General features: G+C 43.6%; 2 protein-coding genes and 1 long non-coding RNA gene across 6 annotated transcripts; 1 reads left to right on the top strand and 2 right to left on the bottom strand.

Moving 5' to 3' along the window:
• Positions 1–20,466: 20,466 nt before the first annotated feature.
• On the bottom strand, positions 20,467–60,495 carry LOC114707353. 2 transcript variants are annotated; one of them, XR_003736643.1, is made up of 3 exons: positions 60,412–60,495; positions 52,718–52,842; positions 20,467–20,591 (listed from the first exon to the last, which is right to left on the bottom strand). It is a non-coding gene; the product is annotated as an uncharacterized LOC114707353 (long non-coding RNA). The 2 variants fall into 2 exon arrangements; XR_003736644.2 differs by lacking the exon at positions 20,467–20,591 and adding an exon at positions 46,438–46,619.
• Positions 60,496–121,905: 61,410 nt separating this feature from the next.
• On the top strand, positions 121,906–142,253 carry Plaat1 (phospholipase A and acyltransferase 1). 3 transcript variants are annotated; one of them, XM_028890061.2, is made up of 4 exons: positions 121,906–122,371; positions 131,832–131,973; positions 134,479–134,744; positions 142,007–142,253. In XM_028890061.2, exons 2-4 carry the CDS (start codon positions 131,832–131,834, stop codon positions 142,103–142,105), a joined length of 507 nt encoding a protein of 168 aa, XP_028745894.1. In that variant the 5' UTR covers positions 121,906–122,371; the 3' UTR covers positions 142,106–142,253. The 3 variants fall into 3 exon arrangements, with proteins under 3 accessions (XP_028745894.1, XP_028745893.1, XP_028745892.1); XM_028890060.1 differs by lacking the exon at positions 121,906–122,371 and adding an exon at positions 122,841–122,948; XM_028890059.2 differs by lacking the exon at positions 121,906–122,371 and adding an exon at positions 123,284–123,482.
• Positions 142,254–146,233: 3,980 nt separating this feature from the next.
• Positions 146,234–270,716, bottom strand: Atp13a5 (ATPase 13A5). The gene is given in 31 exon segments (XM_028890075.2): positions 146,234–147,190; positions 148,876–148,956; positions 151,613–151,701; positions 159,709–159,762; positions 159,765–159,910; positions 162,568–162,742; positions 172,224–172,296; positions 174,844–174,940; positions 178,499–178,608; positions 181,453–181,495; positions 183,829–183,908; positions 184,992–185,108; positions 186,842–187,002; positions 188,067–188,191; positions 193,780–193,897; positions 198,054–198,210; positions 198,836–198,922; positions 210,491–210,641; positions 214,633–214,694; positions 218,267–218,455; positions 220,990–221,147; positions 223,647–223,817; positions 229,401–229,529; positions 230,427–230,499; positions 235,943–236,077; positions 240,871–240,940; positions 249,296–249,376; positions 249,481–249,551; positions 249,760–249,906; positions 251,710–251,883; positions 270,434–270,716. Coding segments are annotated over 31 exon segments (3,645 nt in total). The 5' UTR covers positions 270,494–270,716; the 3' UTR covers positions 146,234–146,929.
• Between the last annotated feature and the right edge of the window lie 17,642 nt (positions 270,717–288,358).

The following is a 288,358-nucleotide window of genomic DNA, read 5'->3' as shown; positions in this document are numbered from 1 at the left end:
ATTTAGTCATTAGCCCATTTATTGATTGGATGATTTGTTCTTTTGGTGTTTAATTTTTGCTGTTCTTTATATATTGTAGTTATTAATTCCCTATCTGATATCAAGTGGGCTAAGATTTTTTTTCCCATTTTATAGGTTTTCTGTTCACTCTGCTTCTTGTTTTGTGACACAGAAGCCTTTTAATTTCATTGTATCAAATTGTAGTTCATTTATCCACATACAATACAATATAATGTAATATAATATAATATAATATAATAATATAAACAATATAATATAACATAAGTGAAATTCACACAATTATCTTATTCATATTGTAAATGGACTTTGAAGTATTTCCAGTTTTGCTTCCAGCCATTAGAATTAAGTGCCAATATATGATGTTACACAATTTTAGAAATACTAGATATGCATCTACTAAAATTTCTGGGACAAACATCATGTGAGTTTTCAACTCTAGTCAATCATTGCCTATGTTTTTCTATGATACTCGTATAACTTTACTTTTAATTTATAGTTTGACAAACAGTATTTGATGACTTCTATCTTACTATATCATCTTCAAACCTTGGAATAAATTTCATCATTTTCACTTTTAGACATTCATGTTAATGTATAGTGACATCTCAGTGTATATTTCTTCATACTTAAACATACTTCCAGGTGCACAGAGAAGTGTGGAAGCTAGTCATGACAGGTCCTATTCATTCTTCATTTTATTTTTCTCTTGATACATAATCATGACATGTTTTCAGAGCTAAGAAATTAACATTGGTACATTGGACTTCCTTTCTCAACCTAGGTAATGTTTCTCTTCTAAGGTCAGTCTAGCAGAGCATGTTTCATCATGTGTTTACTTAGTCTTATTTGTTTTTTTGTTTTGTTTGTTTTGTTGTTTTTTTTTTTTTTTTTTTGTTTTTTCTGGATCTCGCTCTGTAGACCAGGCTGGCCTCGAACTCACAGAGATCCGCCTGGCTCTGCCTCCTGAGTGCTGGGATTAAAGGTATGCACCACCATACTGGGCTACTTAGTCTTATTTCTTAGTAACCATTTCTTAGTCTTTCCCTGGTTTCAAGCATACTGGCAGCTTTGATGAATATTGGTTAGATATTTTATAAAATCTCCTTTAATCTGGGTTTGATTGTTGTTTCAGTCATGATACCTGGAGACAAGGGTTTGGAGGAATAATATCACAGAAATGAAACATTTCCTTATGTCATAATCATCCAGGACAAGTCGTCCACAGCCCCCTTACTGGGGACACTAGTCTTGGTCACTCTCTGTGATGGTTGTTTTTCTGTTAACACCAACTAAAATCATCTGGAAAGATGGAATCAAAATTGAGAAAAGGCCATCACTATAATAGCTAGCGCATGACTGCAGGACATTTTCTGGATTAATGATTGATGTGGGAGGGCCTAATCCACTTTGGTTGGTGCTACCCCTGGGCAGGTGGCACTGGGTTATTTACGAAGGGGAGCTGATCAAGCACTGGGAAGGAAGTCCTGAAGCAATGTTCCTCCTTGGTCTTTGTTTCGGTTCCTGTTGCCAGGTTCCTGCCTTGGCTTCCTTGTTAATGGACTAAAACCTGGAAGACAATAAACTGTTTCTTTTCCAAGTTGCTTGTGGTCAGTGTGTTGTTACAGCAGCAGAAACGACAGCAGGGCCCTTGGTCAAACCACTGTTGGACAGGTCTATCCACTCTCAATATCTGTGGTTTTCTGGGGTCCACAATTACTGTTGAAAACATCACACTGGTTTTATTGCCGTGTGACCTCACCACACCGATGCCTATTTTGTACCTTTAACTTGCGTGTATTTATTTGTATTTTTAAATCTGTTACCCAATGTTACAAAAATTTTCAAAAATTCTCGTTCACCATCTCTTCAATTCATCTGCTTCACTCTTGCTCCCTTCCTTCCATAATTTCAATAACGTGTAAATTAGACACACCAAATCTCCCGTACATTGCTTACTCCCTTTGTGTGGTTTTCTGTTTTGACTCTGCACTTTGATGTTGATATTTCATTTCAATTTATTTCTAACCAAGTGAACCTTTAATGGTTTTTAATCTACTAGGTTCATTCTTAGAATATTGTGGTAGTTTGAATGTAATTGGCTCCCATAATCTCACAGGGATTGGCACTATTAAGAGGTGTGGCTTTGTTGGATTGGGTTTGGCCTTGTTGGAGGAAGTGTGTCACTGTGGGGGTGGGCTTTGAGGTTTCCTATGCTCAGGATACTGCCCAGTATCTCAGTTGACTTCCTGTTGCCTGCAAGATGTAGAACTCTTAGCTACTTCACCAGTGCCACATCTGCCTGCATGCCACCATGCCTGTGCCCCCCCACATGATGATAATGGACTGAACCTCTGAAACCGTAAGTGAGCCACCCTAATTAAATATTTCCTTTATAAGAGTTGACGTGGTCATGGTGTTTCTTCACGGCAATAAAAACCCTAAGACAAATATTAATGTTAATTACTATATATTTCAATTCTAAGATGTTCCGTTTTTAAACGTTTGCAATTCCAACTGAGTATTCTTTTTGTGTGCTGGAGCAATTTATTCAAGTAAGTCCATGATATCTGACAAATCCAGTTTCTAATTTCTCCTACTCTGTTGCTACTGACTCTTGAATCTTTCAAGTTATTTGTGGAGGATTTGTCAAAGATTTATTTTTTTTTCCTGTTCTTAGTCTTTTAAGACAGACACAGATTTAGGGCAAATAAAGTGGATTCTTAAAGGCAAACAAAAGTGTGAAGATTTAAGTTCAGCAATACAAAGTGATGAAAATACATTGAATAGGTGCTTTACATGAAAAATTGACAGTCCAAGGTGCTTACTTACCAGCCAGAGGCTGAATTATCTCCATTATAAGAACACAGATGCTTCAGTGTATGAATTATACCATGTAGCTGCCATGAGAGGAGAGTAGAGAGGGCATGGCAGCCAAGCCCTGGAAAGATGCCTCCTTCTTCCATGCTTCTGGGAACACCTGTGCTTCAGGTACTCATGAAGAAACTCCTTGAGTAGCACATTTTCTGGCCAATGTGCGCAGTCCTATATTCAACCAGAATCTTCTCAAAGTGCTTTGGACTCCTTTCCTTTCCTTGACGTACGTTACTTCAGACTGAGGCTGTTCCCCATCTGCTGATGAGGGTATCTGATGTCTGTTCAGAACCTCTGTTCTTACGTTGTGCTGTCTGAGAGCTAGCTGGACCATCACCATGCAGCCTCTTGGGGATGCTCCATTCAGTTTCATGCTGGGTACCCATCAGCATTATTTTCCTCATGTCAGCATCCTAGAGTAGAAACCGAGGCTGGATAGTGCTTCTGTTCCCACAGTTGTTAGGATGCAGCCTCTATTCAAGAACCTAGAGGTTCTTCTACAGCCTTGTGACATGGTGCCGAAGATTATCGTGCTCACCAGAATCAGGGTGTAGAGGGATGTGTAGGATGTGTACAACACAGGACGTGTAAGATGTGTCCAACCCAGGATGGTCCTCAGAGGCCCAGGGCTTTCCACATCACCAGTGAGTCAAGACTGAGCCTTGTGACATTTGTATGATCCCCTTCATGCTTGTATGTCTTTGACTAAGGGCCAAGAGTTGCAGTCCTGCACTAGGAGAGATAAGTGAAAGCTTTAGCATATGTCCTCCTCCTCTAGAGCAGTGGTCCTCAACCTTCCTAATGCTGAGACCTTTTAATACAGCTCCTTATATTGTGGTGACCCCCAACCATGAAAGGAGTTTTGTTACTACTTCACAACTGTACTTTTTCTACTGTTAGAAATCACAATGTAATTATGCAGGCTATCTGATATACAACCTCTGTGAAAGGGTCATTCGACCCCCAAAGGGGTCGCAACCCACAGGTTGAGAACCACTGTTCTAGAGCCTCTTAAGGTCGCTTGTGGTATGTGTCTGAGGATATACTAGCTACCCTAGGTCACCTTAATTGAATAACAGATCCAACTATTTTATAATTGGATTTCAATCCCCAGGAAGTCTGGTCTATTTCAGTTTCCCTTGAATGCGGTCCATGAGACATCCAACATGAATTCCAGGAGGCAGAAATTTTAAAGCTCTGCATGGTGCCCATAGCTCTAGTCTTTTGCAACCTCTGCCCCACTTCCCAAGTGACTCTCTGGGTCAGTGATGCCCTTTGTAAAAACATCAGCGATAAGGTTCACGATTCAGTCATTCTATACATACATGTCCATCACAAACTGGTATGATGGCCTTGCTTATTATAGTCACTCAACATCCAGGGCTAATCGAGCTTTCATTTCAGGCCATGAAAATATGGCCTAAAAGTCAGAATGCAAATTCTGTATTCACCTCAAGGCTTCTACCTAGAAATGACCATCTTTGCCTCTGTTCTTATTTCTTTGGGAAAAAGCAATTCCCACGGTCAGTCTTGAAGCTGATGAGGAATTATAGTTTCTCTAGAGGTCTAGAAGTGGAGATCTGGAAATTATTGATGAGTGAGCGCTAAATGTAAGATGAATATTGAAATAAAATATGCCGTGATTGATTTATCGTATTCACACAGATTTAAAAAGAGCTACTGGGGGCTGGAGAGATAGGCTCTGCTGTTAAGAGCACTGGTTGCTCTTCCAGAGGTCCTGAATCAATTCCCAGCAACCACATGGTGGCTGCCAACCATCTGTAGTGGCATCTGATGCTCTAATCAGGCATGAAGTTGATAGAGCACTCACATACATAAAATAAATAAATAAATCTTTCAAAAGCTACTGATCTTTTTACTATTTCAAAAATATTGCAACAAGTATCTGTACATATGTGCAATATATCTTTCAACTACCTGTTGAGTGCCAGATTGCAAAATGACAATCTCTAACTATGCTTAAATTTTACCAAATTGTTGTATTGCTGTACATGTCAGTAAGTTTAGTGTAGATTCTATGGTTCTTCTACAATCTCATTAAAATTTTATGTTCTAAGATATTCTAATTTTCCAGCTATATAGCTGCCATGTGCTACATTACTTAATTATAATTTGTATTTTCCTTATTAATAACAACTCACATACCTATTCTTATGTTTGTTAGTCACTCAAGGGTCCTCTTTCATAAATTCCATTTTCTATGTACAACAGCCGTCTATCAAGGTTTTGCTTTTAATTTGTGTTGCCCTTGCGTTTTTAATTGCAGGACTAGGGAGATGGCTCAGAAGCCAAAATATTTGCCAGGCTGTGGGTAGCAGAGGAAGCTCCCTGTGAATGTGGAGTATTGACATGAGCACAGCCATGTCAAAGACTCCAGTGCCTCAGACCTGTGAGAATTGTCGTAGCCTTCTTCTGAGTGAGGCTCAGAGGGCATGGCTGAGTTTCATCTGGTCCAAGTATGAGTGTTTACAAGTTTACAAATGATTGAGCAGTGTGGGAAACACTAGCCACTGCAGCTTCCTCCTCCCACGTGGGTAGGCTTATTGACTGCTTTTCTCTCTTGGAGCTTACATAGGACCTTCGGGTACCGTGAGAGCTAGTCCCCAGGGAGGAGGGAAACCACATCAAACACTCCTCCAGGGGAGTTCAGTTCTAGCTTCAAGTCTTTTTTCAATCTCTATGATACATAAACAACCTAATGCCGAATAACCACAGTTGAGTTCAAGAACCAACCTCCATTGTAGCTTAACAAGCTGCTCAGGGAAGTAGCAATGGCTAAGTGATCTGAATGCTTTTACTTTCTGAAGAAAAGTGTCCTTCATACAGGAAATACCACATCCATAGTTCTCCAGATGCTGACATAGGTCTTATCACCATCATTCCCCTGAGACTAGAGAATCATCTTCACATCATCCTTCATTAGCTTTATAAACCTCATAGGTGACCCGCTTGTAAAATCTACCTCCTCCTTGGTCTTCTTTTCTATTTCTTATATGGATCCTCTTAATTAGCATTTTTCTAGTCACAACAGCCTCCAGAAGCCATCTTCCTAACTGCAGATTGCGTTTTCTCTTTGCGACTCGGGTTCTATGGCAGAAATGAGACGGACTTAACTTGCAGATCCCTGTGAACTCCTTCCCCGTATGGGGACAGATAGGTCTGAATCATCCTATCAATAGCATGAGAAGGATTTGGTTCAGATTTTTTTTTGATACACTTGATTTCAAATGCTTCTCCTCTTGAGTTCATGGTCTGCCTTTCTGGTGATTTCTGAAAATGGACTCTTCACGGTGAAAGACAGTGGAAATCTGATGTGTTACTCTGTCTGAGGTATCTGTCCACTTGTCTGTTTTGAACTGAAATCAATTAATTTATACTTGGAAAAGAACAGCTTTTTGACATGGAACAGTAATTTTTGTCAGCATCCTTTCTTGATCCATGACTAAAAATTTAAACTTGAAGCTGTAGTCAGTCTATGTGTCTTGTCTGGATGCTCACATACTCACTTACCTGTAATTCTGAAATGCCTTTGCTTCTGTGTGGTTGCATAAGAGTTTTATTTCTGCATGGCATTTGTGATAGATTATGAAATCTCTTAAAAAGAGATCTATTTTAGTTGAATTAAATAAAAACAAATCCTTATATAAATTGCATTTACCTAAGTGTCCCAGAAATTAAGGAAGGCAAACTTTCAATGTGTTAAAAACAAACACACACACACACACACACACACACACACACACACACACACACACACACACTATGTAATTTTAGGTAAATATAAAATATTTCCCTATGGCTTTAAGAATATCCCTAGTGCTGTTTATCTCCCCCACTTTCCTCCTGTAGTGACCCACTGTCTCCCCTGTTTTTCCTATTTCCCTGTTCATATCACATGATCCTCTTATTCCTCCCTCTAGAGCTCCTTCTCCACCCCTATGGCCCTTTTTACTTCCCTGGTTTCTGTGGTTCCTCCATGCTGTATACTCACATCTGAAGATTTGCAGTTAGGAACCACAGATGAGCAAGAACAGGCAGAGTTTGTCTTTCTGAGTCTGGATTACCTCGTCCAGTATACTATTTTCTAGTCCTATCTATTTCCCTGCAAATTTCATGATTTCATTTTTCTTTACAGCTGGCTTATAGGTTAAATAAACTCCCATCACGTCTGTTTTATGCAAAATGTTATGCAAAATGTGAGCTGCATTTAACCTGATTGAATAATTATTCTAACAAAATTCATTTAACAATGATTATATTTTATAGTATATACCTTGAAGATAATTTCTAAGATCCTTAGGTAATTTAAAAATGTTTGATACTAAATTGAGTTAATTGATGAGTATTCATTAGCAGCTTGGAATATATAAGACACAGGACTGAACATTAATTCCTGATTTTATTTTAAACATACTTTCTGCCTCTAATTTTTACATAATACAGAGGGGCTACATGTGTTCGTGTCTGTTAATAGAATTGTGCATTTGACACTCCTAGCTGTTCTAAGAAATGTGTCTGCCACCCAGGGCCATGGTGTTGTCTGGGCCTGAGCTGCCAAGAGCCATGTCTGGGTCCATGGTCCTAGAGCAGCTTGGGTCTGTGTTGGTGTCCATGGCTCCTATTAAAACCGAAGGCCTGCAGATACCCAGAGAATGGGCCACCACCTGAAGCCTTGTTAGTGACCGAGGACCATGCTGTTGCCAGAGCCATACTGATCTGAGTGGCTTTCTCTGCCACCCAGGACCATGGTGACATCCAGGCCTGACCTGCTGCCGAGGGCCTTGTCTGGGTCTGTGGTCCTGCTCCAGCTGGAGTCTGTGTTGATAACTGTGGCCTGTGTTACTACCAAGGGTTATGTAAACCATAGGTGGGAAAATCCAAGCCGGCCCACCGTTGGCTGGCCCTGGGAGATCTGGCCTTGCTGGCTGCTGCAGCTGGAGAGCAGCTCCCGCCCCTCACTAGTCCTGAGAGAACTGGCCCCACTCTTCATGGGAGAGCTAGCCTCTCTCCTCACCACAGGTATGGGAGAGCTGATCCCAATGGGGGCAGTGTAGGAAAGCTGACTCTGCCCCTCGCTAGAGAGGACCGATCCCAGGGGAAGCCTGAACTGACTAACTGAGCTACCACCCAGGCCCACATCCAAGTGCTTTGAGTTGGCGCGCCCCAACATCTAATGACCTGCTGGAGCACATGAAGGGACTGGTCCTGTGGAACTATGGCCGCAGACTCTTCATGACTCAGGGCAAGAGCAGGATATCTGAGAGGAGTTTCCGTGAGGGTCCATATCGATGGTGTTCCAGGAGCCAGAAGCCTTGAAGCAGAACAACAACTCATTACAATGAGCGTTTGCAAGTAAAGGTGTTTGGACCAAAGGGCCCACTGCATGACACACCGCAGCTCCCAGTGCCACAAAGATGCATGAAGAGGTGATGGAGAGGAGGGAAAGATGGAGGAGTGGAGTGGGTTTTTTAAAATCAATATTTTAACTTTTAAATTCTTTTGGGGGAATGCTGTAAGGGTGAAGGGTGGATATGGAGGGACTGAAAAAATGAATGGGATTGGGGTGCATGATGTGAAATTCCCAAAGAATCAATAAAAAATTATGTTTTTATGAAAAAAATATATATTTACCTTAAAACTGTAAATAGAACTTGGCTGTGGTCATAACTAAGGGTTGACGGGCTTCTTCATAAGCTCTTCAAGATCAGCTACAGCATCAGATGTTATATAACGCAGTACTAGTCTTTGGTAATCTCACTTTTGCAGCCTTCTGTTCTCTAGAGGATTTTACTAAAAGCTAAGTGGTTGTCTTTGACCACTTGCATAATCTAACTGTGTACCTACCATGCCCCAGGAACCATGATGCCATCTTAGCCAAGTTGAAGTCTCCTGATATTTTGCACTGTATAGGAAAATGTTATTAAATCCAGTATGTCAGAAATTTCATGCAGTGTGTGAAGTTCCTAAAGAGGCAACAGTGTCCTCAAAGTCCATGGCATAGCTCTTTCCATGACATCACACAAGAATATAGTATTATTATTCATAACTTCCATTGTTTTCCAAAAAGTGTTAACTTTTACTACTCTTTAATTTGGTTCTAACATCTAGATTTTCTTCTTTATTTTCTCTACTGAGGATTGAGCCAAGAACCCCACGCATGCTAAGACAACAGTCTACCAATAAGCCACACCCCAAGCAAAGCCTGTATTTTTTCAGTCCAGACTCACATACTGACCTTCAGGGTTTTGTTAATGGCCATTGATGGCATATGATGTCCCAGAACTATTATATCTTACATCTGAAGATGAATTCCCAGTAAAGATTATTTTCATCAGTTATCATAAATTAGGCAGAATGATCTACTTTTCTTTGAAAATATTCATTGTGTTGTATTTAAATTTTGGATTGATTTTACGTTGTTGCTTTGCATGCTTGTAATAAACATTATTCAGACCTTTCACTCATGGAAATGATCAGCAGTTGGCTTCCCACAGTCGCCTCAAGTTGCCTCTTCTTTGAAGGGGTTTCTGCTTTACTCTGATGCTTCTCTGGAAGTTCTGTGAATCAGCTCAGATGTGAGTACTTGGTCTTCAATGAAGAAAGACTGTCTCTGAGCTTTCTACAGAGAGATGACACAAACACTGTGGTACCACACTCTGAAAACACCAGTGGATGAGTCAGAGAATGTACAACACTTAATGGGAACAAGAGCCAAGATCAAGCAGGGGTTAGCTGCATTGTCGGTCAGGGGGAGACGGTCCTGGGTTTCATTTGGGAAGTTGTTCATGATTTAATATTCTGTCTTCTCGATACACAAGGGAGCCTTTGGGGTTTCTTTTAAGCTATCCACACTTCATAACAAAGTAGGTGATTATGCTTTTGTAATTGAAAAATAAACATCTGTAAATGCTACTGTTTTCTTCCTGCTTGATCCATCCAGAATCTGGAACTCTTTTTTTTTTTTTCCTTTTATTTTATTTTACAATACCATTCAGTTCTACATATCAGCCACAGATTCCCTTATTCTCCCCACTCCTGCCCCTCTCCCCTTCCCCCCAGCCCACCCCCTATTCTCACCTCCTCCAGGGCAAAGCCTCCCCTGAGGACTGAGATTGACCTAGTAGACTCAGTCCAGGCAGGTCCAGTCCCCTCCTCCCAGGCTGAGACAAGTGTCCCTGCATAAGCTCCAGGTTTCAAACAGCCAACTCATGCAATGAGCACAGGACCAGGTACCACTGCCTGGATGCCTCCCAAACAGATTAAGCCAATCAACTGTCTCACCTATTCAGAGGGCCTGATCCAGTTGGGGGCCCCTCAGCCTTTGGTTCATAGTTCATGTGTTTCCATTCGTTTGGCTATTTGTCCCTGTGCTTTATCCAACCTTGGTCTCAACAATTCTCGCTCATATAAACCCTCTTCTTTCTTGCTAATTAGACTCCCGGAGCTCCACCCAGGGCCTAGCCATGGATCTCTGCATCCAGATTCCTCAGTCCTTGGATGGGGTTTCTGGCACAACTATTAGGGTATTTGGCCATTCCATCACCAGAGTAGGTCAGTTCCGGCTGTCTCTCGACCACTGCCAGCAGTCTATTGTGGGGGTATCTTTGTGGATTTCTGTGGGTCTCTCTAGCACTTTGTTTCTTCCTTTTCTCATGTGGTCTTTATTTACCATGGTCTCCTATTCCTTGTTCTCCCTCTCTGTTCTTGATCCAGTTGGGATCTCCCACTCCCACAGGCTCTCTTTCCCTCGACCCTCGCCCTTCATTACTCCCACCAGAATCTGGAAACTCTTATACAGTTTTCCCCTTCTTATGCAGTACAGATCCATAGGATTCTTCCCTCACTGTTAACAGCTATACTAGAAGACATTAATGTATAACCTGGGTCCTGTTTAGACTCTCATGCTTAAGAATAATGTTCACTAGAACTAGATACTTTTAAAATGTTTTATTTTGTTTTGCTTATTATTAGCATGTGTATGTGTGTGTGTGTGATGTATGCAGGGGGAGCTACATATGTCATGACACGCATGTGGAAGTCTGAGGACAACTCGATAGTCAGTTCTCTCTTTCCACCTTTACATGGCATGGTGTTCTGAGCGAGAATGGCTGCTATAGGCTTACATGTTTGAATACCCGATTCCCAGTTAGTGGATATGTTTGTAAAGAATTAGGAGATGTGGCCTTATTGGTGTGGTTGTGGCCTTGTTGGAGGAGGCGTCATTTGGGGGTGGGCTTTAAGATTTCAAAAGCCCATGCCAGGTTAAGTCTTAATCCCTCCCTCCGTCCCTCCATCTTTTGGATCAGATGTGAACTCTCAGCTACTGCTCCAGCATCATGCCCGCTTGCCTGTTTTCCTGTTTCCATGATCTCCGCCATGATGATCATGGACTAACCCTCTGAAACTGTAAGCCAGCTCCCAGTGAAGTGCCTCCTTCTAGAACTTGCCTTAGTCATGGTGTCTCTTCACAGCAGTGACTAAGACAAATGGGTTCTGCAGATTGAATTTAGGTTGCCCACCTTTTTTGGGCAAGTGCCTTTTCCCATTATGCTGTCTTGGCAGTTCCTAAACCTAATACTTTTAAGGCACTGGGGTTGACATTGTGGAGTCTGGTGACTACAAAGTGTTCTTGGGAATGCTGGCCTGGTGCTCGAAGAACATCATTTCCAGACTCAAGTCAAGTAAAGACGTTTGCTTTCTGGAAACCCGAGAGTCTTAAAGTATTTGAGGATCTTTAAGAAGAAGAGTTTCACCCAGACTTACTGCTGTTTCCTATCATGGTGTTTTAGCCTGATTCTCTAATCTTAGGGGGCTTTAAAAATCTGAATGATATTCTGCTATGAAAAAAAAAGCCAAGCATATTTACACATTCCTATGTGATGGGTTAGTGTTTGCATCTACCTGTGTGAATAATGGAGGACAATGAAATGAGACTGCCCTTTTTTGTGATCAAAAACCAACCTTTTGAACATTATATTTGATCAAAGAAAGGACGATTAGGGAGAGTAATTTTGTATATCAATGGAAGTTCTATCTGTAGCATAATTTTATGGTTTAGGCAATTAAAGTCTACCTCTAATGACATCATGCTATTTTGTACACCTTTTGAAGCTGGTAATTGGACTGTCATGGGGCAAGACTGTCATACTATCTTGTAAGGACTGTGTCCCCTTCTTCACCATAGAAAATCAGTCTGGGAACTGCACATACACTAGACACACTCAATCCCATGATCTTGCTTCAATGTGTAATCCTTACAAAAGTTTCGCTTTTCCAATTCCCTTCGACATCTGATGACAATTCTCCAAACTAATGTGTATTTACAATTGCCCCCCTTGATTCAGTGTCACTAAGGACTAAAGCCTGGCTGCCCAGATCCCTTTCAAGACTCTAAGGAAGCCTTGCAGCCAGCCCTCCTCAGGACCTAAAGAAGCCTGTGAGTTTGGCTTGGTAATTTTTAACTCATGAATGAGGCAAATCCGTGAGACACTTGAGTCATGCACGTCCTTATACGAGAGCTGACTGAGACTGTGGACACTGGCATCAGAGGCAGTGGACACTGGCATCAGAGGCAGTGGACACTGGCATCAGAGGCAGTGGACACTGGCATCAGAGGCAAGAGCATCCTGGTTTGGGTTCCTCAAGCAGCTCAGGACACGCTGTGGCAGAACCAAATGCCTTCCCACCAGCGCCATCTCGGGATCTGTTAGAATGGTTGTCTGGGATTCAACTCCTGGCCTTTCACTTGGATGGAGTCCTTGCTATTAACACCTCTATCCATGTGAGACATAAATAGATACAGTTCACACCTTGATCTTGGGTCTCTGAGGCTCAGAACCATGAGGCAATACATGTAAGTTCTTCAAAGATGGCCCAGTCCCTGGAGTTGTGATGTAGGGGGGTGAATCGGGCGGCTCAGGAATGACTATAACCTGCTCTGCAAAGGCCTGGGCCTCCTCTTCTTTCCCCTGAGGTGGTCTTCCTTAGTCAGTATGTTCCATTCAATCACCTCAGTAAAGTCCTGTGGCTTTGTCCTTAATCCCTCTGTGTTTTTAATTCTCTTCTTGTTTCTTTGTTGTTATTGTTGTTGTTTTATAAGTGATACAAATAGTTATATCACTTATATCTTTGTTCCAGTTGTCCTATATATTTTAAAACTTTGAAATTGCCTAACTTTTTAAAACCACTTTTGAGCAGGTGGACATCTTTAATAAGCTGGTTCTCCTTGTAGGAAACCTGACACCAGCTCTATTCTCTTCCCAGTCTCTTTTGTTGGTGGATGTATTTCATGCTTAGCTCCTTTAGGGCTTTGCCTTTTGATTCACGAAATCCTCTTTTTTCTCTTTAAAATAAAAACTTCAAGCTTTGGCTTTCATAATTTTGCCTCTGAAGTGAGCATCAAGAACATTCTTAGAACTCAGAATGGGAACGCTAACTCTCCTGACATTTCGATTACAATTGTACCACTCTTCCCCCAGCACTGATGCCTCTGGTTGAACAGAGGGAAGTCTTTATTGAGGCAATGCAAAAGGAAAAAAGCTCCTTGCTCAATTTTAAATGATCTCAATATGGTCTGAGCTATACCCAGCTTGTATGTCCCTTTTAGTTGCAATACTTGTCTCCTAGGTCTGCATGGGACCATGGGGAAGAGGGTTCCTGTCACTCATGCTCCATTTATATGCTACCTCCACCCCTATTTGGTCCCATTTCTGGCTGTTTCTCCTCACATGCATCTTTTGCTTTGTTCTTTGAATTAGATGCACCCTCCCATATTTATGTGTGATGCTTTTGTTTTACTTATAATGCTATCAATTTCTATAGAACTTAAAGTTCATGTGTGATGCACTACTTGAACAAAACTACTCAAGTATTCCCACCTAACTCATCTGATAGGACCGAGGAGCCTTCTCAGAAACAGATTTTGGAGGATGGAAGAGAAGTATTGCCTAAGGACATGAGAATCATATTTGGCATGGAAATGGTGGGCTCTTGTTAGGAAGGAGAGAGGATGAAGACAACAGAAAAGAAAAGGAACCTTCAATTTAGCCATTTAAAGACATTTTATTGCCCAACTAATATTACACAATCACGGTTGAAACGTTATGAAGCAGAAGAGCACAGTACTGTCAAAAGGGAACCAAACTAAGATAAAGATTCTGTCTTCATGTATACTGTTTTAGATTTTAATTGTGTGTGTGTGTGTGTGTGTGTGTGTGTGTGTGTGTGTAACCTAGTAGAAGAAACTCTAACTGTGGACATTTAAATTCTTCCTAATTACTATCATAAAAATTAATATGATCTTCCTTGTAGCCAGTTATTTGTATGGTCATTTTGATGGTTCAGTTGCATGCTTCCCTATTACTCTACATCAAGTAATTATATTCATTACTTGTGATGCAAAAGCTATTGGTGACAGTTTTTTGAGAACTTCCGAGGAGTCAGGGTCTTCCAAATGATTAGTGTAGACTGCTTTGGTTGTTGCCCACATTGATGCTGTAGCAGAGCCAGCTCTGTTTTGCAGATGGAGAAACCTTTAAAAGGTTCAGAAATTTCTTGAAGATCATACACCCAGTAAACATGAAAACTACCAGGACTGATAGTTTTCTCTGAGTCCCAGGGCTGAATTCTCATTTGTTTGTTAAGAGTTGATCTTTCCCTCAACCCTCGCCCTTCATTGCTCCCACTCATGTCCAGGTTGTTCATGTAGATCTCAGCCATTTTTCCATCATTGGGCAATCCTCATGTCTTTCTTGGGGTCCTGTTTTCCAGGTAGCCTCACTGGTGATGTGAGTAGCAGTCCAGTCATCCTTGCTCCACATCTAGTATCCTCCTATGAGTGAGTACATACCATATTTGTCTTTCTGAGTCTGGGTTACCTCACTCAGGATGATTTTTTCTAGATCCATCCATTTGCCTGCAAACCTCATGATGTCATTATTTTTCTCTGCTGAGTAGTATTCCATTGTGTATATGTGCCACAATTAATTTATCCATTCTTCAGTTGAAAGGCATCTAGGTTGTTTCCAGGTTTTGGCTATTACAAACAATGCTAATATGAAGATAGCTGAGCAAGTGCTCTTGTGGTATGATTAAGCATTTCTTGGGTATATGCCCAAGAGTGGTATAGCTGGATCTTGGGGGAGATTGATTCCCAGTTTTCTAAGAAAGCGTCATATTGATTTCCAAAGTGGTTGTACAAGCTTGCATTCCCACCAGCAGTGGAGGAGAGTTCCCCTAGTTCCACATCCTCTCCAGCATAAAGTGTCTTCAGTGTTTTTGATCTTAGCCATTCTGACAGGTGTAAGGTGGTATCTCAGAGTTGTTTTGATTTGCATTTCCCTGATGATTAGGGATGTTGAGCAATTCCTTAAATGTCTTTCAGTCATTTGAGTTTCCTCTGTTGAGAATTCTCTGTTTAGTTCTATAGCCCATTTCTTAATTGGACTGTTGGTTGTTTTGATGTCTAATTTCTTGAGTTCCTTATATATTCTGGATATCAGTCCTCTGTCAGATGTGGGGTTGGTGAAGATCTTTTCCCATTCTGTAGGCTGTCACTTTGCCTTGTTGACCGTATCCTTTGCTCTACAAAAGCTTCTCAGTTTCAAGAGGTCCCATTGATTGATTGTTTCTCTCAGTGTCTGTGCTACCGGTGTTATATTTAGGAAGTGATCTCCAGCTGGATCAAGAACAGATAGGGAGAACAAGGAATAGGAGACCATGGTAAACAAAGACCACATGAGAAAAGGAAGAAACAAAGTGCTAAAGAGGCTCACAGAAATCCACAAAGATAGCTCCACAAAAGACTGGTGGCAATGGCCGAGAGACAGCCGGGACTGACCTACTCTGGTGATGGAATGGCCAAACACCCTAATAGTTGTGCCAGAAACCCCATCCAAGGACTGAGGAATCTGGATGCAGAGATCCACGGCTAGGCCCTGGGTGGAGCTCCGGGAGTCTAATTAGCGAGAAAGAGGAGGGTTTATATGAGCGAGAATTGTTGAGACCAAGGTTGGATAAAGCACAGGGACAAATAGCCAAACGAATGGAAACACATGAACTATGAACCAAAGGCTGAGGGGCCCCCAACTGGATCAGGCCCTCTGAATAGGTGAGACAGTTGATTGGTTTGATCTGTTTTGGAGGCATCTAGGCAGTGGTACCAGGTCCTGTGCTCATTGCATGAGTTAGCTGTTTGAAACCTGGGACTTATGCAGGGACACTTGGCTCAGTCTGGGAGGAGGGGACTGGACCTGCCTGAACTGAGTCTACCAGGTCGATCTCAATCCTTGGGGGAGGCCTTGCTCTGGAGGAGATGGGAATAGGGGGTAGGCTGGGGGAAAGGGGAGGGGGCAGGAAGGGGGAGAACAAGGGAATCTGTGGCTGTTATGTAGAACTGAATAGTATTGTAAAATAAAATAAAATAAAATAATAATAATAATAATAATAATAATAATAATAATAAAGTTGATTTTGCTGTTTAGTCTGGGCTAAGCTCAGGCTCACTAAGTAGCCCAGGCTGACCATTAACTTACAGTGTTTCTCCTGACTCAGCCTCTCCAGTACTGGGATTGTAGGCATGCACCATCATGCCTACAGGTTCAGAGCCTCAGCACGTAATTAGTACTTTCTTCCACAGGTAGGGACACAGGGTATACTTGTGTCCATAATCTCACAGGATCCCCAAATTATGTGTATATGTCTATAAAGTTGAAATTTACCTTTCTCTCTAAAAGCCAAACTGTGTCGACATTTCGCCTTAAAGAAGGAACACTAATACATCATTTGATGTCACATATCAAAAGAAAAGCAGTCGTGGAAAGTCAGTAAAAACACAAATGAAGCCAATTTAAGGGCTGCAAATCCACTCCACACTCCAAAGTGGAGGCACTCACTCTTTCTCCCATTTGCATGTGCTATCTGTACATAAGTCTTCTAAGCAGTGTGGCAGGTATGTGAATGACTAGGGAGTTCTGAACCTTGCCTTGGTTACCACCCTGACATTTCTCTGTGTCTCGAAATCAAATATTTACATTTTCATTCCTCTCGAGACTTGGATGGCAATCTTGTATTGCTAATGTTTTAACTATATAAGAAACTTGAGTCAGTACATGAGATGCCCTCACACTGGGTACAACTGCTGTCACTCTTTTGAGGGCATCTTTTGAGAGATGAGATCCTTAGCCATCAAGTCATGGAGATAAAATCTGATGGGCAATCCTTCTTTCCTGCTAAGTATTGCTTGGCATGGGCTCCACCCACTGATGTTGGCTGGTCAAGTGTTTGCTTCCGACAGTCAATGTATTTAAAAGCTGAGAGTGTTTAGAAACATTTGGTGTTTCAAACTGACCTTCTATTACTCAAGCATGTGACTAGTAGAGCCAATAAAGAGGATGTAGACCAACTGTCAATTCTGCAGGAGTCATCCACAGCATAAGCGGCTTTTGGTCAGTGGCTTCATTATCTCCAGCACTATACCCTAATGGATTGGTACATGCTGTACCATAACATGTAATGTGCTGACTATAATGGTACTGCTGCCATGACCCTACTGCAGCCAGGGTCTATGCTGTTGTCCGTGGCTCCTGTTGGCACTGAGGGCCATGCTGGTTCCTGGGGTCTGGGCCACCACCTGGGGCCATGCAGCTCTGGGTGGCTTTCACCACCACCTGGGGCCATGGTGACATCCAGACCCAGGCTGCTGCGGAGGACTATGTGTGGGTCCATGGCCCTACCACAGCTGGGATCTGTGTTAACGTCCATGACCCATGTTGTCACAAGGGCCCATGTGGAGGCCTGGAATCTGGGCCACAACCTGTGGCTTCATTGGAGTCTGGGGACCATGCTGCAGTCAGGGCCATACAGATTTGGGTAGCCTGTGCTACCACCCAGGGCCATGGTGTCATCTGGGCCTGAGCTGCTGTTGTAGGGCCATGAGTATGTGGTCCTATAGCAGCCAGGGTCTAGGTTGATGTCTGTTGCTCCTGTTGTCACTGAGGGCCATGTGGATGCCCAGGGTCAGGTCAGCCACCTGAGTCCCTGTTGGTGTCCGAGGGCCATGATGCAGCTGGGGCCATACAGATCTGAGTGGCCTGCACTGCTACCCAATGCCATGGTGATGTCCAATCCAGAGCTGAAGCTGAGGGCCATGTCTGGGTCCCTGGCCCTTCAGTAATCAGGGTCTGCCTTGATGTCTGAGTCTCCTGTTACCATCAAAGGCCATGTGGTTGCTTGAGGTCTGGACCATGTTAGTATCTGAGGGCCATGATGCCACTGGGACTGTGCCTATTTGAGTGGCCTGTACTGCACCTGGGGTAATGGTGACACCCAGATCTGGCTGCTTCCGAGGATCATGTCTGGGTCCGTGGTCCTACCTCAGCTGGGTCTGTGTTGAAGTCTGAGGCCTATGTTGCCACCAAAGTTCACATAGAAGTCCGTGGTCCAGCTGCAGCTGGGGTCTGTATTGTTACCTGTGGCCTGTGTCCCTCAGAGGGCCATAGGAACCATGTGTGACAAAATCAGAGAACCATGCTGAGCCAGCCCTTTCCTTTCCTGGCTCTATGAAAGCTGACCCTGACTCTCGCTGGACACTGCAGCAAGAGAGCTGGCGTAGACCTTCATGGGAGAGCCGGCCCCTGCATTCAGGAGAGATGGCTTCACCCCTCACCACAGGTGAGGGAGAACTGACCCGGATGGCAGGGGTTAGGGGAGCTGGCTCTGCCCCTTGGCCTCAATGGCCTGGACTGATCAGCTCAGCTACCACCCAGGCCTACATCAGGGCCTTGGATACACATACACATACCCTAACATCTACCTCATCTAGGACCACCTGGAGCTCATGAAGGGACTGGTCCCGTGGAACAATACCCGCAGGATCTCCATGGGATATTCCAGAGGAGTTTCAGTGAGGGTTCAGGGATGATGGTGTAACAGAAACCAGAGGTCTTGAACCAGGCCAGTGACTCCTTGCAATGCACATTTGCTAGTGAGGCTGATTGGACAGAAGGGTGTACTATGTGACACACCGCAGCTCCCGATGCCACCAGGACGAACGAAGAAGTATTGGGGAAACGGGAAAGATGGAGGAGCACAGAGGTTTGTTTTCTGTTTGTTTGCTTGTTTTGTTTTTCTTTGGTTTGACTTTTTGACATTTTCTTTTGGGTGGTGGTGCAGGAGTAAGAGGAGGATATGAGGGGACTGGGAGGTCAGTGGAATTAGGGTACGTGATGTGAAATCCCCAAAGAATCAATAAAGAAATTACGTTAACTAAAAAGCAATAATTGAACTGTTGCTAACAATGAATAATATTTGGTCAAACTAGGGTCCAAACAATTTATCAGACATATTCTACTAAAGATTATTTGGAATGGATCTGAAATTCAAGTTTGACTAGAGTTCCTCTTTTTATTTGCAAAATCTGAAAATTAGTTGAAAAATTGACAAGTAGGTAAAACTGCTACTGGTTACCTACCAGGTGCAAGCAGAGATCAATCCTGGCTCTCTTCCCAAGGATGCTGTGGTACTGAGATCATCACTCCAAGGCAACCCTGCTCCATCTTGGTGCATGCCTGTAGTCCCAGTCAGTACTTGTCCTGCCCAGGGGTTCAGGGCATCCATGCTCTCCTTGGCTTATGTATTTTGTAATCTATTAAAACTAGACGTCCACAGTAAAACCACTTCTTCCTCTTTATTGGCTTTGGCAATGTCATCATTTCCAAATAAGTATCCTGTGCTGGTCTGAAGGGGATGAGCTAATATCTCACAGCACTTTAAAGATGCCGAAGGGCCCTTTCCACGTGTCACTAAGCACCAACATTGCTTCTAGTGACCCTTATTATAACCTAAACTATTTTGCTGTTTCTTCTACTGTAATTTACAACTGTCTAGACAGTTCTCTACTTAAAGATTTATTACAAAAATACCTTTGGTACCCTGGCCAGCAATATGTATGTTGGCAAAATAAACACGTTCTGCTTTAAAGCAGCTTGCGAGGACAAGTGACCTCAGTTTCCTCCTTTATAAGATGAAGGTGCTGGGCTAGATGATCTCCGACACTGCTTGGCAGCTAGAATGTTCTGGGCTGTAAGTCAGCCCAGAAACCACAGACTGTGTGGGAAGGAGCCGAGATTGCCCACAGCCCTGATGATGGGTAAGGATGAGCAGGCTGACAAATGATGCTCATGAGCTCCAGCTGGCAGAGATGCCTCTCCCCATTACCCTCTTCCCAGACGAAACCTCCCAGTGATGGATGGCCCTGGGTACATTTGCGGGATGGATTAGCATGTCCGGGTTGGAATCTTGGCTTTGCCCCTTACTAGCTATTGGGTTTGGGAGTAATTCTTAAGGGAAACTCTACTTCCACTCTTGTAGGAGAAGCATAAGTCTACCAACATGAATAAATGTGGTGGAAGGAAGCATTCTAAAAACTGTAGCGGACACTTTTGGTCATGAAAGAAGAGTGGCCTGTGCTGGTAGAGAGGCTATCTCAAAAATAAAAACAGATGGAGTGGGGTTGTCTCAAAGTGACTATGTTAGTACCATAAACGAGACAGCACACAAACAACAATTTTATTTTATTTTTCGCAGTTCTTAACGCTGAAAGTTCATGATGCCGTGGTCAGCTGATTCAGAATCTGGTGAGGACCTGTCTTCTGTTCACGGACCTCACCTTCTTGCTGCACCTGTACATGGTAGAAGGATCTAGGTAACTCTCCTTACTCTCTTTATCAGGGCACATCTCCTACGAAGGACTCCGCCTACAGGAACTAACTCCTTCCCAAAGTAACTGATCTCTTAGCACTATCACCAAGGGTGTGTGCGTGCACGTGCCTGTGTGTGTGCGTGCGTGCGTGCGTGCGTGCGTGCGTGTGTGTGTGTGTGTGTGTGTGTGTGTGTGTGTGTAAGGGGTTCAGAATGTGAACTGGGGGAGAACATAAGCATTCAAAACACAGCAGAGACAAATACTCTGCTAGATACAGGGCAGAAGTGCTACAAATGTTTGTTGGCACTTAGAGACAGTATTGGTCTCTGGGAGAGGGTGGTGTAGAGTTTCCAAGCCATGCAAGGCACATCCAGGTAATGCATCTAGGTGCCTACAAGGGAAGCCTGATGGTGCAGGAGAGAGCCACTCTGGGCTGCAGCTGATGGTACTGCAGAGGGCAGGTCTGAGCCAGAGTGGTGTTGGCTCTCTTCCAGCTGGTCACTGCCTTGCATGACTGGAGATCTTGCGCTGCCACATCTTCCAGGCTTTCAAGAAAAGTCAAAATCTGGGAAAAAAAAATCTCATTAAAAACTGTTGGAGCTAATTAAAATTTTATTTACTGGACTGGCCAAACAAAATATGCCCGTGGTTTATATTCAGCTCATGAGCTGTCTTTAGAATATCTTGTCTAGGAAAAGATCTGAGAGAAGGAGACAAAAAATAATTTTAGCACAGTCAAGCTTTTTCTGTGTTGACCTATTTGTGTTTGCTTTACAAATGTGAGGCTATCTCATATTTTCAGTAAAAAGGCGATAGACACAACAGCTTGAATTTTTGATGACTTCGGGGAACGAAAAGAGAAGGCTATTTATTGCTAGATGGGCTAGTGAGGTATAAAATAGATATGGTGACTTCAAGAGTGATTAAGAGGCAGATGAAGAGCCAAGAATTCTTCAGAAGCAAGAAACCACAAGTTGTTAAGAGCAAAGCACAGTTCTCCCCGCACACTCCTGTGAGTAACAGGAAGGTTGTGTGATGGCCTGAGCTATCAAAATAAAGATTGGGTTTGTGCATTTCCAGTTGAGTATAAGAGGAAAGGATGACCCTGGAGAGCTTGGAGGTAGCCCATGGAAGAGATGATATTTACAAAAGGCAAAAGGATAGATCCTACCCCAGAGTAACGGCACTCACCACCCATAGGTAATTGTTGCCATGGGAAAGTTCTGGGTGTGGACAATGAAAAACAAAAGGCTTTGCTTCTGATAGGGCCAAGGGCATGGGGGAGAAGCTCTGGGGATGCTCTGCCTTCCAGCACTCCTTCCTGAGAAGAGTGAGAGGTGAGACATAGGAAGTCAACCTTCCAGCAACTGGGAAGGCTGATCCATCATCCCGGAGTGTGCATTCACCAACACTCAAATCAAGTGCAGTGGGTCTCAGCCTTCCTAACGCTGCAACCCTTTAATACAGTTTCTCATGTGGTGGTGACCCCCAACCATAAAATTATTTTCAGTGCTATTTCATAACTGTAATTTTGCTACTGTTATGAAACGCACTGTAAATATCTGTGTTTTCCAATGGTCTTAGGAGAACCCTGAGAAAGGGGTCATGACCCAGGGGTTGAGAACCACTGAATTAGGGGAAGTGTCTATCAGTTCAGAGGGAGGATTAAAAAAGTATGCGCTGGGTAAACAGAGAGGAGATCAGACACGATGGAAACTTAGGAGCTCTGTGGTTTCAAGGCAAATCATTATCTTTTTGTTGGAATGTATGCACATAGAGTTAAAATTTGTAACTGTGATATTCTGGAAAAGTAAGGCAGGCAGCATCTGAATATAAGGAGACTGGCTTTCTTTAGGATGTGTTAGGCATTCTGCAACTCTCAAGTCCAATTGTCCTCTCTGCTCTTTCCTTTTCTGAAGCACATGGGGCATAACATTATTAACACTCCCGGGGCCAACACGGGCTTCTCTTTCTTACCAAGCAGGCATTTCAGCCTCATCAACCTGCAAAGTGTCTTCATGGCAAGCAACTTTAGGGAAATCAGCATTCTTGTTTCTCGTGGAGGAGGAGGGGGTGTGTGGCTCCAGACAATTAGGGAGTGCAGAGAGATAGAGAAATGCAATTGTGTTTTGTCCTTGAAGCAGGGTCTCACTACCAGAGCAGAGGCCATGGGCTGGCTGTACCATCGCAGCTGGCAATCATAACAGACAGCACCAGTGAGAGCATGCTGGAAGGCTGCCTTGCCTGGTGAGTGACCATCTAACCAAGTGAGGCACCAGAAGGGAGGCAGGATTGAAATCCAGGAAAGTCAGCACAGGGTGGATCATTACACGAACACTTTATAGAAGGCATCCCATTTTTTTTTTCTTCTGAGTCACAATGAGATAGATGATTGTCATCTCCCTTTGCAGTCAAGGAATCTAAGCTTAATTCAAGTAAAGTGCTGAGGCTACAGTTAGTCTGGGGAAGTGCCAGCTGGTTCCCAAACCTGGATGCTGAGGTCCATGGCACCAGCATGGTAAGACTACTGGCCTACAGTCTAGTGTTACTAGATCCAAGTCTCCGTGCAAATACAAACAGCAAACCTACACCGGCACAGGTCATAAAAGAAAGGTTTCTCAGCCATTAAATAGCCATCAGAATCAGCTTGGAAACAGATTCCAAATGACCTGGACACTGCCTCACAGCTCCTTCCAGAAACATGAAGAATTCCATTATCTGCCTCCTGTACTGCTGGAGCTCCTAGATTTGGATTTCAGGATGAGCAGCGAGGGAAACAGGAACAAGCCAATGTCTTATTGTGAACTGCAGTGCTCTCCATCAACTTACAGTCATCAGTCTTGTGCTGGACCAGGCTGAACACGGGCTCCTAGGGACACACAGCCAGCCTTGTTATATTGTGCAGGCAACTAAGGGGCTCGCCTCCTTTGTTTCTCAACCACCAACTGGTCAACCCAGCTCCCTGTTTTTGTAAGTAAGTTATTAGCTGGTACTTGAACCATGCACATTCTTCTAACTAAAATAAAATAATGCTGCCATATTTGTAATGAAAAATCATGGGCCCTGCCCCAGAGTTCCAGTATTCCCAAAGGAACCATTTCTTTTAACGCTGTTTTTGCTTGCCTGCTAGTCACCTTTATTTGTAAAAAGAAAATTTAAAAGGATCTTGCTATGTAGCCAAGGCTCACCTCAAACTTATGGTGAACCTCCTGCCTCAGCTTCTCAGTTTCTGAGATCATGTCTAACTCTGATGTTGCATGCTTCTTGATTTTTTTTTCCATTTCAGAAATTAACTCTTGAGTCTGTTATTGCAGACAGAACTTTATTGAATTTCCATATTCTCCTAGCTTCATCTTCTTTTTAATACACTATATCTTTATCAGTTCTTTGAGAAGATCATACAATGTATTGTTAACATTATTATTTTTTACTTTTAAGTCTGTATTTTGCCTACATGAATGCATGTATGTCTGTGTACTTGATTCATGCCTGGTGCCTGGGGAGACCAAAAGAGAATGTCATCTCCCTAGAACTATAATCATAGACTGCTGTGAGTTGCCATATGGATGCTGAGAATCAAACATGGGTCCTCTGGAAGAGCAAAAAAAAAAAAAAAATGCTCTTAACTGTTGAGCTATCTCTCCAGCCTCTCATATAATGCATTGTGATCACATTCAAATCCTACTCCTCTTCCTAACCCCTCCCACACCCAGTCCTACCTCCCTTCAGCTCCCAGAACATCCATCCTTTATTTTTAACCCATTGACTCCAGTGTTTGGTGCCTATTTCCTCCTGGGTGGTTACCCTAGCAGCAGCCACACCCTTAAAGAAAACTGACCCTCCCTCCCTCAGAAATCATTGTCTGCCTGTAGCTCCTCAGTTAGGGGTGGGGGCTTGTGAGCTCCTTCCACCTCCGCGCTAGCGTGTCGACTGGCTTGATCTTTGCAGGTTCCCACAACAGCTGTAAGTTCGAGTGCATCAGTGCCATCGCATGGAGAAGACGCTCTGGTTCTGGCCCTCTCCAACCTCTGGACAACACTGTCTTTCCACATCGTCTTCCCCTGTTGTCCCTGAGCCTTGGTGTCTGTGTGGTGTGGTGTGTGTGTATTCTCATGTCCCATTTGTAATAGAGCACTACACTGATACTTATTCTCTACACAGCCCCATATTCTTAATGTAAATTTATCATGAGTTACAATTTAAAAAACATTATGGCTATTTATTTAAATGTGTCTGCACACATGTTAAGAAAAAGGAACTCTGAAACAGGGTAGGAACCTGGAGGCAGGAGCTGGTGCAGAGGCCATGGAGAAGTGCTGCTTACTGGCTTGCTCATCCTGCTTTCTTTAGACCCCAGGACCACTAGCCCAGGAGTGGCACCACCCAGAATGGGTTGTGCCCTCCTCTGTCAATAGCTAATTAAGAAAATGTTTTACAGGCTTACCTACACCTGATCTTATGGAGACATTTTCTCAACTGAGGTCATCTCCTCTCAGATGACTTTAGCTTGTGTCAAGTTGAAAACTAGCCAGCACAGCTGACCCTTTGCCAGCTTGACACACACACACACACACACACACACACACACACACACACACACACATCACTGTTAAGTCACAGTCTTTCCTTTCTTGTCCATCCCCAAGATCACACATTATTAAAGACATCACAATATAAAACGTTTTACAAACTTTAGTCCCACAGCCTTACAAATTCTTCCCAGATTTCACCTTATTTCAGTGATGCTGGTCTCCTCTTCTTCTTCTTCTTCTTCTTCTTCTTCTTCTTCTTCTTCTTCTTCTTCTTCTTCTTCTTCTTCTTCTTCTTCTTCTTCTTCTCCTTCAAGACAGAGTTTCTCTGTGTAGCTTTGTGCCTTTCCTGGAACTTACTTGGTAGCCCAGGCTGGCCTCAAACTCACAGAGATCCGCCTGCCTCTGCCTCCCAAGTGCTGGGATTAAAGGCGTGCGCCACCACCGCCCGGCGCTGGTCTCTTCTTAATTACCACTAATTTCTTAGTTCCAGCTAACCAGTATCAGTTGTCCCAGTAAAGCAAAAGTTTCACTTCCATGGTGCTGAGCTCTCCCATTAATCACAACAGATGACTAAGCCTGTGTCAAGTGGACAACAATTAGCTAGCACAGTATATGATATGGATTATAAGATACTGGGAAAGAGACCAGTTCAAAGAAACGTTACCCCTTTGGTATTTGTAATGTCCCAATACTGATTATTCTCCATCTTGACCACAGTTTCGAAACTCCTATTCGAAGCAATGTCCATGCCCAGCTTGACATCCTAAGCTTTGAATTCAATGAATCATGATAGAACTTAAGCTTCAGCATTTTAAGAAAGATTGCTAGGCCATTATAATACAGTTGAGACTGTGAATCACTCCACCATAGAAGGAGAGTGAGGCATGCAGTGTAAATCTCTCTGGCAGAGAAAAACACAGTGCCAGTGATGCTCAGGTCCAGGTGACTGATGAATCTTCTGGCCAAGATGGTGATTTGGGAGAAGGAAAGGAGAGCAGAACGTATGTCCAGGAATGAGCCTGCAAGATGAATCCTAGCGTCTGTGTGGAAAGCAAACATATTTTATGAACCACTGTGACTTCTATGGCTTCTGCTCCCAGGTCATTAGCCTAGTAATGGACCAAGGGAAAAGAGAGAAAACTGGTACTATGATGGGAGTAAACATAGGCTTAGGGCTGTTAGTACCTGGACAGGAGCATGGCTTTAGTAACTAGTGTGTGACAGGAAATTGTCATATATTGGGGCTGATAATTGCCGCTCATGAAGGAGTGTGGATACTGACTTATGATTCCTGAGAATGGGACACTTTCAAAGCAGGTTCTGTACAGACAGGGAAGATTTGCCAGTATCTTTTCTCACATTGCCCTGGATCCTGTGGCTGGCAAGCTTGGAGAGGACTCTTGGGGCTCCATCTATGTGGGCTGGGGTCTACTCAAGGTCTAGCATGGAAGTAGAGTACAAATGGTCCTAAGATGACCTTTGTCAACCAACCTCAGTAAACCTAAGAAGAGGAGGTGAGAGCTGTCACTCAGGAAATAGGAGGATATAAGGAAGTGACTGATGGACTTCCGATGGCAAGACAAAGTCAGGGAACAGTCCTGAAAGTATGTCCTTATTTTATTTTTCATGTATATCAGAAGACTCTTTTTTTGTGTAATTTAAAGTTATAGTAGTTGTGGTGATTATTGATGTTCCTCTGCCTCAGTTTCCTTAGCATGAAAATATGTCATTTCCAGATCCTCTGTCGGCCATCCTCAGATGCAGCACTGTAAGTGTCTGGGTGCCACAGGGTATCAACAGTACTCAATGTGTCACAGGAAGAGTCACAGCGAGCCCCTGTCCCAACTGCTCCCCATGCAGTCACAGTTCATCACTGGCCACTTTTAGAGATCTCGGCAGTTCTTTTAAAAACCACATGGTGTTATAAAATATCTATAGTATAATTTCTTTTGGAAAAATATCAAGGGCTTTGGTTTTCTAATTCTGGAAAGAAAGCTAAGTGGTTAAAAAAAACCCAAATGCATCACAAATAAGCATAAAATAGATGAATTTGAAGTCACAAAGATGATTCTGCCCTTTTCTGAACGAAAGCTACAGGAGTGCTGGGAAGTGGGTTAGGCGAGGGAAGGGGAAGGGAGCCAATTTTAGAGGAAAGATTTTTCAAAGTGAAAGCGTAAGGGCATTAGCTGAAGATTATGGAAGATAATAAGCACATTCATCAGCATAAAATTAGGCCATGAAGGGCCCCATCTGTATTATTTCCCCCAATATTTCTAAAGATCCTAACGCCTGAGTGGCAGACAGCAGCGTTTGTAGGGAGTGAGGCAATGCACAGATCACATTTTTTCCCCCTCCAAGTGATGCTTTTGTGCAGGTGGAACAGACTGAAGGGAACAGAGAGGAGGAAGATTATTGCCAGCTGTGGTGATACTGAGAGACATGATGAGTCCCACTTGGCTAGGAGAATCTTAGGGTTCAGACTAGGTGGTGTTAATGTGTCCAGTACCACCCCCAGGAGTTAATCCCAACACCGTAGACATTCCACGAACAAATGAATGATTGCATGAATGAATGATCCCACGCAGTTTGCACTAGGGAGGGAGGAGAGGTGGCGGGGAAGGCTGGCTGCAGCGACATTCTGCATGAGATATGAATGGACGAGACTTGAGAATATGTGCTGAATTCTTAGCACATTTTCAATTTTGGCCGTCTTTGTGAATTCTCATCCCCCAATCAGCAGATGAGGAAGAAAACCAAGATGAACAAGAAGCAGTAAAAAGCTTGTGGCCTGATCATTGTGAAGGTTATTCATTTGTTAAGCAAGTTAGACTTCAGAGGAAATTCAATGATGATAAATATTCGAGAATAACCTCAATAGATTACTTCTATAGAGGACTGGAGTGACGGCCTTTGCAAACGACTTGAGTTTGGTTCCCAGAACCCATGGCTGGTGATTCACAACTACCTGTAATTCTAGCTCCGTGGGATCCAGGGCCAAATTCTAGCCTCTGCAGTCACACACACATATCATTAGAAACAATGAAAACATTAAGAAATCGATTATACTCTCGTCTATAGATCCTATAGACTACCTGTTTTGAACCTGAGCCAAAAAGTCTCCAAAGCCGTAGAATCACTTTCCAGGTAGACCCAAACAATATCATACTTCCCACAATAAGTGAATTTCTGTGTCTTGTCCAGAAAATAAACATAGTATACTCATAGGCATTCTCATGATGCTGAACTGGCTTCCTTGTTCGGTGTGTGTTTTGCCATTTCTGCCTTTGAACGTTGGGAAATAGGCCTGATCTAGGGCCTTCACATGGAGCCTTCTATTTTGTGAGTTCATCAGCAAACCTTGGACATCTCCAAAATTTCGGATACATTAGACCAAACTAGCATCCTGTGGAAATTAACATTTGAAATTTGACATTGCAAAGTGAACCTATAATACACTGAACCTACAGCACACTTCTAACTAGATGGCTTTCAGACCCCTTTTGTTATAGCTCCTGCTGACTTTTCTCTCCTATGCTCACTCAGTTGCTATGAAAGGTCTTCTTGTTATTCCTTGACTAGCTCTCTCCCACATCAGCACTGGAGTGATCCTCACCAGCATCCCCTGAGAGCTCATTCTTGGCCACTCAGGTCTCAACTCTTATGACACCTATTTTTCTTTCAAAGTAGCTTTTTGTATCTACCACACTGAATATTTCATACCTACAGACTCCAATGCCATCAAGTATCCATGACCTATCATTCATTGATTACTTCTTTCCAGCCAATCATATAAATGCTAATAGAGAAGGACCTTCTATTACTCCTCTGTGGAATAACACACGGCAGGCCCACAGCGGATAACAAATATTTGAATTAGAGTAGTGAACTCAATACATTCTTAACTGAAGCATTGGGATGAAGTGAGTTTACATATCGTGGAGCAAAATAACACCTATAGGATAGCATTTACATTGAGAGGGTCTAAAGTGGAATGGGAGATAAGATATCCAGATGGCTGGAGCCAACTTTTACCTGGGCTGTTTTTAGCTCTCTGGAGCATGACAAGTCACTCATTGCTTCTCTCCACTCATCTGAGACTGAGATTTACCAGAGGCAGAATCGCCGCTCACATTATAAATTCCTAGTACAGGTGTGGGTTATCATCCTATATATGATTCTAAACTCGGGGAAGAAAGAAATTCTCAATTATCCTCTTTGTGTTGAAACAGAAAGTTTTGGGTGGGAAACACACAAAATTGTGAGGGGAGTTTATTTTACACAAGTTCCTTCCGAAATCGTTGAAATTCTGTGCTTCATTTGCACAGGTATATATGCATGTCCTAATTAGAGCCAGTGGCAAAAATCCTTGAGTAGGAACTTAGCCTTTTGCCCTCAAGAAAGAAATCGATTCTCTGTGAAACAGCTACCCTGTTGCCTCTGCTGCAGGAGGCAAGGAGCAGAGAGGCACTCACTCCTTTTGCTTGCAGAATTAGAAGGGACAGTTGGATTAGCATCGATTTCCAAATGAAGCTAGATGAGTTGCTCTAAATAAAGTAAATTAGAATTTACTTAGCAAAAACTCTGCCTCTGTGAGTCTGTGTGATGCAATGGCCTCTCTGATGCTCAAGAAAGAGAACTGCCTGGACCGAGAGGAGGATGCTAGAACTGGATCTGAGTATCTGTGATGTGTCTTCCGGGGTCAGGACATGCTTCAGAGGCTGTACTAATCCAGTCCAGGCTTTCAGCTTCACCCCAGGCTCTCAGGGAAACACAAGGTTTGACTGACATATGACCCCACTAGCTCAGGAAAAAAAGAGAATCTGGTGTGGGTTGTAAGTCTGTCATTTGTGACCCACAAGTACCCTTGGGCTAGCATTTCATGGGCTAACCTCTAATCTCTCTGCTACAAATGGAAGTTAAAATTGACAGCTACCCCATGGGCAGAGATGGGTTGGAGTAAAAAGAATACTATGTAGAAGTAAAAGGACAAGATGTTATGTAGATGTCCCACAAGGTAAATCTTGCTCTTCATTGCTTATGAACCCCAAGCTGTGAAGAATCCTGCTGCTGCTGCTTCTCCGGGCAGTTGGCTTTGCAACACTCAATGTCAGGGCACTACAAGGGGAGCCACTGTGTGGGACAGGTACAGCTTTTCTCTGCTCACAAATGCCTCGGGACTCAGTCACAGCACTTTCACCTGCCAAGTCTGGAGCCGGTATCGTCATCCCCACTATAATTTTCAAGCAGCTCCAATTGCTGGAGTTGACATAAGAGACAGAATTGCTTGGTGGCTACTCTTTACATCTGTAAGACCTGTGAGACAGTGCCCTACGTCGTCTACTACCTAGTCCAGCCCAAGGGCATGTAGAATGGGGCACAACACATAGAGACACCATCCCACCAGAGAGCCGCTTCCAGGTCAACAAACACAGGCAAGCAGAGCTAGCTCAAGCAGGCATTTATTACGACTGAGTTAATTTCATCGTAGGAATAAGGCAAACGCTCAGGGAAATGTTGGCAATGGTACAGCCCTTATGATGAATCAAATTGCCTGAAGAGATGTGTAAAAGGGATTTGGAGTGAACCAAGGCTCTGGACCAAGCGTCAGATGACAGGTTAGCTCTGGACTGGGTGGGAGTGTGTACAACATGTACCTGATCAATCTTTTAATTGCTGTATGGCTTTCTATCAGACAGGATAATTAGACAGCATTTTGGTTCCCGGTTGAATCAATCCTTTCCCTTTGGCTTCATGTCTTACAGAGTGCTCAGATGTTAATCCTGAGGACTTTCTTGGTTTCTGAAGGGTTGCAGTTTGCTTTGTGGGAGTATGGCAGGGCCTTCCTTGGCAATCAAGCACTCAAGAGCAGCAGCTGACCACTTCAAACATCCCCATTTGTCAAGGGAAACCGATTTCTTATCTTCAGGCCTGGTGTGAGTTTGCCAGGCATGAGATGTCCCAATTAACGTACAAAGAGGAACCATTTCACGTTTGCTGGGAAAGTGCACTTACTCGGCTCTACGGAGGGACCAGCTCTTTGCTTCGTGTCCTCACAGACACAAAAGGCTTCTGTGCAAGCATGTTTCCTAAATAACAAGAAAAATGTGTTTCACATGCAAGCAATTGTCTGTACCAGCCCAATTTTCCTCCAGACAATTTATAACTTTCATATTAATATGTTTAATCCCAGATGTTAAAAATTCATGATAAATAACTATAAGAACAAAAGTGACCAAATTTTAAGTTTTCTGAATGGAGAGATTGTGATCTCTATTTAAGGGTCTCCTACTAGGGTTTGATTCAAGAAACATATATTAGGACAAATGGATTCCTATTTCAGACAAGGGAGATTACAGTCCCCCATTACCTCCTGACCCTTTTATAAGTCATCTTTTATCTCACTATGGAGTAGTTAACAACGCCCTTGTAGTTTATAAAGCACTTAAAATATTTTATGTTCTTCATTTGAGCCTCTCATGTGGTAGTTTTAGAAATAGAAACATCGTTTTCCAAATGAAATATGGCATCTAAGCTGTAAAGTGCAAAAACATTAGACTTTGAGTCCAGATGTGATTTCCAAGATCATAGCCCTATAATAACACATCTGCCTAAAGGAAAAGAAAATAATGCAAACGAGGAATTCTAAAATGCAACGACTGAAAACAGGGGCTACGCCTCCCATGAGGTGGAATCTAGGGCAGGAACTCTTATTTTCTTCTCAGTCTAAAGGGACCAAGACAGAATCGGCACAAGAAATCCAAGAAATAAATGTCAGAGAAAACAAGTTAATTGAAGCTATGGATGTCAAGGGTGGGGTTGGGTGGACATGGCTTCAAAGCAAAAGCAGCTAGGAATAAAGAAGTACTCTGAGCGATCCGTTTGTCTAGTTGCTGATATTTGCAGGGTGCCTTGGTACGTTTGTGATGACTGAGTTAATGGGTTGTTTTACCTGCCCCAAACCAAAGCAGCCACTGAATCTTCAACACAGTAAGTACCTTTGTTGGGTTATGAACTATAACCTAAACCTGAATGATCTGGATATTTTTAATTGGATACATTTTTACTATATTTTTTATTAATTTTAAAATTAATTTATATCAATTAAATGTATATTACTATATTATGAACATAATCCAAGTGTTCTTCAGAAATATGGGTCTAGTGAGATGCATCAGTTAGGATTGTCATGCAGGCATGAATCCCTGATTCTGTATCCCCAGTATCCACAAGGAAACAAAGACGTGGTGCTGTGTTGTGTGGCACTATTTCTGGGGAGTCATGAACAAACAAACATCTACTCTCTCCAAATAGAGAACCAACAACAAATCAAAGTACGGATACCACCCAAGTCCATCTTGGTGATCCAGTGAGTTTTAGTGGCATTACTTACATTTCTGTGAGAAATTCCTGGGAGGCATTCCTTACAGGAGCAGAAATGACTCAAAAACCCTGCGTCACCCAACCCCACTCCAAAATGGGTGGCAGCTCACAAAGCTGGGAACCTGGAGGAACACACTGCACAGCCTGCAGGCCACTCAACAGGCTGGAAGGTGCCCTTTCCCAGAAGCTCAGTTGGTCTGAGCCTTCCCCAGGAAACCCAGCCTGTCTGAGCCTCCTCTGCATAGCTCGGTGTTTCTCAGCAGTCCTTGCAGCTTGGGGAGGGAGGGACGTTACGTGTCTAGTCAGCTTCATGGACTTTTCTGAAGCCTTTGAGTTGTTTCCCTTTTAAATTTAAGGAGCTTCCCTGCAGGATGAGATGCTCTACCAGCCTTTAGAACATTCTAATATTCTACTTCCTTTCTAACACCCTGTGTCTTCCAGAGCTTCCCTGCCAGGTGGAGGCTTTTATCTCAGGAGAGAATGATATTCAGTCCCCCACCCCTTCCTCTGTTGTTCACATTCAGTCGACCCCTCCTTCCAAAATGGTCCCAAGTCTGGGAGGGGGTGACATAGAACGAAGTCTGACTGTGGTTCTCGGACTCTAGTGGGGTGTTGAATCTTCGTGTATTTTTTATCTGTTCTTACTTGTTTTGGCACAGGCTTTGGAGTCAGGCTCCCAGCTCAATCCTGATGTTCTCACCACTAGATGCCTGGCCTTGAATAAGTCAGGGATTCTCTCTGAGCCAGTATTTCTTCGTCCACACACTCACAAAACGTTCTTTAGTATAATCAGTGCACAGTTTTTGAGGAGTCATGGGTGGATTTGTGGATTTGTTACTGAACGTGTGTTTAACAAGTAGAAGGTTTATGCAGCATTCTACCAGTCACCATTCAGATCCACAAGCTCTTTGATCCCAGCATGCAGGGACTGTAGTGGGCTGGTCTCTGTGGGCTTTGAATCAGCTGCAGGATCTGTCTGTAACTTCCTGGGGTTTGTGTTTAGGAGGTGACTTCCCTTTACCACTGGACTGTGCCCTCCCTCACCAGTTCACATGCTCCCTGCATTCTGAAACATGTCCAGTCTTACATGAGCAGTTTTCATTGCAATGCCAAGTAGAATTAGCTACATTGTTGACATTCTGTATTATTGGAAACAATAAAATAACATGCGTCGTCCCTGTCACTCTGCCTCACTGAATGCCCAACGATCTGCCAGGCTTCTTGGAACTTCCATCCATGGTGTGGAAGCAGAGCCAGAAAGCCAGTAGAGGTCCAACCTGGAAAGGCTTCAGGGGTGTTCTCTCACCAGCCCTATTTAACTCAGAACTTGGTGTTAATTTGGCACTGTAGATGTCTTCTCTCTCCAATTACAAGTAACTTGCCTTGGAGACAGTCTCACATGTGTGCGCATACATGTGTATGCAGAGAGAGAGAGAGAGAGAGAGAGAGAGAGAGAGAGAGAGAGAGAGAGAGAGAGAGAGGGAGGAGAGAGAGAGAGAGAGACAGAGAAGAAAAAAAAAGAAAGAAGAGAGAGAGAGAGGGAGAGAGGGAGAGAGGGGGAGAGGGAGAGAGGGAGAGAGGGAGAGAGAGAGGAAGGATGATGAAGGACCATGCTGTGCACTGGTTGTTAGCATTAAGGTGAAGAATTAGCAATGAAATAACTTCTAATCATGAAATTACCATGAAGTGCTTCATATCAGTGATGGCTGATTTTTCTACGTTGACCTAATTAGACCACAGGGTGCCCAGATATTTAGTCAAACATCACTCCAGGTATGTCTGTGGAGGTATCTCTGGGTGTGATGAATAACAGAATTGGTGAATTGATTGATACAAGTCACCTTCCTTAATTTGAGCAGGCCTCTTCCAATCAGTTGCGGCCTAAACACAATCGGAATGCTGATCCTCAGCAATCTGAGAGAACTGAACTGTGGGCGTTGGACAGAAGTCGTTTTTATTGTCCTTGGTCTTGAACAGAAAGATCAGTTCTTCTGGGGTCTTACTCCTGCTGGTTTACAGACTGGGATTTACTCCATCAACTCTCTTGGCTCTCCATCTTTGCTACTACAGATCTGAGAAGCTAGCCTTCATAATACTGTGGGCCTATTACTTATATAAAAAAATCTTTCTCTATAAAAATATTTACATATATATATTTCAATTTCAATTTAATGTGTGTGTGTGTGTGTGTGTGTGTGTGTGTGTGTGTGTGCGCTGTATAGTACGTGCTCCTGTATGTGTGGGCATACATGTATATGTGTATCCATGCATGTGGAGGCCCAAGGTTGATGTTTGATGTCTTTCCTCTACCTGTCTTTTCTGAGTTAGGGTCTCTGACTGAGCTTAAGCCTCACTGATTTGGCTAGACTGACCAAAGAGCTTCAGGTATTCTGTCTCCACCCTCATCCCCAAGGCTGGAGCAGGTTGCAATCATACACCACCACACCTGGCTTTTTATGTGGATTTGGGGGATCCAAACTCAGGTCCTTGGGCTTGTGTGGCAGGACCTTAGCTGACTGAGACATCTCCCCTGCTCTACACATTTTAATGTACATGGAATCATTTGATCATAGGATAGCTAATGTTGATATAATACTATTTTTCTTGGGAACTAAATATTTGGTCCAATATATATGGGGGAAAAGGAAATTTGGCTAATTCTAATAAAAATTTAAACAGTCATGTCAATATAGGAAACATGTAAGCAAAATGAAACAAACTAATTTTTTTTCTTTCAAGTTCCTGTTCGGTTTCTAATAGTTTCCTGTTGGAGTTAAAGTGTCTTTTAACCCAGGGTCAGTGTATAACTGGTGTAGACAGAGAGCCAGCTTCCGAGTGTTAAAATACCACTCCATCTTTAGGACAGAATAAAAAGGAAAGCATGGTTTGGATTGGGGGACTTCTATTTCTGTTGCTAAAGTTATTTCTACCTCTGTCTTCCTTTTACAACCAAATTATAGACTATTGCTCCAATCCTGAAATGTGGAAATGTCAACAAATCTTTGCTTTTCAATTTTCAATTTTAATGTGCATTTTATGCACAGGAGAGTAGTCACTACAATAAGGCTCCCTGGTAATAGTTATCTAGACACACTGAAAAATGGGTAGCTTTTCTTATATATTTGTGGCAAATGGGATTTTTTTCATTAGTAAATAATAGGAGTGTATCTCTTGACAGTAAATGGCTCGGTGGATTAATCCCACCAGTATTAAGATTAGTGTAAAGCATACTCAATACACAGGGCATTTTAGTTGTTAGCAGACATTAACATGGGCATCATTCATTTACACATAATTCTGTATGCAGATGTTGTTCATATATTAAAATTAAATTAAACATTTATATATGTAGATTTTGATATTTACACATGTGTTATATATTCTTCTTATCTAAGAGAAAGTGAGAAAACATGCCCACCCTGATGTGGATTTCCAAGGGCTTAAAGCTTATTCCAAGGGCTTTTTCATGTCCTTATGTAGAATGAAGAATTGTTAGAAACAAGAATTAATTACAGGATTCTTTCCATCCCGTTTTGTCATTCTTGAGATAAGCTTCTGCCAGAGTGTTGTTCTTTCTGCTGATCCCCTCCATCAGTGACCCAGATCTGAAGTGTCTGCCTGCCTTGGTTTTTGTGTCTAATTATAGGTACTATGCACAGTGCATAATAGGCTACACTTGCATTGTAAATGCTGTGTGATAATGGGAAAGACCCTTTCCATTTCCATTTCTTCTTTTGCTTACCACCTGGAACTGCTCACACCTAAGTCCCTGGGTTGTTATGAGGCTTGAATGCTCTATGAGAGTGCTTTATGGAACTCCAGCAGGATCTAATAGAGACAGGGATGTTACAACTAGTTTTCTAAAGGGCGGAGTTTTGCCATCTCTTTGGGACCAGTTACAGCATTCTGTACATTGTTTACTCTAAAACTTGTCAGTTCCTAGTTAGCAAAAACACATTAAAAATAATTTTTTTGTCATGGGTTGGCAGAAGTTGTTCTTGTTTCCTTTTGCTTTTGCCACCCAGCTCCCAAACAAATCACCAATGGAGGCTTATTCTTAATTATAAATGCCTGGCCTTAGCTTGACTTGTTTCTTGACAGCTTTTCTTAACTTAAATTATCCCATCTACCTTTTGTCTCTGGGCTTTTTCCTTTTATTACTTCTGTGTATCTTACTTTCATTCTTACTCCATGGCTGGCTGGGTAGCAAGGTGGCTGGGTGGCTGGGTGGCTGGGTGGCTGGGCCCTGATATCCTCCTCCTAGATCCCACTAGCTTTTCTGCTTTTCCTCCCAGATTTCTCCTTCTATTTATTCTTTCTGCCTGCCAGCCCCACTTATTCTTTCTCCTGCGTTGTTATTGGTTGTTCAGCTCTTTATTAGACCACCAGGTGTTTTAGACAGGCAAAGTAACACAGCTTCATTGAGTTAAGTACATGCAACATAAAAAATGCAACACAACTTTGCATTATTAAAACAAATGTTCCACAGTATATGCAAATGTAACACATCTTAAAATAATATTCTACAGAAGTCTTGTAGAGAGGTACTTGTCTCACTCTTTGGGGCAGAACCATGTGATGGTGATCAGTGAAAGAGTATAACTTGAAAGCATTGAGTTAAAAAACAAAAGAAACCTAAGACTTGGGTAGCTTGTCCTTCAATAAGTATCTTTGGGTTTAGAGAGATTGATAGATGATTCTGAGAATATTCATTTGTGACCTGTGCCTGTTTAGGTGGTAGATTTCCAGTCATGTTGTGATGTAGATACACACTCATTTATACTATCAATGTTTGAAGTTTGATGCTTCCTTTCCTTGCATGAAATAGTATTTTCAGCAAACAGTTTCAAGACTCTCTGTAGCCCACCAGACCCCCTTTCCTACCTCACTACCTCACTTCCCCTGTTTGGGAAAGGTTAGATTTTTTTTAATCCTTGAGAGAATAATAATATTGATTCAAGCCACAAATAGTGGTGAGCTGAATCTATAAAAAATTTAAAAATATTATTCCATGAATACATGTAAAGTTTTTTTTATTTGTTTTGTTTTGAATGATCAGTACTATGACCTGGGTACATGATCCTCAAAGACCCTTATGTACAAGACTTTGTTTCCAGGCAGGGCGGCTGCACTGGGAAGTGGGATCTTCAGGAGACAAGGTCTGAAGGGGGTACTAAAGTCCTTGTGGATGCGCCCTCGTGAGGGTTGTGGGACCTAGTGCATGCCCTCACTCTCTGTTTCCTGCCCATAAGATGAGCAGTTTATTGTGCGCCTTCCTCCTCTGGTGCTTTCTAATATTCCCACCAGAGTTCTGCCTGGTTGTTAGTGAAACTTTCCATAAATCATGTTAATAACCATGTTCTCTGAAAAATGAGTTATTCCAGGTACTCATTACTGTAATATGAAGCTGACTAATATAGTGAATAGGTAAGATTAGTTCCCAGTTAGAAAAATTTTAAATAAAATTATAGGTTTTTTTTGCTTACACTTAGTGAAGCATGTGCTATCCACAAGAGAGAGAGTTGTGGATCTGTAAGCCTGGGTTCAAATCATAACTCCACCAATTCTTTGCTATATCACTGTACATGTAATATACGTACGTGTGTGTGTGTGTGTGTGTGTGTGTGTGTGTGTGTGTGTGTGTGTAATAACCAATAACAGTTCTGGCTTAGGTCTGGTAAAGCCTGGTTAACACAACTGCCATGCAGCTTCAGGACCTGAGCACTCAATAGCTCAGGTAATATTACAAAGCAGAGTGGGGAAAACTGTAAGAACCAGAATACCAGGAAGTCTGCTGTGAAGTAGTCTCTTATAGAAATAGACACATGAATATGCTGGGAGCAATGGTAACATCAATAGATATGTTAACTATGAAGGAGGTAAATTTTATGGGGCCCTTAGACAAAGAACTACAGCCAACTTATGACTTCTGAGAGAAGAATTGTCCACTCCCAGCGATGAGCCCCTAATTGGATATCCAACACAAGGTGATCAGCTCTGAAATAATATGTCCACAAACAACAAAAATGGACTCAGCAGGTTGAATTCATATATTTGTCTGTATATATACATATATACACATACATGTAGCAATAATAACATATGTAATGATAATAATTAAAGAACAGGCTATCAATTTGAGAGTGAGCTTGGGGAAGCATAGAAGGAAGGGAGTTGGAAAGGGATGAAGAGAGGAAAAGGGTAGGGGAAAGTGATGTGATTATATTTTAACTAAAATATATACAATATAAGAATAATAAAGCAATAAAACACGAAAAGCAGCATGCTAAACAAGGTATGAAGCCTTCTGTATTTTCTTGTAGAGATGATTGAGGTGAAGCCTCTTTGGAGTCCTGGGTTTTATGATTTAGTCAGTGATAATGGTGCAGTTTCATAATCCTACAAAATAAATATTTCTCTGTGTATTGTTTGAGAAGCATTAAATTATTTTATGTATGAAGTTGATGGTTCATAGTGAAATGAATGGTTATAGAATTTTACTCTAAATTCATGAATATCAATTAATATTTCAACAGACTCTGAGACGCATATGAAACTTTAATTGAACCTACACCTCCAGCTTGCCCATATTTGCAAGTGAATGTCATGACGACAGCAACGTATCCAAATGACATGACTGTATTTACAATTGATGTCAATTCATTGTCTGGACCCAAGGGTAACTTGTGTAATCGTATGGTCACTGATCACACATGGTTTGGGATATTAGAATGCATTGCTTTGGGACGTCAAGCACTTTGATCTTCTAAAGTCTACGACAGAAGCCAAAGTTGAAGAACAAGTAAGGGCTGAATTGTGACACTAGAACCATTCAGTGCATTCCCTTCTGTAGCCCACCCCACACGATTAAGACGATTGAAGTGGATTCCCAAGGCACCTCTATAAATGATGCTTCCTCTTGTCTTATTTTAGTGATGCTTTTACCATTGACTTTGGTCATTGGCAATGCCCAAGAGATAGGCTACCTGAGCTACCAGTCTGATGAATCTAACTTTCAGTGGCTGAATTGTAAGACTACACATGCAGTCTGCTGTCTTTGTGCCTCTAGTGATTTGTGTGTTGAATGCTTGGTCTGTTGTTCATCATCCAATACAGTGGCTGCACCTTAAGCAACTATGGCCCCAGCCAGAAATTGCAACTTCATAGCAACCAACAACAGTTGAGCCGCATTGGCCTTGGCCAGGTGGGAATTCTGTTCCCTCAAGCACCAGCTCTATCACCGAAGGAAACTTTATCAAAATCTCTATCCTTCCACAGAACTCAGGATTCTAAGCTCAGAGAGGCTAAATAGCAAAGAGCTAACCTTCTCTCCTTGCTTGCATCTACTGAAAAAGGGGGCATCCTTCTGCTCAGCCCCCTCTTAAGAACCCTGGCTACACTTAGCTCCTCCCTACCACTTCCTGTCAGCTAGCTGCTGACTCAGCCTCCTGACCCTGGGTTAATTTTATTTAATCAAGCAAATGTAATGTGTCTTTGCATTGTGAACAAAGGCAGCAGAAACAAATGTAACATACCTTTACACAGTTAAAATAACATTCCACAACATTGGTTCTCAGTGTGGTGAGGTGAGAGGTGGTGAGACTTTTAGGAAGTGGGGCTTCCTGGGAAGTCGTAGGATCCCTGGGAGTATTGCCTTTGAAAAGTCAGAAGGGACACTGAATTAATTCCTATAGGAGAGCTGTTCTAAATTAAGTAAGCATGACTGCTCCTCGCTCTGGCATCTGTTGTAGGATATTGTTTTAAGGTGTGTTATTTTTGCTTATGTTGCATTTGTTTAACTCTGTGAAGCTGTGTTACTGTGCCTGTCTAAAACACCTGATGATCTAATAAAGAGCTGAACAGTCAATAGCAAAGCAGGAGAAAGGATAGGTGAGGATGTCAGGCAGAGAGAATACATAGGAAAAATCTGGGAGGAGAAAAAAAGTAGCCAGAGAAAGAGGACTCCAGGGGCCAGCCACCTAACTACATAGCCAGCCATGGAGTAAGACACAAAGAAAGGTATATAGGAATAGAGAAAGATAAAAGCTCAGAGGCAAAAGATAGATGGGATAATTTAAAATTAAAGAAAGCTGGCTAGAAACAAACCAAGCTAGGGGTGGGCATTTATAAGTAAGAATAAGCTTCTGTTTGTGATTTATTTGGGGCTGGGTGGTGGGCCTCTTAAAAGACTAAAAAACCAATAACAGGCATCTTGTTTAGAGAAGGAATCTAAATCTCTTCCTCCCATGTGTGCTACTACTGCTGTTGTTACCCTTCTTCTGTGAAATCCTCATGAAAGGCCAACACTCAGGGCTCCTCTGATCTTGGATCCCAACCATTTAGAACCATAAGCTAAGCAAGCCTTTCTTCATAAAATTTGTTTATTATTATAGTAATGAAAACTGGACTGGCATGCAAGGCAGAGCACATGCAATATTTATTTATGTGTATGTGTTACGCATGTGTGATGGCCAATTCAAAGCGGCAATATAACTATAAGGAATGTTACTCAGAGAGCTTGTAAAACATTATTTCTGGGGCCCAGTGAGATGGTCCTTTCCACCAAGCCTGATGACCTGAGTTTGATTCCAAGAATTCACATAGTGGAAGGAAAGAAATAATTCCTACAAAGTGTCCTCCGACTTTCACATGTACATCATGACATCATGCACGCATGCATGATGCACAAAATAAATAAAATACAAAAACATAATTTTTGGATTTGTCTCTGAAGGCATTTTTAAGCAATATTGGGATTTGCAGCTATAGACTAAATGAAGAACTTCACCCTCACAAACAAGGACAGCTTCTATCTAGGTTGTTCACAATTCACATAAAACATAACTGTGGGAAGGGGTGAAACCCTCCTTTCAAACATGAACATTCATATTCTTCTTCCCAGAACACCAGGTTCTTAAGCCTTTGAACTCTGGGACTTTGAACACCACTTCTCATTGCAGGCTTTCCCACTTCTCTATCTTACAGGGGGTATATCACAGAACTTTTTGGCCTCCATAATCATGTCAGTCAGCCCTTTAAATATTTCTTATGCTGCTGAATCTTTATAGATTTTATTGCTTCCGTTTCTCTAGAGAATCTGGGTTAACATTGCATGCTAGCAAATATTCCAGCACATCAAACAACTTTCTTGTCAACAACCCCTTACTGAGGAATAACCTAGATCACATTGCCTGTGGACATATCTGTGGGGCATTGTTTTGATTGATAATACATGTGGGAGAGCCTAACTATTGTGGTGGCACCATCCCTAGACAGGTGGGCCTGCATAAGAAAGCTAGTACATGACAGACCTGAGAGTGTTGTAGAATATTAGTTTAAGATGTGTTACATTAATTTGTGCCATGGAATATTTTGTTTAATGATGCAAGAAGAATATGTTGCATTCTTTTATGTTACATTTGTTTAATTCTGTAAAACTGTGTTACTTTGCCTGCCTAAAACACCTGATTGGTCTATTAAAGAGCTGAATGGCCAATAGCTAGGCAAGAGAGGAATAGGCAGGGCTGCCATGCAGAGAGAATAAATAGGAGAGAAATCTAGGCTTAAGGGAAGAGCAAGAGGAGAAGTGAGAAAAGAAGAAGGAGAGGAGGACGCCAGGGGCCAGGCACCCAGCTACACAGCCAGCTATGGAGTAAGAAGGAAAGAAAGATATATAGAATAAATAAAAGGCCCAGAGGCAAATGTAATTAAAGAGAAATGGAATAATTTAATTTAAGTTAGAAAAGCTGGCTAGAAACAAGCCAAGCTAAGGCTGGGCATTCATAAGTAAGAACAAGTCTCCATGTATTTATTTGGGAGCTGTGTGGCAGGCCCCCAAAGAGGAAAAAAAAACAACTACATGAGAGCAAGTCAGAAAGTAAGTCAGCAAGCAGTTTACTCCATGGTTCTTGTCTCTAGGTTCCTGCTTGGAGTTTCTGCCCTCACTTTTCTCATTGATAGATTGATCACCTGGAAATGTAAGCCAATTAAACCCTTTCCTTTCCAAATTACTTTTGGTCAAAGTGTTTTATCACAGCATCAGAAAGAAACTGCAACACTTGTCACCTATTTTTGGCCATAGGAATCAATATTTATAAACAATACAACATGCTCACTTTCCTTTAATTCTGTCTTCTACTCTTTACAGTGAGATTTAGGAAGAACTTTCCTGTATACTCCAGAAGTTTGCTTTTCTATAGAAAATAGGACACATCTTGCTCACTCATTTCTTCCACACATCCATCCATCCATCCCAACTCACTTTTTTTCCAGATAACATAAAATCTACCACTCCCCCCATCATTCTATATAGAGTCCAGTGGTTAACACAGTTGTATTGTTCTGAAATTGTCACTATCAATCTTCTCCAGGACCTTCCCATCTTTGTCATTTGAAACTTTGCACACACACACACATACACACACACACACACACACACACACACACACACACACACACACTGCTTCTGCTTCCTGGCCCTGGCGTATGTAGTCTACTGCTGGTCTCTATGTATTTGCCTGCATAAGGTATTTCATATAAGTGGCATCATACATTTGTACCTCATGTCTGACTTCTCTTAGCCTTCAAAGGTCATCCATATTGTACCATGTGCTAAAACTGTCATTCTTTTAAAAGCTGAATATTCCATTATGTGTATATATCATACATAGTATATACATCCAACATATGGATACTTTCCATTTGCAGTCATTTGCTTTCTTTTGTTGTGATACACACCATGACTCAAAGCACCTTGGGGAGGAAAGGGTTTATTTTTTATCTAGCAGCTTATAATTTATCACTGAGGGAGGTCAGGACAGGAACTCAAGCAGAAACCTGGAGGCAGGAACTGTAGGGGAGCTCATTGAGGAATGCTGTTTACTGGCGTGCTCTCTGTGGCTTGCTCAGCCTGCTTTCTTATACGACCTAGGAGCACCTGTTCAGGAGTGACATCATGCACTGGAAACTCCCACATCAATCATTAATTAAGAAAATGCTTCACAGACGTGCCTGTAGGCCAATCTGATGGAGATTTTTTCTCAGCTGAGGTTCCCTCTTCCTAGATGACTCCAGCTGTGTCAAGTGAACAAAAGCTAACCAGGACACCATATTTTGGCTATGAAGATGTGCATAAAATTTTCCATTTGCCCTAGATTTTTCAATTATGTTAGTTGTATATTCAGAAATGGTATTGCTGACAAAAATAAAACAAACACCCCACTCAGTTGCATTTATTAGTTCCCACCAGGAAAAAGTAATACCTGCTCGCTCTTCATGTATGTGTGTATATAATCACTGAGCTTTGCATTCACTGCTATGCTGTCAAATTTGGGAGCACGAAGTGTGAGAGTCATGAAGGAAGGGGAATTAGTCTTCAGTAATTCTGTCCTATGTGGTGTTTAAGGTATTGGATATTCTTTCACTGTGATTTGCAGCTGTGGTTCTGGACTCACAGAGCCTCTGGAGACAGTCTCTACTAACTACGCAGGATTTCTCACTCTACTGTCCTATATTTCCTCTTAACTCCAGGCTTCAATTCCTCAGGTCAGTTCTGCAGTTGAACATCCTGTGTGCATGTTTGAATGCTTTTCGATGTTCTTTCAGCTAACACCCGGATCTATTATTCAGTGCTTCCTGCCTGAGTTGGAACAGGGGCTTGTAGGTTTTATAAAGAATAGTATTATAACTATGGGGTGGGGGGAGACAAAATGCAGAGACCCATCCCCACTGTACTAAGTTCTTCAAACTGGTTGATGTATTTGCAAGGTCACTGTTGCCATCATCACAGCCCACAGCTATAAGGGAAAGTGACTCACAACTGCATTGCTGTAGGTCTAGATGAGCACAATAGATCATCACTCCATTACATAAGGAACCGTACCCAATTCTGCCGTGTCCCCACTCCCTAAAGCACTCCTCAAAAAAGTGGGGTATCATTGATGCTCACTCAAGTGAGGAGTCTATGTCTTAGGGAAGGAAGCAGGGGTAATACACTCACCCAAATTCACTATTGCCTCGGTGCGAACTCAGCCCCACCTGTAGTTGACAAGCCTCAGGCTCCGCCCCCTCCTGACCATGGCAACCATGTGGAGGGTCTCTGTTGCTGGGGACCAGTCAGCTCAGTTTTCCTCTCTCCCCTTCTTCCTCCCCCTGTGCCAGGTTTCCTCATCTTATCTCAATACTGCTGGGCTACATTGGGGTGAAAGTGTTCAGTATTTTCATCGGTGGCCTACGGTTTAACTGAAAGCCCACGGAACAACAATACCTTCCAGGATCTGGTGGTGGGTTTTTTTGTTTGTTTGTTTGTTTTTGTTTTTTTTTAATCTGAAGGCTCCCTAAACAAAGGTTTGGGTAAGACCCTGCAATTTTGGAAGAATATGACTTGTATTCTTCCTGACACAGGAGTTAATTCCAGAAAAGCATATAGAGCCCTTCTTAATGTGAAAACAAGGAACTGGGAAAAATCAAAGCTGTGATTCAAAGGAGGGAAATGATGCAGCAGAGTGAGCAACACTCCACTTAAAACAGATGGACTATAAGCAACAGACACATTAAGAAATGATCTTACACACACTCTAAATAAATCTCAGAAGGGTGGTCTATTTCTCAAGCTACCAGAACATCACGTTGTTGCTTTACTTGGGGGGAAAGGCATGAGGAAATACCTACATGGATAGAGCACCAACAAGAGACCAAACTAAAGATTTCATCCATGCATTGCTTTGTGAACAAGTGAGTTAACATTGGGGTTACTTTCGGAACATTGTAGGGAGCCACCATTCTAAGATGGCGCTGGCTTCCTGGTAGCCTAGCTGTAAACACCTCCATATTTGGCTATGCTCTCGGGACTAAGTGTCCTGTGACCTGTGCATGCACGGGTATGGTAATTGGCTCTATGTCCTCAGCCTATCCTGTGGCTCCCCGTGCTTGCATTCTGGCAGGACCCAATCACAGTACGGCACGTTTGCCTGATTCCCTATATAAGCAGCTTCAGTTTAGTTCTCGGGGCCCCTCACCTCCCCCTCTCCCTTAACCAAGAGGCGCTCCAATAAAGTGTGATCTGAGAAGAATCCTCAGTGGTGGTCATTCTTCCTCGCTGGCCGAGGAGCTCGCCACAGAACATGGCTGACTCAATGCCATCATAGGTAATGACTCACAAAAACACCATGTGGAGCTCCCTGCACACCTGGGAGGCAACACCAAAGACTCTCCTCTTCCTCAGTGATTATTTAGTGCTTATTTAATGGAGTGGGGTAGGTAAGAGTTCCCTCATTTCCTTAACTTCCCAAGCCTTATAGGTTTCTAGAATCGTCTGAGCCTCCCTCAAGGAGGGAGTGTTTCAATTGTAGGAACTAGCTACACAACACCATCTAAAGAACTAAGCACCCAATACCAAACAGAACTTACAGAGGTATACATTTCATTTCTGAGTGATAGAAACAGTCGCACCATAGGAGTCTTTCTAAACATTGCAGTTCTGAAGTATTAAAGGCAAATGTGAAAATGATTTCTTTTGACCTCATTCTAGTTTGGCACATCGTGGAGTCCAGAGATATATTCCTTTCACAACTTTTTGACATTGCCCCCAAAGTTAATGTTTTTGACTTATGAAATCCTCATGGCAAATGATGAAGAGAGAGTCGTAAAGTACCAAAGCCCAAAACAGTTCGTAAACGTCTCTGAACACAGCTGCGATAGGACTTCTCTATCAGTAACGTCTGTGGGGTGGGGGTGGGAGTTAACCTAAGGGGTCAGAAGGAGACAATCCAAGCAGATGGGAACAGGGAAATCAATACAAGGATATATAATTGTGTTGGTAATCCCAGGGACAGCCATGGACAGAGGTACTCAAGATCATCCCCCCCGCAAGGATTGCTGGGGGTAAGCATTGACTCACTGTTTTCCACAGCCATGTGACAGAAGTCTTTCCAGGTCTGTCACTGTCCCAGCACTTTGATCTGTTTGTATGGTTGGAGTCCCGTCGATGGCCTGTACAGCAATGGCAAAGCCCTGGATACAGGAGCATAGGAGGTACTGAATGCTGTGTGTCTACAGTCGCCATGACAGTGGTCACCATGAGGATCAGAGAGACGTATCTGGTACAGCAAATGATGAAATTACACAAGGAAAAAAATACTCCTAGAAAATGCAAATCTAGACGGCTACAAAATGCAAATTGATGCACTGTAGCTTTTCCTCTGACACATTAAAGCATGCGTGAGACAGGCATGTTGTCACATGCCTGTAATCCCAGCCTTGGGAGGTGGGGACAAGAGGGTAAGACTCTGTTCAACAGTAACTTCAAGGCCAGCAGGAAGTAGATGAGACCTCATCTCAAATGAAACCAAACAAAAACAAAAGTGATCTTAAAAATGATAATTGTTAATATTTTAGATCTATAAGTAGGGAATGCACCCTTCTCTCACTGACAGAAAAATCTTAACTTCCTGGATTTGTGCTATGAATTGCAGCCATACTGCCTAATTTGTATGTTGAAGCCTTGATCCCCAGGACCTCAGATGTGTTTGGTGACAGGATGTTAAGGAGGTGGCAAAGTTAGACTAAGAGTTAAAGCAGGTCCTGGTCCAATAGGACCTGACACTGGTAGAAATACGCAGGGACCCCTATGCAGAGCCTCTGGCCCAGCACTGGATTCTCTGACAGTCAGGGAACTCACACCCCAAGGGCAAAGGAGCCTCAATATGTAAAAAGCAGCTGGCCACAGCTGGTAGTGCAGCAGCTGCTACCACAGAAAGCAAGAGCCTCTGACCCCAGCTGAATGAAATTGACAGCCAGCAACTGGAATAGACAAACTCTTTACAGTGCTTTCCTGATTGGTCCTGTTTCTAATCATATGTCATATAGTGGTATTTTGGCCAATCAGGGCCCAGCTGACCTTTGATAAATCCTGAGTCCTAAGGCTTCATTCAGCACACTGAAAAGTCAAAACACAACCAGGGTGGGCAGGGGTGAGGTAGGAGGAATGGAGCAGAGAAAAGGAAATTCTGGGCAGGGAATTGCTGGAACCTGTTGTGGAAGATTGGTTATAGATGTGTTACATTTGTTTATGCTGTGGAACATTTCTTCAATGATGCAAAGATGTGTTGCATTCTTTTATATTGCATTTACTTAACTCTGTGAAGCTGTGTTACTCTGCCTGTCTAAAACACCTGATTGGTCTAATAAAGAGCTGAACAGCCAATAGTGAGGCAGGAGAAAGGATAGGTGGGGCTGGCAGGCAGAGAGAATAAATAGAAGAAGCAGGATACAAAGGAGAAGAGGAGGATGCTGGGGGCTAGCCACTCAGCTACACAGCCAGTCATGGAGGAAGAAGTGAAGTAAGGCATATAGAATAGAGAAAAATAAAAGTCCAGAGAAGGCAAATTTAAGTTAAGAAAAGCTGGCTAGAAACAAGCTAAGCTAAGACTGGGCAATCATAAGTAAGAATATGTTTCCATGTGATTTATTTGGGAGCTGGGTGGTGGTCCACCAAAAGAGCAAAAATAAAAAACAGCTAACTACAGGAGCCAACCTCTGTGATGTGACATGGCCAACAGCTGAAAGTAGCAGGGTGCATTCATTCCTGCCTCAACCTCTAAGACACTATAGCTGCCGCATTCTGGCAGCTGCATCTAGCTTTGAGAGCTGCTAGAAACTGAGCCTGGAGTCACACTGCTCCTGTGGTTCCCACTGGTGACCATTTTCTGTGGGCCTGCTCTGCAAGGGACTACTACCCAGAAGCACAGAGAGCTTCCTGGGGGCTAGTAGACTGCTCAAGCTGTAAAGGCCCTTGACTAGGATCCCATTGCTTTCAAGAGCTCAAGCTTATTCTATTAAACTATCAAAATCTGTGTGGCAATTCACTTAAAGTTATCTAACCTAATTAAGGTTGTCAATCCCAGGTAACCAACAAAGCACCTCCCATTTGAACATCTTATGATGTCTACCTACTCCATTCATGGAGGGGGGCAGGAGAAGAACCCAGTGGGAAACAGGAGCATCTCCATGGACTGCTTCAATATCTCCAGAGAATAGGAGACTAATTGGAACACAGAGAGACACCACATCTACCCAGGAAGGTCAATGTAAGGATGTGGTAAGAAGGCCATGTCTGCTAGGCAAACCTGCTGGCATCTTGTTTTCAGCTTCTAGCATTTTGAAGTATGAGAAAAATGTATTTATGTCATTCAAACCACATTTGGTGGCAGGACCTGGCCGAGTACTGTCATGTCTGGCATTAAATACCTCATACACTGTAGTCACCAAAGATAACACTTCTCAACATCCACACCCCCATCCCTTGTTAGTAACAAAACCCAGGTTGTTTCATTGTTTGCCTTCATTTATTTATTTTTCTCTTGAGAAGGCATAACAAGAGCATGGCGTTAGCCATATCCCATGATTGGTTGAAGACAGCTTTGAAGATGCTATTCTTTATTGACTCAGCATCTCTTAAAAGTTGCCAGCTCAGGCTACAGATACCCAGGAAGAGGATGCAGATGTGTGGGTTAAGCTGAGAAGGTACTGCTTTCCTGGTAGAAGATGGAGAGAGATGGTACACATACATCCCTAACTCTGTCTTCTTATCTGTATTGCCTGTTTGCAAAAATCCAGCTTCATATTCTATCAGGCAAACAATCTCAGGGGACTCCAGTGGGCCTTTCTTTCCAGCAGTTTCCATGTGTACTCTTGGAGTCAGCCTCAATGGCTTAGCTATTAACATATGCCTAAGACCATGCTCCAGAAGTAGAGACCAGAGGTAGGAAACACTGACTGAGCAGATTAGAGCAATGTGCCCACCCTTATGATGTGAAGATAATGTCAGCCTTAACCCAGGGCTTCATGGACTGGAAGTGTGTTGCATGGTGGAGGTGGATTGTTGCCTAAAGGGAAAGGTATTGAAGAAGCAGAAATAACTACAACTTCCCCTACACCTGCCTGACTCACACAGCTCCTTCAGCCTAGCTGATTTCCCATGGTTCCCCTGATCATTCTACTGCCATCAATTCTAGACTAGTTGCTCCTGTTCTCTCCCTGACACCACCTGACTTTCTCTGCTACAGCACTTTTCTGTTGGGTGTCAGAGTCTCTTTGCCTCACGTTATTCCCAATTAGACTATACCAAAGCTACCAGGACAGACATCTCGATGATCTCATTCTCTGTTGCAACCCCACTCTCTAGCAGAGTGCCTGATACACAAAACACTTGACAAATGTTTGCTGAAGGACTGAAAACATGCTATAAGTATGCATCTCAGAAGAAAAAGGCAATTGAAAATGTTTTCAAGCACATAAACATGAACACTTGGGACAATGCACACACTAGTCTCTTCCCTATGCCCAAATCTTTATTAACGTCAATATCCAAGGACTGATACATTGATCAGAATATAGAACAGTCATGGGACTACATTTACTAATATATTTTCTTAAATATCAGTAATGATGACGACTGTACTTCTTCCCCCTTCTGCAGATAAGCATGGTTTTTCTCTTTGATACAGCTGTAAGCAGGTGTTTTTTCTTTCTACCTTATAAAATCTGTATCTGAATCATCAGTTACCATTACAGATATTTTGACTTGAAGATCCTTGCCCAGAAAACTGATTGGGAAGAAGGTGTGGAGCCACACACCCACTCCAGGGTCAGTCTGGATGACTCACTCTAGTACTACTGACTACTGATTGGGAAAGCATGGTTTTGAGTCCTTCCTGCTTGTCTTACCTCTCTATTTTCTCTGTAGAATGCCTATGGGTACAGGTGAAGGTAACAGAAGATTTGGGCTCTTCATTTTAGGCTATAGATGAATCATCATAAAGGTGGCCACCCCACAAACACAATCTCATCTCTCTGCTTCCCAAGTGGCACTGGCCCACAGATCATAAGGCATTTTTTTTTTATCCCTCCAAAGTCCCCAAGCCACATGAGTGAGATTCCTTTCTAAATGCAAAGCTCTACTGAAGAGGAGCTGAGTAAAGGGAGGTTATCCAACCTCTCTGGCTACTGACTTGCTTCAGTGTTGTGTAGGTAGTACCAAATGGAGTACTATGAGAACCAGATTCCTGGTACGGAGTACCGAGTATAGTACTATAATAATCAAGGTTTTTCTCACTGAACTCTAGAGAGTACCATGGGGCTCACCTAGTCTGCTCAGTGGTGACAGGAATGAATGGGACAGATGGTTTGTATTTTTAATCTTTGAATTTTTTTATTAGTATCTTAGTTAGAGTTACTATGGCTGTGATGAAACACCTTGACCAAAAAGCAAGTTGGGGAGGAAAGGGTTTATTTGGCTTACACTTCCACATTGTTGTTCATCACTGAAGGAAACTAGGACAGGAACACAAACAGGACAGGATCCTGGAGGGAGGAGCTGATGCAGAGGCCATGGAGAAGTGCTGCTTACTGGCTTGCTCAGCCTGCTTTCTTATAGACTCAGGACCACTAGTCCAGAGATGTCACCACTCACAATGGGCTCAGTTCTTCCCCTTAATCTAAGAAAATGCCTTACAGACTTGCAAAGGGATTGATCTTATGGAGGCCATTTTTCAATTGAGGTTTCCTCTTCAGATGACTTTAGTTTGTGCCAAGTTGGCATAAAACTATCCAGCACAGTAAGGTCTTAGCAAAACTCCATCCAACGACTTCTGGTCCATATTTGAGAAGCATTATGTGCTTTTAAGCATCCTAGTCTCTATGAATTAAATTAATTGAACTAACATTTACTCAGAACATCCAATGAACCAAGCCATAGAGGACTTGAGGGTGGATGCAAAGTGGTTTGTCCAAGAGCCCAATCCTGTCTCAGCTGGAGACAGACACACAATTACGACATGTGCTGCTTGGGAAAGCTGCAGCTCGCTCAGCCAGTACCGCCTTGCCTCACACAATCCTGCAAATCTTTTAAGGCCAATGCAAACCTTACCTTCTCTAGAAACCATTAAGTGCTCTGTTCAAAGCAAATCTTGTTTTATCTCTCTCACAGTCGGGGTTACATATTAACTAATATTTCCCTTCACATGCCTTTTGCCATCTTATTTCATATTCTTCTATTTATTACTGTGTGTGCATCGTGTGTGTCTGTTCACCACATGTGCATGGGCATGCACGTCAAATGTGTGGAAGGCAGAGGAGTTTGTCCTCTCCTTCCATCTTTACATAAGTTCTGGAATTAAACTCAGGACGCCAGGCTCCCGCAGCAAGGGCCTTTAGCCACTGAGCCATCTTTCTTGCCTCTGATTTTATATTCTTGAAGAGCAGAGGCTCTTCTTAGCCATCACTGAATTCTCCAGATTGGCCACCATAGTGTTTTTCATGTAGCAAACACTGAGTATTTGTTGAATTGAAATCAAACTAGTAACACTAATCAGACTAGTTCTTGAGGAGTTTTCACAGCCTCTGTGATGTCGACAGAAAACGGGATGGATGCAACCCATTTCCAGTGAACAGTCTTAATCTGGGGCAAGAAATCGCTTGTTGGGACTTGAAGCACATGAGGGTTTTAACTTAGATACCATGAGACTCAGGGCATGTTGTTTTCATAGAGCATCGGGAGACTTTTCGGCATCATTTGTTGTCACAAAGCTTGGATGGAGACAGACTCTGATTTATCCTGTGACATCAGTGAGCATGGCTTTTCTGCCAGTGCTCAGCGAGTGCCTGAGTTTAGGAAGGAAGGAGGGGTTGTGGCACATGAGAAACACATCTCAAGGTGATGGGTGATAGGCTCGCTAACAGAAGTAGGAACGGAGGTAACAAAAAGCAAAGATGGATGTAGGAGGTGGGCAAGGCCAAACTGGACTGAGACGAGGACCCCAGCACAGACAGGAAACTGCAGCAAGCCACTGCGAGTTCATGAGAGCCTGGCCTTGCTCGGAGGTGCAGCTGAGCCAACTGTGGCCCTGGAAGGTCACCTCTGGGAGCCTGAATTTACTGTGAGGCAAAGATGTTTACTATAGAGACTGAGAAAGATTCTGGAAGATCTTAAAAAAAAAAAGCCATTAATATTTTCAAGTAAAAACAATTTCTGGAAACTGATAAGGTGTCAAATGCATGAGAAGGAAGATCTTGAGCAAAGAAGTTGGTGATTTGGGGCCACTGGATTTGTCAGGGAGAGGAGATGAGGGCAAAGCGTAAGATGGAGGGAGACGGGACAGGAAGAGAGACTGCATTTGTGGAGCTGGGAGGAGGTTACCTTGGAAAGCATTTCCATTGACAGCAGCTCATTCTGTTCCGAGTTTCCTGTGGACTCTGTTTCCATCACCATTGCTGACTATAATAACGAGGCCTAATTTCACATGCTCACCCGTGCCTCAGGCCCTGCAGACAAACAGAAATGACAAAGAGGTTGCTTCTCGGAAAAACCCTTTGTGATTTTAATTTTTCACACACTCATGAAATATAACTGAAAGGGTTGGTGATGAAGATAATTTGGTATTGTTATTCACTGTGGTGCTGAGTTTGACAAGGCGTGCTTACAATTCAGAGACATCTTAGGTGTGAAGGATTTCTTCAGTACTCTGCCATAGTTTCCATTCAGTGGCTGGAGAAGAGTTCACATGGGCTTGAGCCAAAGGCTCTTGATCTTTTGTACAGAAAAATGGCTTGATGGTGTGAAATGATACCTGAGGAATTGGTACCTTCTAACCACAGACAGTAGGGACTGAGAGTTCCTCACAGTATGATGTAAATTTCACCTTTTTTTTTTTTTTTGGTGGCAGACAGAGCTAACTTGCTAAGAATACATAAAGTAGGGTTCATCTAAGGTAACACTTTTGAGTGTGTTTCATTTTAGCCTGTTTCTTAGTTTTCAGAAAGCAAAAAAGCTATCAAGATACACAAATAACGAGGTTATTTAAGTTAGCAGTAAGAAACCCCAGATGCATTTCATTTGGGAATTAGGATTTTTTTTTTAAAGCATGCAGTTAGAATCTGTGCTAGTCTATTGTGTTGGGAAACTAAGATTCTAGTTACCAAATCCAGAGCAGAAACTAACTGTAGTGGTATTTGCTCTGCCCATGACCTTGAGTATATGGCCTGAAGGAGGTGTTGCTTCTTGCCATTGTACATGACCTCTTAAAAGGAAAGAGGGAAGGGGTAGAAGGGCCCACCCCCTTCTCCCTGCTGCCTGCTTGCTGGTCTGATGGAACTGCCAGGTGGATTCGCTCCTGGTCAGGTTAGAGGACGACTTGAGCTGTCTACTCAATTTCCTCAATTTACCCTAATAAATTTCCTTAATCATCTTTAAACAGACTCCCGTGGATTTATCACATTAACTAACTTCAAAAGATTGCTGTTCCACAATTTACTACCCACCAAAACAAGGTTGGAGACAGACTCACATTACCTGGAACACAAGTTGAAAAGATAATATTCAGTCAACTATGACCCTGGGAAGTGTGAACAGATATGGATTTGCCACTGACAATTCTCTATCTAGAAACCACAAGTTTACTGCAGCAAATGACCTCTCCTTGTGCCCCTACCTTCCTCCTCCTGGGTAACCAATGGGTGATAGAACTCTGCGACTCAGACAGGAAACAAGTCAGGCACATTTGGACTTGAGCATGTTAATATTCTGGAGTTCCTTACTGCTTGCTCATCTTCATCTTTCTCTATCCCAAAGCCAGTATGCTTTCTTTTTCTCTTCCACAGAGATCCAAGCTTGATTTGGATTAAAACTGTTCTGTGAGCCATGAGAATTATTATTTCCAGAACCTGCTCCTGAAGCCTGTCCAGAATAGAACACTTTCCATTGATTCACAGTCTTAAGTCTTGTTCCTTTTAGGCCTAAGCAAAGCTATTCCTTTTATAAAAATAGCAGGTATTAGAATCTATTTTCTTATAATTCTTCTGATAGCACCCTTTTCCTCCATACTGAATATTCACAGTTTCCCTGCCAGAACCAATTATTTTATTTGATCTTATCATCTGAAATTTCAATTACTACAGCACAAAGGACTCAGGTGAGCTAACTTCTACACCTCAGTTTGTTCTCACTTCATGCAGCATAGGTCTGTCAAGAAGCACATGCTTCATTCAAGACACTCCAGTAATTTTTTTCTCATGCCAGCATAAATTAAAGACTTGTTCAGTCAAGGCTACATTCTTCCTCTATGCCTTCAGTGGCCCACAGTTGGGTCTAAAAGAGATTTGCTTCACAGGTGTGAGGGGCGGGGACTAAGTGGACTGTCATGAATGTCTGCTGCTCACATGATGTGTACTCTTACCTTCTGCCCTGGTTTCCCCAAGTGACTTGCTCTGCCACAGAAATAATGTGGACTCCTTCCTGGACCCTGCGCCGGAAGTGAGACACAGCACTTTGGGTCCACAGGTCCTGGATGGTGACTGAAGTATGGAATTGCTGTCCCCACGACTTTCATTCTTCTGAAGAACTTTCCAGCAAGGGTAAATTCAGTACATTTTTACATTCTAAAGGCACAAAATTGGGGGGTCTATTTTTTCACTCTTCATGAAGGAAAATTCAGAAGGGAGCTGCTTCCGGGCGCTTTTATCTACATGCTTCACTCTGTCGCCTATCAGCCCTCCCCAGCCAAGAATACAAACGCTATTATTAGGAAAGAAGCTGTCCTTCAAAATCCTGAACTAAACTGTCACGGTGTCAGTGCCTTCCTAAAATACCTACGTTTATACCCAAAGACAAATGCTACTCTCAGCCTTTATCAGAGGTCTTCCTTTGCAGTGAGCATCCGTGATTACAGAAGCCCATGGCTGAGTAGGAAACTCAAGGTGCTGGGAATAAGTGACCTGATAGTGAGCGCTTAGCCCTGAATAAGACACTTATACCATCTCCTTTAAAGAACATTGATGAGGAGGGCTTGGAAAGAAGGTCAGAGCCACGGGATAGGCAGAAAGGATACAACTTCTCTGCTCTGAGCACGGCACACAGTCAATGCAATCATGAACTCATAGCAGCTGAGGTTACTGGCACTGGACCCACACAAGACACTCAGTCATGATTGAGGAGCTCACTTCGATAGGCCCTCCCCTTCGCTATGAACCAGTGCCTCCTGATAGATTTTCAGAGTCAGGGAGTCATTGCCCTCCATTGCCTGGTTTCTGGTGAGCCCACCAGCTTTCTAATGGGTAGAGCATGGACACACAAACCATTCTGGTTACACTCAGCGAGTCACAAAACAAAAAGACATGAATATGGGAGAGGGATTTAGAAGGATGGGGGGCAAGGGGTTGACAGAGATGGGAAATAAGAGAGGTTGCTGTGTGTGTGATATTAAAAAAAACATACGGAGTACACAATCATCAAAGGACAAGTTAAATAAATAAACGAAACCTTCACCTGGAAGCTAGTTCAATCATCCCCCAGCTGTCACAGAGTTGGTGTAGTATGTGTGTGGAATGCCCCCCCAAAGCCCACTGCTTGGAGACTTAGCACCCAGCCCAGAGCACTATTGGAAAGTTTGGGAACTGTTGGGGCAGAGGACCCTGGAAAGGAAGGTTAAGTCACCGGAAGCGAGACCTTGCAGGAGGAGACGATGAGACCCAAGCCCTTTGTGCTCTATTTACTCCCTGGCTACCATGAAGTGAGCAGACTTTTGGTCATGTGATTCTAGCTAGTTGGGTGTACCAAGTAATTATGGACACGAAGCAATGGAGTCAGTGGCCATAGACAGAAACCCTCAAAGCCTGAGCCAGAACAAACCTTCCCCCTAGAAGTCAGTCATCACAGGTGCTTGGTCACAGTGATGGGACATTGACAGAACAGTTCTCAATTTTCTCTACAAATTTTATTTTTTAAGGTGGGAGCAAGGTTTAAAAAAAACAATTCAGTTTGACTGTAATGGTCACAATGTAACTGTTTTCAGATTCCACATATCGCACATACATCCTTGACAACTTACAAGAATCTTCTCTCCCAGAATGTTGGTGCCTTTATCCATCAATCTTGGCAAATTCTCTTCCATCCATCAAAGAGGTGGACATGCTTAGGGCCTCAAATGATGGAGGTCATAGAGGAGAAATATACCCGATTAGTAATATCAGCTGTATTATCTGACCCCAACTGAGGCTTGTGATGAAACCAGACAAGATTATCAATGAAGGCACCAAGGGTATCCAAGGGAGCCCTGGGGATCTATCTGAATGTTTAAGAAAGAAAATGCTCCTTCTGATAGGTGATAAGTTTTAGCTATACTCTGGTCTGCTTAGGCTAAAGTAAGTATTAATTTGGGGTATTTAATCATGTTACCTGCTTAGCAATGCCAATACAGAGGAAGCTGGTGATCAAGGCCGTAGGATATTATTCGCACAGAATACCAGAGCAAACTTTACCTACAGAATGGCAGAAAGGCTGTGTGCATGAGGAAACACCATAAATCCACTCAGTGCTAATAGCACGCAATGAAAACTCCTTTTCGAAGAGAGATTTTGCACACAAAGAGCCCCAAGGGAAGAGACGGCAATGGAAACATCCATCAAGTAAGGAAAGGGTGTTTAGAAAATTGCTATTCTGAGTCCATCCATCATGCTATCAGAAACTGCTGAGTTAATCCATTTACCACCACAGAGAGCAAGCCCGGAGACAAACGCAAAAGGATGCCTTGGGGAGGGTTTCCAGCCAGGCTTCTGCAGAGGCTAATGTGGACACTAGAGATATGTCCATAACACTGAGGGGTACTGAGTGCAGCTCACACACCAGCGTGCAGCTGCTGGCGGTTACTCAGATATGAGCCATCACTGGATGCTAAAAAGCATTTTCTTTCCTCGTGACATCGAGTTTTGAGCTATGAATATGTGCCACAGCTCCACCTCTTCAGTGGCTTATTAGCTTGTTATCCACCTGTGGCTAAAACAAAATGAGATCTTATGTCTCTGAATGTCACTGTAGTTTTTAAGCTCCCCATAAGAGGAAGGTGCTAATTAGAAATGCTACAAAGCTTGTAGGGGAAAAAAAAGTCACAATATTACTTTCTTAGCGTTTATAATTTCCCCAAGGAGGCAAAGCACAAGCTAAAATAAAAATAAACCCTTTATTTTTACAGCCCTTCTCTACTTTTACTGTTTTTCCCATTTCACTCGATTCACGTATGTGCATGTTCTGAAAGCGAGGCATCCCCACACCTTATTGAACGGGTCTTCTTTCACAGTGAACGGATTGAATCTTCTTTCAAGTTGAGTGGCTCTTTGTCCAGGGGTGGGGTGGGGGAGGGGGCAGAGATGTATGAAATACAAGATGGGGATGGTCTTAGGCACCATGCGCTCCAGTCCTTTCCAAGGCGTGCTAGTCATGTATGACACTGAGCGAGAGAAAGAAGCTTTGCCGTGGAAAATCGTGCCGAGCGCACAGCTGCTTCGAGAGCAAGCTGACTGGCGTGTGGCACAGCACTGAGAAGGGTCACGGGGCAGGGCTGGAGTGAAGGCTTGCGGGTGAAGAGCGTTTGCCATTTCTGCAGGGCATCCTGGTACCCACAGGGCGCCTCACAACTGCCTGCAACTCCGGGTTCAGGTGACTTCTGGCTTCCTCAGGCACTGCACGCACAGGATGTGTGTACATGCAGGCAGGCAAACATGCGTGCACATAAAATAAAAACAAATGAACCGTTTTAAAAGACCATTCTCTATCGAGGATAGATTTTGTTTCCAATCTCTTCCAGGAACCAGCAAACTCATAAAATTCCCCTGAAACAATGATCAGAACATGCGATGCTAATATTACTGTTTTCAATTTTTTTGAGTGAGAACCTCTTTTGATATTATGCAGATATGATGTTTAAATTTTATTACTTGGTAGCTGGAATTATTTTCAGGATCATATGCCTCTAGTAATAAATACATGTATAATAATGCTCCTTATTGTAGCTTGAGTTTTTCTGCCTTGCCCACAGTCAGGACAAATCTCTGTCACCCGCCAGTCCCACAGCGCTCAGACCCAACCAAGTAAACACAGAGACTTATATTGCTTACAAACTGTATGGCCGTGGCAGGCTTCTTGTTAACTATTCTTATATCTTAAAGTAACGCATTTCTACAAATCTATACCTCGTCACGTGGCTGGTGGCTTATCGGCGTCTTCACATGCTGCTGGTCATGGCAGCGGCTGCAGCTAGTCCTTCTGCCTTCCTGTCCTTTAATTTCTCCTCTCTGTTAGTCCCGCCTATCCTTCCTGCCTAGCCACAGCCAATCAGGTTTTATTTATTGACCAATCAGAACAACTTGACATACAGACCATCCCCCAGCACAGCCAAGTACAGACCATCTCAAACACCTGCACTCAGGCCCATGGTCCTAATCATCCTCTATACGGACCTGCTGGGTAACGCCACAAGGAACCCAAGAAGGGCTCCCACAGGACATACATTAACATCCCACAGCACTTATGTGATGACATTCTCATCTCCATGGGTCTGGGTTAAAACTGTCTGCGGGTGTGGTTGGTTGGCAGATTCTTATTGCACCGTTATGTGAGACTTTCCCCAAGAGATGCAACATGAGCATCTACTCAGACCAGGTAGGGAGCCAGTGGAAGACCCAGGAAACTATTCTACCAAAGCACACTGTGGTAAACTAACAACTTATTTGTATTATTCAAAGGAGTGTGGGTGAGAAGTTACTTATAAAGGCATGGGTGACTGAGAGAGGGCTACATCTCTGAAAAGCCCACCCCAACCTGGGCACACAGCTCATAAAATCTGCAACCCTAGAGCCTTCTGGTAGGCAGCTCAGCTGGTGACAAAATATTATGACATTAGATAGCGGTGACAGTTGAACAACTTTGTACATGTTCTAGAAACCACTGAATTATACACTTAGAATGTTAAAAAAAATTTAATATATGTTGTAACTGATTTAACTCAAATGGAGAAAGAAATCCGTGTTCAAGTAGAGAGGGAAACGTGCTCCAAAATGCTACTTAGAGAAAAGTGATGTGGAAATCAGCTCTGTGAATGAAATGGAGAGAAGGCTGACTGACACATGCCCAAACTGGAGTCATGAAAGAACAGGACAGATGACAGAGGAAGACCAAGATTAGAAGCCATGCCTCTCCAAAATGTCTTCAAATATGCATTTTTCCCCATTTCAGCAAACTGAACAGATCTGAATAGTCCAATCAATAAAACAGCAAACTACGAGAAAAGAAAGTATCATGGAGCACAATGATAGAAAGATGTGTCTCACCTGGAGGAAAAAAAAAGATTTTTCTAAGGATGAACATTGAAATGATGGATGGTTTCCTTAAGCCTTGTAAAATGAAAGCCAGAAAAGAAGACCTCCAGTTCATTGAGAAAACAGGTGTCAATCCAGAAATGAATGTTTGCTTAGAAGCGTCTTCTAATGTGCCAATTCTGAACACAACAGAATGAGCCAATAACCTGCCTGCACCATACACAGTTCATGCTGTAAGAGGAAATAGGGAGGAGATGATTCACTCTAAACAGAACTCCATAGTAAAAACTAATCAGGAGTGATCATGTCTAACCTGTGGCCAATTTTAAGGTACAACCAAAGTTTGGCACACCATGGAATGGCAGTTGGGAGGAGGCTGATCAGAGAAGTCCATGGAGGGCCAGAACTGGTGGTGAAAATGAGAGAGAGGATGATTAACTGTAAGCTGCACTAGAAGATCTTAGAGGGAGCACTAACAGAATAAAAATAGAAGACAATAGAGAATGTAAGTTAAAAAAAAAAAATGAAAACCCCAAAGCTCTGTATCAGTTAGTTAACCATCCTAGGAGCTAGTGCCATAAAACAGCAGCCATTTACTATTGCTCATGAGCTCATGTGTTAGCCACATAGTTCTAATCTGGCCTAGAATCAGCTGCTCTTGGATGGAAGGGCTTCTGCCAGGCCTGGTGAGTACACAATGGCCTTGTCTAGGAAGGCTGATCTCTTTGCCCCCAGGAAATCACTCACCCTCAAAGGCAGCAGCTTGTTCTGTTTTACCTGGATAGTTGAACATGTTCAAAGAGATTGAGTGCAAGGCCTCTTGAAGCCAGCCTAGAGGTCAGCTAACTTTTTCATGAAGGTCTAGATAAGTAAATATTTTTAGTTTGCAAGCTGCAGAGTTACAGCTTCTCAGCTCTGCTGTTTTGGCAGGAAAACATCTCTAATCAAAATGTAAATGAATGAGTATGGCTGTGTTCCAATAAATCTTTATTTATAAAAATAGACAGCTGTCCAGATTTGGCCTGTAGGCTGTAGTTTGTTTGCTCCTGGCCTAGACTTAGAGTTGGCATAGCTTTGCTTCCACCTCTTGCTTGTTGGAAAAGCAATCTTGTTACCAAGAAGATCTCTTCATAGGGAGAGAAAGAAATACATCTCACTTTTGACAATGTGTTATAATTTCAATAAATCAAAAGAGCTCAAGAAAAGAAGGAAAAGTCCACGGGGGGAGCAGAAATAAATGTAGAGCACTACAAATAAAGTCAAGCATGTTGTAATTCTCAAATTCACAGCAAGGTTCAAGGGAATCATCTTTCTACTCTAAAATATAAGCCAAAATCATCAGAGTGGCAAAGAGGACTTTTAAAATCCATCATCACTGTGAGCAACTTTTGCTCATTTCTCTTAGGAATTGATTAAACAGTTGGTATTGCTGAGTAGTGCTGAGGTCCTTGCTCGGCTCTGCAGTTCTGATATTGCATGCATATCCCCGAGATAACCTTCTGTGTGCTTTGAGTCACATATAAAATGACTCACGAAAGTGTTGACTATGAAGTAAGAACCTAGAAACAATCACTTTAATTGCTTCATGTGAGTCAAGAAGTGAAGTAACCAGGCAGAGGCCATTAGTAGAATCCCACAGGAAGAAAACAGGAATAAGCTCCAGGTACAGAGTGGCCCTCAGGAACAGAGGGGTGTGGACAAAGCATGCTGGGAAAGAGCAATTTTATCTACCAGATGTTTAAAACACATGCAACTAGGCAGTATGTTTTGGGGAATGGGTGCATCTGTGGTAAGCCCACACAGCTGGTACTCACTTTTCAGTGAGTTAGGGTGCTACAGAAGATGCATAAGAGACCAAAGACGTCACCTGAGAAGAGTGGCCTTCTATATCATTGCTTCCCAGCATATACCGAACCTGCCATCTCTGAGTTTCCTGGCTTCTTCTTCACTTCATTTACATATCACACACCCTGAAGAAGCTGAACTCCTCTTAACTGAGGCAGGGCACATCACACAGCCTGTGCCGGAAGAGTGTGAGTTCTCACATCTGAAAACTCCCCTGTTAGCCTGCAATTGTATTACAGAGAGTAGAAACTGCTCGTTCTCCTAAACAGAAAATCTTTAAGTGGCATTTTCGAATTCTCACTAGAGTTGATCTGTATACTCAGTAGAATATAATTAGCCCTTTATATTTTATTGATTCTGGCCTTTAGAGCAGCTTTAAATAAATTGCACTCAGTAATTTTGGCATTGAAATTTTGAATTGTTGTGAAAGCCCAAAGCCTGCAAACTATGTGTGAATATTTAAGCCACCAAATAGGATATATTATGGCAAAATAAAATTCAATATGAGTGTTCTCCCTCAGCCAACACTGTAACCAGGAAACCCGCCTGTGGTATGTCTAAATTCCTGTGAAGGATTTCACGATGACCCCATAGCATTGTGGGAACTTCATGCAAAAGGGTGCCACTGTGTTTCAACAGACACATCGTGGGCACTCTGCACCATAAGTTAACTGGTTTCCAGCTCTGTGATCTTAACTGGGACAACAGAAAAGGGAAAGGGGGACATTTTCTAATCTCAGGCAAAGCCTCCCCTGTAGATGTGACTGTCAGGACATCTAGACCGCTATGGTTTTAATAAGAAGTATCCCCCCACCCCTGCCAAAGACTCCCACATTGAAGAGGTGGTCAAGTGGTCTCCCTTCTCCTCTTCTCTCTCTCTCTCTCTCTCTCTCTCTCTCTCTCTCTCTCTCTCTCTCTCCTCTCTCTCTCTCTCTCTCTGTCTCTCTCTCTCTCTGTCTCTCTCTCTCCCTTTCTCTCTTCTTTTTCCCTCCCTTCCCCCCATCTCTCCTCTCTCTCTCTGTCTCCTTCCCTCCCTCCCTGGCTTCCCATTTCTCAGTGAGATAAACATCTTCTGCTTCCACATAACCTTATTACTACGTTACTCTTCTACCCAAACACATGGGGCCAGACTACCATGAACTGAATCAATAGTCAATATTTTCTCCTCTTAAATTGTTTGTGCTGGTTATTTTAATCACACAATATCTAGCGAACACTTGGACCCTTTGAAGATCAGAGGAGCCAGGTCATAGCTCTTAAAGACACTCATGGTTCAGATGGAAGGCGCCAGAGGATGAGCTCAGTCCTACTCCTGTTCAATCTGAAGTCTACTGGGTGCTCATGTAGGCTTGAACTTTGGACCTTTGAATCTGATCCTAACTAATGTTTGCCTGTGGGACTTGATGACAGAGCCGTTCCCAGGGCTTGAAGCACAGCACTGCCTACCCAGGCCTTTTGCTTGTCCTCGGGTCTTCTTAACACTGATAAAGGACCCCTCCAACTAGCCTGCGCCAGCAGAATCAACTAGCTAAAGGTACTGTGATCGCCTGCACAGCACTGACCCTAAACCTTCATTTATTCACTCATACATATTGAATTGCTGCTGATGGTTAAGAATAGTGAATGTGCACAGCCCGGCAGGGCCACAATCCCAGTTCTATCTCTTATTGGTTCTGTGTTCCGGGCCAGACTATAATGTCTCTCTTCCTTGGCACCCTTGTTGTGATTGCATTAGTTAAAATGTCTGCCTCCCTTTAGGTACACAGGAAATAGTTCAGGTTAGCAACTCTTTCCATTTTTTTTTTCCTAAGGGGCATTCTGAGTAGGAGAAGAGTTTTATATACGGACACTAAGTACCACTGTGGAGATCACCTTGATGCTAGCAGCAGTTCTGAAACTTGTCTCAGGAGTTTCAGATTCTAGAAAAATGATGGAGGAACCAAGGCTTCTGTGGGCTTGTGTGAGATAGCCACATTTACTTTAGGTATACCCAATTAATGGAGCAATTTACTGTGTAATTGGTTGAAAGAAACAATGATCCTTTCTCAAATATTAATTAATCTATTTAATTTATCAGGAAATGGCATAGGTCTTAGAGAGTAATCATTTCACACAATCCACACAGCCCAGTGTGAAGAGTGACATTTCTCTACATTTTCCCACACCTCTCTGATGTCTGGCTCAACAGAAGCCAGCTGGATTCGCCTACTGGCTTTGCATTCAGTCTGTTGTGAAAGCGTCTCACAGCTTTTGGGAGGCACAGTACAGTCATGAGAGACACTTCATATGAAAAGTGAAAAGAATGGCTTCGAACTGATGTGAGAAGAGTTTTGACCTTGCCCATAGCTCTAAAAGGGCCTCTGGGAACTCGGGGCTGCAGATGATACTTTGAAAACCACTGTGCTGGAGTGTTTAGGAGTCGAGCAAAGCTGGGCTGGAGAGTTGGCTCAGTGGTTTAGAGCAAAGCAGTCTGCAGGGAATTCAAGTCCAGCTCCCAGCATTCATGTCCGACAACTCACAACCTGGATTCCGATAGGCGCTTGCATTCACAGGTGTACATACCCACATACAGACACATACATGCACACAGACACATACATATACAGAGACATATACATGCACACAGACATGTACACACACACACACACACACACACACAGACACATACATGCACACAGACACATACATGCACACATTGTTTAAAATTAAGTCTACAAAATAGAAATGTTGAGCAAAGCCAGCTTGAGTTGTGCCGACTGGTTTCAGTCTAATTTCCTCCCTTTCATACTCGGGGCTGTCATGTTTAGGGGCCTTCACATGAATGCCCCCCCCCCACTCAGTCCTCAAGCATTAGCTTATATACACCTTTCTCAACAAGGTTGCCCAGGCTGTCTACTGGAGGTTGTTAGTAGTGGGCAACACTACAGCTGGCCACAAAGGACACCTTTATTTGCACCCAGCTTGCTAGATGTCCAGTCCCCCAATAGGTAAACTTCCGGAACTGGAGCCCTGCCTATTTTCTGCGCTTTTATATTTCCAATGGCCACCTTGACTTCTTTCATTCTTTCTTGTCTCATACTCAGCCATCAGCAAACCCTGTTGTCTTCACAATCAAACTGTATCCAGAATCAGATCACATTTCCCCCCTCTTCTTTCTGCCACCCTGGTCCAAACACCATAGCCTTCCAAAGACTGTATCTAGGACACAGCCTTTTGATCAGCTGCACCTCCTCATGTCCATCAGTCTGAGTCTATACTCAGGAGCACAGATAACACCAGCAAAACCAATCCACGCCTTCGCACCAGCCACCACAACTGTGTTGTGTGTTCTTCAAACACAGAGAACACATTCAGGGTCTTTGTACTCATTGTCCCCTCTAGCTGGAGAGGTGTTCCTTTAGACATTTCAGTTCTTTACTCCTCTGGGGACACACTTCAAATGCCACCTTACCGGAAAGGGTTTCCTTGATGAGTTTTTACAAAACTACAACCTGTTTTCTATCAACATTTCCCTCTATACATCCTAAATGGTTTGTTTGATTTTGAGCGATTGTCAATACCCAACACATTCTGTCTAGTTCTGTGTGCATCTTTCCTCTGTGAAACATAAAATCTCCTCTCCAGGCTACAGAGATTTCACCTTCTGCTCTGTATTGGGGTCCCCTCTGCCAAGGACTGTGCCCGGCACACTGAGCAGGCACGATGTGGCACATGACTGTGTTCTGGGTGACGGTATGGTCAAGTGGAACTCCGTGAAATGTGCCTTTTTCTTTCAGGGAGTGGAAAGGCCTGAGGGTGGGCATGTCACAGAATGGGAAAAACAGAGGTCACTTGCCTGACTTTCAGCTCCAAGTCTGAGGTCCCAGCACTCTCATTGCCTCATGGTGGCATTTGTCAGCCACAGTGGGACAAGTCTGTTTGCTGGTCTCTTGGACAGAGCTTGATGTGTGCTTGCCTTCATATCTCCAGCAACCAATCCAATGCTTTACCACGGGAGATGCTCAAAGTCTGCCAAATAAATTTGAGAATAAGCTGAAGGAGCTGCCAGGGTCAAAACTGAAGTTTTAAAAAGTAATTTACGGTTTTGTGTATCTGTAAACTGGTGTATCAAAAGGAAAGTGTTCTCTTTTCTTACTCAAACCCGAAGTCGAGGATAAATGCAAAATATAAGTGAAAATGACAGCAATATTTCAATTAAAAATGCTAGGGTAGAAAAATGCATTTCTTAATTTTAAATTATTTAGGATCCAGTTACACGAGTGACCGGAGCTAGCCTTGTTAAGCTGTGGGGAGCATGGTATAATGAACTTTCAGTTGCTACTTGTTATAAATAAACTCTTAAAACAGGAACACACAACAAAATGACTGACTCTTAGCAAAATGTATCCTGTCTTTAATCAGTTGAGAGGGTTATGGGACTTCCCATTCCTACCTGAGCTAAGTGACTCTGAGCAGACTTGGCTGAGAACAACCAAATGGATCCAAGATCATCTGTACTATTTCCCCGTGAATGATGATGAAATTTCCTTAATCAACACTCCCTGGTATATCACTATGTAAGTCCATTTCAGGAAGCTATTTATCAGACTCCTTGATTCCTATGAAAGTGACATTATTTTGCTTACAGAAAACCTACTACAGAGAGAGTGCCCATACCCTGATTGTGTCATTTACTAGACACATGGTCTGGGTCAAATTGCATATTCTCTCTGAGCTGTAATTTCTGTGTTCAAAAACTGGGCCATTAGAGATCTGCAGAGCACACACAGATGCTTTGTCTCCAGCAGTCATGGTTGATGCTGAAACGCTGTGGTGGTTTGAAAGAAAATGGCCCCCAAAGAGAGTGGCACAATTAGGAGGTGTGGCCTTGTTGGAGGAAGTGTGTCACTGTGGGGGTGGGCTTTGAGGTCTCTTTTGCTCAAGCTTCCCTCAATGTGACTGTCAGTTGACTTCCTGTTGCCTCTGAGTCAAGATGAAAGGACTTTCAGTTCCAGCACCAGGTCTGCCACACACCACCGTGCTCCCTGTCATGACGGTAATGGACTAAACCTCTGAAACTGTGAGCCACCTCAATTAAATGGTTCCTTTATAAGAGTTAGTCATGGTGTCTCTTCACAGCAATGAAAACCCTAACTAAGACAGATGGTTACAACACACCTGTGTTTTAAGTTCAAGCCAGCAGGCTGTCATGAGGAAAACTGTGTTGTGCTTGTGAGAGAGACCATAGCCTGCCTTTCTCTTTCCTCAGCACCTGGAAAATTAGTACCTGATGCACAAAGGCAATTGTTCAAAGAATTGTAACACAAGAGCTCTTCTTTACTCTTCATTTCCATAGACCTTAGCCAGATAAATAGTTATGAAAAACAAAATGATTTTAAATAGAAAAATGTTAATATTCAATTAAAAATGTTAAGCTAACACAAACCGTGGGCAGGAAAATTTTGAAGCACATAATCTATGACAAATAAATAGCTATAAAAATTAATAATCAACTTAACAGTCTCCCCCTGAAAGGGCCAACCATGTAGTCTTAATCCATTGCCTTCATAAAAGGAGGTTTTCACAGAGGACAGCATAAGACAGCTCAAATCTGAAGACTGCAGGATATGTTTTTCATCTGAGAAAGCAGTGGGGAGTGAAGCCCAGGGCCACTCATTTCAGAAGTCAATAATACAAATCAATGAGGAAATGTTCATACCAACAATGCAGGAAAAGATGACATAATGATGTATTGTTTCCTCCGGGAGATGAGACGCTCCTGTGGCATTGTAGGGCATGGGGTCCTTCACTGTTCATTCTAGCCAGATGATGTTACTGCTTTGCAGGTGAATGGGCATGGCAGGGAGCATTTTGACCAGAGTCAATAACAGATGGTGTTTCTGAGGACTTCCCTGTTGTGTGCTAGCCTCTTGATATGACATATAACAGATCTGTTATCAGTCTGTCCATGTCTGGGAAATCCAGTTTCTCTAACAATAGCACTGTCAACTTGCAGTCAAGTGATCTCTGTGAATTATAGCTAAAAACCATCAAACTTGTTGGAAAACGTCATTCTTTGTACTTGGTCTATGGGGTGGAGCATATCAGCTTCATAAAAATGGTAACACATTTGATATCTCTATGTGCTAGGTAGTCTTAGGTCAACTTGACACAAGCTATAGTCATCTGAGAGGAAGAGACCTCAATTGAAAAAAATACCTCCATAAGACAGGGCTGCAGGCAAGCCTATAGGTCATTCTTGGAATTAGTGATTGATGTGGAAGGGCCCAGCCCATTGTCAGTCCTGGGTCCTATAAGAAAGCAGGTTGAGCAAGCCATGAGGAGAAAGCTAGTTAGCAGCACTCCTCCATGGCTTCTGCATCAACTTTTGCCTCCATGATCCTGACCAATCTGAGTTCCTGTCTTGGCTTCCCTTAATGGACTGTGACTCTCAATATGTGAGCCAAATAAACCCTTCCCTTCCTGAGCTGTTTTTGGTGCTTTCATGAAATACTACAGCCAAAAGCAAAGGCACTCGATTTCTGTATAACCAGCCTCCACTTGTCATTCATGGTCATGTTCTAGGGAATCCTGTACAGACATTCTTGCTGAAAGTGAATTTTCTGCCCTCTTAGACCTGATTTTCTCTTTTGACCTTGGGAGTGTCTGCCACCACTCACTGGAGCCTGTGCTCTCAATCTCTAAGTATCATCTTCTCATTTGAATAAACTCATCTTGCCTTACCTTTAGAAACTAATCTGCACAGAGCCCCATGCCTCAGTAGACAGAGTTTGGCCTGGAAGCTGGGAGGGAATTCTTCCTGCTTGTTTACTAATGACCTTGGGGAAAACATGTCACTGTTGACTTGTATCTCTTCCCAAACAGCTAAACTGGAGGAGTTCTACCATTTACAGGTCATTTCATCTACTTCCTGAGATAAACAGATAAAATGGAATTTGTGAAGGTTGCTACTATACTTCCATGCTCACGGGAGAGCTGAAAACTGTGCCTTTCAACCTAACCTGTGCCACATGAGTCGCAGAGCATTGTGTTAGTAAGAAGGGCTAGAAAGAGGTTCAGGAACCTGTGCCATGTGATGGAAATGCCATCATCATCTAACTCCAGATGCTTAGCACATGCATTAAAAAAATCTCTGTAGTTACTCATCTAAGATTTCATATTTTACAGAAAGCAGCACTAGGCCCCAGAGGTGAGGGGGAAAACTCCACAATATCTAAATAAAATTATCTGGTTCTCTATCCACAATTATACTACTGACATTTCTTTCACATATGTAATTCTTTTATTACCACATAATACATAGCAAAAAATTCCAACAAATCAGAACTGGAAAATCTTGTCCTCAAAATGCCAACCCCCAAAGACAAAACATGGTTATACTTTTATGACATGCATAAAATCCCTATGTGGGAATAGTAGCACCTGTGAGAACATAGAATTGTGGAGTATTGCCACCCACCAGATGACCTTTTAGAAACAGCATGAACCTGTGCAGAAGGTGCCAAGGGACTGCCTCCTGCTTCTTAAGCCACCAGATCTCCTAGGTACTAGGAAAGTTCCAATTTTCTCTATCTTTTCCTTTTCTATTAGACAACAGACATTGAAGCTTGTCAACTTGTCCATAATCCTCTTCACCTGTCTACACTTCTTCTCGTACCCACTTCCAGATCCAACTATAGAAAAGTCATAAAATTTCACTACCTTTTCCATCTTCAAAGATCTTGAAACAGGTCTCCATCATTGCTCTATTTAATAGTTTGGTTGCTACGTCTGACAAAGGGGTGAATTAAAGGGGAAATATGAGTAACCATCACAGGGAACCCACAAAGTCTCAGGTTGCTGGAGACACAAAGTTCCTGGGACTTCCCCTGGACAGAAATGGAGCAGGCATTCAAGTTCCTTCTTGCTATTTTCCACATTAGCAGAGTGTCAGCATTTTATTTTGTTTCCTGTCAATGCTGATGTAGTAGTTAGGAGAATAAGAACAGAAATAAACTTGTTTGTTGAGGCTTAAAATGTTGTTAGCTATTTTTTCTTCCCTTCTTTTTCCTCCCTGAATTATTTAGTCCTGAAACTACTAGATGGGTGTGGTAGTTTGAATGTGGTTGCCTTCCATAATGTCACAGGGAGTGGCACTGTTAGGAGGCATGGCTTTGTTGGAGTAGGTATGGCCTTGTTAGAAGAAGTGTGTCACTGTGGGGGCGGGCTTTGGCATTTCCTATGCTCAGGACATTACCCAGTGTCTCAGTTGACTTCCTGTTGCCTGCAAGATGTAGGACTCTCAGTTACTCCTCCAGAACCATGTCTGCCTGCACCTTGCCATGCCTCCTGCCATGCTGATAATGGACTGAACCTCTGAAAGTGTTAGAGAGCCCTGTTATTTAAACGTTTTCCATATAAAAGTTACCATGGTCATGGTGCCTTTTCACAGCAATAAAAATCCTAAGACAATGGGACTGAGCAAGGTAGGTTAGAACCATAGCACCTAATGTTATCAGGAAGCTAAGGTAGAATTTGAAGAATGTTCTTAACCCAGCCAAAAACAAAAAACAAAAAAAGGCACAAAGACTCCAAATATATAATGAGAGAAAAGGTTTATGGGGAAAAAAAAAAGATTCAAGGAAATGGAATCAGTTGATTAGATTCAACAGAACTATATGGAAACCAACATGTATACATAGTTTCAAAGCCCCTCCCACAAATACCTGCTAATAGAAAGGGAAAGTGTAAGGGGGCAAAGAGATAGATCAGTGGTCAGGAGCACTGGCCCTTCCAAAAGCCTTGGGTTTGGGTCCTAGTACCCACATGGCAGCTCACAACCTTCTCTAACTCCAGTTCCAGAGAATCTGAAATCCTCTCCTTGCTACCAAGGACACCAGGCAGACACCTGGTGTATAGTCAAACATGCAGACAAAACACACATACACATAAAATAATAAAATGACTCTTAAAGAGAAAGTGTAACTCTACAATGGGTAAGTCCAGCAGATTTTAATCAAGCAACGAATGGAGACATTCAAAGTAATGCACCAAAACGGAAACGGTGTGGCCTTGGCTCAGATGCAGATGTAAAGCTGGTAGCAGAGATCTGCAGTATTCCTGCAAGAGATGAACAACTCGGGTCTAATTATGAAGAAACATCTGGAAATCTAAACAGAGGCATAGTCTATAAAATGACTACCCTGTAATCTCCAAAAGAATTAAGGCCATGAACGTGCTCCAAAGAGAATGATTAAAACGATATACATTGTGTGGTTCTGAGCTGTGTGCGTTTTTCTGTACAGGGCACTGTTGTGACAACTAGTGAAGTTTCAGTGGATTGCAAGAATGAAATGTTAGCAACTTGTGAATGTTAAGTCCCTCCATTTTAATAGTTATATTGTAATCATAGAGTTACAGTGTAGTCATAGAGGCAGACTTAATTTCCTTTTCCTGTTTTATTTTATTTTTTAATTTGACACATGAAATTATTTGGTGGTTAAAAAGGTACCATTTCAGCCAGAGATTCTCAATGGTCCCAAATGCACATGGGCTTTAGTCTGCACACACAGCGCTTCTGTACATTTGAGATAATTTCCAAGTTTAAAAAAACCTGTTCTGAGGCAGCGATTTAAATAGTCCTCCAGTTAATGTTCTACTTTAAGGCACAAAATGCTCTACTTGACTCTCCCTTCCTTATGCTCCTCTTCCTAAGATTGTTTGAGAGACTGAGCACTTGTGAGTGTGGAAGGAAAGCGGGTTATGTAACGCCAGGCCTCCGGAGAAGGAGGGAGTTTGCTGGATCCCTTTACCCCCAGCATTGCCTGTTGCAGTGCTGCAGAACAGAGGCTGGCTCTGTCTAGTGCACAGCCCTCCACACACAGAAACAAGGTTTGCGACAGAGAGAAAAGGCTTACTCGTCAGGCAGCCAAGAGTGGAGGTGGGAGACCCAAATCTTAAATCCACCATCCCAAGATAGAGTTTGGGGATGTTTATGGGGAGAAAAAAAGCACAGTACAAGGTGTCTAGTGGTGAAGGAATCCATGCCCTGTGATGAATTCAGAGAAATGTCAGCATTAGCAAGATCTGAGGGTTGTGGAATAATCCTTTTGTACATTGTGAAGACATGTTGCTCTCATTGTTAATGAAAGGCGTATTGGCTGATGGCTAAGCAAGATTTGGGGGGCAGAAAGAATGCTGGGGAGAAGAGGGGTAGAGTCTTGAGGTGACCCCATGAGATGCAGAGTGAGCAGGATGGGAAGTACGTACATGAGGCAAACAAGCCTCAGGGTAGCACATAGATGAATAGAAATGGGTTAATTTAAGTCGTAAGAGCTAGGTAGAAACAAGCCTAAGCTACCAGCTGAGCACTTATAATTAATATTAAGTCTCTCTGTGGTTATTTGGGGAACGGCTAGCAGGACAGCAAAGTCCACCTACAGAGGGTAGAGTTTGTAGCCTTGGATGTTAAAAAAAAATTAACCATCAAACAGTTGCACAGGCCCAGGGCAGGAGTCATAGACTGCAGCATAAAGCACCCTTCAAGGGCCCAAGAAGTAACCTAGCACTGTCAGCCCAGTCACCTGAAGTGTTACCAACTCAAAACTAATGGAAAGTTAATAAAATTCTTCTTGGCTATGTCACCCCCAGGCCGCATCCTCCACCTTCCCACAGATACAACAAGGGCTTCAAGGTTTGACTGCCAGGTCTTTGAAATGACAGGGCTCCATTTCATGTCCTGTGGCAACACATGTGTGCTGTCTCAAAGGCGGAAGACGGCAAGGACCTGAAAATTACCGTCTGTCATGGCCATTGTATGACCTTTTTTTTCTGAATATAAAGTTGTTTATCAGTCAGAACTAGAGAAATGCACCATCATCATGAAGGACAGAGCCTAGGCTGTCCAGAGGCTGGAGGAAGGACCTGCATTATGCCCTCCACAATCACTGAACCATCTCCTTCAGCAAGTAGATGAAAGCTGCCAAGGTCTGGGGATTTCTCACTGCCTTAAGATGATAAAAAGTAAAAATCTACAAAATATGATCATCTTTGATTAAAAGTATAACTCAAATAGACATAGATGCCATGGCTTAATTCAGGAAGGAGAAAAGAGAAACTGGAGAGATGGCTCCCTGGGTAAAGTGTGTGCCACACACCTGTGAAGACTGCAGTGTGACTCTCCAGAACCCATGTGAAGAACAAGTTGGATGTGTTTGCCAGCTTCTACAATCCCAGTGCTCCAATGAGAAGGTCAAAGACAGAGAAAGGAGAATCCTGGAAGCTCATATGTAGCCAGAGTTTTCCTGTGTCCCACCTGGTCTGCAGCTGCTCAGACCCAAGTAAACACACAGAGGTTTACATTAATTAAAACTGCTCGGCCATTAGCTCAGGCCTACCACTGACTAGCTCTTACACTTAAACTCAGCCCATTTCTGTTCATCTATATGTTGCCACATGTTCCATGGCTTTACCTGTGTGTCATTACATGCTGTTCCCTGGACGGTAGCCTGGCGTCTCAGCCTTCCTTTTCCCAGAATTCTCGTCTGCTTATCCCAACTATACTTCCTGTCTGGCTACTGGCCAATCAGCATTTATTTATCAACCAATCAGAGCAACACATTCACAGCATACAGAGGACCATCACCCATCACTCATAGGCCAGCAAAGCCGGTGTACACAGTAGCAAATGGCAGAGACCATGTCTCAGATGAGGTAAGTGAGGGCCCATACTTGAGGCTGTGCTCTGACCTACATGTGCACCATGACTAATGTGTACATACACTCACACATAGAAATGTGCACATACATAATCATACATCATATACACACGGAAAACAAAATTGGGCAATAAAGAGAAGAGTGTAATCTACTCATGTTCTCTGAAGAACTTTTTGACTACTGTGGTGGTATTCTAATTGTACTGAAATGTGATTTTAATTGTATGTTAATAAATAAAGTTGCCCGGGGGTCAGAGCTATTAGAGCCATAGACAGAGCATGGTGGTGGTGGTGGCGGTGGCGGCGGCGGCGGCGGCGGCGGCGGCGGCGGGGCGGCGGCGCACGCCTTTAATCCCATAGATCTCTGTGTGTTCAGGGATACAGCCAGCATTGGAGACATACGCCTTTAAGACCTAGAGGGCTGTACATACAGACAGTGACGAGACAGTCACGTGTTTGGGTTTACAACCAATGAGAAGGCAGAACAAAATACTATGAAAAGACAGACACACAGGAAATAGCTCTCTTTTGGGAAGCTAGGACCACCGCAGGAGGAAGGGTGAGATTTTAGCTCTGAGCTCTGATCTCTTGGCTTTCTCTTTTACATTGGTTCTGTGTTTCTTATTTAATAAGACGGTTGGTTACATCTACAGACTACATCAAGTCCTCTTTCTGAGCCTGAGATATATCACATGTCAAGAGTGAAGCACTACAAAGTTTAAAGAAAGCTTATGGTTTTTTTTAAAAAAAAATTTAGTAACCATATAAATTTAATTTTAATAGATTTATCAGAATTTTCTATAAAATCAGCCTTACAGTGTATGCATGGGATCATTTCGTCCATTGGTGACAATTAAAAGTAGATTCATTAGGGCTGGGGAGACAGCTCAGGGGATAAAAAATACTTTTTATGCAAACCTGGAGACCTGAGTGAAGCGGACGTCCTCTGACATCCACACCAGTGCCAGGACTGCTCACACATGCAAATAATAACAAAGTTCAAAAAGCAATTCATAGTAATGGCTAAACCGCAGGGCTAGCACAGTCCACTAGTGGAGTCTGCTGTACAGCAGAGCCTAAGAGTGTCTTTCCGACTGACTATTCACTATCTGACTAACAAAGAAAGGATGGCCTCAGAAAGTAACAAGAAGAACGTCCAGGCAGTAGCGCATGTTAAGACCGGAGGGCAATAATGTAAGACTCCTTTAAGAAAGCATTTAGTTGAGGGAGGGGGGAAGTGTGTGTGTGTGTGTGTGTGTGTGTGTGTGTGTGTGTGTGTGTCGTCTGTGTGTGCCTCCTGTGTCAGTGCCTGCAAAGGCCAGGGTTCCCTGGAGCTGGAGTTACAGGCGGTTGTGAGCCACATGGCCTAGGTGCCCGGAACTGAACTCAGGTTCCCTGGAAGAACAGCAAACTCTCTTAATTGCTGATAATCTAAGGATGGTAAAAGAACATTAAAAGTCACATTCCCAGCACAAGCCTGTGATCCCAGTACTTGGGAGGGAGAAGCAGAACCATCAAAATTCAAGGTCATCTTTAATGACCCAACAAGTTCAAGGTCAGCCTGGGACACCTGGGACCCTGTTTCAACCAGAACAAAACAAACCCCAACGAAGGAAGAAAGAAAAAGATTGAAACCAGACAGAAGCTGTCCTAATTTCGTATGTGCTAAGTGATTTTAAACTGTGTCAGTGACAAGATGCCCCACTTTAGGGGCGGCCTCAACCCTCAGCCCACTCCCACCCCTCTGCACCACCCCCTGCCACTGTATCTTAGAACAGAGACCAGACATTCCTGCAAGGCCATTCACAGGCTATGGGACCTAAATCCCCTTTACATCTTTACACACCCTCTTCAGCAACGCCCGGTCTGCCTCTCCTGACCCAGTATCCAGAGACTCCTGCAAGATTTCCTGCAGAAGACCCTGTGCAGGAGGGTGGGCTTCCCCTTTGCTGACTTACAGCGCAGGGTGGAAAGATAAAATCAAGTGACAAAATTGACTCCTGCGAATGTGAAAACCAGCTCAGAGTGAATATGACATCTTGAAGCATCTTTGTGGATTTCTGGGGACCTCTCTAGCACTCTGCTTCTTCCTTTTCCCCTAGGGTCTTCATTCATCATGGTATCTCCCTCCCCGTTCTCCCACTCTGCTCCTGATCCAGCTGGTACCTCCCTCTCCCCTAAGCTGTCTTTCCCCTGGACCCTTGGCCTCCACCCCCCCCCCCCCCCCCCGCCCAGTTTGCTCATGTAGATCTCATCCATTTCTCTGTTGCTGGGCAATCCCTGTGTCTTTCTTAGGGTCCTCTTTACTAGGTAGCCTTCCTGGAGTTGTGAGTTGCAGTCTGGTTGTCCTTTGCTTTACATCTAGTATCCACTTATGAGTAGTACATACCATGTTTGCCTTTCTGAGTCTGGGTTACCTCACTCAGGATGATTTTTTTCTAGTTCTATCCATTTGCCTGCAACCTCATGATGTCATTGTTTTTCTCTGCTGAGTAGTACTCCATTGTGTATATGTACCACATTTTCTTTATCCATTCTTCATTTAAAGGGCATCTAGGTTGTTTCCAGGTTCTGGCTATTACAAATAATGCTACTATGAACATAGTTGAGTATGTGTCCCTGTGGTATGATTGAACATTCCTTGGGTATATGCCCAAGAGTGGTATAGCTGGGTCTTGAGGGACCTCCACTATAGACTACTGGCAATGGTCGAGAGAGTGCCTGAGCTGACCTGCTCTGGTGATCAGATGGCTGAACACCCTGGCTGTTATGATAGAACTCTCATCAAGTGTCTGATGGAAGTGGATGCAGAGATCCATAGATGAGCCCCAGGTGGAGCTCCAGGAGCCCAATTGGTGAGAGAGAGAGGAGGGATTGTATGAGTGAGAGATAGTGAGACCATGATTGGAAAAAGCTCAGGGACAAATAGCCAAACTAGTGGAAATGCATGAACTGTGAACCAATGGCTGAGGAACCCCCATGGAACTGAACCAGGCCCTCTGGATAAGTGATTAGCTTGAACTGTTTGGGAGGCCCCCAGGCAGTGGATCCAGGACCTGTCCTTGGTGCATGGACTGGCTTTTTAGAACCTGGGACTTATGCTGGGACACTTTGCTCTCAGCCTTGGTGTAGAGAGGAGGGGACTGGACCTGCCTTGGCTGAGTCTACCAGGCTGGACTGACTCCCCAGGGGAGTCCTTGCTTTGGAGAAGGTGGGAATGGGGGGTGAATTGGGGGGAGAGTTGGGGGTGGGAGGAGGGAGGACGGGGAAATCCGTGGCTGATATGTGAAATTAAGTTAATTATATATTTATATATATGAAAAGAAATCTTGAAGCTCCTTGTTTGAGGGTGACCATACATATCAAGGGCTTGCCTGTGCCTCACATTTTGGTTTTGAAACATTTTCTTTTATTGCTTCCAACATCTGACTCTCTGCCTTTACACCAGCTAATGGCTCCTTTCTAACTTGCCAATAACAGCTGGATTTTAATGTTTGTGCCTACATATAGTCCATGTCTTTTCTGTCACCATGTATAAGAATCTTTGCTGTTCGAGAGTTTCATTTAAACTTTTCCTACCTGAAAAATCCAAGTTCAGAATCTAAACATGAAACTTGAAACTTTATCATGGAAAGGAATTATTTACTAGGTGTCTTGAAAGTATTTGTTGAAAGAAAAAAACAAAAACGTATATGTAAGCTTATTGGTGCTCTTGCTTCTCATCCTCCAGGAACAGTATTTTTCAGTTTGACAACTTCTCTCATTATGTCCATATTCTACCTTAAATCTAAAAGCATATAGGCAAAAGCTGTTTGAAGCTCCTGTTTGCCAATTTCTGCACCGTGGTCATCTCAGGATCTACATCTATTGACTACTGCCTTCTATTATGACACCATTTAAATATCATATAATTAAAAAACCATATTCTGGCATTCAACCATCTTCATGTTTGAGAGCCCAGTGTGCCCCTTGCCAAATGGCATGTCAAATTTGCCACAGTAAATTTCCTACTGGGTCCTCTTGGGGATTGATGTTCAGCTTTGTTAGGCAGGATCAGATAAAGTCTTTGGTCCAGCACTGGTGTCTTCCTGGGCTCTCCGAAGAAAGTCTTCCGTGTTCAGGAAGGTCTTCTCCCCATGGATGGTCAGATGTAGGTCTTTTCTACCAGCTCTCACTGAGTTCTCCCTGTGGGGAAATAACACTGGATCTGGCTGTTGCCAAGGGCTTCCAGAGTTCTTTCTCTGTGTAGTGTCACTTTATTGGGCCTCTGGCCCCCAAGTTCAGGCTGCAGGAACTCTGAAGACTTCTGCTCCTCTGTGTCATCTGTTCTCACTGAACTTTCTCAGACAGGGCCTCGTGCTAAAGGCCATTTATCCTGGACTGCACATAATGCATTTGGTTCTCTTACATTCTCAAACTTGGACAACAGTTACTTCGTATTTCATGACCATATTTCTACTTGCATGAGCTATTAGTCATATTTCTATACTAGGACCCACAGATTCATTGCTTTGTTGTTAACTATATTGTTTTCAATTTATTAATACTTGTGCGTATGGCATATATATATATATACATATATATATATATATATATATATATGCATATGCATATTCCAGTGCTTGTGCGTGTGTGTCCCCATATGTTTATGGAGGCCAGAGATTGATACTAGACATTGTTTCTCAGTCATTATTGACCTTATTTTTTGAGACGGGGGTCTCTCACTGTATCTGAGGTTATGGATTTATCTAGGTCAGCTGACCAGGGAGTTCCAGGGGTATACCTGCCACTGCTGTGCCTGGCTTTTACACGGGAACTGAGGATCCAAACTCAGGTCCTCAGGCTTATGTGGCAAGGACTTAAGGCTGAGCCATTTCCCCAGACCCCAGCTTCATAAAAATTTTAAAATACTTATTGATCTTTTAAAATGCGGTATCCACACCATTGTTTTGAGGAATGTAAAATGGTTCTGTGACAAAATAACCTGAAAATGCATTTTTATTGACAGTAAGGCACTTCGAAGGACTTGCACAAAACCTATGAAATATGGATTTCATACTTTTTAGAGACTACATTTTTATGCATTTTTCAAATTCATTTGACCACAAAATCCACTTTTAGCAGCTGGTCTTGTGGGAGGAGTGGTTGGGGACTCTGGGAAGTGGTGTTCGGTAGTTGCTGTATATTAATTGTATTAAAAATTTATGTGCCTAATTAAAAAGCAATCATGGTTACAACTATCTTTTAAATTAATTTTCAGATGGAAAGTGAGCCTAGCTTCTCCTTCATCTCTCTAATGCTCCTCTCCTCCAAGGGAGAAGTTTGCTGTTGGGCCCATTAAACATTTCATGTATTGTGGGGGAAAAAATTATTTTAAAAAGGAGAAGTGCAATTGTACATTATGAAAAACGACGATTTCCTTCGGACATTGTTTTCCAAAAGGAAGGGGCATTTTTAGACACACACACACACACACACACACACACACACACACACACACACACACGAAGTTAGCATTTTCTCTTCGGTGCAGGTATCATGGCAGCATTCCGGTTGATGAACGAGGCATCAGTAAGGATGTGAGAAGGAAGAGCCTGAAGCAGCGGCGGCGGCGGCGGCGGCGGCGGCAGCGGCAGCAGCAGCAGCAGCAGCAGGTGCATCTGTCTCTTCTTTACCATCCATCATTAAAGTGGTTCCTACAGGGCAGTGCTGCTCCTCCAAGTACAACCGACGCGGGAGCATCTCCTCCCAGTCCAATGCCTCAGAAGTCTCCAGAAAGAGCTGGCACATAACAGACAGGACGTTGGACTGAAATTCAAGGCCTAGGCAAAGTTTGACTCCTCCATTAACCTCTGCCCAGTGGCTGTGCTCTCTGGACCTGTTTCTCAGACAGAAAACTGAGTTCGTCGGTCTGGATGGTTTGAGGGTTTCCTCCCTGCCCTTGCGTTGCACACGTCTTATGGAATAACACCCTCTGACGCAGACGGGGCAGGAATGCTGTTTCTATGACGTGTTGCCTCGCTGGCTGGAAGCAGGAGACAAATGATCTACAGCTCGGGGACACACGGCTGTTAAACAATTGAGCGCTATGTTTTTAGCTTTGTGCCTGTAAACAGCAAAGCCTGGATTTGTTGAGTTGAGCCTTAAATTATTCCCCTAATCACAACCAATTTGTCCTCTGTCAAAACCCCACCACTCAGTTCTGGCCATGTGACAAAGGTGATGGCCTTTGACCCACCAACTTCATTTTGATTCAGCTTCCTAGTTATAGCAGACAGTTATAAGGCAAGGGAGAGACTTTTTCTCCCAATGTACAGTGAGTGGTTTGCTGAGAACCAGGACAAAAGGGTTTCTGAATCTCTAAATGAAACCAGGAGAAAAATAAGTCTTTCCGATTTCAGTTGCTAACAAAGGCAGAGAAAGAAAATCCAGTTGCTATGTTACTTGTCCACAAGCAAACTCAGCACAAGGTGAAAACCGATTTCCTGATACGGCTTTCCATTATCTTCACTTGCATTATTGGTTCAGATTGTGGCAGGGGGCAAGAATCCAAAATTCAAGCTGTTGTGTTCCCAAGAGTCAGAAATGCATCCATATTGGATCTATCTTATATGAACACCCCAAGGGATGCTGTGCATCCTTGCCCTGCCCCGGGGCAGGTGAGCCTGGAGCATTGGAAGGTATCTCTCTTGGGGCTGTGCAGCCTTAGAGAACACATTTGCCTTGAGCTGTGCAGAACAGTAGCAGGGAACATCCAGACCAGAGGCTTGCCTGGACAGGGATTCAGCTCTCAGGCAAAGCCTGAGGGGGAAGGTCACGTGAGGTCTAAAGCAAGAATGATGGAGAGCAGATCGGAATCTGGGCCAAGAGTAGGTCTGGGAACTGGCAAAGGAAATCATGAGGGAAAAAGATTCATTGGTGGAGCAAGGGATGCAGGGGCAGGGCTATTGCCTGGTTTAAAATTTCTTTTTTCCTTTCTTTTAATGATACCTTGGCTCACTAGTCATGGAGCTTAGGTAGGACCCATCCACTACTCATTCTGGTTCATAGCCATTTAAAGTTCAGCTTCAGAAGTAGGGATCATTGTGCTCTTCCCTCGCAGGGCAGTTGGCTTCTGCTTTCTCATCTTGGAAGTTTCAAGAGCATCATTGTTGTGGCTACTGACACTAACAAAGACTGCCATTTACACTATCTGAGGCAAGAGATAGTGTCCAAGAAGTTTATTCCTGGAAACTTCAGTTTCTTCTGTAAAATGAAGAAAATGAATTTGATTTAAAAAAAAATAAAGCAGGAAAGGCTGGGGAGATGATGAAATACTGGCCATGAGAGCATGGGGATGCATTCAGATCTTCAGCCCCATATGAAAGGCCAGGCAGTGAGATGGTCTGCCTGTAATCAGAGCTTAGGCGACTGAGATGAAATCCACAAGTAAGCAGGCTAGCTAGACTCCTCAAGTCAGCGAGCTCTGAGTCCAGTGAGAAATTCTGCCTCAGTAAAGAACCTGAAAAGTGATAGAAGACAACCAATGCCAACCTCTGGCTTACAGACAGACAGACAGACAGACACACACACACACACACACACACACACACACACACAACACACACACATCCATACATATGTGAATACATACATATGCATACACACTACACACACGTAAAAAATAAAGATAAAATAGACAATGTCCCTTTTGCCTACACGTCAGGGTTAGAAGTACCATGACCATCCAGTGACCCTCTTTGCCTACTTCCAGCACCAGTCTTGGTAGATTCTGGCCTACAAACTCCAGGGAGACAAAGATCGTGTCCTTCAGATTCAGCAGCCGTCTCTCCTCCCAGCAGAGTCTGGCATACGTAGGCACTTTGTAAATAGCTGCTCCAGAAACAAGAGGAGAAAGAGACTGACTGCCACACCAAGATGGCTGCCCTGGGTTCCTGTGTGTGTGTTTGTGTATGTGTGGGGGGGTGTTGCCCAGCACCCAAAGCAGAAAGCAGCCTAAAGAAAGGGGTTTCTGACCCTGTCTGGTTTGCCAGGGGACTCCGGCTCACGCCCCCACTTTCCATGGTTCAAGCAGAAGTGTTCGCATTTGATTGCTATTCCTGGCATTTTGGCTCACATCTCTTTTAGACGTGTGTGGGAGTGTAACATGTGTCCCTTGTTAGTATTTTCACACAAACATTTTTAAACTCATGGTGCTGGGCCAATGGTGTAGTAATATTACTTTGACCAATCTCCCATGTCAACCCAAAGAGAGCAGCGGCAGCAGGCCTTTCTCTCCTCTTCTATAATAGATTGTATATGTGCACAGATAGCTCATCCTCCCAACACAGACTTGACTTACTAAGTTCAGCTGCTCGAAATCCTGCTTAAATCTCCTTCACTGAATCCCCGACACATCTCCAGGGACTTCATTTCATAGGAAAGAAAAACACCGGGAAGCCAGGAGGAGACATTTTGTTGGTATAAGCAGTGGCCTGAGAGGCAAGGGAGACAGAGGAGGGACAGGCAAATGACGAGAGCAGTCATGGGTGAAGGAGGTGGAAAGGGTGGGAGCTAGGCACCGCCACCCTCCCACAACATGCTGTTCACTCTACTTATTATAGCCTGGACCGTTTTTTCTGTGAAATCTTAGTTTTTCAAAAATTACTTCTGTCATTGTTGTATACTCAGTGACAGTAAGGACCTGCTTTATTCCAAGAGTCTAATATAGCCTTTGACAGATAGTGAATACTCTACAGTTTTGAATGAGGAATTGGATGGATGGGTGGATGATCAGAACACAAGCCGAAATTTCCCTAGTCATAATGCAGGAGCTAGTAAAGGATCTAACTTCCAGTACCTCCCAGGGCCAAGCCCAAGTACAGCCTGCCAGGGTCCTTGTGCGGAGGAAGCCTGTCTCTGAGGAGGAAAGGCCAGAGGAGGCACAGTATTCATTCAGAAGTTTGGGTTCAGCACGTCAAATACAAAAGTCCAAGTATTTCCTCAGCAGGGGGCCGGAGATTGGAGGGAGTAGCTTAGACAACAAGAAGATTAAACTTTCTCTTTACACATACTCATCTTGTTAGTTTTGTTTCTGGAGGTCCCTGGAGTCACTGAGGCAGGTGGACAGCCAGTGACCATTCACAGAAGGGGTGTTTGGAGTGTGGGCTCTGAATTGGCTGTAAGAAACCATGCCTCTGGGTAAGATACAACCTCTAGGAATTGGCTGAGTTCCAAGAGCTATCGTTCCTCCAGTGATGTCAAAGCATCCAAATGCAGAAGTTAGAGAGGTATGGTTAATATAAGTTAGGAAGGGAGAAGCTATAGAAACCAATGGGAACCAAATTCAAGCCTCTAAACAAAAAATGCTTTAGGAGCTGTAACTGTGTCTATGATGGCCAGGACAAACACCGTTCCTGCTCCCAATACTTTTCCATTAGAATTGAATGAATGCCTAAAGATAAGCAGCAGGTATTTTTTTAAACCTCAGAAGTTTGAAAAGATAGAAAAGAACGACATGTGTGACCACGCACAGAGGCTGGTGAACAAACTAGGCAACGCCGGACAGATGGAATCTAGAAGAACAGCGAGTGGCCTCTGTCGCATCAAGTTGTGTGGCCTGAAACTGACTTCTGAACGAGCAAAGTGACGGCGCCGAAGGGACTGGAAGTGTTACCAGGTTGTCACAAGGCAAGGGGTGGTTGGAGAGGTTGGCAGGCAGCTTCAGCAACTACTCAGGCCCGGAAAGACAAACACTGCGTCTTCTCTCGTTTTGTGGATGCTAGCTCCGAAGCTGTGGATGTGAATATATGACCTGGAGTGACCACAGAGACTAGGGAAATAAAAAGGGACCATGGTGGCAGCAGGGGTGAGGAGGAGCATAGGGGAGCACAGGGGTTCTTAGAGAGAGGGACCGTGGGACACATCACTACAAGAAAAATGCAAAATGTCAGAGACTCACCTTGAAAAAAAACAGCTAAAAATAAAAGGATATAATAACATAAGATGGAAAAAGCCATAGGGAATGATATTTTATGTTTACTTAAAACTGTATGCAATATGTATACACTCATGTGTGTATATATATGTGCATATATCACTTGTATATAATACATATATGTTATATAATATATTAATTGATATTACTCCACTTGGGGTGGCAACATTCCCAGACCCCAAATTCCCAATTATCAAACAAAAAACACAATGTCAGGCATGGGAAACCTCCTTTTGAGTTGTTGGTTCAGGACTCCCTTGGAAGGAGGAAGGGTTAGGGGAGAAATGGGGAGGGATTGGACAGAGAGGGAACTAAATGGAGAAGGTTAGGGAAGAAGGACTGGAAGAAGGTTGGGGGAAGAGTGTAAGGAGAATATGATCAAAATACGTTGTGTGAAATTCTCAAAGATTAATATAAATATTATGTTTTTTTTTTTTAAAAAAGGTGATTCCTTTAAATTTACTTGTCTACAGGTCCTCAGATCTGACTTTCATATTATTTTTTTTTTCTGTTTTCTATGGTCAATATGGCCATTTACCAAATTAATTTCATCTGGCAATCGATTTCCCTTGGCGGGAAGTTTGGACGTGCCTCCAGACTCTTTTGGCAGTAAACACAGCGTATGAGTAAGTCAGTAAGACAGGGTGCTGCTGCCAGCTAAGGTTCTGGGGAAAGAGAGGCCCCTCCTCTACGCTCTCCTATGACTAAGTGTTTTGGCAACCACACTGTCTCCCCACCCCAGACCCCTCCCCCATGATCCTGTAAATCACAGTGGAGACGGCAGGTTCTAAACACGCATGCCTGGATGGCTTGGAGGAGAGTGGACTGCAGACCAGGAACACCAACTTTGGACTCTGATATGAACAAGAAACAAACTTGATGGCTGGGGAGCCATCATTTATATGTTTATTGGTTTTTTGTGATTCTAACTGAAGTAAGAGTAAACTAAATTAAGATTTTTTTTTCCCCTCAATGAATAAAGGGCAATGGAGCAATTTCCACTTTTGTTTGTTTTTAGAGTGTTTGCTTAGAGCCATGATAAATCTGAGCTTGTATGTAAGTTTTGGAATGCAGAAGAATCTCTCTGGGGCATAAGCCGAGTCACTGGCTTTTACAGTATGGAGATATTTCCAAGGTCATGAGCCAAATCACCTTTCCTATGTAAAAGTGGTATGCCTAGAATTAACTCAGAAATCTCTTACGAGAGGAGTGGAGAGGGTCCCATGCTTCAGGCCATGAGTCTGTTGAGGAGATAAGGAGTGTTTGACTTGCTCTTTGTACCATGTTTTAATATAAATTTGAGTGAGATTCTGTTCATACTACCTTGCACATATATATTTTAATGATTACTTGATATTAATTCCCTCTCTCAGATCATGTGTATGTGTGCGTGTGTGTTTATGTGTGTATTAGTAAGGAGAGTTCTCTTTGTTCGAATTAACCATTTTATAGCCCCAATTAACCAGATATTGAATGAAGCTCAGGGCTTTGCGATAACAAAAAAATTAAAAGCTGCCGATTTGGCTTAGTGGTCAAGCTGCCGGGGAAGAAACAAAGAAGCTGGAAACAAAATAGCATACATTATCCAGAGGAACAACATTTGGTAATGTCACCATCTGTAAGCTGGAAGGTAGAAAAATGTATCTTCTCATCCTTGAGTCATAGGATATTATGGTTGGTTTTAATGTCAACTTACCACAAATTAGAATCACCGGGGTAGTTAGGGCAATGGTCCTGACTGCCTTCATTGAGGCAGGAAGACCTAACCCTGTTGTGGGAGGCACCTTCTGGTAGCCATGCAGGAAAAGGGGGTGTTGCACAAGGGAGATCACTCAGCTTTTGCTTGCTTGGCCTTTCCTCTTGCCTCTGAGTTGATCGACTATTGCCAGAGACTACAGATTCCTTCACTAATATCTGAACTGGAGTTTCCAGGCTCCCGTCATTGACTCAGGACCAGCAGCTCTTCCAGGAACCTTCTTGGTTTTCAGTGCCTGGTTGGGACTACTTAGGCATCCAGCCTCATGGACAGAACCACGACTGGGTCATCGGCTTGCCCAGTAGGAGACAGCTACTCTGGGATTGTGCTCGGTGTGGAGGAATCCACACCTCAAGGACAGAACTTCAGCTTCCCAGGTTCGATTCAGCTGTTGCTATTTTAGCCCAACCTAAGCTCATTATGTAGATTCATCTAGTGGTTCTGTTCCTCTAGAGAATAAGGGACAAGCAAAGCGGGGCGAAAACAAACACTCTCTGTGTGCTCAGTGTATGCAGGTGCGCAGTATATGCAGGTGCGTTTAGCAAGGTGTTGCAATAAAGGAGCAAGCATCTGCAAGAGGCGGCTGACGTAAAAGTGGCTGTGCAAGCTGTTAGGAAGTAGAAACAGGATCTGAAAATCCAACAGCATCAGGACTCCAAAGAGCAAGAACTATGGGGGCTGTAAGAAACAAGCACAATGAAACCCCAGTCCCTACCGAAACAAAGCCAAACTCAACACAAACCAAAGAAAAACAGCACAAAACCCAAACCAAACCCAAACAAAAGGTCCCCGAAGACTGCCCTGAGTGGAGGTCCAGTCCCTCCACATGAAACAAACAAGATCTTGCCTTCCTGTCTGTGCTCCTTGTTGTAGGCAAGCTTCAGAATGCTAAGCTGGGAGACCTGAACCCTGTGCCTGGGAACAAACTAACAAACACAGGACTTGAATGGCAGCAAAGCCACCAGAAGTCCACTATCCTTAGCATGGAAATGTGTTGTTGGAGAAACTACGAGCTTGGCCCTAAAAAGTCCTGACTGTGGAAACATTTTGAGCCTCTAGCTTTCCAGAAGAAAACCCAAATCTTTACTAAGATTTCCTCCTATTTCAGAAGCATGATTCTTCAACAGATCCACCCATTGATATTCCATTCTTGTCGGAGTCCCATGATACTTGAGTTTCCCATGCTTCCTAAAGAGGACTTTTTATTGGTTTATCTGCCTGATCCATCTATGTACAGCAGGGTAGAGGCTGTGGTGGACAAACGTTGTTTCCTTTGTATGGTCAGCTTTTTATAATCATGTTGCATATGGTGGTTTGAATAGGTATGGGCCCCCTAAACTCTTGTGTTTGAATGCTTGCCTCATAGAGAGTGACACTATTAGGAGGTGTGGCCTTGTAGGTGTGGCCTTGCTGGAGGAAGTGTGTCACTGTCGGGGAAGGCTTTGAGGTCTCATATATGCTCAAGCCATGCCCAATGGGACAGTTGACTTCCTGCTGCCTGAGGATCAAGATGTAGAACTCTCAGCTCCTTTTCCAGCACCATGTCTGCCTGCATGCTGCCATGGACTAAACCACTGAACTGTAAGCCAGCTCCAATTAAATGTTTTACTATTTAAGAGTTGCTATGGTTATGGAGTCTCTTCACAGCAATAGAAACCCTGACTAAGACATTGCACATCTTCAGATTCACCCAATAGTAGATTCCTTTTTTTAAAATTTCACCTGAACTGAACATGTTCATTTATTTTTCTGCTACTTCTCCCAAAACAGCACAGCATTAGCTGCTATTTACAGATCTTTTTACTATCTCCATTAGGTCAAAAGAGGCTCTGAGATATATCAGAGGATGGACATAGGTCAGATGCAAGCACTATGCTATTTTATATATGGAGTTTGATCACGAAGGATTTCAGAATCCCTGGGCAGGAAGTGGGGTGCTCGAATCAACTCCCCCATGGGTAATTAAGGGTGAGCTCACGGCTAAAGAACAAGTTGCCATATCCAGGGTGATAGAAAGGACCAAATTGCCAGGGGATTGTGGGCTTGGGACGTTGGTACAGAAACTAAATGGGGATTTAAGTAGTCTCCTTTGGGAAGGAAGTAGGTGGAGCTTTGTGGGTAAAGTGATGTTTAGAACAATTCTATAATTTATCCCATATTATACTAAACTCTACTCAGTATTCTTTTTCTCCTCCTTTGAGTCTTCAGAAAACATTCAGGATATTTTTTTGTGTGGGGGTGAATTTCAGAAATAGACTTTTTTCCCCTTTCCCGTCGACATGGATTTCCAAAGCAGGAACAGAATACTGAGCCATAACAGGCGCGACCCACATACTGCATTTCTTTGGCTACATAAGCAGAGCCTGGGAAGGACAGAACTAATAACACAGTCTTTTAAATGCCCATTATGCTTTCAGTCCTTATAATTAAGTTTTGGGCCCTGAGTCCTGACAGTAATTTATTTTTCCTTTCTGTTTCCATGAAGGATTCTAGTCTACTCCATGCACAAATAGGTTTTGATTATTTATTTTTAACTCCGGGGTGTTTCTATCATGAGCTGTAAGGCTGAAGAAAGCCACAGTGTCCCCGCGGAGAAAGTGTGCTTTGCTTCTTACATTACGGGTCTGGGGTGGCCCTCGGTTGCACTGGCTTAATCATGCCTGCACCTGGCAATCAATCAGCCTTCTGGAGACTGTATCACATTAGGCATCAGCAGAAGAGGGACTCTTGCCAACTAGAAATAGAGGCAGAAAATGCAATTCAGTCTCTGAGAGTGACTGAATACAGATCATGCCAAATCTTTGCCTGGCATCCCCGGATAAGAAACACGCATGGAGAAGTTGCAGAGCAAGTGGCCCATGCTCCATTCAGAATAAAGCCACAATTGGGTAAGGTGCAGTGTGACTCCAGGAGTGAACCATAGAGAGCACACAGCTGAATGGAAGGGTTGATCCCTGATCGTCTTTCCTGTTCATTGAAGTTTTAGAACAGTGGAATCATTCTGCAAATTAAGCCTTTTCTGCTTCCACTTAAACCCCGACTGACACCTCACTTTTCCCCTACCCTACAGAGCACTGGAATCCTTGGTCCATTTTAACTAGCTCCGTCTTGAAACCACAGGGCCACAGGATGTTGGCATGTGAATGTTCTAAAAGCACTTCGCCTTTAGCCTTTATTTTCAAGGCTGAAAAAGAATCCTCAGAGCAATGAGTCGGTTTTGTGTGTTTGTTTGTTTGTTGTTTTTTTTTCCCCAGGTTCAGTTGAGAAGCCACAGATTCTGGATTTGAACACCAGCTCCCATTTCCTGGCCTGGGTCTTATCTACAGATCTTCTCCCATTTCCCCTGAGACTTCTGAATAGTGACAGGTAGGCTCTGAACTGAATTTTAGGTATTAAGCTAAAGGTCCATCCAAATTGCAGTCCTGATGAAGAAAGGTGGAGAGGCCACCTCATTGCTGTTTGGAGAAGTAAGCCCCCCACCCCCACCCCGCTCCCCATTATGAACTGCATCCTTCATATGCAGAGATCTTCCTCACAAAGGTTTCTTGTTTGATAATCTGTACTGAAACGTGCTGGCTTGTCAGGAGGCATGTTTTCTCACCGAGAGAAGTCAGCAGTGGCAGAGCTTCACATCGAAAACAATGTGCTGTTACAAACGGATAACTGTTCAGTTCGTTAATTTTTCAATCACTTCACATGTGCATAGGATGCCTCTGATGATTGCACACTATTGTGCTATGGTTTATGGAGGCCAGAGCTCAACAGGGCCATGTTTGCCCTCGAGGAGCTAGCTTCCACTCGCCTAAGAACTAAATCACAGACAGTGAAGAGGGCGTTTGATTCAATAGGAAGGGGACACACTCGGATGATTTTGAAGAAAAGGCTTAGATGGCATATTTCTCCCAGGGTCCATTTTACAAAGTGGTTATAGTGAGGTTTGACTGACATACAATAAACCTCAGACTTGAAAGGGACTGGTGTGATACACTTTGACATCCATAAATACCCATGAAGCCACCACTACCATCCAGATGATGAAGGTATCCACCGACTCACAAAACTGGCTCATGATCTTAAATAATCTTTCTGTGTCATCCCATTCCCCAGGCTCCAGGAACATGCTGGCCCTCATCCTGTCGTAGATTAGGTTACAATCTATACTACGTAAATGGTTTGTACTGCATATACAGTGTTAGTTGGCTTTTTTCACTTAACACAATCACTTTGAGGCCAATTAACATTGTTTTCTATATCAACAGTTCTTACCTGGCCGGGCAGTAGTGGTGCACACCTTTAATCCCAGCACTTGGGAGGCAGAGGCAGGTGGATCTTTGTGAGTTCGAAGCCAGCCTGGTCTACAGAGCAAGATCCAGGAAAGGCGCAAAGTCATACAGAGAAACCCTGTCTCAAAAAAACAAAACAAAACAAAAAACAAAAAACAAACAAACAAAAAAAACCAGTTCTTACCTTTATGTATGAATGTATGTATTTATGTTTATATAATATATACATGTGTGTATATATATATATTCATGTATTGCTTGCTAAATGACATTCCACTGAATTGGTATCTACTACAATTTACTTCTCTATTCATCTTTTCTGAGAAATAAAGTTATTTCTTGTTTTGAAATACTATAGAAAATTATGAACACTGATGTATCATTCTACCAGGGATCTACACTTTCCTCTAGCTTAGATAAATAAATATTAGGGCCTGGGATGGTTGGGCAATGTGCTGTATGTTATGGTTAAGTTTGTAAGAGTTGCCAAAGTATTTCACAAACCGTATGAGACAGTGTGCATTCTCCCCAGCAGTGTGTGAGACCATGTGCTAGTCTACAGCTTCCCCGACACTTGGTGTGGCTGGCCTTCTCAATCTGAACAATCCTGAAAGAGTCTGCACAGACCCACTTCTGCCCACTGATCTACAGAAAAGCTGGCAGCCTCTTTGGAAAAGAAAAGCAAAAACCAACCAAACAAAAAAAAAAAAAATCCTACCTTGACCTTTATCTACCATTTGTGTCCAGAGATACATGCTTGACCCTCTTTGCTGAGACACAAAACAGACCACTGGAAAATGGTTGCCATAAAGGCAAAGGATCCTGACTCCAGGGCATACTTTAGCAACAGAATCAGCAGCAAAGGGCAGGGCTGAGACAGGTAGGTGGGCAAAGGGCTTGCCATGTAAGCTCGAGGAACTATGTGCAATCATTAGCACCCCTATTAAAATCTAGGCACTGTAGTAGGCACCTACAATCCTAGCACTGAGGAGGCAGAGACAGGACAATCCTGGGGCTTGCTGGACAGCCAGCCTAGCCAAACTTGTGAGCTTCAAGTGCAGTGAGAAACCTTGTCTCAGGAAGTATGGTGGAGAGCAATAGAGGAAGACACTCAACATTGTCCTGAGCCTCCACACGTGTATGTATGTATGCTCAGGCATAAACAAACACACACACATATGTAAGCATGTACATATTCAAAAAATTCAAAAGAGAAAGAAGACAGTTGCAGTCCTGGTGGCCATGGAGTAGAGCAAACAGCTTATGTGATCCAGTTTTGTGCATAGAGGAGACTATGGTTATATCCCTGAAGCTGGATGAACTTGGGCACGCAAGAGACATCATGGAGGATCTCACACACACAAAAAAAATGTACATTGTCAGTTTGACTTCAGCAGGGATACCTGTGGCTGAGTTACTCACACTCCACGAAATTGGGTGTGGTTGTTTTCCAGTTCTGTCTGGTTCCTGGTGATGGTAGAGATGTTGATGAGGACAGCGTTCCAACACCACGCAGCACCACTGAGGAACTGGGAATCAGGTTGACTGAGGGCATGAGTTTTAATCAGGACTTTATTATGAAAACAGTCTTGTGTTTAATTGAGAAGGGACTGGGACTTCCCTTCTGTATTTCTAAAACAATCAAGAAGAGGGCCATAGTCATTGGTATTTGGCAGAATAGATGAGATTATATCCCTACTGGCAGTTGAAGGCCAAGACTTTAGCTAAGATAAATACTTCAACACACAGCCAGGTATAATTTAAAGGGACCATAGAGATGGTTAATGATAGCAGACATTTATTGAAAACTTAACGATGTGGCAGGCAGTATTCATTCAAATGGATGATTTCCTTCAGTCTGTTAACACAAGATATGTTATATTGTGAGCTAAAAAGCCATAGAAAGCTCCTGCTTCACAAAGAGTGTTTGCTTCTTCAGTTATGGTGGTCACAACAACACATAGGCACATTTGCTGTACCTGTGATCTACTGCCTAGGTGAAGATCTCCATTTCCTGAGGAGGAAACAGGTCCAGATGATCTTGAGTGAATCCCAAGGTCTTGTTAAGAAATGAAGAAACAAGATCAAAATCCAGGACCTGAGTTCTTAGTTTTTTTGTAGTGTTAACTCTAAAGATAAATATTAATACTCTAATTTGGAGATAAGTCTCACCACCACTTTTAAGGCATCAGGAAGGGCTTCATTCGAGATGTAATATTTTAAGTGGTATCTTTGCAGGATTATGAAAACAGAACGTTGCATGCCTTGCAAGGAGTATTTCTTTCTGATGCATTGCCCAGACCAATAGTTTTGGTTGTATTTTTAGTAACCTCAAATTAAACCATAATCTCAATAGACATGGCTTATATCCTATAGATGAACTGGCATTAAAGAAGACACACGTGTGTGACTTTCATATAATGCGATACTGTGTTAGTTACTTTTGCATCAACCAAGAACACAATACCTGATGAAAACCAACTTAGTGGATGAAAGATTTAGTCTCCTGGTTTCAGAGCTTTGTCCCACCACGGTGGGGAAGGCAGGGTGGAGCAGTTCAATTCCTGACAGGGGGATTGCGTGCTGGAGGCTGTGCATATCACAGTAGGCCAGGAGGCAGAGAGCAGAAGAGGAATTAATGCCAGGCCTAACCCTGAAAGGCCCGCCTATGATGAATGACTCGTGTCTCTGAGCTTGGCCCCATCTCCTAAAGGTCCTACTGTTTGCCAAAATAGAGCAAGTGTTCAAAATACGAGCTTGTGAGGGATATTCAGATTCAAACTGTCACACACATATATTTCGTTAATTTGTAATGTTTGGAAATGCCTTCAAAAACAGACAGCCTGTTGGTGAGAGCATTAGGCACTTTTCTATTGCTGTGAGAAGATGCCATGACCAAGGCAACTCATAGAAGACAGCGTTTATTTGGGGGCTTATGGCTCCGGAGGGAAAACAGTCCATTACCATCCTGGAGGGGACTGTGATAGCAGGGAGAGAGGCAGGGCACTACAGCAAGCAGGAAACCGAGGTACCATAGGCATGGCATGTGACTGTTGAAGCCTTAAAGCCAGTCCTGTGTGACACACTGTCATAGCCACTGTTCTATTGCCATGAAGAGACACCGTGACCATGGAAATTCATATAATGGCAAGCATTTAATTGGGGCTTGCTTAGTGTTTCAGGGGTTTAGCCCATTATCAGCATGGTGGGAAGCATGGCAGCATGCAGGCAGATACGGCAGCTGAGAGTTCTGCATCTGGCCCCAAAGGCAGCAGGAAGAAAAGACAAACACACTGGACCGGCTGGAGCATTTGAAACCCCAAAGCCCCACCCCCAGTGACACACTTCCTCCAACAAGGCCACACCTCCTTATCCCTGTCAAGTAGCACCGCTCCTTAAAGACCAAGCATTCAAATCTATGAGCTTGTGGAACCTATTATTACCCAAACCACCGTACTGTATTCCCTTGCACTCATAGGCTTGTAGCCATAACATAATGCTAAATGCATTTAGTCCAACTTCAAAAGCCTCCATAGTCTACCACAGTCTCAACAATGTTTAAAAGTCCAAAATCTCTTGCGGGAGTCGTAGCAATCTCCTAACTATAATCCCCTGTAAAATCAAAAAGCAGATCTTCACCATACAATGGCAATGAATATACATTACCTTTCCAAAAGGAAGGATAGTGAGGAAATACTGGACCAAAGCCAGACTGAAAACCAGCTGGGTAAACTCCAAACTCTGCATCTCTACATCTGATGTCAAAATGTTCTTCAGATCTCCAACTCCTTTCATCTTTGTTGACTGCAATACATTTATTCCTTGGGCTGGTTCCAATGCCTGTTAGCAGTTCTCCTAGGCAGGTATCCCACGACTCTGGCATCTCCAACATCTTGGAGTCTCCAAGGCAATCCAAGCTTCACTTTCACAGCTTTACACAAAGGCCTCTCTAGGCCTCCATGCAGGGACACCCCTGACACTCTCCTGGCCTCAGCGCTTTCTCTGGTAGAGGAGGGAAGAGTTCACAACTGGCCACAGTAAGATCTTTCAAGGTCATTTTGTTGCCATAGAATGAGTAAATCTGAACGAGGGGACGTTCTTGTTCAGACATCAGATAACACCTCTTTGCCCAGGAGTCTTAATTTGTTTTCCTGCCAAATAGTACAGTTTGTAAACAGCAGAAAATAAATAGATGTTGTTGTTGTTTGCACTGAGTACCATGACAGCTAGAAGAAGCCTGGAAGAACAGTCTGCATTAGTCTGACAGCTTGCATTTAGAAAGGCAAGAAAAAGGCAGAAAATACACTCATCAAATTGATGGTGAGATTAGAAAGAGGCCATTGTTCCCCAGCCTGTCCACTCTGTGGGCCCATCCCCCCCACGCCCTCCATTTTGACTCTGTTCCCCCACATGAAAGCATGCATAACCTGGACCTTCTCCTGACAAAATGCTCTGGGACACAGTGGTGGGCTACATCCTATCCCCTCCTCATGTCTTTGCAAGTCAACACAGGCAACCCCTGTCTCGTATCCTTGACTCTACAGCCAGAATCATGTGGTGGAAGCTGCCAAATTCTGCTGCTTGATTGAGCTGGAACTCGACCCTCTCTTTCAATTACATTTGCGTCAGCTTTCTAATGTGAAATATTGCGTTAACTGGGCAAAGATGTCTTACTTTTGCTTATGCTGAGGAATGTTACGTTAACTGTGTAAAGATGTGTTACATTTGTTTAACGATGTAAGGATGTGTGTTTAATGATGTAAAGATGTGTTGCATTTGATTCACCTTGCTTGCCTAAGGCACCTGACTGGTCTAATTAAAAGCTAAATGGTCAATAGCTAGGCATGACAGGGATAGGTGGGGCTGGCAGGCAGAGAGAATAAATAGCAGGAGAAATCTAGGCTCCAAAGAGGAGAAGAAAATGAGGAGAAAGAGCGGGGGAAAGAGAGGGATGGGACAGGGGCAAGAAGCCAGGCAGCCACCAGACAGACAGACAGACATGAGAAGCAGTGAAAGTGAGATGTACAGAAGGAAAGAAAAGTGAAAAGCCCCCTAGGCAAAAGGTAGATAAAGAGAAACAGGTAAATTTAAGTTAAAAAGAGCTAGTCAGAAATGAGCCTAAGCTAGGTCAAGCATTCAAAACTAATAACAAGTTCCTGTGTCATGATTTGGGAACTGACTGGTGGCCCCAAAGAAAAAGCCTAGTACAGCTTTCTGTTATTGGTGGTTTCCTTCACTGCTTAAGCTTTTCTTTAATTCCTTTCCACAAGTTGGAAGCTTACCCGGGTGGGGTCTTGTCCTGAGGTCACTACTCCCTTTATTCCATTTAGGATCAGGCTTTCTTTTCTTTCTTTCTTTTTTTTTCATTGTTCTTTATTAAGAAATTTTCTACTCACTCTATATACCACCCATAGATCCCACCTCCTCCCTCCTCCCATCCCCCAGCCCTCTCTCCCAAGCCACCCCACATCCCCACATCCCCCAAATCAAGGTCTCCCATGAGGAGTCAGCAGAGCCCGGCACACTGAGCCTAGGCAGGTCCAAGCCCCTTCCCACTGCACCAAGGCTGCGCAAGGCGTCACATCACAGGCACCGGATTCCCAAAAGGTGGATCAGGCTTTCTTTAAACTTTTTATTTCTCTGAGTACAGATCTTAGCTCCAACATTACATTTCCTGGTGCTCTTTTTCTCTTCAAACTGTACATCTTTTATTTCTTTTTGTACAGCCTGCTCCTTCTTACTATAGATCTGCATAAGGATGAAAACTAATAACCACACAACACTGTCAATACTGGGCTGTCTTGAACTCTGCCAACACCATTAATTTGAAACTAGTTTAGCCTCGGGCAGATTTTTAGGACAAGAGCAAAAAGGCAGCCATGTTCTTTGCTGAAAAGTCACAAGAATGGTCTCTGGGCTCGTTACTAATATTCTTTCCCTCCGAAACTTCTTGGGCCAGGCAGCCACAATATACACTGCTGTCAGCCCCACCAACTTCCACACTCCTACTAGCATGGCCCACTGAGCCCCACTTAGAGCAGTCAACTGCTTTCCTAATCCAAAGTCCCCAAATCAACATTCCACCACCAAGCAGCATGGGCGGGCCTGTCACAGCAAAACCCCACTCCTGGTACCAACTTCTGTCTCAGTCACTGTTCTGTTGCTGTGAAGAGACACCAAGACCAAGGCAACTCTTAGAAAGAATCTAACTGGGGGCTTGCTTTCAGCTTCAGAGGTTTAGTCCATTGTCACCATGGTGAAGAGTATGGCAACATGCAAGGGGGCACTGGAGTAGTAGCTGAGAGCTACATCCTCTTCCCCGGGCAGAAAGACTGGGCCTGGCATGAACTTTTGAGACCTCCAAGCCCACCCACAGAATCATGCTTCCTCCAACTAGGCCACACATCCTAATCCTTGTAATCTTTTCAAACATTTCCATTCCCTGGTGACCAAGCATTCAAACATAGGAGCCTAGGGGGACCATTATTGTTCAAACCACCAATTACCCCTCCTCCAGCATTGGGGTTACAGGTTTCTGTCGTTGCACCCTGCTTTTTACCTGAGTGCTGAGGATCTGAAACCTGGTCCTCATGCCTGCACAGCATGTACTTCACCAGCTGAGTTATCTCCCTCGCCCTTCAAGGAGATCATGTTTGAAAAGAACTCAGAGGAGTACCTGTCACATGTTAAGCATTCAATGAATGTTGTTTCAGTACTTTTATAAATTTTTTTTTAAAAAAAATATTCATGACAGAAATTTTACTCCGTCCATCATGCTGAATTTTCCACAGTGGGGTATTCTGTGCCCTGGCGGGGATGTATGGCTGCCACCATGGTCTTAGTCACAGAACTTGCAGAGCTGAAGTTCTGTGCCCATTAAAACAACTCCCTCTTCCTCCACCATAGCTTAATCTTCTGCCTTTGTGGATGTGACTATTCCAGAGACTTAATGTAAGAGGAATTAGGAAGCATTTTCCTCTTTTTGGCAACTAGGTCTAGTTAATACAATGTTCTCAAGATTCATGCATGTTGTAACATGTGCCAGGAGTCCCTTCTTCTGCAGGCTGAATAATATTCAGTCCTGTGTTAACTAACACCGGCTTCCAGGTGTCACCCGAAAGTTGACTTGTTTCCACCTTAATTCAGTGTCAGGAAGGACAACCTAGTGGGAAACTCTTGAGTCCCTAATTTTTATTATTATTATTAATACTGTCATTCCCCCAAGCCCTCCTATGAAGAAAGAACTCAAGCTCCTGCCCTTAAGACAATCAGCCAAGAGACAATCAGTGTCTCCTTGCAGGTTTCAGTTCTCTGGCCTCTCATGCCCTACACCAAATGTAACCACATTCCAATCCTCAATCTCCGTAGGAAAATACACAAAATATTCTCCCAGGTAACCGATTTTCTTTAAAGGTTTGGCCAAATTTTGAGGATGGGTTGTCATGCATGATTTCAACTCTGTTCTACCAGAAGGAACATTTTTCTTCCAAGACTTACCGCTATTCCCCGGAATCATGAAAGCCTTGTTATCTTCTATTTGCAGAGTAGTTTATTAATGTTGCCAATTTCCCCCCAAACTAGCCCAGTGCCCCCCTTTTTTTTTTAATAACGAAAGACCCATTAATAGAATTTCCATAAGTGAAAAAACATTTTTCCTTGAAGATAAATCCTACAATTTCCCTAGAAATTGTGGTTGAAGTCAGATTTGGGAGAGACGGGGAGGGAGAGATATTGATTGTTTTCTCCTACTTCCAAAAGAAATGACTGGAAATGCTAGTGATTTTTAAAACAACCTGGAAGATTGTTCAACAGTTTTATTTTCAGCCTGTCAGGGATAAACCAGAGTACACAGAGAACACTTAATTGATTTTTCAAGGAACAGCAACAAATCCATAGCCAGAGCATAAACGGGGTGATACCTGAATGCTCTGTAATCCATGATGTTAACAATTTAGGTTAAATAAACGCACCTGAGTTTTAGCTTGACATTTTAGTAAGAGATCTGAGCATGGTAAACAATAATGCGCTGGCATCTTCTATGCCAGCCTCTTTTCCTAGCACAATTGAAGGATCTTAAGAAGCAAACATGGCCATTTGTGAAGCATTTCTTTGCTTGTTTGCAGAATTATAAGTCTGTCATTACAGCCGAGGTACCTACAGCTGCAAGAAAGGGAGGCGGGCCTCATCCCCTTGCTCTTCTGTGAAAGAGACTGTGTGGAGAAAAAAGACAGGTATTTATGGCTGCTTGCCTTTCTTTAAAAATCTTTTCACAGTACCTTCACTTCTGAAAAGTTGGGTGAACAATTTAAAATTTCCCCATTATTCAAAAGCCATAAAATACTACATATTTTATATCGGCATTTAATGAGTTTGCTTTAAGGACTAATTTGATGTGAAATTAGCCAGAACTTAATTGAGTTACAAAAATAGAAAATGATGGATCAGATGCCTGTGTGACGGGTACATTTGAGTCAACCACATCAAAGTCACCAGGTGGGGACTGGCAAGGAAGCCGTCTGCTTTGTTTGTTTTGAACAATCAGAGGGATGAGTAGAAGGTGGGCATATTAGCAGGTGAGAAGGAATCCTTTTCCTGAGAGGATTTAGCCACCCTTAACTGGGACGATTTTTCAGTCCTTTAGTATTTATATAGACCCTCTCATTGGTACCAAATTTCAAGAGGAAGAGCCCTAGTTCATTTAAGCTACAGCTCTCACAGGAGGAAATGCAGCTTCCCAGCCTTCTCGCTTGACAGGGAGCTGCCACCGGCTGCAAGGACTGACAGAGACACCTAACTGATTATCTTGGGATAAAAGCCAAGAGCCAGACGTTCACAGTGCTGTGCTGGACAGCTGGGAGAGCACAATGGAGCTTCCTAGTGAGGCTGTTGGTCAATATACAATATGCTGTATGATTTAATTATAATTTAACCCCTACCTTAAACACTTTGGGAAGTTTTCAGTCTATATACAAACGCATAGATATAAACGCAGACATGTTATATGAATGGGCAGCACATACAGATACCATGGAACAATTAAAATCAGTTCCTATTAATGTACCAAAAAGCAAACGGAGATAAGGGAGGTAGATGAGATGCTCAGGACCTGGGTGATGTTGCAAGTGGTGACAAGTCAGCATTGATGGTGATGAGGGTATTATATATTAGGTTTATTTTATTTTCTTAAAAAATGGCTAGTCACAATGCTAGGGGTACATTGCACTTGACTATCACATTCATTTTGCTCTAAGAGTCTTACATTTGAGTTAAAGGGAAAAAATATAAGTGGTGGAAAGCTGTATATAATTTAGGGTTTAATTGCTATCTGTCTGTGGCAGGTGCTATTTGTTTCAAGTAACTATTTTTTTATGATAGATACACATGTTACACCTAGGTAAGTGATAGCTATATCATCTACCATCTATCTATCATCTGTCTGTCTGTCTGTCTAATCTGTGTTGATTTATTTTTGTTAACTTGACATAATCTAGAGTCACTTGAAAAAAGGGAACCTTAATTGAGGATTTGCTTCCATCCCATTGGCTGTGGGCAAGTCTGTGGAACATTTTCTTGATTAGCGATTGGTGTAGGAATGAGGAATGCCCAGCCCACTGTAGGCAGTCCCACCCCTGGGTAGGTGGTCATGTGTTGAGTAAAGAGCAAGCTGAGCAGAAGTAGGCACAATCAAACAAGTAAACAATCAGCATTCCTCTGTGGTTCTGCTTCAGTTCCTGCCTCCTGTTCCTGTCTTAGCTTCAGTTGATGATGGACTATAACCTGTAAGATGAAATAAACACTTGTCTCCCCAAGATGCTCATTGGTCGTAGTATTTATCTCAGCAACAGAAAGCAAACCAAGGCACTGTTATTTATTTATGTTTCTATCCTGAACGAAACCAGAAAATAAGAAAGTTAATTCAAACTGAAATTCTTTCATAGTATATATTAATTGTGCAAAGTAATAGACCTCCTTATGATACTTCACACACACACACCTATAATGTACTTTTATCATGCTCACACCTCCATTATCTCCTCTTCTCCCCACCCCACCTGCTGGTCCCCTTCCTCTTAATGCAAATAACGTTTAAAAAGCCTTATTAAAATGTAATTTTGAGTCTACAAGGCACTCATTTAAAACATATAACTCTGTGATTTGTTACCTGTATGTCATCATAGTACAATTAAAACATGCAACTGCTCAGAAACTCTATAGTCTTTATCCATCACTCCCAAATCCCCCATCTCCCTGGCCAGATGCAATAATCAATCTGCTTTCTGCCTACAATATGTTTATTCTAGGCTTTCATATGAACAGAATTTTATAATCTGTGGTATTTTGTAACCAGCTTCTTTCCGTATGCATAGCATCTCCATAGCACTGTTTTACGCAGTCAATTCCTGTTTTGGGGATGAATCATATCCCCTTCTACAGATATAACACTCTTGTTTAGTTTCTTGACTGATGAACATTTGGGTCGTTCCACCTTTGGGCTCTGATGAATAATGTATATGAATGTTACTATCCTGAACATTGACATACACATTTTTGTATGGCTGTATGGTTTTGTTTTTCTTGAGAATATACCTATGAATAGAATTGCTGGGCTATGTGGAAACTCCAGGTTTCATCATTTGAAGATCTGTCCAATTGTTCTCCAAAGTGGAAGTACCATTTACTTTCTTATAAGCAGAATGTCTGTGTTCTGGATTCTCTGCACACTTGGCCAAACTTGATTGGTAGTACACTTTCTCTTTAGACTGCCTGCCCACAAATAATGACATGGAAACTTATTATTAATTATGAAAGCTTGGCCTTTAGTTTAGGCTTGTTCCCAACTAGCTCTTATAACTCAAATTAACCTGTTTCTGTTAATCTACAGCTTGCCACATGGCTTTTACCTCTCTCCCATTCTGTACACCTGACTTGTTCTATCCATTTTGCTGGCACTTCCTGCCTCGATAGATTCATCCCAAGTTCCTCTCTCTATGCCTGAAAGTCTTGCCTAACCTCTCCTGCCTAGCTATTTATTACATTAATCAGAACGCATCTTTCCATCCAGTGTGATCAAATATCCTGCAACAGCTTGATTTTTTTTATTCTAACCATTGTAGAATGTTATGTATCATCTCGTTATGGTTTTGATTTGCATATTGATGTCATATTAATGAGATATGTCATTGATTTCTGCTCTAATCCTTCTTTCTGTTTGTTCTAAGTTTAATTTGGTCTTATTTTTTCAGTGTCTGCTGTTGGTTGCTATGCTCTTTTGGGGGGCCCAACACCCAGCTCCCAAATAAATCAAACACAGAGACTTATTCTTAACTATAAATGCCCAGCCTTAGCTTGGCTTGTTTCTTGCCAGCTTTTCTTAACTTAAATTAGCCCATCTACCTTTTTGTCTCTAGGCTTTTTCCTTTTCTTCCGTGTATCACTATTATTCTGTGGCTGGCTGGGTGGCTGGGTGGCTGGGTGGCTAGCCTCCTCCTCTCCTTGTTCTTTTGCTCCTTCTTCTGCTCCCAGATTTCTCCTCCTATTTATTCTCTCTGCCTGCCAGCCCTGCCTATCCTTTTTCCTGCCTTGCAATTGGCCATTCAGCTCTTTATTAGACCAATTAGGTGTTTTAGACAGGCACAGTAACATAGCTTCACAGAGTTAAATAAATGCAACATAAAAGAATGCAACACATCTTTGCATCATTAAGCAAATGTTCCATAACATAAACAAATTTAACATACCTTAAAATAATATTTTACAGCCATCCCACTCTTGGGCATATACCCAAGGAATGCTGATTCATACCATAAAGATACATGCTCAGCTATGTTCATAGCAGCACTATTTGTAATAGCCACATCCTGGAAACAACCTAGATGCCCATCAATGGAAGAATGGATGAAAAAAAATGTGGTACATATACACAATGGAGTACTACTCAGCAGAGAAAAACAATGAAAGCATGAAATTTGCAGGCAAATGGATGGAACTAGAAAAAATCATCCTGAGTGAGGTAACTCAAACCCAGAAAGACAGTCATGGTATGTACTCACTCATAGGTGGATTCTAGATATAAAATAAAGAACAATTAGACCACAACCCATAGAACCATAGAGGCTATATATATAGCATGGAGGTCCCTAGGACGACTGTGGCTTATAATAAATTTTGGTTTTACTCAAAATAATAATAATAATAATAATAATAATAATAATAATATTTTACAGTTCTAAGTTTAGTTTGGTCTTAGTTTTTCAGTGTCTCCAGATGAGATGTTGGGTTAATGATTTGAGAGTTTTCTTCCTCCTTAATATAGTCACTTATGTTATATTTCCCTCTAACTTTCAGCTGCATTCTTAAAGCTTTGACAGGTCTTCATTTCCATCACCTTAAAATGTTGCCTTCTTTCTCTTTCAATTTATTCAAGTCATCCTTTATTTAAGTGTGTTTTAGTTTTCATATACTTGGGATATTCCCCAAATTTTCCATGACTCAGCCTTCATGTTTCATTTCTCTATGGTGAGAGAACACACTTTCTCATTATTTAAATACCATTAAATTTACTAAGGCATTCTTTCTTGGATTTAGTATAGCATTGGTCTTGAAGAGTAGCACACACTTGTTCTTGAGGAGAATGTGTGATTTGCTGTTGGATGTCTGTTAATTTAGTTTCTTGTGTTTTTTTTTCCTGTCTAATTTTACCAATTATTCAAAGTGGGTCCTTGAAATCTCAAACTTGCTTTGTTAGATTTCCTTGTTGTCTTTGCTTTTCTTGGTGTATTTTTGTATCTGTTATCTGGTGTGCATATATTTATAGTTGCTGAATCTTTATTTGTTTTACAGTCTATGTGGTCTGGCATTGGTGTCTCTCTCTCCTCCAGTTTTCATGGACTTGCTATTTGAGTTTCTGGTCTTTTTTTTTTTTTTAAGAGTCAATCTTTTTGTGTCTTTGCATCAAAAGTACACCACCTTGTAGATGACATGCAGTTGAAATATGCTTTTGGAAATCAGGCTACCAGACCCACCTTTTGACTGGACTCTGGTCCATCCATGGTGTCAGTGGTCAAGAGCCTGTGGGACAATCCTCAAGGATTGTGCCTCCTACACAGTGGCTGCTTTGTAAGAATTAGCTGATACTATGTTTATTCTCCTATATCAGTTTTTCTGGCCGTTTATACCATAAGGCTTTTAATGCCTTTAGCCAGATAGACTCATCATCACGTGCAGACTATTGGTCCTGCTGCATGTCTAACAATGTAGAATTGCCCCAGTGCTCAGGGTTGTAATGAGGAAAGCCAATGCCAGGCAGCTGAAAGGTGCACAAGACACCTAGGAGGGAGCTTTTATTTGGCTTTTAGTCAGTGCTGGCAGGTTCCATGCGACTGAACTGAGTCCAACACGAGGGCACACATTAAGTGGTACCAATGATAACTGCTGTTCAGTGCCCTTTGAGAGTGAACTACACAGAAATGGTCCAGGTTTCTAGGGCCCAGGTTGGCCTTTCATCTAGTATCTTAGTTAGGATTTCTAGTGCTATGATGAAACATCTTAACCAAAAAGCAAGTTGGGGAGGAAAGGGTTTATTTGGCTTACACTTTCACATTGCTGTTCATCACTGAAGAAAGTCAGGACAGGAACTCAAGCAGGGCAGGATCTTGAAGGCAGGAACACATGGAGAGGCCACAGAGGGGTGCTGCTTACTGGCTTGTTTTACATGGCCTGCTCAACCTGCTTTCTTATAAAAACCCAGGACCACCAGCCCAGGGATGGCCCCACCCACCATGAGCTGGACCCTCCTCCATTGATCATTAATTCAGAAAATGCTGCACAGCTAAATCTCATAGAGGCATTTCCTCAACTAAGGCTCCTTCCTCTGATGTCTCCAGCTTGTGTCAAGTCTACCCACAAAATCGCCAGTACATCTTGGTATTGAAAGATGTCTCAGGCTGTATTCTTCACTCTCCCTCCCTGAAGAAGACACTTACAGAAAACCTCAGCCCTCCCAGGAAGGTGTGAATAAAGCTGTACCATAGCCCTCTATCTGTCCTGGTAAACTTGCTACTTTATGTAAAGTTTTTGAGTCCTTCACAGCCTCTGAATCCATAAAGGTCAGCAAAACAGGAGGGAAACACTCTTGGCTTGAGCTGCATAGATGTCCAGCTTTCCAGCCCAGCCTGGAATTCAGCCTCTGAGGACCAGCCTCTGCCTTCTCAGCTCTGCCAGAAAACCAATCCACAGGGAAGCTGCTGAGCAGCACCCCCACCCCCACCCCCCACCCCACCTCGGCATGTCACAAAACTGCATTTTCACAACGATCTGGGAGCAGGCCCGCTGACAGCAGGTGAGGCAGGGCAGCTGCTTTTTATCAGCAGTATAATTTGGAGCTCGGAGCTCCCAGAGGTCATCCTGCACGTGCCCTGGAGGACACAGTCAGTCACTTCACCTTACAGTCCATCACGTCCGAGGGCTCATGGGGACCACACATCGGACCAGGGAGAACTGGCGCCTGTGATGAGCCAAATGATTCCCCGGTGGGGACAAGAGTAAAGGAGACAGGGGAGATAAGCAAGGGCGGAGTGTTCGTTTTCTCCATTCATTCACTATGTACTGAATTGCCCTACAGCAGCAGTTCTGAGGTAAGAGTCAGGAAGAGGCTTGGCACTGAGCGTTGCCAAAGAACAGGAGAAGGAAGAGCAGAGACACACAGATGATAGGAGGTGTATTAGAAAGTTATGAACCGCGCTGGGTTCATGCTCAATGGATTAAGCAATTGCTGTGCGAGCATTCAGGCCCCCAGTTCAGAACCCACATAAAATGTGTAATCCTGGTGCCCCCTCAGCGAGAAGGGAGGAGACAGGAGAATCTAGGGATCTTGTGGAGGGGTGGAGGGCTGCTAACCTGTCTTCTGCAGTGGCGTGCAACAAAAGACCCCTGTCTCAAACCAAGTGGAAGGCAGGGTGTGACACCCGAAGATGGCATCCATCATCATAGAAATGCTGTGGCTCTTGCGCACCTAAGCTCATGTACAGACAAATCACACCCCTCCCAGTCTCTCTCTTTCTGTGACACACACACACACATACACACACACACACACACACACACACACACACACACACACGCCAATTAAAGAAAAAAGTCATGAAAAGGAAAACACCACTTGCATGTTGAAGTGGTGCAGAGCTGCCCTTGACATACAAGGAGCTCTCACTTTTGAAACAGGTGGCGGGGGGTGGGGTGGGGTGGATATGACGGACATGGAAGCGAGCTGCCGTCTGTCAGGGCCAGGGAATTGTAAGTTGCTCAGAGCAGCTGAAACATATGGCATAGAGACCTAGGGTGGCTGTGTCAGAGAGGGAGGGAGGCGTGGGGATGAGGGCTGAAAGGCGGGGCCATGTGATGCCAAGGCTCACGGACTTACACTCTGTCTGCCGGTGGTTGAAATGCTCAGTGAAGGTGGTGACATGATCAGATCCATTCTTTCCAGGATGGAGATGTTGGTACTCTTTGCCTTCAGACCCCGGGTGTATCATACGTGATGGGATGGGTTGGAATGGACAACATCCTGACAGACTTAAGCTTGAATACTTGGTTACTACTTTGGGGCACCATCTGGGAGATTGTAGAGTCTTCTCTTGGATGTGGGGCTTGGCAGGAGAATATGGGATGGCAGGGGTGTGGCTAGAAGGTTATATCTTAACCATGGTTCCAGCCCCGGTCTATGCTTCGCAAACGGCTGACGATGTAACAGGCCGGGCAACAGAGTCTCTGTAACTCTGCCTTGCCTTTGTCACCGTGGTGGACTGAACCCTCCTCCACCTGTGAGCCACCATCAACCCTTCCTTCAATGGCTTCTTGCCAAGGGTTTGGTCACAGCAATACGGAGAATAATGAATATACACGACACACGTGGTCAGCCTCATGTGCTGAGACCACCATAGTGCACTAGGAGGCCATGAACAATGAACTCAGAGTGTGGGGCTCTGACGGCGGTGTCTCATGTGCTCTCTGTGCACCTGACAGAGAAGTGACAAACTGTGTAGTAGCCTGCCAGGGAGCTGCCATGCTGTCAGCTCTAAACATGCACATGCCACACCACCCACCAGAAGCCACCTCCCTACACAGTACTTTTATGCAGCCTCAGGCTACAGCCCCTGAGCTGCCACTCCGAGCTGGCTAAAAACCCATGCCAAGACTCAGTAGCCCCAGGATCCCTGACAGTTGCTCTGACTGTCTGAAGGGAGTCGGTATTCAAGGTTTCACACTAAGAAAACAAGCACCAATCGTCCCTGGGAAGAGCAAAGACTTGCTTAAAGATGAACGAGGGGCCCTGCTCCTGGCAGCCTCGGAAAATGTCTGGTGAGCCGGCTCCGTGGTCCTAATTGGCATCCGTCAATCAGTTTGGGTAGAGAAAGAGGTCACTTGAGCAAAGCCTGTGGCTTCATTGATTCAGTTTCCTGGATGGAATGATTTGTTCCTGGCTAAGTTTTCTAGCCAGTTCAATTGAGAGAGAGAAGAGAGAGAGAGAGACAGAGAGAGAGAGAGAGAGAGAGAGAGAGAGAGAGAGACAGAGAGAGAGAGAGACAGAGAGAGAGACAGAGAGACAGAGAGACACACAGAGAGACAGAGAGACACACAGAGAGAAAGAAAAATTTTCTATCAACATTTACACAGGCCAATACCTTCAATAATTTTTGAAGCAAACATCATGCTATAATTTCTTACTAACAGGATTTAGAATTCTATTTATATGGAAATATAATATGTTTCATCTCCTTTCGTAAACTGGTTTTATCAAAGGCCCATTTCCACTTGTTCTTCCAAGTTTCTGTTTACCAGCCATGTATGCACTCCAGGGATAGCGGTGATAACCGCTCATACATACTACATCTAACTCGCCAGGCAATGTTCTAAGAATTTACTACTTGTTAAACTGTGACAGTGCCCACCTTCGCCCAAAGCAGTCCATCTTCCTCAAGATAAAAACACAAGAGATCAGGGAGCTCGAGCCCCTGCCACGGTTACCTGTCACCCACTCTGCCCAGCAGAGACAGAATGCACCTTCCCACCTCTCCTGACACAGCACGGTCAAGAGTTCATCCGTGACAAGGACAGGAATGAAGTTGAGAATCCAATTATCTCCTCAGTCAAGTGTTCACTTCTCATGGTCAATCTCTCCTTAATTTTATCTTTAATAATCAAAAGCCACTTCTAATAGATCAGCAAGTCTGCTGATCTGATATTGAGATGGACGTGTGAATCCGGCAGCAGGCCAGCATGCTCATCCCCTAGGCCACATTGACCGAAGGATTTTTACAGTCCCCGATGATTTTAATTAGCTCCAATCACCTGCTGCCCATTGTGCTATTTTATAAGAACTATTGTGCATGGACATGCAAATGTCTTTCATTTCCGTTGTTTGTCCCACATCTCCAACGTGTGAAAAGCGCCAGAAGAAAACACGAATGGTGTGTTTTACCTGGTGGCGGTATTTAGAGCTTCACACTGTCTTGCCCTCTGATTCCAGGACTCTGGCACTGTGGAACACTGTGGGACCTTCTAGCAGGTCTTTCTTTGGACTGCCAGCTCCCAAATAATGACGTTGAAAGACCCCAGCATACTTGCTTAGCCTAACGCCATTTTGAGCAAGGCCTGAAAAGTACGGGGAAAGTTCAGTTAGAGGACATGGGAACAAACAGGGTATCTGTGGTCGGCCACCTGGCCTCAGAACAGGGAACTAAAAGGTCAGAAAAACAACTTGTACCCTAGATAAGAGCCAAGTCAGCAGGCGTGTCGAGCTCGGGGAAAAACCACGAACTGTCCTGAGTTTGAACCTGGCCTCATATGAATCGTCCAATCAGAACCCTGTAAACCATGCTTCTCGCTTCTGTACCCGCCCTTCTGCTGCCCGACCCTATAAAAACCCTCCACTCCAGCCCATCGGCGCGCCAGTCTCTTGAGCCTCTTGAGTGACTGTGTCGCCCCGGGTACCCGTGTTCCTGAATAAAGCCTCTTGCTGTTTGCATCTGACTTATGGTCTCGGTGTGATCTCTGGGCGAGGGTCTCTCCAGAGGGAAGACTACCTTCGGGGGTCTTTCATTTGGGGGCTCGTCCGGGATCGGAGACCCCCGCCTCGGGACCACCGACCCACTGTCAGGAGGTAAGCCGGCCGGCCTTGGTGTATGTCATCTCTGTCCTGTTTGAGTGTTGTTGGTTTGTCTGAATGTTGAATGTTGTCTGTTTGCGGGCCTGAATCTGTCTGTGTCAGTGGAACTGAAGGAGCCGACGGGCTTGGACTTCGCCACTGCGACCCTGGAAGACGTTCCACGGGTCTCTGAAGTCCCCTCTGGGGCACGGTCTGAAGTCCCCTCTGGGGAACGGTTTTTCTGGTTTTGCTTTCGGTTTGGAACCGAAGCCGCGCAGCGCGTGTTAGTCTCATTTGTGTTTGTCTGTCGTTCTGTGTTTTCTGTTTAACCGTTCTCCTCCTAGAAACAGTCATAGGAAGCCGGATCGGCAGATCTCTCCCACTCCCTGTTCCTCCCGACCCCTCCACCAGCGTGTCGTTTCCTCTCCCCGCGTTCCGCCGCTCCCGCGGAGGCGGGCGCCGGTGCGCCCCGTGCCTCCTCCCGTCCGCGCGGCCGCGGCGCGGTCGCGGGGGTCCAGGGCGGCGCTGGGGGGGGGCCTCCCCTCCTCGCTCCCCGCTCTCCCCGGCCGTCCGCGTCTCCCGCGCGGGCAGGGGGTTGGGGCTGCGCCGGTCTTCCCCCGCTGGGTCCGCCCCCCCCCGGGCCACGGTTTTCCGCGGGGCGCCTCGCCTAGGCTGGCGCCTAGCAGCCGACTTAGAACCGGTGCGGACCAGGGGAATCCGATCGCGAAGGCCCACGGCGGCGGCGGCGGCGGGCGCAGGATGTGGCGGGGGCGCGCAGGCGGGGCCGGGGATGGGGTCGGCGGGGGACTGCCCCCCGGCCGGCGACCGGCGCCGAGCGCACTTCCACCGCGGCGGTGTGCCGCGACCGGCTCCGGGACGGCTGGGAGGGCCCGGTGTGGGGAAGGTGGCTCGGGGGCGGCGTCACCCGTGGACGCCGAGTCACCCCGCCCGGAGTGTTACAGCCCCCCCCCCCGACAGCACTGGAGGGACCGGCGGCTCCTGCAGCGGCCTCCGAACCGCTTCTACAGAGAGGCCCCGGCTCCCTCCCCAATTGCCGGTCGCCTGCGAGGGTCATTGATGCAGCCTTTCCCCTCACCCGCCCGAACTGGGACTCCGCGACCCCGAAGGTAGGGAGCACCTACGTCTCTATCGCCAGTTGCTCTTAGCGGGTCTCCGAGGGGCCAATAGACCCCCTACCAATTCGGCTCAGGTTACCAGGAAGAGACGCCGGCAGCGTTTTTGGGAAGACTTAGAGAGAAAAATGTTTAATAAGAGAGACAGAAAAAGTGAGAGAGAGAAAAGAGAGCGAGAGAACGAGAGCGGAGAGCGAGCAGGAGGAAGGGAGGGCGAGAAACAGAGACATGGAGGGAGAGGGAAAAAGAAAAAAAAAAAGTCCTGGCCACTGTAATGTCTCAGGGACAGGTCAGAGAGGGAGTTAGGACGGGAGATCAAAGAAGGACACCGCTTGACAAAGACCAGTGTGCTTACTGTAAACAGAGAGGACATTGGGCTCCTGACTGATCAAAGAAGCCTCAAGGGTCTTGGAGAACTAAGCCAAGGGCCAAGGGCCTCCTCAATCTGGAGGATTAGGGAGGTCACGGCCAGGAGCCCCCCCCAGCCTAGGATAACTCTCAAGATTGGGGGGCAGCCAGTGACCTTCCTAGTGGACATCGGGGCTCAACATTCAGTCCTGAGCCATACCGGAGGCTCTCTCAGTGACCACACAGCTTTGGTCCAGGGGGCCACAGGTAGCAGGAGGTATTGATGGACCACCAAGAAAAAGGTTCAGCTGGCATCTGGACAGGACCCAAAGGGACCCCCCCTACAAGTCCTAGCCCTTTGAACTGTTCGTGGATGAGAACTCAGGCTTTGCAAAAGGAATGCTGGTACAGAGACTGGGGCCAGGGAAGCCCGGTAGCTGCAGGATGGCCCCCCTGTCTGCGCATGGTAGCCGCCATTGCTGTTTTGCTCAAGGATGCAGGGAAACTGACTTTGGGACAGCCATAAACTGTGTTATCCTCCCATGCGGTGGAAGCTCTAGTCCGGCAGATGACCCACTACCAGGCTCTGTTGTTAGACACAGACCGAGTGGTGTTCGGACCAGTTGTCTCCCTCAACCCCGCAACCCTGCTGCCCTTGCCAGACCCATCCAAGGAGCACAATTGCCTCCAGATTCTGGCGGAGGCCCATGGCACACGCTCTGACCTAACAGATCAACCGCTGTTGAACTCAGATTTTATCTGGTTCACGGATGGGAGCAGCTTCCTCCAAGAAGGAGAACAGAGGGCCGGAGCAGCCGTCACCACCGAATCGGAGGTAGTTTGGACCTCACCACTGCCACCTGGAACATCGGCCCAAAAGGCAGAGCTGATCGCGCTAACCCAGGCCCTCCGGATGGCGAAAGCCCGGAGGACCAGGAACTAGCAAAGAAAATGGGGGCGGAATGGAACTCCGAGCGACAAGCTTACATCATGGATGGACAGAGGCCTCCCCTACCAAGAAGGAGACCGCTAACGTGGTAACCAAGAAACTCCTGGATGACATCTTTCCCAGGTATGGAATACCCCAGATATTGGGGTCAGACAATGGGCCCGCCTTTGTCTCCCAGGTAAGTCAGAAGGTGGCCAGGTTACTGGGGATCGATTGGAAACTTCATTGTGCATACCGCCCCCAGAGCTCAGGACAGGTAGAACGAGCTGATAGAACAATCAAGGAGACTTTAACCAAATTAACGCAACTGGCACTAGAGATTGGGTGCTCCTACTTCCCTTGGCTCTCTACTGAGCCCGAAATACTCCTGGCCCACACGGCCTAACCCCCTTCTGAGATCATGTATGGGGCCCCACCTCCTGTTGTAGATTTTCTTCACCCTGATATCTCATCTTTTACTACCAGCCCCACTTTGGAAGCACATCTCCAGGCCCTCCAGCTGGTGCAGAAGGAAATCTGGAAGCCACTGGCTAGAGCCTATCAGGAGCAGCTGGACAGGTCAGTGGTCCCCCACCCCTTCCAGATTAGAGATTCCGTCTGGGTCCGGCGCCACCAGACCAAGAACCTAGAGCCACGATGGAAGAAGCCCTACACTGTCTTGCTGACCACCCCCACTGCACTCAAGGTCGACGGGATTGCTGCATGGATCCACGCCTCTCATATGAAGGCTGCCAGGGAACCCGACCCAGCGGGATCCAGAAAATCAACATGGACAGTGCGCCGCTCACGAAACCCCTTAAAAATAAGGTTGGCCCGTGGCTCCTCTTCCTCCCCCTCCTCTTAATCTCTGCCTACCCCCAGGGGACTAGGGCGGCAGAGAGCCCGCACCTAGTTAAGAGGCTTACTTGGCAGATATTAAACCAGGAGGGCACCCTTGTCTGGAATATTACCCAAGACCATGTCCTATGGACCTGGTGGCCCATGCTTACGCCTGACTTTTGTCACCTGGCGCTGGGCTCGGGGGATTGGGGAATCGAGGATGTAAACCTGAGGGACCTAAACGCATCCACCCACTCCGGCACAGTCCAAACCGCGGGATGTCGCACCCCTCTGTCCAGGTGCAGGTGGGCACAACATGATTTTTATGTGTGTCCAGGGGATGGGAGAGACCGGGTCACTGCCAGGAGGTGCGGGGGAAGGGGGGACTTCTTTTGCGCAAGCTGGGGCTGTGAGACCACCGGTTCTGCATGGTGGAAACCCAGCTCCAGCTGGGACCTGATCAAACTTGAGAGGAACTTCACCAGAGCCGCAGGCGGTTGGTTCTGCGCACCCAAGTCCAGCCTCCGCCCAAACTCAGGGCAAGACACGTTTACCCCTGGACTCTCACTCCCCTTGAAGATAACCTTCACTGCCCCAGGTAAGGCCTATGTAGGCTGGCAGCAGGGTCGAACATGGGGGCTCAGGCTATATGAGGATGACTACGATCGAGGGTTACGGTTCACCATCAAACTCAAGGTAGACGCCGTCCGCTCCAACTCTGTGGGCCCAGCTCGGTCCTTGCGGATCAAAAACCTCCATCCAGATTTATACCCACTCCCCGGACGCCCACTGGGATCCTGACTGGTTCCATGGCGCCACGGCTCGGGACAGGAGACCGGCTATTGAATCTTATAGAGGGCGCTTACTCAGCCCTCAATGTTACCAACCCAAATCGGACTCAGGAGTGCTGGTTATGCCTAGTCTCCACACCTCCCTATTATGAGGGGGTGGCCGTGGTCGGAAGCTTCACCAATTCTTCTTCACCCCCGTCAGAATGTGCCTCGACACCTCAGCATAAGCTCACAATCTCTGAGGTGTCAGGACAAGGACTATGTCTGGGGACAGTACCCCACACCCACCAACACCTGTGTAATCGCACCCAGGCACTTGTTCCAGGACCCCACTATCTCGCGGCTCCCAACGGGACTTACTGGGCCTGTAGCACTGGACTTACACCATGCATCTCCCCCTCAATACTAGCCAACACGGCCGATTATTGTGTGCTCATAGAACTGTACCCCAAGATAGTCTACCATACACCTGAAGATATCTATGCCCGGTATGAAACAGGGGTCCCCCGCAGAAAAAGAGAGCCAGTCTCGCTAACCCTGGCCCTGATACTAGGTGGATTAACTATGGGAGGAGTCGCCGCCGGAATAGGCACAGGTACCACTGCCCTCATGGAAACCAACCAGTTCAGACACCTCCAGGCTGCCATGCATACCGATATCCAGGCACTGGAGGAATCCGTGAGTGCCTTGGAAAAGTCACTCTCCTCCCTGTCTGAGGTAGTTCTGCAGAACCGGAGGGGATTAGACCTCCTCTTCCTGCAGGGGGGGGGGTTATGTGCCGCCCTTAAAGAAGAATGTTGCTTCTATGCGGATCATACTGGGGTGGTAAGAGATAGCATGGCTAAATTAAGAAAGAGATTAGAACAAAGACAAAAACTCTTTGAAGAACAGCAGGGATGGTTTGAAGGATGGTTCGGAAGGTCCCCCTGGCTCACCACCCTCATCTCCACCCTTATGGGACCCCTTCTGATTTTATTGGTCCTTCTGACGCTCGGGCCCTGTATCCTAAACAGACTTGTCCAATTTATCAGGGAACGCGTTTCTATTGTTCAGACCTTGGTATTGACCCAACAATACCAACGACTCAACCAGGTGGAAATGAAGCCACATCCCTATTCTTCCCCATGAATGGAGGATTCCATTCCCTGAGATAAGAAAATGGGGGAATGAAAGACCCCAGCATACTTGCTTAGCCTAACGCCATTTTGAGCAAGGCCTGAAAAGTACGGGGAAAGTTCAGTTAGAGGACATGGGAACAAACAGGGTATCTGTGGTCGGCCACCTGGCCTCAGAACAGGGAACTAAAAGGTCAGAAAAACAACTTGTACCCTAGATAAGAGCCAAGTCAGCAGGCGTGTCGAGCTCGGGGGAAAAGCCACGAACTGTCCTGAGTTTGAACCTGGCCTCATATGAATCGTCCAATCAGAACCCTGTAAACCATGCTTCTCGCTTCTGTACCCGCCCTTCTGCTGCCCGACCCTATAAAAACCCTCCACTCCAGCCCATCGGCGCGCCAGTCTCTTGAGCCTCTTGAGTGACTGTGTCGCCCCGGGTACCCGTGTTCCTGAATAAAGCCTCTTGCTGTTTGCATCTGACTTATGGTCTCGGTGTGATCTCTGGGCGAGGGTCTCTCCAGAGGGAAGACTACCTTCGGGGGTCTTTCAACATGGAGACTTTTTATTAATTCTGAAAGCTTGGCTTTAGCTTAGGCTTATTCCCAATGAGTGTTTAGAACTTTTAGAACTTAAATTAACCTTTTATATTACTCTAAGTTCGGCCATGGCTTGTTACCTATCCTCAATACCATATGTCCAACTTCCTCCACCTCAGACTGGAGAATCTCCGTGCCTCTAATTCTTTCCCAGAATTCCTGTTTCCCCGGAAGTCCCACCTATCCTCTCCTGCCTAGCTATTGGCCACTCAGCTCTTTATTAAACCAATCAGAAGGTGCCTTAGCTAGGTGAGGTAAGACAGAGACACATCTTCACACAGTGTGCAAAAATATTATCCCAACAAGATCTGGTGGCATCTTGAGCCCGGCACTATCTCACTTACTGATTCCAAGACTCTGACCTTGTGGAACACTGTGGGACACAACCCTGAGGCGAGAAGAAAGGAAGATCTCCTGGCTTCCTCTTCCTGCTCTTTTGTCCGGGGCAGATTGCTCTCTTGCCTGTTCTCTGACTTGTCAGGCCTGCAGAATGCATCTTCATTCTTTCCAGCATGGATAGCTCATGGGAACCAAGAAGAAGAGCTTCTACTTGGGGCATGGAAATGCTAGTGTGATTTTTAGATCGCTTAAGGACTTGGAGGGCACTGCCACTGGCTACCGTGTCAACCTGCCAAGAAAAAAAGCTTTGAAGAAGCTTTTAAAATGAAAAAACAATACAAAACAGTACTATGTAGTTATCTTAGTGTTTGGTTTGAAATGTTATATAACAGCTCCATCTCCCAGGTTTGGGAGAAGGCTTAGCTAAAGTGCTTGCCTGCCTTCCAAGTGTGAGGACCTAAGTTTGAGTCCTTCAAAGCCATCTAAAAACTGAGCAGAGACAGTGGCTGCCTAAAATCTCAGCAGTCAGGAAGCAGAGACAAGGATCCCCAGAGGCAGCTGCCAGCTGGACTAGCTGAATGAACTGGTGAGCTCTGGGTTCAGTGAGAGACCCTGCCTCAGTATATAAGGTAGAGGGCAGTGGTGATTGAAAACATCAGCTTCAGGATTCCACACGCACCCACACATATCACATGTGTTCCCACACGCCTGCAAACATGCATACACAGATACACACATGCACCCCCCCACATATATACAAGCATCTCTCTCTTCTCTCTCCCCCCTTTCTCTCTCTCTCTCTCTCTCTCCCTCCCTCCTCTCTCTCTCTCTCTCTCTCTCTCTCTCTCTCTCTCTCTCTCTCTCTCACACACACACACACACACACACACACACACACACACAAATCAAAACAAAAATTGGTCTTTGTTCTCTCATAAAATGCCAGGTGGTGGTGGCACACACCTTTAATCCCAGCACTCAGGAGGCAGAGGCAGGCAGATCTCTGTTAGTTCGAGGCCAGCCTGGTCTACAGAGCGAGATCCAGGACAGGCACCAAAACTACACAGAGAAACCCTGTCTTGACAAAAGCCAAAACAAATGAAGACAAAAAACAAACAACCCCCCCCAAAAAACAAAACAACAACAAAAAAATCTGAAAAAGGATCTGAACTAAAGTAGGCAATGCCATACTCTCTCTTCCAACCCCCCAACCCCCCACCCCCTGTGCCTGCCGCCAGCATCCCAGCCTGGCTCGGCGGACCTTCTCTCTTGTCTTTTCTTCTTTTGGCTGGTCTGAGGGAAGCATGACTCTGGCTGTTTCTCTTCATCTGACCACCCTGTTCTCCTCTTGCTTTACCGTCTGTCAGCCTCCCTTAATCATGGAAATACATAAGCAATTTTCCCACACAATGACTTGAGAAGGCTTTCATTTCATAAGAGTTATTAAATTGGAAAGATAAGTTATATGAATGACCATGTTTTCAAGATGCAAAGGGCAGAAAAAGCCGGAGCACTGTCAGATGGAAATGCCTATAAGTACGGTGATCTCCCGGATTACAAACTCTCTCCTCAGCCACGGGAGAGCTGCAGAGTGCAGTACTAGTCCTGGCATTTTACTGACATTCTGATGTTATTAATCTTACTGTTCTCATCTGCATGTCTGCCTCTCCACAGACTAGGAAATCAAATACATTCCCAGCTCCCTTGTAGACAGGGACAGCCCTTGACCCAGTTCTAGTCAATACAATGTAAAGGGAAGCCAAGCCTGCAGGGGAATTAATTCTCGGAAAGTTATTTGTCTTCTATTAATAGAGAAATGCTTGTGGGGCAAGACTTGTGCCCACCGATTTCCGTTTCTGAAAGTGGCACGTGAGCATGTGATGGGGGGAGCTGCAGCAGCCTTTTTGCTTCAAGGAGGCAAAGGTGCCTGGAATTGCTGAGAAGCTGGCGGAGAAATTTGTATCGCTCACTTGCAGAAGTATTCACATAACCTATGCTCATTATGTATCAGACATGATGCTGATTCTATAAGGTAGAACCCACATCCCTGTGTGTGAGGCACTCCATTCCAATGGTGCACAGAGTGGCCACTAGTCAATATGTGTCAGGCAGGCTTTAGAGTTACAATAAAACCATTGATGTAAGTGAGTGTGTGCGATGTTTTATATACATTGATTAAAGAGTCTCACTGAGACCTGACATTTGAGAGACTTGGAACATCAGGGCGTGTAGCTCTTCAGGAGTCAGGAGACAGGAAGGAGGAAGTGCCCCCAAGAAAAGGAACAGCACACACAAGTCTGGTGGGGAAACAAACACGTAGACCCCGGAAGCAGAAGGAAGGTCAGAAGGGACAAGCTTGAGCAACTGGACAGTACAGGAGATAAGAGAGATCCTGGGGCCTGACCTTAGAGGTTTGGAAAATGAGGAAGATTGGCGTCTGGAATATAAAGTCCCTGGAAGGTTGGGGTCAGGGGAGCAAAGTGGTTTTTGAAATTCGACAGAAGCTTTTTGACTACTGGATATGACCACCTGAGAGGACAGAGGGAACAGGCAGAAACATTCGAGAAATATCGGAAGAAGTAAGAGTGCCTGGCATAAGGTAGAAGAGGTGAGAGCTGGGAGAAAGAGAACTGGATTGACTTACAGGTCAGCCCTGCAAGGCTTGGCTTGGAATTCCTTGCCTGCTGACAACGAACCATCCTCTCCCTTAATGTGCCTTCGCTTACAGCTAAAAGTGTTAATTCCGCCAGAGCCAAACTAGTGTCCATTCTCCTGTTCCCTTTCCCGAGTCTTACAATGCAAACAGAGTCATGGGAACAGCAGGTCGTACTAAAGATTTGGACAAAAGTTTCAGCTATAATGCTCACTTGATTATTAAGCTCCATTAAAATATTAATTAGAAGAAAATGAAATCTGAATCCCAAAGAGCTACAACATATTGGATAATCGTCACAAAGAGCCATCCACGGGCAACAAAATCATAACTCAGACCTTCTTCTGAGTCCGGGTTAGAATACAGAACAACCCGAGCTACTCTGCCACCGATGTCCCAAGGGAAGTGGCTGAGCCAGTGTCCACACAGGGTGGCAAGACCGTCTCAGGTGCTTGCTAAGCTTTCCTTAGTACCCACTGTGTTCCCCTGTGTGGGCAGGCCCACAAGGGACAGGGTCGGCGGGGGGTGTCCTGCCTCCCCCTCTCAGACAGCAAGCATGACAGAGGAGAGGGTCAGTTTGTTGACTGGACCTTGACATGGAAAATTGCACTGGAGCCAGGAGAAACCTGGCACATGACCAACAGGGCCATTTAATGTCATCGAGAGCAATCCGTGTGACTATCTTCGTAGTGGGGAAAAATAAAATAAGTCAACTGCAAGATTGTGTAGACTGCGAGCACTCCATATTGAAAAATAACCGCAAATAAATCTTTGAAAGCTGGGGCAGTTTCATCACAATGGAGCCGCACAGCAGCTACACAATGCCGGTTCCATAAAGACTTAAATACTTCACCAAGCTATTGAAACATTTTAAACAGGTTTGAGTACAGTGTTAGTGTCGGCGCTATGACAAATATATGCATGTCTTCATCAGAGTTTCCATTACTGTGATAAATGCCACCACAAAAAAACAGTGTGGGGAAAAAAAAAAACCTTATTTCAGCATATAGGTCCATATCACAGCCTATCGCTGCTGAAGGAAGTCAGGGCAGGAACTCCAACAGGGCAGGAGCTGATGCAGAGACCATAGAGGGCTGCTGCTTACTGGCTTGCTCCTCGTGGCTTGCTCAGCCTGCTCTCTTACAGCACCCAGGACCACCAGGCCAGAGATGGTACCATCCCCAGTGGGCTGGACCCACCCACCGCAATCATTAGTCAATAGAGTGCACTACAGACCGGCTTCCAGGCAAATCTTATGGAAGCATTTTCCCAGTTGAGAGTCCCTCTTCCCAAATGACTCTAACTTGTGCCCAGTTAACATAAAACTAACCAACACACAGAATAAGACAATTTAAAATGGGGGGTGGGGGGAGATATGTTTTGGCTTCAAGTTCAAGACAGGTTCCAGTGTACCATGATTTCCAGCTCTGTTGTCTCTGGCCCAGTGATGGAGTAGCGTACTGTGGTCATGGGGCAGGTGGAGCAACTGCTCCCTCATGGTGGTTAGAAAAGAGACAGGAAAGGGTGGAGACACAGGCCAGCCTCTAAGGATCACTTAGAAGCCCACTCCCCCCAGACAGCCCCCACCTCCCAAATTATCCATCACCTCTTAAAATAGTGTCACAGGTGGGTGGCAAGCCCTCACCACGTAAACCCATAGGGGGCACTTCCTACCCAAACCATAGCCAGTGGTACGCTCTCGTTAATCCACCACACTCAGTATTAGGCCACACATGCACCTGCCACATCTGAGGTACTGTGTGTGACCAAAGGCCACCACACTGGGTAATGCTCCATCAGAAGACTGAGTGTGAAAACACGTTCCAGAGAGGAGAACACAGTGTTTTAAAGACCCACTAACAATTTTAGCTCTGTTTCCCTGTGTCAGTCATCTCGAAGTTATTGGAAAAGAATCCAGAACTTGGCAATAGAAGAGAAAATGGGAGAAAAACATATCGCTATGTAACTAGGCTTTTGCAAGCATTTCCATTTTATTTCATTAGAAGCTTGGTCCTATTCTGTAACAACTTCTGTTTTCTGCAGGTGGTCCCTCTGACCTCCCTTCCCTCTGGTATTTCTATGCAGTTGTCTTTGAGAGTGACTTACAGGAATCACTGGCCAGGATCATATTTAAATCACCAAGAATAATCAGTGTAATAAAATTCGTGACATTTTCTTCCAACACACAAGAAATGCGCTCATCTGTTCCCATGGAAAACTTTCGAGAGGCTCTGAGGTAGCCACAGATGTGGGTGGGGGGAGGGGGTTGCTGGCTCATCAAACGTTTTCTGATTGAAACTCAGAGTCAAGTACAGTGTATTCCAGGATATAAGTTCATGTAAACAAGCGTGGATTTTTTTTTTTCCTCACTGATGTCTGCGGTCTCTGTATGTCCTTAATAATTAAATCTAGCAGAGGAAAACAAGCTGGTACAGGCCTGTGTGAGTGGCTGTCAGCAATCTCTCAGTCCTCCACAGTGCAGTAACACTCGGATCCCCCTCAGCCCAAGGATTAATACCTTAGGCTGTGAGCGCATGTGCTCGGGAGCTTCACACGTTTCCATGGATACATGAATTTTAGTGCCAATGCACATTTACTATTGCTTTTCTTGTCACCAAGAGTCCTGTAAACACTTGTGCCTTAAGATTGTGTGTAGCAATGTGGGCTTTTATGGAGGACTGGTCGGAATTACCCTTTTCCTGCTGCTTAGGAGGATTTTCCCCTAGGCTCAAGTCTACCCTACCCTCTGTGGTATTCTTTCAATGATGTGCTTTTATTTATAAGGCCAATAAAAGACAAAAAAAGGTTAGTTGCATTGTCAGTATAACTTCTAAGTGGCATATTTATAGTATATAAGTGTTAAAATTGATACGTTAGACAGCTTATTCTGTATTTTAAAATTCAAAGAGGTAGAGAGACAAACAGGAACATAATGTACATATATATTTTTTTCTTTCTATAAAGGATGAAACATAAGTGTTATTTTCAAGGATACCCTTAGGTTACTATATTGAGCAATTGTAGTTTTCTTACATATATTAAGCTTTTTATATTTTTAAAAACCATTCACAAATCTATGAAGATGGCAAGCTAGGGTATGATTCCCCCATCCCATTGTCACATAAGCTGAGAAGGTCTGAGGAATGTGCTCCTGTCCCTATAGTTAGCAAGGCATATACCTGGGGTTAGAACTCAAGCCTTCCATTTTACCATCCAGACCTTTCCCCTGGGCAGAGTGCATGCTCCTCTATAGAAGGTGCGCCCATGTCCTTCTTTGCCACGTACTGACAGGTCTCTGTACCTCTGATTTGGATTTCATGAAATCATCTTGTTTGGTAGCCAACCCGTGACTACCCCCGAACTTGGCCCAGTTGGCCAATTTGACAAGCTTAGTCATTTCCCACCTACCTAGATCTAGGCAAGAAACAATCACAAAGACATCAGAGCCTGAAAGTACTGTAGCCACTCAACGAATCAGTAAAGGCACAGATGTCTAGTTCCAGCCATCAGGACCAAGAATGTACAATGTAGAGCGAGAATGAGAGCAATTTGCACACTGAGCAGTCCTTCTCCAGACATCTGAAGTCAAGGGAAAAGCTTTTACTTTCCCAGAATCATTTGATGAGAGAGAAGCAGGGCTTGAACTATTAAATGACTGTCTCAATTCACTTGTGCTGATGTAACCCCCAGTTTCCGCATACTCCCAGTTACTGTCTTTCTAAGGCTGTGAGGTCGTCACAAAGACCAATTGTCACATTAGCTCTTATTTACCTTGTATTTGTGCAAGCCTTTTATTTTGAGAAGGTTTTTTTTCCAGTACATGCCGTGCTTATTCATTTGACCTTGATTTTTGAGATATTTAGTTCACCCAGCCTCTAGCTTTTTTGTTTTCTTGCATCAGTTTTGTTTTTTAATGGACAGATGCTTAAGCATATTTGTGGAGTACACAGTACAGTTTTAATACATTATACATCGTATAATAATCAACTGAGTGTCACCTCCTTCGTTTATTTTTTGTGGGGAAAAACATTTAAAATCTTCTCTTCTAACTATTTAAATGTATCCAAGATAACACTGTTAACCTGTTTATTGTTGTTGTTGTTATCATCATTATTTTTAATACAGAAGTAAGGCTGTAGAACTCTGCTGTAGCTCAGGGGCAGCAAGTGTACTGTGGCATAGATGAGCCTTGGATTAGGTCCAAGAACCACTAAATAAATAAGATTTTGATTTTGCTGTACAAGGGAAGAAGGACTCTGGATATAGGATGACTCTCAGCTAAGAAGGCTGGCCTCTGTTATACCCAGGAGACTCTAAGCTCAGAGATCCCTGTCTCAGGCCTCTCAGCAATAGCTGGAACCCCAGGAGCTAGCGGTGTGAATGAGAATATTTTTGTTAAGTATAAGAAGCACACACAAAAACTGTGTACGTGTATGCCTGGTCGGGGGCCTCCATCTAATGCCACACATGTCTATTGGTTTTTGTCTCCATATGGTAAAAAGACAAAGAATGGCTCTTGTTTTCTCCCAGAGCTGTTGCTTAGGCAGGAGCTTAGTATTTATTTAATAAAAGATGTGACTAAATTGTGTCCCTTATTATTTCAAGGTTTCAAACCTTACAACCCAACTAGGCTGTGACTCTAACAGCAAAACCAAAACCACACCAAACCAAAGAAAGAAAGAAAAACAACATCTGGGCCAATCTGTTCTCTGCATAGCTTTTGAGACCCCAGGGTAACTCTAGATATAGACCAACTTTGCCTTCCACTGTCTGGGACTCATCCTTTCTGAATGGAAATGGTGATTATGTGTTGTTCACCTAATGGGATTAATCCACGGAGTCTATTTAACAAGCAAAGGAATTTATTTGGGGGTTAACTCACAACCGAGGGAGATTTATCATAGGGTCCGGGAAAGCTGAGCTATGTTTCATGCTGATCTGCCTGTGGTCCAAAATCTCAGCATCCAAAAACGTGAGATAGCAAGGAGGAGTGCATATGTGCATCCCAGGTCTTAAGGGTTCCCCAGCGGCCACCTTCCAGGGGCATGTACCTCAAGGTCATAGGCAGGTGTAACAGTTACCTGCTGCCTCACTAGGGGCGGTGCTTCAGGTCATGGCTCGCACAGCCACCCACTTACATTCACCCATATAGTGCCTGGGAGTGACCAACTCTCTCCCATCTACAGAGGTGAAGGAAGAATTTTGTTTTGCACAAAAAGCTTTGTCTCTCCTGTAGATTCCGTTCGGTGGTAGAATTGCATTTGCTTTTGGCCAGATGCATTTTCTCCACACCTGGCAGGGATCTAGAACTGAAATTACAAGATTTATTTCATCTTAATTCTATTATGAGGCATTTAGTCACAAATACCCCCAAAATGAAGCGGCAATTTATCATCTTGCCCTGACTGAGCAGCTCTCCTCCGTTGACATTCATGAATCCATAATGCCGAGAGGAGGCTGGATGATTAAGTGTCCGATTAGAGAAAACAGATTAACCTGGCAAACGTCATAAATTTAGCTCATAAGCAGGATGGCTTTATAAATGCTCACGCTAACTCTCCTGTATAAAATCATACACCACCTCCTTCTGTGATGACTCAATTGGAATGGCTGAGGAAAGATCCCAAAGGGCATATCTGATGCGATTCATAACTAAATATGCATTTAAAGGGAACCTGGGGGGGTGGGAACAGTCCCACTACCCCTCAAGGGCTCACAATTCTACAGCGCCACCTGACATTTCCAAAACGTCTCTCCTGAGCTGCAGATCCAGGAAAACTGATCCACAGTCCTCATCATGGAACCTCCTCCGTTTATGAAAGCAGCTGCCTGCTTGGCATTTCTCCCAAGTGACCCCAAAACACATCAAATCCAGCCGCTAAGTTTTGCATGGGTGAGGGTGTGTTTGGGTTGAATTCCATGTATACCAGGGCACAAATCTAGAGGATGACTAGCTTCAAACAAAGTCCTGTGCAGTTCTCCGAGAAAGCTCACCGAGTCTGCCCGTCCTTCCCTGGCTGGAGTTCCTGGGCACGCTGTTAAGCCAGGAGAAAGAGGATCTTCGCCATCCACAGCTCTATTTTTAACCTCAATGGCTGTTTTTCTGAAGTCTTGGCCTGCCTGGTCTGCCTGGCCTAAAAAGGCAGGAGTCAAGCTGGGTAAGGGACCTCTTCTGTCTAGATCCAGGACATCTTCAGGGCAGAGGAAGGGAGGGGACTCTGACTCTGGTCCTTAATGAAGGCCAGCTCCATCCCGTCCCAAGCCAGGTAACTTCTCACTTGGGAAAGCAGCATCCGAGGTCTAGGGGATGGAGGATAGACCCCCTTTGCCCTTTCTCCTTGTCTCTCCCCACACTGAAGTTGATTTTGGCGTGTGGGTAGGGTCATGGCTACTCAGTGTGCCCTCGCTGGCCCTTGGCCTCTGGGTCAGTCTAAGTAGGACTGTTTTGTATGCATGCATGCAGGTGTGTGAGTTACAGGTTTTTCTACAGCGACCCATCTTCCACTGGTCGTTGAATCAAAGACCTAGCTGTTTCTTCAGGGTGCAGGCAGAGGAAACAAACCTTTGGCCCAGAAGGAATCCGTGTCCAGCTTGGACGTGGTATCCTGTGTATCCATAATGACTATACCCAAATATTTCTGCGCTGCGCACGAAGGTCATCCTTAAAACTGTTAACACCCAGCAGGGACAAAGCTTGATACCACAAAAGTTTGTCACAGGAAGGTCCTGGTTGCTGGGAGGATGAAAACAAGCAGGCACCGGGCTGGGGTTGAGCTGTGAGCAGGTTTGTGTGTCTGCTTCAGCTGGCTTGGAGGGCCCAGTGGTTGGCTGGCGGGCACCCAGGTAGGGTCCCCATGCAGGCGAAGGGTGGAGGGAGCGACTAGCGGTGGTGGTGGAGCGGGTTGGGGATGGGGGCGTCGGCAGCCCTGAGCCCCAGAGTGTGCCGACAATCTTCGGAGCCCGGGCCTACCTACAGTGGGCACAGATGATCTAGGGGGGGTCTCCAGCCAGCGGGTGTGCACGGAGAATCCGGAGATCCCAGGCTTGGGGTGTGCCCGGGGTGGCGGGACGAGCGGGACGAAGAAGACGGGGTACGGAGAGCCTGGGACCCACCGTGCAGTGCAGGAGCCACCCGGCGGGCGGGCGCGCGCCAGGAACCCGCGGAGGGAGCAGGGGTGGCGCGGCGCGCGGGCGCTGGCGTTGGCGCTTCAGAGGGCCGCTGTGGCCTGGGCGGTGGCGGTGGCCTCGGAGTGGTGCGGATGGGGTAGCCCAGGGGCTGCTGGCGGCCCTGCTGCGAGGCCGGGGAGAGCCCGGGAAGAGCCCGGGGAGCCCGCCTCTGCCTCGCGAGCGACAACACCAGCCAGATTGAGCAGGGAGGTGCGTTGGGGGAGGGGAGGGAGGCTCTCTGGGCGCTAAGCAACCTTGTTTTGATCTGTCGGAAAGATCAAAGGTGAGAGAGCACCTGACTTCATCCAGCCGCCCCTCTTGTTATAAATGGGGAGCAGGGGGATGAAAGAGACCTGCTTCCAAGACGGGAAAACTGTCGAGAGGCAGATGCTGGGCAGGGCCTACTTCTCAGCTCTGGTCACACCGAACTGACTGCGAATAGGTGACAGTATTGTCTTAGATCTCGGAACCGTGGACGGTGGTGGTATTATCTTTGACATTCGTTTAGTACTATGATTATGACTCAGATTCTGGGAAAACGTGAACAGGTCTCGAGTTCTTGGTGCCTTTGCTTGTTTAACATTTGCTGGGCAGGTATTTGTGCCACGGTCTCTTCTAGAAACTGAACCGTCTAGAGGTACACAAGACTCAGCCCTCTGCAGGGGAAAGCGGAGAAGGTCCCCAGACACCAGGTACAAAGGCAAGTTCAGGAAGGAGACAGGCGAGGAAAAATAGAGAGGGCACCAGGGAAATTTCAGGAGGTGTCACGATGGCACATTGAGGGATGATAGGGGATGGGTAGTGGGGGCGTCAGAAGATGACCTCCTGCCTGGATCTGAAATAAAGCAAAGGAGGCTGAGATTAAGATGGAGGCAGTACTAGGGAGCCGAGGAAGAGTCAAAGCCCAGTATGGCTCTGTTGTGTGTTAAAGGATGGTTTGGGATGGATTTGTCCCCAAATGAAACCTCTCGGGTGCAGGTTAAATGCTGGTTTAAGGATCCATGCTGCCCCAGGGTCTGAGTGGAAGGCAGTCTAGACACAACACTTCACAGAAACCTCTCAGTGTAGCCCTGTTGTGGATGGAAATGGGTAACTATCCAGATGGAACTGGAAAACTCCTGGAGACTGGAAAGCCTGTGTTAGGTCATGATGGCGGTTCACACTTCGGGGAACAACCTTCTTGGAGGTAGTCAGTGTGAAGTTCTCCTGGGTGTCCATCCTTCAACACAGGCGGCCTCGTAGACACCTGAACAATACTCAAGGAACGCAGAACACTTATTTCTTTTGATGTGTCCCTAGATAGATCTGACATAGGGTAATAAACAACAGAACAGCCTGTTTTCGTAATTGAAAAAGAAATCCCTCGTACATGATTGAGTGCCCACGTTCATGTCAGTCTGCATTGTATTCTCTCTGATCCTGTGCAGGTGAGCTGTTAGGTAAACCTTCACAGCCCTTTGCCCAAGGTCTGATTCTAGGAACAAATAGGTGGGTCTGGCGTCACCTGGAAAGGCCTCCAGGCAGAAGAGAAATGGAGACGCCCCAGCAAGGCTCCACTGGTTCATAGATCTTCGTGCTTTCGTATCTTCTTCCTCTAATGGACCTCTGAGAAGCAGGAAAGAGGCCGTGATATATTTTTTTTAGCAGCATTTCCTCTGATTAATTATTAATTGTATTTAATGGTGTGAAAGGGCATGAAATTGGTGTAGGAAGACAGACTTGAAATTGAATTTCAGACTTATCAACTCCCTGCCTGCGTGACTTCAGACCTGGCGTGAACTCAACCGGTCTCTCTAATCAGCTTGCAAAGTCGCCATTCCAACCCTTCACTGGCCATCATACAGCCACACCACCTTCCCCCGCATCGTTTCCTGAAACCCCAAGAACCACCATTCAGGCCCTCAGTTTCGAACTTGGTCATTTCAAGAACGTTATAGGCCGGAATTACAGAATACAACCTTCTGACGTTGTTCTTATGTTTTTATTTTTTATTTTTTCTGCTCAGCAAAATTCTCTGGAGGTTAATTCAGGTTTTGTTGACAAGTATTAGTTGTACATATTAAAAGTGTTATATTTCCATATATGTGTAAAGTGTACACCGGTAAAACTCAGCCACTCCCTCCAGGACCAGTCAATGATTTTACTTTCAAATTGACTTTCAAAGCTTCGGCATGAAAAAGAATCTGCAGAGCTTGCCTTTTTGTGTCTAGCTTATTTCACTTTATTTGTTTTATTGGACTGTGTTTTTTGAAATTCCTCATGTATCCTGGATGATAGCCCTTCCTTGCCAAATGTATAGTTTACAAATGCTTTCTCCCATCCCATAGGCTGTTTTTTTCATGCCTTTGCACATTTAATTGATGATTTGGAAGGTTTTGGTTCTATGTAATCCCATTTGGTTATTTTTGTTGTTTCCTATGCTTTGGGAAGTCCCACCCAGAAAATCATTAGCCATGGCTATGTCTTGAAATGACTCTTGGGGTTTCTTCTATGGCTTCTAGAATTTCTGGTCTGATATTCAGGTCTTTGGCCCACCTTGATTTTGTTTTTAGATAAGCTTCCTGCACATGGATGCTCATATCTTACTCAAGATTTAGGAAAAGTTCTCAGCAATTATTTTATTGGACAGATTTTCTGTGCCTTTAATTTTAATCTTTTCTGGTATACCATCTGATATATATATATATATATATATTATATATATATATATATATAGAGAGAGAGAGAGAGAGAGAGAGATGTATATACTCTTCAAATTCACATATTATTCCTTCCATAAGTTGTTGAGGCTTTCAAGAGTTATATATTTTATTTGATTCATTGACTTCCTCATTTCCAAGATTTCTGCCTGATTCTCTCTGCAGACTTTCCATTCACAGCCCATGCCGTCTGCCTAATTTCGTTTAGCTGTGAATCCGTGTTCTTGAGGACCTCACTGTGATTGCTTTACAATCATCCTTTGAGATTTCATCCACTTCCATTTCCGAGGAATCTGTTGCTTAAGAATTACCGTGTTCTTTTGGAGATAGGCTGTTGCCCCCTTTCCACACGATCTGTGCTCCTACATTGAGACTTGCACAATGCCTGGGTCCGATGTCTCTACCACTTTTGAGGGGGTAGCCTTGATAAATGGCTTTCTTCTAAAGACGTGTCTTGGAGTGTCAGCTGGTTCTGCGATGGAGACTTCGAGTCTAGCTGAGTATTGTAGTACCATTCCCCTATAACTCCCATGGCTATGGTGTACGAGTTTGGGCCTGATACACAGTGTGGCAGCATCTCAGACCCACTCTCTCCATGTGCTGTGGGAGTGGAGATGCTTCTGAAGTTCCGATGGGTGTAATGTTTACAGCAGAGGCCATGGCCTAGTCCCCCTAGATCTTCTACTTCTACTATAATCTTGGTGCCCCATCAGATGCTGGTGTTTCCATCCAGCTATTGGTATTCTGCTGCCGGTGAGGACCTTTACTTGCAGGAGCCAGGACTGTTAGAGTGGGACCCACTGCACTCCTATTGGGGTGCTCCTGCCCAGTCCTAGTAACATTAACGTCAGAATGGACCAGATGGCAGCCACAAAGAAGTGGGGTAGAAGGAAGAGCTCCAGTGTTTCTCTCTGCTGCTTCAATGACTGTCCCTGCCCGTGAGTGGGACCAGGCAGGGGCAGAGCTGAGCCACATTTCTCTCAGCAGGTTCTATTTGGCAGTGCATGCCTCAGGTAGGGCCTGGACTCATGGAGTTGTGCTGGGCCCTCCCATCAGGGCCCCGTGTGTTTGCGAATCATGGGCGTTCACGTCCCACCTTATTCATAACAGGCACATGAATACAGGTCTTGGGGGCAAGGGCCATGGGAACCACGTGATACCTCCCTTCAGTCCTGACCCTGTCCTAGTCCACACATGGCTAACTCTACCCTGGGTCTCAGGGAGCAAGTGTGCTAGTCTCCTGGTGGTCAGAGGCAGCACCTTCCAATCTCCTCTGGTCATAGCTCCCAACCCCTACAGAGCAGGGCATCCCGAAGGTTTAGCCACAGTCACCCTGCTGTGCTATGTTGGATTCAAGAGGCAGCTATCTGCCCGGCCAGTGCCAGGGAGTGGTTGTGTAATACGGGAGAAGGGAGCATGCAGAGATGCTTTGATTCTTGGAAACAGAGGCTGACTTCTCAAGATAGATACTGGCTACCATACCATGGGCCTTCCGTAGGGCCATGTGAAGACCCATTTCTAAAGCCAGGCTGCTATGCAGAGCTCAGGCTACTAATCTAAAAGGACTGCAAACTGGCTATCTGGTAACTAGGATTATCAGCACCCACATGGATGGAGCCTCCTGGAACTCTCTCTTGGACCTCACTCCTCCAAAAGGAAGAACCCCTAACTCATACTGTGGAGCTGGCGTGGCAGGTGCTGGAAGTGTTTTGCTTCTCTTACTGTGGCCCCAGGTGTCTGAATTTAACTAGATTTCAGCCTCTGTCATGAGGATTTCCAGTACTCTGTCATTACCATTGGCCTCTAAATGCAGCTCTACATGGATTGCTTGGGTTGGTCTTTGTACAGGGGGAGTAATTATTGGTCATTTCCTTTTGACTTTTTTTTTTTAAATAAGGGACTCATTTTTTTTTTAAAAAAAGTTTATTCATTTACTTTTTAAACTTAGGCCTCTGTGTATGCACCTATGTGAGTTTACAAGCCTGTGGAGACCAAAGGGCATCTGGTGCCCTGGAACCGGAGTTACAGTGAGCTGTCTGATGTATGTTCTAGGAAGGAAACCCAGGTCTTTTTCCAGAGCATTAAGTGCTCTTCACCAACTGAGCCATTTCTCCAGCCCCATGGATTAAGCGTTTCTCTTCAGCCGTCTTGAATCTTGAGAGAGAGCACAGACGTTTGTTGTCATTCCCCCATCGCAGGTCAGCAGAAATAAAGCCACTATGAACACTTGCATACCCGTTTTTTGTTGAACATAAGTCTTCTTTGACTTCATTTCTTGAAGGTCAGTGCTTAAAGATACAATTGCTGGATCCTACCTTGGTAACGAGGTAAAAACGTAAAGACATCGACAAACTGTTTCCGGAGTGATTGTATCATTTTGCACTGCCCCTAGCAGTGAACCAGTGAACCAATGGCTCCGCATCTTTGCCAGAGTCCGACATCACCCTTCTCTTCCATTTGAGCTGTGCTCAAGGGCCTGAAGTAATGTTCCACTGATTTACCTTTCCCTAATGGCTAAGGTTGAACACGGCTTGTTGGACATCTGTGTGATTTCTGAAATATGAAAGGTGTCTTCATTCCTCCTGCTTATATTCTGATTGAACTGTTTGCTTTTCTTCTGTTGAACTTTAAGACATTTACTTATTTGTTGTTCTTAATTCTGTGTGTGGAGAGGTGAGGATGGGTTTATGCCCATGAATGCACTGTCCACAGAGGCCAGAAGGGGGCATCAGATCCCCTGGAGCTGGAATTACAGGCAGTTGCAAGCCATTTGGTGAGGACACTGGAAACTGAGCTCAGGCCTCTCCAAACAGCACTTGCTCTGAAACCATTGAGCCACCTCTCCAGTCCCATCCTGAGAGTTCTACATGTGCTCTTGATTCTGTCTTCACTTTTGTGCTATGAATATTTTTTAATTTTGAGGGTGTCTAGTTTATTGAGTTTTCATTCTATGGATCATACTTTTGATAGTAAACATAAGTACTCTACCAACTTTTAACACCAAGGCTCCCACCCCCCTATTTTCCCTGAGAGAGAGAGAGAGAGAGAGAGAGAGAGAGAGAGAGAGAGAGAGAGAGAGAGAACTTAAGTTGAAGTCTATTGGAGGTGGTGGGATAGTTTCCCACTGGAAATAACTCAATTACTCTAGCACCAATTGTTGAAAATCTGTTGTGAGATAACAAAACAGGTGATTCTCATTGGTTGAAATTATTTGCCGAGTTCACTTGTTTTTTTTTTTTTTTTTTTTTTTTTAAATCTTAAGAAACAAAAGCTTTGAACTCAGACCTGATGGTTGTTATTTAAGCTACACTGCTAGGTGTTCTGTGATGCCAGAAGCCAAGTTTAGGAAAGCAGAAAGCGGTGGACTAGTATCTGAGGTTCCTTTTTGCACCAACTTGCTAGAATTTGTAAGAGTCTGTCAGGGTGGAACTCACACTTCCCTCCCATGTTGTTAGCATGGAGGTTCTTCTCTTAGCTTCTGGGGGGTTATTTACATGGCATACTTGTTGTCCTACCATCTCTTTTCAATGAATTATGACAGGCTTTGTGTAGCTAATTCACTGACACTTTATACGATGGGTTTTGGACTGTATGTCAGAGACTGAAGAGCGTTATAAAACGTTATTAAAACGTTGCTGTGAAGTCACCCATTCCATAAAGTCATATGCCATGTCTCAGAGACAGAACAGGGACCAAGTCACATACAAACTACGGTCCAGTATCAAGCAAACAGCAGCACTGTCTTATCACCCGCCTGTGTAGCTCCTGCCGGTTTCCTCAGGGTGTTCATAACATTTGTAGCCCATTCCCAAGGAATGCTTTCCAGTTTTCTAAGATAAACAAGTCATTGTACTTGTTATATCTGTCTTTGTGGTTGTTGTTTGGTTTTCAAGACAGGGTTTCTCTGTGTAGACCTGGCTGTCCTGGAACTCACTCTGTAGACCAGGCTAACTCAGAGATCCACACATCTGTCTTCTACATGAGGCAGCTGAGGCTCTGTCTGAGTGACCTGCCAAGTAGTAGTAGAACCAGCAAGTGGCAAGTAGAATCCAGGGAGTTTTATCAAAAAGTTGGAGCTGAAAAGATAGCTTTTTATCTGCAGAATGGGCTAATACACTCATAATACACTCAAATAGAAATGAAAATTTTCAGTTAAATAGGGTTAATTGAGATAATGTTTTTGAAAAACTTGTTACATTCCAAGTATTCCCTGTTCAAATGGTGGTTATTAATAAAACTTGGCTAGAACAGGCTTTGACTTCGGCGGGCTGTTGAGGGCTTGCTGATTTCTTCTCATGGAAAGTATGTTTATCTGCATCAGTAGGGACAAAATTGTGAACTTTTATATTCAGTAAGACTAAAACATGTTTGAGAGGATGGCTAGACTTAATGCTTCTATAGAATTGCATTAGTAGTTATTTTTCAACAGATGGACTATTATTACATCTGGCTGTGTTTCTGTGACAATGTGGTGAGTGAAGATATCAATCCACAGCACGAAAATATTCAGGGAAGCACCCTCCCAATATTAATCGTTGTTGGAAAAAAAAAAAACCAGACTTCTAGAGTACCAAGAAAGACAGAGACAGAAGACAGGCAGACAGGAAAAGAGGGAGGGAGGAAGGGAGGAAGGAAGGAAGGAAGGAAGGAAGGAAGGAAGGAAGGAAGGAAGGAAGGAAGGAAGGAAGGGTGTATCCCTAAGTCCTTAGCCTGTGCTATTACGATCATAATGTAGGTGAGTTTGAAGTTTCTAGCACTCATATTTCATTGGTGGGAAGCCTGCCGAGTTGCAGGAGGGTGAGATGGTGAGGAGCAGCCTTGTCAAGTAGAGACTAAGCATGCACATGGCATTTATTCTCCCTTTGATTGTGGACAGATGCACACCACTTCCTCTTGCTGACTTATTCTAGTCCTGTGACGACACAGAAAGTATAACCTCTACAAAAACCAGCTGTCAGAAACATATGCGCCTTCTAAAGGGCATTGATTTAGAAGGAGAAAATGCTGCCACCTTGGAAGTTTCAGGCCAAGGTTCATCACTGCAGTGAGCTTCCCCACCTTGCAAATTGTCTGCTTCTGAGGTAGACCACCTTGCGGTGTTTCTGGAATCACAAGTGAAGCAGTCAGGGATGGGGTGGGGCAGGTTGTCATGGTTACAGTGACAGAGGACACCTGAGACGTAGCGAGTGGGAGCCAGAGCTAAAGATGCTACAGTACAGAGCACACTCTGAACTCGGAAGGAATGTTCCAGAGCCTGCATTGCCCCTGAATGTCTGGCTTGATAGCCATCTGGCTTGTAACTTGTCCCTGCTTAAAATGAAATGGCAGAGCGAGTTTTGTGGTACAAGATATTTCTTACATGTTGTAATGTTCACCGTGTTCAGCATCCACCCACACCTTTGCTTCTTAGCTGTACCGTGCAGCACAGAGCCTGAAAGAATTCTAATCTTACACTCTTGACCCCCGACTTCTTCACACTGGATGCAAGAGCAGTAATTCTTAGCACATTTGCATAGTAAAACAAACATACCTTTGCCTTCCCTTTATGGCTCCTTCCTGTTTCAAACAAGATGTATTTTTAATACTTAATACTACCGAAATTTGAAGTAGAGGGAAGTTCTACAAACTATGGATTCTGGATTTAAAGAACGGTCCTTTAAGGAAACATTGCTGTAGAGAACTATGCAAGAGCTAGCAAGTACAGAATCATCCAAAGAAAAACACGCTGTAGGTCTGAGTCATCTTACCGGGGAAGATCATCTAAGTAATTTCTGCGCCCCTCTGCTAAAGTGAAAGCCTTCCTTGGACTCTCCTTCTGTGAATTGTACCTGCGAGACCATCTCTGTACCTGTTGTTGCAGATGGCGTTTCGGGACTGCTTCCGAAGTCTGGCGTATCCTCACAACCCTCGCCCAGCAGACTTGATTGAAGTCTTCCGTCCTGGCTACCAGCACTGGGCACTGTACTTGGGTGATGGCTATGTTATCAACATTGCCCCTGTAGGTAAGATTTGTTCCCGGGGGCTCCTGGGAGCTTTTTAGTTGCTTTTAAATTAGAGGGGATCACGGACAAAATCATAAAGCAGATAAAGTATGAAAAACAATCCCAAGTAATTTAGAAAATGGTCTTCAAAGACCAAAGCATCATTTGAAAGATTCCACAGACTAGACATTAAATTAAAAAAACAACAACTCTATATTAAAAAAAAACCCTAATTACAAACAAATGACTAGCTGAGGAAGATATTGGCCCCAAACATGACTAAGTTCTATGTTCTTACGTCTCACACGAGTGGGTGGTTTTAATTAATTCGGCAGCTATTAATAGGTTGTGCAGTATGTGCTGAATGCTAGTCCAGGCACCGGGGCTACACAGCGATCCAGACAGCTCCATGGTGGTGCTCTCATTTTCGCAGACCGAGGGAGAGAACAAGAGGAAATTATAGACCAGTTAGGAAGGATGTGGAAAAATAAGCGAAGACGGCGGTGGTTTGGGGTGTGCTGAAGATAGGCAGACAGGAGGGCGGAGGGGGTGGGGGTGGGGGTGCTGCAGTGAGGGAACTTCTGCAAGGAAGCAGCAACCAGCAGTGGAAGTGGAGCTTCAAAGACTTGAGGAAACTAGTTCCCGGGGTGGGGGGGTTGGGGGGGGTGGGGGGGGGGGTGTACCTGGGGGATGGGTGCCTCAGAGGAGAGAAAGGACCGCCAAGGTCCCAGTTGACAAAAGAAGAGAGCAGACATTTCAACTCTGTATTCACCTGCACGTTATGGGTGAAGACACTGACCCATGGTTTCATGCCTGTCTCCTTAGCAAAGGACACAGTGAGAGCCGTCGGCAGAGGCGGAGACAGTGAGATGAATACAAGTCTGTCAGTGGAAATAGAGACTGATCATGCCATTCACAAAAACAGGAGTCTGAGAAGATTTCTTAAGCGCTGCATCTCATTTTGCTTACAGGAGTCTGGGGAAACATTCAGACACGGGGACAAATTTCACTTCCAGTGGTTTAAAAATGAGACGGTAGCCGCGTTTTCAGTGGGAGGGGGCTGGTTAAGCACATTGTGATTTAGCCGCTGGGTGTTAGGTATCTGCGTTTGTTAGAATTCTCTGGTTGCATGAAATGGAAATAAAGCTGGCGCTCGCTTAAGCAATGGGAGGAGACTTCAGGAAGGGTGGAGCTGACCTCGGAAGTTCCCGGGCCTAGGAAGGTCATTGCACGAGGGCCTTCAGACTCAGGTGTCACATCCCTCTTTCTGGGTGGCGCTGTCATCCTCCTGACTTTGTTCCCAAACCAAGACTCTCGTTCTTAGAGTTTTAGGACTCAACAGGAAAGACCTAATCTGTTCTCTGTTTGTTGGAGTCTAGAAATCATGGAGAACGACTCTTAATTGGTCCGTCGTGAGCCACAACCCCCTTTCTGGAGAATGAGATGTAATACAGTGATCAGCTCTGACAGGCACTTGGGGGAAGAAACAGGCAGTGGTGGAATGGATGCTAAAGCCACTATAACAGCCATTAAAAGGCATATTTTGGGACATGCTTGACTATTTAGGAGATGGTCTTAACGTAATATTTAAAAAATTCTAATTAAAGTGCAATATGTGATGTAATACCGCACTTAAACAGTACTATATTCATCAATATACACAACATCTTTTCCTGTACATGTCTCGTTACAAGAACCTGATGGCCTTGCACAGCATGTAGGCACATGTAGAGAGAGACCAGTTCCCCCCCCCCCCGTCCCCCCACTAGGCCAAGCCACGAGGCGTCATCTGTTAGCCTCTGGTGCTGACATGACAGGACTGGACACCATGGTTCCTGGCCATCGAGGCAATGATCACCAATAGAGGTATCTCAGAGAAAGAGAAGAAACAGAGAGGGTTGTCCAGACAAGTAAGACATAGCATGGGGCCCCATCTGTGCGTAGTGTCTACTGGTAAAGTTAGCTTCAGGTTTAGAATGTTAGTTTGCTGGCCAGAGGAGATGACGGAAGAAAAGCCGGAGTTTAGCTGGTTCCTCTCAGGACTGTGCAAGCGTCACAGCGGGAAATCTGGACTCACATTAAAACCTGGGGAAGAACCAGTGTATGAAGAACTGAGAGGTGCAGTTAGGTGGATCAGCGGACATGGAATCAAAACACACTACTCCTAACCCCTAAGATTCAGAAGGCTTCAGATGCTGAGAGGAAACAAGTACAATAGAAAAATTGGGCAAAATCTTATCCATACCTTGCTAGAACTGTGTGCAAAGATCTCTCATAGTAATACCAGTCACTAGAGAGCTTGCTCCCCAAGACCAGGCAGAGAATTTCGTGCGACTTGTATTCTCACTCGTAGAGTGTTGTAATCGATGACACAGAATACGTGGATAAGATCAAACTCTTTTGGTTTCTCCTGTGAGGAGCAGGGGAAGTCTAAGGTCCCCAGCATCTCCAGCCTTCCTAGATGACTGACACCTGTACTCTGTGGACTGGATCACTAAGCCCCGCTAACCAACATTCCCCTCACAGATGGCATTGCCTCAGCGCTTTCAAGCGCCAAGTCTGTGTTCAGCACGAAGGCCTTGGTGAAAATGCAGCTTCTGAAGGACGTTGTGGGAGAAGACAAGTACAGAGTCAACAACAAGTACGACACGACGTACCCGCCTCTCCCCGTGGAGGAAGTGATACTGCGGTCTGAGTTCGTGATTGGGCAGGAGGTGGCCTATGACTTACTGGTCAACAACTGTGAGCATTTTGTGACCTTGCTCCGCTATGGAGAAGGAGTGTCAGATCAGGTGAGGTTTTTGTTTGTTTGGTTGGTTGGTTTGGTTTGGTTCTTTGTTTTGTTTTGTATTGTTTTGTTTTGTTTTTCAGGAGGTATGGGAAGCCGGTGTGGAGAAAATCCTACCTGTTATGATAAAGCTTTTAGGCTTCCCCCAAAAGGCAAACAATAAGAAAATGTGGAAAGACTGAAGGGTAGAGAAAGACACTGCTAAGAATGCAGAAAGTTAGTGAACAGACTGAAACTTGGACAGCTTGAAATTTGGGCTAGAAGGGACTCGAAGTAGAATCAAGTCCATAGCTTCCTCTCAGTCTTATCGACTCAATTTAGGCACAGTTTTCTCCATTACACCCCCATACAGCAATCTCAAATTGTCAACCCCATGTACTGAAAATAATGTAGCAAAAGGGAAGATGAATAGGGGTTAATTTGTAGATTCTTCTCCAGTAGGGAATAGCGGCCACCCAATGATGTGCCTTGATGGCTTGATAAATGTTTCCTGTTTCCTTACAATACTAGTTTTCAATGAATGGTTATGATTTTAAGTAGCTGTTTGATTCCCCGAGCTTCTAAATGACTTCTAAGACATTAACTGACTCCAGCGTAACTTGCAGCCTCGTAGATTTCCAGCACTATTTTGTCGTATCATAGCGGATTCCCGACAAAGTGAACCTTTGCCTCCCTCGCCTCTACTAGGCCATCCTGGGCTCAGTGGGAGTCCATCTCTGCTGCGGACTTGTCCCAAGGATCCTTAGGGTGACGCAAGAGAGTGAGTGAATAAGACTGTGAGAAGGGAGGCCCTCTTTGTCCAACATACACACAAACATGTTACTTTTTAAACTTAAATGGCCCAAAGAGTTTAAAAAACTATTAACCTCCAGTAAGTTGCTTCTTTAAAAGGAGACTGCCACTCAAACAACAATACCCAAACGTGAACATATTTTAATAATCCAAACTTACTCAAGGCTTCCTGTTTCTTCTAAAGATGGGAATAGCTATCAAAAAACGTTCTACGAAGTGAGGTTCCGTTCTTCTCAGAACTGAGTTCAGACAAGTGGGAGACAGAACACGGGGAAAGGATATGCGTATTTTCTTTAGGAAATTGGCCATGTGTTCCCATCAGGAAGTACATTAACAGTGGATGTTCATTCAGATAATAATATGTACGTTTTTTAAGCCACAAGCCAGAGGCCACACACAAATTCCTCTTTGTCTTTGTGTTGAGAACTAGTGCTGTTGTTAGGAAATAGGTTCCATCTGCTTCATTGGTAATTACCCAGCTAAGTGGCACATTATTTACCCCAATAAAGAGCATGTGTTATGCTTGGGATGTATAGTGTCCCACGGAAGGCTTGCCTGGCGTATTCCTCAGCTGGTGGCTGTTGGTGAGACATAACCAGATTATGGTTTATGGGGTCTTTGGTAATGATTAATTTGTTCACCACATCAGCAAATAATATTGATTCATGTAATTTCTGCAAACAGGGCAGGGCCGTGGTCAAAGAACACAAATTTCTCTTATACCAAATAAATCAATTCCAAGATCTACTCTGTAACATAGTATCTATGGCTGACAAGCCTGTGCTTTTATTAGAAATATATTTTTTATATATTTATTTCTTCCAAGAAGGTAGCTCTTAGGACTAAATGCCCTTACAGCAACAACAAAGCCAAAAAAAAAAAAAAAAAAAAAAAAAGTAAATCTACCAACTAACCAACTAAAAATCCAAACCAAAACAACAGAATCAAGGAAGACGGTTGTCAGAAACCTGTGGAGGTGATAGGTAACTGTGGAGCACTGGTTATGATGACATTTTATGGGTGCAAGCTTTCCTCCAAGTAGATCAACTTGTATATATTAAATAAGTATTTATAGCCCTTTGCCTGCTAATAATGCTTCAATAATGTAAAAATGTGGTTGAATAAGAACAGATTACAATCATCTTACTTTGAATTTAGTCTGAAATTTACAAGCTTTTTACTTTTCATACTAAGACTCAAAACCAGGGGCGGGGGCGGGGGGGATGAGATGGGATTATTTCCTCAATAAATAGTGGAACCTATCTCTAAGCAGATACCGGTGAAAAGGGTGCTGGGTACCCTTGGGAATCTACCTGAGTGCCAGCACTCTACTGGCATGAGCTAGTGTCCCGTCTTTATTCACTGACTGGATGACTTGGGGTACACTGTGTACACCTTTTGCTGTACCCTAGGATTACCTTTTCTTTTGAGGATTATAGAGGTATTTGAAGCCTCTTACCTAGCTGCATTACAGATTATCTGTCCTAATAAACATGTGTTATGCTTTGGATATATAGCATCCTATCAAAGGCTCTTGTGGCATGTTTCACAGCTAGAGGCTGTTGTGTTAATAACAGATCAAGAGGTCTGTTGTCTAATCAAAGGATTCATTTACGGATGGGTTTCTAATCTGATGGCATTATTGGAAGGTGGTGGAAACTAGGTGGGGCCTAGTTGGAAGAAGCATATGGAGGGTGCCTCTGGAGTAGGTATCTTGTCTCCAGCCTCTCCCATGTTTCCTTTTTCCTGCCTGTCCTGGGGTGAGCTACTTTCCTCTGATACAACTTAACCTTACTGTTTAGTGGCCTTGAACTTAGAAATGTTTCCTTGGGAAATGACTATGACTTAGCTTTTTAAGAAATGCATAGAAATGACTAAAAGGGGAGAAGGATTATAATCCTATTCATCTTTTCCACCATGTTTTCTGTAGTTGTACAAAACCAACAGGCAATAGAATGGCTTAGAATAGCTTTTAGAATTATAACACTGTCCCCAACTGTAGAGCGGTTTCGCTGCTCCTTACACAGGTACAGCCTCCATCAGCATCTCTGTCAATGTACTATCGATGTAAAACATTGGCAAGTCAACCTTGAAAACTCTTGTCAACCGAAGACCACAGTTCACACCAGAATTTCCTTTTCTGTGTTGAATGTTTCATGACTGTAATCAAACTTATAATGACATATCCATCATTATAGCATCAACAGTTTCCCTGCACTGAAATTATTCTGTATACTATCTAGTCACTTCCCTTTACCCTAGACCTGGGCAACTTTATTGGATTCTTTTTAATTGCATGCATGTCCTTATCTTTGTTGAATGTCACAAAGTCAGAATCAGGTTGTGTCTTGCCTTTTGGTGGTGGCTGCATTATTTTTCATTCCTATGAGCACATTTTCCATTATGCTATGTCCTTTTCAATGTTTGGTGACAACAGTGCTTGTATTTAGTCTATTCTGATAAGCCCGTAAGTGGTCTCTGTCTCACTACTGCCTTAATTTGTAGTTTCCCAATCACATGTGATACTGATATGCCTTTTCATGTGTTTATTTGTGTTTATTTTCTCTATGTGTATCTCTTGTGATACATTGCTGGATATCATTTTGCCTATATTCAAATCTGTGTTGTTCATTTTCCTATTGATTTTTAAGACTTCTTTGTATATTTTGGATAAGTCTTTTAACAAATTCCTCTTTTGTAAAATGTGGCTTGTTTTTTCAATACTTTTCAAACTTTCCATGAAGAATGTTTTTTATTGTTATACTTCAAATCAGTTACTAAAATTGTCTACCTCTACATAGGATGGTCACACCCTTTAGTAAGTCTAGATAAGTCAGTATGTAAACACACCATGCCTGTTCTTCAGCGTATCAATGAGTCGCTGAGTCTCAGAAAACAGACACTGATAAAGCCTACAGTCATGTATGACCTGCTACGCTGAATGTCACATACAGCCTCAAAGTCATCCTGTTTTCACTGGCTCCAGATCTTCAGAATGAGGCCTTTACCATGGCTCTCTGACATAAAATCCTAAAAATCCTAGGTGTCCAGGGTCAGACTGGTAAATTTAAAATCCTAACTATGCCACGAAGTTAAAGCTCCCCGTATGTGTTGGTCCAGCAAGCCCATCGTCAGGTGTTCGGATTCTGCAAGTCGGCTCCCACGGTGGATAACTTCAAGAGACTGTCCCGGTTACACGAGATTTTTCTATCTTGAATGAGACCTGAAGCAAAAGAGCCTCTGGGATTTGAGAAATAACATGCACTACATGGGAGGGGCTTTATGATAATGGTCTCTGCCCTGCGATCAAGCGGTACATCCCTCCCCTAATGCTCATATTTATGAGATTTCTCCAATGGCTCAGGTTTCTAGAGGCTGAAAGATGCCTAGTCAGTTCGGTTTGCATCTAGCTGGAGGCCACCCTGACCCCAGGATCCTACTGTTTTCCCAGGCTTGGAACCCCTGTCATCTGACTGCATTGGATGCCGGTTGTACTTTCTTGGTTTTCAGTTCCTTCCCCATTCCCCCGGGTCAGACCTTCTGTGAGTTACGGGGATCAGGTTTGATTCACACTCCTTGGCTTTTGACCTTGCTCTTTATTATTCTTGGGAGTCCCCCCCCCCCCGCAGTTTTGTACACATTTATCTCCCTTGATATGCTACATGGTTACCTTTTGATATTTTTGGCAAATAATTTAAGTAGTGATATTGATGTAACCAACCGTCTTATTAAATAAGAAACACAGAAACAATGTAAAAGAGAAAGCCGAGAGGTCAGAACTCAGAGCTAAAATCTCACCCTTCCGCCTGCGGTGTCCCAGCTTCCCGAAAGAGACCTATTTCCTGTCTGTTCGTCTATTTATAGTATTTTGTTCTGCCTTCTCATTGGTTGTAAACCCAAACACGTGACTGCCTCATCACTGTCTGAATGTACAGCCCCCTAGGTCTTAAAGGCGTATGTCTCCAATGCTAGCTGTATCCCTGAACACACAGAGATCTATGGGATTAAGGCGTGTGCCACCACCGCCACACTCTTGCTATGGCTCTAATAGCTCTGACCCCTGGACAACTTTATTTATTAACATACAATCAAAATCACATTTCAGTACAATTAGATTACCACCACATAGTGATGCTGAATTATAAACAAAATAAGCACAAGACAACCAAATACATGAAAGTAAAATAGCAGAAGAAAACAGGATTGTTCAGGCAGACCAGGTTGTTCACATGACTCTTTTCTCCACCAATTGGGGACTGGCCAGAGGCAAAGCTGTGCTTTCATTCTGTTTTAAGGACCAGGAGCATCTGAGGGGAGGAAAGAGTTAGTTTATAGATGCAGTCCACCACTGAGGGATGTCAGAGCAGGAAATCAAGCCGGTACTTTGAGGCGGTCCTGCACTCTCTTGGATACAACATTATCTCCAATCAAGGAAATTACTTCACATCAAAGCAGTACAGCAAGTACTGACTTGATTCCTGGCTCGTGGCCTGGCTCATACCTGGCTGGCTTTCTTAGGCAGCCCAGGACCACCTACTCAGGGAATGGGACCACCCACAGTCGACCGGGCCCGGCTTCATCAAGACCGCACAGACAAGCTCACAGGCCATTCCAGTCTGGGGAATATCTCAGTTTGTTCTCCCCTCTCGGGTGACTCTAAGCCGTGTCAAGCGGGTAGTTAAAGCTGACTAGAAAAGACAAGGAGTCGCAGTCGTGGGTCTGGTCTCTTCTGACTCCAGGCAGAACAAAGCGAGCCCAGCTGTCACTGCATGGAGTCTGCACAGCCCTCTGTCCTGCCCCTTTCCTGTAGCAGGGAAGCGTCTGTGAGGGAGACAGTACAGAGCTTCAGAAATATGTAAGTGGAGGCTCCATGGGAAAAAAAAAAAAACCCTAGGAAGAAAGAGCTCTCAACAGTGACCTTGGGCAGGTTTCCAGATGCTAGACCAGTCCCCAGACATTTGAGGAAAAGGTTTTGCTTCATCTGAAAGCCTTGACTCTTGAGTGCTGGAGACTAACATGTTGTCTTCTGGGTCTGTGATGACTCCAAAGCATCCTACTATGACCTTTCAGTCATAAAACTGCACTCAGACTCGTGAGGATGCAAGGCAAATATTAGCCGAGTGCCATGGAAACCATGAATATTCATTAGCTGCCCTCACCACGATGATGATTAATACTCTAATGGCCATGAACATCTGAACTCTTTTATAGACAATTGAGTTTGAGAATGGCTTATTCTGCCTGTATGAAAACCAATTCTGTCTACATAAAAAAACATGGTAATTGACTAATATTGACTCGTAGTTTCCTGTGATAAAATACTATCCCAAAGCACAACTTAAGGATTAATTTTAGGGTTAAGGTCGGGGCTAAGAAATGGTTTGTTTCGGCTAACAGGAGACATTTCATCATCACAAGAAGCTAGGGCAGGAACTCATGCAGGTGTCAAACCGGAAACTACAGAGAATGCTGCTTGCTGGCTTACTCTCCATGGCTCGCTCACCTTGCTTTATTTTACAGTCCAGGGCTTCCTGCCCAAAGTTGGCACTGCCCATGGTCAGCTGAGCACTCCCACATCCATCGTCAATGGAGACGGTGCCGCCCCCCCACATGCCCACAGGCCAATCTGATGGAGGCAATTCCTCTACTGACATCCCCTCCCCACAGATGACTCTAGTCTGTGTCAGCTTGACACAAACTGACCAGCACATATCTAGCAAATAAGAGTTTATAGTTATTTAGCTCAGATCACACTCCTGGACTATTTGAATAACAGGCATCCTTTAGTTACGCGCCCCCCCCCCCCACACACACACACACACACACACACACACACACACACACCTACTGACCTTACTCGAGTACAAATCAAACTGTGTAGAGGCTGCTGGAGGGAGAACATGCATCTGTGAAGCTCTGACTTACATCTAAACATCTTGGTGGTATGATTTTGGGCAAAAGAAACATTTACTCACAGCCTACCAAGTTTTGCAGAAGAGCACATTGTTTCTCTCTCTCTCTCTCTCTCTCTCTCTCTCTCTCTCTCTCTCTCTCTCTCTCACCAGAGGATTATGAGGAGCAACCAGGACCTATGTTTGTGATGACTGTCAAGAATAGAAAACTACGTGCGTTTTGTATAATTATAAATTATAAAAAATAAATAAATTATATCTTTTGCATAATTATAAAAAAATTATAGCTGGTGTGGTGGCATATACCTTTAATCCCAGACCTTGGGAGGCAGAGACAGACTGATCTCTGTGAGTTCGAAGTCAGCCTCATCTACAGAGTGAATTCCAGGACACAGAGAAACCCTGTCTCTCTTTATATATATCTTATTTTACCTTGGCACTGGACTTTAAATACATTCATTATAATAGATCTTTGGTTTAGGAAAGAAACCAAAGCTTCACGTGAACACTAACATCTTTAGAATAAGATTTTTTTGTTTCTTTGTTTCTTGGTTCCTTTTAGGCCAACCGAGCAGTAAGCACCATTGGGTTTGTGGCAGCCGCTATCGATATCTTCACATTCCTCGGCTTGTTCCCAAAGAGACAAAGAACAAAATATTAGCAGCTTATTGAAGAGATTGAAATTGAAGGAATCTGCGAGGAGACGGAAATTCTGGGGTGAATACTTATTTTGAACGCATCATTATTTCTCCCGGTCCCCATGATGGATGGCAGACTCTGTAATAAATTGCTTGCTGATTTTAATCTTATCATTGAGACAAGAAAAGTTTTTCCCCACTAGTACAGACTCGCTGTGGCAGCTTGAACACAAAGCGGTTGCCTTTTGATGGGGCCAGCTGAGGCTCTTAACAAAATCAAGATCACATTTATCTTCTGCTGTAAATATTGCTTTCCTTTACCCTAGGGACAGCTATTTTGCCAGAGGTGTGGAGAACCATTTACATACGCTTCTGAAAGACAGTTATTAGGGCCAACATCTAAATTCATATTGCTTTTCTTGTCAGAAAAAAAAAGGCAAGAGGATATAGCCAGTCTTTGCTTAGGCAACCTAAGGCTCTCTGAACGACAAAGTGTTTGCTAGTACCCCGATATGGCTGCACCTGTGTGGGTGTGATCATGTAAGAAGAGGGTTGGAAGGGCTTTTGTGTATGCATAGAAACTTAGAAATCGTTTGCCTGTGGAGTGACAGTCTTGGTGTCAGTCTTTGCTCTCTGCCCCCGCCTTTTTTTTTTTTTTTTCCTGAGACAGGGTATATTGTCCTTCACAGCTTATGGCAGGCTAGCCACCCCATGAGCTTCCTGAGAGTCTCATGTCTCTACCCTCATCTCACTGTAGGAAATACAGTGAATCTGGGATTACAGATGTGTACTACTAAGCTTCTAGGGACTCCGGGGATCTAAACTCAAGGCCTCATGCTCATGTGTAAAATGCTTTGCCTACTGAGGCATCTCCTGGCTTTTGGCTGTACTTTCAGACCTGGTGAGTTCCCTAGAATCTACTTACTTGACAGGAATCAGTGATGAGCAATGGGCTGTATTTTTATTGAGTTAAATTGTTCCCTCTAGATTGTATAGTAGCACGGTGGTTTGACCTTTGAGCCTTGACAAGTGATCATTAATATTGACGTAAAGTGCTATATTTAGAACACAAAATCCCATATCCCTTTAAAGACTTTTACTGTAAGCCAAGGAATTCCATTATTTTATTCTTCTGTTTTATTGATTATGTGTTGAATTAAACTACTTTTTAAATACCATGCCTGTGGAACTCTTGGTAGCAGCAGCCAAGAAAGGTGGAATGTAAGTCTTTCTACATGAAGATGATGTAAGGTTGTCATAGCATTACCCCATAAACCACACAGCCAGCCTGGCATCCTTTTTGTACTATTATCAACAGCGTGTCAGTCAATAAGGAAACTGTGTCAGTAAACATGGGGATAGGATGTGATTAGAATATGGTAAAGTAACCACTCAAGACTCAACGGAAACCTCACACCTATGAAACTAGTTTTACCCTGGGGCTCGACACACTCAAGCTAATGGGAGTGGGCAATAGTAATGGTTAACTGAAGAAGCGTGTGCTGCCATTCCAGTCTCAGAGACCCTCTGTCTCTTCTTTATATGTCCTTAACAGGTCCTTCTTGTTCTAACCTCCAAACTCAGTCTTCCTCACTTGGTCTTGTGGGAAAACATGAGGTCACTTTTATCCTGGATGCAGGGCTCTGTTCCCGAATAACAAAGACTGTGCCCTTTCCTAGGGCTGTCCAGTTTAGGCGAGGCCGGCTGCAGCAGCTGGGTTACTTTCCCCTGGTGTGCCAACTTCTCCATAAAAGGTATTTAGAGAGGGCAAATCAATTCACAGCAGGGCATTTGTCTTTGGCAAAATTACTCCACTATCCAGGAAGAGGAAGTAGGAGAATTCAGGACCAAAAGCCTCAGGTGGCTTCAAGTCAAACCTTTCTAGAGAGCTCTGACATCTACACTCCAGAAGATAAGCAACATGCACTTTTTAATTCATAGGTTCATTTCCTCGTCAGCCATGTGAGGCTTCAGCAGCCTCAGTTTGCCATGAACATGGTCAGTCTTAGGAAGAGCAGCTTAAAGCAGCTGGCTTTGGTTTCCTATAGGTACTCATTACCCATGCGATTAATGGGACTTGTACTCCGATCAGCTATTTTTCCAACACTACGAAATGTTGTAGGCATATTTTTAACAATCAGTAATGAAGTTCAACTCTGTCACATTCCAAGAAATGAATGTAAAGATTACCTGCATCAGGTGATATAGGTTGTTGGTTAAGACTGAGAAAGAAAAGCCTGCATTTTATTGAATATGTACATGTGGTGATATTTTATTTACGCTCTAGCAAATAGAGCTTACCTGGGGACGGAGGACAAAGCCAGCCACTATATTAAACACAGAGGTCAGGCAGTGGTAGCACACACCTTTAATCCTAGCATTCAGGAGGCAGCTATTCATTCGGATCTCTATGAGTTCAAGGCCACACTGGGAACACAGCCAGGTGTGGTGACACGCGCCTTTAATCCCAGCACTGGTAAACCATAGAGGTCTGGAGGTCGGTACAGACAGACAGGAAGTGATAGAGCTGAGTGGAAAGAGGAAGTGATGTAGCTGGGCAGAGAGAGGAAGTGAGATGGCAGGACACAGAAAGGATATAGGCGTGAGTATACAGGAAGTAGCTCTCCTGGGCTGAGGATTTCCCAGTGGTAAGAACTGGTGGCTGTGGCTTGTTCTATCCCTCTGATCTTTCAGCTCTCACTCCAATATCTGACTCTGGGTTTTTTTTTTTTTTTTATTAATAAGACCATTTAGCAATTCGTGTTACATCTACATATAACAAATAAAATCTGCTATCTAAATGTCACACTGTATCAACTGAATCTATTCCTTCTAAGAGTCAATTTACTGAGTAGGACTGGCAGCTAAAGGAAACTTTTGCCCATATAGTTTCAAGGATGCTTTACATTTTTTTATGATAAGCTAATATGCTTTAAAAAAAAAACAGATTTATTTTGTTTTTTACGTGCGTATGTGCACGCATGCGTGCCTGCAGACGCCAGAAGAGGTGCCAGCCAGATCCCCCAGAGCTGTTCGCTGCTCAGTGTGGGTGCTGGCATCATCCACACTGCTCCTCAGCAGTGCTCAACTGCTGAGCCATCTCTCCAGCCCTAAAATCTTTTTTTTAAAAGACTTTTAATTTTGTTGTTTTTGCTAGCCACTGCATTAGTTACTTCTCACATTGCCAGTTATTAAATACCTGACAGAAGCACCTTAAGAGAAGAGGGGTTTCCTTGGCGCACAGTTTTAGAGGGATTGCAGTCTGTCACATGGGAAGGTATGTCAGCACAAGTGTGGAGCATCCGGTCACACTGTGTCCACAGTCAGGATGTGAGAGAAAGGAACACTGGTGCTCACATTTTTTATTCCATCAGGGACCAGGTCCATGGACAACAACACCAACATTTTGGGCAACTTTTCCCATCTCAGTAAAAACATTCTAGAGACATCTTCACAGACGCACCAGAGATGTCTTCCCTACGTGATTATTAATTGTTACAGCCAGTAAATTAGACAGCTTTAAAAATATTACTCTCCAAACAGCTGTGAACACAGGAAAAGCTTACATATTTGTTTGTGTACATACGCCCATTGGTGCTGCTGGTTTGAGTAGCAGTGTTCAGAACGCCATTCACAGTCATAGTTTGCTAAAATGTTGAAAACTAAAGATGTCAGAATGGCAAACCAACAACTATCACATAGTGAATCCATATATTGTGGTACTAGTCACATAGTTGATATTCATGGCACTCAACTGATAAATTGCCTATCAATTTATGATTACAGAAGATCTGTTGAATTAACAAACTCAGATTTAGTATTTAAAGGAAAACCTAGTAGTTAATTTCAAATAGTCACCAGAAATATTGCCTCTCAAGCTCACAGCACAGGTGATACACATTAAAGGAACTAACTCGTGTGGAGAACACATTCTCCTGTGGTCTTTAATGGATGTCTATGATGATTTGGATAATTAAAATGATGAAATGGGCTGCCTAGCAGATCTTCATCCTGGGGATCAAAACCTTCTTCAGAATTTTGTTTTTAAGATGATCATAGATGAGTTCAGGGAAACTTCTAAAGTTAGAATTTGGTATTTTTGTGTGTCAATGGTAATAATAACAAAAGTAACATACTTTATAAGTGAAAAACACATTTAAACAGTTTATTTGATTACTTTAGTCTACTCTGAACTGTCAAGTTCACTGGCCCCATACAATAAGCTTTGGGAATGTACAGAGTTGGTGTAGTTTGCTTACATTTAAACAATGCCCATACCATGATTCTCAGTGATTTGCACCTATCTCTATTGTTCTTCACTTCCACACAACTCTGGCTTTCTGTGCAGTCAGGGTGGAATTATTCATTCCTTTTTCTCTCTCTCTATTGAAGCCATACCAAAGATACAACAACAGGGAGAATTCAGTGATTCGGGGCCAAGATGTATACAACAATGTGCTTCACAAGTTAACATAAGATTAAGGAAACTTAACATCAATTCATGCATCAGTCAGATTTTCAAATACTAAATACTTCCTCAAGGTTCCTTCTCACTTGATGTCCATACATCTAGTTTCATTGCATGAGAACAATGCAGTTAAAAAACAGTACATTATGAATATAGCTTATTAAAATGATGATCTGAGACATGCAGTTTTTTTTTTTTCTCTCTCACTAGTGAAGGATAGCATGAATACAAGGTTCTTTGCTGCAAGGCTCGATATATTGAAGTGCTTTGAATGCTTAGATGGAGGAGAAAAGAAGAGTATACAATTTTTACCTCTCCACAGCGGTTAGTTTGGGAGACAAAAGGTGATGTTGGGGAACAAGCATGGCAGCTATTCAGGTTACAGTCTGGTCCAAAAGTGCTGTTCTGCCGCTTGCCCTCCCAGCCCGAGTTTCCCTCTGGGGGCCTGTTCAGAGCTTTCATAGGCTTTGTTGATGTAGAATCCATTTTTGCCATCGTCTGCATAATCCGTCCTGTTCGTGGGAGGCCAGGTAGAGTCTTCTGCCAGCTTTCTCTGCAAGATCCTGTACTGACTTTTTGAGTAGAATCCATATTCTTTCTTTATAAACAGCCAGAGCTCTCTATTTTGAAGGATGGCATCCTGAAAAATCGGAGGAGGGGTGACAGTGAAACCATTGTGCTTATGCGAGTGAGCCCCTCACAGCCAGACAGCACTGGAAGCCTGGCACCCTGGGCTTCCTCTCTGCTGAGCTCAATGCAGCTGCCTCTGATGCTGTCCTGTCTCCCCACCCCCCTACCCCCCACCTTCCCCACCCCAGAGCTGAGATGTTTCCAGGCACAGACACCTGCTGACCACCAGAGGCCTTTCCTTTCTGCAGACTTCCTGGTGAAATCCTGGCTGGGTATTCACTTACAGTACTTTCCCTAGGGGGCTGAAACTAACAATAACACACCACATATCAAGAAAATAAAACAGAAGAAATGAGAGATGGGAAGAGAGGAAGGGAGGGAAGGGGAAGAAAAACCAAGAAACAGAGTCCTACCACTTGTCACATACAAAGTGCCAAATTTTGTTGACTCAATAATTAGTCTGCAGCAATCAAATATTTTTAAAATTTATTTTTATTTATGCATATGTGAGTGCTGGGGTGGGGATATGTGTGTGTGCCTACAAGAGTCTGCAAAGGCCAGAAGGTGTCAGATGACCTGGAACTGGAGTTACCCAGGTGGTAAGCTGTCTGATATGGGTGTTGGGAAACAAAGTCAGGTCCTCTACAAGAGTAGCAAGCACTCATAATCACCAAGTCTCTCTAGTCCCTCAGAATTATTTTGTTTCCCATCCTTTTGAGTTCCCTTTTATTCTTTCTTTATGCAGTTTTTACAAACAACAGAATTAATCCAATTTTGCATCGTACTTTCCTTTGTTTACACTAGATTTTCTGTCATATACAACTTCTCTGTAATTATATCTTTTAAGATATTTTATTGTAGTTAAAGCTGTAGTTGTCTTATTATCTTTAAAGACTCCAGCATTTCTTCATAAGCATTTAAACACATCATTCGAATTATATTTTGCTGCCGTACATAACACTATCACGAATCTCTTCATACAACTTAGGATTTAATTTTTTTCTGTCTCATTTAAAAAATTGGATGTAAAGGTGGAATTCCTGGATGAAAGAGTATTTGAAATTTACACACACACACACACACACACACACACACACACACACACACACTCCTACTTAAGTTGGCTGGTCTTTTCCCTCCAAGGACTTGCTTATTTTTCGAGTCTAACTCCTTTGGAAAAGCACCATCCAAACCGTCTACTGTGTGGGTGAGCCATTCAGCTCTGACTAGAAGAGACCACTCATGAGAAGGCCTCCAAGAGTCACAGTTGCTGACATGGAAAGTGGGCTTCCTTTTTTTCCTGATTAGAGGAGCCCTCCTGAAGATGCTGCTTCGCTCTGTCTAAAACGTCTCCTCCTGTTGCAGAGCTGCTGGGTCACCTAGGTCTCACTTCTAGATGATTGAGAAGAGTAGGGAGTAAATACAGCGCCCCTTGCGGCAAGCGCTGGAACTGAACTGATGTTTTGCTTTCTATGGAGAAAGACTAGAGGAATATTTCTCATCAGTCTTCCAAGAATTTTAAGCCATACTCCAAAGAATTCCTCCCAAGAAGATCCTGCCTCAGTCTTCAAAAGACCCTTACTTATCCTTTTTGGGAGAGTGAAGAAGTTGCTGTAAACAGTGAATGTATGTTGAGAGTGAGACTCTGAATTGACATATCTACCTTTAAAAAAATCATAGGAGCCAATACTTTACCTCCACAAAGAAGATCACACAGAACTGGACAAAGGCTGCCACCAGAATTGAAACTCTCCATGACGTGATGGTTGGGATGAACTGTTGAAAAAGAATGGCCACCATTATATATTGTATGTTTTACATTTTGAAAAAGTACACCATGCTTTTTACTATTTAGAATTTCTGTATTTGTAATAACCCCGAAGTTGGAGGGTGGGCATTGTTTTCTCTGCTTTGCAGATAGGAAAGCTGAAGGCTGGCACACCTCGTCTAAGGACTTACTCAAAGCCAGAATCTGAACTAAAATGGGTCCCTCCACAGCCAGATGATGTCTGTCAGGTTCGTCAGTAAGACGCCTTGGTCAGTGAAGCAAAGGACACTTTGGAGCTCATGTGGCCCTCTTTATTTATGCTTTAAAACGTGGTGGAGAGGACATAAAATTAAATCATTCTTCTGCAATTCTTACGGTTTTCTGTGCTCCTAAAGCAAAAATTTACATGGAATTCATTGTTGTTGGTTTTTTTTCCTCCAGCAAAATTGACTTGTAGGTAAAAAAAAAAAAATCATAAGACTAAGGTTGCTTTGACTGAGTATGATGTTTTGGACAAATGTTACTGGTCCCAAACCTAGCGGCTTCATGCAAGTCTAACAACCCATAACAAATACTACAGGGTCACAGACTCACCAGGAAACATGTCCGTTTATTAGAAGTGAGAGCCACACCCACAGCGGGGTCAGGAGCTATCCAGCCCAGTTTCTGATGCACGGAGAGTTAGATGGAATGTGCAGGAATCTGAGGTCGAAAAATCACAGGACCCTCCACCCCTAGTGTCTGACCCGGTGGTCCTCAACCTGTGGGTCGCGACCCCCATGCGGTCGCTTACATAGCAATGCATAACAGTAGACAGATTACATTTCTGAAGCAGCAACTAAAGTAATTTTGTGGTTGGGGGTGTGTGGCTTATCATAACACGAGGAACTGTATGAACAAGGTCACAGCATGGTTGAGAACCACTGGCCTAGCCACTCACTTCAAAGTCTCATCCGCATCCCGGGATGGGCTGTTTCAAGGCACTACTTGGCACTACTCGTTTCCCCAAGCAGGGACAGCCTCTACCTGGGCTTTGAGGCACAGCACATTAGGTGGAAGGAAGGCTTTGGAGAAGCTGATCCTATACCCTGGCCCACTCAGGTCTCATGGCTGCCTCCACCGTTACGGGGAAGGCTTTTCTCCATCCCCGGCCCGGGAATGGTCTTGGTTCGGAATTCTTCACAAGCAGACTTTCTTCACTTCCGAATTACTCAGAGCAACCTCTTACTTAGCTTCTGTTCCTGAACCAAGCACATTCTGGAGCTCCGTAGCTCACGGGCTATGGAAGGACTGCCCGAGTTTTCATTTCCTGTCTCTCTGTTGCCTTGCTGTCCTGCCCGTGTTTAATTAATCTGTTTGAGACATCCTTCCAAGGAACCTTCAGCGTCTCCCTGTTATTTTGGCAGGAAGTACAAAGATGGTTGGCTGCCTTGGAGGATGCCTGCCTTGCTCAGTTTCCCCTGTTCTCCACGCTCCCCAGCACAGCACCTGCCTCTATTTTAGAGACCTTTCTTCCTGTTCTGTAATGCAAGCCTTGCCTTGATTTTCATCACTACCATCCACATTTGCCTCGTTGCCGAAACCAAAGTTGTTCTTTGAAAACCAAAAGATCCTCAGCCCTTCCTCTCTCCTGGTGCTGAGGCAGTTCTGCACATCCAAAACAGCCTGACCTGGCAAGATCCAGCCTGTGTACCAGGGCCCTCACCAACCCATGTTTCTTCCATGAGGCCTTCATGGCTGTCACAGCAACAGTGAGAATTCCTTCCTACCTTCTTCTAGCTCTACTTTTACATTCCCTTCAAGCATGGGTGGCGACAGACAGCCAAGTTACATCTCAGTGAAGAATGGCTAGTCTTCAAAACAAAACTACAGGCTGACAGCTTTTAGAGGTCTCCCACAAGACTGGATCTAAGAACAGCTTTAATAACTTCCTGATGAATTTAATTTCAAACTAGGGTATTCTAGATCAAATGGTGGCCACTTAGATGATACTCTCTACAGCCAATTTCTGGTATAAGACTGCCCCAACCCTTTTCTTTACAGTTACATTTTAAATGATGTTTTTACTATGCTTTAAACAGGTAAGCTTGGAGAATTATGTTAGTGCATTAATTTCACTGTATTGATAAAATACCACAAGATAAAATTTTAAAACAAGATAGTTAAAATATTTCTTTTACATTTAGTGTGCAAGCACGCATGTGGTCTCTCTCTCTCTCTCTCTCTCTCTCTCTCTCTTTCTCTCTCTCTCTCTCTCTCTCTCTCTGTGTGTGTGTGTGTGTGTGTGTGTGTGTGTAGGGGGGCATACATGGCACAAAAACGCATGTAGATGTCACAGGTCAACTTATGGGAGTTGGTTCTCTCCTTCCATTCGAGTTCCAGGGAATGAACTCTGGTCATCAGGCTTGGTAGAAGACACGTTTACTCTGTGTCATCTTTCTGGTTCCAAACAACGTTTTAGGCACGAACACTATAAACATGCTAAAATGATGACACTATTAATATCAAAATGTATGTGAAATACAAAAATATTTTCTCTTCTAAAAAACAAAAGTTCATATTGTTTAGTGAGTCAGAGAGAATAATGATTGACTTAGAAGCTGCAAGGCAAGTACAGCTTTGGCACATATTAGTCATAGCAGATGTATAATGTACAACACTTACCTCCATTACGCGGTATAGATCTTGAAAATCAGAAAACAGAATGAAAATTGTGAGGCCCACAGCAGCTGTCAGCAGAAGTGAGAATAAATCTGAGGAAACACCAAACACTATTTTCAGGTGCGAAGAGGATGCCTCTCATAACTTGGCACATGCCAGCAATCGGTTCATGTTGGGCAAATGGTAGCTGTATTTTCAGATGCTTTGATACATCATCATATGTTTTAAAATATGTTCTAATGTTTATAAGATAAAGGTGTTATATTAAAACCTTTCCTCATAAAGATGGAATCAAACATGTTATAGAAACTTCCCCGAAGGAATCATCTTGACTGAGTGTCCCTTGGGTGGAAACATCCTGCCATGACTAGCTTGACTGAATGGTTACCAGAGAAACCCTGCTCATGCTCACACCGTCTGGTGAGACACACACGTAGGATGCACCCAGTCCTGATAGCATCTTCCTCTTTAGCTCCACAAGGATGAGGGACAGGAATCTGCCACTGGCACTCGGGGCTTTCCAGTGTCAGGCCTGCCAGGCTTTCTGAACCCCTCTGCCCACTCACATTCTGTTCCTGTCAAGAGATCCTTAAGTGCCCAGTGTAGGCAATATTCCTTCTACCATGGTACATTTCACTTCCTCCATGTAATCGAGCCCAATTCACGTACCATTTTTCTTCCAACTCCCTAACCCTCCCTTACAAAGTTTATTTCATATCACACATCACATTCTGATTCGTATGATCACAATGGATCTCTCAACCAGGTTGTGGGTGCTCAGAAGTGGCTGCATCTGGGGCTTTGGGACTCTGACTTGGGAAAGGTAAGTTAGAAAAATATGCAAAGCTGCTGGACTTCTCACGTCCTGTATCCACAACTGCTTGACTTTTAGAACATAAGCATCTCCAGTGTATTATATTAAAATCCCTGCTCTTAGCACAAACGCCTACCCACTCCTGTGTCCACCCAAAGAACTCTGCAAATAGTGCCTTGGGAATGTTTTGGATAGGGAGATAGCCTCGGGCTCTGAGCACTAGAATCCACCGAGTATTACCACGATTGAGCTGATTCTTAAATCCTGTCTAGGTTTTCTATATCTGGACCAACTAGAAACCCGAGATGAGTCCACAGAAACTGTTTCTGAAGACACCAGGGTTGGTTTTACCTTTAAGCACCTGTACCCACCCTTAGCATTTCCCCCAAACATTCTCAGAAGAACGATCACACTTGCTTAGAAGGAGAGTGAGGCCTAGAGAGAGAAAGAGAGAGACAGAGAGAGAGACAGAGAGAGAGAGAGAGAGAGACAGAGAGAGACAGAGAGAGAGAGAGACAGACAGATACAGAGAGACACAGAGACAGAGAGACACAGAGAGAGACAGAAAGAGACAGAGATATGCTCCCAAATAGTGCCCATGATGGTGACACAAAGATCACAGGAGACAGCCACGTGGATTTTGCATTTGTTCCTCTGTCGAGTTTCCAGGACCCAGAAACTAGAAAAGGAAGGTGACATCAGCTGCTAGTCCTGCTGAAGACCTGATTCTTATTAGTGATTGGCTGAGTCCTGTACGTTCAACGTGTCCTCAGGCTAGCGATCTGCAAAGCAGGCCCTCTCTCTTACTTCAACTTTGGTTAAAAAAAAAAATGCAATGAAGAAACAAGAGTCTGCCCTTCGTGGTTAGCTGCTGCTGATAAAGAATGGGGCCCTATGGAGGGAAGTAATCTAAGAAACAAATACTGCACACCCACTGTAACCTGTTTTCAAATAAAGGAAGGGTTGGTAATACTCACACTTGTTTACAGAAAAAAAAATGTGTGTACTTTTTCTGTATTTTGTCATCATAAAGTTGAGCTCTCAAACACTGATTAGAAAAGCATGATTTTTGTTATTTCAAGATGAAATCACTTATATTATGCATCTTAGTACCTCTGAAGGCTTCTGAATTCTAACTCAGAAATTTATAGTCTGTAATATTATGCATTGGGGCAGAAGAGGCAGTTCTGGATTCAAGAGAATATACTGTTCTTACAAAGGACCTAAGCTCTGTTCCCAGTATCAACACAGCATGGCTCACTGCCACCCACCAGTCCAAAGCCCTCTTCTGGACTCCATGGACACCTTCAGTCACACGTGCACAGACCCTGCCACACACATATACACATACTTTTTTTAAAAAAAATTAAAGATTATGTGTATTAGAATATTTGGTTATAAAACCTTTTTCATTTATTAGTTACATCAGTGATGTGGCTCAGGAGATGAATGTATTTGCCGCTGCCCTGGTTGGGTTTACGTCAACTTGACACAAGCTAGAGTCATCTGAAAGGAAGGAAATGCAGTTGAGAAAATGACCATCATAAGATCTGGCTGTGAGGCATTTTCTTAATTAGTGATTGACAGGAGAGGGCCCAGCCCATGGTGGGTGGTGCCATCCCTGGGCTGGTGGTCCTGGGTTCATGCTGAGCAAGCCATGAGCAGCAAGCCAGTAAGCAGTACCCGTCCATGGCCTCTGCATCAGCCCCTGCCTCTAGCTTCCTGCTGGGTCTGTGCTCCTGTCCTGACTTCCCTCAATGTTATGCTACAATGTGGAAGTGTAAGCTAAATAAACCCTTTCCTCCTCAGCTTGCTTTTGCTCATGGTGTTTCAGTGGTTCTCAACCTTCCTAACGCTGCGACCCTTTAATATGGTTCCTCATGTTGTGGTGACTTTCAACCATAAAATTATTTTCATTGCTACTTTATAACTGCAATTATGCTATTATTATGAATCATAATATTAATATCTGTGTTTTCCAATGGTTTTAGGTGACCCCTGTGAAAGGATCATTCATCAACAAAGGAGGTCATGACCCACGGGTTGAGAACCACTGCACTACAGCAGTAGAAACCCTAACTAGGACAGCCACCAAAGCTAAGGGCTTGAGTTCAATCCCTGGAGTCCCCTGGCTCCTTCCCACAGGTTGCTGTCCTTTGCCTCCACATGCACACAATAGCACACACATGACAGCCCCCAACTGGGGAGGATGATGTGTCTACCATGAGATAGCAGTTTTCCTTTAAGCTTCAAGTCCCCATGTTGTAACTAATCTAACTCTAATTCACTCCATGTGTGTGAAAGTTCCTTGTATTGTATTCACTACTAAAGTACCAGGCAGTGAGACTATCCCACTTAATACATTTACCTTGGAAATAAGGACTATAAGAAATAACCTCAAAATATAAATCAGAATCTTCATTTGTTGCAACAAGAGTCAAGGGTACGTTCAAACTCTGCTTTCAAAACTGAGGGAAATGATGAGAAACTCCGACGTTGACAGGAAATAAAAGATCAGAGGGAGGCACAGTCATGATCTCAAATCCTTTGAGAAGACAGCTTTGCCAAACTTATTCAGGAACAAAGAGAATCTGGATAATATAATTGAATGAAAGTGCTTCAACAATAACTGCATATTTAGAACTTAAGGCCAGGAGCTTCACATATACAACACCAAAACTCCAAACAGGCGTCGGAGGCTAGGCCATCTAGTCACAACTACCAAAACAGACATTTGTGACCTAGTTTAACTGAAATGCACCCCCACCCCACCCCAGGTATACAAATAAGAAAACTCATTAAAGTCTATTATATCAAAAAGGAAACCAAATGTATGTTTATGAACTATTAAAAGAAGAAAGAAAAAGGAAAACAAAATCTGACACCACCACCATCACCCGTGCCCCCACAACAAGTAAAATTTATTGTTCTGAAAAGTGTTAAGCCAAAGAAGAAACTGGGTCAAAGTTACTGGTAGGGTAAGAAATAAAGACGAAATCCAAGCTACAATGACGAGTCTTGAATGCTTTCCTACTCTTAAAAAGATGGAGACGTACATGGACCGTGACATGAACTCAAAACAAATTCAAGGAAAGAAGGGAAAACAAACCTTAATAAGTGAGAAAAATCAAAACCAATACAGAATTAAAAGTCTGAGAGCTATTTTGTTACGAACCATTAAAAAAAAAAAAAGTGCATTTAAGGCAAGAAGAAAAAGAAAGAGCAACACTCCTGTGTTTGGATCTGAAACATCCACCAAAGGCTCAGCAATCGAGGGCGTGGTATCCAGCGCAGCACAGAGGTGGTACCTTCAAGGGGCGGGTAGATAAGGAGGGGGCTAAGCTAATCAGGAATTATCCCACTGGAGGCTCACAGATGAATGAGCTGTCGTGAGGTTGTAGAAAATTGAGACAGCAGGACAAAAATAGCAGGACTGTACACCTGAAAGGTACATGCTGTCCCTGGCTCCCCCACCCGACCCGGGCCGCTTCCTTTCTCGCCTCCCCCAGCCGCCATGCCCCAGCTTGCCCCACGCCCTCCTGCTTTCTCCTGCTTCCTGGCCTACAGAAGATGAGCAGCTTCGCTCTACCATGTGTTCTCTGTCAGTATCTCTCCCACACTGAAGCCCCAGACGCACAGACAAGAGTAACCACAGGTAAAGTTTAAAAAAAAAAAATCCATTAAAATGCTTTTTAGGTATTTTGTCACACTTAGTGAAAGCCGGTTAATACATACATACATCTCATCAAGACCATAGTAAGGGTCACAGAGAGCAATTAAAACTTTAAGAAAAAATCCTACCCTGAACTGTATGATAAAGTTTGATAATATCAATGAAATGGTATTATGTGAGCAAAAAAATATATTATTTAAAACATTATAACCCAAATCAATCCTTAAAACACCTTCTCAAAGGAAGGATTTAGAGCCAAGTAATTAACTGCTAGATTTTTGTAAGATGTCAAGGAAGAAATCACTCTTATGTATTATCTTTATAAAGGAAAGAAAAAATCAAGCTTTTGTCTAAAAGTCAAACATAACAAAAATGTGCAAAAAAAAACCTTCTGAAAAATACAGCATGAAATGTAGTTCTTAAAAAAAAGCTACAAATTCAAACTAGTAAAAGTTTAATCTACTATAAGTAAGTAGGATATTTTCAAGAATATGATTTAATAATAAAATGATTAATATAATACATTTGTACACTGGATAAGAAGATACAAAAACGAGTATTCATCTTGGTAGATGGTGGTAAGCCATTGTTGAAGTATGTCTCCTAACAGGATTTTAAAATCTCTCTTGATTAGAAGTATTTTATTTACATAATGGAAGCTTTCCAAGATGATTTCACCAACAGCCAAGAATATATTTATAAACAATGTAAGCGACAGTAACTACAAGTGTTGCTATTAAAGTGTATTTTCATCTGCTAGCCTTGATATTATCTGACATTGTGCTGAATTCTGGGTTTCATTCATTAAAAAACATAGGTAGATATTTAATTGTTTATAAAGAGGAAGGAATAATTTTGTTTGCACTTACTAATCTGTGTTTTTCTAAAACACTTAAGACTCAAGGTAACAACAAAAGGCAGGAAGGAGTCTGGGTGGAAAGAGAAAGTAATACTATACCCTTCCCATGTCACAGTGACATGCAGTTGTCAATGCAACAGGAAGAAGCCATTCGTAACACAAACAGGCAGGCAAACAGGATTAGATTTTTTTTTTTTTTTCCGTTTTTCGAGACGTGTAGTTTTGGTGCCTGTCCTGGATCTCACTCTGAAGACCAGGCTGGCCTCGAACTCACAGAGATCCTCCTGGCTCTGCCTCCCGAGTGCTGGGATTAAAGGCACGTGCCACTGCCACCTGGCCAGGATTAGATTCTTAAAGTACAGAACCTATAGTGGAATAAACTACAGACATTAATGGATAAATAGGAAATGTGAATAAAGGTGAGGCGTGGTATGTTTTGCTTGTGAAATATCCCCCATAGGCTCACTCATCTGAACTTGGTCCCAGCTGGTGGGCACTGCTTTGGAAGCTTGTGGGACCTCAGGGAGGTGGAGCACCGTTCGATGAAGGGGTCAGTAGGAGTAGGCCTGAGATATCTCTATCGTGTGGGCCCACTTCCTGTCAACTTCACTTCCTCACTGTGAACGCAGCATGGCCAACCATCGCGTGTTTCTGCTGTTGTGCCCTCCTGGCCCTGATGAACTGTGTCCCTTCAAACCGTACAACAAACAAGGGCTTCCTCCATCAGGCTGTTTCTTGTCGCATCCTTGGTCAACAATAATAAGAAAGTAACAAACAATGTGGACTGCTCCTACGTGGGAAGATTCAATTATATAAACCCATAAATTCTTCCCAAAGTGTCATGATCCCAAGTGAGAAATTTTGAAGCTAAACACGTTATTTTACAATTCATTTGGAAGAAAAAAAAAACCATGAAAGTGAGATAGTGTTAAAAAAATAAAAGAAGAGAAATGAGAATATACTGCCCACAGGCTGCTTATTAAATAAACCATGGAACTATGCTTGGTAAAAGTGCCATTGTGCATAGTATCAGTGAGATAGAAAAGACAGTGTGAAAGCAGAGTAACTCTGCAAAAATACGTACTATATGGCAGTAACACAAAGGTACAGTACCTAATACAAGTTACCTAGAATTAAACAATAACTTACATGAACATAGATATGATAAAGCTGGTATTATTCTTAGTGGGGGAATAAGTGAATGAAAGAAATATTAGATATTCAATAGAACAAAAATCTGCTAAACATTGATTAATTGGGTAAACTAACGACTCACATGGTAATCATATCACGTTTTAAAATTTAAAAAGCGTTTAAAATATTTTTAAAATAAATGAGTGTAATCTGCTCCGTTTTGTGATTAGAAAAACCTTTCTCTGCATAAAGGCAATGGGAAAAATAACTACAAAGGAATAAACAGCTCATACAAATAAATAAGGAAAGTAGCAGAAATCCAATATGAAAATAGATTAAAATGTACACAGATAAGCCATAGATGACAGGGTTAATAATACAGATCTGCATTTCCCTTCACTGAAGATAAAAAGCCAAATTAACACTAAATGAAATACCATGCTCTAAAAAGTCTTATCAGGTCAGCAAAAGTTTGTTTTTAGTACAGTATTTTCACATCCCTTCACGAGAATACTGTGATGAAATGACTGTCTAAAAAGCAACAGTGATAACTGCTATAAATATCCTGGAAATCAATATAAATCATATCTTAAAAGCCGAAACATTTTCACCTGCTTTCACCAAATAACTGAACTGGTTTGCTTAAGGAAATCATAGGGCCAGTTGAAACGATTTATAGGAGTTTTGCTTTGGTTTTATTCTTTGTAACCCAAGCTGCTTCAAATTCACCAGTAGCCCAGAATGACCCCAAATTCCCACCTTCTTTCCTCTGCCTCCTAAATGCTAAGATTGTAGTCATGGTGACACTACTCCTGGTTCGTGTGTATTGGGGATTAAACTCGGGGTTTGGGGCATACTAGGCAAGGGTTCTAGTAACTTAGCTACTTTCCAACTCGGCATGAGTAGGCTTTGACATGGAATTTTTTACAATGCTCACATGGCAAAGCCAGCTGTGTGGAAGACAAGATGCCCATGCATCTGAATTTCTTAAGGTTCTGCTTGAGCGGCATAATTACTGTCTACTTCCACTTCCAAAAGTGTGGAAGGACATACTCTAGCTTGTTTGTTTTCCTGCCTAGAGGTCTTGAGTGTAGCTCCAAACACTTTGGGGGTTTTGATTTGGATTTGCCTTTATTCTGCTTAGAGAAATGTATTGGGGAAGTAAGGCTTTTTTTAAAAGTATATGCTATAAATGTGGGGACATTCTTATGTGTTGCACTAGACTTTTTACATAAAATGCTTTGTTTTAATTCTCACCATAAGACTGAAGGTCATATAATATTCCCATTCTACACATGAGAAAAATGGGCGCATAAGAGACTTAATTCAACCACTCTGGCTTTATGAAGCTACTAAGAGGTTTTGTGAGTTTCTTAAAGGCCTTCTACAAAATCTCTTGATATCTAAGCTTGTGTAACAAATGATTGTAGATGACTCATTTGACCATTTAATGATGACTGTGCATCCTCAAACGAGCAGGTTACTGCCCTCAGGCTCTCCCATCTAAGGCCGTTTTATTCCGTTATCATGCCAGAGAGAGGCAACATCTCATTTGCTGGTAAACTATGACTTGGGTAAGGAAGCGGGAACAGAAAAAGACTCAGAATGGAACCACTTACAGTTTGTGTAGATGGGTTCCCGAAACGGCTTTCCCTTAGAGAAAATGAACGCGCTGAGATGCAGTTGAAGGTGACGATGGGCCACATGGTAGTGCTCTCAAAACTTAGAACGGAAGCAGGAATCAGAGTCGCGTTTCCGGTCCAGTTTCGCTCCAAACTCATATTGGTTGAGAAGTTACTTTGGTTGGTCAGAAAGCATTCACTATGAAAGAATTGTCAGCATTTATGAAATATTTCTATAGCTTTTTAAAAATCAGTTCGTTGACAAAGTAATTTAATGATTACCAGGTGACTTAAGCTTTTTAACCTGTTCCTGCTGGTGGCTGACAGGACAAAGCTTGTTCACTTCTTACAATGACAAAGTAGAAATAAAATTCAAAAGAAATCAAGATCATCCTATCCTTCAGATAGAGCAGATAATCTGTCAACTATCCATAGAAATTGTTCTGTGGAGTTCCTGTCAAATCATATAGTCAATGTGTGTATGTGTTTATGTTTGTGGATATGTATTTATGAGAATATGCATATATATGTATAGGTATGTGTTGTGTATATGTGTGTGTGTGTGTGTGTGTGTGTGTGTGTGTGTGTGAGTGCAAACTCTCTTTCATTTATTGATGTAAGCCTCCTGCTTGCATCCTTGGGTGTGGCCCTAGTCCACACTCTCCTCAGTAGTTAAGGGATCACAGTAAAGATCCAGCATAGCCCTTCTGATTGTGAGGTATCTCCAGCTCTAGCAAACTGACAAGGTAAGCTCAGACTTCTCAGCCTGACTTAGAAGACTTGCATGTTCTGCCCCCAACCTAGCTTTCTGGTCTTATCTTTTGCAAGCTTCCTACCAAGACCCCTTATTGTCCTAACACAGTATCTGCTCTTCCTGAAATACTACACATTTTTTTTAGTTGGATGTGCAGTTCCCATTAATTGCAGTATTATTTATTCTTCAACTCTCATTATATCTAACTCACTTTGTATGGGAATCAATTCTAGTTCCTCTCCTCTGTTCTTCCTTCTTGCTGCATTTAGCTCAGTATTTTGAAATTATTTGGTTGAGATTTTTTAATTTTCATCCATGTATTATGAGTTGCTTTTGTGTTTTTATATTAGTTAATTTACAACCTTTTTTGGCATCTAGCATAGTGAGATCATACAATATTTATTCAGCAAAATATGTCTTTAAGATCCAGACTCTGTCAGCTCTGATTGACTTATTTGCAATGCTCTCCTTTATTACAATAATGAAACCCGAAAAATGGTTTTAATTTGCTTTCTTGTTTAGCTTGAAACTTTTAAATTACTTTTCAACTGCTTATAACTTATTTTCCAAATGTGAACTCAAATGCAACAAATGCAAGGAGACTTCTTCTCTCTCCTCCTCTCCCTCCTCCTCCTCCGAAATAGTGGCTGGTTAGTTTGATGTCAACTTGACACAAGCTACAGTCATTTGGAAAGAGGGAACTTCAATTGGGAACATTCTTCTATCAAGTTGACCTGTAAACAAGCCTGTAGTGTCTTGTTGGTGATGGTTGTGGGAGGGCCAGTTCATTGTGGTAGTGCCATCCCTGGGAAGATGGTCCTGGGTGGTATAAAAAAGCAGGCTGAGCCAGCCATGAGGAGCCAACCAGTAAGCAGAATCCCTCCATAGTTTCTGCTTCAGTTCCTGCCTCCAAGTTTTGCCAGATTCTGCCAGTTCCTGCCCTGACTTCTCTCAGCAATAGAGTGTGATCTTAAAGGTGTAAGCAGAAAATAAGCCCTCTCCTTCCCAAGTTTCTTTTGGTCATAGTAGTATTTCACAACAATAGAAACCCTAACAAAATGAGAAAATGTCTTGCTATAAAGCCGAAGTTGGTGTTGACCTCATTATCTTCCTGCCTCAGACTTCTAAGTGCTGGGAATATAGGTAAGCATCACCATGCCCAGCCAGATTTAATTCTTAATATCTTGGGATCTTAAGATCAATAAATGTGCTTTGTATATAGCAGATGTTCAGTTTGCTAAATACTGTTTGCAAAGAGCCAGCATTCTTGAGATGGGTGGGTTGATAGGCTAGATGCCCTGGATTTCAGAGCTTAACACAAAAAAGTATATAATTCTGTCCAATTATGTTACAGATAAGGAAGGTGAAAGCTGGTGAGGTACAAGTATAGAACCAGGGCCATCTTGATTCCTGGCCATGCCTCTATGGTTCTACCCTGCTTCCTCCTATTGCCAACCACGGTCGTATTTCTCTGTGTGTATTTGCTCCAAATTGGGGGAACTTCTGGTTCTGAAACTACACAGGACTGTACATTCTAAGTCACACTTGAACTGCTGACTTTGGAGTCTGAATGAAGACCTTAAACACCACTTGCTGGTTCTCCATTCGTGTTTCTGAGCTCTGGGGTTCCGATGCCATTAGGTTCATGGTACATGCTTGAGTTCAAAAGGAGAATAATATTTCCTCAGGAAAAAGAAAGCTTGAGTTTACATATTGCCCGTGGCTGTTCCTGTACTATAATAGCATCATCAACTAGTTGCAACAAGACCACCCTCCTCAGAAAGCCTGAGATGTTCTTCCCTGACTCTGTGCAGCGAGTGTTTACCAACCCTCGTTCTACATGAAATCCACACCCCAAGGAATGGATACGTTCAGTCACCTAGCTGTTAGAGCATCTCATCAGCAACCATGGTGACAGACCTTTCCCTGCCCACTCCACATGCTCACCCAGCATGCTACCCATTAGACGCATTCTGTTCTATCATTTATGATTTGCAGTATGCAAGTATTATTTTAGAGTCTGTGTTGACACCGGGTTAGATAATGTCACTGTGCACTGCTTGTATCAATCTCAGAACAGAAACCGAAGGGAATGAACTCACCTGTACCGATAGACCTCACAGTACCAGGGCTGCTGCTTCACGGAGAGAAATGCAGACACCAGTACAATGCAGGTGAAACAGGAATTCAGGAAGACTGAGAGTAGCAGCTGAGGAGAGAGCAGTTGTCCTGCTGGTCTGTATGGAGCCAACTTCGGGTAGGCGTGATTTATGCTCACTGAAAGACAGGTATACGTTTTTCCTTTGCCATTTCGTTGTTGAGGATAAAAGATGAGATGTGTAACATCTTGAGTCTCTGAGTAAGATTCAGCTTGAGAAAACACCAGTCGAAGGTTTCCACCTACACCAGGCATTATGTCATCGCATATCATGCATTTCTACTAATCTTGATCTCCTCTGTGCTTTGGTTTTATTTTCAGACCTAAAGCGTAATGGGCTGAAAGGTCCTGTAATTGATGTATTTATCATACCGCACAGTGCCCATATTTTTTCTATGAACCCAGCAGGGATGATACATAAAACAAAATGAGCAGTACCAACATCTCTCATGAAGGAAGCAGGTGGATAGTTGGAATGAGAGTTTAAGTAGTCACCCATCTTCACTACAATAATGACTGGTACTGCAAGATTCTTCCATGAATGCAGTAGGGGCACAAATGTAATTAATTTAAGGTAATTAAAAGAAAGCATTCACTCTGCTGTTGAATCAATAGTATCCAAGCACTTCAATGTGCCAGGCACTGTGATAGAGCTTAAGTTGTGCTTGGTTCTTTTCTGGATACACAGGTCAGGGGGAATTGCTACTGCACATTCCATTTGGTCTGGTAGAGGAGGTGGGCTCATAAAAAAATTTGTTTTCAGATAATGATTTCAAAGTATATTGCATTTTCAACTCTGGGGTTTGTCATTTAAAGTGATTAGAAATGCAAAAAAAGAACAAGTTTTTTTAAAAAAAATATTACTACATCCTTTGTAGATGCTTTTCATGCTCTAACAAACCAATGAGCATGGCATGTGCTCTGCCTTTCAGGACAGAGCAGGAAAGAGGCATGGAGAGCTAACAATTGAGAACATCTCATTTAAAGGTTTACATAATTCATGTTTTAATCCTCCTTGCCTTCCAATTACTCATCTCATCCCCTTTCTCAGCTTGTTTCTTTCTAATTTTAAGAAATTACAGCACATGTACGTCAGCTTATGGTCATGCATGTAGAGGTGGGGTGGGAGGGAATTGATGTAAACTTTGGGATAATAAAACTCTAAAGTAGATTCTGTTCACTATATGATCTGGGATAGCAATGCAAACTCTCTGGTACTTCACTTTTTTAAGTAAAGTAGGAGTATGACATAATGTTTAAGTGCTTCTCAAAGGCCCTTCCAACTAATTTATTCTAAAGCTCTATGACTACTTGAGGCATGACTGTTACATTTCAATGTGTTTTCCCAGCAGAATGTTAGAGGTTGTGGCGTATGCAGGGTCACTTCCTCTGCCTTCCAAGTTTTAAGTCCAGTGGATACACAGAGGCCGGTATTTTTATTACCAAAGAATATGATGGGCACAAAGATACTAATTTAGAGTACAGTTTGATCCTATATCCACTTAGCAAAATACTGGTAGTAAGTTTATCCTGAGGCCTGAGAGTTCCTCAACCATGAGTTCTTACCCATATTTATAGTATCAGGCCCACTATATTTCTTCCTGTAGATAGGTCCTTAGTTGCAAGCAGAAAGTGGATGGTTACCTCTAAAACATGTGTGCCCCTACTGCACTCATGGAGGAATCTTGCAGTACCAGTCATTATTGTAGTTCACAATGTTCACAGCTGACTAAGATCTGCCGATGGCTTTTCTCTCAGCAGCCTACATGGCACTTTCCAGCACTAGGAAAGCTATCTAGCAAGGAGGAAGCTTCTTTGTCTGTATCAGTTTGACTTTCCTATGTCCTATGACCAAAATGTGTTATGTCTTCAGCAACAGGGTCTTACCATCAAGTTGTGGTGGGAAACCAGAGCAATGTCAGTAGCTTATATTGTTTTGGGGGGTGTCTCTTGGGCACTCATGATGAACAAGCTGAGAAGTATTCCATTCCCAACACTGTCCTTTTCATTTGGCAACCTATGACTTCTAGGAATACTATCTCTTATGTAAGGTAACTCTAATACTTCTATACAAATATGTAAATATATATTTTATAAATATATATGAAGCTTATAAAATAGTGGGTTTGCATATGACCTTTTTACAAACATCTTTAGTGCTAATTATCCCTTCTCCTACCCCTAACCTCTCTCCTAACCTCCCATCCAACATACACCTTCCCTTTTCACCAGTTCTCATCAGAGAAATTTGTGCAGTGGATGATGGTTAGCACAGAAACTCACGACTGATCAAAGTGCAGAGAATAAGTGGCATGTTCAACCACAAATGGGACAACTATCTTCTGCCACCCACAGGGTTCAGGGACTATCACCGAAGAGGGTGGTTGAAAGATTCTAAGAACCAGATGTCTGGGAGGACCAGACTGAAGCAATGTCATTTGGACATGACAAGACCACTGTATCCATGAATTTATAGCAGCTCTGCTATATAAATAGCATATAATGACATAAAATCAAGCAAGACAATATCATAGCATGGAGAGAGAGAGAAGCCAGGAGCCCATATCCCTCGTCATGAAGTTACTGACAGTTTGCTATGGTTTCTGATGAAGAGTCAGTTCTCTTTAAGGGCCCATGGCAGGTTGGCCATGCTCCAGCCGGTGGCCCCACACCCATGAGTATGTGGACAGCACAAACTGGACATGATGGTTTCTTTTTAAAGAGGATATGAGCTTAGGAGGTGGAGGATGGGGCTGGAAGGGGTCGGGTAGGGAGGAAATGTAATAAAAACACATTGTTTGAGACTGTCAAAGAGGTTGTTTGTTTAAACCAAAAAGGTTGTTTTAAAAAAGAATACGATAGGCTTTAGTCCCTAGTTTCTAAGATACATCCTCTGAGTCCTTGGCAGTTGCTAGGTGAGAGGAACATCTTCTTTTTCACAATGGGCCCTGACAGTTTATGCTAAGATTACTGATGCTAGGGTCTGGGGAGATAGCTCAGTAGTTAAAGAATGCTTGTTCTTCTTGCAGAGGACCTGGGTTCAGTTCCCAGGGTGGTTCTCAACTGTCTATGACTCCAGTTTCCAGGGCGTCTGCTTTTCTTCAGGCCTCTGTGGGTTCTAGGTACATATGTGGTGTATATATACATACAGACAGACAAACACTCATACACACACAATAAGTCTGAAAGTAGCTTTTAAAAGATGAGTGTGGTTTTGAAGAGAATTGGTGCTAATGATGTCATGCAGGAGTACAGCTGGCCACAACCTTATAGACCACCAGGAAAACTGGAGCTTCAGGTTATATATCTGCCTGACCTAAAAGTATGAGGGGGGGTAGCAAAACTGGCCACAACTCTATAGACCACCAGAAAAACTGGGCCTTCAGGCTATATATCTGCCTGTTGTGGAAGAGGGGAAGAGCTAGAGATTGAGTTCAGCCTCATGGCAAGTGATTCAATCAGTTGTGTTTAGATAATGAAACCATAATACAAACCCTGGACCTGGAAACTTAGTTGAACTCTGGTTGGCAGTATTCTATACATTATCACACATGTGTGTGCCAGAAGGGTAAAGCATCCTGATTCCACAATGGAAGGACAGCAGAAGTAACCTATAGGATCCTTCCAAGAGTTTGTCCCACATGTCTCTCCCCTTGACTAATTCTAACTTGTATCATTTTTCTATAAATAAACCATGATAATAAATACTACACTTGTGTGGGTTCTGTGAATCAGTGAATTGTTGAATACAGGATAGAGGGTACTGGAGCCTCTAACTGGTAGATAGCTAGTCAAAACACAGTTGGTTTAGGAATACCAAAAGTGGTCCCTGGAGTCTGAAGTAAAGCCATTCTTGTGACTGTGTCCTCAACCTGTGATATTTGGTCTACCTGTGTAGTTGATGTCAGAAGTCACTATTGGAGTGCACTAAGAAGTGGACTGTGGTCATACAATGTGGATGGTCATACAAGTGCATATACAATGTGGAAGGTGGTCAGTGCTGAAGAACTGCAGTGAATTTGCATCTAAGTCACAGGAGGCAGAGGCTGTAGAGTTTAGAATGCCTTCTACATGTCATCATCCAAGATGCAGCTATGAAGTTCATGAGGCACTCAGCACAGGTGCTATCACAGCTCTGGGAGATGTCACCCTACCCCACTGATACACTCTCCCACACATGCTCATTACGGTTCTTGGCCCTCTTCAACACAAGAACCATGGGATATTGGGGAATTGGTTTGACAGAGATGGCATTTATTTGTGGCTCACTGGCATAATTTTGATCATGGCGATGTTAGCAATAGTTTCAAACAATCTTGCATGGCTCACCATGTCAGACTCTGCTGAATATACCGTCTGGCCCTTCACTGTGGCCCTAGAATGAGAAAGTTGGAATTGACCTGAGCTCAACTTGATGGAAATAAACTATTTACAGTATAAAGCATAATGGCACAGCTGAGAAATCTAGATCTGCTGAATGACAGTCAACATCTAGACCCATACTCTGGGAGAGTAATTGCTTGGTGACATAAGCCACTGAATTTGTGGTGAGTTGTGATGCAGTGATATTGTGGAACAAGCTGGTTGATATTTTTACACTGGGTATTTTAACTTTTTCTATATCAGAGACTCCTAATATTTCTAACAAGAAATCTATATTGTTGGTTATTAGAAGAAAATGATTACTGGTTTGGGACATCCATTAAACTCCATAGATGGTGCTGAGTAGTTTTATAAGTACTCTCTTTCTTTCCTTAAAAACCAATGCAAAACAGGTAAGTTTTGCAGATGAATAAACGTGTTGGAGTAGACTCTCTTTCTTAAGGACACAGTGAGTAGCACAGCAATGATATGAACAAAGGAGGTCTGATCCTAAAGCCTGTGTGTGGTCTCTGTCTGCAGCTTTTGAATTAGGATGGATTTCCCAAGTTTAAAAGGACACAGTGGGACTCCTGAACCAGTGAGGAGAGCAGTATTGTTTATAACCAGGCAGGAAAATTCCAATTATCCAGATTTTCTTAAAATGAAGATGACGACATTTGTTATTAGATTGTATCCAGAAGAATACCAACTTATGAGATGCTATATTTTACCTAAAATTAATCACCCCTTTTCTCAGTTCTCACAGTGTATCATTTATGTTGATGGCCTCCTGCAGGATGTCATACATTAAACCATATTGTTCACACATGCAACCCTGCAGACTGTGAACTCTGAGAAAGAAACCCTGCCTTGTTCCACTTTTTATCTCTCACTAAACCTCACACTGGGCCTGCTACAGGGAGTAATTGCCATTTCAAATTATAGTCTTTAATTGTTTAAAATAATTTGATGCATTTATATTAGACATTATAAATCATGGGAGCCAAATTTCAAGGTGACCATAAATTCACCAAATCTATAAGCAAAGCTCTGAGTGTGCCTCATGAGATTCTCTGGATGCACATCTTCTGTGAGAGTCTCCAGAGAATCACAGGCAGAAAAGGTTACTGCCATTTGGTGAGGTTTATGTAAAAGATGCATGTGTGTAATAGAGGGATGCCTGCTCACACCTAATTGTCTCCAAGTGGCCTCCTCCTATCTACTGAAATATTTAGTCTTAATGGAGCTGGCTGGACTGTCTTAAAGCCATGTTACATCAATATGTTTTCTATTTAAAAGACTTGCTGAAGGACCAGTGAAAGTTTGATATCATTAGCTATGGGGAGACAAGCGAACAGACATAAATGATGGTACTTCAGCTGTAGCATCGCCTCTTGGGACATTTGCTGCAGGTGAGTAGAGGCCAACAGATTAAAAGTGTAAGAGCTGGACTCAAGAAGAGAGAGGGGCTGGCTGCTTGAGAACAAAGAGATCTCATGTTTGACCCTTCAGTGTGCAAGAAATATATTTTTGATCACCTCCTTCCTGTATTTTCGTGATGTAGTCTGAATGGATCTTGTTGAAGATGGCAAACGTGTTGCTAGCACAAACTCCCACCCAGATTAGGGTCAAGTTGGACTTCACAGTGTGCATTTTCTTAACTGACTTTCCTCCTGGTATCATTTTTTTTTCATATATCATATCTTGTATTATTAGCTGCATGTGTCCCAATTTCTGTGATCTTTGGCAAGTTATTTAAGAAACAGTAATTTCCTTGAGTGAAATGGCATTGTCATGTTCTGCGCTTCAGCTAAAATGATGCTTATGGAGGGCCCATCACAGTACAGGGAACAGCAGACTCACAATATGCTGAATGATCTCACAATGAACCCTTCTCTTCCATCTTTTGGGAAGATTCGCCATCTTGGTGAGCACTTGAGAAGAATCAAAATGTGTTCAACAAGGTTGGCTTCTTCAGAAACTCAAAACCACGGGCAACAGTTCTAATCTTGCTTCAGAATTAGGTGGAGTTATTCTGGGCTTTCCCACACTCGCCTGCATGGCATCAGTTGTGGAGTTGATTGACATAGAGGTGGGACTACCACACCCTCTTCCGTGGCACAACCCTGCTGATTCTCGTCTCTGTTGCTTGCCCTGTGGAACTCAGTGTCTCCTCTGAGCACTGGCTCACCTGGAGATGGAGATGACTCTATCCAGGACCATAGCTACCTCTAGAAGAGTTTCTCAGAAGGGTGACAGGTCAGAAGCTGTCCTATTAGGACGGTGGCACTTTATCCAACAATCGACAGTCAGGCAGCACACTCAATCAGTGGGCTGAACTCTGAGGAAGCCCGGGACGGTGGTGAGGCTAAAAGTGAGAAGGATCTCCTTTTGTTTGTTTATCCCCCCGCCCTTTGCTTTCAGACATTGTCTTCCCATCCCCATAAGTTTAGTCATAGCCCAGGTAGATCATTTCCTGGTCAGTGTCAGCTGTTGAAATGATCTCACCTCTCCATGTGAGAGACTCAGTGGCTTGGAACTAGCAGTGGGAGAGAAGGAATTGGCTGCTTCTGTGGCTCCCTGGTGTAACCGCCTGCTTTTCGCCTGCTTCAGAGAGTGGGGCAGCCAGGGGAAAGCTCTTATTTAATCCCAGATGTTGTTTCCTTCCTGGCAGATGCTCTCAAATCAGCAGCTATTGAAACTTAGGCTGTCCGAACAAGGCTCATTGGTGGGTTCTATACTGCTTCCCTGTGGACTGGTGTGAATGGTAACCACACCTGAGCTGGTGTGAATGGTAATCACACTGGGTTGGAATGGTTATCGTACTTGGGCTGGTGTGAATGGTAATCACACTTGAACTAGTTTGAATAGTAATCACACCTGAGCTGGTGTGAATGGTAATCACATCTGTGCTGGTGTGAATGGTAATCACATCTGGACTACTGTGAATGGTAATCTCTCCTCCTGACTCCTCAGGAATGTTTCCTTCAAATATCTCCTGGAGTACATACCATAAAGACCTCTGTAGCCTGCCCTCATTGGGCAGCTTCTGGCTATGATAGTTCCTGCCTGAATAAGTTCCATGGCTTCTACTTTACCTACAAAACGACTGATATACGGCTTCCCTTCATGTCTCTCCTCTCTCTCATCTTTATTATTATGAAGAAGTGAACAAAAACACAATGTCCCCTCAAAATCATCCAGGCTTTCCTAGAATACTTCCTATGACTCTCTTTTTTATTAAGTGGGGCACTCCTGAGAGGCAAACAAGACTTCATAGACCTTTCAGTTCTCCTTAAAGCACCCTTCATAACCACTGCTACAGTTTTTCATGGAGTCAATTTGCAGCTAATGGGTAAAGAGGGGGCTGTGTTCACAGTGGAAGGACCAGTAAGGATCTCTTGAAAGGATACTGTGGAGATGTCACCATCATCTTTCTTCATGCTCAGTTGGCACTGTCACTCACTGTTCTCAAGTATTCAGGTCAGCAAACCTCCACCCAACAGGAAAACATCATTCAGCAGCCACTCACACCAGCATCCTTTTCTTACTCTGTGTTAGACAAAATTTCTTGGGACTGGAGATGTCTCAGTGGATAAGAGTGGGTATTGCTCTTATAGTCACAGCACCTCCACAACACACACACACACACACACACACACACACAACACATACACACAATTTGTTTTTTGTTTGATTTTGCTTTTGTGGGTTTCTTTCTGAGACAGAGTTTCTCTGTGTAGCCCTGGCTGTCCTGGAACTCACTCTGTAGACCTCAAACTCAGAGATCTGCCTACCTCTGCCTCTAGAGTGCTGGGATTAAAGGCATGCGCCACCACCGCCTGGCATAATTGAATTTTTTTAAGGAATCTTTTCATAAAAGAAGGACATTTCCAGTGGAAGGAGTAGCAGTCATAAGAGACAGTAGATAAATATGGGATGCAAAGTTTTTAGTTTGAGAGCAATGTAGAGTAAGGGAGAGGAAGCGGCAGAAGATATAACCTGAAAGCCGAGTTAGGCCAGATCAGAAGTGGGGTCTTGACTGCCAGGCTGAGAACTGTGGATGTTCATCTGCTTCCTTTAAAGTTGAGGACCATTGGACGTGACCTCTATAAAATGACCCTCATCAAGCTCTTTATGCTTCCTAGTCCCAGTGTAAAGTTTATACTGGGAAAAGGTTTTATTGTCACAGTTTTGTTATTTACATTTGTTATTTATATCTGTACACGCCATGTCTTGTTCCCAGGAGATATTTGCCATGGCCCTCGGCCCCTAGCACTGCCTCCTAGTACAGACTCTGGAATCTCCTGGGGTCCCTTCCCTTTCCAGCATCCTTCATAAATAAATCATTCAAATTGCTTAAAAATACTCGGCATCATACAATCACTATCACTGATTCAAAATTATTCAGTTAGATGAATACTAATAACATGTAGTAGAAAATATAAAATAGGCTTGGAATAGACACTTCAACCTAATAATCAAAATTGATATTACTTATATCATAGAGACTGGTAAATTTTATCATTGGGTAGATATAATAGATGGCTTCAATATCAGTTTTGTACTTTAAGATGTGACACAAAATTGTCAAGGTTATTAATATCCTGAGATGCCTGATATTTTTCTGTTGTTTTTTCATAACACCTCACTGTTGAACAAAGAGAAAGTGACATCGCCATTCTTCTTCGTGCTCTCAGTTGAGACAGTCACCTTTCTCGCTTATTAAGAGTTAGCATCAAGCCCTAGGTTCCTTGATCAAAAGTACTTTATCAGTGTCATCTCTAAAGAAGGAAGTGAGCAATAGCCGACGTGAGCCACACCTCGCTTCCGAGAGAACTGCACCAGAATAAAACATCAGCATTTTTTCTCACAAGTCAAGGACCTAGCAAAAAGCTAGTTTTCTATCAATGTGAAACAGAGTTGAATAATGGAAAGTGACCTTTGGGTTTAAAAAAAAAAATCCTTTCTTGATTTCATACCCATTTTTCTATGGACATAACACAAAACTATAAAGAACTAAGAATACGTTGACAAGTTCTTAAGGCAAAGACCTATTTATCATCAGGTTATTTTACTGCAGCTCTGGAGACCCCAATCGTCCACTCACTCCTAATGGTACTTTAAATAAATTCTCAGACAATGAAGTTTTACTCATTATGTTCTCATTTTCTTATGATGTTCTCATTTGTGTGTTTCGGGGACTTCACAAACAGACTTACATACATACCAACTTACTTGTTAAGCTGACCATCAGTGTGATGGCCACATCTTGCAAGAGATACTGGTAATTGCCAAAGATCTGTAGTTGCTGGAAAAAGAAAGAGCCAGTTGTAAGTACCATGCCTGTTTTTGTAGTGTTTCTCACTCACAGTATTCTTTTTAAAGCACGCAGGAGGCAGCTGCTAGTTCTCTCTTCTTTCAAAAAGAAAGTATGGACTGAAAACCATCAGTATCTCATTAGACTAAATGACCCCAGTAACTATTTTCTCAGTATTTAACTCATTTCTTTATCACCAGAGGCATAATCAGAACCCAGCCAGCCTCCTACTAGGCACGTTAGCCCTGGCAGGCATCATCGCACCCCTTACAGCTGAATTCTCAGCACAAGATGTAAAAGTCTGAAAGTTTCTAATAGGATTTGAAACAAAATTTAAAGTCAAGGCCCCAATTCATTTAACCGGTGTGGGTCTCCACTCTTGAGTATGGATTGAGTGACAACATAATGAAGTTGAAGTTCACTCACTGAACAAGGCCTTTCCCTACTAAAGCAGTGGTCCTCAACTATCCTAATTCTGCGACCCTTTGATACAGTTCCTCATGTTGTGATGACCCCAACCATAAAACTACTTCGTTGCTACTTCATAACTATAATTTTGCTACCGTTAGGCATCATAATGTAAATATCTGTGTTTTCCAATGGTCTTGGGTGAGCCCTGTGAAATGGTGGCTTGACTCACAGAGAGGTCTCAACCTACAGGTTGAGAACCACTGCCCTAAGTAAACACACTGCAGACTCTAGTCTGCTGTCTCTCCTTCCTGAGGTCTGAGTACACACAGAATTTAGTTTTTCAGTTCACAATTTTGGAGCTGAACTCGTAAGGCCAAAAAGTCAAACCATTATTCTTAAGGAACGTCCTTGCTGGACCTTGAGCAGCCAGACCTGTGGACCTGCTTCATAGCTAGTGACCGAATTCTACACTGTAATCTGACTCTGATGTGTTGCCAATGTCTGCATGTGAACGTACACTGGCCTTTCTAAAGGCTCTGTACTAGCTTCCAGGTTGAGGTACTCAGAGGACACACCCATCAGGCTCCAAGCAGCAGTGGACAACTGCTGAGTGGACTGATTTCAACTCCAACACAGGCACTACAGCTCTGTGCCCAGTTTTATGAAAACGTAGGAGCATTGTGCTTCCTGATCCCCAACTGTTCTTTATCTACCCTCCACTCTGAGTGTGTATGCGTGTGTGCGTACGTGCATGCGTGTGTGTGTGTGTGTGTGTGTGTGTGTGTGTGTGTGTGTGTATTGAACACATTCTGTGTGCACTTGCATGTGAAGGGGTATGTGTCTCATGTGGAGTTTGGAGATCAGGATTAGGTGTCTCCTCTATGGCTCTCCACCTTATTTTTTTTTTTTTTTTATTTTTCGTTTTTAAGATGGTCACTCACTGGACCTGGAGCTCACCAGTTGGCTAAACTGCCTGGCTATCGAGTACCCAGGATCTTCCTGGGCCTGCCTTTCCTCACTGGAAGTATAAGATATATGTTACCAAGCCCAGCTTTTTTTAATGTGGGTGCTGGGGATCTGAACCCAGCCAGCACTCTGCTGACTGACTTATCTCCCTGCCCCCTGGTTACTTCCTCTTACCCTTGTCCCTGTGAGTGGGAAAATTACATGGGAACAGAAACACAGGGAAAACTGTCCATCAGCAGCCTCGGAGTTTTCAATAAGAACAGCTATCCTAGAACTGCGGAGACCTTGAAAATAGGTCACTAGCTTTTCAGAGGTGGGAGCTGGCCAAGGGCAAAACAAAAGCTTTGCAGTTTGGATGGAGGTAAGGTTTGAGTGGGGCTTCCTGACCCCTCCCCACCTGCTGGCCATTTAGCCTCCCACGTGTGTCCTTGCCAGCAGTAGCCAACAAGATACCCTAGTCCCTGGTCTCCTCATTCACCTCCTAAATATCCTCCCGAAGCAATAAAACAGCTGAATTTCCTAAATGTCCTTTGAGTCTGTTGGGTCATTTTCTTGTAGAGCAAACTATGCTTGAAATAATGAAGATTATTTTTGAATCTATATACAGCTCCTCTATGCAGCGAACTTCTAACTAGTTATCACCATTTGTTTTTTAGAGTCCTTTGTAGTTTTAAGGAATGACCAATCTTTCACTGACGATGCATTCTAACACTATTAAATTCCGAGTAGGTTCAGGAGCACAGCCCCACTGTGGGAGATTTTCCAGCATTCCCATCCTTCAACATCAAATTCAAAACCTTCTCTTCCTTTTCATCTCTTTTGAGTCTTTAACCAAAAATAATTCCACAGTTGGAGGCAGATCCATTTCCTGCCAAGTTATATTTAGGCTGCTCTCAAACTCTGTTTATACCCCAAGGAGGAGACAGGGGATTGTGGAGGTCAAGAGTCTTCGGTTATCCTGAGAAAACCAATGCTCCAGACAACAGATCCAGAGCTACTCACTTCTAGCCTCAGGTGGCATGAAGCATACCGGTTCTCAAGTTTGTAGGCCACTGTTTCTGAGAAATTCCATGTATTTATAAACATTAAATAGGGTGTAGGATCCCCATCCCAAAGCTATAAATACAATTAGAACTGAGAAGAAGTGATTTTAATTCATACCCAATAGAGAAGTGATGTTCCAATAAACTGGATGATGCCATACATGGTCAAGTACTTAAATACACCAAAAGATGAAACCAGCGCTGCTCGGCCCTCCCTGTTCAGAACAAACAAACACAAAATCTGCTTATATAGGCCATACAGCTCCCAGTCTTTATATTTCAAAGGGAGTTCATTTAATTTTTTTTTCATTCTTTGACGATTTCACATATGTATATAATGTATATAATACATCTGGTAACTCATTGCTCTACCTTTCCATATTCCCTTCCCGCCCTTGCTAGGACCCTTACCCCTTGCACAAAGTCCTCCTCCTACTTTTGTGTCTTTTGGTTATGATTTTTGTTTCTGCTTTGCTTTAAGCCATTCTATTATAGGTTTAACCAGAGGCACACATATGAGCATGGGTATGAAGCTAACCACTGAGGCATGAGTAACTCACCACTGATTACATCTCTGAAGACAGCCCTTGACTGGCATTAGAGCCTCATGAAGGTTGCCCAGGAGAGTTCATAACTAAATGTTTACTAGTTAGGACTTTTGCATGCCCTATGCAGGTAACTGCAGCTGGTACAGCCATCTCTCACTCATAACATAGACATATTGTTGATCTCTTGCATTCTTTCTGCCCCCTCTTCCGTGATGTGAGTGAGCCATTAGAGGAGGTAATATGGGTGACCCACTTAAGGCTGATCAAGGAGTTCATGTTTAATAGCCTGTGGATGTATACCCACTTAGCCATATATTCATTCTTTCAGCTTTTTTATTTTATGTTTACGGTGCTGGAAATCAAATCCAGGTCCTTCCACATGGCAGGCAAGCACTCCACCACTGAGCAATATCCTCAGGAAATTATTTTAATCTTTTCTTTTTTTTTGTATGTTTTCTTGAATTTTTATTTGTACTATGTGTGTGTGTGTGTGTGTGTGTTACATGCATGTTAATATACAGGTATATGTACACATATACATGCATATGGAGGCCAGAATAGGATGTCACATGTCTTTTATCACTCTTCACCCAGTGGCTTGAGACAGGGTCTCTCACTGAGTTGGAAGTTTGTCGTTTGGGCTAAGTGGGGAGCTATTAGGGTCCAAACTTTTTATGTCAGTGCTTGGGATTTGAACTCAGGTCCTTAAGCTTGCATACTACACGTTCTGACCCCTGAGCAATATCTCCAAGCCCCTTGTTTTATTCATTGAACTCCTGATGTTTCTGCCTCCACCTTCTGGATTCTGCGATTACTGGCATCCACTGGTTTATGCAGTGCTTGGGAATCAAACCCAGCATCTTATTCATGACAGGCAAGCATTAAGTAATTAATTGTATCCCATGACCTATTTAAACCTTCATTCATTTCTTCCTTCTCTTAATCAATCCTTAATTCCCCCTTGATTCTTGACCCACCTTTACTTAGGTCTTATGAAGTGCCAATATTAGACCAAAAGTCATTGGAAAGGATATGAAATGAGTCAGGCTCTGTCTATTTTGTGAAGTAAGAATATTATTGTGTATATTCTAATCATAATGCAGCATCATGATAATCTGCCAGGTCAAGCATTGACTTGATCCTAATTTCTTTTATCTCAACATGTGCCTCCTGAAATTGAGTGGTTTTAGCGGCTCTCAGACACATGAAGCTAAAAGATTAGTACTCTTATGAAATATGGAAGCAACTCTTAACATTTGAGTTCTGATGTTTTTGCCATCTGTGATATTCCTAGAAGTAACCAAGGTAATATTCTGAACTGGAGAAGAGATCAAAAGATCAAGACCACTGTAGAAACTCTGGCTTGGAAATTGCATACTCATCCTTTGTGGGGAAATGTCCTTTAGCTGAGGTTTATTGGACGGTAGTGGATCAGAGGACAGTGTGAGAACATAGCATGATAGTTCTACAGCTTCCTCTTGCCAGGGCAGACATGAGCCCACATGGGTTTAGCTTTGTTTCTAGTCCCTAGTGACATGAGCACCTGCTCAGCTCAAAGATGTTATAACTCTACAGAAACATAAACCGGCAAACCTGGAAGCCAAACTACTAACTACTTGCCTCAGGCAAGATGAGTGTTAGGTTGGGAGATGGGCCAGGGTACTTCAGGCAGATGTTTCCCACCAGGCTGTGAACAGCTAGCGTTTGTTTTCAACAAAGGATGGAGGAGAAAACAGGCTGAGAAAAGAATGCAAAGCCAGGATTGTTTTCCCAAGCCTGACATAAACATTATGATTTCATCTTTTTTCCCCCTGCAGTTGTATATAATTTCAAGAAAATTAAGACAGCCAGATTCAAACAAAGTACGAATCATGGTTCTGAGGGCAGGATAAAAGCTGTCTTCATGAGCTTCCAGGATTGCTGCTACTCTTAATGATTATGAATTTTAGTAGCTCATATATCTATCTGTACATCCTGCAGCCATCCATCTAATGTTCTGCTATACTGAGCTTAGAGTTAGATACAATGCTTGATTCAGAATTGAAAACAGATAGCAGCTTTTCCCTCAAGGACTTGAACTATAACAACCCGTGGCTTACACTCTAAAGAACGACAAGAGGCCTTTGGACCTAGATCTACTCATGTATGACTTAGACCTCATTGCCCTCTGGAATTCTTTCTCAGGAATAAACAGGTGTGGAGAATACCAAAGGATAAAATGAGCCTAAAAGAGCCGAACACTGAACCGTATCTAATTTTCTGAGGCTATGAAATATAGAGGAAAAGAAAGTCTACCCTGAAGTCTTAACAAAAAGCCATCTGCCCTAACAAATTTTATATCATTACTTGTATTCTAAACCAACATACTTCATTCTAAATACATTCTAGATACACAATACATTGGGTCACAATCATGCTTTGGGGGTACAGGGGGTGGTGGTCGTCAAGGGTACAGAAGAACACAGGTGTAGATAACCAGGGACGAAGGACATGGGACCCAGCTGCTTGGCTGATGTGCAGGAAGGACAGGGTATTTCAGGCTTGATGACCTCCTATCAGTCACCTTGTTCTCTCAGGCACCAAGAAACATGGTGGTGAACCTTTCAGTGTAAGCTGAGTGACAACTTCCAGCACGCTGGCCATGGAGATGCCCCGTTACCCCCAGGTATTAGAGGAACAGCAGGGAAAAGATACATGAACAAAATATAAAACAGGATGCTTTCTTCTTCATTACACTTAAAATGTAGGTAGAAATGAGATCAGAAATGGGTGCAGTAAAGGAAAGCAAATACATGTTCCCCCCTTCCCCTTCTCCAACATCATCCTGGATGTTTTTGGATTTTTATTTTAGAGTTATTCAATAGTATTGTGGAAAGCTATCTAATAATGTATTTCCATCTACCCCCAACTCCTGGTAAAACATCAGAGAAGGCTTGCAGGATAGGAAAGTAAAAGAAAGAGAAGACACGCAATCACTTTTTAAATGCCAGAATGGGCTCTTAGAATCTACCTGACGCACCCATCTATTTCTTAAAACTCACTGAAAGTCAACTTTTTGTGGCTCTGTCGGTGTTTTCAAGCGACAGGTATCATTCGGTGGTTAGTGGTCAGCAGTACTAGACCCACACCTGCTCTGGCCTTATGACTTGAAGCTAGTGTCCAATTCTATTTCCACAGTCAGACAATGAGCCATGGTGATGAGGTAGAGAAGGAGACGCAGCTTACCTGATGAGATGAGGCACACACTCGATATTGGCTGTTTTCGAGGTGAAGGGAGATGCCACGGATGCTTCCTGTTCTGATAGCGAGATGCCTGCATGAGCCATTTTCAAAGCCTGGAATGATCCATCCAAGTCAAACCATGACTCCTCAGACCAGGCTCTTACTACGCAAATACCAAAGCTACTTGTCAAATGTCAGTTCAACACCATGTGTGTGGTAGTTCGAATGTCATTGGCCCCCATAATCTCAGGGAGTAGTACTATTAGGAGGTGTGGCTTTGTTGGCGTGAGTATGCCTTCTTGCTGGAGGAAGAGTGTCACTGTGGGGTCTTTAAGGTTTCCTATGCTCAGGATACCACCCAGTGTCTCAGTCGATTTCCTGTTGCCTACAAGATGTAGGACTCTCAGCTATTCCTCCAGCTGAGTCCCGTCTACATGCCACCATGCTCCCCGCCATGATGATAATGGACTGAGCCTCTGAAACTGTAAGCAAGCTACCCCAATTAAATGTTCTCCTTTATAAAAGTTGCCATGATCATGGTGTCTCTTCACCTTCACAGCAATTAAAAACCCTAACTAAGGAACTGTGCCTGTCCATAGTCACATCTCTGTTCATGCTATCCCTTCATCTATATACCCTGTCTCCCCTGGCCCATAAAGTCACCATGAAAGAGAAACTGACTATTCCATGATCCATAGTAGAAGTGTGTGTGTGTGTGTGTGTGTGTGTGTGTGTGTGTGTGTTTCCACACATGCACACATAATGTACCATCTGTGTGGCATGCATACAGCATCAGGAAATGGAAGCACTCATTCAAAGTCTATAAAAGGATGACAGAAGAGTTGGAGAGATGATGTCACAGTGGGTCCCAACCTTCCTAATGCTGTGACCCTTTAATACAGTTCCTCATGTAGTGCTGACCCCAACCATAAAATTGTTTTTGTTGCCACTTCATAATTGTAATTTTCTACTATTATGAGTCATAATGTAAATATCTTATATGCAGGATATCTGATATGGACTCTTGTGTGTGATAAGGTTGTTCATCTCAAAATGGATTGAGACCCACAGGTTGAGAAACAACCTGACTTAGTAGCTAACAGCCCATACTAGCTCTTTCAGGGAAACCAAGTTTAGTTCCTCCCACATTGGAAGGCTCACAGTTATCTGTAATTCTGTCTCTACGGTATCTGGACCTTGCAGGTACTTGCTCTCTCTCTTTCTCTCTCTCTCTCTCTCTCTCTCTCTCTCTCTCTCTCTCTCTCTCTCTCACACACACACACACACACACACACACACACTTGCACATAATGAAAAACAAAATAAATCGTTTTAAAAGGATGGCAGAATTTGGATGGCCATTGGGGACTTCCAATATCTCAGTTCTTATTCTTAGCAGGTCCATCTTAATGGAAAAACAGGGAAGGGGAAAGATATCTAACACCAACTTTCTCAGCTGATTGATCCAGCCAATTGGCTAACTGCTGGTAAAGAGTGTGGAGCGTGTAGCATCACCACTAGATGCCCAAATCAGGCCACATACGCACAATGCACATGGTGGTGGTACATGTGTTGTTTCACAGATATGAGGGCTCTTTCTTCTCATATGAAGGCTAAAAGCTGTCCAGCGAACACACAGCAGAATAGCCCACAGACAAGCCACAGAAAGCCTCTAATCTCTCAGGAATCATATGCCTGTGAAATGAGATTTTGTATTCAGGTTGCTCTACAGTGCTTGGTTGCATGGTTTGGTATGCAGTAGATTCCAGCTCTATAAATCTTAGAACATCGCCGCACTCCTCTTTTCTCCCTTAGTGTTTTCTACCTCTGTTATGTAATTTAAGATCATCTGCCACATGTCAGGGTTAATTTTATGCATGATTTCTCCATTAGATGATTGCCTTTTGGGTGAACAGAGACTTTCCTTTTGATATTTTTGTTTTGTTGTAAATGTCACATACTTAATAGCAGTAAGTATTCACCCTAGGTTGAATGAGTGGACTAACAACTGTATTCTCATGAAACACAGGTAGAAATTTTTATCCTAAGTCTTTAAGTATGAACACACTTTTTTTTTTCACAAACACTGGAGAAAAATATTTAAGAGGAGAGTAAAATGAATGGCCAGATCTTAAATATCTAATAAGCTTTTAGATACATACAGATATAAAGAGTATAAAGCAATTTCCTTTTTCCTCTGTCCCTCTCCCCCTTCCCTCTCCTCCTCTTCTCTCTCCTCTTCTGTCTTGCACTATTTTGATGGGTTCAGCATCACACACGCTAGGCAAGCGCTCTCCTATTCTACTGTAACCTCAGCCCTGTTCTTCAATTCCTGTACCGCACTTACCTATTAAAGTACATATATAGTCCTCAAAGCCAACCATTATTTCACACACATCTTCCAAAGCCAGAATATAAAATACATACTCCCCTCCTGCTGGGAATGAAGAATAACCTGAGACTCATTTAATTTTAGTTTTGCTATAGTGTGTAAAAACCATACCATTTAGGATTTCATAACAATTTGGGAGAAACTAATTTTCAAAAATTAACCTCAGAGTGGGTTTGGTGGGGATAGATGCAATTCACACGTAATTAAAAACTTCATGAGTTTCAACCTTTTTCCTCGCCAAGGCATTACCAGCTGTGCACCCTGTGAGAAAGCATGCCCCCTCCCAGAGGCTTCCTTTCCTTATAAGTGACAATAAAGGCTTAAACCAGATAATTTTGTAAAGTCCACAGTGGGTCTAAACTTGGGGAGTGTCAGCAGGTCACTTTATTATCCTGGGGATTGCCAGAAGACAGCTGAAGAGGCAGCCCCTCTTTCTGTTGCTCAGAGAAGGGTAAGCATGAGCCAGTGGCTGCTGGAGGAAGAATGAAGAGGCCCCTGGGTTCCTGGGGCACTCAAGAGTGATTCTGAAGTGCTTCCTGTGTTAGCGGAAGTCATGGGTACTCACCCCACAGTCATTGGCTCCATCTCCACACATGCCCACGTAATAACTACAGAGGAGAAGATACAACAATCAACAGCTCGGAAGTTCTCCTGAATAATTTCCATTATAACTAACTCCTGTGCAGGGTGTGTGTGTGTGTGTGTGTGTGTGTGTGTGTGTGTGTGTGTATGTGTGCTGAACATATGTGGAATCAAGAAAATGACTTGGGGAATCTTGGTTCAAGACGGAAAAGTCCCCCAACTTAATTTGTCTCAATCACTGAAATGACAGTGATAACACCATGGACGTCAGCCATGACAGTAATCATGCATTTGAAAAGAAAGTCAGGTTGATTATGTCCTGCTCAAGGACATTTCACGCTCAAGGACATGGAGTCATGATTAGAGTGAGGTCATGATTACAGCACTTCTCACTCGGCCTGATAGGCAGAGCACAGCCTAACCTGGCCAAGTTGCTCTCACTACTGCTGAATGCTCAATTCCAACATTAGGAGGAAGAGTCCCTGGCACATGGTTTGGCCAATACAACCAGAGCATACACGTGTTCTGGATGCGTCTCAGAGTGGCGGTGAGGTAATGTGTACCCCATGTATATTAGCTTGGTGTGTAACCAGGGTCTAAATGGAAGGACGAATTTAAAGTTGCTGCCAGGGGGAAGGGATTTCTTATGCAGAGTGCACTGGGCCTTCTAGTACAAGTGAATGAATGGCATTATTATCAACAGTGGCTCACGGCAATGCTTTAAATGATTCGGTGACATTTTCCAAAATCACACCATGAGTGATGAAAGTGAAGTCCTGTTAGAAGACCCCGTAAGAAGTCACCCTTTGACCTTCTCTATAGTTCGAATGTGGTCCAATGTGAACCAGTTCGGCCTAAGGCTGGGCTAGTGACATCACAAGCATTTGCACACCATGTCATAGTGTCGTCACTGCCCGTAGTCATCTAATCGAATTCCTTCCCCAAGACTTAAAGCCCATGACGAGTGTCTGCATCACACCAGGGATCTGATATATCACAATGTTTCCTGGGTTTAGAAAGAGAGCTTGATCTGCATTGCCAAGGGTAGGTAGAGCTGTAAAGGGGATGATGGGTAACCAAGAAGTCAGCTCATTCTGTTTCCGTATGTATCTTCCTATGCTAATTGTGTTTCAGGGGGACATGGCTTTCAGAGTGTCACCCAACAATGTTTCTCAGGCATTTGAAATAGGGAAAATTATTCTCTTTAGCCAATGCCATGTAACGAATGACCGTGTGAATGAGCTAGCCACTTACACCTGGCCAGTTACGCAGTCTGGAAGCATAGGGAAACTAATGGGAGGCATTTGAGACTTTGTTATGAAGCTCAGCCAATAAAATCTGATAGTGAGAGGCAGTCTCCTGATTCCGACGTGAGGAGGAAGCAACAATTACCTTGTTTCACTACTTGTATCTGTCTGAAACCTTCAGGCTAGAAACCGTAACACTTTCAGCAAGTAATGAATAGGTAGGTCTGACCTCAGCAAGGGCTTTCACATTCAGACATGACTTGGTCGTCAGTGCTCCGAGAGAGTGTTGAACCTGCCCTCTGTCTCTGGTCCCTGCCAGCTGCCATTTCACTCATGCTCAGAGGCTCTGAAATGATCACTTATCCCTTACTGGATCAAACAGATGACTTCTGGAGAGAACGCACACACTGCCACCTTTCCCATTCTGACCCTCATTATTTCTCCTCCCTGCATGTAAGCAGCAGTCTTCCTGCGAGATAGGCTTCACGGGCCACAAAGGGAGCGTTCTTTTGGGGGTAGTAGGTGTCTAAAATGGGTCTCCATTGTCCCCACCTCCTGCAACGCATGTCATTGTGAAATCCACTCCCTTGAGTATGGGCGGGACCTAGTGACTTGCTTTGAAAGAAAAGAAGGCAGCCAACTCTTCTAAGATTAGGGAATGAGGAACAGTAACACTATCCCTCCCTCCCCCCTTTCCCCTCCTTCCCTTCTATACCTCTATCATTAATCTTGCTTTCTCACTCTACCTATGGATATCAGCCTCTTTCCCATGAATTGGCCTGCATCTCAAGGAGCCGAGAATGGCTTCTTCCAAGGAGCAGTAAAAACCAGTGTCTCCATTCCAACACACGAAAGGAGCTTACGCATGTGAGAGGTGGTGGCAGAGCCATCCACCAAGCGCCACCAGACTCCACGTCTGGCTAACACCTGGTTCCGTCCCTTCATAATTACACCCTTGGTTCAGGAACCAAGGCTTACCTGAGCCACATCTGGATACCTGATCCATAGAAACATAAACCAAACCAATGGTGTTACCCTCAGACACTAGGGGGTAGGCAGCTAGGCAGCCATAGAGGACACCGCCATGGCCTCTTTTTACACCTGTCACTTACTTTAATTTCTGAAACTCTTCCACGAGGCTTGATTTCTGCCCAGGAGACATCCTTGCAAAAATGGTGCCATTAACCAGAATCTAAAGAGAAAGACAATCATCGTAGCAAGCTTAGGAAGGAGACTGTTTCAGAAGTGAAAATCCTGAAAAGTCATTCCTGGCCATTGATTCAGCACCGCGCTGGGCGTGTGACATTAGACCCAAAGCCAGGAATCAGAATGAGAGATTTAATGGTTTAATATTGAACTTGAAGTCCTCCAACACAGCTCCATTACTTTCTTTGCTGGACCCAATTACTTTTTTTTTTTTTCTTTTCCCCGAGAAGGGGTAACGTCTCATTAACATAGCAACTAAGAGGCACATGAGCAATCAGACAGAGTGAAGTTCTTTGGGAAATGCAGCTCATCTCATTGTACACTGTCTGCTGCCACAGACAGAGAAGAGAGCAACTGATGAGTCCAATTCACTGTGCAAGCCTTAGATCAGTGACTTAACCTCTCTGAGTTTCAGATTCCCATCTCCACAACAGGGCCTGGACTAAGAGCTTTCTCAAAACCTTTAGCCCCCACATTCTACAGCCCTTGACTTACCAAGGAAGGTAAGGTGGCAGATTATTTTAGACTCCGCTAACAGATGGTTGCAACCCTCAGCTTGGATGCCCCGTCTCTCCACCACACTGACAGCACAACCCTGTTCGGCACTATTTTAAAGCAGGACGCACAGAGGACAAGATAATAAATGATTCTGAAAATAAACCCTGGTGCTTTTTGCTTCCTTCTGCTGTGATTTAAGACTCCAGGCAGCAGGGGAATGGAGCTCCACCTGACACAGGCTAGTGGCTTTCAGAGAGACTGATGTACAAGGAAGGCTGATGTGTGGATCTACTAGGAAGTTGTGCCAGGCAGGGAACGGAGGGAGGGGGGAGGCTGAGATTGGGCTGGCCACGGGGGTGAGCGCGGCTATCAGCACTGAAGACTGAAGGGTCATGGCTGTCTGCACAGGGTCTGGTGGGTTTAGACAGGTCCAGGAACCTCCTGGAAAGCCAAGGTGCTTTCAGCGATGCACATTCCCAAACCCAAGTCTACCTCAGTGACCTTTCAGTTCTTTAATCTCTGCGTTCCACTCGGAGACCCTGACAATGCACTGCATTCCATCAGCACTTACTTTGGGCAGCATGCTGTAGAAATGCTGAAACAGCACTTGGTATGACTTCCCACTCATCGCAAAATGGTAACCTTTGCCACCAGGTGCAGAACTGTTTCCGATATCGATGTAGGTTTCCTAAAATCAAAAGGCATTGTTTCCGCAGGGGCTGGTAAGCGGTGCCCGCTCCCCCCCGTGATGCACGGAGGAAGAAAGTGAATTTGTGTTGCACAAAGAAATGAGCATCAGCAAGTGCGGGAGGGGTCCTTTGCCCCTGGAACCTCAACCTGCGGGAAGAAGACAAGCAAAGTGCCCCGCCCCCAGAATTATATAAATACACGATGCTCTAACAGCTTTCATCCTTTCCTGTGATTGTGTCTTCACAGCAAGGTGCCAAGAAAGTCTCTCGACTTCCTCCTCCTGTAGCCTTGTGATTCCTAAGGTCTTGTTCCGCTCATTGAGTCGGTTTCTTCAGGGCAAGAAGGCATAGTTGGGTTCTTCGTACCTAGCTCTTTCCTGTGTCTGGCTTCTGAATTTTGTTTGGCCCTACTAAAACAGGGGACCCCTTCTTCCCTCATGGTGCCCAGAGCCTCTCCCACATCTAGGTTATCATGCACCATTATCACATGTTCCAAGACCCTTCCCTCCCGGCCACTTGTAGGTACTCCCTCAACTGCGCTCCATCCTGGCTGACAGAACAAGACGACACGTTTGATGGTGACAATCGGCTCCTCCCGGCAGTCCCTGACAATGGCTTCTCTCGAGATTTATCAGCAGGCTTTACCTTTCCACAGGACCGGACTTAAACAGCACAGGAGGTGCGAATATTTTATTCATTAGAGACATACATATCAGAGATAACATTGTGTTTAGCAGGGGGAGGAGGGAACTCCTGCACAGAATCGACAGCAGGGGAACCCACCCTCCTCTTCCCCTGGCAACTGCAAACCACTAAAACAAGACAGGAATCCCTTGGCTTTATAGGAAGATAGGGAAAGTGCCCGAGGTGAGGAGACGGGCTGAGGCTGTGATGTAACTGAGGCTGGACCTCAGATGAGGTATTAATCTCATGGATGTGAGCCCAGACAGGCTGGTTGTTAAATTAGTGAAGGCCCAGCGTTCTGCAGCACAGTGAGATGCAGGCGCTGTATGAAGCAAGCAGGTTCACAATGAAATGACTACTAGAGAGCCGTAGAAGGTGCCAGAGAGAACCGCCATCTTTCATAGCGTCCAGAAGTGGAGGTTATGTCAGATTAACCCATCTCCACGACCCAGGGCCACTCTTGATGTGTCAGTCTGTGGGCTGCACCCAAGTCCCCTGTCTAGGTAACAATGTCAGAAGCTGTTCAGCCTGGAACCAAGAAGCATCTCTGTAATTCCTTGCTGGAAGGACCATGCTTTGGAGTGGCACAAAAGCGGAGTGTCGGGCCATGGTCCTTCTCACATGGGAGAGCTTTTCTCAGACAAGCCAACAGGAAGCTTGCTTTCTGGAAAGCTCTGCCTTGGTCAGCTTTCCGGCAAGGTGCCATGCCATGTGGACGTATGTGTGGAATCAGAGCCCCTGATCTGGTGTCTGCCGTGTGGCTCGCCAGTGTGCCTTGGCAAGCTTATTTCCTTCCTATGCAGGGACTCTGACTCAATTGCTGCAGCCTGCGGTAGGAAGGGAGTTTGCAAACTCCCCAGGTGATCATGTATGGCGGGGTTTGCAAAACACCACTGGAAACACTTTGCGTGGTGTAGCACTCGAGACACACCGCACACACCTGAGGAATTGTGACTATGATAACTTCCAGGACTCGGATGGTTATGCCATGCCAGGGCTGTGTTCCACAAACCCAGGCCCAGCCAGGGGTCTTTGAACATCTGCTCACCTTCTTCGCAGAGCTGGGCTCTTGGGTCCCCACCAGCTGCCAGGTCACAGAGGCAGGAAGAAGGTCTCCTGGCTCATTAGCCTCGATAATGATGACCTGGCTGCCCATAGGAATCATTTCGGAATTCTTAGCCACAGTGATGGCAGTTTGAAGATTGTCACCTAGATGACAAAGAGACTTTAAGGACAACCCTATCAGCCACCAGAGCGAAGATGTCTCTCCTTCCCTTTGTTGCTGCTCACTGAATATATTTAGTGTTTTCTCTGCTGTTTCATAACTACCTTTCCTCCTACCCAAGTGTATGCCTTTAGTGAGCAAACACCTAGTTCAACATCTCTCCCACTGTGTATTTCCAAACCACGCATAAAGGAACGAAGACATGTGTGAGCTCTTTATGACTAATATCTAGATAACAGATAGCTCTCAGTGGTGAACACATGGCTCCAGGCTGAAATCACAGTGTGTCCTAAGGATGTACTAACCACAAGAGGAAACACTGAAGACCGGGTGACACTTGGGTTTGCTTACCACGCACGAGCCTGGCCATCTGTCCCATGTGTAAAACTGCTCTCTCTCTCTCTCTCTCTCTCTCTCTCTCTCTCTCTCTCTCTCTCTCTCTCTCTCCCTCCCTCCTCCTCCTCTCTCTCTCTCTCTCTCTCTCCCTCTCTCTCTCCCTGTGTGCGCACGCGTGTGTGTGTGTATGTGTGTGTGTGTGTGTGTGTGTGTGTGTGTGTTCATATATGAGGTCAGAAGTGTCTTCCTTAACCATGCTCCATTTTGTTTTCTTTTTTCTTTTTTAACGGAGCCTCCCACTGAACCAAGAACTCCTTGATCTGCCCAGCAAACCCCCAGCATTCTCCTCCTGTCTCCACCTTGCAGTACAGAGATTCAGGCCTGAGTCACCTCGCTCTGTTCTTTTTTTTTCACATGGCAGCCGGCTCTCTGAACTCAGCTCTGCTTGCATAACAAGCTTTTTACTGACTGAGTCATGGCTCCAGCCTGTGTACAAATATTTCTACTCATAGAACCCTGGATAGGATGATTGGTAAAGTGCAGAGAATAGGATCCAGTCACTGCCTCAAAAAAAATGCTGCTCCTGCTTGCATGTACTGCCAGGGAGGCAGGGCCATGCAGCACAGGTCTCCTCGACCTCAGTCCCATGGACTTGCTCAGGTCACGCTTCTTTTCAGCGTGCTCCTTGCTGGGCTCCGGAGCCCCCACGTACCTGTAATCATCACAGTCCTGATGTGGGCCTCGCTCAGCTCCTTCAACACGGGCTTTGTTTCTTTCTTCAAGCGATTTTCCATGATGAGAAGTCCCAGAAATGCCAACTCCGACTCCACTGTCTCCCTTAGGATTCAGGAGAAAATCAACATTTTCAGGGGTAGCAGTGTGGTGCTCATGGCCGATTTAGTTCTTTTCCTCAGAACCTCGATCTACGTTTTATTAATGTAATAGTGCACACATTAAAAAAGAAAAGAACCAGCAGCTTATAATGAAAGTCAGTGGTCCTGTCCCCATACCACCCTTTATCTCTTCCCCCAAAACAATCACTTCTAGTTTCCACATCTTAAAAATGGTGTTCTTTTCTTCTCATTCTTGTTTTTAATTGTTAACTATGTAAAGTTTTTAATCTCCAAAATCTTTCAATATTTTTCCCTTGACCTTATGTTAATAAAAAAAACAATCTGTTTGACAGTCACCAGTCACTGGGAGCATTCTGCATGAATGTCATCACTACCACAGTATCTTATGTTCAGACTGTACGCTTTAAGCACTAAACTGTATTTAACTTGGGCATAAAAATGAATTAAAATTTTCTTACTAATGAGAACTGAAAACTCACCAGTTAATTCTGCTTATTGTTTATGTGTATGCATGTGTGCATGTAGGTGTGCGAGTGTACTCTGTTTATTGTGTATGTGTGAGTGTACGTGTGTTCACTTGTGTGTGGGTGTACGTGTGTGCAAATGTGCAGGCTCTTTCTGCCTTAGTTTTCTTCGGCGATAAAACCTCTCACTGGACGTTGGGGCTTGCCCCTAACGCTAAGTCAGTGATGCTCAGGGATCTGTCTAGTTTGCTTCATCAGTGTTGGGATTACAGATGAATAGGACTTTTTATGTGGGTGCTGAGGACTGAACTCAGGTCCTCACGCTTGTGTGGCAAGCACGTTCTCCACTGAGCTGTCTGTCCAGCCTCTTTGCTTGTTTTTGCTAGATCCATAAAGTGCTTTATTTTAACATCCTCATGGAAGTGGAATTGTTTTATATTTTTTATATTTCATTTTATTTTATTTGAGGCTGTGTTTCACAATGTTTAGAATTTACTGTCCTGTTTTTTGTTTGTTTGTTTGTTTTGTTTTGTTTTAACTCAGAGATCCAGCTTCCTATGCTTCCCAAGTGCTAGGATTAAAGGTATGCCCCACCACACCTGGCTTCCTTTTATTTCTCCCGGAATGTTTTTCTCTGTGTCTGTTTTTAATTTCTTATTTATTCCATTATTTTATTGTACATTTAGGCCAGGTGGTGGTAGTGCAGCCTTTAATCTCAGCACTCAGGAGGCAGAGGCAGGAGAATCTTGGTGAGTTCGAGGCCAGCCTGGTTTACAGAGCAAGTTCCAGGACAGGCTCCAAAGCTACACAGAGAAAAGCCAAAATAATAATTTTAAAAAAAAAGAGGCTTGAATGCCTTAGAGTTGCCCGGAGTCCAGGGTATACCCCTTCCCTCATAAGTCAGATCTCCAGTGCTACTGTCTGTTGTTTGTTTGATCCCAAGTGAATTATATAAAAAGAAGAAGGAGGAGGAGGAGGAGAAGGAGAAGAAGGAGAAGGAGGAGAGGAATGGTTTTACAAAACATGGACTTATTAATGCACACATAAGTTCAAACCCATACCCACCTATATAGCCATCACCCTCATCAAAAGAGGAGACATTCCAATCACCTCCAGAGGTGTCCTCCACTCCCAGTTCTGTCTCTTCTTTGGGACAAGAACATTTGAGATACCCTCTTCTAGCAAAATCGTAAGTGTGCAGCACACTACTGTTAACACGAGGCAGCATGCAGCAGAGCAGATCTCCAGAACTCATGACCTTTTGGAACTAAAACTTTCAGCCATTGATCTTCCCTCTCCTCCAAGCCTTGGATGAACCACTTGACTCAATCTAGGAGCCTCTTTCAGGTACTTGGTATAAGTGGGATCAGGTGCTATTCATCGTTCTCTTCCTCTGACAGGTGTATTTCAGTGGGCATCTTGTCTTCCACGCTAAGACATATTGCTTCAGATGGCAGGACTCCCCCCTTCTTCTCCACACCACCCCCACTTTCTCCCCAATCTTCCCTAGAGTTTATTTTTAAAAATAGCATAGGCCACTGACCATCTGCAAATAGTCTATAGGTGTACCTCACTAATCCATCTGTCTTCACGTTGAAAGATAGGAGCCTTTTCAATGGGGCCTTCACAGGGGCCTGAACACCTTTGGGATCCTAAGCTGGAAATGAAGCTTGGGCCTGAGCTGGAGCTGTGGCCTTAGCTTTGGTTTGAGTCTTGGGCTTTAGTGGGCAGCACCTGTGACCCTTGGCCATGCAGCCTCGAATCTACTTCTCGAGCTGGGGGTGAGCCACCAAAGCAAGACAGCTCAGTCTGTGTTTGGGAACCTTTAGCATCTTGGGCTTAGCCACCTTGGGCTCTGCAAAAGCCTTACTGTCCTCTGCTCATGAACTCATCGCCTTCACATCTGCCTGCATCTCCTTCAGGCCTTTCATGCTGCGCTTGGCAAAGCACATGCTACTCAGGAACTTGGGGTCGACCCCCTTAAGAAATTTACCTCTTTGTAACTGGGGTTTCTTAATGCCATTTCTGTGCCCTTTTCAGGATTGGTTGTGTGTGGTATGGTTCTTGGACTTGGCCATATCTGCACAGTAACTCGTGGCTCCCTGAATTCCCTTCTTTTGAATGGCTAAATGATATCCCATTGTGTGTATATACTATATTTTCTTTATTAATTCATTGATGGACAGTTACATTGTTTCCATATTGTGGCTATCATAAACAATACTGCAAAGAATGTGGGATGTCAGGTGTCCCCTTGAGATCCAGGCTTCAATCCTTTTGTGTGCAGACATAGGATTAGGGGGTGCTGATTTATAAATCCATCATCTTTGTAACTCATTTCTGAACCTGTGCTCTGTTTTCCATAGCAGTAATTTTCCACTCCCATTAACAGTGTGCTAGGTTCCAGCACCCCCACACCCTCATAACACTTCAGTCAGCCATCTTTTTTAAAGATTCACTTATTCTTATTTTATGTGTGTAAACTTTTGCCCACATGTAGGTATGTGCACAACATGTGCCTGAGGCCAGGGAAGTCAGAAGATGGTGTCAGATCCCTTGGAACTAGAGTTATGGATGTTTGTGAGAGGCCATGTAGTGTTGGGATCTGATCCCTCAAGAGAGCAAGAGAGCTTAACCTTTGAGCCATCCCTTCAGTCCCTAATCAGCCATCTTCCTAGGCATGCAATGATCTCGCTGTGGTCTGGATTTCCATCTCCCTGACTGAGTTCCAATGCCTTTTTATGCACTTTATGTCCATGTGTATCAAATGTCTTAGACAAGTGTCTACTTGAGTCCTTGGCTCCTTTAAAAAAATCATACTTACTGGGTTTTTTTTATTATGAAGTTATGCTCCTTATAAACTTTGAATCATATTTTCTTATTAAAGAAGGTTGCTGGGGGCAGGCCTGGTCCAGTCCTGTGCTCTTTGCTTCCTGGCTGGCTGCCACGTGAACCTGTGTCCCACTCCAGCACAGCAGACAGAGGTAGTCTCCTCTGCCTTCCCTGCCATGACTGTCTAAAATCCCTCTGAAACTGAGAGCCAGAATAAGCTCTTCTTCCCTCAAATTGCTCTGTCAGGTATTGGGTCAGAGCAATGCAAAGGTAATCAATACAGTATGCCAAGATCAACTGGAAATGGACCAAAGACATCAACATAAGACTGAGAACTGAAACTCCAAGATGAAATCCCAAGAGACCATCTTCTTGAGATCAACCTTGGCAACAATTTTATGGATATGACACCAAGCGATGTGCACAATGGCAAGAATAAAGGGGTGCTCTTGTTTCTATTGAGTTCATCCCCTCAATCAGTTCTCTGGGCACCTGGGCTCTTGCTGTTGTACCACACCATCAGCGATTGCACCCATCGTCTCATCCTTTAATGCCCAGCCTCTGTGGAGGATTGCCTGCTCTTGTTTAACTCACATCTTTGTTTAAACATCTCTCCTCCGACGACATCTTTGACCTCTTTAGGTGAAACGGTGGTGTGTGTTTTTCAAGGATCTTTCCAGCTAATTCATTCTTCCCCTCAAAGATATTTAAGAACCACCAAAATAAGATAACATATTACAGATGTATTTTACTATCCATTTCCCTAGTTGAGATATGAAATTCTTGGGGTCAAGGAGTTAATTTTATTCGTTTCTGTAGTTCCTGAATATCTAACACAGACAAGACGTTAATAGACATTTACTCAATCAAGAAAGGGTTAGGTCTTAAGGAAGACCTAATTACAAAAATTTCTTTTGTAATTCAGTGTTGGGTGATTTCTAAGTTATTTCAAAAATAACTCTCAGTTTCCTTTGGTGACTCTAGTTTTCAAGAACCTTTAATTTTTCCTAATTGGAAAAAACTGTTAAATATAGTTTTATCCTAATGAAAATCAAAACAATGTTATTTTACCCTGTGAAAACAACTACATAACAACAAACATTGTAGACTCCTGATATCTCCTGGGAAAACTTGTAATGGGTGGGAAGATAGCATAGTTTACTTTTTTATTTTGTATTTCTAATAATGTGAATCTCCCTACTGGCTCTTAAATGAGAATACAGCTGTGCTTGTATGTCACAGCTGGGCTGTCTACATTCTATCACTGGCTATGTAAATCTCTGGTTCACCTCACGACCTTAACACTATTACTCAAATTCATGTATGAAAAATTATTACATCCCATATGTTATGGATCTTTAACATTGCTCAAGCCTAGCCAACATCTGGAATGTTAAAGCTGAGGATGTTACTCATATATTTGAGTGAGCTCTATGATTCTATTTCAAAGACAAAAATCTCTCATCTGAAAAGCTCCTTGGAGATAACCCAATCCTACATTTTGTAGATGTATAAACAGGTACCATGTAAAGCACCAATTATCTTAAAAAGACAGGATGCAGATAGTAACATTGAACCAAATACATTGGTACCTTATACAATAGAGCCAATTATATAGGAATGAGAATCTCTGAATTAGAAATATAAATTTAATACATCAAATATATGGACTACATAGGCTATCATTTATTTAGTTTGCCTATTCTTTTACTGTAGATCACTTAAAATGAACCTCTGAAAGGTGGAAGAATACAGTGTATAGATTATCCTCTAACGAGGCCAATTCATCCCTTTAATATAATTAAAAATATTGAGTTTTATTTCCTATATGGAATCCAATTTGCATTCACTACCTCCCTCTCAGATCTGAGGGAAATAAAAAGCCCAGACCTGAGAAATTCCAGAAAAAAAATGGGGGGGGGGATTCTGGAAACCTTCCAAATATTCAGCTGTGTTCTCTGAGAGAGGTCTCTGAGAGACACCTAGGTCCATGGGGGATGGGATTTTGTCAGACTAAGACAAATGTTATGCAGGGCAGGGCAGAGCTTCGATGTGGAGTCTGGGAAATCTCAGCTGCCATATTTGCTCTGTCACAAACCACCATGTGACCTGAGCATGTCCTACCCAAGTTGCCCATCTCCAAGCCGAGGATTAGATGAGAACAGTTTTCTGTCCAAGAACTTCCTAGTGATGGGAGCAGTCGTCAGCCCATCTCCAGGCTTCCTCCCTTCTTGGATGAAGACTGTCCCCCTGGTCTGGATTTCCCATTGCATACCTTTCCAAACGTTCTACATCCAAAAGCTTCTCCATCTTCAGGGTTTTATGGGCGAGGGCGATGACACGGAAGCCTTGTACTGTGTATTTCCTCAGCTCCTGCGGGAAATTCTTGGGCACTGTGAGGAGGAGGGGAGAGGGAAATGTAAGAGCACAAGGAAGTACCTATCCAGCACCTGAGCGACTGCAGGTGTATTCCCATCTTTCCACTTTCATTTTGTAAAAATGCTTTACTAGAAAACATGGAGCTTCAGACAGAGGCCAGCAACAGCTTCACATTACTCTGATGAGGAAAAAAAAAATGGTAAAATTGTGCTGTTCATCAGCTGGGCTATGTCCTGATTCTGTGTCCCAAACTATGTTAAAACCTAATCCCAAATATGGCTGTATTTGTATACAGGCCTTTGGAAAATAATTAAGTCATGAAAGTGAACTTTCATGAGTAGGATTAAGGTACAGAGATGTTCTCTCCTTACCAGGAGCAGCAAAGCACACATTCACAAGCCAGGAGGCTAGCCCTCACAAGGAGCCAAATTGTCCAGCACCTTAACCTTGGACAGCCCTGCTTCCAAAATGATGAAAGATAGACTTCTGTCATTTAAGCCACCCAGCCTGAGGTATTTTGTTATAGCAGCTCCCTGAAGATGACCAAGATGAGTCGATCAGTGTCAAATATACTGATTGGCTTCACAAAGGACAGACCTCATGACTGTGTGTGTTCTAGAATGAATTCAGAAAAATAGCCAATCTTCCGAATCAGGGTTGATAATGTTCAGGCTACATTTGATGCACTGTTTGCTCTTGTCAATAAAGTTTTAAGCAATGTCCACTCACTTGTTTATTATCCATGATTGTTTTGTGGCCACAGTGGCCAAGTTGGTTAGCTGATACAGATACTGTGTGGCCAGAAAGGACCGAAATATGCACTGAGTGACTCTTTGCAGAAATATTTGACCATATATATATATGGAGAGAGAGAGAGAGAGAGAGAGAGAGAGAGAGAGAGAGAGAGAGAGAGAGAGAGAGAGAGAGTATGTGTGTGTGTACAGGCATGTGTGTGCCATTTTGCATGTGTGGATGTCAGAGGACAACTTTGAGCCTTCACTTTTCTCATTGTTTTGAGATAGCATCTCTCCTTTTGTTTACTGCTGCACAGACCAGGCTGGCCATCTGGCAAGCTGGTTCTGGCTCCCATCTCCCAGCAGGTGCTCACCAAGGTTACAGATGCAGATGTTACATATCTAGCTTTTAAAAGTCAGTTCTAGGGATCCAAACGCGGCCAGTAAGTCTTGTAAACTTGTCCAGCCAGGGCTGTACCCCCTGAGCCATGGCCCCAGCCCGTATCCCTGCCTAACAAGGCTGCTGACACAATGCAGCACTTACACATTTTGGCGTAACTATGTTTTTGTATTTATAAATTCTTTGTGGTGTCTAATGTGCCTGTGGGAGAGTGTCAGATGAGAGCTGACATATAACACTTAGCTGGTGAAGTAACTAAGTTTTTGAGTTCAACCTATTAAGCCTCTCTTCCGCACCTTGGTTTCCACCTCCAACATGAGCGATGACTGGACCTTCAATTCCCATTTATCTCAGACTTTGCATATTTCTAAAATGTTTCCAAAGACAGGGACCTAATCTCAAGGACGCTTCCACCCCTCGTTTCTTTATAGAAGAGGGAGGTGAGAGATCAAAGGTCAAGACAAGAAGAAGAATTGTACGGGCTGTTGTGGAGATGAGCATGGCAGATTGGAGGCTGGACTCTTCCTGAGAAAGCAAGTGCAACAGGGAGATTCTCACTGAAGTCTACAATGGCTGAAAGCAGAAGCGAATAAAGCCTAATACACTCTACAACCTGTTTGAGACATTGTTAATGGGGTTTATGAGGAAGATCAAAAGCAGGAATGGGGGTCTTTTTTTCCCTTTCTGGGAATCAGACACAGATCCTGTGCACGCTAGGCAAGCCCTTCATTCTTGACCCAGAAAGGGAGACTTCTGCCAGGCATCTTTAATTCCAGCGCTTGGGAGGCAGAGGCTGCCAGTTCAAGGTCAGCCTGGTCTACAGAGCCAGTTCCAGGACAGCCAAAGCCACACAGAGAAACCCTGTTTCAAAAAACAAACAAACAAAAACAAAAAAAGGAAAAGGAGACTTCTAAGATTAAACTAAACAGACTCTAAATGTAGAAGTTAGAATAAACTTCCACGAAATTTAGAATTCTGGGCACAGTTGGTGGCTAATCACAACAAGTAGATGAAAAACAGGAGAAAAATGCCAGTTTCATCCAAGTGAATTTATTTGAATGCACAGATTTTCTATAAATTTGGCCACCACTTAGAATGTGCATATGTTTAGGAGAATATTAAATAACACAGCTCATCTCAGAGTCTGGACCAGAAAGATAAAAATTGCTGGGAAAACCATCTAATACCATCTAATTTAGTCTAATCATTTTCCCCTAAAATATTTCTCTTTTAAAAATATTTCCAACTAAGATCTGATTTGATTTAAAGCCCACTCCAGGAGATGGAACCCATTCTCAACACTGCTTGGGTGGCCAAGAACCTGAGACTAGACAGGCATGGACCTAGGGCAAACTAAATACTGTTGCTCTGCTAAAGGAAGACAGCAATCCAATGACTCCAAACATTCAGTTGTAGTCATAGATCAGTGCCTTGTTCAGCCATCGTCAGAGAAGCTTCCTCCTGCAGCAGATGGGAACAAAGACAGAGATCCACAGCCAGACACTGCACAGTGAGAGACCTTGGAATACTCAGCCCTAAATGGGATGTCTCCATTAAATCACTCCTCCAGGATTCAGAAACCTCTGCAGAAAAGGAGGTGTCAAGAGTGTGAGGGCCCAGGGGAATGGAGGACACCAAGGAAACAAGGTCTTCTGACATAGAAAAACTGACGGACATACAGACTGAGACAGCACACACAGGTCTGGACCAGATGGGCCCCTAGAGCTGAGAGGAGAAGTGGACACATGCCCCCATCCTTAAAGAAGGTTATCCCATGGATAACCACTTGCAAGTGAAAAACTGGTTTTCTACAAAGGAGTTTCTCTAGGAAAACAAACCACTCTCAAGGGCAGGCACCAGGCCCAGCAGTAGATGCCAACACAAATACTGTGCAGGTCCTTGTCTCACAATGTTGTCAGTGCTTTTTTTTTTAACCTTCAGGTCCCTTGCATATATATTATAGCTTCCAGTTCTGTGTTTCTACGGGATTCCTGTGTGTGTGTGCACATGTGGGTCTCTGCATTTATATGTGCCTCTCTTGCTTTTTCCATTTGTTTTATCCTGTTCTGGTTTGTCGTTTGTTTGGTTTTTTTGTTTTATCTTGTTTTATTTTATTCCTTAGATGCCTGTTCACTTCTAACAAGAGACAGGAAGGGTATGGATCTGGATGGGAGGGAAGGCAGGGAGGAATATATAACCAGAATATATTATAAGAAAAAAATCTATTTTCAATAAAAGAAAAAAATATTGAAGAATTTTCCCAGGATGGGGAGATGGCTCAACAGATACAAGATTCCAAGCTTGATGACTAGAGTGCAAGTTCTGGGTCCTACATGGTACATGGTGGAAGGAAAGAAATGACTCCCACAGTCTCTCTCTCTCTCTCTATCTCTCTCTCTGACATACACACATATGCACACACACAGACACATAGAGACATATATACATACATACACATACACAAACATACATACACACATACATACATACACACACAGACACATATCTGCACACTCACACACACACAGACACGCATACACAGGCATACATACGCAGACATACATACATGACATGTGCACGCATACACAGACATACATAGGTACACACATAAACACACAATCTCCTTCCTATTGCTCTGTCTCAGCTCCTAAAAGCAGAGCCAGCCCTGTCCCCCTTGCCTGGGAGTTGAGAGAATTCTTCAGATCTGGTCAAGTGTTCAAATCTCACCCCAGGTTTCCACTCTAGTCATCCAGCCCATGTACCTTCTACGGTTTTGCTCTACATCCGCCGTGTAGTCCCACAATGACTGTACTTTCCTGGCTGTATGAAAGCCAGATGTTTACCTCTGCACCTTCAAATCTCCCGCCCTGCTTCTCAGGCTCTCCTGTGCTACTTTCGCCTAACTGACCAGATCCTTTCACATCCTGGGGCAGTTTACGTCGTCTTGTGCTTTGTGGAGTGGTGCAGAAGTCTGTTTTTTGTGTCTGGCCTTTTAAAAGGTTTTACCTCTTGAAAGAGAAAAAAAACCACCAGTACCTGTTTCAGACTGGCAGAAGCTGGCCACCATCTCTGGGGCGCCCTTCATGTAGACGTGGAGGTGGAGGTCACCAGCCAGCTGGGCAATCACAGACATCCTCTGCAGGGCCGAGGAAAATGGAAACTGGCGCAGGATGGTGATGGTGTCCACGGGACTCTGCAAGGATGTCAGAAGGAAGGAGACCGCAAAGCCTTCAAGCGGTACCCAGCAGAGGCGTGCATGCCAATCAAAAGGATTTACAGCCTCCAATGTGCCCAGCCACATCATGGCATATCATATCTGCTATAACGCTTATGCTTTTCTGGTCTATTCAAGAGTGACTCCCCCAATATGTTATCTGGTCTCAAAACCCCTTCCTGGTGGCTGCCTGGAGAAATCCTAACCTCCCTCCAGGCCATCCTCTGTGATGGAATGCTTCTTTTTCCCAGAATCACTACTTATCCCCAGCTCTGCTCCCCACGGCTCCTTTGCCAGCCTTTATTACAGCGCTTGGCAGGGTGGACTGCACTGACTTGCACTCCCATTGATTTCCGACCACTGCGAGCTCTTCCCATGCAGAGCCCAGCAGGGCTTGTTGTGAAGTCCAGCCTGGTGCTCCAGCATGCTTGGACACTCACTGAGTGTTTGCTGAAAACACTAATGAGCGAAGTCAGGACTGTAGACACGGCCCTACCAACTACGGAATTCATTAGGAGAAAGCTAAACAGTAAAAGCATACACCGGACCTGTTTCTTCAGTGTTCAGGGCAAAGAAACACACAGTCTGAGGAAGAAAATCGTACCTGACTGGCTTTGGGTCCTGGTTTTATTACTGGGCTCGAATCTGACACGCCAAATTTGCCGGAAGCCACTTGGCAATCTTCCATATTCTGTTATAAAATGAAACATCTATAAGATTCCTTGGAGACAAAAAAAGAAATAGTTTTCCGTGTGCAATGTGCTAATATTTTCAAAACCCTTTTCATGTGGCGTCTCTTCCCAGGTATTGACTTAAACACCGTCATTGTCAAATTTCTGTTGTTTTCACTGACCATAAGGACTTTATTGTAAAAATGTCAAAAATACTGCGACTGCATTCAAGTAGAAAGGGGTGGGGAAGCACTGGCCGTGTGTGTGTGGGGGGGGGGGTAGCTGCTCTTCCTAATGGCTGTGCCTAGTGACTGGAAGGGAAGATCAGTTCTTCAGTGCTGTTCAGCATAACAGCGCTCAGCTGTGTTAGCAGCTGTGCCCCGAGATAAACACAAGAGCACGTTTTTTATGTCACACCTGTGTCCCTAGTCCCATTTAGTTAGCTAGAAGGCTAACGAGCTGGCTGCCACCAACTTAGAAAGCACATTTGGAAATGGATTTTATTCCTTGGATAAAGCATCCAAATATTAGACGTCAGTATTATAGAGAAATCAGCATAAACCAACATCAAAATATTGGGGAAGGAGTTTACTATATTTTTCTTAATAATCTGCAAGGATATTGTCCTTCAGCTTTTACATTTAGAAGGTTCCCAGGTAACCAAGGATACTTCACTGAAGGCTCCATCAGACTCAGACTATACCTCAGGGAAAAGTGCTGTGTTTAGAGGTGGAGCTGACCATCTTGACAGTTCTGACAGAGGTGGCATTAAAGATTCATGTTCACACACAAGACCTCAACTTGTACATCATTAGTGCAGGTGGCAGGAGACATCACTAGGATCAGGATCTAAGTGACATGTAGTAACAATGGCTGCAGATCATCGCTACATTGGTTTCCCTGGCACTGGGAAGGACTCTGCTCTTTAGGTAGTTCACCGATTTCCTTCAATAAGATCCAGGGAACTGGACACGATCTTGTCTTTGCATCAAAACCTTTTTTTCGGAGCCAACAATCTCCTCTCAACTTACTGACTTTGGGAATTTCCTTTTATAGTTGGTTTCCCTTTTTCAGCATTGGCCTTCTAGAGAGCTCACACTTCCTGTTATTTGTCGGCACCAGCTTCTTGGGGGCTGTGCTTCATGCTCTGGGCGGTCACTTGTTTCCACTCGTCCACAACTTAAATGTTTTCCTGTGAGATATGCGTGTGCGTGTGTGTGTGTGTGTGTGTGTGTGTGTGTGTGTGTGTGTGTGTGCGCGTGTGTATGTGTGTACACATGTGTGCACCCAAGTGTGCAGGAAGGTGCATGCAGTATCTATGATGTGCTGTAGACAGGGTCTCCCACTAGAACTCAGGGCTCTGATTTGGTTAGGCTATTTGGCCACGAGCACTCAGAGATCCGCTTGTCTCTGTCTTCCCAGTTCTAGGATTACAACACCATGCCCATCTTTGTACCCAGGTTCTGGAGATCAAACTCGCATTCTTGTGTTTGCAAGGCAAGCACTTCCCTACCCGAGACCTCTCCCCAGCCTTCCTATGCCTTTTATATATTACTCTAGGTGTCTTTGAAACCCTTCTTTGGAGGTCAGCATAGTGTTGCTGATCAAGGGAGTTATTCATGAATACTTTATATTTGTTTGTCACTTTTTCATAATCTCAGTGCTCATGCAAGTCTGTGAAGGAGGCACTATTATTGCAAAGGTACAGATGAGACCAGAGACAAATAGTCTTAGTTACCGATCCACACGGCCAGGGACAGGTGGAAAGCAATGCTCACTGTCACCGCAGCATCCAACATCTTTGTTGGTGTATAAACCTCTGCTGTGTGAAACAGTAGCCACCAGACACCGTGGCTTCTTAAATTTAAATCAACTGAAAACAGCTGCAATGAACGATTCAGTTCCTTACTTGCATTTCCACATTGCAAATGTTCGTTAGCCACATTTGGGGGTCTGATTTAGACTACTGTTTCTTCAAGGTTATTAGGGAACTCTGGTATCAGCCTTTGGCCTATCTGGAAGGAATTAGGGTCAAATAGGTTTTGTGAATGCTACATGCCATATTATCCCTTGAATATTCAAAATTAATCATAGTATTTTAAAGAATATTCCTAATCAAAAGCTATATTTAAGCTTGTTTAAAGATCAGTTCCCCCAATTATGAATTTAATGAACTCCTATACCACGTTGTATTCTGTAGCAGAATTTTTTGAAACAGAGATTGATAAATCCTGTTAGGATAAGAACGGAATTCATCCAAACAAGATTCACACATTATTATTATTATTATTATTATTATTATTATTATTATAACATAGGTACTGCAGGAGCAGATGCTGGAGAAGGTGACACTGTGCCTCTCTACCTCATAGGCTGGGGCTGAGGAGAATCTGATTCTGAGAGAAACTCTGTATGATACTTAGCTGTAATTATTAATTTGACACAACCTAGAATCATCTGAGAAGACAGTCTCAACTCGGGACAAATTATTACGATGGCCTGTAGCCATGCCTGTAGGGGTTTTCTTAATTAAGTGATGCAAAAAGACCCAGCTCACGGTGGGTGGCACCATGCCCTTAGCAGGAGAATCTGAACTGTACAGCAGGGTAGAGACCAAGGAGAATGCAAACAAGCAAGCAAGAGAGGATGCGTGCATTCATTTCTCTCTGCTCTCGATTGTGGATGTGAGGTGACCAGCTGTCTGAAGCTCCTGTCTTGACTTCCCCACAATGATAGACTGTAACCTAGAATTTTAAGCTGAAATAAACTTCTTGCTCCCCTAAGTTGTTTTTTGTCAAGTATTATTTTTTCATTCTTCTCTCATACATTACATCCTGATCACAGTTTTCCTTCCCCCCACTTCTCCCAGTCCCTCTCCTATCTCCCTTCTCCCCCAGATCCATTCTTCTTCCATTTCTTCCAGAGAGAGAGAGAGAGAGAGAACAGACCTCCCAGGGGTATCCACCAAACATGGCATAACAAGTTACAATAAGACTAGGCACATCCTTCCTATCAAGCCTGGACTAGGCGATTCCATAGGAAGAAAAGGGTCCCCCAAACAGGTAAAAGAGTCAGAAACACCCTCCGTTCCCACTGTTGGGAGTCCCATAAGAACACCAAGCTACACAACTGTAACATATATGCAGAGGAGCTAGTTCAGACCCATACAGGGTCTATGTTTGCTACTGCAGTCCCTGTGAGCTCCTATGAGCCCTGCTTAGTTGATCCTTGACCTCTGGCTCCTACAATCCTTCCTCCCTGTCTTCTGCAGGGTTCCCCTGGCTCCACCTAGCGTTTGGCTGGGGTTTTCTGCATCTGCTCCCATCAGTTGCTGGATGACACCTCTCTGATGACATTTGGGCTAGGCACCCATCTATGAGTGTAGCCAAATATCACTACTAATCACTTCCTTGATTTCTTTTTAACCAGTTGTGTTTAGTTCTATCCTGGGGCTCTGGGTTGTCCTGAATATTTTTATTGTGTCAACAGAAAGCAAACTAGAGCACTATGAGCAAGCTGCTCCTCCAGGGCAATCAGACTCTTCAGCACCATTACACCTCCTAATCCAAAAGCCCACTCCCTCCACTAAGTGTCGGACTGCCCTCAACGTCTGTGAACAAGGAAACAGCGCTGACTTGAACACAAACTTGTGCTGACTGTGGACACTGGCAGAAAAGTACCCTAACCTCTGGAAAACAGAAGACTGTCCAACTGCAAAAGAAAATACAAGCATGTGTGTGCCCCTATCGTAGACACAGAAGTATAGAGCAGAACGTGTGACCAACCGGTACAGCAAAGAGGAAGGAGAGCAGCCAGGCGGACACTTCATGCTGAGGGCCGGACATGCTCATTCTAAGCATCAGGGAACAGCTTTCAAGTCATGTCCACACAGGAATTCAACGGAGCGGGGAAGAGACACCACCGAAAGCACACTGCATACAGCCATTCCCCTCCAAGCTGTTTGAGCAGCAGACAAGTAACAGCTGCTTTCCCACCAGCAGAGCTTCAAAGACAACCTAGGGGGAGGGGAGTCCACATTCAGCCCAGCAAGGAAAAGTATCGACTACTAGTATACTGTTTTGATTTTTCGCTTTGCTAATTTTTTTGTCTTTGTTTTCATGTCACTTGATTAAGATTTATAATTATTCTTTATTGGCACTTACTCCATCCCATCTCTCTTATTTCCCAAAGCTTAAGCCTATGTGCTTTATTTCTTATTTCTACTTCACTTCCTCTTATTTTCACTTCTTAATTACTGATGTCTCTAATCTTAATCCTCTTTAAATACCTACTTTATCCTATCAATAGCTCTTTCACTTTCTGCCCTTAATGGGAATGTAAATGCTGTGCCCAATTGCCACTTTGTCAGAGAGTTAGACCCCAACATGTTGGTAATTTTTAATAAACACTCTTGTTGATTGCATACAGGACTGGTGGTCTTTTATGGGCTTTCTTGTGGACCCTAACAACTTCAAGATAGATTGTTATTAAAATGTTAAAACAACAGAAGAAAGAAACAACATTAAAAGTTGCAAGAGGGAAATCACAACTTACTTGTAATAGCAGAACTTTCAGAATAGCATCAAACTTTTCAGCAGAAAGCCCCAAAGCAAGGAAAGCAGGGAAGGAAGTATGTAAAGCCCTGAAGTATAAAACATCCAACCAAAATTTTTATATACAGTAGAATTACTTTTTAACTTAAAGAAGAAATAAAGCCTTCCCAAGATAGGAAGAAACTAAGACATTTCATAGCCACTTAGCCAGAATTACAGATGATATTTATAAGAATTCTATATACAGAGGAGGATGATAGTCACAACATGATAGCACAAGAAAGAGAAAATTCCATAGGAAGAACAGATAAATAGATAAAAATTAGGAAAGAGTCAAACACACCCAGCTGAACAAATCAGCAAGCCCCAATGTCTCATGAAAATACTAAACAGTTTTCAACTAGAAAAAGAATAAATAAAACTACAGGAAATAGAAAGTATATCTCAATAATAGTCCTGAATATTAGTGGTCTCAAATCTCTAATTAAAAGGCATACACCAGATGACTGAATCAGAACACAAGAACCATTTGCTGGTTGCGAGAAACACATTTCACTGGTAAACACACAGAAAAGCTGAAAATCAAAGAATAGAAGACGATAAACCCTACATCAAGAGGATGCAGAAAACAGGCAGAATTGGCCAGTCTTACATCTGATAAAGTAGATTTCAAAACAAATTAGCAACAAGAGATAAAAGAGGTCACTACACACTACTAAAAGAAAATATCCCTAAGAAGGTGAGAAAATTTAAAGATATAGGTTCAGTGTTGAGGCATCTAATTTCACAAAACAGATGGGGCCGCATACAATAATACTGCATTGATTCAATTCCCTACTCTCATCAAATAAAACACCCAGTCCAGAAAAATCTACAAAGAAAGCTCATTGTTTGACTGTACTGTAAATCAAACATATCAAATGGATTGATTGAACAGATATCTGCAGAATACCCTACCTATCAGCTGTGAATATGCACTGTTGTCAGAAGCCTGTGGAACTTTCTCAAAAACAGATCATATTTTGTGCTACACAGCAAATCTTAAAAAACAAAAATAAAATACTGCTGTGGGATGTTCTGTATGTCCTGTGGGAGCCCGTTCTTGGGTTCCTCGTGGCTTTACCCAGCAGGTCCGCATAGAGGATGATTAGGACCACGGGCCTGAGTGCAGGTGTCTGAGATGGTCTGCACTTGGCTGTGCTGTAGGATGGCCTGTATGTCAAGTTGCTCTGATTGGTCAATAAATAAAATACTGATTGGCCCATGGCTAGGCAGGAAGTATAGGCGGGACTAACAGAGAGGAGAAAAGAAAGAACAGGAAGGCAGAAGGAGTCACTGCCAGCCGCCACCCTGACAAGCAGCGTTTGAAGATGCCGGTAAGCCACGAGCCACATGGCAAGGTATAGATTTATAGAAATGGATTAATTTAAGATATAAGAACAGTTAGCAAGAAGCCTGCCATGGCCATACAGTTTGTAAGCAAAATAAGTCTCTGTGTTTACTTGGTTGGGTCTGAGCGGCTGTGGGACTGGTAGGTGACAATGATTTGTCCTGACTGTGGGCAAGGCAGGAAAACTCTAGCTACAAAATACATTTCTTAAATTTTATAAGATCACAGTAGAATAAAACTAAAAATCAATATCAAGAAAAGCTACCCATATGGGTGGGTGATAAATAATATTCTCTTGAATGATCAATGTGTCACTGAAAGAGTCAGAGAGGAAATTAAAAAATTCCTAGAGTCAATAAAAATAAAAACATGGTTTATTGTAACTTTTAGGATACAGCAAAGTTAGTTCTAGTAGACATGAATTAGTAAAAATCAGGAAAACCTCAAATACATAACTTAATGGTTTACCACTTCAACAAAAATAAGCCAAATCAAAATGTAGTAGATGAAAATAAATGATAAGAGTAGAGCTGAAGTCAATAAAATGAAGAATAAAGGACAGAAAAAAAACAATCAAAGGATTGGTTCTTTGAAAAGATAAACAAGTTGAATAAAGCCTTAGTTATCGGGGACTATAGGAGTCCAGCCCCTCGGTAGTCCCCTCCCAGGGTCTGGGAAGAATCTACAACCAGCTGATAATTTATCTTTGAAGAAAAGAAATGAATCTATGTACATGAAACTCCTTAGTTCATACACTTTATTATTATTATGTGATAGTTCTCTCTCTACACAGTTTCTATTCTGCTCTCATGCCTAGCTCCTTCCTTGCCTGATTTCTCTATATTTGTCTACTGTCCCCTCTAGGTTCTATCTTAATTCCTTCATCTAGTTCTGTCCCTTCTAGGTTCTCATCTATCTAGTTCTTTCCCCTATCAGCTCCTCTCCTGTCTCCTTCTCTCTCATCTGGCTCTTCCTCATCTTGTTCTTCCCCATCTGGCTCTTCCTCATCTTCCATCTCATTCCTCTTGTCCTCTCTTCTAGCCCTTCAATCTAGTTCTTCCCCATCTCAGTTCGTTCCTCTCAAGTTTTTATCCATCTAGTTCTTCCATTCTCTTTTCTCTTTCTCTGTCCTCTGCTTTACAGTTATATATCTCCCCAAAATCACAATCCTCCCCTCCACCTAGGACACTCAGCCTAAACTTCCTCAGGCAGTGATTGTCTGATATCAGGATCAAATGGAGGGTTGATAAAAATTACAAAGAGGGGTACTAGTTGTTAATTACCATTTGTGACCCAAAGGGGAAGTGACTAATGAATTAACTAAAGGCTAAATATGGGTAATATCTAAGAAGAGGGATCTTATGTGCACAACTATAATCTTAAATGTGTTTGGTAAAAGATGTTAAAAATTTGTAAGTTGCTAGGTCAATGGGAGAAAATAAAAATGTCTTCTTTTTTCCTGTGGCTCCTATCTGTCCAAGCTGTCTGCCATTTTTCTGCAGGGTGGGGGAAAGTATGCTTAGTCTCTAGGCAACCTGTGTACAGGTAGATGCCTCTGGTGATAGTTAAAGGGAGATCTGGAACTGGAGGTAAGATTTGGGAAAGGAGGAAGTTAAGCTTAATTAGCACATCCACCAGGCCTTCTCAAACAGGTAGCCTGGATGCTTAAGTCTGTTCTTAGAGAGTACAGAGGTATCTCTGATAAGGTACTTTCCTCCATCCGGTGTTGGACCTGGCCGGATGCTACCAATAATGATAATTACAGGGAGGCTTGAACTGGGAGTTCTGGCTGAGCATAGCTGTTAGCACAGAATGTTATCTAAATATTCCTAGAAGTGGTTAGGTAAGTAGTTAGAGGTCTATAAAGTTAGTAAGGCTGTAAGAAAGGAGGGGTCTGAGCTAAATTGTGTGAAGCTATTATTTAATGTCTACCTGACGTAGGTGGTGTTTCCTTGTGGAATTTACCTTAAGTCAGGAGACTCGCCTGTGGGTTGTTATCACTGTTAATCCTCGGAAATTGGGTGACCACCTGGGTGATGTCTCCTTTAGTTCTTGAAAGTGGCTAGGGGAGATATCTGATTCCAGAGAAAGCCTTTCCTGAGGCTGTTCTCCAAATGCCTGGAATGTGTATGTCTAGAGAGTGATCAGTCCACATTGTTAGCCCTTCTTAGGGAAAAATCAATTGGGAAAACTAGGAAGGCACACATGATTTTCATAACAGAAGACAGCTGATATATAACAAGCCAAGTAACACCAAAAACTCCTTGGGATTTGGCTTCCTCTGGAGGAATTCCCTGATTCCTCCAGGTAGTGACTTTGCCATAACCAGCTGAGTTCTTATGATATTCCTGTGGCCCGCAGCACTTAGTCAAACCTATTGACAGAAATAAAAGATCCAAATTAATAAAAGTGGAGGTGAAAGGGAGGAGATTGCAACAGATTCCAATGAAATCTGTACCCAGCCACAGGCCCATTTTTCTGATCTGATCCCTAGGAAATCCTTTGAAAACATATACCCCAAAAGTCTGGAAAGTCTAGAAGAAATAGGTCAATTCTTAGACACATATATATGACCAAGAAAATGTAGACATGTAAGCAACTTAAACAGATCCATGACAATCAATAAATTGAACAGCAGCAACAACAACAAAAAGTCTCCCAACTAAGGCAAGCCAAGAGCAGACTAATTCACCACCACATTTTCCCAGAGCTTTGCAGAAGTGGCTCCAGTGTACATCAAATTATTCCACACAGTAGAATGAAAGGGAGCCCAAGTGAGCTAATCCTATGAAGCCAGGATTACTCTGACAGTGTGTAAGGAGCCAATAAACAGTTTACCCAGCTACAGGCCCATTTTCCTGATCTGATTCCAAACATTATCAGTAAAATACTTACTAATCAAAAAGACAGTGGGAAGATTGTGTATCATAACAAAGTTGTTTCATTCCAGAGATGCAAGGACAGTGAGTCACAGATCAGTACATGTAAAAGACACAGATGGACTAGGGATAGAAATCACTTATCATGTCAACAGATGAAGAAAAGACCTTTGATAAAGTTCGGGATGACTTCATGATAACAGCTCTGAAGAAACCAGGAGCAGAACAAATAGATATCAGCAGAATAACGACTATCTGACTGTAGGTTCTGTGCCCACAGATAAGCAGCAGGGAAACCATCAGGAGTGGAATGTGATGTCTGCACATCCTCCTAGCTCCCCTAGACCTCTATTTTGAGTTTATTTAACTTAGTAAATCTATATATCACTATCTTCCCCAGACCCCTATCCTGAGCTTGCTAACCTGGAGCCTGCTTTCTTAGGTAATCTACAGAACCCATTTTTATACAAGTGTTTACTTGTACTTTGTAAGAGTTTTAATGTCTTAAGCTTTGGTGTGCAATCGCGATTGGGTTAATTATCACCAGGAAGATTTATTTTTCTAAATTGTGCTGTGCTAAAATATACCTAAAATAAACTACCTGGTGTCAGACGCTTGAAGTTTGCAGCAACACCAGCTCCTGAGTTGTGTTGAACCAAATGTTGAATCAAATTCCTTTGTGCCTCCCCTATCTCAACGCTCTGCTGGTCCTGGTGTTTGCAGAGACCCCCACACATGCAACAATACAGCCAGCATGAGATCAAGTGAGAAAAAACTGAATTTCCTAGAAAAGTGAAAATGAGAAAGCAGTGTGTGCTTTCTCAACTCTTACTCAATCCAGTGCTTGAAGTTGTAGCCAGAGTAATCACAAAAAAATGAAAAATGAAAGCCATACAAACAGGAAGAAGCCAAATTATCCCTGCTTGCCAATGACATGTTCCTATATTGAAGTGTCGAAGTACCTCTACCATAAAATTCTTGGAGGTGATGAGAGATTTCAGCAAAGCAGCAGGTCATAAAATCAAGAAACAAATTGCACTAGCTTTTCTGTATGTCAACAGCAAGAAGGAAATCAGAAAGTAACCTCATTCATAACAGCTGCAAAAGTTACTTAGGATATGAATGAAATTCTTAAGAACTGATAGAAATATATATAAAAACTTAACAATAAGAAAGAAAACATTAAGCTTCATTGAAAAAGTACTAAAATTTTAACAAACGACTTTTAACAATGCAGTGAAGCTTTGACTGACTTTTCCAATCCAGATGGATATAGACCTCCTATGTTCATTGATAAGCAGACATTATTGATAGTCAACATTATAGAAATTGCCATATTACCAAAGACAGCCTGCAAATTTAATGTGATCCCTGTAAAAATTCTAAAGATGGTCTTCACGGAACCAGAAAAGAAAAACAATATTAAAATTCATATGGACCCAGATAGCCAAAGCAATCCAGAGCCAAAAAGAACAATGTTAGAGGTGTCGCAACCACTGATGTCACATTATACTACAGATTCATGATAACAAAATCGACATGGTGCTGACACAACACACAGAGTGCAGACCAAGGAAATGGAGAAGAGCCAGTGATGAACCAGCTTCAGCCATCTGATTTTTGACAAAACATATGTATATACTGGGGGGAAAAAGCAATCTTTTCGACTAATGGTGCTGGACAACATGGATCTGCACATGTAAAATAAAACCAGATTGCCATCACTACCTGATAAAAATATTGATTCAAAATGCATCAAAGACTTTAAAACCTGAAATTTTAGTACTCCCGGGGAAACACTTCATGACCTGCATGGAAGCACAGGTTTTCAGAAAAGGATTCTGACAGTTCATAAAATAGTAGCAAAACTTGACAAATGGGATCACATGATGTTAACACGCTTCTGAGCAGTGAAAGAAACAGAGAGAGAAGCGAGAGGTTGGAATCGGGAGAGCAAGCCACAATAAACACTGATATGGATTGAGAGAAAAAGAAACCTACAGAGACTGTTGGGAGTCTTGAAAATCATTCAGCTACTATGAAAATTGTTACCAACGTTCCTGCAAAAACTAAAAGGAGAACTACTGTGTGATCCTGTTACATCACTCCTAGGATCACACTTGAAGGAATCTAACTCAACCTATCACAAAGACATCTACACACTAATGTTTACTACAGCACCAACTGTGGCAGCCAAGGTATAGAAGCAACCTAAGTACGCCAGCAAGTAAGTGGATAAGGAAACTGCGGCATACTTACATCACTTTATTCATTCATAAAAATGAAATTATGTCATTTGGAATAAAAATGGATGGAACAGGAGATCACATGAAATGAAATAAACCAAACTCAGAAAGCCAAGTATTGCATGCTTTCTTTCATATGTGTGAACACACACACACAAACACACACACACACACACACACACACACACACACACACACTGCATATATGATATGTACACACAAGGGAAACTATTTACACAGAGGAATGACAATCCAGGGGAGGTCAAGAGAGAGTAATGAAAGTGAAGCTCTTCAAAGTACACGATACTGAAGAAAATGCCATAGATCCAATCACTTTGTATCATGAATCTATACTGATAAAATTTGGAAAAATTTGCAATGGCTATTCCTTTATAACCATGACTAATGATAAAGTATGGCCATTCTCTAGATTTGTAGCTGAATTAAAAAATGATCCAGTTCTGCCAATGAAGGTTTCTTCAAGTCCTCATTTGATTGATTGATACAACCATCACCTTACCCAGCCAGTGCCTTCAAACATTTTGAGGTCCAAAGGGTCTCCTTGGACGGTCCCATCGAGAAGGATCAGGGAGTGGCAACTGGTCATGGCTGCACACAGTGGGCCCCAGGGCATAGCCTGGCCTGAGGCAAAGCTGTGGACTGCCTGGAAACTGGTTAAGAAGATAGAGTTAGAATTCTCAATAAAATAAGTTGCATGATCTGCCCCTTAAATCTTACCAAGGCGGCACTCCAACTAGCTGACCCTTACCCTCGCCCCCGACAGTGACTTTCCCATATTCTGTACCACTGCTTCTTAAAACTCTGAGCACAGCCCGTATGGGATTGAGTGAATAAAGGTGGGGACGGTAAAAAATATGGCAACAGTTAAATGTGTCTGGATGTCAGCAACCACACAATGAATTCAAAATCAAATGTGTAATGAACCCAAGATGTTTTGTGCAGTGCTTACCTGTGTCACCTCCCATGACTTCACTGTACTCTTGGTTCTGAACGCACAACATGCCCACGTAGCATGGTGCATGCCAGCACACCAGGCAAAACCAAGGAACAATGCCCAGAGCACCTTGGCTCAGAACATAGACTACTGTTACATCATAAATTGCAGGGCTTATATATACACACACAGCTATAGAACATGCTGGTTTCATGATGGAAAACAAAGACTTTTTAGTATTTTCCTGCTGTCATTCCTTAGCATGTATTAAATTAGTATACCTTTTGGTGGTATTTTATTAGAATATTTGTTCTAAAATTTGCTATGCGAGTTGCTTTGTGTTGTGGAATATTAGTTTAACATGTGTCACATCGTTTATTCTGTGGGATATTTGTTTAATGAGGCAAAGATGGGTTGCATTCTTTTATGTTGCATTTGTTTAACTCTGTGAAGCCGGGTTATTTTGCCTGCCTAAAATATCTGATTGGTCTAAGAAAGAGCTAATGGCCAATAGTGAGGCAGGAGAGGGACAGGTGGGACTGGCAGGCAGAGAGAATAAATAGGAGAAATCTAGGGGCCAGAGAAGAGGGAGTGAGAAAAAGAGAAAGAGAGGAGAATGCCAGGGGCCAGCCACACAGTCAGTCACGGAGTAAGAAGGAAAGAAAGACATAGAATAAGCAAAGGTTAAAAAGTCCAGAGGCAAAACATAGTTAAAAAGAAATGGGATAATTTAAGTTAGAAAAGCTATCTAGAAACAAGCCAAGCTAAGGCCAGGCATTCATAAGTAAGAATATGTCTCCCTGTGTTTATTTGGGAGCTGGGTTGTGGGCTCCCAAAGAGAAAAAAAATCTTGTGTTTCATTATAAAAAGCATTTAATGGACTTTGGCTTGAAATCAGGACTGAATGTCCAATAATTTCTGAAATGGCCCTAAACATATTTCCATTATTTTGTAGTATGAGTTTATATAAAGCAGCATTCTCAGTATTGACAATTATAAGAACAAAACACTAATTAAGGCTGGACCTAGAATCAGGTCACAGGACCCACACAGCAGCTTACAGTCATCAATAGCAACAATTTAAGGGTATGTAATGCCCTCTTTGGACCTCCATGGGTACCAGGTTCACACATGATGCATATGCTTGTGCTCAAGCATCCACACAGACACATAAAATAATTGAAGTACCCTTTTAAAATGTAAAAAAATACTCATCAAATCTGAGTAACATCAAGTATGCTCCTACTGTATCAAATATTCAACCAAGATTTAATTCCTTATTTAAAGGCAAGGACATTCACATTGTTATTGTGCAAATTCACTTTTGTCTTTAATAAATGGTAAAATTGTGCATGTATAAAGCATAGTTTTAAAATAAATAAATATATGTAAGTGTTTGGTTCATTTCTTGTACCTGCATACCTGGGCTGCATACAGATTTCTTGGATGAAAGGGATCATACTCAGACACAATCTGAGCCACCTGCTAATCAAGGCTACCTGCCCTAGCTCTAACTCATCTTACAGCTGCTCATCCTGCCAATATCCTTAGGCCCTGAGTCTAGAGCTACACTAAGCTTCTTGCACTGTCTCTCCTTGTTCAGGGATTTCTCTGCTCACGGTCCTCTGCTCGCTTGGGGATTTTCAATTTTCAACCGCAGTATTCTACCTGAAGAGTAATGTTTACACAACTCTTCTTTGAGTTGGATATGGATTTTCCCTTCAATATATGGACTGCCACTGGTCAATCAAAAACCAAATTTCAGGGTGTTTGTGGATACACATTATATATATATATAAAATATTGTGATGTTGCATATAAACCCATGGAGCTCTCTCTAAGTAAGAAGTCTTTAGATTCACGAGGTAACTGGGACAGGAAGAAACCTGTCTAGTGGTTCCAGGCAACTAAAAGCAAGCAGAGGCTTTCAACTGATTCTCATTACTCAGTTCCTTGGAGTCTACCACCATTTCCTGAAATTTCTGCTCCAAATATCTTGTCTCTGAAGTTTCTTCTACTCATTGACAGGATAGCCTGGCATCATTCACTTTCAGCTCCTCCAAGTTTCAATCTGAACAGTGATTATATTTAGTTGATCCTACCCCTTTAAAGCTTCAGCATGCATGAGTGTGGTAATATTTCATTTGTGCTCTAACAAAAAAAAACTTGCCTGGGAATCAAAGGACAAAGCCAGCCACTATATAAAACATAGAAGTCAGGCGGTGGTGGCATATGCCTTTAAGCCTAGCATTTGGGAGGCAGAGATTCATCTGATCTTTGTGAGTTCAAGGCCACACTGGGAACGGAGTCAGGCATGCTGGCACATGCCTTTAATACCAGCACTAGTCAACCATAGAGGTCCGGAGGTCTATACAGACAGACAGGAAGTGATAGACCTGGGCAGGAAAAGGAAGTGATGTAGCTGGGCGGAGAGAGAAAGTAAGATGGCAGGGTACTAAAAGGTATACAAGGTGTGAGTACACAGGAAGTAGCTCTCTCTGGAGGCTGAGGAGTTGGTAAGGTGAGGTTGGCTGTGGCTTGTTCTATTCCTCTGATCTTTCAGCTTTCACCCCAATATCTGGCTCCGGGTTTTTTAAAGACCGTTTAGCAATTCATGTTACACAAGGGCCACAGGAGGAAGATTAGAGTGGGAAGTTCAGAAGAACATCCTCCACCTTCATTGCCCTGGACCACAGGCACCGTGCTTCTCTGGAAAAAGGTCTAATCAGTACATTTGAACAGACAGGAGCAGACACACATGAATAGAGCTAGAAATCAGGTTGTTCTTTGTACTCGGCTTGGGCTATCACCTATAACCTTGCACCCTGTCTGTGCCAAACCTGGCCACATCACTAGCTTGGCGGACCCTGTCTGACTCTTCCTCTGATGCTCCAGCTGCCTCAGCCACTGTTGGGAGCTGAAGTAGGGTAATCAAAGCTGAAAAGCAGAAGCCACTGCCATTCAGATGGTACAAAGGCATGCCTCAGCCCTGCAGAAAGGAGCTAGGACCCTTCTCCCTCCCCTCTCCTGTTCTGCTCTGGGGTATGTATCTATATGGTTATCTTCTTTGCTTTACCATGACAGCCTTTAGCTCAGGTCTGTAAAATTTCAATCTAGATAATGCTTTAAAATCTACCTCATATGCCATCATTTTCAGAGAGTCATCATTGGTGTACAAAAATTGAAAATGAATTTCTACCTTCAATCATGATGTGTCATAAAAATCCGAACTGTATGTTATATCAAGGGACTTTATTATTTTGTCTCCATTCTGATTCTCTGTCTTCATGGTAATAATTTTCATGGCCCGTGTTTCACATCGAAGGTGAGTCCATTCATGTGTTTTCATGTCATTAGACTGGGAGCTCCACAGGAAGGCAATGGAGTCCTTTTTCGGGTCTCTGAACACACTCAACTGCCCCGCCACCCAGGAAGCCTTGCCATCTTCAAGCACGGCTTCGTTTCCACTCCTTGATTCCCTGTCTCACTAATTCAGCTCCTTAATCATCTACCTTATTCTATTCCACTTTTTCATGCTGGATTTGTAGATCTACTTTCTTTGTCTGACTCTGAATTTGGGACACATTTAATTAAACGAGTTAGACTAGTTGGGAGCCAGTGTGAATCGCATTCCTCAAGCCTGCAGGGGTGGGTTTGAACATCAGCACGGTAACCTCCCCACCACATGTCCCATCTTAGAGTCCTACCAGTTGCCAGCCGTAGGGACAGTCCCCCAGAGGTCCAGTCCATCTTCTGTGAGCGTCCCTGTCTAAATAAAAAGTTATGATTGACTTCAAGCAGGAGAGTTAAAGCTTTGATACCATAATTTAAACAAAATCCAAGTTTCCAAGAAACTACAGCCTATGCAGTCATCCACAACCTTGTTCATCAGCATTCACTTTCAAGTCTAGTGAAGGATCCCCAGGAGGTTCCAGTTTCTAGGTGACACTGCACGGGCTGTGTTTGGCTCTGGTTGCCTGTTGTCCTGTCTACTGCTGTTATTTCAGTGAGGCTCTCTGAGAGGAAACCCAACAACAGCCACCTCACAGCTGGCTCTGCTGGAGGCACCCACTGTCTTTTCAAAACAGAGCTTGCATGTGTTGTTTTGTTTTGTTTCTCTTTCCAAGACCAGTAAATCCACCCTTTGCCATTTGGTTCACTAATATTTTCTAAAGCTATGGCGGATGCAGTAACTGTTCAAATGGTAATGAAATGTTGATAAGGGACTTTCGGTCCACAGAGAGGAATGAAATGCTAATAGTAAATATTAATTAATGCCTGTGAGTGAGTTTTCTGTTCAGGTCAAGAGGAAAGTGGTCCTGAGCTACTCCATAGTGTGGGAAAGTGCTTGTCAGTTTATGTAACCTAGGAAGCAAAACAGAACTGAACCTATTGTGCCATTTTTCATGTTCCAGCTATTCATTAGCTGCTTGCCCTGTGATCTGGCAGCCTTAGGCCAACCACCCTGGTCCTACTCAGGGTAGAGTTGCTGCTGCTGCTCCAGAACAGGTCAGAGAGACGTGACACTCCTAAGTACAGACACCAGCAGCTCCCCCGAGAGCTATTTAAACCCACTGCTATGGGTTTCCTGGCTTTAAATCGGATGGCATCATCTGTCATCACAACACATCCAATCAGCGTGATGGGCTTACAGAGCTCTCCTCCTGACATGTGAGCAAACACAGGAGAGTCGGACAACTGCACCCCACTAGGAGACAGTGGTCCACAGCCTGGAAGACTGAACTAAAATCCAGACAACCTTCCTCCACCAGCAGGGATGTTGGTGAATTCTGCCATGCATGTGGGAAGACAAAGCCTACTCTTAGTCTCCACATTAAAGGAATTAAAGAATCCTTCTTTCTTGAATTCACCCAGCCTTCCCAAAGACAGGCAGCAGGCTTGGAGGAGTTGGTCCTTAAGGGCACTATTTGTAAAGAAGCGATATGCTACAGTTTCCTCCCACATTCTCTAAGGTGCCAACCTGCGTATTCACCATCCAAATCCCCTTGGGTTGTTCCATTTCAGAAAGAATTGGCAGTGTAGTTTTAACTGAGAAGTTTTCCTTGGGAGGTTACGCTTTTAAGCATCCATGTTTTGAGTGGGAACATAGGGAGACTTGGCAACAGGGCGAGAGAAATGAGACCGTGTTACTTATTTATGTGAAAATGACCGCGTAGAACAAAAATAACCTCAAGTAGAAAGATAATGAAATTATAGTCCTAATCTAAAGAGAATAGAATGGAAAAGGAAAAACTTACCATAAAGTTCAAGCCCAAGCTCAGGCTGAATTGAATAGAGAATCTGTCTTAGAGAGCAACTAACAAATCGGGGGTGGGGGGACAAATGAGGGGATGGGAGAGGGAGTATATAGAAACAAGCACACTCAGAAGTCCAGAGATACAACACTGGTTGAAAATTAATTGTGGGGTCTTCTACTACAACATCATGTTGATAGAGTTCTATAATGTAAAGCTAGAAAAAAAGAATGTAAAGGTAATTATAGTTCAAGCTTTCTGCATGAAATAGCGACACAGACACTTAGTTTCGAACTCAGGGTTAGAGTCCTCATTCTGCCACACCGCATTAGGTATCCTAGCACTACAACATGCTGCCACAGCTTGTGAGATTGGGCCAGCTGGGTGGGTGGAGAAGCAGCCCCTCTGGCCCATGGCATGAGGATGAGGAAAAAAGGGAAGTAAAATAACAGCCTGGGGGTGGAGGGGATTAGTGTTTGGGACAGGTGATTATTATGTAAAGGACATGGTTAATCCAGCCCTCCTGTAGGCTAGGCACCCGTGAGGCTGTTGGATGTTTGAGAAGAACTTCTATGTGAAAACTGCCAAGGAGCTGGAATCTGACTGCTCAAGTCAAGCCGTTGCTCAGCTAACTCTCCGGTTCCTAGCCGATGGACACTGAGCACTGGTTTTGCTAAATGAAAAAGGAAGAGAAGGAGACATTAAGATAACCTAAGAGACATGCCGCTTTCTCCTGAAGACAGCAGGGCCAGGTCTCCTTGGGTGGCTTCCCCTCACTCTCTGAACAGCCTTTTCATTGTCCATAGGTGCCCCCCTCCCTCTCTGTCTCTCCTCCATCCCTTCCGCTATGGTTTGAATGTTGACCCTCCCCTAGAGGCTCATGGATTTGAATACTTGGGGACACTGTGTTGGAGGGCTATAGGACCTCTGGGTGTGGACCTTGAAAGTCATAGCCTGTCTCCGTTTTCAGTCGAGCTCTCTGCTCCCTGTGGTGTCCCAGCTGCATATGAACACCACCATGCCCTCCCTGCCACATAGGCTACCATTGAGGCAAAGCAAATCTCTCCCTGCTTAAGATGCTGCTTTTAAGTGTTTGATCATAATGACAAGAAAGGTAACTAAGAGCCCCCTCATAAATCTCATATCAAAAGAACAAAAACAACAACAAAAATTCTACAACAATTGCATGTGTCTAATTTTTTTTCTAAGGCCTCACATTCTCCTTTCAGACATGGCCCGCTGCTTAGCTTTGCCACATCAGCTTTCCAGCTTCTAGCCCTACCCTGCGATCTTCTGTCCCTGGAATGTTGGATGTCGTTTTTACATCCTTGTACTCTGAACTGGCCAGCTCGGAATCTGGGCCATCCCATACTCTGCAGCTCCAAGGTGGCCTCCCGTGTGCAACAGATAAGCACCTGCTGAGGCTAGCTCAGACCTCCACCAAGCCCACATCTCAGAGCATGATAGCTGTCTTCCTCCCATATTCCCTACATCCTTGGCTAAATACTTAAGTCTCCTCAAATGAAGAAGGAGTACTCGTGATGCTCTGCAGGCACTGTGCACATCATTGGCTCTCGAGGATGGGGACTAGCTGCAAAAGTGGCCAAAGTGTTGATTAATTATTTAAATATAAATAAACTTAAACAGGGAAAGACCAGCCAAAGCCCACTGCACTTCAGCCTGTCCAAGATGAGGACAAAATCTGTATATAGGGGGGCTGATGCCGATGTCACTCCTGGGTCCCATAGGAGAATTATGGGAATCTTGGGACATGCCCAACAACAGCAGTCATCCTCAGCCAGCATAGAATCTCCCTCTGCCACTTCTCCAGGCCCCTGCATACAGACATAATACTTCCTTAACCCAGATCCCCGGCCCCTGGAAAGAAAGGAGACAGCGTGGTAGAAGTGTCTACACTGGCTATTGGCTACTCTGTCTTTTTCTTTCTGAGAAACAGTGGGTAGAGATGAAAGGAATCGCTCACATCATTTCACCAGGACAGATATTCTCCGAGGTCCTTCCCAGCTCTGCCATGTATCAAAACCACCCCCACCTCACCCCCAAACCTGGAAAGGGTGGAACTCACTTTGTCAAAGCACACGAGGTTGATCTGGCCACACATGTTGATTCTCTGCGGAGAGATACAGAAAATCTTCTTCTTCTTCAGCCTCTTCTGGGCGTACACATTGCCTATGGTCAGGGCAGCAGGGAGCACCGGAGGAACGGTGGCCGTGAGGAGGATCAGCGCCATGGTTGCGGTTTCTCTCGGAGGCACCTGGAGAGGAGAAAAGGATGAATATAGGATAGAACAGAGCAGGATGGCGCCTTCCTTCCAGCTGCCTCCTGTAACACTTGGGAGCCCTGGACCTTGCCTCAGAGTATTCCTGGGCTTTCTTGGTGAGGTCATGTGTCTCTTGGCTGTCCCTAAAGCATGTACATACTGTCCCTGCTATACACCAAAGGAGACCCTTTGACCCCCGTTCCAAGTCTCCCTGACCTTTTCTGACTCAGTTTCCCTCCACCTGAATACCCGTGTCTCCTTTGTTCATCACACCCTCTGAACTCCTGGGGGCTCACATGGGCACCACGCTGCTTACATGGGCATCACTCTGCTCACATGGGCAGGTCTTTGGTCCAGATAGTTCACTCCAAAGCTTGACATTCGTTTTTAAATCTCTCTCCCTCACCGGCCTGCAAATGTCCTAGATACAGGAGCTGTGTGTGGCTCATTCACCTTTGAATCCTTGTTTGTCTGAAGGTCAGCTCAATGTGTGGGGTAGAAGCGACACTCAGTACATAGACAAAAGGAATGGTAACCTGACAGACCCTGGAACCAAGGCTGCTGAGGTCACAACATCTCAGAGCGACCGTAGCTCTGGGGAAGCCATCGCTGAGGTTAGTCTCTCTCACTATGGCAGTCACATGTCTGCACCAGATACATGATTTGGTTGCTCCCTACAACCACTGCATTCTCCACTTTCTCCAGCTGCTCACACAGGGGAGTTTTGACCCTGCAGACTCCAGCTTGCCTAATTCTGAACCAAAGCAGACAGAAGCAGCCACGGGGCCAAAGTTTCTGACCCACAAGGCCTGACATCCAACTTCCAGCCTTGGTGTGGATTGCGTGTTAAGCTCTGTCCAGGACACCTTCCCTTCCAGGCTGTGCCAAGGCTTCTTTTGCTTTTCTGATTGGTACTTCTGCTCACCAGGTCAAACTGAAACACTGCATTACATTCAGGACTTAGTGGTCTTGATATTCTGCCTAGTTCTCCCCAGATTCCATACCAGGGACAAATGCACTAGACTCCTTGGAGCGCCCTCTAGAGCCTTATGCCAGTTTGAAATGACTGTTCAGAGGTTTTAGCATGAGCATTATATAGAAAATCTTTGGATTATGTCATCATCCACCAATATCCTGGTCACTCACACATTCACCAGCACCAAGCATTCTCTGGTACTACCAGTTTGGACAATGCTCTTCTCTCTTCTCCTCAACTAGCCCATCAGACCCCGGCATGTCTTGGAGGCCACATGAATGCACAACAGAACAGAATCTCGGGACCAGAAAAACCCTCAGAGGTTACAATGACAACCTCTCCCTCCCTGGCTACCAGCAAAGAGAAGCATCCACATGAACTTGGTACCCTATAGAGCACCCACAGAACTTGGTATCTATGGCTTAAAGGAAACTAGGATCCCATTAAGCATCATCAGCTCTGGAAAGTAGAAGGAAGTATTTAATTCTGCTTCAGATACTACCAAACAGAAAGCATGGGCAAGTCACTTACATTGTGTATGAGGGTTACTTGGGACACCACTTTCAAAACTGCATGGAAATGTTGAAACTAGTTGTGCCATTCAAGATCCCCTTCATTCCGACCTCTTCCTACCCTGCTAGGCTTCTCCCTGAATTTCTTGTCAGTTCTAGAAGGCACGCATGTATTTCTGTGTTTTGTTCATTTGAATTACTGTGCTCTTCCTGCCCAGTGACCTGATTAACAAACTTTTCTCACCTATTTGAATGGGTGTTAAAAACATGTATTTCCTATAAAGCTCTTTGGGCATCCATATTGCCTAGGTCACCATTGGAGCCACCCCTCATTATAAATCAAATGGTGAAGCAGCCAATGAACTGCACAACTCTGTGTGTGTGTGTGTGTGTGTGTGTGTGTGTGTGTGTGCGCGTGCGCGTGCGCGTGCGTGCACGCATATATACAGATATATGCATATATACAGATATATGCATATATACAGATATATGCAAGTTCCTTTAAAAGGTCAGAAGAGGGCACTGATTATCCTAGAGCTGATATTACAAATGGTTGTGAGCCACTTAGTGTAGGAGCTGGGAACCGAACCCTGGTCCTCTGCAAGAGCAACAAGCACTCTTCGATGCTGATCCATCTCTCCAGGCCCTGTGTACCTTTCCATAGCTTAGCTCTGCTATCCAACAGGAATACAAATTGAAAATTCAGCTGTCACGCCAATAAGTGCTATGATTATATTTATATGTGTGAATATATATATATACATAATTGTGTGTGTGCATGTGCGTGTATGTGTGTGTTTATGGGAATGAAACCCGGGGCCTTGTACATGCTATTCAAGCACTCTATCACTGAACTACCTGTATTTCCAGCCAAGGCTTTTCATTCTGGAGATGTAGGCACAGAACATTTCTACAATCTTAGAACATTCTTTGGGACAGCAGCAGAATTATGAGATCTAGCGTCAATCTTATTTAATCTTTTGGAGTTAGTTAAAGCTCTTGAAAAACTATGATTGACAAGACTTAGTTGCAGTACTTACTCCATGGTACATATAGACACCTAGGGCATAGAAAAATCCCACAACACCAATACAGGCCAGGAACACCATGAACTTGAAGGCATCATTATACAGCTTGAAGTTCAGAGGTCGAGGGTAGAGGATGGATCTCACCAAGTCCCCTTTTGCTGTATTATAACCTAGGAAGATAATCACAAAGGGATAAACTCTTCACTTCTTTCCAAACCTATGGATCAGAGTGGATGGCCATGCCACTGGGGTTGATATGGAAATGGCATTGCTCTGACCTAACAGTGTATTTGCCTTCCTTGTCCAAAGTCACAGAGAGCAATCAGGTACATTGCCTCAACCCTGTTTAATTCCTCTTGTTCTGGGGGGAACAGAGTACAACAATCTATTCATCTGTAGAGTTAAGAAAAACCAGACTTGTAAGTTGGAAACTGTGACCAGAGAAGATGAGATGCCAAGAGAAAACTTTAAAGCAGGTATGTGTTGAAAGCAGAAACAAGTTAGAAAAGAACTGAAATTTTAAAGAAGCAGAAACAGAAGGCATAGGTGAGTGATTTCTTTAAAATATAACCTCATGGCTTTCATCGTGGCTTTCTTGTGTTCTAAAGCTTTCCAAGGCACTGACTTCCTTAGACCAAAGCTCAAAGTCCTAGACACAGTACTGAAAGCCCTCTTCAACATCATCTACTTCTATCTTGATAGACTAGCTTAACTATTTAATGGTCCCAGAAGACCCTTGCACTTTCTATGTTGTGCCTATCTTTCTAGCTGTCATATGATTGGCCAAATGCTCCCTCAGGCTTGGTTTGGTTTCAAATGCCACCTTCTCAAAAAGTGTTTCCTGAATTCCATGTCCACACTTGAACCAGATGTAATTTATTCCCTGCAAATCTTGGTCATATGGCATCTCTCACCACTCCATAGTTTAGTTAACTGGAAGTTACTGTAAGTACATACCTCTGTCTCTTACATCATATCATAACCTTCCTTAAAGGAACAAATGTTAGTTTGTTACTTATATAGCATTTAATGTATGTTCACTTCTACCTGACTTGTTGACTAAAATGATCAGCTGGTCTATATTTTAAATATGAGCTAGTTTTATAACTATAAGGTGTGTTTTATTTCTATTTCTTGCTGGACACACCGTTTTCTCTAACACTATTTTCTGGACTCTGGAGAATAGGAGCATAGTTTCCCCTAAGTTGCCATCTAAGCACTTATAAACACTCATAGAAAAGTATAGTCTCTTAATTCAGCTTCTTGCTAAAGTGAAATAGCATTGCTTTATAGGACATTCGACCTTAATTTCTGTTTGGACACCTGGCTGAGGGGTCCCAAAACTTGTTTTAACATAGAAGTCATATTTTAAATTAAAACAGTTTTCAACTAGCATAATTGAATAACAGACCAAACTAAAGCATAGTCCCAAAGAGAAAGATGTGGGGTTTTTTTTGTCTATGGATGTGTGTAGCAGCACAAATACACACTGAGCCAGGGCCAGGTCAAGGGAGACCTTGGTTGTATAATTTCATGTGAGAAAAAGAAAATGAATATAACTATGAAAATATTCTGAGCATGATACGAATGTACAAACTAAGCTAAGGAAATGTGTCTGTGGTGAATGGCTGAGTAACAGTTGAGAGAGAGATCAGACCAAGAGCTGAAAGGAAGCAGTCAAAAGAGTATTTCTGGTAAGATGCTGTAGACATGAAGTGACGAAGCCTGCCTAAATGACAACCGTGACAGAGGAGGCCAGGGGAACCATGACTCAGCAGGTGGTAGCAGAGTCCTTAGGATTTGATGCCCATTTGGTCTGAAAGAAAAATATTGAAGATGATGCTAACGGCTGGGCTAGATGCTGATGCTGTTCACAGAGAGGTGATGCAAGACAAGTTCATGTGTAGACCCCTACTGTGGGATGTCTTTCTGTATGCTATCAATATGTGTTGTTCCTGTTGGTTAATAAATAAGCTGCTTTGGCCTATGATAAGGCAGCTCAGAAGCAGGAGGGAAATCCAAGGAGAGAGACAGGAAGAAGAAAGGCAGGGGTCGGGGGAGAGGCCAGCCTGCTGCCCAAGGAGTAGCATGCTAGCAGATGGGTAAAGCCACAGAACACATGGCAAAACATAGATTAATAGAAATGGGTTAATTTAAGATATAAGATCTAGCTAGCAAGAGACCTGCCATAGGCCATACAGTTTGTAAATAATATTAAGCCCTTGAGTGATTATTTTATAAGTGACTGCGGGATTACAGGCCAGGAAGGACTGGAGAAACCTTCTGGCTACAGACCCCTGACTCTAAAGTATCTGCAGAGCACTTGGTATCCAGCAAGCAAGTTTCGGAGATGAAAAACCCTTCCTAGTTATTGTGGCTGACATTGCTTTACAGAGAAACACCAAGAGGAAGCATGAAGGAACAAAGAGAAGCCTACAGACACAAGCCTTTAAGGACATTTACAACATCTATGCATGCCACTCAAGGGTTTAACAATGAACATTTAATTTAAGGTAATGGCAACTCAGAATCATAAGGCTCTGGTTAGAAAAGAGTATAGCTGCTATCACCAGAATATGGCAAACTCCAAAATCCTAAGCAAAATTTCCCACCTCCAATTCTCCCCACCTCCAGCACAGCTTAAATTTACAAAAGTTGGATCCACTCACCTGTCTGCAGAACAACGGCCCTAACAGGTCCCTGCCCGGATGGCTTGACCTGGATCACTTCCGTTCCACAGAAAAGCACGTGTTTCCGGTAGTCCTCTAAGCTGTGGGTTTTCCAGGGCATGGTGTTCTCCGTGTGAGGCAATGGCGTCTTTGTAACAGGTATACTTTCTCCTAAGGAAGGTTGCATTTTGTTGATTCTGTGTAAACTCAGGTAGTTTTTCAGGACAGGCGCAGGCCAATGTCACACTGTATCACCACAACCATTTTAGCACTCAGCCCATGAGTCAAATGGCTGACTGGTCAGCGATGCCTGTGGTTCACACACTGGTAGGCTTGGTTCTAGTTAAAACATTTCCTTAAACTCTGCTTATCACTTCTCTATGTGGAATGTGTGGTCTGTTATCATAACTTAATGAGCAGTTAAATTATCACCTAGCCATATCCCAAGCATCCATCACCCAGCATTGTTTCAGAAGCTGTAGACATGCTTCCACTTGCCTTTCGTGTGGCCATTTATCCACACATCCACACATTTTCTTGCTTATTCCACAAATTTCTGTGCCAGAAATAGAGCACTTTTTCTGCTAAGGGCTGGGAATATAATGATAAACAGGACACAGAGGCCTGGTTCTCATAAAGCTCGTGGTCCCAAGCTGGAAAATTATAAAATCCTTCTACACACTTTCCAGGTGACCCCCAACAAAGCCACCATTCCATTTGTCCAAGTGGGGTTTCTATGGCTGCAATGAAGCACCATGAGCAAAAAGCAAGTTGGGGAGGAAAGTGTTGGCTTACACTTCCACAGTGTACTCCATCCTTGAAGGAAGACAGGACAGGAACTGAAATGGGGCAGGAACCTGAAGGCAGGAACTGAGGCAGAGGCCATGGAGGGTGTGCTTACTGGGATTGCTCGGTCAGCCTCCTTTCTTATAGAACCCAGGACCACCAACCCCAGGGATGGCAACGCCCACAATGGGTTGGGCCCTCCCCCCATCAATCATCAGTTAAAAAAATGACCTACAGGCTGTCCTTCAGCCCCATATTATAAAAGCACTTTCTTAACTGAAGCGCCTTCCTCTCAGATGTCTTTAGCTATGTCAAGCTGACATAAACTATCCAGAACACCACCATTCCATTTTCTACGGAAAAAAAAAAAAAAAGTTGTTCCCCTTGCCATTGCAAAATAAACCCCAGACTTTCTTTAGATTCCCAAAACCCACCAGAGTTCCAATGGCCTCCCAGGCTTATCCCCATACAGGTTCCAGCTGAGCAGGGCCCTTTCTGACCCCTCAGCCCACCTCTCAGCACCTCCTACTCTTGGCTGCCACAGTCTCTGTCCCCTTCTCAAGGAAGGTGACATTCTGTAAGACAGAATGTTGGAGGTACAAAGCAAGCAAGCTAAAAGTTCAAAAGAACACATTTCACAGTAAAAAAAAAAAAAATGTAGAGAACACTTCCTAGTTTCCAGATTTAAAACATACTAGAACAAATTAAAAATTCCATCAGTGCTTAGTTAAATGTTCAATTAGCAAAAGAATATGTCATCTTACTAATTTAGAAATGGCATTATATTGATTATATTTACATTTCTTTCTATGAGGGGGAGAACTTTGTCATAAAGAACTTTCTATACTCCTCATTTTACTCTATGGCATATAATAGGTCTAAAAAATGTGTTATCTGCTAAATGTATGTCCGAGTCAAATAAAAGCAATTACTTAGGTTTTTCTATTACTGTTCTTTCAAAGCTAGCTTCCTAGCAAAGAGAATGTTTACATTGTAAGGCTTAAGAAACTATAACATTTTATTGCAGTCTTGAATATTCTTCAGCATATCCCCTGAGCTGAGCACTGCCCTTATTCCATTTTCCTTAAAACAGTGGCAATGCCCCTCCACTGCGTAGATTTACCAGTTGCATCCAAAATGACTCTGTAGGAGAGACAGAACCTTTGGCAAGTCTCCAAATATTGTACCGCGCTGTTTTGTAAGTCAGCCCCTGTAATGCGTAGATACTTACAGATTACTTTATGACAAGAAATATTAATCCAGAATATTGCTTTGCCTAATATGATAGTAGCAACTAGTTTTCTTTTATATACCCCAATGAAATTGGAATCAGACAGGCACTGATCAAATGAAGTCACCACGAGATACTGTTACGGAAATGACACTCCAGGCAGATAAATTTACAGAGAATTAACACTCCTCGTGTATTATTAAATCTCTAATGCCTGGGCTTTTCTGGGAAGCCCAAGAAGAGATGAATTCACCTGCAGAAGATTAGGGTGCAAGGAGGGTTACGTTTCAGAAGGAAGTCCTTTGATTGTGCACTCTCAATTACAGAGTTGGCGCCAGGGACCTTGAGACCTCAGCGTCTGTCCAACAGAGAATCTCCCATGTCCCCACGGAGCTGGATGCCACTTCATGCCGGCAATGCCAGAAATGCCACATTCTTGTTTATGGCATCACTGGGACCATTGGACAGAGAATGATCTGCCAGTGCAGTCAGCTTTCCTTATCTAACTGATCCCAGCACAGTGCCTGGTACATAAAGGCATTTCAGAAACTCAGATCAAGTACACAGATAAACATCAAGACAAAGGGGGAACAAGACAAAGAGAAGAAAAAAGTGAGAGAAGGGAGAGGAATAGGTATGATCTACCCATGGCTTACAAGTTCATGTGGCAGAATATCAATTTAGAAAGAATATCAATGCAGAGGAAAAAATGCTGTGCGTCCATCTCAGATCACTGCATCTGTCCTAAATGGAGGCTTCAAATCAATCAGCTCTTTCATGAGTAGAGGGATAAGGAAAATGCTGCCCTCTCTCACATAAGCATCCCCCAGAGAACCAGAAGGCACTGGCTAGAAGCATAGGCTCTGGGGAAGCGATGTGCTGGCTTAGGTATTTTTCTTCATGAAGAGGTTATTAGGAACGTGTGTCCTTTCCGACTTTCATGTTTTTCATTTGCTCCAGCAACCTTGCCGGCCCTGCTCACTGCTGTATCCCCAGTAGATTTTCTGCTAATAGACTGGTGAAATCAGGGAAGGAACAGCCAAACAAGTGTACCCGGATCTCAGAGGCACTACTTTTATCCTGTGTGAATATTGACAATTTATTTCTCCTCCTCTCTTGGCCCCGTATTCACCCACCTAAAAGAACTTCAGAATAAATGGAACAGTGTGAAAAATGTTGGTGTAAAACAGCACGTGCAAAAACTAAGAAAATGGTAAGTATGAGTGGATTCTCCCCCATCATATGCCCCTTTGTGTCTTGCCTCCTCCCACTTGGGGGAAGCAAGGTTCTGAAGGAGCCATTGCTTCAGGGAAAAGGTACAAAGGACAGGGAAGTTGGAAACTGGCCTCTGAGTCCTGAAAATCATGTGTAAGTTTGGTCATGGATTCTAGAGACTTCCAGAGAGTAAGAAAGCCTTTCGCTTCCCCATGCCATACCTCTCCTGCATTTCCACCTAAATTAGCAGTCCTGAAAGAGCGGAAAGGGGATGCCAAGGGACTTGTGCACCGTGTGTCCCTAAGAAAAGGGACTGCACCTTAGGGGGGCTATGAGAACACTCAATGAAGCCATAGGAACTGGGTGTCAGCCCTCAGCCTCCCAGACTCGGGGAGACTACAACCACAAGAAGACCTGTAACATCCCACTCTGATGTCCTGGAGGACTTGAGTAGCCAGAATGGAGTCAAGAGGAACGGGTGCAAGGTCACTGACTTGCATCAAAATAAACACCAAGCCTCATTAGGAAAGGAAGTCAAGCTTTTTGTAAAGCAGTGACAGCTCGGGAGAAAATTCCGCTGATGCGGGGGTGCTGTGGGAGGGAACCTGTGTAGAGTAATGGGTAACAAGGTCAAAATGGTGACAGCCACTTCCCCGCCTCAGACTCACCTTCTGCACTCAAGTGCCACTTTGTGTTTGGGAACAAGTGCCATCTCCAGTTCTGATTCCATCGCTAATCATTGAGTAGCCCTGGTCTTTGTTCAACTCTGTTCCTTCATTTGCAAGTTGGCATTTTAATGGTACCTAGCCTAACTTGTTTGATAGCATGATAAAGTGAGATATAAATATTATTTATAAAGCACGTTGCTGTAGGCTACTAGGAGTGTTTATGTACTATTTTTACATAAATATCTGTATCTGCAAAGGGTTATTTTGCAAGTGGAAAAAAAAAAGATGCATCTGAGTTGCATTTGTGGACACATACCCTAGCACTGACCATATTTCAGCCGGGAATCTGACTCTAACATGATGGCTTTATCTGGATGCTTTCACAGTACGTGTGCCAGTGGGGTCCATTTCCCACACAAAAGGAAGCAGTGCATGCTGGGGTTTATGTGCTTTCGAAGAAATTAACAAGACACATAGAGTTAGTTTCATATATATCTCTGTTTCACTGAGTCTGACTCTAAAATGGATCTTTTTTTTTTTTCCAGCACTCAGAATATGCAGATATTGGTGCTGGTGACTTTAGTTTTGCCATAAGTGAGCACAGGAAAAGCCCATTGTCAGTCAAGTTCATTTTAGATCAGTTTTAACTCTCTGAAACACTCTGGCTTTTCCTGGGACTCAGGGCAAACCCTGTAGATCATGAAAGGAGAAGGAACCGCTGTTTCTGTCTTTCCTGAGGTCCCCATGTCGTGCTCTCTGTCACCCAGTGAGAGAAGCACTCAGAGGACAGGCACACTCAGGCTGCAGGCACAGGCGGGACAGAGGCCAACCAACACGTTTCTTAGCTGGAGGTCTGCACATTGGGTACCATGGCAACATTCATTCCCACCATCACAAGGCAGGTTGATTTCAGTGCATTAAAGGAGATGGTTTGTAAGTATAGCAAACAGATCTAGGTTTGCTACATTCTGTCTCCATTTTAAATTAAGTAGAGTCATTTGTACATATTAAGTTCTGCTTATGTTGAACAAATTAGGAGCAGACAGTGGATTTCCGTTACACTCAGGTCATGTTCAAGGTTTGTGTGCACTTCTTCCCAGCCTTCTACCAGAGGGAAGGAGGCAAGTTTAACCACCCATCAGCACAAAGGACAAACAGCTTTTAGCTTCGTGCTTCCAAATAGTCTCTCGTTAAAATGTGCTACCCGGCATGACTTCCCAAACTAAAGGGCAATTGTATAAATAGCATCTTCCTAGTCATATAATTATAAAAAGACTTTAAAAACTGTAGGTGAACACTAGAGTCCTCTGAACCGCGGTGTGAGAGCCACGGGGGCTGTGAATCTGAAGAACAGAGCAGCAGACTGTTGCCTATGCGCTCACTGGAACTTTCCGGGGAGACCCAGTTCTAAGGAGTCCCCACCTGTAGCGTGCATGGCTAGACAGATCTCTCCTCCCTTTTGACTGGGACCCAACAATTTTTTTAGGCTGTGCTTTGTTTTTATGCAGATAGAACTATTCTCAGATTTATGAAGAGACCGCATTTCCACCTGCTCACACGCCCAAACCTCCTTCCATTAACTCCTTCACGCCACCATTCAGCGACAAACCCCAGGGGATAGGAAATGTCTCCTCTAGGTTTCTGTTTTGCGGCTTACTGCTATTGTTAACCAGCACTCTCTGCTTGCACGTTCTGCGTCTTTGTTTGAACAAAAAGGCAGCGTGGATCTCCCCTATCTACTTCATGTCTCAGTGCAGGGCTTGGTCCCAGCCAAATAGGGAGAGCTGATCTGACTTGCTAATGTTTGGGCTAGCTGTTGGGTAAGGAAGAGGATGCTGGGTGATGGGAGCCTACCTGTGAGCATTCCTTCATTCACCACACAATTCCCATCGATGAGGACAGCATCACAGGGCAATGAAATCTTCCCTGGAAGAATGAGAATATCCCCTGGAACCAGGAGACGGGACTCCAGCTCCTGCAGACCTAGGTGACAGTAAAACTTCCATGACTGTCTTGGCCTTTTCCTGTTTTCTCTTAAGAATTAAAATAACTAAGAACTCCTCCGATCTGCTTATTTTCCAGTTGGGCAAGACCTACTCTATCTGTTCACCTGCCCAGGGCCCCTTTCCACTCAACTGAAAATCACCAGGGAATTAGATTAGGAAATTGTTTCTTGGGGCTTAGAAATGGATGAAGAGTAACTAGTTCCTCTTTGGAACCTGGTACCCAGGCAGGCTCCATGCAAAGTAAAATTTTCAGAATATCGGTCAAGAGGGAGGAGTCCCTGGCTGCTACTTGCTCTATCTGGGCAATCCTGAGAGCATTTTGAGGTGACAGGACACCTTCTGCTGCTCTCGCTGCAGTTCTTTATCCTTAGACATAACCGTAGCTACGCCACTCCACGCTAGCTGAGAGCAAATGCCAAGAGTGCAGGCAGTCAACATCAAAAGGCTCCATTCAAGCCTCCCTTCCAGATGCCAGCTTGGAATGTATGAGGCAAGGTCTTTGGGATATAACTGGTGGGAAAAGATAAAGGAGCCTTTAGCCTTCACATGAATATCCAATCGTGTGACGTATGGAGGACAGAGGGAGTTTGAAGCTGAAATCTATGAAGACGATGATGTGTAGGAGTAGTCTGAGCAAACTTTGGAAGAGGGTGAGGCAAGCCAGGCCTGGGACTCCAAGCTGGACAGGGCGGTCACTCTCGGGTTCTACAGATGTGGGGTAGGTATCTGCAGTGTTATGAGTCAGATGCCTCATGCCTCTCCTCATACTTGCAATCCTGGGTTTAGTCAGAAAGAAGTTCCGGCTTTGTAATGAGGACGAATGGTCTGCTGTACAACTGTGGTGCGGAGACCATACACAGCCTGAGCCACTTACCTTTGCCTTTTACTGCGATGGTGACCCGGACTTTGTTGTGGTCCTCCACGAGGTTGTGCAGTTTAATGGATTGCTGCCAACAGAAAGTCAAGGCTTTACCAGCTGGTGGTCTGTATCCTGCCAACCGCCTGATCTAAGTACAGTAAAGGATAAACCTGCTGCCATAGCCAAATGACCTGGGCAAACGACCCAGCTTGCACTTGATTTGCTCTTTTTGGGCTTTGAGACAGCCCAGGCTGGTCTGGTACTCCGCTATGTAGCCAAGAATGGCTTCAAACTCAAAACAATCTGTCTGCCTTTCTCAGCTTCCAAGTGCTGGGGTTGCAGATACGTTCACCACCCTCAACTTCTGCTTTGGCTTTTGATACTTCAGCTCCCCTGCTCCACCCATACCCTCCTGACATGACATTAGGAGCAATTCTCCCTGATCATTTAACACAACTTTACTCCTAGAAAAAAAAAATGATATACAACTACAGAATCCCGGACACAGGTAGCAGAACCAAGGTGGAGAAAGGAGCCTGAGCAGACCATGAGCTTGTCTGAGTTTGCTCTGTAAATGACTGTCCACTGGGAAGAGCAGTCCCTGTTAAACTGCTTGCTCACACTGGGTGAACTGACAGGCTGGAGTCAAGCCTCTAGGTTTGGAATCCGGATGCTAGCACAAATAAGTCTGTGTGTCTGCCTGACCGCAGTTTGCTCATCTGAAAGGGGAGATAACATAAGCCTTTGGAAGAGGTATTTTAAGCTTCCAGTTAATTAATTCTTACAAAAACCCTTTGTGCAATAATCACACCATGCTGAGAGCGCCTGAGTGCTTGCAGCGACAAAGGAAGAAGCTCCTGGAAAAACCACAGCGGGACAGCACCTGGAAAGCCTCGCTGAGGGCTGAGGTATCGTTTCTTGAGATATGTCTATCAAAGGTGGAGGAGGTGGAAGAGAGTGTGGAGAGAAAGCAGCCATTCCTAGGATAACAGGGGGCCAGGAAGGCAGAGGCAAGAGGGGATTGGTCCACACACTTCCCATGGTGTGTCAGCATGAGGAAGGGGGCACCAGCAACTGAGGTAAGGGTGGGCTGCAGGGGAAGGTTCTGAGGTAAGGGTGGGCTGCAGGGGAAGATTCTACCGCTTTCCAATGGGTGTCAGAGAACCGGATGTCTCTAAGATGAAGCAAGGCTGGTTCCTGTTGTTGCAATTCAAATTCAAACTTAAAATAAACCAAACGGAACACTTCTTTCTTTTACAGGTTAAATTACTCTGTTCTGTTAATGACTTTTAATGTTACAAATTTTTTCCAGACTGATAGTCATCATGCACAGCTGTGTGACTTTCCCCAGAGAGAATGTAAGGAATTCAACAGTAAGATTTCTATGGGAGGAGGAATAGTATTTACTTCAGTTCCACATGGAAAACCAAACTTCCCTAATTTGGTCAACTGAGTGGACAAAATGTGACTACTATGAGGTGAATATACATCGCTGTAAAGTAACTACCCGAGTCTAACATTTACACCCGGCATTACATAGGCAGCTGAGAGAGTCAGCGAACGTTCTGTGTGAAGGACCCTGGATTTGGTCAAAATTCTGGAACTGGAGGTATGGCTTACCTTAGTAGCCAGTCACATACAGTGTGTGCAAAATGTCACCCGAGAAACGAGTAACTTCTTCAGTAAACATCTGGTTTTAGCCTGAAGTTACCTTTCAGGGTTTAAAGTGGCATTCTGCTGGTGTATTTCACATGCCAGGGATTTATCCCAAGCCTGCAAGGCTTTCATCGAAAAGAAATTCTTACAATATTATAAGAAACTCAAATGACTATGTATATAACCACTCATAGTATCAAGCCGCTACTACGTATTGGCCGCTGTGGAAGACCCTTTGGAAAAGCTAGATCTACACAAAAATAAACAAAAATTCTCTCTCTAACATACAGGAGCAAAAGGCTAACATGGAAAAACGCTGAAGTCACTTGTCGCAATCACGCCCTTAGGAGGCAAGGAGGGCGACAGTCACTCAGAGGTCCACTTGACGCCAAGCAGACTCTTAGGTGAGTCCTCGTCACGCTTAAAATAGCTTCCTCTCCCTTTCGGAGCTCTTTTCCCTTGCTCAACTCCCTTCTCTTCCTTTCTGCTCGGCAAACTCATTGAGTGGATGCCATGATAACGTCAGCTGAAGAGGACGAGGACGCTAATCAGCACATTTGGAAGTGGGGAAGCATGAGTTAATGGCGCTTGACGGTAACTCTCAAACCTCATTATGCTGGGAAGCTGGATTTGTTTAGCAGACTTAGCGTTCGGGGGGGGGGGGGGGCCTGTTTTGCTTCCGTGCCTCTGCTGGGTGGGGCTGGTCCCTAGAATGTTCAGCCCAGCTTGTTACTCGCGAGCTCTTTCTAATCTTTCACGGGAAGCTCTCTATAAATATGATCTCCCCCGACAAGGATGAGATCTGGGCGCGGGTGGGGGGGGGGGGGTGGGGGAGATGCAGTGCTAGGCTCCTGGCTCCACACCTGTGCGGGAGCACGGATAACTTCCATGACAGCTACCTGTTGCCCTTTCTCCCCTGTGAGACGCGTGATTTCCAAGGTGGAGAAGGGGCCCTGCACTCATCCTTGTCCCCAGACTCTGTCACACAGTAGGCCCTCAGCAAAGGTGTGTTTCATAGACCTGGAGTGTTCTACATCTCCCAACATCACAGGGGTAGGCTAATGTAAGCATTCTCTTTGAGCGAATGGTCCTCAGAAACCATAAGCATGGGTTTCTATGACAACCAGCCAGCCAGGAGAAAGCAAGCTCTGTGATGTTCGCCATGGCTACAAAGCTCATTGCCTGATTTTCATAGGGCCCCCTCTGGTTTCTACAGTCCCTCTTCAGTGGGACCAGGATCAGTTTCCACAGCTCATTTGCATACAGTTATTACTCCACATCTGCTGCTGGATATCTTTGTGTTTGCGTGGCTGGATTTTCTCCAGAGATGTGGGAAGTGGTGCATTAACTCAGGTGCCCCAGGGCCCTGCTAGGCCACGACTGAAGGCGGAGCCAGCGGTGAGGGGATAATAGTGATACCCTCAGTACTGTGCCAGCAGATGCACTGGTAGAGCCCAGCTATACTGTGTGCAAATACACCTCAATGTAAACACAGTCTAGGGCTTGCACTCAGCTCTGCCTTACATTCTCCTAACTTCTTAGCAAGTGTTTCTTAGCCTCGATAATGTAATCTTTCTTCAAGTGGCATGATTTGGGGTAGGGCCATCAGGCAGGAAGATTATCCTTCTTCGCTTTAATTCAGAAACGATGAACTCAGCAAAATGACTTAGATGTTCCTTCCTCCACTTCTGCCAGCCTCTTTTCCTCCAAATCTTACTCTTACCTCAAAGTCCACAGGTCAGTTTTGAAAAAAAAAAAAAAAAAAAAAAAAACGCTCTCAATGCAAATGTGCAGTACTTCACTGGGAGTCAGGAAACCTGGCCACTGTTTCTCACACGGAGATGAGCAAGTTCCTCTCAGGTGGTGGGAAGCTATTCTGTTACATGTGTCTCATTCAACAAATGTTGTGCCCAACACATGGTTATGATGGCTATAGGGACCTATCGTGAACCAGGAAATCATTAGCAGTGTTAATGGTTGAGGGCCCGTGACGGGAGCTGTGGAGGAAACAGGCTCACTTGGCGTGGCTCTACAAGACGTTTTCCAAGTTAGGTCAGTTAAGTTTCGTGAACAAATACCAGCTGCTAATAAGATCAATGTTTGTCTTCTAGTTCCTAGTCTTCTGGAATCCTTTTCAACACTGCCATTAAAGCTCATGTTCCCAGGTTGCTCACTGTTTGGGGGCAAAGTAAATTAAGGATTCTGTTAAGGAGAAGACAGGAATTTTAATTTTTAAATATTTTTTTTTAGATTTATTTAATTTTATGTGTGCAGCTATTTTGCCCACATGTATGTATATGCACTGCTTGTGACCTGGTGCTCCTGGGGGCTCGAAGAGGGCATCAGATTCCATGAACTGCAGTCATGGACGGTTGTAAGTCATGATGTGCATGCTGGGTGCTCTACCAGGGTAGCCAGCACTCTTAACCACTAAGCCATCTGTCCGGTACTCAGTGTTTAATTTTGATATGGGGTTTAAAATACAGAAATTTAAAAAAAAAAAAAACCCTAACTTTGGTTATTGCTTTACAACAGTTTCATTCAGGATTAAAACTTTTCATCTTCCAGGGAAGCTCCTTAAGCAGGAAGGTAAACAACTCAAAACAGCGTCAGGAAGTCCCTGGAACTGACCAGATTCACTAGGCCCCTCTCCTCCAGAGCAAGCGACAAAAGCAGAGATGGCCCCTCAGACAGAGGGAAGCTGAGCTGCAAAAGACTCTGAGACCAGACCAACTGCCTGGAAGAAGCAGAAACCAGCAGAGCTGCCGGGAAGAGGTGCAGACCAGAGTCACTTGGAAAGGACACTGTCCAACCTGTTGAGATGCCTGCAGGCTGTGCAGGGTACTCCAGGTTCCCAGCTTTTGTGAGCTGTCACCACCCGTGCTAGGATGGGCCTTGGTGACGCAGCTGCCTTCGAGTAATTGATGATCTTGTAAGTCACCCGAACCAAGCTTGGCTCACCACGTTGGACTTGGTGGTATCCGTACTTTGGTCGATTGTGAGATCCCTACGTAGGGTGAGTAGATGTATGTGTTGCATCCCCCACCACCAGGAAGTTTTTGTCACACAACAGATAGGCAGAACAGGAAACCAGAAACCATGGAGGAAAAGAGAAATACATTTGCCTCTGTGTAATCTTTAGTGTATGAAAAAGCCAAAATCAACTAGGAAAGATGGACTAAAAATGACTTTTCCATATATATTGTGGATATGAAAAGCCCTTGAATATAAAAGAAAAATGGAATGCTCAGGTAAATAAAGTACGTCTCCTTTCACTAGCAATCAGTGAGTGCACATCAATTTAAAACGCTAAGCACTCAGTGGATGAAAACTTCCACACAGCAATATCTATCACACAGTGCTGGTGAGGATCTGGAGAAATCAATGATCTTGTGTGTTGCTGATAGGAAGAATTATTTCATTTGGAGAAAATTACACTGCAACATCTATTAAAACTTAAATTATATCTATCCTTGGATCTAGCCGCCTGGCTTTTGGTTGCCATACTAAAAAGAAATAGTGTCTTGTGTCTTGGTTAATATGCAATTTGAGTTACTGGCCCTCCCCCATCTTAGCAGTAAGACTGTCATCAATCCATGCAGCATTCTTCACACCTACTCACACACAACCTCAGAGTCCTCAACATGGTCCGGTGAAGCCTCCAGCTGATGATCGAACTTTGCAAAGACTTTTGAATCTGCTTAGCACTCCCAATGCCCTGTCCCCCAACTGTCCCCATAGCAAGGTTTGCTGATGCTGCCTTCTGACTTCCATTTGACAGAACTACTCCATGCTCCGAGTGGAAATTCTGTAGACTTTGCTTGGCTAGCCAGAAGCTAATACAATTGGAATCCAACCATGATCTCAGTTCTTACCTGTCTCAAGTCATACACACTCAAGACAATAGAGATAACAGTCAAGATGATGATGGCCACAGAGTATTCTATGTAACCCTGAGACAGCCACAGAGTGAGGGTGAAGGCTTGGAACACATAGAATGGATTTAAAACCTGCAGGTACAAAAATGGCACAAGTCATTTATGTGGTAGCAATCAGAATTATATCATTACTTTATAGAACACCTTTCCATCTTAACAACATATGATGACCCCTGCTACTTAAGAGTTCACTTAGAACTCAACTAATTCAGGCAAAGGCAATGCCAAGCACATAGAATTTGATATGTTAGAAGTAAAGTTACTCTAAGTACCCAGAGCCATGCTCAGAAATTCTCCATTCTTATTTCCAAAAAATACTACACCAGTAACAAAATCTAGCAACTTGCCTTTTATCCATTATGTTGTGCAGCAATCTCCAGGTTAAAACCCTCTGTTTTGGGGGGAAACTTCTTGAGACATAGGATACGAATGGAAAAGTGAAACAACAGGGTATTTTAGGAGGCTGGGAGGGGAGTTTACAAGAAAGTGAAACAACATGGTGTTTTCATGGTGGTGGGAGGGTGGTGGTAACACTCCATTTGACAGGAACGTGTCACCAAGAACAGACACAAACAACTAGGATAGCTTCAGGAAGTTCCTGAAACTGACTGGATTCACCAGACTCCTCCCTCCCCAAGAATTTATAAGCAGTGAAGACCGCCAAGAGTAAGCTGAGCCACTTAAAGGTCACTCTGACCAAACAGTCTGGAAGAAATAAAGATCAGCCAAACTGCTTGGAAGAAACATGGATCAGCCACAGTACCTGGAAAAGGATTAACACCCCCCCCCCCCAGAGCCACTAGGAAAAGACAATTCCAACACACCGAGGTGCCTGCAATTTCTTCAGTTCACTCCAGGTTTTAGATTTTGTGAGCTGTCACCCATGCCAGGGTGGGGTTTTGTTGGTGTAGCTCCCATTGAATTATTTATGCACTCATAAGTAATCCCTCACCCATATTCCTGTAAGTAACCCTAATCAAACTAATGGGTTCACCAAATCGGATTTTGGTGTTGTAAATAGTTTGATCTGTTGTCAGTTCCCTAACTGAGCTGAGAAGACGTTTGCTCGTGTCTGCCCAGGAATAGTGTCACACAACCCCATAACGGAGGAAAAGCATAATTCGTCTCATCTTAAAAATCATAGGTTTATCTTTCACGTTTTCTCATGCTACAGACTTAGATTAATTGTGCTATGAAAATGGAAGATTCTTCTTTTGTCCAGGCTATTTTAATGTAGCATATTCTTTTTGTCACAGGTCGTAGGAAGATCTTTTTAGAGGCAGTAGAATCAGTGTCCTCCTCCCCTTGAGCCCAGAAGGACCCTGAGCAGCAGTGGCTGAAGGGACTCTGGCCAGCTGAAGCATAGTGAGCATGGCCCTAGCAGGCCTTGACCTTCTCCCCAACTCCCTCTGCCTGGCTAGAAAAACCAACTAGAATACATTCCTAAAGTCAGCCACCAAAGTCTATTCCCTTATTTGGCCACTTCCTCCTCTTGAGGCTGACACCAAGGTCCAGCTGTCAAAGTATTGAAGTCCAGCAATCAAAAGTCCCCCTTGGCTCACCTAATAAACATGCCCAATTAAAATTAAACACCTCATTCTAATGCACAGTTTCTCCTTGTACTTTTATGAACCATCATTTGCTTATGGATCACTGTCTGCTCTTCTCTATCCAGAGACCATTCTTTGTCCCTTCAGGGCAAATACCCTTTCTCTTTCTCCCTTGCACCCTTTCTCTTCTCTCTTGTCTTCTGTCTCTTGTCTTTGTCCCTTATCCCTGCCCTCTGTCCCTCTAGGGCAAACAAATCTCCCTTATGCTGAGAACTTGGCTTTGGGGGTCCTGAACCCGTACTCTTCTTTTCAGTGGCTTTCCCAAGGATTTAGCAAACACCGTGGAGGACGGTGTCAACAGAGCCAAAGCTGATCAGCCACAGCAGGCACACGTGTCTCCATAACACCTCCAGCTCTTTTATCCACCCCCCCCCCCCCCCCCACACACACACACACATTTCCCGCTTTGGTCTTACTGGTTCCTATGAATGGCTACATCAGAGGGCTGGGATGGAGCTGAGTTGTAGAACATGTCTCTAGCATACCCAAGCTCTGGATCAACCACAGTACCCCCAAATAAATAAACACAACGATTACAACAGAGAGAACAAGTCTTAGGAAGGAAGTGAAGGAAGGTTCCACAATGCAGACAGGCAGCAAGAATGAGAGAGCCCACTAAGAGGAAGTGGATTCCTTTCCTGAGGAAGGGCCCTTTATCATCCTTATAAATCAGATGAAATACTGGCTAAAACCAGGGTTACTCTTTCCAGCTGCTACTGTCTTTAATTATCTCACACACTGAATAAAATTCCACTTTGCTCCTAACAATGAACTGGTAGCTACTTAATAAGTTAATAAAGTTACACATTAAGGGTTTCTCAAGCCTTGTGGATATTATTTATAAATTTAAAAAGCTTTTGTTTCTTATTATCCCCATCTCAATTGCTTTACTTACAAATTATAGCTCTTGAGTTCACTTGGCACAGAATGCTCTAATTATAGATTATGTAGTAATGATAACACGATTCTGAATTTATAGAAATACAGTACAAAATTGCTCAAATATTTCTTCTGAAAAAAAAAAACAGCAGCAGCATAATTAATTTAATCCCCTTATTCAATATCCTTTCAAACTAAATGTGAAGTAATTGCCCCACCCTACCCCAACCCCTTTAATTTACTAAGGTTCTGGTTGATATGTGCTAAGAAATACAGACACCTTTGAAAAGGATCAAACTGATACTTTGGAAAATACTTAACAGTTTTCAAATGCATTTTGGGAGCGGTTCATAAGGCAGCCAGCCTCTCCATAGCTGGGGAGGCTGTGGACATACAGGCTGGAAATAAACACATGAGAAAGCTATGAACCCACTCCCTTAATGCTGAAATAATAACAGCCTGATGTTTGCTCCAGAAATAGAACAATGGTGATAATATTTGATATTAGACAGATATGGCCATTCTCTGAAACAAAAATGACCATTTTCAAGGGTTAGAAAGAGACTAAAAATGGCTGGCAGGATGGTTCAATGGGTGAAGACATTTGACAGTGCAAGCCTGGGGGAGTTTAATCCCTGAAATTCACATGAAGGTGGGAGGACAGAATGGACTAGAAGTTGTCCTCTGACCCCACACATACGAGCCTTGGTATCCCATGTGCCTATTCCCACATCACACATCATGTGTAAACACTGATACATATAATCATATTTAAATAGATTTAAATTGTGGAGCATCGTGTGGAGCCACAGAGCAGCAGCCTGGATCAGAGATAAAGATAGCACAAGGTAGGAGCCCGATGCTAGAGGAAATAAGGACAGAAACATCTCCCAGAAGAGACAGGGCACTGAAACCAGGGCTGTGGTGAGAAGTAGAGGTACCACAATGCTTCCTGACCCAGTGTGGAGCTGAAAACAAAGCCAGCTGAGGGTGGGATGGGATAGAACAGAGTTGGTGGCACATCCATGACCTGCACCAAGCCCCACACAGACCAAAGTGCCTAAGTCACTAGGGGGCGCACACTGTTGCCTCCAATATGGGCTTGGCTCTGACTCAATAAAACACTGGGGACCAGATGGAGGCAGATACAAAGCCATCAAGGAGGGACAGCAAGCTCAGAGAGTGAAAGGGAGAAATTTTCCCACTCAAGGTTGACTTACACGAAAGTACTAACAAACATGTCAAAACACACAGTATTATTTAAAAAAAAAAAAACTAATAAAAAGTCACACTTAAGAAGATAGAAATGGTATGTAAAGGAACAAAATGATAAATTTCAAAGTCGTGGGATCGTGGATGCATCCTGTGACTCTGTGGTTAGACTGAATGCTTATGGCCTCTCCAAAAGAATGCCCTCGTTGAAGTGCTGCCCCCCAGTGTGGTGGTATTTGGAAGTGGGGCTTTGAGAGATAATTTGGGTTACATAGGTCCTGAGAGGCAGAGATCAGACCTCCTTCATGAGAAGACACACGGAAAGGCTGATGGTCCACAGGTCAGCAAGAGCCCTCAGCGGGGTCTGAGTAGACAGCCCTCAGACCTGGATTTCTGTTCAGTCTAGGTGATTGTGTTGTAGTACCCTGAGCAGATTATGATGCCACACGACTACAGAACAGAACAGAAACTTTAGACGACCAAGGAAACAGGATATTACAAAACAGGAATCTGGCTCTCACCGAGAAGTGTATTTAAACCTTAAAAAGGGGGTGTTGGGCCAGTGGGGAGGTTTAGCAGGCGAAGCTGCCAAACCTGATCACCTGGGGTTGATCCCTGAGACCGACTTGGTGGAAAGGGAGAGCTGACTCCTGTGAGCTGTTCTCTGACCGACACGTGCATATATGCACACACACATGACTGTGTCCCCATCACATAGATAGACAGACAGACAGACAGACAGACAGACGATAGATAGGTAGGTAAATAGATAGATAGATAGATAGATAGATAGATAGATAGATAGATAGGTAGGTAGATAGATAGAAGATAGATAGATAGATAGATAGATAGATAGATAGATAGATAGCAATTGAAAAGGATCAGTCAGAAATTTTGATGTGTGTGTGTGTGTGAGTGTATGTGTGTGTGTGTGTGTTTGTGTGTGTGTGTGTGTGTGTGTGTTTGCTGAGATTAAATAAAGACAAAAAGAAGCCTTAATAAACAGAAAAAGTACAGGCTAGTGTCGTGTCAGGCAGCAGCTTCATGAAACACACAGATAGCATTCCCATTCCGAGGGATGCAAGTGTTATTTCCAATCCCTCTGAGGCCAAGAAACTCAGAGGCAGATTCTCTTTTCCAAAAAGAAGAAAATGATCTAGTTACCTGTTTAACCAGCAGCTTCCATACAGGCTGGATCTCCACCTCGATAGCGTTGGGCCCACACACTAACCTTCTGTGGGAGATTGACCATCTGTTAGTGTCAGCCTGGAAGCCCAGGGACAAGCGAGCAAGGCAAGCTGACCCAAGCCCCCCACCTCTCTGTCCTTTATGCATCTTGTGCCTTGATAACCACTGTAGCCTGATGTCATCCTAAGCCATGAATATATTCTTAAGACAAGAGTTGCTACATGATGAACAAAGTTGGTTTTTCCTGTTTGAAACTGTCTTTAATACAACTCAGTTAGTCAAAATGAAATTAGAGACATTTAAAAAAAAAACAATTTGATTGCATCCTAAGAGCAGCTAAAAAGACACAGGTCTGAAGATATTCCTAGATTTATCAGGCATTCAATTTACCCAGAGACATCAATGATGGTGTCTGTCTTACCCTGGCATTTTCCAGAGGAGGTCCCTCATATGTGAACACATTCAGTGAGCCAGAAAAATAACAAATTCCCAGGAAGATGCTCCATGATTGTCACTTGCGGGTGTCTGCTTTCCACACAAGGTACAAAACACATGTCCACCAAAAAGAGAAGCCCTCAGGTTTGGGTTGTGTTTTATAATTTTTAAAGTTTTTGCAAAAGATTCATTTGATCCTTACAGTGTTCTATAGAGTTCTGAAGGGTGAATCTTACCAATAAGAAAAGTTGTTCACTGTGGACCCTAGCCCAAGGGTCACACAGCTAATATTAATTATAACTATGGAACATTTAAGTGTCATATTAACAAACATGGCGTATGATCACTGTTTATAAAGAAAACTGAAGTTCGAGCAAATTAAGTAACTGTCTCAAGTTCTTAGAGCCAGCAAAGAAGGCTACTCCCAATCATGGTCTCCATGACATCACTTCTGCAACTATCAACAGGGAGAGCCTGCATGGGGGGCCTTTGGTCTTGCTGTCCTATAACACAAAGCTGACTGAGCTCAAGTTGACCTGACTTTCAAAGCATGTTACACCAACTTTAGTTATTCAGTGCCACAGACAGAGATGACTTACGTTAAGGTCTTCTAACTCTGTAATATGGGGGGACGCTGAGGCTCAGGGGATGAAGAGGCAGAGAGGAAGAGGAGACACACTGCTGTGTGAATTCATGAACCCTAGATCTCATTCTGGAACCTCAAAAGACTTGAACTCAAGCCAGGTCGAGTCTGTGACAATAATCAGTTATTGGCCAGTTGTCAGAACCCCTCAGGACCCAAGGCTTGGACCGTCTACCTCCCCCAACCCCAGTTCTCACCCCCCACATAGTATGCTTGCCCTACAGTCTTCCCTTTGTAAATGCTACTCAACCTTTGGTCAAGCCAAACCTAACAACCGAGCCCAGTGGCTCGGAACCGTGCCTTAATAACCACTGTAGCCTGATGTCATCCTAAGCCATGAATATATTCTTAAGACAAGAGTTGCTACATGATGACCAAAGTGAGTGAGCACACCCAGCTCCACACTCGGCAAGCTTCTGACCTTGTTATTCCTTCTTCCTAGATCAGTTTCCTCGCATCTTTGCATGGCTCACTGCCTTGTTCCATACAGGCTTCTAAAAAGTAATTCCTTCTTGAGACCTTCCATAACAATCCTATTTAAAACAGTCCCTCCCCTGGGCCAGGGGGTAATGGTGTCATGGTAGAGCATTTGCTTAGCATGTGCAAGACCTGAGGTTTGCTCCTTATCACTGGGGGGCAGGGGAGAACCCTACCTAATTTTCCTTAACCTACCTTATGACTGTCTAAGCATAGACCTTATTTGTATGTATGTGTGTTCATGCGTACATGTATGGGCCGGTGCATGTCCACGTCCACTTGTGTATGGGGAAGCCATAGGAAAGCTCTTAGTGTCCTTCTTCGGAGGCTGTCCACCTTTTTTTTCAGACAAGATCTCTCATGGAACACACCATGTGGACTAAGCTGGCTGACTAGTAGTCCTCAGTTCACGCCTCTAACACCTCCCAGCACTGGCATTACAAGTAAGCACCGCCAGCCATGGTAACTCCTTTCACGTGGATTCTAGAGATCACACCCCAGTCCTCACGCCTCTGAGGCAAGCGCTTCACCAACTGAGATACCTCCACCGCCCATACCTTATTTTTCCAATGTGTTAACTGGCTGTTTCCGCCATTATAATGTAACCTTTTGCAGGACACTAGTAAATCCCACAGAGCTAAAAATAGAGCCTAACGTATACAACACAGTCAAGAATCATCTGTTTAAATGAATGGATAGCCAAATTGGAGGTGGGAGGAAAACCTTGGTTCCCTCATCTGAAAAAAAAAAATGAACTTGATAAACTATGCCTAATAAAACTGTGATCAATATCTTAGTATGATGACATGCAAAGCAGTTGTCACAAGTGTCCCTAGGACATGGCAAATCCCAGATTAATGGCGGCTGTCTTTGAAGTATGACTGTCTGATACAGTTAAATACTTTTTTTTCTCTCCTTCAGCAACACTTTTTTTTAAGTAACATCACTTTACCTCATTAAATTAAAACTTGTATTTACATGTTTTCCTCCTCAAATCGCTTCAACTGTTTTTAAAGGCAGAAGGAGAGCTTTTCAGATCTGTTTTTTTCTAGGATCTGGGGCTAGACATAGAAGTATGTTCCCAAAAATATTGGAGTTAATGAAAACCATGGGGACCCATGTCTAGAATACTTTCTTCCTGGACAAGGTTCAAAACCTCAATGCACAGCTAAAGATATGCTGAGACTACAGAAACCCAATTGAGAATGCAGCTGAGGGTCCGACACCCTTGGTTTCTCTGTCTGGTGAACTCATTCCTGAAATTGTCATTGAGGGAAGCTCCAGTCCTGGAGCAAGGAAGGATGGGATGGTGAGGATCAAGCCTTGCCTGTGATTGACGCTTTGGGGCTCATCTGGGTCGTGATAAAATACCAGCCAGCCTATTCTTCACCGCTTTGTCAGGTCTACTGTCCTTTGCCAAGAGAAATTCTAGGGTGTTTAGAGACTGTGTTCTCATATCAATCTCACAGCTAGCCACAGAGAATTCTCGTGAATGTTGACCAATGGTGGAGCAACCAGAAGAAAGATTAGACTTGACGCCAAGTCACACAGGGAAATGTCAAAGTTCTATTCCACCACTAAAGATCTGATGAGGTGGCAGAGAAGAAAGGTTGAGATCATTCTGTGTGGCCTCACCAAACAGTGTAGGCCAAACACAGCTAAGTAGTTTTGCCTAACATCCATCTGTCACGATCCATTAGGGAAGAGGCTGCTGTGATGACAGACAGCCCCTTCTCAGAGGATGGGTCTTGACCAAGTCCACAGCTGAGAACTCTGGAAGGGAATTTCATGCTCTCTGTGGTTTATGCTTCTGGGTTCACAAGGGATTTCCTCCAGTTCTGAGATATTCATATCTTGTGGATGTATAATTCTGAAATGCCAAGTGTGGATGGTTAGGAGTATTTTCCTTTGTGAGATAATCCACTCCCCCTTTCAATTAGCTTGGTTTTTTTTCCTTTACTGATTCAAATGAATACATCAATATATCTCTCAAAAAGAATTGCTAGAGAGCTTGTGTGAGGTACCGGAGCCCTGTAGACCAGAGTCGGGGTCCTTATCAAGGAAGTAGGAAGGAGCTACAGTCACTGGTTCACTTCTCAAACTTCACGGCAGTGCTCAGCTTTGCCCACTCTTTCCATTCAGTGTCTCTGGCAGGAGAGATTCCTACAGTTTCCCAAGGAGTCAAGGCCAAGCAGAAGATTCCACCGTGACTCACTTCTCTAGGAAAGGAAAAGTCTGCTGGCCAGTTACTCACTCCCTTGAAACTCCTGCTTTACAAAGGGAGGGGGGTCTAAGATGCACATGCTATGATACCCTGGATATAATTCTGTAGTACAATAAATGGGTTGGTCGTAGAAATTCCCCATTACAAAACACTACGGGTATGTTTTGAGAGATTGTTTCCTGGAAGAAATTTCCCTGCTTTTTAACAAAACAGTGATATAAAGAAACTACATGTCTCTAAATGACGTGTAATAACAGTTGTTTAGTTTTTCATCCTGGTCCTCATCTGTCGTCTGTCCATTTCTTTCATTTCCTAATGAAATGTGCTTCGGTTTCTAAATTACAAGCTTCCATATAGTCGGGAAAAGTCAATTCATACAGGATTTTGGCTCTCAATATGAGCTAGTGAGGTGCTCCCAGGAGTCTCTGCTGATGGAGCATACCTGAGCATCCCATGTATGAACAGCATTCCATGTACAAAGGCCCAGATGGGAAAGAACCGGAAAGGCTATAAGGAGTTGTGGTGAAGGTACATGGAAATCTAGGCATCATCTCCATTATTCCACCTGCAAGGCTCAGGACCTACACTAATTGCTGTCTCCACAGGGTTTTGCTCTAAGATGAGCACTGGATTTATTTGGTTTTATTCTTCCAACACTCTCAAAACTGTGGGCCTGAAAATTCCAACTTATTAAAAAGAGACCATTGATCTCAATTTACTTGATTTTTATCAACTTGTATTTTAAATGAAATATAAGTAGTATTTTAAGATAACCTACTAACTCCTAGTTGAATGTTAGGAATTGAGATTATGTTTTTAGCTTCTAGAGGAATTAAGGCTTCTCTCCCATCCTCCAACAAGCCATTACTTGTTCCTTTCTAGAAAGAGGAGGAGAAGGAGGCTGAGTGTGTGTGATTGGACCATTCTCTCAGAGTGCAACTTTCAAAGGCGTAAGAGTAACTGTTATTTCTCTTTCAAGTTTTGCTCCCATCAAGACCTGAAGTGTACCCAGTAAAGTCGCATGGTAGTTCCAACTTCTCTTTCCTCTCTCCTCCATTAGCCTTCCATCTTTCTTTCCTGTCCGTTGCCCATCTTTTCATGAAATGGCTTCTGCTAGGTGAAGCTTGCATTGGTGTCAAATATAACTCTTTAGCTGCTCATCCCTCACATTCCTTTTTGGGGTCCCCAGCAAGCATGCCTGCTTTTCCTCAGAAGGGTAGGACAGGTTAGTTGAGTTCGGCCCTGAAGAACCACAGAATCAACTGGGAGAGGCTCCTCCCAACTTCTTTGGTGATGCCACATTGATGACACAAACTGGCTGTGGAATAAATATTCCCACTTACAGACTGGCAAACACTGGCTGTCAACGTTCTTATCTCTTCCTCAGTCACCAGTGAAGTGACTGTCTGGAGTTTCCTGCCAGGCGGTTACTTTTCTGCTTTCCAGAGCCTAAACAAAGGGTCAGGAGCCTCATGGGTGAAGGTGAAGGAGTACCCTAAGCCTGTCCTAGGAAGAAAGACTAGCGTGGATCAGGTAGATGTGGTGTTTTCATAGGACCCCATTCTGGTGAAATGAATCACTCAGCTGTCCGTGAACCTGTTCAGGATGGCTACGATGATGCAAAGCTGAGTCCCGCTCATGAGAAGTGGGGATTGGAGCGAGCCAGTTCCTAAGTCCATTTACTTGTACATTTTTTGATGCCTTCTGGCACTTTTTCTCCTGGGTAAAATCAGCTCTCCTGTTGGTCTGATAAGCATTTGCTGCTGAAAAGTGAGAATTACGAACATCCTTCATCCGCTCGTTGCCAGGCTGCTAGGAGCCCCACAGAGAAGTGTGCAGTTAGATGCCGTGGCCTGTCCTCCCGTCAGGTTTCCGCCCGCCCTCCTTGCTGCTTCTCTTGCAGTGAGCTCTAGTGTTTCAGTGCAAGCGAGCTCAGCTTCAGTTATTGAATTTGCATGCCGTCCAATCAATCAGTCACTTTTAATTTCTCTGGAAAGGCCCCCAGCTTACTCTAAGGAATGCGGGGGGGGGGGGGGAATATGCCACATCCACCGACTCTCTTTGTCCTTCACTCTGGCATGTCCACAAGATAAAATATGCCTCTGCTTATGAGATTATTTCTCAATTCTTCATGTTTGGGATACCGTACTCTGTCTTGCTTATTAGATTGTCAAGTTCTTTATTGTGTGGACCACATTTAAATTTAATTATGTATGATGTTTATTAAAGCTTGGCATTTGATAAATAAGGACAAATGTGAGCTAGCTACCCCAATGGGGAATCTTTCTTGTGGAAATGGTTTCTTGTGCAGAATGTCTCTACATCTATCATTAAGATCTCTAAAATGCTCTAGATCAATCCTCTAAACATTTCGTGCTAAGTATTACTAAGTTTCATTTTAATGACTTTGAAAAGTTTCGTATCTCAGCATATTAAACATTCATCTGAAATCTTATATAACGATAGCACTTCTAAGACATTTTGCAGTATTGTCTGGTGCACTTGCCTGCTTTGTTTCTCGAGGTATTTCCACAAAGGAAAAAACAGAAACCAGCACTTCATGATTCTTAGACTTTGTATAAGTGTACTGGTGGTGGGCAAACCAGCAGGATGGCTCAGTGAGTAAAGGCTCCGTGCTGCCAAACCCGATAACCTGAGCTTGATTCCTGCGGCTCACGTGGTAGGACAGAGAACTCCCTCCTGCAAAGTATCTACCAAACACATGCTTTGTAGCGCTTATGTTACCACATGCATGCACGTAAAATAAATGAATATTTAAAATGTCATGAAGAGGTAGCGTGAGGCACTTGCTAGAATCCCAGAGTTCTTTGTCTCGAATGTACTGTGTCCCTCCTACAGAACTCTGAGAGCTGTGGGAGTAGAGCCCAGAAGCAGTCATTCAAACAATACGTTTCTTCTTAGTTTGACAGTTGATGCTTCTGGTGGATCACAGTGATGTCTGGCAAATAATATCCCTAAAAGTGTCTGAGAAACTAAAGGGATTGTGGAGATTATCAGAAGGGCTCGGCTGTTTCCTTTGGGGCTCACCAGGATCGGCCATTTCAAACAGGAGCTGAGGGAAGCAGGGACATTTCCCCCTGGCAGGGAACATTAAGTGAACATCTCCTCCTCATCTCTGGCAGCCTACAGACACTAGCCTCATGATCCACCCACACCCCACGCCCATCAACGACTATGTCTTTCTCTTTAGATCACTGATCCCTTGCAAAGTACCTGGCATATCAGAGACACACAAATAATAATAAATCAGTGAAGACCATCGTTTTTTTTCTGCAAAACACCTGTTGAGCTCCTCTAGCTGGCCCAAACCTGACAACCATGGCTCTGCCAGGCCTTGCCCTTCCCCCATTCCCTCTGCCTTGCTGAACTGTTAGATGACATTCCCAAAGCTAGTCACCAAGATCTATTCCCTTATTTGGCCATTTCCTCCTCTTAGGCTGACCACCAAGGTCCAGCTATTAAAGTATTGCAGTCCAGCAATCAAAAGCCCCCTTTTGGCTTCCCTAATTAACATGCCCAATGAAAATTAAACACCTCATCCTAACATGAAGTTTCCCCCCTTCCCTTTATAAACAGCCATTTTCCTATGTGCCATGTGTTTCTCCTCTCTCTCCAGAGGTGGTCCTCTGTCCCTCGGGTGCAAATCTTTGTGCTGAGAACTTGATCTTGGGGTGTCTTGTACCAACAACTTTGAGGTCCTTTCAGTAAGGAAGGGAACCACACACTCCAGGGTGTTCCCCCTCCGGCCCTGGATTAGGCACAAACTGTTACCTAAATGCCTGTTTTCACAGAGATTCTCTATTAAGTGGGGAAGAAAAATGAAAGTGAGTGCTTTCTAACTCAGGCAGAAAACTGCAGCAAATGACCTTGCAGGTGTGATTTTTAAGAGGAGGAAGGAAAACGGGGAGGTCTGGGTTAGAATGGGCTAGGATGTGGTGGTATGTTTTGATTGAGTATATTAATTAGGTGAACCAGTGAGGGCGTTTGATTGCTGGAGCTCAATACTTTGATAGCTGGACCTTTGTGATCAGCCTTAGGAATGAGTCTGGCATAGGAAAGTGTCCAAACAAGAGACTAGAGCGTGGTGGCTAGCTTTAGGGATGCAATCCATGGTTTACAAGGGAGAGGGAAGGGGAAGGCAAGGCCTGCCAGCGCCATGCTTGCCATGGCCAGGCCTGCTGGAGCCCTTCTCATGAGTCCAGGGCTATTCTAGGTACCATATACACAACACCGGATAACACAGCCAAGTCAACAACAGTAAAATGGTTATCTCCACAGCTGCTTGTTCACAGTAAAGCACAATCTGAACAGTGTCTTTCCGGTTCTCCGTCAATTTGGAGGGATTAAGAAGCCAATGGTTATGAAATGACTCAAGATTATTATAAAGCCTATTCTACAAGCCTGAGATAAAGGGCTGGATTTTACTTGATTTGTTTTGCTCTTTTGGTGTCTTTTTAATAAGTTTGCCTAAGAAGAGAATTTACAATGTCTTTCTGATGCCAGGAAATGCCATCAAAGCCGTGTGCCAGCAGCACGCCAGTGAGGGTCCGTTTGATACTTCACGTCAGCAGAGTTACCCTCAGTAAGCATCGCGAATGTACCTGACCTCCTGCTCTTCACTGGTCAGACCCAGTCCGAATGTATGGTGGATGTCGAAGCAGGAGTTACTGTCTTCCAGCAACCTAGGACGTGGTTGGGATAGGAACCACACATCAGTTTCCAGTGCCAGTGAGCCAGTCTTCTTCAGCCGTGTCCCCAGGTAGTGGCGAGAAAAGGCCGTACTTACCCAACTTTCTGAAACCGCTTCTCCAAGAAATCCCACACGTACCTGATTTTCTGCACTTGGATGCATTGTAGCTGCAACCACAAGCGGGAAGGAGCGGGTGTCATTCACAGGGGAAAGTGCGTCAAATGGGGACTTGGTCAACTGTCCCCATGTGGGTCTCGCACCTAGCTATCATTCCAGCCGAAGCATGTGATAGTCAGAGCTCTAACCAACAGACACACACTCTATTTTGTCTCCACCAACATGCCGTAACATCCCACACCACGTGAGGTCTCTTACTTTTAATTCTGGCTTCATTACAGCTTGGTTGATGACCGAGTGGCGGTCTGCCACCAGAGGTTCCGCTGGGTTCTTGCTTAGAGGGAACTTTAGTGTGGATAAGTGGAGGCAGAAGACTTTTTTCCTCATGTACCTTCGAAATTCGTCCTTGAAAAGTCAACAAACAGAGGGGAAAAAAATCTCAGGCCTCAGTCAGAATGCAGATTCTTAGGACCTCTCTAGATTTGGCAGAATCAGAAATGCAGTTAGTAGAGTCAACAGTCTGTTCCAATAAGCCTTCCAGAGGCTTCTGATATGCACTGAAGTTTGAGAAATACTGGACATGGGGGTCGGGGTGGGGAAAGCTTTGTAGGAAAGCATTATGTCTAGAAATTTTCCAAGATGATTGTATTTCTTTTTTATTTTATTCGTTTATTTATTTTGAAACAGGGATTCACTGTAAATTCTAGACTGGCGCCAACCTCTTGGCTAGCCTGCCTTAACTCCCCAAGTGCTGGGACCACAAGTGTGCACCGCCACACCAGGCTCCAGCTACCCTGAAATGATTTCTACAAGTTTAAATTATCTAGTATACACCAAAGCTTGTATTTTTGAAAACTGAACATTCCCACATTGTGTGGTCTCTGAGAGTTGGAACAATGACAGTCACTGCCCAGGCAATGGCCAAGGAGCAACATCCATCAGCCTAAAACACCAGAGACTCCCCCAAGCTGAAGTGAAGGATGTGGCAGCATCCTGGGCAGGACAAGAGATAACATGCAGCTTGTAAAAGTAGTCTTTGCTTTTCTTGTTCTGGCCTAGCTAAACTGTTTGAACAGATGAGATCTCCCTCCGGAATACTGACTAGTCATTGCTAGACCACAGATGCAATGTGTGAAAATAAGATCATAGTACTTTTTTGTTTAAGATTCATATTTAAATCTTTAATTGAGATAAGGTATTTGCATATATTGATGGGTCTTGTATAGCTATTTCCTCTGAACTGAAACATTCTCTCCAGCCAGACAATGGTGGCACACGCCTTTAATCCCAGCACTAGGGAAGCAGAGGCAGGTGGATCTCTGTGAGTTTGAGGCTAGCCTGGTCTATAGAGTGAATTCCAGGAGAGGCTCTAAAGCCACACAGAGAAACCCTATATCAAACCCCCACTCCCCCACAAAAAAATTTTCTCCTTTAAGGCTCAAGAAATAAACAAAACTCACAAGTCTGAAGAAGCTCCTGAAATTTACAAGATTCTGGAGGCCCTTCCCATTGGCTGTAGAAGCACTAATAATTGCCAGAAAGAGAAGACTTTGCAACCTGCCTAATTGTTTGCAGATAAAGCAAAGAGCTCTAAGATGGGGTGGGTTTTTCACTGAAAAGTGTTGCAGTACTTGTGAGTCACCCACAATCCTGTAAGTAGTGTGTGTGTGTGTGTGTGTGTGTGTGTGTGTGTGTGTGTGTGTGTAATATATAATACAATTCCAATAAATATACTGGTTCACTAGCTAAACTGGGGTGAAATCATTTCTTTGGTCTGTTGTTAATGAATAGACAATTATTCATGTCTCCCCAGGAACACTCCCACAGCAATGGGGTACGTAATGGATTTTAAGTATACTATACAGTATATAATGATGAAACCAGGGTAATTGGCCTCTTAAGCACTTCAGAAATTTACCGCTTCTTTTGCTGGGAACATTCAAAACCCTCTCCACTAGCTATTTTTACAATTTGCTGCCAGCCACAGTATCCTATGATGCTATGGGATATTAGCAGGTAGTCCCCTATTCAACTGTAGCCTGGACCTACTAATCATTTCCCCTCTCTCTCTCCTTCCCCTTCTCAGGCTCTGGTAATCATTATTCTATAATGTCAACTTCATAGCTTCCACGTGTATGTGAGAAGCTGCAGTATCTGTCCTGCTGTGATGATCATGGCATTTGAAACGGATAACAGAAAAGTACTCACTGTTGTCCTCAGCAAAACTGTGTCTGCTTCTTGCAAAGGGCATGGGATGCAACTGGTCCAAACCCACCACTCAGGCCTCCAATAGAACATCAGCTGAAGGGCCCCAAGAGTCAGGACGGCTGAGACAAAGCACAGGGCTCTCCGTAGAGTCTGGGTATGGTAGCCAAACACCTCCTGAATAAGAAATAGAGCATCCCATGTTTCAGTAGTCACATTAACATCATTTTGATTCTAGGGATCCATGCTTTAGATACAGAGTTACTGGATGAGAGAGAAATCTGGCAGCACTTGGTAGAATCAGGTTGACTGTAGCTGGCAGCTGATATAATAAAAGGAAAGAGAAACACAAGCCCTCCTACTGTCCTTCCAAGTGAAATTAAACTTTAGATGGAAGGGAAAGGGAAGATCTACCTGCTTCTTCTGTGCATTTGTAAGAGGCACCTCAAGTGTTTATAACATGCTTCATGTTTTGAAGCAGATTTATTTTGTTTAGGTATTAAAGAAATTGTTAATATTAAAGAAAGCAATGGAGACAGACATGACCCACAGATATCCACCTTTTTCTATGCTCACATTTGTTTATAATATTAACTAAATGTGATTGAAAGCATGAATAAATGTTTTCTAAACCAACAAAATGTAAATTGATGGGCTATCTGCAGACATGAAAGGTTCTTAAAGGGTCAGTTGCACTTATTCTTTTTAAAATTATGTTCTTATTATTTAAAAAAATTTAAATTTAAGAGTATTTTGATCATATTCTTCCCCTCTCCCAAGTCCTTCCAAATCCTCTCCCCTCCCTAACCATTCAGCTGTAAGTTCTTTCCCAAAAAATGAAAACCCAATACAACAATAAAACTAAGGAAACAAAATAAAACCACCAGTTCCCCCAAAAAACACCATTCTGTAACCAATAAAAGCACACACACACACACACACAAAAAAAAAAAAAAAAAAAAAAAAAAAAAAAAAAAAAAAAAAAAAAACTTGGAGTCTATTATATGTTGGTGATAATACTGAACATGAGGCTGTCCTGGTGTGGTTGATGTCATTTTATTGGAGAAATGACCCATTGTCATCCTATTATATAAAACTGATTTTCCCTCTCCCAGAAGGAGTAAGTGATATTTCAGTTGTTAACCTCTTTACACTACTAATTCAGTTTTCATTCATTCACTTTTTTAATATAAGAAAATAAAATATAATAAGATAAAACAAAAACTATTACATCAAAGTTGGGAAAGACAAACCAACAGAGGTAAAAGAGCCCAAGAGAGGGCACAAGATGAAAGACTCACTCATTTGCACACTCAGGAATCCCATAAAAGCACTAAACTAGAAGCCATAATATGCACTCAGAGGACCTGGTGCAGACCTGTGCAGGCCCTGTGCATGCTGCCTCAGTCTCTGTGAGTTTAGAGCTTTGCTCATGTTGATTTAAGAGTCTTGTTTTCTTGGTGTCCTCCATTCCTCTGGCTCTTACACTTTTTCTGACTCCTCTTCCACAAGGTTCCCAGAGCTCTGAGGGGAGGGATTAGATGGAGACATCCAGTTTAGGGCTGAGTGTTTCAAGGTCTCTCACTCTCTGCATAATGTCTGGCTGTGGGTCTCTGTATTTGTTCCCATCTGCTACAGGAAGAAGCTTCTCTGATGTTGGCTGATAGGGCACTGATCTATGAGTATAGCAGAATATCATTAGGAGTCATTTTATCACTATAGTTTCTTCTTCTTCTTCTTCTTCTTCTTCTTCTTCTTCTTCTTCTTCTTCTTCTTCTTCTTCTTCTCCTTCTTCTTCTTCTTCGACAAGTATTGTTTTGTTTTATTCTAGATCCCTGGGATATCTAGTCTCAGGTTCTTGGTTGCCCAAGCAGTTTGGGATGGGTTTCATCATGTGGAGTGGGTCTTAAGTCAAATCAGTTACTAGTTCATTACTCATGAAACTGAGAAGTTTCTGAATAGCAGAGGACACCATCATTAAGACAAAGCAGCAGCCTACAGAATGGGAAAAGATTTTCACTACACATCTGGTAGGGGGCTAATATCCAAAACATATAAGGAACATATAAGAAAATAGATATCAAGAAAACAAATAACACAATTAAAAATCAGGTATAGATCAAAACAGAGAATTCTCAATAGAGGAAAAGCTCAAATAGCTGAGAAACACTTAAAGAAATGTTCAGCATCCTTAGCCACTGGGGAAATGCATCAAAACTAATGTGAGACTTCATCTTACACATGTCAGAATGGCTAAGATCAAAAATACAAATGACAGCTCATGCTGGCAAGGATGTGGAGCAAAGGAAATACTCCTCTATTACTGATGGGAGTGCAAACTTGTTCAACCACTATGGAAATCAGTGTGGTGGATCCTCAGGAAGATGGTAAATTCAATCTACCTCAAGATCCAGCTATACCACTCTTGGGCATTTACCCAAAGGATGCTTCATCTTATCACAGAGACACTTGCTCGGCAATAGTCATTACTGCTGTATTCGTAACAGCCTAGATGTCCCTCAGCAAATGAATGGATAAAGAAAATATGATACATTTACACAATAGAGTATCACTTATCCACTAAGGAAAAAAATGACATCATGAAATTTACAGGCAAATAGTTGAAACTAGAAAAAAAAATCATCCTGAGTGAGGTATCCCAGACTCAGACAAATATGGTACATATTTGCTTATGTGAGGATAATGAGCTGTGAAGTTAATGATAATCAAGCTACAATCCATTAGATCCACAGAGAATAGGTTATAGAGTAAGGGACTAGACCAGCAGTTTTCAACTTGTGGGTCACAACCCTTCGGGGGTTAAATGACCCTTTCATAAGGGTCACATATCAGATATCCTGCATATCACATATCGACATTACAATTCATAATAGTAGCAGAATTACAGTCATGAAGTAACAACGAAATAATTTTATGGTTGGGGGTCACCACAACATGAGGAACTGTATTAAATGGTTGTCACATTAGGAAAGTTAGGGAATGCTGGACTAGAGGGAACAGATCTCATTAGGAAAGGGCAATAGAATAGATAAATATGGATGGGGAGCTGGAATGGGAGGAATGAGTGGAGAGAGGGAAGGCAGTAGAGTTTGTTGGAGGCAACCCAGGCAAAGACAGGTAATATTAAGGGTCATTTGAGGGGTAGTATGAAAACCCAATACAGTGGAAACTTATGAAAATATATACATATATGGAGGTAATCTAAATGAAATGGTCAAATATTGGAGAGACAAAGACCAAACTAGATATCTGCTGTCACCAAATGAAGCTTCCAGTAGTGAGATTGGATTACATCTAATTGGATTGTATGTCAGTTTAGATGTCTTTGCTTAATTCTTTGGGAAAGTATTCATCTTCCATATGACCTTTTTTTTATTAGTTTTTCTTAATAACTCAGTGGTAGATAAAGGGTATAATAAGAGTTGTTGAAAGCAACCCTTAGACAGAGTAGAAAGGTCATAAGTTTACGAAGTAAGATGTAGGTTTGAGTCACTGCTTTGCTTATTATGGGTTGCATGATCTCAGGTAACTCATTCACCTCTGAAAAATTCCAGTGCATTCAATTTCTGCAGAACTAGCAAGACGTGTGTCATGGGGCTGCTGTGCTCAGCCACGGGCAGCTTCTGCTTGCATGCTCTGTATCGTGAGCACGAGCTGGACAGTTCCTGTCACTGCCACACAACTCATGTAGGGGAAGGTGCTCATGGCTGGGTAACACAGCCCTAATTTGGTATTATTGATGAAAGGGTCTGATTTAATTTAGAAACATGCGATTTCCATAATCGTACAAACATTTCCAAGATCTCTTCCTCTCCCTGTGCTCCATCTGCTTCTATAACTCCTGGTCTTACCTGTGTATTATAGGTTAATAAGACCCAAATGGCATAAATATGCCAGTTCGCATGTTACATGAGTTACTTACAAACAGTCAGTGTCAAGGGTCGTGTGTGTGAAAAGCAGAAGCATATTAGGATTGGAATATTAGTCCAGCTTGTAGCTGGAAAGAGCGCACTCATAAACACATTTTTTTTCTGTTTATTTTCACACAGCAGTGACACTAATAATCACATTTCTGTTGCCTGTTTATTTTTTTCTGTGTAACTTTTTTTATTAAAGAGAGAACTTAAAAGCCTAGCAAAGCTGCAGTGAGGCCAGGAGAGCCACCGACTGCTGATAACCTCTTGAATTGGAACAACTCTTTGGGGAAGGCAAAGTTACAAATTCTATCAAGAATTATTAAGATGTTTCTATCTCTAATCAATAATTCCTCAGTTGGAAGGGTGCCCTGATGAAATAACACATAAAAGGGGAAGTAATGGACCCAAGATGCCCAGTGCAGCATTGTCTGGAACAGCAAAGCTGTTGGTAGAATGAAATGTTAGCCAATGGTTCAGTGAGTTGTGAAACATCAGAACAGTGGTCTGTAATGAAGCCCTTAAAAACAGAGGGTAGGATATTAATGTAGAAACCTGGGGGCATCTATAGTACGATGTTAAATGAAGAAAAGCCACGCAGAATGGATGGCACCAAGTAGCAGCAGCATAAAATTTAACCCAACTATATCAGAAGCTACATTAAATGTAAATGGTCTCAATACCATGAATGAAAACAAGTTGTTAAGCTAAATAATAAAAAGTACACTATATGCTGTTGTAAGAGACACACTTTAAATCTAAATAAGAAAATTACGAGAATAACAAGAAAAGAAAATGTGCCATGCAAATGTTAATGAACAAAAGCTGAGTGACTACATTAATGTCAAACAAAACATTTTGTCACAGATATTTAAGGAAGGAAATATGAGGGAAGAGGACATTTCATGATAAATTCAACAAGAACACAGCAATTCTAAACCAAAAAAAAAAAAAAGAAAGAAAAGAAAATCTATCACTAAATTATGCTTTAAGCCAGAGTGACTTGAGAATCCTTTCACAGTATTCAAGGTTGAAGTGAAACTGCTCTTGTACGAACTCGTTCATAAATGGAGGATATATGAATGTTCCTAGAACAGGTCCTGTACCTGGGCAGCACAATAGAGCCAGCCCTATTGGTGGAAGTATGGGTGAACCAAGCCGAAGGTGTGAGCATAGGAGAACTGTCTCCATTACCCATCTGTCTTGTAGCATCATGGGTGAGGGAGAAATGCTCCCCCATCAGTGCCTGGGGCAGGTGGGAGATCTGGCCATAAGAGCAGGAGAACTGTCCTTGCCCCTCATCAGCTGCAGCACTCAGGGGAGCAGATCCTGCACCTGGCCTGGGCAACACAGTAGAGCCGACCCTGAAGGTGTAGGTGTGGGAGAATCAACCCTCAGGATGTGAAAGCGGAGAACTGGTCCCAACTCTTGCTCATCAGAGAACTAGCCAGGGCAATGCAGAAGAGCTCACCCTGGTGATGAGGACAAGGAAAAGCTGGTGGGCTGACCAACCCTGCAATTACCCAAGCCCAGAACCAGGGTTATGAGTTGGCCTACCCCATCTGTGATCTGCTGGAGCTTGTGAAGGCACTGGTCATGACTGGTCCTGCAGACCCAAAGCTGCAGGGTCTCCATAACACAGGGCAACAACAGGATAACCAAGAGGAGTCCCAGTGAGGGCCCAGCATTGATAGTGTAGCAGAAACCAGACCAATGACTCTTTTCAATGAACACTTACAAGTAAAGACATATGGATAAAAGGGTTTACTGAGTGACTCACAGTCACACTACGGCTTCCATTTCCATAGGAGATTGATTTTCCCCTTTCAGTCCTTCTTCTTCTTCTTCTTCTTCTTCTTCTTCTTCTTCTTCTTCTTCTTCTTCTTCTTCTTCTTCTTCTTCTTCTTCTTCTTCTCTCCTCCTCCTCCTCCTCCTCCTCCTCTTCTTCCCCTTCCTCTCCTCTTCCTCCTCCTCCTTCTTCTCCTCCTCTCCCCCTCCTCCTTCTTCTTTTCTCTTAAATTTTATTTTATTTTATTTGGGGGGTGTTGCAAGGGCAGAGAGTGGATATGAGAAATGGGGAAATGAATGGGATGGAGATGCATGATATGAAAGACATAAAGAATAAATAAAAAGAAAGTTTTTAAGAAAAGAATGTTTCTAGCTTGTCATAACGAGGCCAGAACTACTAGACAGTTGAATAAGCATGTTGAAAGGAAAGTTATAGGCTATAATCTGTCATTAAACATCAAATAATTATAAAATATGTTATATAACCAATGTAGTGGCATAATGAAAAGGTAACATTATTACCCAATGGTATTTGTCTGAGGAATGCAGTGATTTGAAAGCCAATGTTCTTTTCCGTACTAACATTCAGGGGCAAGAATGAAAAGGTCAGTACACGAGGCAAAGAAAAAGACAGGTGTATATAGTTACATACAAGTAATTTGTTTAAGTGCAGATAGATTGAAACTGTATTTGTTTGTTCACTTGGTTGGTTTTTGAGACAGGGTTGTTCTGTGTAGCCCTGGCTGTCCTGGAACCTGCTCTGTAGACCAAACTGGCTTCGAACTCATGGAGATCCACCTGCCTCTGCCTCCCAAGTGATTGTAACTATTAATAAGTGAACCCATTAAAGTTATAGGATGGTAGGCTAATTTAGAAAACCCACATGTATTAGCATATATTCATAGAAATTTGAAAGTTGAGTACAAATAATATCAAAAAAATTCAATTGCATTGTACTGTATCTAAGAAAGATGTGCTAAGCCTTTGACCTGAGAACTCCATGTTCCTGGTGAGAAAGTAAGATCTACATAAACGGGAAGACACAAGAATGTGGGAAATGACACTACGTTCCCACTTAAAGGCTCACAGAGTGCTTTTGCGATCACTGACTAAATGATTCTAAATTTTCTAGGGAAATACCAAGAACCTAGGGTAGTCAAGAAAATAATTCAGGGCAAAGCAGAAGCATGGAAGATTTACATCACCAGAACTGGAAACTTTCTACAAAGCCGCAGTAATTAGGGAAATGCAGTATGCAGAACATGGAGGAAAGGATGGTGAATGATAGAAGAGGGTGCAGAAAGGGCCTGAAACCCCATCACTGTCCTGCCAGAGGAGAAGCCACCGCACTCAGAGGCTTAAGGTACTTGCCTCAGCAGGGCTGGAGCGAAGGGAAGGATGCTGGGGGACATGGAGTTCCCCTTCATCTATGTGTCATAAGCAAAAATCCACTTTATTTAAATGCGAAAACAAATCCCTTGAAAGAAGACATAAGGGAACTTCAGGTAGACTAATATTTCTTAAGATAAAAATATATATGTATTTGCATTGAACCTAAGGGCAGCTGTTCATCAAAGGGTCTCTGGAGAAGATGGATTAGCCATTTATAAGGCCTGTTCATTTATATCCTATATAGAAAAAGGGATCTGTATTTGGAATTCACAAAATCACTGTAAATCAATCAAAAAAGAAATAAAACTGAATAATGGGGGAAATACTTGAATAGACAACTTCAGGAGCCTGAAAATGATCTACAACCTTCAAGAGGAAGCCTGGGACTTCGATAAAAAAATAGGAATGAAGGCCACAATGATGTGTCACAGGTTAGTACAGCGGAGACCATCCAGGAGAGAAATGAATCAGAGGTCTCACATACCATGCTGGAGTTACACTGATGCGGTGATAGATCACAGATCGGCTAAAATGAAAAGTACTGATTACTGCAGGCAGTGAAGATTGGGCACAACTGGAAGAGTCAACCAGCATTCAACTGGAAGTCGCTAGAAATGTGAATTAGTGCAAAGGTTTTTAAAGGCAGTGCTGCTACAGGCATGAATACTCTGCTCAACTCCTGGAGTTTTATACAAGAAAGATAAATGTCTATTCATCTATATAAAGCTTCTTGAGCTGGGTGGTGTTGGCACATGCCTTTAATCCCCGCACTTGGGAGGGAGAAGCAGGAATATTTCTGTGAGTTTGAGGCCAGCCTGGTCTACATAATGAGTTCCAGGTCAGCCAGGGCTACACAGCAAGACTGTCTCAGAAGAAGAAAAGAAAGGAATGAAAGAAGAAAGCTTCTTTTGGAGGCCCTGTCTCCAAAATAATAAATACAAAGCTATATTTATGAAAGCCAAGGAAAGTCTGTCAAAAGAAGAAAGATAACAAATGTGTTGTCATCCATGGTATACCACAAAACAACAACAAAAAAATAACCTCTCATATTTATACCAATGTGGATAGATTTCAGACAACACAGTGAGTAAATCAAGTACTGGAAAAAGGAGTTCATGAATCTACTACAGTTCAAAAATGAGCAAGAGTGACTGACAGAAGCCACTGAACTGTATGCTTGAGTACCGTACTTCACTGACATCACTGTATTTATGCATGGCAATAAAAGGTGTGAAAGAAAGAGAAATGGAGTAGGTTTGTTTATAAGACACTGTGTTCCAAGCAAATGGAAGGAACTTTGATGATTTTAATGGGAATTGTTGAGAAAGGGAAAAACTGACCTCAAATTTAAAGTTCCAATAAATGAAAAGTCTGGACTTGGTGGTGCATGCCTTGGTGGTGCATGCCTTGGTGGTTCTGCCTCCTAGCACGTAGTGAGTTTTAGGATATTCTGGACTACATAGCAAGCTCCATGCCTGGGCTACAGACTGAGGCCCTGTCTCCAAAATAATAAATATAAATAAATAGTATGTCCATGGGAAGTAGAAAGTTTGGTGGCCTGATCTGTAGCCGCTCCCTGATATAATCATGGGAAGGAGCTGACATCCATGAAAGCAGAGGTAAAATCACATCCCTACTAAAGAACTGCCAAGATAAGTGAAGATACTGTGGAGGTTTGGATGAAAATGACTCTCATAGGCTCATCATAGGCCCATTCTCTTCCTGCTACCTGCTGAGATGTAGAACTCTCAGTAACCTCTCCAGCACCACGTCTGCCTGTGTGCTGCCCTGCCTCCTGCCATGAAGATAATGGACTAAACTCCTGAATAGTAAGCCAGCCCCATTTAAATGCTTTCCTTTATAAAAGTTGCCATGGTCATGGTGTCTCTTCATAACAATAGAAAGATACTAAGACAGATACTTGCAGGACTTTTTTTTTTTTTAAGCTGGGAACATCTTATTACCAAATGTCATCTCACAACTTGGGAGGCTGAGGCAGATCTAGCTCAAGGCCTGCCTGGGGTACAAAATGAATCCGAGGCTAAACTGGGAAACTCAATGAGGCCTTGTCTCCAAATAAAAGTCACAAAAGGTTCTGGAGATAAAGCTCACTGGCAGAAAGCTTATTTGGCATGAGGAAAGCCCTGAGCTCAGTCACTAGTATGGGGATGGGAGGAAGAAAAGCGAACAGTGGTGGAGGAAGGAGGGGAGAAGATGCAGGGAGAAAGGAAGGAAGGGCTTATAAACACCACCATAATATTCTGAAATATGCGCCTTCCTGAGCAAAGAGGAAGAGAAGCCATGCTTCTGCTTCCTTGACCAATGAGCCTCGTGAACCTTGGTGAGAGGCCTTTGTTAGTCCCTTCTCAGCTTTCCCCAGGGCATGAGATCTGCTGCTGGACTGGAGGTCTTAATGAAAGCATTACTGCGCTAGCTGGCATTCCTTTGTTCAAATGCTCTCCCTGGCTTTCCAGTGCTTTCTGACTACAGCCTAGCATAATACATTTCCTTTATGCTAATTAACCTCGAGTATCATTTAATTTTGATGACTATTCCTCCAGACAGGGCCACTCGATTTTTTTTTCCCTAAAGATTTGTATCATTCAACACCAGTAAAGTCCACCAAGAGATGGAGTTTAGAAATGGGAGGGAGGAAAATAACCAGAGGTAATATAAATGACAATATAGGGAAGTGGATGGGAAGATAAGAATGCCCGATCCATTATACACGGTTCCTTGCAAAAGCTGCGTTTGCCCCATGTGACTTTGGGCTTTGATTCCCTCAAGTCTGTTTCCATCTCTCTACTCTGGATAATACCATTAGCACATCCCTGGGGGAGCGGTTTTGACAATGGGAGAGACGTAAGCAATGCAATGGATGCGCATTGTGGAGGGGTGGTTTGGGAAGAGCTTCAGGCAAAGGAGAGGTGACTGGTTGCTGCACACCAAGTCAGGGTTGGCAATGGCAACAACGTACATTCCAGGAGTCGAGAAACGAGACCTACCACTGGGCAGTGGCAGGACATCAGATGATGTCCACTTGTTTTCTCTCTAAACACCACCATTCCTTCGTTTCTTTGATTCTGACTAGAGTTCTGAATTTCAGATGCCAGGGGGTGGGGGTGGACCTTAGCCCTTACTGTATTCTCTAAATCTAGGACACAGAACCTGGCATTAGGACCGACAATGAGATACACACATATGTGGGGTGTTTATCCACCAATCCCAAGTTCCCCAGAGTTTTCTTGAGTGTGAGCAGCAGGAAATATTAGATAGAAGGATTTAGATTGTGGAGCTAAACAGATAGAAAATAAAGGATAGCCTAGAGAGGGCCTGGAACCTATTCCAATGAGCCCTGACAGTCTCTGCCTCATGGTATTTATAGAGACGCCAAAGGGTGGAGCAAAGACGTCCCATGTCGTTGCCCCTGCACGCCCCCCCCCCCTAGCCCAGCCAAGTGCAGACCATCTCAGACACCTACCCTCAGGCCTGTGGTCCTGATCATCCTCTCTATGGAGACCTGCTGGGTAAAGCCACGAGGAACCTGAAAACGGGATCCCACACACATGTTGTTTCTCAGAGACTATTGTGTAATGCAACAGTTCAGAGCCAAGTTTCTATGCAGTTCTGACAAGATGGTCCCTGTTCTTTATACCACATCCCTGTGCCTTCTAGAAGCTCTTTTCTTTTGTTCCTCTCTCTATCACTTACCAACTATGACTTAAATTGGCTGAAATTTGGACTTCTCACGTGAAAAAATGTAGCTGCTAATAAAACACAACAGAAACAGTTTGATATCGGTTAAAGGCTGAGGACATGTCATGAGACAATCAAACTCCAATCAACCCTCTTACTTAGCCAGATGTATGACTGGGGAAGCCCACTGTACATGTTCTGATGCCTCCCTTTCCTCCTTCACAAACGGTAATAATCAACGACCTCCTGCAGATGTGAGACAGTAATAAGACAACCCAGAAAGCATGCTCCGTGGCCTCTGCAGTGTTCTGAGCACTCAGTATGTATTGAGTTAATATCGTCACGGGTGCTACACAATTCAACAAAATTTCCACAGATTAGTGGCTAGTTCTTTTGAGCTCACTGTAGAGTAATTTGGCCACGGGCAACATGCAGAACAAAATGTTATTTCTAAAGGTGATTGATCCGCTGGCTTAAGTAGATCTTTTACTTTCTCCCAAAGAGAACAAGTTGTCAAAGTGAAAGTCAAATAGAGGCCCCAAATAACACCACTCGCCTTTATGGTGTATGAAACTGGAGAGACAGGCTTGAGAAAAGGCCAAATTAATGCAAAGATTAGCTGACTGTAGTAAGTGCGTATTAAGTCGTGAACTCATATGCACATACACACAGGGGAGGGGGAACACAGCTTGGCGAGGAGAAAGCAATACAATATGGTGGTATACTAGAGCATCCTGCCTCTGATGCCTCTGCCGTGTGATCTTGTCTGTCTGTTACTTCACGGAGCCCCACTTTCCACAAGTATAAAATAGGAATCTGATGAGGTACTAGCCTGTAGGAAGCACTTCTTAAAGTGCTGCTTTGTTCTCACCTAGGTAGTTCCTGCACTTGCCAACAGAGGAGGATCTATGATGGATGAGATGCCTGGGGAGAGCAGTCCTGAAGTGTCACCTCTTGGAATCCTTCCACGCCTGTGGTTCCTTGCCTTGGGACATTCCTGCTGCTGAATTTTCATTGTGTCTAGAATACTAACTAACCAGTTTTCACAGCTCTTCTTATTCCTATTTCCTGTCCATGGGTATAGCCATCTGAAATATTTGGTTGAGTTTCCCACAGCTGTAGGCACAGCAGTATGTGAATGAGGTGCTTTGGAATGAATGTTTTATTTTACAGCTTACAGCACATTCACTCAGTCTTACATCCTAACGGTACAAAGTTACTTGCTCATCCAAGACATAGCAAAAAGCCTTCTCCCTGCTACAGACGCCTTCTGGAAAGAGCAACAGCAGTTGAGTTTGCTTTTGCTTCTGTTTGTGTTTTGTTGTTTGTGGTTTCCTTTACCGTGATGCGTTTGGCTGTTTCATGGGCGAGGATGTTCTAATGGCCTTAGAGCATTTCTCTATGCAGACATCCAACTTTAGTCACTTTAGTCAAGGTCAAGGAGATCAGATATCTGTCTTCTTCTGTGAGGGAAGAACTCATTATATTTTAGCTTTTATTTTCAAACAACAACCCCAATACTACCTTCCTATATATTAACAATTCTCCATTTGTTTCGTCTGTTTGGACATAACACATCATATTCCTTTACATGTTCAAGGAGAGACATTTCTACAACTCTGCCTTTTTCTCTACCTTTCACAGGACATCAAAGTTCTCTTTAATATTAAGATAATATTACACATATTAAATGGATCACATTGGTACGGTCTTTATTCACAAACCATTTATCTCAATTTGGCTACATGTTTAATTGATACTATCACTGAATACCAGCCTAGACATAACTTTGCCAATCATATCTTGTATTCATTCGATGAACAGCACTTTGTATAGGAAGAGGAAGTCTTTGTTCTATTTAAATTTGTATATTTACTTGTTTTTGGAGTTCTGAGACAAAACTTTGCCCTGTCTGGCCTGGAACTTGCTACGTGGACCAGACTGGCTCTGAACTTTCACTGACCCTCCTGGCTCCTCTTTTTTGCAATTGGAGGCATGAGCCACCATACCTAGAAGAGCAGGTCTTGAATCACCTTTGCTTATGTAAAATCTTTCTTGATTATCTACTTATCTATTATTTAATTTTCCTAAGAATCTGTGAAATTGGTTTGGTTGGTTATTAAAAAATAAATATGACTTATTTATTACTCTATTTGCAAATAAAACAAACTGAATTTGTTGGTGAAGCAAATAGGAGACAGCAACAAGTGTGGACCATAGGATAAAAAGATGCCCAATTGGTTAGCAGGGACAGTTTCTAGAACCAGTTAAGGCTGGGGACAGCATGAGATGCTCTATGACAGGCCATTTGGGGAATAAGAGTGCCATTGATCAGAAGAGGAGCCTCAGAAAGTTTTTGGTTCCAATTCCTTGCTAAGAAAAAGTCAATGATTCTATGTGTTTGGCAAGTGGGAGTCTATTATGTGCTTTAGAGGGTTTCAGTCCTTCACAGGTCATGCATGTCCTTGTAGGCCAACTAGTATTCTAGTGCCACTTACTGACCTTAGCTTCTTGAAACAATAGAAAGTATAGAATTATAAGTTCTCAAAATTTTTTCTGAAAGTCTGAGTTTTACTACTGTGGTAGTTTGAAAGGAAATCAAGATTCAGGACTCTCAGCTCTTTCTCCAGCATCAATGTCTGCCTGCCTGCCATTCGCCATGATGATATTATGTGCACTGGATGTCGGGTCCCCTGGAGCTGGAATTACAGACAGTTGTGTGAGTTGTCATGTGGGTGCTGGGAATTGAACCCAGGTCCTTTGGAGGAGCAGTCAATGTTCTTAACCACTGAGCCATCTCTCCACCCCCCCCCCCCCCCATGATAATAATGGACTGAACCTCTGAACTGTAAGCCAGCCCCAATTAAATGTTTTCCCTTGCAAGAGTTGCCACGGTCATGGAGTCTCTTCACAGCAGTAGAAACCCTAACTAAGACAGCCACTAAAAATAACTTCCTGGAACTTTACTTTTGAAACACAGATTAAGCAGAACCATTTTTATTTTTACTATTCTGTCAAACAGACTGGTTTTTAGATCTCCTAGGACCAGTTTTTATGGCTATATACACTGGTAACTAAACTTCACTCATGGTAAAAGTCAAACACTTCAATCACTATTTCATACATAGCGATCAAGCCCATATCTCTGCCATGCTTCACCCTATGTTACTAATCATTTAGAACTACTAAGACCTGTTACAGTGTATCTACCACATCTCTTCCACAGTCCAGCCTAAAGAAACTTTTCATCTTGATTGCATCACTGATATTATCTCTCCCTCCCATCCAGGCGTCACATGGAAATTGATAAGCTTCTTTTCATCCAAGTTGTTAAAGATATTAACAGGTGTCACTAGAAAACCAGTAGGACTACCTTCTATATTTCAAAATGTACTTTTCAATATTGATCCTTTGGATGTCTTTTGGGAGAATGAGGGGATGTCCTTTAATGGGTGTAAGTAATGTGTGGCATTGTACGCAATGATTTATATATTCATGTCTGATTTTTCTTAGCAACTCTTCACACATTTTGTCTTTATGAAGACGGCACTCAAGCAGTTACAATTTTCCAAGCTTTCATCAGAGAAAAAAGAAACACACTTGACTCAACTTATCCTATCTGCCTGCCTCTTCCATTTGCATCTCCTAAACACAATGTAAATGAACCCCTTTCTTGTCATAGCATTCTCCATATTTTAGACTTGACCCTCACAAAATTTGTTGTATTGGAAAGGCAAGTGGTTCCGGTTTCAGGCAACCAGCAAGGTCTAGAGAGATTTCTACACCATTTGATTAGCAATGACTGCATCCTGGATCCTCTACCCTAGAGAAGTTCCTGTTTGTGGAACAAGCATTCCCCCGTGTGAAATGCTGCCCTTGGCGTTCTATGTCCTCCACACCAAACAGCCATTTTCCTTTTTGAGTTGTTCCCATTTGGGATCTTGACACCCAAGCAGTCAGTATTAGCGTGAGAGGAGTGTCTAAGGGAACCATTTGTAACTCAAGTGAGTGAAAGTGGGACTGGTGAGCCTGATGAGACCTAAGTGAAGGCCCTGCTCAGAATGTATGAAGAGTTCCCATAGACGGAGGACCCTGATGCAGAGGCTAATGTGCACACAGTGTGCCTCCAGACCTGCCCGGATCACAGGCAGGAAGTGACCTGACCATGATTTTCTCAGGAACGGCAGTGTGTCCAACTGTGATGGAGGCAGCCAGCAGCTCCTTCATTCCCGACATCCAGTCCCCAAAGCCACCAAGATCACAGTCCAGTACCTGACACTAGGGAGCTTGTGACTCGATGAACACACTTCAAGTTTCAGATCAAGACAGAATCTACTGGAATGTACCCCAGGATAAGAAACTTGTTGAAGACCTCCCTTTCCAATCAGTAGAGAAATAGAAAGACTTCTGAGTGCTGTGTGCCACAGCACTGGGCCTTTACTGTTGTTAACTGGGCCAAGATGACAGATGAAACCTCTTTCCTGTTTGTCCTGCCCACGTCCAATATCTACCCAAGATTAACTGTTGCCTCCACTCAGGCCTGCTTTAAAAATGAGAAACCTGGGCCCTCTGGTGTGCTGTATTTTATGCTCACTTCAGCAACCCGATGGGAGTAGTGTGGTGGTATATAGGTTGGTTTAACAACAGTATGTGAAGACTTGTACTACTTTTGGATTCGGAGTGTCTGCCAAAAGTGATGTTTTTTATGTCTTTTGTACGTTGTTTTCCCTTCCTATATTTTGCTATATATAAGCTTAGTATTTCAATTTTAAAAAGAAAATTCTAAACCATTTTAAATCCATCATTCAGCTTCAACAACCGGGTGAAAAAAAATCAAAGATGAACAACTTTCTCCTATTTGGGGTATTTTTGTCAGAGTCACAGGCATGGATTTTAATAACCCTTATGCTTTTATGACTTAATTCTTCACTTACAAATATGTCCACCTTTGTGGACAGAGGTTTAATAAGCTTTCTTATACATAGAAAAATAAAACGATGCATCTCGTTCATCGATACCCTTCTCACTTTTCTTACTGAGGTTCAATGGAAGAAAACTCAGGAGAGAATCTGTGCACACATTCACACACACGTACACACACACACACACACACACACACACACACACACACACACGTGCGCGAGCACACATGAAGGAGTCCATGAATCCCCATGTGTTGGAATAGAAACGCAATGATGTCTCCATAAACGCTCAGAAGGAGCTGTAATGCATCCCAGACTCAGGGACTCCCTGCTGCCTGTCACCTGCCTTTTTCACCTAATATCTCTCAAAACAAAGTGGCATCGACAAGCAACTCCGGTTGAATAACTCATCGAACAACCACAATTTAAACCCAAGTCATCCTGAGGCGAAACTCATCTCCCTGGCCGTTGTGATACACAGCCTGGGGGGGAGGGGGTATGAAGGCTCTCGAGGACTGTCAGTGAAGCTGTGGGTCCTTCAAGAAAACTGACAAGAGAGAAGGAAAAAATTCTCTCCGTGACTGGTGGGGCTGGGAGAAGCCCCTGGGAGAGGCCCAGATTTAGAAAGAAGAAAATGGAAAGACGGAATGAGAGCTGGGGTTATAGTGAGGACGGTGGGAAGTAGAGGGAGGAGGTTGGGAAGGTCAGCAATGGCCTGCAAAGTTAGGGTGTCTACGCTCCCAGGCAGAATGAGCGTCAAATCACCCGGAACTATGGCAGGACAGTGTTCAGTCCCTCTGCCTTGGAGGATTCCAGCCCGAGAGTGGAAGTCAAGAATAAGGCTGGAGCTCAGTTCTCCAAGCTAACATAATGCTTTTTAGCTATGCTGGGCCCAGCAGAATAACCCCAGATTGCCCTGGAATAATTCCCAGGCCTTCTCCATCCGCTTAAAATTCTTCCTGGGTGTTGGACTGAAGGAATGTATTATTTGATCTAACAGTGTCTACTTTTCACCTCAAATTTCCTCCCACACTCGCCACAGATTGCTTAAAGTGGTGAGTGTAAGCAGAAATCACACTGGTCCCTGGAGAACCTTCAGCGAAGGAAGAGCAAGTGAGGAGACACTGAAGTGTCACTGCTTTGTGGCCTCAATGTGGACACTAAGCCAGACCCAGGTTTACTTTGATCTAATGGTTGTTTTTCAGAAAATTCATTTCCACAGCGTTATCATCTGGCTGTTTGACTAAAAGCTCCAACCTTTTCGGCTTTCCTTCTTTGAACTCTGCAGGCCCGACAGCACTGAGCAGTTGATTGTAGGACAGGAATCATCTGGAACTGAGTCACAGATTTTTGGTCACCTCACCCAGTTACCGACTGGCTGGAATAAGGTCACAGGCAGGCTGTGTGCTGCCTGCCCCACAGTGAGATTTGGGGGAGGAGACTCCATTGCCAACCTGCCTCGCAGAATGCCTTGACAACGTAAGGGTGTCGGAACACGGTTATTCCCAATAATATTCCCAATTGAGGTTTCCAGCAGACAGCTCTACAAATATTTGCTCAACTGTAAAAGCAAAGGAAACCCGAGCATCTGCCCCATTACTCAGTCCTTTGATTGCCTCTGTAAATAGGAGGACTAAAATGCAACATACAGTTAGGAAACAGTAAGAGCAACATGAGGCTTTCAGGACCACTCATTTATATGAAAAAAAAAATAATCAGAACCAGAGGAAAAAGGATTCTAAAGCATGATGCCATCATGAAGTCCAGTGAGGTACAATGATGCAGAAGAGTGGGCTGCATTTGCCATTTTTAATTTCCCAGAAGCCCCAATAAGAAGGAAAAAGAAGCCGATAGAATTAATTTGTATAATAGATTCTATCCAACTCAGTCTACCCTAAAATAGCATTTCAACCTGTAACCGATATGGAAATTATTAACAGGGTATTTTAGCTAAATTCTAAGTCTAGCATGTATTTGACACACAGAAGACCTTTTTATTTGGACCAGCTGCTTCCCTGGCACTGAAAAAAAACACAAAGCAGCCATCTTATTGCACAGCATATCTGTAGATTAATTACTTATTAATAAAGAAGTATAATTAATGAATAGTATAATAAATATGTAAGATTAATAAATAAGAATAGTGGAGTTACAGGTAAAGATGTTATAAGGACTGAAGAGGCCAGATGGGAAATTGACACTTTCTGATCGATGAACCAAGATTCGGGGTTCACTTCAGCCTCTGTTCACTCCGCTGTCCCTTCCCAACTGTCTCCCATTTTCTCATTTCCTATTCTCAGTGTCCCTATGGGAGACACTGCTGGAGAGTGGACAAGCCGGGGTATAAAGAGTCAAAGAATGGGTTCGATTTGCAACCTGTCTAATGATCTTGGATGAGTTACCTAACCTCCTTGGTCTCAGATTGCTTTTCTAAGAAACAGGATTAGTTCCTTCAGTGCTGGGTTGTAAGGATTAAGTGAAATCGTAAATATAAACTGCTCAGCATCGAATGGACACTATAGAGCTTTCACATTTTTAGTGGCTACTTTTTAAGATTTATATAAGTTTAGAATAAGGGGCGGAAGGAAGAAAAGGAAGCAGAAAAGAAAGAGAAAAATGGAGTGTGTGAAAATCTCAGACTCGTTGCCACTTAGCACTTGGTGCCTCGAGGCCCCCTTGATCTCAGTAACTTGGTGACTTCCTCCCGGATCACCATAGTCCGGGCTGTGCAAACAAGCCAACAGGAGACTAAGAAAAGAAAGTTCCCATTTCACCAGTTTCTCCAATGCCATAGTGACCCAGGTGGTCAGGGGGAGAAACCTCAATGGGGGAGCGCATGCCCAGGACTCTGCAAAGTGTCTCCGACACTGCTCACAGACTCTGCCATCCAGAGCTACATCTTGCTCAGTCCCTCCAGGTCCCCCCATGTTACCAGACTCAGACCCTTCCAACCCTTGGCCACTTGGAAAAGACATGAAAAGAGGGGAGACTCACCAGCTCATTCTCCTCTCCTTCATTGAGCAAAGCCTGGTGGGCGTTCTGACTCTTCTCCATCTAGAGCAGCATGCGTGGGTCCCTTCTGACCACAGCGCGAGGGGACGTCAGGGCCACCTGTGTCTGCAACTCAGACGCTGCTTGTCATCGCTCCTCTCAGGTGCTTACAAAACCCGCTGGCACCTTGCCCTTTACAACAACAAAGGAGAAGGCAAGGCTCTCCACGGCCACGGGATTGGTCTGCTAATTTATCTGCTTGGTGTGTGTGTTTTTTTTTCTTCCGAGTGTTTATTTACCGAGCTACATGTGAAGTGCCTCCAGACTGAGGGAATGATGGGAGGTGGGGGCGGGGCAGGGGCAGGGGCAGGGGCAAGCTGTTGCACCAAAAAGTAATTTCACATGCAGCCCATGAAAGTCCCCACCAAAGAATGGGTATGGCCACCGTGCTAAAAAACACAAGGCAACAGAGTCTTATTTGTCTTGTGAGCGCTGTGGAAGCTCTTGGAATTTAGAGAAGCTGTGAACACGGAGTGGTAATAGAAACTGGAGAAAGGGGTATAGGACTCCTTCTGGAATGGGGGGTGGGGAATGGAGTTCTAATCCCTGCTCTACTGATGACCCTGGATAAATCACTTATAGTCTGAATTTCCGGTTTCTGATATGTAAAATGTCAATGATAATTATAGGGATGATATAAGGGCTCATGATGATGTTTGTAAAAGGGCAAATGTACCTTCTGCCACCTCCATTGAGAGACAGGCAATCATCTTCTTCGCAATCATGGCACTAATCAAGGAAGAGACGTTTTGGAATAACTACGGAATAACTTGATTCCACAGTTCACAAAACTGGAAGGGGGAGAGAAGAGTAAGAGAGATGATTATTAAGGATATAACCTGAATTTTCCACCCCCTGAATAATCACCCTTGAATTTGATGTTTTTCTCAAAGGGGGTAGGAAAATGGATCCATTCTTGGGTTAACTGGTTAATTTTTAATTAAGCACACACACACACACACACACACACACACACACACACACACACCAAACTTTCACTATTTTCCGTGTGGTTCATTGCATCTATCCACTGAAGGGAATCCTTAACCCTTTGTCTGTGGAAGAAAGTTAACTAAGGTGAAAATCATCACCTGCTGCTTGAATGAGCTCATGTGTCCTCCTTGACATTCAGGACAGATGAAGGTAATTCCCTGTGGGAGCCCACAACTGACTCAGTTTCCCAGTTTGAATCTGAAGTCTATTCTGAGTCAATAGAGTTCAAGCTTGCTTGCTCCAGGGCTGTGAGAAAGTCCTGATTATCCTGCAGAGCCTCCTTGAAGGGCTGTGAGAAAGTCTTGATTAGCCCACAGGAAGGAACACACTATCTAGCTGCTGATGCCAGCCAGAGGTACATTGAGATAGAAAATGAAACTGCCTGCTCCTTGACTCAAGGACGGGATAGATAGTGGTTGAATGCCTGCGCTGTGCATTGTTCTACCTCTGTCCTTCAAGACTGTATATAAGCTGGCTGTGAAATAAACTCAGGGCTGTCAGGCATTGACCAGCAGGCCTCTTAACTCTTTCCTGTCCTCTTCATTGTCTCTTCATTCCGCACGCCTCTACCCAGCTCCCCAGTTGACTGTCGACAGGCTCCGACAATTCCCAGCCCTGGATGACATCATCCATGAGAACACATACAGAATTACAGCTTTTCATGTCAGCAAAGTGACCGAGGTGACCCTTGTCCAGAAACCTAATGGTGGCCCAAATGTTGTAGTCCAAAGTCAAGGCAGGTTCAGATTTGCGGATGGCATTCTGGTAAGCTCTAGAGAAAGACATGTGTGACCACTCTTTATCTTTTATTTATAATCCCACTCATGTTTCTTGCTGAAGTAATTTCAGGGTTGTGTTTGTAACATGTCTAAAATGAATGCACCAATGAGTCATAACTTGTCTAAGGACAAGTGGGTCCAGGACTCCATTCTAAACAATAACAATAAAGGCAGCTGAGGGGCAGATTATCCAGGTAGTGAAAGGAAAAGATATTTTGTTGTCTGTTTGTTTGTTCTCTCTCTCTCTCTCTCTCTCTCTCTCTCTCTCTCTCTCTCTCTCTGTGTGTGTGTGTGTGTGTGTGTGTGTGTGTGTGTGTGTGTCCCTGTTTTTCTCTCTCTTCCCACCATTGAGGATGTTGGGCTTCAAGCACAGGGCTTGTATGAGCAGGAGGAAAGAGTGTGCCTCCGGCTCTGGCATGTAACTATTACTCATGAAGATGGTGGAAAAGGTAGAGTAGGTTAGAACCGCGCCTTCCACTCTCTGGCAGAAACAAGTGTCTCAAAGCCCACTTCTCAGTTTAAAGGAGTGGTTCTCAACCTATGGGTTAAAACCCCTTTGGAGGTTGCATATCAGACATCCTGCATATCAGATATTTACATTGTGATTTGTAACAGTAGCAAAATTACAATTAGGGAGTAGCAACAAAATAATTTTATGGTTGGGGGTCACCACAACAAGAGGAGCTGTATGAAAGGGTCTCAGTGTCAGAAAGGGTGAGAAACCCTGCTTTAACGGGAAACCAGATTTGGATGGCTGATCTAGGTCTCAAATTCTTTTGTTATTGTCTCCTCTTACCACTATAGCCTTACTGGAACATTCTATTTCATCAATACTATTGAGTTACCTACATGAGGAAAATGGTTTAATTAAGACAGACAGTAGCAGTATTCAGCATTCCGGGGCTTTACTTCTTTAACACTACAATCTTCAACTTGTAAAATCTTAGAGGTACATTCTTATGAAGGGCGGGGACACCAGAGGGCAGTAAGTTAAGGTTTCTATAAACCAGTCTTGGAAGAAGTACTCTGTACTTATGCCAAAAGATGGGCCATATCTAGACAGATGACCACACTTCCCTACAAAGCGAACTACGAATATGAACCAGCCGAATGCCAGGAAGGAGAAAGGGATTTGGTGGCCACCTAGTCAGTCTCAGAGAGCAGCAAAAGGGTAGGTCAGCCCAGATCTCTACAGACTCACAGTACAGAAAAGAGCAAAATGGCACCACAATGAAGGGATTAATGTGCAAGGCAGGAGTGAGGAAGGCTTGGAGGCTTACAAATATGAGGAGGATCAGACATTGGAGAGTCTCTGCAGCAGCCGACAGGCTATGGAGAGGTTATTGTACCTCATTGAATGACCTTTTTGCAACAATTACACAGGTGAAGAGACATGTGAATTTAGATACATGGTCAAAACATAGACTCAAATACCCTGCCCCTCTGATCATAGGCAGACCCAACCAGCCCTCTATTTTTCCATCTTTACATTGTAACAAGGCCACAACAACCCACACATTCTCTACAGACAGAACAGAATAGAGGTGTGTCTTTAATACACGTAAATATGGTTGCTCACAGTGAAAGTGTAATTGTGATCTTTCCTATTCTCTACCTTTAATTTCAAATCAGAAAATCAATAAACTAAGAATTTTGTGACAAAGCCATAGATGGATAGAAACACAATCACATTATCAAGGATCATAAAGGGGAAAGAGACCCTTAATTCCTCAAAGGTCTTTAAGTGGCTGGAGAGATGGTTCAGCAGTCAAGAGTACTGGCTGTTCTTCCAGAGGTCCCAGGTCTAATTCTCAACACCCATATAGCAGTTCACAATGGTCTGTAACTACAGTTTATGTGGTTCAACAATCTCTTCTGGCCTCCACTGGCATCAGGCATGAAGGTGGTACACACACACACACACACACACACACACACACACACACACACACACGTATATGTATATACAAGCAAAACAACATACATTTTTTTAATTTTAAGGGGCATTAAATTATGTGTGTGTGTGTGTGTGTGTGAGAGAGAGAGAGAGAGAGAGAGAGAGAGAGAGAGAGAGAGAGAGAGAGAGAGAGAGAGAGAGAGAGAGATGTTCAGGTGGCTATGAATACCAAAGAGGGCAACAGATCTCTTAGAGCAGAGTTACAGGCATTTTAAACAATTTGACATGAGTGCTGGAAACTGAACTCAGGTTTTTGGAAGCACAAAATGTGCTCTTAACACACTGAGCCACCACTGGAGGCCCCAGAAGAACCTGTCTGTATTGCCTGTCAACTTCTTGCCCTGTTAATTTATTTCAAAAAGAGCATCTGAGCGAATGAGTCAGTGTTAGGATTGAAGATGGATCAGAAACAGAGCCAACAACAGTTTTGTCCATGGTGAGTTCAAAGCCCAGCCAAGACATAAGGCAACAGGATTCCATTCTCAGGGGATAGTGGGCTGTGTCAGAGGGCTTGACTGCAGACAGGGCTGAGACAGAAGGAGAACTCTGTGACTGATGTCTAGTCCAGTAGCTTCTTCAGCTGAACACAGAACTTGGAGAATTAGATGACGTATGTAGAGTTTTCTCTCTCCAAAATAAAGCACACATATATGACATATGCACAATATTTTACTTACATCAGACTTAATCTATATGACGGTTCTTCATAAATTTGTTGAAAATAAGTGTACTAAGCCTTCTCTCCCTCGCTGTTCAAAGTGTTGAGAGGAGAGCTGTGGAAAGGGAAGATAAAAAGCCAGTGGGGTGGCCCAGTGGCTAGAGGAACTGACTGCTTAGTCTTAAAACCTGAACTTGATCCTCAGGCCCCATATGGTGGAGAGAGAGGGTGGGGAGAGATTCCCACACATTGTCCTCTGACCTCCCTGTGTACACCAGGGCATGTGTGCAGCACACACACACACACACACACACACACACACACACACACACGTATGTATACATAAAAGGAAAATGCAGATACAAATCACTGTCTCTGCAAAGCTGACATGTCAGTGGTTAAGGAACAGCTGGGTCTGTAGTTTAGTAGGCAATCAGATGTCCATGAGAGGAGGAGAGCTGATGGGGGTAGAGAGGGAGGAAAGTCTCAGGAGTGGGGGCGACAAGGGACCAATGGGGGAGGGGCATTTTCAAATAAGATGATTGGGGATGGATTTGCAGAGCCCTAGGGGCACTTTTTTTTTTTTTTTTTTTTTTTTTGAGACAGGGTTTCTCTGTGTAGTTTTGGTGGCTGTCCTGGATCTCACTCTGTAGACCAGGCTGGCCTCAAACTCACAGAGATCTGCCTGACTCTGCCTCCCGAGTGCTGGGATTAAAGGTGTGTGCCACCGCCACCCAGCCTAAGGACACGTTTAAAGAATATTGTTAGATGAGCATGGCCCACTTGGCTGCCTGTGCGCAGAATGTTGTATATCGAGTGACTACCAAGCATCAACAATGTGGAAGCTGGGGCCTGAGAAAGGAGGCGGTGTGCTGAGTGTGTGCTCACAGGACAAACCCTGGGACCCCAGGAAACCAGACAGCGGTGTGAGACAGCTTATTTGACGCTGAAAGAAGATAATTCTTTCCACTGCCCTCTTTTATATGACAAATAATTCAACTGAATAACAAAATGAGTAACAGCAATTACTAGATGAGAAATAGACAGAGTAAATGTGGACTTTCACTGTATTTTGTATATGTGAAATGACAGCTGATAGAAATTCTTAAATAAACACCACTATGCAAAAAGAAGTAATTTATTCTTTTTGACTATGCTCAAGGTGTTTTTCCAAAAGGAGAAAAAAATGTCTATTGTAATGAAGAGCAATACTGAAACAACCAATAATTACATTTTATTAAAAGTGTAATTCCTTCCCAAAGTAAAGCCTGGACACTTACTAAATCACCACATTGATGGGACATTTTCTTTCATAACCTACTGTCTACTTAAAAAAATTAAAATGGCCCAGTGATATAGCTCAACTTGTAAAGGGACAGCTCAGCCTGACAACCTGGCTTCAACCCCTGGAGTCCCACATGGTGGGAAGGAGAAAGCAGACTTCCATGCATTGCTCTCTGACTTCTACACACACACACACACACACACACACACACACACACACACACACGCACACACACTTACACATACACATGAAGTGGGGAGAATAAATGATTCTTTTAAAGTAAATACTTGAGGGGCTGGAGAGATGACTCAGAGGTTAAAAGAACTGGTTGCTCTTCCAGAGGTCCTGAGTTCAATTCCCAGCAACCACATGGTGGCTCACAACCATCTATAATGAGATCTGGTGCCCTCTTCTGGCCTGCAGGCATACATGCAGGCAGAACACTGCATACATAATAAAATAAATTTTAAAAATAAATAAATTCTTGAAAAAACATAACTTCAAAGAATATTTAAGCCCAGTAATATATTTCAAGGTATGAACTGAAATTTGTACTTAATCATACAAAAATATTACGACTCATGTTATCCTTTTATCCTAATTTTTAAAGAGGAACTTTGAGGAAAAATCTGTACAACTAAATTGTCCAACTAGATGTCCAGAGGATGGACATCTGAGCTGTCTAGTTGAGGAGTAGGTACAAGTTGGATCTTGCATAGTCAACAAAAACATCCCTTGGTGGAACCTTACCAGATCACAACCTCTTCCACTTTCCTGGGCTCAATTCCACCTCCAAGTGAAAAATCGTTGCACAGGAAGCCCTGTCCTCATCTCAACATGCGACCCAGAGGTGATCAAGACTTGCCCTTGAGCTCAGTTTCCTGGAGATGCACTCCTGAACCCAAACCTTTTTCAAAAATGTGTTTTCACTCTTAATTAATGCATCCATACATATTCATGGAGTAGTGTGAGGCATTTCAATACCTGTGTAGAAATCAGACAGTGTAATTGGCCTTATCTGTCACTTCAGGCATCTGTCTATCATTTTTTATATTAATCTTCTCTGGAAGATATTTTGAAATACACAACTAACTTTTTGTCAACCCTGTCCTGTTGGGCTAGACAACACTAGAAGTTATTGCTCTATCTACCTACATGTCTGTACCGATCTCTCTCCCGGGCACTCTTTCCATGTTTTGATAATTTTCTACTCTACTTCTCAGTTCTCTGGGATCAACTTTCATATGTGAGAGGCTCTTGGCCTCTCTATACTTACCTCATTTGGTTTAATCTAACAACCTCCTACCTATCTACATTGCAGGTCATGATAAAATCGCATCCTTTGTGAGGCTGAATGATACTCTGTGGTGCAATATGCGTGTTTTATTAACTCACCTGCTGAACACCTAGGTTGATTCCATATCTTGGTGAATAGTGCTGCAATAGAAATCTGAGTTCGACGCCTCTTCTTCCACATTCTGTCTTTGGGGTTGCTACACTATAAACTAGCGCTACCCGAGTCCAAAACTTATGTGTTCTTCACATGTCACGGAGCTTGAGAAGTTCACCTCTCCCTGCCAGATCCAGACTTGATTTCCACTGTTGTATGTATGTGCCTTGGTGTATGCACTGTACTTGCTTAGCCGGCTCCTCCGAGTTCTCTTCCTTCTGTAAAATCTGGTTGGAGATTTCTTTCCAGAGTTTTTGTGTTTGAAAGTGGCTGATCATTGACATAGTTGTAGCTTCTACTAGAAAACAAGGAAGCCCAGGGTCTGCTGATTACAGTAGAAGGAACTAAGGGGAAGCAGTGTTCCACTTACCTACTCGTCGCTGACTCCCAAGCCAGCAGGAAGGGCTCCCTCCCTCTTGCATCTGTGCTTTCTCTGGAGCTCTCATTTCTGTACCTATTCTCGGCATGGCTGCCCTTCCTGCTTCCTCCACCAGGGCAGACACAGGACTTGGGGAGCTGACTTATCATTTTATGGCTCTCCAGAGAGTCAAGTTCCACAACTCGGGTTTAATCCTTATGCTATGCTTAGTTTTCGTTATAAGATGGGGCTCTGTGCTCCGCAGATACTGTTAATCCGCTGTGCATCACTGAAGTGGTTCTTCTCATCTTATTACTTCTGTTTAGAATTTTTAAATCACTGACTCTTTAGTCACCAAGTAGATATTAATTGTTTTGCCTTCTTATGGAATCAGTTCTGTTTTCTACATTCTTTATATATCCAGAGTTAGGCCTCTCTCACTGTCCAGCAGGCTTACCAGCTGTGCTTTGAGAATTATCCTGGTGGCACCCGACCCAAGGTAATAAGAGCCCATCACATTCAATGAGCAATCCATTCATCTTCAGAGCTAAGAATCTAACCCAGGGAAAGGCAATTGTGGGGGGCACTCTGTACATACCGTAAGAATGGATGACCCCATTTCCACCTGTAATCTGCTTGTCCTTGGCTTGGTCAGCAGCAGAATGAAAACCCAACATGGTACATGTTGTCTGTTGTCTGCTCAGGTCTCCTTAGAAGCCTTGGGTGCTGAACGCTAGCAGATCTTCAGGTGACCTAGCTCTACAAGGCTTGTTAGATAATTGCCTTGGAGCCCTTTGGCTTGGTTCCCTTTATTGTACCAACAAGTGCCAGGAATTTACTCTTTATCCATAAGCCTAAGCAGCTTCAAGCCAATGGCTGATGGAGGCAGGAGTCCAAAGGCCTGCTCCTTTGCTAAGAACTGGAAGAGACTGAAATGGAGCCTGCATTCTAAGCCTCCCTGGTAATATTCAGAATCCAAACTTGCAATCACTTTCTTGTTTGATTAGCTCCCACTCTCACCAAGTTCTTCTGGGACACTTCCTCAGATAAATCCACAGGCTTCTGGGAACTCCAACTTCAGAAAAGCATGTTTCCATCTCACTGTCCAGATAGACATCATTAATATGCTCTCTCTTTGGGGAGGAAAGCTGCCAATCATATGGGCAGTTTCCACCATTCTACTCTCTTTCTTGATTTTTAGTCTCCGACTCTGAAGCCTCAAGTTTCTTCTCTCCCTAATTTAAACATTTCTATGCAACCCTGATGGTTATAACCTGACCCTGCCTTCTGATGAAGTGGTTAGAATAGTTACATAGGAATTTGATATCTTATTTTATGCTGCTGGAAATGTATTGAGTACTATTAGCCCTCCAGTGAGCATGTGCCACATTTCCCCATGCTCTGTGCATTCAACGACACAAGAATAGAATGTCTGTTTTATTTACTTATTCTGAAAGGCTTTCAGTATGATAAACCACAAGAATAATCTACTCAACTGCTAGTTGAGTGGCTGTGGCTTGACTAACAAGAACAGCAAGTGTCAATAAGAGTGACCAGCAAATGTGAACTGTACTTGTCAGGTAAGTCACCAACCTGAGTCTGACCTGTCCCAAAAGATGCCTGGTGCTGGCCTCCCCTTCCCTTGGTTGGCACTAAACTCATCTCTCTGCTCCGGCTGCTGCTACCCAAAACACCAGCAACCAGAGATGAGTGAAAGTTGCAGAACAGAGGATAAAATGGATGTTGCCTCCACCACAGGAAGATCCAGGGTCCAAATGCACTCTCCAATGGCAAAACCCCCGGGAAGAAACCAGCTGGGATGACCTATGTGGCTATAAAGACTGAAAACACACGTAACTGAGACTCAGAATCTGCCCTGAAAATATAAAGCTCAGTGTTGCTGTTGCCAACACAAACTGACTTCTTACAAATCAGTTGTGAGTAACCTAACCTGCAACAGAGTTCTTGTGTTAGTTCCCAGCTATCCTGAAGAATGAATGCCAAGGACTGGACCCCTCCGTGTTTCTGCTGCTGACATGTGGCACTGCCTTTTCATAGAACTCACTAGGAGAACTCACGGGAGATGCTGTGGCCAAGAACACAATACTTAGAGCCGGAGCAGAGTGTGGGGATCAACAGGCTTATCTATGGGAGAGAAATTTGTCAATGAGATTCCTCACCTGGAATATAATAATATTCCTGCCTTATAATAGAGAGAACACAAGATGAAAAAATATCATTTCCATTTATATATATATGTGTGTATATATATATATGTATGTATGTATATATATATATGTATGTATATATATATATATCCCAAAGTTCTTTCAAAGCAAGGTAAGTCAGCAGGGAAAATTGTAAATGAGTCTCAACAGGGACTGATGCACATTTAAAGACAACCGTTTAGTTATTCTGTTAGCCCTAAGTCCCTGCATTTGAGTTCTCAGAATCACCTGGGGAGCCTGATGAAGACACAGCTCTGCAGGATCCAGCGCACAGACTCCAACTGTCTGTTTGAGGCTGGGCCAGGAGTTTATTTCTAACAAGCTCCTTGGGGACTTTCATGTTGGGTCGAGTTTGAGAACCATGTTCCAGAAGGAAGCTGACGGGTTACTATAAACTCTTCCCTGGAGTGAATGAGCTGGCTCACAGTGTGGGAGCAAAGAGGCCATGTAAACACTACTTAAAACTATGCCTGGTACGTCTGGATGCTTTGCTCAAGCCCCGGCATCTCCCAGGACATCTGTGCACTTGGAGAGGTCCGGGAAGGGTCAGTTTAGCATATAGTTCTTCAAGTGATGGAAGGAGAGACTGAAAATGAAGTCTAGAAAATAATCAGCTATTTTGAAGTGCAAGTAGTTTATTCTGGAAATGAAAACTGGCCTATCGTTATATTTTATTTTAAATAAGAATACCCAGACTATGTTTCAGAAAATAGTAACTTTAAACAGCTAGAGAAACCTGGACTGCTACATTTTCAATAAAGGGAGAATTGTGTGCATTCAGCCATATACTTCTGTAATGTGTTAATCAATTCATTCATTCTTCACTTACACATTCTTTTATTTACTCTTTTATTGATTCACACAGCAGATGGAATGGCTATTTGATGGACCAGAGCAAGACTTGAGAAAACTCCTTATAGCCCGAGAGATGAAAGAAAATAAATTGTGTGGCATTTTCTCTTCTTTGATTTTTTTTGTAGTTATAAATAAGGTGACAATAAATGTTCCAGCGCCAAATAGCCAAGGAAATGACAACACAGAGTTAGTGACCATTTCATCCAAATTGCAAATCAAAACTAAACTAAACTAAATTTAAAGTCAGGCCTGTCTAAATGCTTTTTATCCTTTGAATTCTATATGCCATTGTTCAAAAGGGATATTTTTAAGATGACTTCCAACAATGTATCAGGTGCCAGTGCCCCACCCCCATATCCTGCTGCTGATCCGTACACTGTAAGCCAAGTACCCGTGAAGTTCCCTCCTCATGGTGAGAAGATGAATTTGGGACCACATAAATCTGGTGTTCTCAAGTATGCCTCTTGGTATACAGCCCCAGCTGAAACCTAAGATCCACTGAGGGAGACCTCAAGCCTGCAAAACTGTCCCCAGATGAAACTGGTTTCCAATCAGTCATGCCCTGTGGCTGAATTCTTTGTGTTGTTTATTTTTAACCAATTCCCAGGGCTAGGCTTTGGCTAGACCAAGAGGAAGCTGGCTCGGCATTAAGTTTCAGCCAGCTGATGAACCACCTCCTCCTGCGCTGCCAGTCCTGAGACTGAGTGTGGCCTTGTTGCTTGGGGGCTTCTTCGGAACATTCGCTCCCTGGGTGCTCTTCTGCTGACTTTTGCTCTATCAGAACTCACATTTTGTGGAAGTCTCCTCCATCCTAGCATTGTATTTTACAATCCTGTGGCCCCTTAAACCTAGCCAAAACAAGACCACAGAAACCTCCGCTCCATAGCCCCTTCCGAGTCATTGAGAAGGTCACAGAAGCCCCTCACGTAGGATGTAAAACACCGTCTTAGGCGGAGCATGAGTTCTCTTCCCTGACTTCTGCTGAAGGCACTAGGTCATTGTCATCACTTGGAGGTGGTCACCTTCCATGGTCAAGCATGTGTGAGTTTTGCCTGACCCTGAGATTGATTGATAGGGATCCCGGGACTCTGTGATATGTGTGTTTACTTTGTCATCTTTCACCTTTATGTTCCTGGTGGCGAGGGTTTAGACTCCCTCCATTGTGCTTTTATTACATTCTGATGTGCAGACCACAGACTATAGGATAAATCTTACATTCATCCTCTTTCTCCGTCTCTCTGTCTCTGTCTCTCTCCCACCTGTGCATGGGCAGGGCAGGGGGGGATGCCATTGTGTGTGTGTGTGTGTGTGTGTGTGTGTGTGTGTGTGTGTGTGTGTGTATGTGTGGTGTGTGTGTGTGGTGTGTGTGTGTGGTGTGTGTGTGCGTTGTGTGTGGGGGTGGTGTGTGTATATGTGGTAGGTGGTGTGTGTAATATATGTGTGGTGTATGGTGTGGTGTGTGTGTATGTTGTGTGTGTGTGTGTGTGTGTGTGTGTGTGTGTGTTTACTCATGGCTTTTGCTTCCTTAGACATCTATGAAATTTCCTCAAAGTGAGGTGAAATCAAAGAACAGAATGAAAATGCCTGCCCTTCTGGCCTTGAACTTTGCCCTCAATTCCTTGATAGGCCTTGTTTGACTTTTAAATAAGCTGGTTCACTTCGACTGCTTCTTTGGGTTGAGTATTTTCCTATGAAAGCCCTTGCATCCTTATTAAAAACCGTATGTCTTATACATATTGAGACAGTCTCTGAAGTAGCTGCTTAGCTTTCCAGCTCTATACCACACTTCCACACCCTCACTCCATCAATGAAAAGCCACGTGCATTAGACACAACACTGCAATCTCTTTGCTTTGCCTTTATGGTTGATTTTATTCATAGTGCTATTGTTCGAGTTAAGCTTCTTTGTACTGGATGGAAAACAGATGTTCCTAGACAAAGGAAGAAAAATCAATTGGCAGAATATCCCAGATTATACTTTTTTTTTTTTTTTTTATTCAATCATGTCACAGCTGCTTGCTGAGCATGACCTCATGCTCGAGGCCGAGCAGGAGGAAGACGTGATGCTGGCTTGGACCCCATCCTTGAAGACTGTGCTTTCTAGTCAAAGTTGGGGTTGGTGAGAGGAGCAGAAGCTGTGACAGCTTAAGACCACACATGCAAGGGTAGAATGTAGAGCTGTACAAGAAGATGTGCGTAGGATGTGACGGGTGTTGCAGACTAAAGGGCACCCCACTCCAGTGTTACAGACTAAAGGGCACCCCACTCCAGTGTTGCAGACTAAAGGCACCCCACCCCAGGCACCATTCTTGTCAGATGTGAAGAGATAGGTGGGATTTGGATGTGTGGAAATTCTGGTAAGAATGGCTGGTTCCCTGGATAGAGTGTGAGCCAGGGCGTTAGGCTGGGAAAGTGAGCACTGGTTCTGGAAAGAGAAAGTTGAGTTTACAGCAACAGGAAGTCCAAGAAGGGGATAAGTCTGAAATGAGACCATAGCTGGGCAGGACAAAGGACCTTGGGTTCCTTAGTGAGCAAGGTGCGCTTTATATGGTAGGTAATTTAGATCAGCAAGCATTCCTACCATGGACACAGCGTCATCAGATTTAGACAGTAGAACTCACACGAATCTGAAGGAAAAGAGGAGAGCTGTCAGTCAGGAAGTCAGCATAGACGCTCTTGTAGTCAGGAAGTGACTGAAGCCCTGGTAGAGAGGAATTTCTGCACACAGGGCACTGCCAAGAGAGGGCTTGGGACCTAGAGCCTCAGTGAAGGGGGGATGGGCGGCACTCTTCATAGCCCACTTGTTTTCGAGTGCATCTCAAAACCCCTTGATGGCAGTTCGGTTTGTCCTACTAGTGTGAAAGGTGTCCCCACAATTGCTCAGTGCGTACTGCACACTGCAGGAGTAAGACCCTCTGCCCACAGCTACAAGCACAACACTGTCCCTAATCAATAGGTATGTGACCTTTATCACAACATAGCCATCAGACATTCCATGGAGCCAACACCACAAAGAGGGGAAGGAAGGAGGGGAAAAAGGAGGGAGGGAGGGATGGATGGATGGATGGATGGAGGGAGGGAGGGAGGGAGGGAAGAGGAGACAGCATGGGAACAGAGCTGAAAGTCTGGATGGCTTCTGGAGAGCTTTGTATTCGAATGTGGACCAAGCTCAACAATGATATGCATTCTCTTTGCCATTGGATTAGCTAACTTGACCAGCAGAATCTGGTTACTGATGGACACTATGAAGATCTTGATTTAGAAGCTGTAAGACCTGGATTTGTGACTCAGCTCATTGATTTCCTCATGAAGTGCCCCGAAACAGTCTCTTTCTATCGCAGTCACCTAAGGGCTGTATAAGTATGGGGCAGATAACAAACCAAACAGGGGACCGCCATATAAAACGGCCAAGAAGGCTTTTTGGAAGAAGTGGTGTGTGGCTGAAATGTGCAGGAAGGAATGGCTCTAGGCCTGAAGAATGCTGGGTAAGAGAGGTCAAGACAGAGAAGAGGGCAAACACACTCTTCCTCACACTCTTCCTCGGGTGATGTATTAGCGACTTTCCTGTTGCTGTGGTAAAAACACCATGACTAAGGCAATTTGCCCCGTAGCCATGTCAGGGGAAAGCAGGTGATGATTGAGGTTCAGGGTGGTGACCCACCAGGAGGCAACCCTCTAGTGGATAATTCCCGGGTAGGTAAGGCCCTCTGAGACCCCAGACCCCAGAAGGTCTTCTGCTTCTGCTAAGTCTTTGCATATTTGCTGCTGCTGCCTTTCTCTGATATCTGAATGGTTGAATTGGGTGGAGAAATTCTCCACTGAGGTAATGTGTTTATCTCATGGAAACATCCTGTTCTACTGTACATTTTTACCTGTGTTTTTATAAAGATGACTTCCTCCCTAAGCTGTACCATCTAATTGATAATAATGTTAGCTTATACAGTGCCTTGATGAATAAAAGTAAATGCAAGGATATGTTTCACTATGAGTTCCACCTAAGGAGCTGCTTTAGATCACAGCTCATGTCATTGATTAGGAGAATATTGAATTCTCTGGAAGTCAGGCTGGCCCCAATTCTCTTAATGCTAAAAAGATACAGTTACAGGTCTCAATGTGCAATCATTTGGCTGAAACAAAGCCTTGTAATGACTTCAGGTTAGATCGGATATTTTGACAATAACTTTAAGATGGAAAAAAAAAAAACCCACACAGAGAACAATCTAATGTCCATAAAGACACATAGCTGAGGTTAAAAACACAAAGCGCCCAACTGTTAAGGTTGGTTATTGATCAAAGGTGATGATTAACTCCTTGTACATATTCCTGCCCTCAGTCTCCTGTTATAAGATGCTATTGAGAAATGGGTATACATCCTGAGGGCCTAAAGTACAGCCAACTTATTGTCTTTTATGTACAAAAGTTTAGCTTTGTGATTCCTTTAGAATTCCTTGTAAGATTAACTTTCAAGACAGACAGTAGAATTCTTTCTTGGTAACCTCAGCATGCTGCCTGCCAGCAAGGGAGTTGTCTGTGAAAAGATGCTTTCTGTCTGCTTATTCTCTGTTGATCTGCAGTAAGTTCCTTAGACATAAACGTATATGGGATATTGGGATGGTTTTGTTTTTAATCATGTAAGGGAGATGCAAAGCACGCTTCCTGTACTCTGTAGGAATTTAACAAAATCACTGTATGGGATAGAGATTAGAATGAACGAACGATTTTTATAAGTACCTCGACCTTAAAGAACCCTTGTGAAAAACAATGATTGTTTCGCTGAGGGGGCCTTGTGGCCATCCCATGACCTTGGTCACAAGACACCTCAGGCACACCTGGGCCTTTTGTATTATTGTGTATTGTACCCAATGCTTAATGAAGAACTAGATTCATGGAGGCAGGTGATGGTCTTCCTCAGTAAGACATGTAAATTAGGCTAGGGACCTTGGCATGAGGAAATACTTTATGTAACAATCTATAAATACACTTTTGTATGGCTGTTCGCTCCCAAAGCCAGCCAAATCCAAGCAGCCGGATCCAGCCCAGTCAGTCCATCAGAAGAGGCTGATGAATAAAGAAGGAAACGATCGAGAGAATGTGTGAGTGTCTTTTTTTCCTGACCCCCTCAGATCGAAACGTCCAGTGTGCGCCAATGCTGTGGATTTTCCCTTCAAGCGCTGTGCTGTCTAGAGGCTGGTCCCGGAGGCAGCGATATCAACTCGTAGAAGGAGGAGTTTATTTGGGTTTAAGATTCCGGAGGGATGAGTCCATCATAGCAGGGAAGTGTGGCAGCGCAGCAGCAGGCATGGCAGCTAGAACTGGATGCTAAGGGCTCACAGCTTGAATCCCAAGCAGGAAGCAGAAAGCAAGCTAGAAATGGCCTTAAGTCTTTACATGCTCAAAGCCCAGCAAGGCCACACCCCCTAAACCTACCCAAACAGCTCCGCCAACTAGCCAACTAGGGACCACGTATTTAAACTCCTGACACCATGAGGGATATTTCTCTTTTAAACCACCACAGGGAGCACTAGGCATGGTGTGCTGGGCAAGGCCTGGAGGCTCACACTGAAGGCTATAACTGCAGCACTGGAAGAGTTACAGTCTATTAGCTTGAACTGTTTGGGAGGCCCCCAGGCAGTGGGACCCGGACCTGTCCTGAGTGCATGAGCTGGAATTTTGGAGCCTGGGGCCTATGACACTTTGCTCAGCCTGGGTGAAAGGAGGAGGGGACTGAGTCTACCAGGCTGAGCTGAATCCCCAGGGGAGTCCTTGCCCTGGAGGAGATGGGAATGGGGGTGGATTGGGGGGAGGTGTGGAGGGAGGACAGGGGAATCTGTAGCTGATATGTAAAATTAAATTAAATTATAAAATTAAATAATAATAATAAAAGAGTTGCGTTCTCTTCTGGCTATTTGCACATTTGTTTAATTTTAAAGAGAATCTTCCTATTGATCACACTTAGAAGGTCATTTGGACAAGTGTAATGGGAACCAAAGGGCAGACGGATGCTGCATGGTGGCAACCTTCAAGCATCTCTTTATGCACACGAATTGAGCATAGTTCAAAGCCAAAAAAGAATCTAGATGACCCCGAGAAGCTCTGCAAAGCAGAGGTTGAGCAAATTCTAAGAGAAATGTCAGTTTCTGCCGGTGGAGGCTGAAGTCAGAAACCAAGGCTTCCTCTGCCCACAGGAAACGTGCTCGCGGGGCAGCGGTTCTGACTTTACTCTCAGCTGTGGGAGCTGACCTTTTCTGTGATGGATGGGGCAGTTCCGGAGAACTTCTGTGAGAAACTAAAAACTCTTCCTGGAGGAAATTATACTCATGATGGCAACGGCATTGGCTAGTTGCCATGACACCCACTTTTCTGTGCTCCCAGCTCTTCATCCAGGAGAAAACAACGTTGAAGAACTCCACAGCAGGGGAACCCGCTGATAGAAGAGCTGTGTCTGACTCCAGCCCTCTACCCCTGGCTGCGTGTCCTTGGCTATGTGACTGAGACTCGGAGAGTGTCTGACACCTCACCTAAAGGAGAAAGATAGTAGATTTTGCCCTGCTTTTCTCCATGATAATGAAGTTTAAACAAGAGAATAAATATTGTAAACTACACATCCTGTATGTAAGGCAGGAAGTAATCGCCTCTGTGACATTATGACTGTCTGGAGCTTTGTGACAGATGTTATGTTGACTTGACACTATTGGAATGGACCATATCTATTTGTTACGATGAGTGAAAGACAAGAGGGGGGGCGGGGGAGAGAGAGATTTTTAGCAAACCATGGTTATAGGTTTTACTTGTATCTTCCTTCCAGGCTATTTATTATGGCACACACTAAACAAAAAGCTCTGAGTCCATTATCACTCTTCCCTCATCACATGAGCAAGTGTACACATGTATACTTCTAAAAACACACAAAAGTAGGACACATGTTCATCTCAGACCTCTGTGCATGTAGGCAGGAGAACCCGGTCTATGTACTTCTCTGCAGGTTACAGGGGATCCCTCAAATGATCTGTATCATTTGACCAAATCTTTTGTTCCTCCAAGTCTTGGACAGAAAAGTGTACCAGTGGCAGGAAGTGCCACATTCATATTCAGGACACTTGCTCATGTTTCTTACCCTCCCCACTTCAACACACGTCCTATTCTGCCTGTTTGGTCCACATCACAGCATAATGAAGAGACACCGAGGATGCCAAGCCTGACAAAGATCTTGCAGCTAGCTGAGTCTTAGCTGATACGTGATGTGGTAGTTTAAATGCAATTGGTCCCCACAGGCCGATAGGGAGTGGTACTGTTAGGAGGTGTGGCC

The sequence above is a fragment of the Peromyscus leucopus genome, chromosome 12, assembly GCF_004664715.2.
Source record: "Peromyscus leucopus breed LL Stock chromosome 12, UCI_PerLeu_2.1, whole genome shotgun sequence".
NCBI lineage: Eukaryota > Metazoa > Chordata > Mammalia > Rodentia > Cricetidae > Peromyscus > Peromyscus leucopus.
Note: the sequence above shows the minus strand (reverse complement) of the source record. Positions and strands in the feature narration are given on the sequence as shown.

Excerpts from the sequence above, each read along its gene's own strand:
- Plaat1 (XM_028890061.2), top strand. The coding sequence starts at position 131,832 with ATGGCGTTTCGGGACTGCTTCCGAAGTCTGGCGTATCCTCACAACCCT. Across the intron at positions 131,974-134,478 it reads TATCAACATTGCCCCTGTAG|ATGGCATTGCCTCAGCGCTT; the intron begins GTAAGATTTGTT and ends TTCCCCTCACAG. Across the intron at positions 134,745-142,006 it reads GAGAAGGAGTGTCAGATCAG|GCCAACCGAGCAGTAAGCAC; the intron begins GTGAGGTTTTTG and ends GGTTCCTTTTAG.